Source organism: Aedes aegypti, chromosome 3 (genome assembly GCF_002204515.2).
Source record: "Aedes aegypti strain LVP_AGWG chromosome 3, AaegL5.0 Primary Assembly, whole genome shotgun sequence".
NCBI classification, from domain to species: Eukaryota; Metazoa; Arthropoda; class Insecta; order Diptera; family Culicidae; genus Aedes; species Aedes aegypti.
In genome coordinates this window covers 378,665,170-378,953,527 of record NC_035109.1, presented here as the reverse complement: position 1 = coordinate 378,953,527, position 288,358 = coordinate 378,665,170, and the positions used below count along the sequence as shown (strand labels likewise).

At 38.9% G+C, this 288,358-nt stretch overlaps 1 protein-coding gene across 2 annotated transcripts; it reads left to right on the top strand.

Moving 5' to 3' along the window:
- The first annotated feature begins 144,603 nt into the window (after positions 1-144,603).
- Positions 144,604-284,587, top strand: LOC5567474 (putative GPI-anchored protein pfl2). 2 transcript variants are annotated; one of them, XM_021852585.1, is made up of 8 exons: positions 144,604-144,664; positions 182,701-182,718; positions 221,791-222,164; positions 268,281-268,487; positions 268,545-269,480; positions 269,637-270,111; positions 281,384-282,038; positions 282,100-284,587. In XM_021852585.1, exons 3-8 carry the CDS (start codon positions 222,122-222,124, stop codon positions 283,297-283,299), a joined length of 3,516 nt encoding a protein of 1,171 aa, XP_021708277.1. In that variant the 5' UTR covers positions 144,604-144,664; positions 182,701-182,718; positions 221,791-222,121; the 3' UTR covers positions 283,300-284,587. The 2 variants fall into 2 exon arrangements, with proteins under 2 accessions (XP_021708277.1, XP_021708276.1); XM_021852584.1 differs by having other exon boundaries at positions 268,545-270,111.
- Positions 284,588-288,358: the final 3,771 nt, after the last annotated feature.

Sequence of the window (288,358 nt, the reverse complement as noted above, 5' to 3'; positions counted from 1 at the left end):
TTTGTTATGATGAATTAAACTATTTAAAAATTTAATGATTTAGCAACAGGCAGCGCGATTATAACGTTTGTCCTTATATTTGATAATCTGATTTGACTAATAGTAGAACATTAATAAGACATATTCCAGCGAATCCAAAAAAAAACCTTTGGGAAAGTAATTTTGAAATATATTACAACTGTAAAGATAACATTCCGTTCTACGTTCCGCAGCTGTCGCATTACTGAATTTCACAAAGCATCATCGATAGGCTGTTGTTTTCGGATGTTTTTCAAAGCTTTGTACCCTATTAGCATACTTTGATTGACTGGTTTCGTTCAATGATACAATGATTCTCAAGCCTGTGATAGAACTTGGTGGAAACCTCAGAACAGAAAACTATCAGAAGAAATATATAAGAAATATAAGAAATATAATATATTAATGATTTTATCCACCATATTCTCAGTTCGTGAGCTAGGTTAATGGTTGGGCTAGATGTTTTATTAGATCGAAATTTTTTGAACGGGTGGAATTTTTGTTTTTCAAACCAAATTCACCAAATTTTCTAGATCTCATATCCCTTTGAAAGATTTCCAACTGTAGACTTACTGTAAGACTAAATAATCTCAAGACATTTTAAACCTCTGTACCATCTATGTGCAGTCTGAGAGAAACTTTTTGTTCCGTCTATTTCATGTTATTCTGGAATAGTTATAGCCCTTCTTTCATACATAGGCTGTTCTTTCGATTTATGCTATTAAAACAAATAATAATGTTCAAACTGATAAACAAATCCATCAACATAAATTCCAATCAAAGCTACTGTCATTTTCATAGAGAATCACCCTTCTTTTGAAAACTTGCTGTTCTTCCGAATTATACCGACAGAAACATTTTTGGCAGTAAGGCTGCTAATATTAAACATCATAAATTGTCCCTTCTTTCAAACTAAGGTTATTCTGTTGAGTAATTAGATCAAACCAGGGTTGGGAATGGTAATAGTAGTAGACTTGAATTTCGCGAAACTCTCATAGCTCTTTTCACAACAGTAGTTTGAATACGTGATTCACGTCAAGTAGCCTATTTTGAGTGCAATAAATCAACGAAGGCTGAAAATGCGGGAAATTCTCTGGAAAATAGAACATTTTTCTACAGTAGTTTCGGGTTGCCCCTTAGCGACGCGTTTTGTATTACATTCTAGGCATTTTGCCTACAGCAGCGATAGGCATGAATTTCACTGGCTTCGCTGACTGCGATTTGCTCTGCTTGGCTACTGTAGCGTGAATTTCATGACTTTTCACAACCCTGGATTATACACAAATTATGTCACTCACAATTTTGACATATGGAGCAACTCCCTTCTTGTCAATGTTGTAAGGCTTGTGACGCTTCCTTCAACTCCTTCCGCACTTTTGGAATAAGACACTAATCTGAATGTTATACTGTGATAGTGTTTCAGTTGGTTATCATCTTCTTCTTCTTTTTCTTTCTGGCATGACGTTCCAATTGCGACAAAGCCTACTTCTCGGCTCAATGTTCATTTTTAGCGTTCCCACATTGATTAACTGAGAATATTCTTCGCCAATTGACAAAGCAACTCTATGTCCTTGAAGGTAGAATTTTCCAATCCAAAAAAATCTTGATCGGCGGAATTGAAACCTTCGATATTTACCTGAGGTCTTGCTGAACAGTTGCGCTTTAATCGCTACGAATATTAGGGCTCTTGTTAACCATCAGTGAAAAAACAAATTCCGCAAAAGTTTATTTTTGGTGCATTCCGGGAATTGGCATTCCGGGAAATGGGTTTCCGGGAAATTGGTCATTCCGGGAAATGGTTTTCCGGGAAATGTCATAGAATCGGCCAAGTTCTCAACTATAGGATTTCGTGGCTCTGCGGTTAGCGGCGTCAGTCATCTAGGTGTATTGTGCAACAAAGTGGATTCGATTCCCGCTCCAGTTGGTAGAAACTTTTCATCAAACGAAAAATTTCTGGGCTATTGGGTGTTTCGTGTTGTCCGTTGCCTAATTCTAGTGATTGTTCAGCCTGTGCAGCCTATGTGCTGAAGACGGTGTAAATTGTCTCCTAAAGGTAGATCGTACTGGGTACTTTAACTTCGCCCAAGACAGTACTGTGCTATCTCATAACACCCCAAAAATGATGTCATCTCATAAGCCGTGGGTCTCCTAAAATGCTCAACTGTGTCTGCGCGTGATAGGAATGCGTTTAATAGGAGACCTGACTGTATGCGCTCTGTCCTTGGCGACTTTGGAAACCTCTGCAATTTTTTTATGTAGGCTTTTAAGTAGACTTGTAGCAAGTTAGACCGTGGATATCTGTATGTAGAGACCGCTTAGGAGGCGGCTATGGAGAACAGCTTGGTTGATGCCTTTGCCCAATAGAAATATTAGTAGTAGAACGCTAGTGGCGTTGTTGTCACAAAACTGATTTCAATTATTATTACCTTAAATTATGGATTTTCATTGTTTGTTCTACACCATGTCGTTGTTTTGGTTTTGTAAATAAATCTGACACTTTGAGACCCGGTACTCACGCTGTCAGTTCGTGGCAAACTAGATGTTGGTAACACGAACAGCAGCGACATTAGCATTCTTAGGTTAATGCTTCTACTCTTTGCCCAGATCTTTTAGGACTTTTATGTAGGTCACAATGGAGACCTTTCGGATCTCTAAGAAGATCTTCTATGTAGAGCTTTTATGTTCCATTTACTGTACATAAGCCCTACATAAAAGATGGCCTTAAGGGTCTGAGAAGTATTGAAAAACATCAATTTGCAAGTGGATATGGTTGTAGAACCTGGGGCATGTTCAATAGAGTTTGCAGAGGATTTAGAGCATGAAGACATTCACTACCATGTTCTGTTTACTTGTATTAAGGGCTATGGGTTTGAAATCTGCCAACAGATCACTGATTGGGCCTGTACATTGCGAGTCTTTATTACCCGATTTTTTTGGATGACATAGATAACCTTTTGTTTTATATAATGTATGCATTTTTATAATACAAATTTACTTAATAATTGATTTACTTTTTATTATAGGGAAATTCAGCCCGAGGTTGATTCAACAAATTTACTTTGTCTTGATTTATATAAACAATAATTAAAAGAAATTCTACATACACATTTTAGTCGGATTTCATTTTGTGCCTTTATTACGCTATACCTTAACATTAAAATATTCCAGAAAGATCTAATCTAATCTGCACTCCATTGTGATCTTTATGATGTGCAATATAAGGTCTCTCTAGAATATGTAAATCAATAATGTATCAAACAAACATATTAACTCCAAAAAAGGACAGAAAGCATCTGATGAATGACTAACAAACAAGCTGACGAGCAAACAAACAATGACCGAATCTCCGATTCAGATCATACACTGACATTCCGTAAGACGGAAACTCTAGAAGGAATCTTTGGAGCGCCGTTCGTTTTCTCATGGTATTATTTGTGTTATTACTTCCGATGTTATTATTAGAGGCCTTTTGGTTTCCTTCGGGATTTTTTTGTTTACAAAATCGAAAAAAAAAAAGAAAAAAGTATGCTCCATAGTACAGTCTCTATATTTACGCAACAGTTTGTCAGTGTGTACCGCCTATAAAACATATTATTATTATTAGACTGTGATTAACGGAATGCCCCGAAAAGGCCATTACGTTAATCACAGTCTCTACTGCTTCGCGGAGCATCTCTCGCGTATATTTCAATCCTTATGCCCTCAAAAAATGCAACAAATCAATTGAGTACCAATAGGAACAATGCCAGAAGCCCTTTCGTTTCAGTTTTAAAACGTTTAGCTTGTCGATGGTTACTGAAGAAAATATTGGATTCACGCAACATCATGCTAACCACCCGCGAACCACGAACGAAAGCCAAATTCCTTGCGCCTCAGGAGAGTCTTCGTTTCGCGCCGGTGTTGCTTCAGAGTTTAGTACGTGGTCCTCCATTGCATACATGCGTCCAAAGCATATACTACAAATCTAATGAAAACCCTCGAAAATGAATGGTTGTACCGCGCTCACCGCCACACACAGTGGTTCAGAAACGGTCAAAACTTAAAAAATTAATAGGAAATATTTTTCTCGACTTCCTTAACTCTCTTGTGTTTTAAATCAAAAGTTTGAAGCAAATTCCTGGACTGGCTGCGGACATTATTTGTCAAGAAAATTGATATGAATTAAAGAAGTGATAGTAATAAAAACGGGTAAATTAATGAATCAAATCTCTCAAAAATACGGAGGCGGACCTGGTATAGTGGTAGGGACACTCGCCCTTCACGCTGAGGTCTTGGGATCGAATCCAATCCCCGAGATGACGACTGACGAAGAGAAGGGAATAAAGAAAATGTATATGTAAAGGAAAATCTTTCAATATTTACCATTCAAGTGATAGTTAGCGGTTTTGCCCGTATTTTTTTCTAGATCAAACCACTATGCACCGCGGATCGTGTTTCATTTTGTTGCTACCGGTGTTAAGCCATCAACCAATGTCGGGCTCCCGACCCCGGCCTTTTTCTTCATCATCTCTCGCTCGTTGGCTCGTGTGTGGAAGGCAGCCATTAATGTCTTGTCTCTAATGGGGTATGATTCGGATTTGACTTACTTTTTATTATTCATTAGAGCTGCAGCAGCAGAAATACGACACGACTCGAGTATGAGCCAGCGGCGATGTGCATCTGGGGTCCGAAATTATGTTTTGCATGTTCGTACCAACTTTAATGCCTTGTATTAACCGAAAAGAAGAGAAAAATTGGCAAACAGAAGCACTGAAATAATTTCGAGTTGTCGAGCAGGAGAGACCGATCCCGGTGATGCAATATAAATTTTGTTTAACTAGTCGAGTGGTCAATTAGTGTTGCTGCTTTCGAAGGAGTGCAAGCTGGTTCGTTTGCTTTGGGGGTCCGTAAATGAATCAGATATCAATTACAAACTTCGCATGTCTGATGGAAAAAGTTTGATTGGTGGTGCCACGCTGCTAATTAAGTAGCAAATCGCTTTTCAGCAGCTTTTTCAATTGGAAATTGAAAGCAAAACTATTCATGATGGTGAGTATGTTGTTGGAAGTAGCACACATAATGGTTTTTTCTATGTTGAAACGTACGTAAATTTGTATCACAAAACGTAGTATAATAAGTATCATAATTATCCATTTTTCTTCTTCTCATACGTTATTTATTAAGTTATAAATATGGAATTTCAGTGAAACTCGTGGAACTACCAACTACTTTTCATCCTCACTATGATGGTCCACTCGACAAACTTTCTAAATCATTTCTGTTCTACAACTCAATGTTTCCATGAACGTATGATCTTTTCTATGAATGCAATGAACTTCAAAACTCTCTGTGGAATTTGGGAGCAATCGATTTATTTTTCTGTAACGTGAAAATAATTCAAGAGTTACGACTGTTTGTCCGTGATAGCACAATGCGCGATCTCACAATCGTTTCTTCCACGTTTTAACGTGGTAGGCTTCCAATAAAATCAGTTGAAATTGATGTACCGAAGCAAGCCATGATTTACAACAAAGAAAATTTTTCCCACACAAAACTGTCAGACAAACTTGAAGGTGGTCGCAAAATTTCCAGTTGCTCAAGGATTCGAAAACCTGAAAAAAATCTTTCCATCCGTAAGATGTTCCTGAAATTTGAAATCCATACGAATTAAGTTTTGAATCATATCTTCCTATCATCCAGATTCTAGTTGTTCTCAATCTCCATCGATCAAGAATGTGTGATCCGTGCAACGTACCCTGCGATTCCATCTGTGGACCATCGATTTGTCCACCATGCGGACCCTGTGATCCTTGCGGACCCTCTTGTGTACCCTGTGGTCCCTGCGGACCCTGCGGCCCGTGTGGACCGTGCGGTCCCTGTGGACCTTGTGGACCATGTGATCCTTGCGGCCCTTGTGGACCTTGCGGACCCTCCTGTGGACCTTGTGGTCCTTGTGGACCCTGCGGACCATGCGGTCCGTGTGCGCCTTGCGGCCCTTGTGGACCATGTGGTCCTTGTGGACCCTCCTGCGCACCGTGTGGACCTTGTGGCCCTTGCGGACCGTGCCGCCCGATGAGTCTTTGCGAATGCATTGCCCGTCAGTACAGCCCCTACGGATCCTTCTAGAACTGTACCCAGTGTGCTTCCTACAGATCCTTCAAGAAGTGTTCTTCCGGCAAGCTTCATCTTGTGCAAGAGAAACGATTACACGGAATAAAATCTCATAAATTGCCACATTTACATGAGAGTAAATATTTCTTCTTCGATGTTTGTACTTCGACTCCGCCCTCCTCATCCTGCTTCAATTTCAACCGTCGTGTGGTAAGTCAAATTACATTTTCCCTTTTTTCCGGCTTGTTCTACAAACGGAATGCATTCGACACGGGAAATGGACCTGGGCTCTTCCAGCTTCTCTCGGTTTCGGTTCGTGTTTCTTTTGAACTAAACACGTAAGTTGTGTTTCGTTTTCGTTTCGCAAATGTGTATTTTTATGCTGTCAAAACATGTCGAATCGGTTTGTTGACACTGTAAACACGATGATGAGGCCAAACAACCGAACCGACCATGGACGCAGCCAGGTTTTTCATCAGGGATCGATGATCGATTTGTAAAATAGGGCCCTAGCAAATTCTCAAAACCAGTGTTTTTGCACAAAATTCAAGCTAAGTTCAAGAATATCTCTCAATGTATTGCACTTGGCATAGGTAACGCAATGTTAGGTTTTTATGGAATTTTTAGCAAGAAGACTGATAATGGATTTTTGAACTATGAACTATGAACTTTGCCGAATTCACTCGTTGCCATGGTCACGTAAATAGCACGGCACCGCTAAAACGTCAGATAGCGAACTCGAGCATCGGTCCATGGCAGTCGATGGGTGACATCTGAAATACGCATGCTTACTTTGATCGACAGTGACCTCAAAGGGGTCTATTTTGTAAGGGGTCTACTTTGTAAATCGAGCATATTCACGTGATTCGTCTGTAATCATTGTCGATCAAAATAAGCATGCATATTTCAGATGTCACCAGTCGACTCCCATGGATCAATGCATGAGTTCATTTTTTGACGTTTGAGCGGTGCCGTGTTATTTACGTGACCATGGCAACGAGTGAATTCGGCACCGCTCAAACGTCAAATTAGTGAACTCGTGCATCGGTCCATAGTAATCCAGTCACATGGAATGACAACTGTCGAGAAACTCGAGAGACAGAGCTGTGTCGAGCGGTTTTTTTGGTCGACAGTGACTCCAGTCGAATCATTTTTATAGACTCGACTTATAGGGCCCTATTTTATAAGTCGAGTCGACCGAAAACGACTCGACTGGAGTCACTGTCGACCAAAAATTTAGCTCGACTTGGCTATGTCACTCGAGTTTATCGACAATTGTCACTCTATGTGAGTGAATTACTATGGACCTTTGCACGAGTTCACTAGTTTGACGTTCGAGCGGTGCCGAATTCACTTGTTGCCATGGTCACGTAAATAACACGGCACCGCTCAAAAGTCAAATAGTGAACTCGTGCATCGGTCCATGGGAGTCGACGGGTGACATCTGAAATATGCATGCTTACTTTGATCGACAATGATTACACTGCGGAACACGTTTTTGTCCCCAGCACCAAAATACCGCTATTCACTTAATTAAGGGTTTCTGAATCCATTGCTGTTTTCAGAAATATCATAGCACGTCTAGTTTTTGAGATATCGACTGTTGAAAATGCAAAAAATGACTATTTCAGCAAACTTGCATGCAAGTTTGCCAGCTTGTAAGGTTATATATTGGCTTAATTTGCCACAGAATTAAAACTTTATGTGTATAACAATACTTATCATTAAAGTTTGTAATACTTTCGATAGGGAAAAGTTATTTTTTGATGGTTTAGAGAATTGTTGTATTTTGCCATATAGAAGAAACGAAGAATTTTGTATGGAGACTGCAAGCATGTTGAAAAAATCGATTTAATCGAAATTTAATCGCGCAATTTCAATCAAATTATGTCTGAAATGAAAGTTCAAGTTCTATTTTGCATGTTTGGTGGATTAGATTACAAAAAAGTTTGATAAATTGTACTTTTAATTTCATGTAAACATTAATAAAACCAGTGTTTTATACAACTTTGACGACCTGTAGCTAAAAATTGTGACGTGCTGGAACATTTCTGAGAATGGCACCAGATTCAGCAACCCCAAATCTACTAGAGACACATAATTTGATCCTTGAGACACGCAAAAATGTCATTTTTGTTACGCTGTGTTACAGACGAGTCACGTGAATATGCTCGAATTACAAAATAGACCCCATAAAATAGCCCCCTAAATCAACATTTCTTCCCGAATTTCTATAAGCATACCTAAAATAGCCTTTTGAAGTATTCTTCAAAAGAATTGTTCAAAACTTCCCCAGAGAAATGCCTCGGAATTCCTGCAGAGATTTTTCCAGGATTTGTTTTAGTTGATAATAAGGGGTCTATTTTGTAAATCGAGCAGATTCATGTGACTGGTCTGAAGTCATTGTTGATCAAAGTAAGCATGCAAATTTCAGATGTCACCCAACGACTCCCATAATGGACCTTTGCACGGGTTCACTATTTGACGTTTTAGCGGTGCCATGTTATTCATGTGACCATGGCAACTAGTGAATTCGGCACCGCTCAAACGTCAAATTAGTGAACTCGTGCATTCGTCCATAATCTAGTCACATAGAGTGACAACTGTCGAAAAACTCGAGTGACAGAGCCGAGTCGAGCGATTTTTTTGGTCGACCGTGACTCCAGTCGAGTCATTTTGATCGACTCAACTTATAAAATAGGGCCCTAAGGGGTAAAAATATAAGTAGTAGTGGCGCTGTTATCACAAAACAGAATTATTTTATAATTACTTACTATTTAGGTTTTTGATTGTTTGTTTAGTGTCATGTTGTAGAGAATGTTTTATTATGATTGAAAAAAAAAAATAATAATTTGACACTTATAGACTCGGTACTTAAGCTGTCAGAGCGTGGCAAACTAGATGTTTGTCATACGAACTGTCGAAACAGTTGTACATTATTTCTAAATATTGTACATTTTGCACATTATCGGACGCGACGATTAGTAATCGTCGCCGGCGAAACCGTCGCCAGCCAACTTGCCGCTGTGAATTTGACGTTTTCCAGTCTTCCCAACACAACGGCAAATCACCACCTGATTCGAGTGCTGGCGACGATTTTGTCAGTCTGTTTGAAAGTTGGCGGCTCGTTTTGTTGTCAGTGAAACAGAAAAAATTGTAGAAACATATTCATGCATTAAGGTGAAGATAAATCGAAGCCAAACCTCAAATTTTCAAGAGCACGGATCTGGAGAACCAATCATCCGTTTGAGCTGGAAACTTAATCGATTGGTCACTCACTGGTGGTGACCAATCGATAAGGTCTTCAGCTCAAACGGATGTTTGGTTCTCCAGATCCGTGCTCTTAAAAATTTGAGGTTTGGCTTCAATTCATCTTCACCTTAAATCGTGTTGGTATGTCAAACTTGTGTTGCATAGCAACCATAGAAAGTTATGTAGTACAAAAGAAAACCAAATTATTCATTCGCCATGATCAGACTGTCAACATTGGTGTTGGAAAAGAATTTTCCTCCAAAAAGAACTTCTAATCGCAATTAATGTCTTTCAGACTGGCGGTTCAGATAGAGCTCCAGGAGCAATTCATCTTGGAATTCTACAAGGATTATTCCAAAGATTCCCCCAGGAAAATCTCTGCCGAGGAGGAGTTCCTGCTGGAATGCCTCCAGTGACTCCTTCATAGATTGCTTCGGCAATTTTTTTTAATGAGATTCCTCCAAGAATTTTATCAGCAGCTGGAACAGAAATTCCACCATAGATTCTTTCATGGATTTTACAGGTTTCTCCTGAAATTCTTCCGAAGACTGGTCGAAGGATTCCTCAAGAAAATTTTCTACAGAGATTCTTGCAGAGCTGCTACAACAGATTTCTCCAGGAATTCCTACAGCTTCTTCTAGGATTACTAAAAATATTGCTCCTGAAATTACCCCATGAAAAAAGGATACTTACAGGGTCTTCCTCAGGTAGTACTCTCGAAGTTACTCCAAGAATTATTCCGGAGATTTCTTCAGGGATAGCTCCATCCCTACCAGGAATTCCAGCAGGGATTTCTCTTAGGATAATTACTTCACGATTTTTTTTAATAGTTTCCTTCATAAATTCTCTCAGCGAAATCGCTACAGGATCTACTCTGAGGGTTTTGTAGGTAATCCTCAAGATTCTGAATATTCAATTTTTTTCCGAGGATTCCTCCAAGAAATCCTCCAGAGATTTCCCATGAATTCCTCCACTATGCACACCCAAAATAACCTCAAGAATTCAACCAGGGATTTCTCCAAGATTTTTTCCAGACACTCCTTTTCTGCTGATTTTTCTCGGATCTTGGATAAATTTCTGAAGAAATACTTGGATGGATTTCTCGGGCAATCCCTGTCTAGAGGAACCTCAGATAAAAAAAGAGGAAATCTCTGTAAGGTTCCATGGAGTAATCCCTAGAAAAATCCTTAAAGGAACTTCTGCGAGAGTCTCTGGTTAAAAATCTGAAAGAAACACTGAAACAAAAAACGAGATCTTTGGAAGAATACCCCAGGACATCTCTTTAGGAATTCCTGAAAAAAAATTCGGGAAATATATTTGGAGGAACCCATGGAGAAAGTTTTCTGGAATAATCCCTGAAGGAAGTCTTGTAAAAAAAATCCGAGATAAATCCCTAGAGGAGTTTCTAAAAAAATAAGGGATCTCTGAAGGATTACCTGGGTAAATTGTTGATTGAATTCTCGCAAGATTCAGTGGAGGCATCTTTGGAGGAATTCTTGGGGAATTTCTTCACTGTCATTAGTCTCTATGCTGGAGACATCCCTAGAGAAATCCCTGGAACAATCGTTGGAGAAATTGCCAAATTTCAGGAGAACACCTGTGAAAATCTCTGAAAGAATCCCTGTAGAAAATTTTCTGGAGGAATATCCGGAGGAGCCTCTGGAAAAAATCCTGGAGATGTCGTTGAAGGAATCCCTGAAGGTGTCTCTAGAGAAATTCCTGGATATATGGAATGGAGTTCTATCGGAACCGCTCTAAAATTACAGTTGTGATCGAAAGTGCTTGCTTAAGAAATTCTTGATGAAATTACTGGGATGATTCTTTGAGAAATCCCTGAGATATCGCAACTGAAGAGATTTGGAGGAATTTATGGAAAAACTCCTGAAGGAATCTGTGAATGAATCCCTTGAAAATCCCTGGAGACATTATTAGAGAAATCCGTGAGGAATTTCATAATAAATCTTAGGAGGAATTATTATACTATAATATTTGTTATGTGCTAGTGAAATTTATCTATTTATATACATAAAAATGGAATGGTGTTTGTATTTCACGGGATGGCTTGAACACGAGTCAATGGACTTACTTTATTATTTCATAGATGGGTTTTTAAAGTGTTCGGGTGTATTCGCGCGTATGAAAAGTATGAGAAAGTTTTCGGAATAGTCGAACAAACGGGAAAAAAATAATCTGCCATTGACATTTTGTATTGGAGATTGTACGCCATTTTTAACAGCCTAGTTGGTCGGTGTTCAGACAGACCGGACTAGAAGATATTTTGGCGTTCTAAAGATAAATTAAGAATTCCATTAGTTTTGATTTTTCCTATGCTGTTTTGAAACATATGTTTCTTCAAATATATTATTTTCATTATCACAGCAACGAGAACCATATATATTGATATTTAAAATGCAGGGATACGTTTTTCTGAAACCATTCAAAAACGATTGGTCCAGTTTGTCTGAATACCGACCAGTTGATGGCAAGATGAAGTTTTTCGGGTCCATTAGTTATAAATATCTCATCAATATTATAAATTGAACAAAATTAAAAATTCTCAATCCTGTAGAATATAAAGGGATGGAAACTAGTCAAACCATTACCATTGAATTACAGGTCATTTATCAAGTCTGATTAAAGAAGATTAAATGGTCGGTGTTCAGACAGACTGAACCAAGTGTTTTTCGATAGTTCCAGGAAAACGTACCCCTGGTACTCGAAGAATCAAAATATTTGCATCATTTGCTGTGATAATGGAACTTATGTAGTTGGTGATACAAGTGTATCGAAAGAACATTGGAAAAATCAGTAGGTACTGATGGGGTCCTCAACGTATCTTTAGAAGGCCAAAATATCATCTAGTCAGGTCTGTCTGAACAGTAGAAACATTAACCTAAGAACAGTGCTGGGAATGGTAATAGTAGTAGGCTTGAATTTTCGCGAAAATCACGTGGCTCTCCCAGTACAGTAGTTCAAAAATGTAAATCTCATCAAGTAGCCTATGTTGGGTGCACGAATTTTATAAATCATGAGTGTCATTGAAGGCTCTAAATGCGGGAAATGCAGCGGGAAATAGAACATTTTTCTACAGTAATTCTGGGTTGCCCTTAGCAACGGGTGTTTTGCTATTTTCAAGGCATTTTGCCTACAGCAGCGATGGGCGTGAGTTTCACTGGCTTCGCTGACTGTGATTGGCTTTGCTTGGCTACTGTAGAGTGAATTTCAGTTTTTTTTCCCAACCCTGCCTAAGGATGCTTATGTCGCTACTGTTCGTGTCACCAACATCTAGTTTGCCACGCGCTGACAGCTTGAGTACCTGTACTCAAAGTGTCAAATAAATTTTAAAATCATCCACTACATTATGGCATTCGAACAAACAATGAAAAAATACAGTTAAAAGTGATAATAAACTAATTCAGTTTTGTGAGAACAGCGCCATTAGCGTTCTACTACTAATATTTCTATTGTCTGAACACCGGCCAAATTGAAAAACGATAACATTTTGAGCAAAAAGAAGTACGGGAGGACATATGATCAAAAAGAAGGGCATGTCCTCTCAAATGATATCATCTAGTAAGCCTAGCCATCGATGAATTCTGGAAAGTGTCTTCAAAGATTTTTCTGATGATTTTTCGGAAGATTCCATCCAGCTTTTAACGCTAGCTTTAAAACTACTGGGGGATTCGATTTTGACATTTATTTCGTACTGATTTTATAGTTTAATCATAGCAGGCAGTTTTTTTTCAGATTGTTTATTTAACTGTCAAAAATTTAAACTGTATTTATTTTCGGCTGAATTCAAGAATAAACTTCCGGATAAAAAGTGTATCATTACGAAGTTTGATAAATGATTTTTGGACACAATCTTTTAAAAATTCGAGCAGAATTGTAACCTCAGTAGTAAACCAGTTAATTCTAATGTTTTTTTTTTCGTCGACCAGGGAGCAACCCCCTGGCTACGCCCATACCGACGAAAGCAGTTTTTGGCGTAGGCACGTGGCTTCTAGGGAAGAAGCTCTCCGGCAGGAGGTCTGCGGCTCATTAGGGGGATCGTTAAAAAAAGAAGCGCTCTCTTGCTACACAACTCTGCGCTTTCGAGTCGTTAACGATTGACCTCCCACCGCACTTCTGTCAGTTTTCTGTGCGACACGGGTTGTTTACTCACAAGAAGGAGCATTTTTCAATTTCTGATGTTTATCCTTGCTGCACAGATCCCGGAAAGTATACATGGGTATCATACCTACTGCTCACCCTTAAGACAACGATATTATTTATTTCCGATTTCGATATTTATGGCGCACCCCCCGTTGCTCGCTTCTCCACAAGACTCCCCTCTCTCTCTCTCGAATGGTCATAAATTGTCGCGTGCCGCGTAATCGTTTTTTTGCTACTTTGGCTTCCCGAGCAGCACGAAATTGCTGCAGAATACCAATTTCAAAACACCAACAATTGTTCCAATCTTATGCTTCTTCTTCTTGGCATTGACGTCCTCACTGGGACAGAGTCTGCTCTTCAGCTTAGTGTTCCTTATGAACACTTCCACAGTTATTAACTGAGAGCTTTCTTTGCCATTTTCGCATTTGTATAGGTATGATGATACTATATGCCCAGGGAAGTCAAGGAAATTTCCATTACGAAAAGATCCGGGACCGACCGGGAATCCAACCCAGACACCTTCAGCATGGCTTTGTTTTGTAGCCGCGGACTCTAACCACACGGCTAAGGAGGGCCTCTACCAATCTTATGCATATTAAAAATTAGACTATTTTTTGAATCAGGTATTACAATACCTAAATAATACATGATAAACTTTCATATAAAACTGAAAATTTTCAAGAGCATAGTTATTGGTATATTGATAAGCTATTTATGACAGCTTACCTAATACCTTACTTAGGTATCATTGATTGTTTTCAACAGTATTATTAATACCATAATTATACCAAATTGGGGTGTTCCCAATACCTAGATTACTGAACCATACCTCATTGTGGTATAATACCAAAAAATGGTATGCATGGAGATATTTCTTCCAGGTCGGGTTTCCCCTTCGAAGGAGGTAGATTCAAAACGCGGGGATGTTCGAACCTTGCGAGCTCTGGCTGGAGTCAACGATCCAATTATGGGAATCTGCTTGCTTTGTCCACACACCATCGTCAATCCGGCATTTGCCGGAACGATTCGGATGAATTACGAGCGCCCTTTTTTTTTCTTCCTTCTGGAGTTTGGACTGCGAGCTGAAACTGGAAACTGGGAATAGAACTTCTCCCGAAGGAGAAGGAGCAGAATGTTGCATTGGGCGAGGTGACATTCGTCGTTGAAATATGGAAGCAAACGGTATTAAGCGATGGCTGTTGTTGAATATTATTGGTAGTTTATGGCGCACAAGTTGGAAAAATTGGATTATGGGTTTTTATTGGATTGGAATAATGAATTCTTTGTTCAATCAATGGATTTGAATATTGTGTGGAAATAATAAAAATAATAATAAAAATCTATACTCAACACTTCATAACTCGATTCTGAGATTCATGGGCAGGATTCACAAAAACATTTTACTGAATTACATTAAACGAAATATGCTAAGAATTCTTAACAAGATTCTCTAAGAATCCTAAGCAGGATGATCAACAGAATTCTTTTTCCTGAGCATGATTCTAAGCAGGATTCTCTTCAGAATTGTGAGCAGAATTGTCTTTAGAATTCTATTCTAAGCAGGATTCTCTTCAGTGTCCTGAGCAGGATTATTTTCAGAATTTGAACAGAATTCTCTTCAGAAGCCTGAACAGGATTCTCTTCAAAATCCTGGGCAGGATTTATTTCAGAATTTTGAGCAGGATTCTCTTCAAAATCCTGAACAAGATTCTATTGAGAGTCCTGAGCAGAACTTTTTTCAAAGTCCTGAACAGGATTCTCTTCAGATTTTTAAGCAAGGTTCTCTTCAGAATCCTGAGTAGGATTCTCTCCAAAAAATCTGAGCAAGATTCTTTTCTGAATCCTAAGCAGTATTCTCCTCAGAACCCTTAGCAGGATTATTGTTTTGGAATCTTGAGCAGGATTGTTTGGAAGCCAAGAAGAATTAAATCTTCATGGCATAACTTATCGAAGTGAAATGCATCTGTCCCCTCTGACATTATGCTTCACAAAATTGCATAACCCATTCAACATCCCATTAAGTCCACCTTTCATCGTGAGCTTTTTTTCCGATCCCCCGAACCTCCACCGATTAATTGCCCGATTACGATGCCACCTCATTTTTTTTTTCTGCGCTACATCAACGCGGTTGTCCAACACTTCCGCCATTTCTACCATCGGCATTCACATATGGATTCTGCGGAACCCCTCCCGTAGTGGACGGAACATATGAAAAGATATGCGCTAAATAAATTAATTTTCACATCCCGAGCAACAGCAGCAGCTCAGACTTAATGACGGGCGTTTTCTGTCGGCCCGTGTCGTTACTAGTAATTTACTCTGTGAACTTTTCGCGAATTAAGTGCTGGGACCATGTAACCGATTAACAAGGGTTGTATCCGGCAGAGCAACGTGAGAGGGGTTTGTTTGCGGTCGGGAATCTCCTCATGATCGCAAGTTGAAATTCATTCTAAAAATTTTAAATGGGCAGCTTTCAAACCATAAAAGTATGCTACCGCAACAACCATTACTTTTATAAAACTCTTATATGGTCGGTGTTCAGACAGACCGGACTAGATGTTATTTTTGCGTTCTAAAGATACGTTAAAGACTCCATCAATTCTTTTTTTCGATGCTATTTTGAAACAGATGCATCATCTAGTAGATAAGCTCCGTTATTGCAGCAGATAATGCAAATATATTTAAATTTTGAATGTTTGGAGTATGTGAAACCATGAAAAAACAGTATGTGAAACCATGAAAAAACACTTGGTTCAGTCTAAACACCGACCATATAGCCATCATAAAACCAAAATCCACAGCAAAAAAAATATATATCGTCCATCTATTTTAAAACAATTTTCCGCTGAAAACGTAATGAGGTTCGTTTGTCAAAAATGTCAAGGAACCCTGGAGTCATTCTGGAGGAGCACGTTTTGAGATGACCGAGAATTATTGGACACGGCTCGCACTCGCTTGGCCAAGGTTCAAATCCCGGTCAATCTTTCACATCTTTACTGTTACATGCTCAATTTGGTTCTATCGATTTCTAGACCCCGATTTTCAGCAGTCAGTCGCTCGTTTATTTTATACGTTCAAGAGGAAAATAACCATGATCGGTTTACAAATTTCCATAATTTTTTTTTTTTTGATCAAAACCAAAGCAATAGGTATTAATGATAATCTATCATTGCATTGCACATGCTATCTGTAATGCAGTGATAGATTTTCATGAGATTTTTTTTTTATTTGAACAAAACAAAATGTTTTTTAACCATAATTGAAGATTGTTGTCGATTGAATGTTGGGTTCTTGAGCCTTAAAAATTGTGATTAGTGACGTGACTTACATGTTGCTTAAATGACGTAATATTACAATTCATTTTGAGCTGTGTAGTTTTATAGGTGATAAAGGGCGCAAATACCCTACTCCCATACACTGAAACAGGGGCGTTTCGGATCAAATCAGATCGCAACTCAGCTCACCCGGTGCGGTTGCGAAAAGTGAAAGCGTGCCCAGACCAAAGGCTCTTCGATCGTGAGCCGGAGAAAATTACCGAAATGCAATTTCTGCGATGAATGGGAAGCGATTCTCGCCACTGTTCGAACAACGTGTGAGAGACATGTTAGGTGGAGATCGGGGATGGTTCGATGGGCGTGGTTGAGGTTGCCACTGGATTTAATTTTTGCGAACGAATTTTGTAAGGCAATTACCCTTTATCTCTGTTGAAAAGGATGGTAGGAGTGTCTGAAAGGGAGGAGCCCTTGTGACGTGATATAACGGTGAATAATTGGATTTATGAGGGTGATTCAGGTTTTGACATCATCGAATTCGGAGATCTAGGTGAGATCACCTAGAAACCGGAACGAAAATCTATATCTTAGTAATAGTTTTTTTCCTTGTAAATTCCCACAAATCTTAGCCTTCTGTCGGTGTCGAAAAACGAAAATATTTTGATATTTTTTTTTTATTTAAGTGTTGCATACATTTAGCAGCTATTAAAGTTTTAGTAATATAAAACCTGGATCCAAACTCAAAACAGATCCAAACTTTTATGTTCATTGTAATGATCGACTAGATGGAGCATGGAGTGGAGTTGCTCTCATCATACATTTATGTATCAGTGCGCATTGTACCTTCGTGCTGTGCGTACACGAATTCTCTCTGCTTTTGGAAGTTTTTTACAGACTACCTAAAGCAATTAAACAGTACTTTTCAGTGCTGAAATGAAAAACGATACTTTTCAGTGCTACTGAAACAGTACTTTTCAGTACTATTTTTTCTAATTTTGATCCCTGTATGATCCTTGTTTAGACACGTACCTTCGATTTTTCGTTGGACCCGTTGGCGAAAGCCAGCGGTAGTAATCCTTCTTCGACGCCGTCTTGGGAAAAAAACTTCTTGGGAGGTTTCGTCTTCTTTCGTTTATTTACTGTCGCGTTTTGCCGGAAACTCTAAAGGATCGCGAACTTCTTCTCAAACATCTTGAAGAGAAGAAACACAATTTTTGGACGTTAACTACGTCTTACGGCAATATACTGGGTGTCAATTGAAAATCTAAAATTTTGCGACCGTCACGAAATTATGTAAGATTTTGAACGCTAATAACTCAGTCATTTATAGATAGATTTTAAATATTTTCTCACCAATCGGTCGGAAATGTATAGAACAATTTCCTCGAATGGAGAAAACTATTGATAATTGAAAATTGGGAAAATGTCGACCCCTTTCTTACGCAACCAATCACGTGCAAGCAGTTTTCCACGCTTCTTTTGCGTTCCGCTTCGCACTATAAAAGCAGACCGATTCCTGCTTCTTCGCTCATTCTTCTTTTTGCCGTCAGACTGTGAACATGGTCGGCGAGCAAGTCTCGAGTGCCTTTCGCATTCTCAGCTCAGTTTTCAATGGGACGCGAATGGAACAACAACACGCCGTCGTGACTGAAGCCGCTTGTTGAAGCGCCCATCGTCATCGCCACCGCAAACCTCATCGGGCGAGGAGGATTTCTACCAGTGCGCCGTCAGCACCTCGTTACCAGGTGCAAGCTGTTGATCATCAAGCGGCGATAAAACACTAGCGTCTGGATTGTGAAATCGCTCAAGATTTCCTAATCGACTCGCGCTTCCAGAATTGGTCTTGCAGGAATCGGGGCGCAAAGGCGGTAAGTTTGTACGAGATGGGTGAAGAAAATTGACCAAAGCCGCTTGTTGAAGCGCACATCGTCATCCGCACCGCAAATCTCATCGTGCGAGGAGGTGCGCCGTCAAAATGTGTCCGTGTTACGCAAATTCAACAATTCAATCAGCCCTTTTCAGAGCCACCAAATGTGTTTTAAAGAGTTGATTGTGTAATATTCCCTAATTTGCTCGAGATGGCTGAACAAAATCGACCAAAGCCGCCAAAATGGGCCATTCAGACCATTATGGTGATATCTGCGCTGTAGAGACAACTATAATGGGCCAGCAACAATTCTGTTTTGCGTGTTTATTGAGCCGAATACCACAACGAAGCAAAAGAAGTTCCTCATGAGGCGGAATTTATTCGAGTATCAGAAGGAGAACAGACCAATGATCGTGACAAGAAATTTAAACAAATCTTACCAACCAGGAAAATATCGAGTTTGTGGTATTTCATGTAGAAGTACCTGAAACTCAAACTAGCTTCGGATCCCTCTAAGCCAACCAATCTCAGCGGTTCTTGTGTCGACATGACCTACACGCGCAACATTCGGGTGGAAAACAAGAGTTATTATTCTTGTTTCTTCTTTCATCGACCGATTCTTTCGGTGCTACAGTGTTAATCAAACAAACGGCCCTTTTCAGGGCCTCCGAACTTTTCAAACAGAGTTATTGATTGAGCATTGATAAATTGCTTTAAACAAAGAAACGAAACTACAAACATATGTCTTTTCTAAATTCACAAACCATTACATTCTGGATTATAACTAAAGGAAGGTTGCAATTATGACATTTGACTATAATACAAATGCAGAATATTACATGGCGTAGTTAACGTCATGCGATCGTGTCTTGTACACAACCTGAACTGATTTTTTTTACTTATGACGACAAAACTGAACGTTCGTTCAAAGTCGTTTTGAAAGGTCTCTCAAGTGACTATAAGTCACCTCAAGAGATCAAACATGGAATAAATGATTTACTTGAATTTTCCCCAGTTCAAGTAATCATTATGAATAAGAGAACCCAATCTGGCATTGTTCGGAAAGGGCTTTCTCAAGAATATTATTTAACATAGTCTTATGTTCGATGTCCGTGTGACATGGGAACATATCCAGAAACCTGGAGGAAATTACCAGAACATCACTCAGCCGTCGGTGCCAAAAGTGGGGTCATGATACAAAAAGTTGTCGCATGGATGCTAAATGCATGATTTGCGGAGGTTCTTCTAGCCGGGGCCCACATAGCCGTAGCGGTAAACGCGCAGCTATTCAGCATGACCATGCTGAGGGTCGTGGGTTCGAATCCCGCTAGTCGAGGATCTTTTCGTAAAGGAAATTTTCTCGATTCCCAGGGCATAGAGTATCTTCGTACCTGCCACACGATTATACACATGCAAAAATGGTCAATCGGCAAAGAAAGCTCTCAGTTAATAACTGTGGAAGTGCTCATAAAAGAACACTAATCTGAGAAGCAGGCTTTGTCCCAGTTGGGACGTAACACCAGATAGAAGAAGAAGAAGAAGTCTTCTCACGCCAAGGACGTCTGTCCAGTGAAGGAAGATACCGATAAGTTCATATACTCTAATTGCGGGGATAATCATAAGTCCCATTTTTGGGCTTGCTCTTTGCGTAGGCGAGTCGTTGAGGCTCGTGCCTGGCAGGTGAACAGTAATCACGGTGCTCCAATTACCGTTATTATCAAATAAAATATACCATTCAAACGGCAGTCAGCAGTTGATTCCTAACATTGTTCTGCACCTCTGGGCCGATTTTGAAAAAAATCCTTAGTCAGAATTTTGAGTTACGCCCTTTTGAAGTTTATATGATAGAAATCACTTAAAATATGCCATTTTTACTTGTTTAAACACAGAGATTATACAAAAAAATGTAGTTTTAATTTTTTATCTAGTTTTAGATATTGAAAAACATTTTCATAAAATAAAATTCTAGACCGACATTTGAAAAGGGCCAATGCTATGTTAAGTTATTACTTATCAACCAATACACGAACAATTATATCTAACAATCTAACGCCTGATAGTGATTTTAGGAAATTGTCCAAAGCATTCAAACAGGAATGAATAATTCTTGGACAGGATATGCAGATACGCCCTTTTGAAGTGTATGGAAAGAATATTGCATGGTGAATTCCGTTTCATCTATAATCAACGGTTAGGTGCATACATAATCATAACACCTCTGTGGTTGTTCTTATTTCATTCAATTTAGCAAGTTGCACAAAATTTACACGTACACATATTGTATAGATTGACATTATAAAAGGGCCAAAGTATAATTGAAATATATACACGTCAATATAGCTGAACATCAAAGTTGATCGCAACATTCGAACATAACCTATCTGTATCTACATAATTCTATATTCTATACTCTATTCAATTCTATTTAATTCTTTTCTATTCTGGGAGCGCAAAAAAGCCGTACAAATAGCGAAAGAGTACCGTTCAAATCTTTTGCGCGCAGTTGTTAATTTTTACAGTGTCCATTTGTAAAAATATGTATAAGAACAAGAAGGGTTGATTAGAGTAGAATAAATTTAAGTAGAGTATAATTGAATAGAATAGAATAGAAGTATGAATGTATGAATATATAATATAGCTAAAGATAAGTGATGTTCGAGTGTTTCGGTCAAATTTGATACAGTCATTTTTCATCTATATTGAATTTTGTATATATCAATTATACTTTGGTCCTTTTCCAATGTCAGTATAGACAACATGTGTACGTGTAAATTTGGAATCGTTCAAATATTACGTAACGAGGAGGTTCGGTAGTGTTACGGTTCACACATTTTCCATACAAAAGCTGTAATGTGGGGGAGGAAAGGGGGTCTCAAATTGGAAAATTCTGCGTTACATTTGATTACAATTTGAATCATTACTTCTATGCAACTTGCTAAATTGAATGATATAAGAACAACCGCAAAAGTGTAATGATTATGTATGCACCTAGCTAACCGTTGATTACAGATGAAGCAGAATCAACCATATCCCATATTCCATATTCTTTCCATACATTTCAAAAGGGCGTATCTGCATATCCTGTCCAAAAAGTTTTCATACAAATTTGAATGCTTTGGACAATTTCCTAAAATCACTAACAGGCGTTAATTTGGTAGATATCATTTTTCGTGTATTGGCTTATTAGTAATAACTAAATATAGCATTGGCCCTTTTCAAATGTCGGTCGAGAAAAATTTTAGAAAAATGTATTTTTTAATATCTAAAACCATATAAAAATTAAACTTACAAAATTTTATTATAATCTCTTTGTTTAAACAAGTTAAAGTGGCATATTTCGTGTGATTTCTATCATATAAACTTCAAAAGGGCGTAACTCAAAATTCTGACTAAGGATTTTTTCAAAATCGGCCCAGAGGTGCAGAACAACGTCAGGAATCAACTGCTGACTGCCGTTTGAATGGTATATTTTATTTGATAATAACGGTAATTGGAGCACCGTGGTAATATCCATTACGATGACGGTCGTTTCCTGAATTTGCCTAGTAGAGTATCGAACAATGCTCATTTTCAGTTAACGATCGCTTGATCAAGAATCATACCCAACAGGAAGATCATAATCATGCTCATTCACAAACTAATTTTAATCCGTCGGGTAGCCGTTCGAATCTTTCAATTTCGAATGTATCTACCCACGGTAAATCCTTTGCCGATATCGTAGCAGGTAATTTGAACTCCTCCCCTATTCGTACTATGAGTACCCTACCGCCACAGGTAACATCTACTCCGTCTCTTTGTCTACCGAAAATTCTAACGAAAAATCATCAAATGTACTCACTTCAAGTGATATGTCTGCCTCTGATTCTAATTTTCAAACTGAACAATTGAATCTAATGATTTATGCAATGTTCAAAGCCACCACTTGAGGCAGTCCATGTTGGTGTAAAATTTACAAATCAAATTATTATTGGATTGCGTTTTTCTAATGGATCCAAATAATAATTCAAATATTTTAAATTGGAATGCTCGTTCTCTGAATGGTAAAGAGGACGAGCAGTTTAATTTTCTTACAGGTAATAACGTGCATATAGCAGTTATTACCGAAACGTATTTAAAACCTGGATCTAAACTCAAAAGAGATCCTAACTTTTTTGTTTATCGTAATGATCGACTTGATGGGGCATGTGGGGGAGTTGCAATCATCATTCATAGGCGTATAAAACATCAACTGTTTTCGTCATTTGAAACTAAAGTTTTTGAAACTTTAGGTGTTTCTGTTGAAACACAGTTTGGTAAATATACTTTCATAGCTGCCTATTTGCCTTTTCAATGCTCTGGGCAGCAAGTTAATTTGCTCCAAACTGACTTGCGTAAATTGACTCGCAATAAGTCAAAATTTTTTGTCATTGGTGACTTTAATGCCAAACATCGGTCATGGAATAATTCTCAAAGTAATTCCAACGGCAGAATTTTATTTGATGAGTGCTCTTCAGGATATTTCTCAATTCAATACCCTGATAGCCCTACATGTTTTTCTTCTTCTAGAAATCCATCTACGATTGATTTGGTCTTAACCGACTCTAGTCATCTTTGTAGCCAACTGATTACTCATGCTGATTTTGATTCTGTTCATGTCCCTGTTACATTTCAAATATCCCATGAAGCAATTCTCAATCCTATCAGCTCCACTTTCAATTATTTTCGAGTCGACTTGAATTTATATGAAACATATATTGACTCTAATCTTGATGTTAACATTTCTTTTCAAACAAAACTTGATATTGACAATGCTCTTGAAACTTTAACAAATTCCTTTGTTGAAGCCAGGAGTATTGCAATTCCAAAGTAATATTTGAATCCGTGATTATAGACGATGATCTTAAACTTTTGATCCGTCTCAAAAACGTGAGGAGAAGGCAATTTCAACGCACTCGCGATCCTGCTATGAAAATTATATGGTAGGATTTGCAGAAAGAAATCATGAAACGATTTTCACAATTAAAAAACAACAATTTTGAAAAATAAAAAAATATTAAATTGGACCCAGACTCTAAGCCCTTTTGGAAATTATCTAAAATTATGAAAAAACCTCAGAAGCCGATTCTGGTCTTGAGAGAGGAAAACAAATTGTAACTAACTAATTTCAAAAAAGCTCAAAAACTTGCTATGAACTTGTTTGAAAGCGCGCACAATTTTAATTTAGGACTAACTAGTTCAAATGAAAATCAAGTTACTAAGGAATTTGAAAACATTCTCAATCAAGAGAACGTTTTCGAAAATTCCTGAGAGACTGATTTGGAAGAAAAAAAATCAATATTATGAAAGCTCTTGGCGATGATGGAATTTTCTACATCTTCATCAAGAAACTTCCAGATAGTAGCTTATCATCCTTAGTGGATATATTTAACAAATGTTTTCAACTGGCAAATTTTCCTGACAAATGGAAAAATCCTATGGTTGTACCAATTTTTAAACCAGACGAAAATCCAGCAGAAGCTTCTAGCTATCGTCCAATCAGTTTGCTTTCCTCCATCAGTAAACTTTTTGAAAAGGTTATTTTGAACAGAATGATAGTCCACTTCAATGTGAATTCAATGCAAATGAACAGTTCGGATTCCGCCATAGATATTCGACCACTTATCAACTTTTACGTGTAACAAATTTGATCCGTTCTGAAGGCTTTTTTACTGGTCTTGCTCTTCTAGGCATAGAAAAAACATTCGACAGTGTTTGGCATGAAGGTTTGATTGTTAAACTAAAATATACTTTGATTCTACAAAATACATTGTTAGAATAATTCAAAGTTATCTGTCAAATCGTACACTTCAGGTTAATTATCAGAACTCCAGATCTGAAAGACTTCCTGTAAGAGCTGGTGTTCCCCAAGGCAGCATTTTGGGACCAATATTATACAATATTTTCACATCCGGCTTACCTGAGTTACCTCAGGGATGTCAAAAATCTTTGCTTGCGGATGCCATAGGCCTCTCTGTCAAAGGACGAAGCCTGCGTGTCATATATAGTAGATTTCAAAAAAGTTTGGGTATTTTTTCTTCTTATTTGCAAAATGGAAGATTTCTCCTAATGCTACCAAAACTCATCCGATAATGTTCCCACATGAACCAAAAGCTCTTAAACCAGAAAGACCCCACCTTAAAACCGGAAAATAAACCCATCTCTGAGTAATACCTCCTGATAATTCACACGAATCTTGAATACTTCAAGCTTACACCGAAGTACGTCGTTCCCAAGCCCCCGCTCGATCTCCTAAGAAAAGCTCAACAACTTCCCGATAGTACTGAACTCGGATTAACCTCACTGCCGAGACTATCAATTGAATAATTAACCCCTGCACTCGTGCGCATTAATTTACATCGCACCGACGTCGTGTCTTGCATGTGTATCTACTTATTATGCGCCTTCTTGTAACGCAACCACCGGGTGGTGGTTCTCCTCTTGAGGCTTCGAAGAACACAGAATCATAATTTGTTGAAATCGGAGTTCTGAGTTCACTCACGCGGAGGTCATTACCGGTAAAAGTGCTCATTAAAAGTGTAATTTTACGGTTTACGCTGCGACGACGATTGTCGTGCCTTATTAATTACCCTTTGCCCAATCGGCATGTGGGCAAAGTGGTTCAGGTTTTTGAAAAAGCTGGCCAAAAATCATCTTACGAACATAATGTTATGTTGAAAAACAAAGTCAAACATCCAACTTTAATGTCAAATAGTTGAGATTGTGGAATTTTCACCATGATTCCAAAAATCTGAACTACTGTGATGGCGACGGTGCGTGCGACAACTTATCGGATCGTTGTGTGAGGTCCGTTGAGACCACAGCAGAACTCAACAGCCGATTGCCCACGGGGAGACGATAAATTGTAGCGGGTATTATCGCAGCACGACGCATTCCGGGTTACATGGATTATGGAGTATTAACCGGTGTTTATGGTGTCTCAACGCTCTTTTATAGGTTTCTACTTTCAGATAGACCTTTGGGTGACTGTTGTAGGACGATGTTGTCCTCAGGAAGTTTTGCAAGGTTTAGAAATATTTACTTTTAGACTGAATGATGTAATGCAATTCGACATCGAATCCAATCTATTTTTATTATTACCGAAGTTAAGATCATACTGGGACGCATTCTCCCGGACAACCAGAATGTACGTACAACAAAGAAGAGTGTTTTTCGCTCATTTCATAAATACATTTATTAAATAATTATGATTATCATTTGAATATCTTATTAACCTCAAGTTTTTTCTTATTTCTTACAGGTATGTCTCCTTCTCTCGTCATAAAGTTTCTGATTAAGCGTAAGTGAGTAATCGATTACAGCCATCAGAATAACTATAACTCAACAACTTATTGTACCACGATCTAATCGATACATTTCATATTTCAAAGCAAAACCCACTGCTGAGAGCACATCTCGGTCATTTACATCCACATAATTTCGTAGACAATGGGTTATTTGTGGTATGAAGCTTAGCACGTCGTTGCAAAGTGCAGGAAGATAATTTAATAAGACGTGGTATTATCGAGATTTATCAATTACCGGACTGTCGTGTCAACCAGCAAGATGTGTGCAATCGGTTGTTGATTAACTATGTGACTGGCAACCGAAATGTGGGAAGGACTGGTGGTTGATAATATGATTTAATAAGCATGGAATTGTATTCATCTACATAGAGTACTGGACTCTTGTAACATTAGAGTGTTAATACGCTTTCACAAACCAATTTTAAGTTACTTATCGTCTATCTACCTTCTATCTTTATCTATCTATCTTTATAAATAAAAATGGAATGGTGTTTGTACGTCACAAAATGGCTCAGTACTTAGCCCTTAGTGTAATACGATAATTGTGAATAGTTGCAAGTGATATTGTTTAACCATGTCTTGAATTGATCACTTATGCCTTTTAACTTATTCCTATGTTCCACGCAAAAATAGATCCAACATAATTGATTTCCATCTCTGGAAGCATCGATCTCCCAATCGAGATTTTAAATCATATCTGCATAATTGTTCGCTTCAATACCGAATTCCCAAACGGATAACTCGCGCTCATTAATGGCGAGACTGCCCCCCGGTTCGCACCAATATACAAATATCTGAATAATTTAATCTTGCCCATATCCCTCACTTCCTCTCTCAACTTAAATGCATACATAATAAAAAAGCGCTTGAAGCATCCAACGTTCGATATCCACCTCCGGACAAATAACAGCAACTATGACTACAACAACAAAAAAAAAAGTTATCGAAACCATTAAGCGGTTCATTAAACGCAATTATCGGCACGATGGCATCGAATTTAAGCCGCACATCACTCGTCCTCATGGCGATTCGGCGCTGCAATCCACCCCGAAAAAAAACTCTTCGTCTCGTGCGAATAAAATTTTTGTTTTCCTGTTCAAGTAGCCTCCAATCGAGTCAAAGAAGGGTATGCGATAATTCGAATGATTTCCGTTAAATAGCATTCGAAACGAAATACCCCGAAATTTGTGTTTTCCAAATTCTTCTTGTTTTATCAATTTAAGAAAATGCTGTCATTTTTCGCTAACAAATGAAATTAAGGCCGCACGGGACGTCATTATAATCACCCTTCCCATTTGATGAAGCAAATCTCAAGAACTACTCCATATATATTATATATGTGTAGTGTACAACCCATTAAATTTTCAGCTTCATCGGTTCACTCAAACTCGAGATTTGCTTCTGCAAAGTTTCAATGATAATTATTAGAGTGAGACAAAAGATAGAGAAAATAACACAGTCTCCCGTGTCACCTTAAACGATTTTTTGTAAAATATCGAGCAGTAGTAGTGTTGACAAATAGGTGTTCAATTTTTAAAATTCTCAAGTAATATTGCCTGTATTTTTCAATATCAGAGTCCCTCTGTCATTTGATGATAATATTTTAATTTAAGAGATAACTTCCTGCTTCAGGATTTCGTTTTTACTACCACGGAAAAAGAGCCATCTATTGCCTTCTCAGTGTTGAATATTGCCCTATTGTTATAACTTTACACATTTCCAAGTAGTGAATGAACCGATCATCTGATATGCACCGTTCTTTATTTGCTTGGTAGTTCCTTCAGGTTCTATCATACTGTCATTGAAAACTAATCTGACACCTTTTTGAACTGGATCACTTTTCTAGGAAACGGGTTAATGGCTGAAATGTCATCCGGGGAAAAGGGTTATTTGGGGAACTGACAGTAGACGACATTGAGACATAAAAATCGAACTCAGAGGGGGTGGCCCATTTCACATAAAGACGTTTCGCATAAGGAAGTTTGGCATAATGCAGTTTTGTAGAAGAACAGGTAGCATTTAGAAAAGGCATATAATTGTAATCAAACGTCCTCATGCGAAACGTCTTCATATAAAACTAGTTGGCCCGGCAAACGTTGAATTGCCACCCAGTAGGTCGTTTTACGGTGCTATGAAGAATCCCATACAAAATGACAGTTTTATTGTCACTCGGTTTTTCATACATTCCCGGTGCATTTCTCAAATTGCTTCTGTACACAAACACGTCAGAAGCCCTGACAAACAGAAGAAAGAAAGAATCATTCAAATTTACTGACCCGTTCTCAAGCTCAGGGCTCTATCTTATAAGTCGAGTCGATCAAAATGACTCGACTGGAGTCACTGTCGATCAAAAAATTTGCTCGGCACGGCTTTGTCATTCGAATTTTTCGACGGTTGTCACTCTATGTGACTAGATTACTATGGCAGTCGACAGATCCCAGACAACCAGAATGTACGTATAACGGAATCACCTTTTGCGTTATGCGATGCTTATATGTGGAAAGTTACACGTATAAGATGGTGCGAAAAGGCCTTATACGTACATAAGTGGAGGCGATATACGTGCATTATTATATGATGAAAAATAGCATGCAATGCGAGTGTATCGATTTTATTGCGAACTAATCTGTACTCTTATGCGACTTAATTTATGATAACAAAGTTCATTTGACAGCTGCTACGGATTGATCCGACTTACTTTGTACGAGTATACGGGACGAAACATAATGTACATATGAACTCAGAAAATAACGTTTTATGCGAGGAAACCCATCGATCAAACGATTTCATTCACCATGTAGTGCGGGTGTGATGTAATTTGTATGTATAAATGACTTTGTTCGTAAACTGTTATGCGACTTCTGGTTGTCTGGGATGACATCTGAAATATGCATGCTTACTTTGATCGGCAGTGATTACAGACGAGTCACATGAATCTGCTCGATTTACAAAATAGACCCCTTATTCATGACATACAATCATCATTCCTTTTTTATATAGAAGACTAGTGGGCCCGGCAAACTTCGTCTTGCCATCAAGTAGGCTGTTGAAAAACGCTATGGATCGTCCCATACAAAATGACAGTCCCGTACCCGCTCTTTTTTCGACTATCCCGGTGAGTATCCTGGGATTTTTATACACACAAACACGTCGGAACACTTGACGAACAAAACGGAAATATAATTATTCAAATCGGTTGACCCGTTCGGAAGCCATTCCGTGACATACAAACACCATTCCATTTGTATTTATATAGATAGATACCCGACTAGAGGCTTGTAACAAAAATATAATACAATTTTATCAGAATATGATATGCATATCATATTATGATATAATTTTGTTAAGGCTCCGTTATCCACAGAACATAATAAAACAAGAATATAATATAATGTGTTTTATTTCCCTTTAAGATATTTTTTTGTTCATTTTTAACAACTTTATAACAAAATAAATCAATAGTTATGCATCTCAATAATATACAATATTATCGTATATACATACATCGAACAGTATTATAATTTTGATACTTTGTATCAAACATTATAACTTGATTTGATATGTTTTTGATAGAATTGAAACACATTTTGTTATGTTTATGTTACTATTCATACACTTTTTGTTATAATTTTAGTTATTTTAACAACATCCTGCATCAAGTTTGAAACAACCTATGTTCGAAAAAACCTTATAACATAATAACATGTGCTGATATAATTTTGTTATGTACCCTTAGTCGGGTAGATAGATAGATAGATAGATAGACATACCACCCCAAGCTCAGAATGTGTACCACTTCTAGTACTACATTTGGTCCCTTGGTACTACGCTGGGTATCCAAGTTTGACAGATCGCAGTACACTTTTTGCGGCATCCTAGATTTTGCTCTATTACTACTACTCTACATCATGTGTCATAACGTTTTAAGCAACTGCAAGGAACGTGGTTGATTTAAGGTGATTATAGAGTGAAGCCACACCGCATATTTTGAAGAGCACAAGACTTGAGAACCAAACAGCGCTCCGCGTTGAAAATCTATCCCATTAATCATCACCAGCATGCAAGCAATTTGATTGGCTTTTAACGCGAACCATTGTCAGATTCTCTCGTCTTGTGCACTTGAAAATTCAAAGTTTGGCTTCGTTTTAAAATCACCTTAATTTCGTCTTTGGAACTGGCGATCAGTGAAACGCAAATCGAGGAAGAGTAGCAGAGTCCAAGCTTTCAAGGGGTCGAACTTTGGAACATCATGTGGATTCTAGGATATTGCCCATCCCCTTGTCAAACAGATGTTTTTTTTTCTGAACCCAGTTTTTGAACTGCAACCAATGCGTTACATTTGTGAACAACGTGTTATGATAATATTGAGACGTATCTGGGGTGGCTTGTTATTTCAGAAATCAAAAAAATCAAATACCTACGTTTTTGATTTTTGTATTTAATTTTCATTCCACAGGGTCATAAAGATCTCTTTTTCTTCTTCTACAATTTTCAAGAGCTCCAAAGAGTTAATGAAGGCCTTCATATGGTTTGCAGAAGTACCTAAGAGGTTTTAAAGGCGTATCATTAGTTTTCCTGGGATTCCTTGAATGTTTACAGATATTTTCCCATAGATTTCAAATGTTTTCAAAGGATTCTTGGAATCCTAGAGAGTTTCGTATGGTAATTTCCTGGATCTCCAAAAAAAGTTTTCAAGCTTCTCAGAAATCTTAAAAGCTATTACAGTGGTTCAAGGATTGCTTAAAGCGGTTTTGTCGAAAAGAGTTATTCGAACTTCCTATTATTATAGTTCCTATTTCGAAGTTGATTTAAGGGCCTTGCAGGAGCTAACCTGGGAAGCCTTCAGAAATCCAACTCAAGAACCTCATGGGTAACCTTAGGAACCTCTGTAAACTCTTTGGAAGCTTTTGAAAACACTACGGAAACCCTTATCAACATTATAAAATCACCAGATAACCTCTCGGGAAGCTCTAAAACTTTTAATGACTCTTTACAAATCTCTGACAACGCTGAAAGTGTTTGGCACTTTTGGACCTTACACAAACTTTAAATAATGAGCTTTGTTTTCTCAATGCATTTTTTTCCATATGGGACAGTGCCTTTATGAGCAGTATTTACATTGTTCTAAATTCTGACCATAATAGTTGAAGCTGAATTCATTGTCATTTTTGAAAACGTCACAGCACGTCTGATTTTGGAGAAATTGTTTGATGAAAATGCATTTTTATCGATTTCAGTAAACTTGCATGCATGTTTACCAGCTTGGAAGCTGATTTTTGTGCTTAATTTACTGCAAAAATCAATGTTTAGGTTTTAAAGAATCCAAATTGAAGAAGTTTATAATACTTTCATTACCTATACGGCAAGTATAGGCACGACTTTGATGATGAGAATCGTAGTAATTTTCCAAACGAACAATAAGTTTTGGATATTTTAATTTTTTTATGGGCTGTTTCAATTATTACCTGCACGGGTAGAAATCAGAATCTAAAAACAAGATTATGACTCATGATATCATGATTCCAGTGTGTTTTCGTCTTATGAAAATACACCATGATTTGGACTCATGATATCATGAGTCAGATTGCCGTAACGCAACACACGCGTTAGGTTTTTGTAGCTGATTGCTCGGAATCATGATCCAAATGCAAAAAATGCTGAGTCGCGCATCCGTTTATGATAGACAAAATCAAAAAAAAGTTAAAAAAGTATACATTGAGATTCGAGCCAAGAACCTTCCGATTGTGAGCCACGTATTCTACCACTCAACTACTTCGTCATCTTAAATTTAGAGTGATCGATACGAATGACATGAAGCAAAATGCGCCGCTTAGTGTTTTCACACTGGATGTTACGCTTATGAGGAATCATGATTATGACTCCAGGAACCATGATTTGTGATCCTGATATTATGACCTAACCAATTTATGAATTTCATGATTTTTAAATCATGGTGTGGGGATCAGATTTTTATCCGTGTGTTATAATTTGGTTTGATGTACATTGATTCGTCGATTTAACGTTAGTTAATTTATATTTTTGTTACCTTATATCGAAGCGTTTTTTTTCTAGCGTGTATTTTCAGTCTTTTTGCATATTTTCCAATATTTTCCATTTTTTATATTTACCTTTCTATATCATATTTTAATATCTTCGTATCAATTGGAGTACCTAAAGGTATTCCTCAAAGAAATGTATTCCCACAGACAAACAGACGTCACACTCTCATCATTGTCCATCGACCACCTTTTTAACGGTCGATTTAAATATATTGTAGGTGGCCAATCCACCACCCGCAGCGCTCGCATCGTTTTTGTTCGCGTTTGACGTTCACACACTACCGCCATCTGTTGGCCCATCGGCCAAACACACCGATTTTAGCATTGGGCGTACATGTTCTCTTGACTATGATTTTGATCGCGATTTGTTCTAAGTGTTACGTCTGTTTGTCTGTGGTATTCCGTTAAAATCCTTAGATGAATTCTTGAACACTCGGAGAAACTCTTAATGAAATTCAAGGATCATTCATAAACCTATAAGATAGTTAAAGTGATTATGAAAACAAAGCCAAGCTTTGAATTTTAAAGTGCACAAGACGAAAGAATGTGACAACAGTTTGCGTTGAAAACCAATCAATTTGCTTGCTTGCTGGTGGTGACTAATGGGATAGATTTTCAACGCGGAGCACTGTTTGGTTCTCAAGTTTTGTGTCCTTTAACCTTAAGGAATTCATGAGAAATTCATTCTTAAACTCTTTCAAAAAATAACAAAGGATTTGTTTGTGAATTTCTCAAAATCAATTTCTTGTAGGTCCAAATTCGCCTGCTAGAAATGTTAATGAACTGCTCAACATTAATACAATGTATGAGAAAAATCATGAAGAAATTACTAGAAAAATAATCTTGGGAGATTTTTCAAGAAAAAAATATCTGAACGAATACCTGTTGAGATTTTTGGCGGTAAAACTTGATCCGTTCTTGGAGGAATCTCTGTTTTTTTTTTTGTAAAAAAAACCGTAGAAAATTCACTAGACTAATAGTTCTTGAACTTTCTAGTAAAATTCCTGATGTAATCAAAGAAGGATTTCTTTTTAATGGAATCCTTGAAGAAATTTAAGTAGTAATGGTTCTTGGATAAATACTTCGAGGCTTCTGTAGAAGTCTATAATGAAATTTCTGGAGATATTCCGAGAAGATTGTTTTTTTTTTAGGAATTTGGACAAATACCTGTACGATTTTTCATAATAATTTCTAGAGCATCAATTTTAGGATTGTTCTTTAAGAGAGCCGCTGGAAGAATACATGGAAAATTCGAGGAATAATTTATGACTTTCTGCACAAAAACTCCGGGAAAATTGAAGGTATCTTTGGCTGAATGGTTTAAAAAAATCATAACAGAATTCATTTTGAATTCTAAAGAAATTACTTAGTGAAATTATCGATCAAAGGCACCGTAGAATTAATAGATAAATAAAAAAAACTGTTGCAGAATTCAACACGCTTAAATTAAAAATTCCTAGAATTGAAAATTTATTTTTAACCGTTCTTTGACATATTCTGGAGAAACTCATGGAGGAATATTTGAACCATTTCTTGGTGGAACTCAATAAAAATTTTCTGATAAAATTATTCAAGGAATCCGTTATTTCAACTGATAAAATGTTCCTGGGTACTCTTGGAGGAATATCTGAAATCGCTTTAGAAAAAAATCTGGTGGAATCCCTGGAACCATTTCCAAAGAAAATCTCAGAAGTTTTTAAGCAAGAATATTAGGAGGGTTAACTAAATAGTGGATTTTCTGAGTGATCCGTGTCGAAATTATTTTAAAAATATATTTTAAATTTAATACATGAATATTTGGTGGGTTCAAGATGAATTCATGGAGAAATTATTACATGAATCTGTGGAGGCAGCCTTGGAAAAATGTTAGTTGAAATCCGTGAAGAAATTTCAGGAGAAATATCAAATTCTTTGAGAAACCATTTGAAGAATATATAAAGAAATTCCTTAGGCTATACCTATGTTGGTTTGTATAAAAAATCTATATAGTAGAAAACAATTAAATACCTTAACTTTTTTCCTCCTTTGCACCTATGGGGTGCGGACTCGAACATTTAGGTTGCTCAAATTGAACACGAACTTTTCCACGAGTGCCAACCGTTGTTTGTTCGGTTGTCTCACAGTAAAAGTGCACCCTTAAAATACTTCACACAAATCTTCAACATTAAGGTGTAGGTAATTAACCCAAAAAATATACCAAATCAGAAAGTTGCCAGCCGTATGTTAGTTAGAAACATATTTTAGAAAAGTTGTAAAATACTCATACATAATTTAGAGGAAGTACAACTTTTCCTAACAGTTGGTGGTCTTTATGTTGCATAAATTATATAACATTTTTCAGCGTGGCGAAATCATGACCGAACAAATCTAGGTACACTCAAATCTTTTTTACGAAAATTTAAGATTGACAGCAGCCTGGCTGCTGGTTGATTTTCAATTCGCATCCCCCAGCTTTGCACCAGTGATAGTGGGGCGTTCCTATAATAGTGAGTCTCTATGGGAAATCGATGTAAATCATTATTATTGGAACAAATGTTAGCAAATACCACTAATACTGGTACATGTTCCCATAATGGAGGGAATGGTTTTCTGAAATATTTAATGATTTTATCATTCCAAGATTTTTTTTTTGTGAAAAAGAATAGAAAAGCTTTCGAATGACGTATTCAGATGTAAAAAACAAGCTACCGTTAGTTTTGGCGATTTTGTATTTCTCAACCTGTTACTATTGCTTCTATCACTGGTACACACGTCCAACACAATTTAAAATTTCAATTTAAATAATTATTGGTCTAATTAATAATCATATCACCGTTGATATATTTTTATTTTTCAGATTTTTATTGCACGCATTTCTGGTCCAGCACTTTTTTGTAAAACGAAGTCACTCGTATACTTAAATTGGGCTGAACCGATGACAACAGTCGATAAACTCGAGTGACAGAGCCAAGCGGAGAGAAATTTTTGGTCGACAGTGATTTTTGATTCATTTTCATCGACTCAATTTATAAAATAGACCCCTTAGTTTATTTCGCATGCTTCACAGAGAAGCGATCAAAATTTTGTTATAAAACCTTTTGCAATGCATATAATGAAAATGGTTGTGCTACTTTTCCCCGAATGTCGGTTCCCCGAATGTCGGTTCCCCGAATGTCGTTTCCCCGAACGCCAGTTCCCCGAATGCCTGTTCCCCGAATATCCCGGTTCCCCGATTAACCCACTTCCCCGAACAGTTTTTGGCAATCATAATTGTCATAACTTTTTACATTTCAGGTAAGTGAACGTACTGGTCATCTGATATGCACCCTTCTTTATTTGATTGGCGGTTCTTAGGAGTTTTACCGTCCTCAGCATTTTTGGCAACATGTGTATAGTCGAGAAAGACCAAATACCTCCTTCTTTCGATTGCCTATCGTTCTTTCTAGTTCATCATCTTGCTACTAAAACCTATTAGAGCTCCTATTCGAACAGTACCACTCTTCGGGGAACTGGGTCATTCGGGGAAATGGCATTCGGGGAAAAGGGTCATTCGGGGAACTGGCGTTCGGGGAACCGACATTCGGGGAAAATTAGCACAATCAATGAAAATATATATGTTTATCGAAACAAATCAAAATTTCGTTCGATTACGAAAACTTTTGCACATTTTTGTATGTTAAATCTAGTTTTGCAAAACATTTTTATTGTTCGTTCTGTTATTAATAATGTTTGAAATTCCTACATCTGAATTAATGGTCAACTTTTCAAGCCTGGTTTAATAAACCCTCACAACCCCCTAGTCCGTCGAACTTACGAAGGTTTTGCTCAGGCAATGGTCTTTTAATTAGTAACTGCTAGATCAACACTACCTTCCCCTAACCCAAGTCGCGGATGTAAGTGGCCGGGAATAGCGATATTTGTGCTTATGGTTTTATTGTTTAAGTTTGGATCAAGGTTCACCCTAGCCTCACTCCTGAAGGCAGTCTTTATGCGATTTTCAAATTAAAATAAGAATGTTGCAGGCATTTCAGAATTCGTTCCTTATTGATTTTCAAGTACGATCAAAGCAAGCGAAGAAAAACATCCCATCTGTAGCGGTCCATGATCGGCAATGTTTCAGAAGTTATAACAAGCTAGATAAATCGCAGCTTCGAAAGAGAGCTCTGAAAAGAGAGCGATGATAGAACCCATTTTTCTCGCTTATTAATAATCAGAGCTGTGGCAGTAGAAAAAAAAAACCATATCACATACCCTTAGCATCAACTCAAGCGAGACGCGTCACCCATTCGATTGATGGCTCTCTTTAAAACCCTCTCGGAAATCAATGCGCTCAAGGTACCGTCCATCTCACGCGAGCCATCGATATCCTCGAAATTGATTTCTCAAGTTCAATTTCGGTAGGTACTTGGCCCTCGCGCCTCGCTGAAGGAACAACCATTCAATCACTCGCATCATTAGATTGCTCATGCCGAAATCAACCTTGTTCCGATTGGGACAGACATGTCGGCTGCATCAGCACCACCACCATAATGGAAAGTAATTTACGGCAACACGAGAATGCGCGCACCAGTTAAGGGAGATGTCACTTCTTCGTCCTCCTCAGCTCAGCGCTTCGGGGGCCGCTCGGCTGCGTGATGGAGTCATTAGAGCCCACGCGATTAGCTCGTCTCCTCCTCGCCGTTGTGGTGGTCCTCGATGGTGATGCGATTAATGGCGAATGTGATCTGCGGGGTTAATAATGCGAACCCATGCTGAGAGGGTGTCGGACAATATATGTATCTATCGAAGGCAACATCCCGGGCCCGTGATTATTTGCTCGGTGCATTGCACACTGGGCCAGGAGCAGAATTTAGCCAGACAAAACCTCTAGCGCTTTAGGAGTGCATTTTTCGAGTTGGTGTCAAAGGAGACTTGTCTTGAATTTGTTTGTTCTTCAATTTGATGATAAAAGTTAGTTGGAAATTTCGCCGCATAGGTGGCGCTGCGATGCAAACTTTTTTGTTTTGCGTCCTAGAGCTTTCGCGTCTTCGGCAATGTTTTAGAACTTGTAAAAATACGACAAGTTGTCGAAGACACCAAAGTTCTAGGACTTCAAATAACAAAGTTGTGGTAAAAAGTGTGTAAATCACTTAAATTTTACGTTTTTTCTACTTTTTACCTCAAAATCGTAAAATATTTCATTTTAACAACCGTACGTCGTTTAATTTCGATGACATGCATGTACTGTATGAAAAAAAATCTTATTTTTATATAAATATTTGAATTTTTGAACAAATTATTGTAAAAACATCATAATTTTTAACATAACTTTACTCAAAAAGTTGCAAGTTTTTGCAAAAACTTATCAATGTACCGAAATACGCTATATTTCATCTACCAAATGTCAAAGTTTGCCAGATGTATATTTTGATATATTTGAGATATCTTAATTCAAAATAGCCATCTCTTCATGTACATAGAATGGACTTATTATTAATTTTATCATTATTCTACAAGATTTTTGACACATTGTGTCAGTTAAGGTTTGTTAAGCAAATACTTTAATTTTGATACTAGTGATTTGTAAATTGTGATTTATGTCAGAGAGAACTGTCTCGACGCGGTCATAACAGGATGTAAAAAATGAATTATAGCAGGCCATAGCGAAGTTCTAATTAAACAGTTGCTGGAGATGACATAAGAGCCACACAACAATATGAAAATATCTAGATACTGTAACACCTGACTAATAAAAAGTATTTGATTAATAAAACTTGACTGACGCAATGTGTCTAACAATCTTGTAGAATAATGATAAAATTGATAATAAGTCCATTCTATTTATATGAAAACGGTGGTTATTTTGAATTCAGATATCTCAAATATATCAAAATATACATCTGGTAAACTTTGACATTTGGTAGATGAAATATAGCGTATTTGGGATCATTGATAAGTTTTTGCAAAAATTTGCAACTTTTTGAGTTAAGTTATGTTAAAAATTATCATATTTTTACAATAATTTGTTAAAAAATTCGAATATTTATATAAAAATAAGATTTTTTTTTCATAAAGTACATGCATGTTATCGAAATTAAGCGACGCATGGTTGTTAAAATGAAACATTTTACGATTTTGACGTAAAAAGTACAAAAAACGTAAAATCTAAGTGATTTACACATTTTTTACCATAACTTTGTGTTTTGAAGTCCTAGAACTTTGGTGTCTTCGACAACTTGTCGTATTTTTACACGTTCTAAAACATTGCCGAAGACGCGAAAGCTCTAGGACGCAAAACAAAAAAGTTTGCATCGCAGCGCCACCTATGCGGCGAAATTTCCAACTAACTTTTATCATCAAATTGAAGAACAAACAAATTCAAGATAAGCCTCCTTTGACACCAACCCGAAAAAATGCACTCCTAAAGCGCTAGAGGTTTTGTCTGGCTAAATTCTGATCCTGGCCCAGTGTGCATTGGGCACACTAGCGCTGCATCTAAATAAGCGATGCAGATGTAATGGGACATGAGCATTCACAAAGGGGTAATTGAAATGAGACATGGATTTCTGGGTTACATTCAGGTCGGAATTCGATCCGAGTGAAGGGGGAGTCATTTGCGCGCTCGGTGAATAATTGATTGCCGACCGTAATGGAGCATGATTTCTTGTACAAGGTTGAGAAGGTGAGAGAATTTGGAGCGAAACTAATATGATAAGTGGGATATGAAAAGAGAGGATGGGTAGATAGACAATAGGAAGGAATACACTGCTTGAAAAACAATAAAAAAACGGAATATATTGTACGAAGGAATCAGAAAAAAAGAAAAATGTACGAGAAAGAAAAGGGAAACGGAATGAAAAATAATATAACAATATAGACAAAAACACAGAAGGAACAAAAAAATGTAATTTGACAAAGAGCACCAAACAGCACATCATTTGCCAAACACATTAACCAACATAACATAATTTACCAAAATTTTTCAATACTTTCCATTATCACCGAATCTAACAAAGCAAAATCCTGAGCAGTATTCTCTTCAGAATTCAAAAAAAGATTATTTGCTGAATACTGTGAAGTATTGTCAGCAGAATCCCAAGAAGGATTCTCTTCAAAATACTGCAAAGAATTTTATTCCGAATTTTTAGCAGAATTCTTTTAAGAATCCTTTGTTGGATTCTCTTCCGAGGGAGGAGGTTTCTCTTCAGAATTCTGGGCAAAATTCTCTTCGAAACCCTAGGCAAGATTCTTTTCAAAATCCTGGGCAGGATTCCTTTTTGAATACTGAGCAAAATTTTATTCAAAAGCCTACACAGGATTCTCTTCAGAATACTAAATAGAAATTTATTCAGAATCTTAAGCACGATTCTCTTCAAAATCCATAACAGGATTCTCTTTAGAACCCTAATCAGAATTTTCTTCAGCATCCTAGGCACTTTTATCTTCAGAATCCTGAGCAGGATTTTCTTCAAAATCTTGAACAGGGTGTTCTTCAGAATGCTGAGTAGAATTTAATTCTGAATAATAAGCAGGATTCTCCTCAGAATCTTGGATAGGATTCTCTTCGAAATCTTGAGCTGCAATTACTTCAGAATCCTTAGCAGGCCGTTCTTCACAATCCTGGGTAGGATTTTCCTCAGAATCCTGGGAAGAATTCTCTTCAGAATACTGAATAGAATTTTATTCAGAAACTTCAGGAGGATTCTTCCCAGAATCTTTTCATATTCAAATTCAAGTTTAAATTCTTTTCTGAATCTCTTAGCTGAATCTAAGGCGAAATACTCTTCAGAATCCTGGTCTGAAATCCCTTGAGAATCATGGGCAGAATTCTGTTCAGAATCGTGGGCAAGACTCTCCTCAGAATCTAGAACAGGATTTTTTTAAAATCTCTGAGCAGGATTCTCTTCAGCATCCTGAACAGGACTCCCTTTTGAATCCTGGGCAAGATTCTTTTCCAGAATCCTGAGCAGTATTCTTTCTCAGAGTCCTGAGCAGAATTCTCTTCAGAGAAGACTCTGCTAAGAGATTCTCTGCAGAATTCTGAGCAGGATTCTTCCCAGAATCCTAACTAAGATTTTTCTCAGAATTCTTGGCAGGATGCTTCTAAAAATCCTGAGCAGGGTTAATCTCAGAACCCTGAGCTGAATCCTGCTCATAATCCTGAGCAGGATTCTCCTCGAAATCCTCAGCAGGATTCTCCTCAAAATCCAGAGCAGGATTTTCCTCAAAATTCAGAATTCTGTGCAGGATTCTCTCAGAGCCAGAGCAAGATTCTCTTCAGAATCCCGAACAGGATTCTCTTCAGAATCTTGAGCAGGGTTTTCTTCAAAATCCTGAGCAGGATTCTCCTGAGAATCCTGGGCAAGATTTTTTTTCAGAATCCTGAGCAGGAATCTCTTCATAATCTGAGCAGGATTCTCTTCAGAAGCCTTAGTAGGATTCTCTTTAGAATCCTGAGCAGGATTCTCCCTAGAATCCTGAGCAGGATTCTCCCTAGAATCCTGAGCAGGATTCTCCTCAGAATCTTGAGTGGGATTCACCTCAGAATCTTGAGCAGGATTTTCCTCATAATCCTGAGAAGGATCCTGCTCAGAATCTTGAGCAGGATTTTCTTCAGAATCCTGCTCAGGATTCTCCTCAGAATCCTGAGCAGGATTCTCCTCAGAATCCAGAGCAGGATTCTCCTCAGAATCCTGAGCAGGATTCTCCTCAGAATCCTGCACAGGATGATCAGGAGAATCCAGAGCAGGTTTCTCTTCAGAATCCTGAGCAGGATTCTCCTTAAAATCCAGAGTAGGACTCTCCTCAGAATCCTGAGCAGGATTCTCCTCAGAATCTTGAGCTGGATTTTTCTCAGAATCCTGAGCAGGATTCTCCTCAAAATCCAGAGCAGGATTTTCCTCAAAATTCTGAGCAGGATTCTCCTCCGAATTCTTTGCAGGATTCTCTCAGAGCCAGAGCAAGATTCTCTTCAGAGTCCCGAACAGGATTCTCGTCAGAATCTTGAGCAGGGTTTTCTTCAAAATCCTGAGCAGGATTCTCATCAGAATCCTGGGCAAGATTTTTTCTCAGAATCCTGAGCAGGAATCTTCATAACCTGAGCAGGATTTTCTTCAGAAGCCTTAGTAGGATTCTCTTTAGAATCCTGAGCAGGATTCTCCCTAGAATCCTGAACAGGATTCTCCTTAGGATCCTGAGCAGGATTCTTTTCAGAATACTGAGCAAGACTATTCTCAGAATCCTAAGCAGGATTCTCCTCAGAATCTTGGGTGGGATTCACCTCAGAATTTGAGCAGGATTTTCTTCAGAATCCTGAGCAGGATCCTGCTCAGAATCTTGAGCAGGATTTTCTTCAGAATCCTGAGCAGGATTCTCTTCAGAATCCTGAGCAGGATTCTGTTCAGAATCCTGAGCAGGTTTCTCCTCAGAATCCTAAGCAGGATTCTCTTCAGAATCCTGAGCAGGATTCTCCTCAAAATGCAGAGCAGGATTCTCCTCAAAATCCTTAGCAGAATTCTCATAAAAATCCAGAGCAGGATTTTTCTCAGAATCCTGAGCAGAATTTACCTCAGAATCCTGAGCAAGACTCTTCTCAGAGTCCTGAGCAGGATTCTCCTCATAATCTTGAATAGGATTCTCCTCGAAATCCTGAGCAGGATTCTCCTCATAATCTTGAATAGGATTCTCCTCGAAATCCTGAGCAGGATTCTCCTCAGAATCTTGAGCAGCATTTTCCTCAGAATCCTGAGCAGGATTTTCCTCAGAATCCTGAGCAGGATTCTCCTCAGAATCCTGCACAGGATGATCAGGAGAATCCAGAGCAGGTTTCTCTTCAGAATCCGGAGTAGGATTCTCCTTAAAATCCAGAGTAGGATTCTCCTCAGAATCCTGAGCAGGATTCTCCTCAGAATCCTGAGCAGGATTCTCCTCAGAATCCTGAGCAGGATTCTCCTAAGAATCCTGAGCAGGATTCTCCTCAGAAGCAGGATCCTCAGCATCCTGAGCAGGATTCTCCTCAGAATCCTGAGCAGGATTCTCCTCAGAATCCTGAGCAGGATTCTCCTCAGAATCCTGAGCAGGATTCTCCTCAGAATCCTGAGCAGGATTCTCCTCAGAATCCTGAGCAGGATTCTCCTCAGAATCCTGAGCAGGATTCTCCTCAGAATCCTGAGCAGGATTCTCCTCAGAATCCTGAGCAGGATTCTCCTCAGAATCCTGAGCAGGATTCTCCTCAGAATCCTGAGCAGGATTCTCCTCAGAATCCTGAGCAGGATTCTCCTCAGAATCCTGAGCAGGATTCTCCTCAGAATCCTGAGCAGGATTCTCCTCAGAATCCTGAGCAGGATTCTCCTCAGAATCCTGAGGAGGATTCTCCTCAGAATCCTGAGCAAGATTCTCCTCAGAATCCTGAGCAGGATTCTTCTAAGAATCCTGAGCAGGATTTTTCTCAAAATTCTGAGCAGGATTCTCCTCAGAATTCTGAGCAGGATTCTCTCAGAGCCAGAGCAAGATTCTCTTCAGAATCCCGAACAGGATACTCTTCAGAATCCTAAGCAGGGTTTTCTTCAGAATTCTGAGCAGGATTCTCCTCAGAATCCTGGGCAAGATTTTTTCTCAGAATCCTGAGCAGGAATCTCTTCAGAATCTGAGCAAGATTCTCTTCAGAAGCCTTAGTAGGATTCTCTTCAGAATCCTGAGCAGGATTCTCCTCAGAATCCTGAGCAGGAATCTCTTCAGAATCTGAGCAAGATTCTCTTCAGAAGCCTTAGTAGGATTCTCTTCAGAATCCTGAGCAGGATTCTCCTCAGAATCCTGAGCAGGATTCTCCTCAGAATCCTGAGCAGGATTCTCCTCAGAATCCTGAGCAGGATTCTCCTCAGAATCCTGAGCAGGATTCTCCTCAGAATCCTGAGCAGGATTCTCCTCAGAATCCTGAGCAGGATTCTCCTCAGAATCCTGAGCAGGATTCTCCTCAGAATCCTGAGCAGGATTCTCCTCAGAATCCTGAGCAGGATTCTCCTCAGAATCCTGGGCAGGATTCTCCTCAGAATCCTGGGCAGGATTCTCCTCAGAATCCTGGGCAGGATTCTCCTCAGAATCCTGGGCAGGATTCTCCTCAGAATCCTGGGCAGGATTCTCCTCAGAATCCTGGGCAGGATTCTCCTCAGAATCCTGAGCAGGATTCTCCTCAGAATCCTGAGCAGGATTCTCCTCAGAATCCTGAGCAGGATTCTCCTCAGAATCCTGAGCAGGATTCTCCTCAGAATCCTGAGCAGGATTCTCCTCAGAATCCTGAGCAGGATTCTCCTCAGAATCCTGAGCAGGTCTCTCCTCAGAATCCTGAGCAGGTCTCTCCTCAGAATCCTGAGCAGGATTCTCCTCAGAATCCTGAGCAGGATTCTCATCAGAATCCTGAGCAGGATTCTCCTCAGAATCCTGAGCAGGATTCTCCTCAGAATCCTGAGCAGGATTCTCATCAGAATCCTGAGCAGGATTCTCATCAGAATCCTGAGCAGGATTCTCCTCAGAATCCTGAGCAGGATTCTCCTCAGAATCCTGAGCAGGATTCTCCTCAGAATCCTGAGCAGGATTCTCCTCAGAATCCTGAGCAGGATTCTCCTCAGAATCCTGAGCAGGATTCTCCTCAGAATACTGGGCAGGATTCTCCTCAGAATCCTGAGCAGGATTCTCGTCAAAATCCAGAGTAGCATTCTCCTCAGAATCCTGAGCAGGAAATTCCTCAGAATCCTGAGCAGGATATTCCTCAGAATCCTGAGCAGGATTCTCCTCAGAATCCTGAGCAGGATTCTCCTCAGAATCCTGAGCTGAATTTTCCTCAGAATCTTAACCAGTGTCCTCCTCAGAATCTTGAGCAGGATTTTCCTCAGAATCCTGAGCAGGTTTCTTTTCAGCAGGATTCTCCTCAGAATCCTGAGCAGGATTCTCCTCAGAATCCAGGTTTCTCCTCAGAATCTTGAGTTCAATTCTCCTTAAAATTCTGAGCTGGATTCTCCTAAGAATCCTGTGCAAGGTTCACCTCAAAATCCAGAGCAGGATTCTTCTCATTATCCTGAGCACAATTCTGAGAAGAATGCTGAGCTCAATTCTCCTCAGAGTTCTGAAAGGATTCTCCTCAGAATTCTTAGCAAGATTCTCTTCAGAATCCTGAGCAGGATTCTCTCAGAATTCCGAGCATGATTCTGCTCAGAGTCCAGAGCTGATTTCTCCTCAGGATCCTGAGCAGCATTCTACTCAAAATTATGAGCATGATTCTCTTCAGAATCCTTACCATGATTCTCTTAAAAATCCTGAGCAGAATTCTCCTCAGAATCCTGAGCCGGATTCTACTCAGAATCCTCAGCTGAATTCTCTTCAAAATCCTGAGCAGGATGCTCCTCAGAATCCTGAGCAAGATTCTCTCCAGAATCCTTAGCAGGATTCCTCTCCGAATCTTGAGCAGAATTCTCCCCAGAATATTGAGCAGAATTCTACTCATAATCCTGAGCAAGATTCTTCTCAGAATCCTGAGCAGGATTTTTTTCAGAATCCTGATCAGGATTCTCCTAAAAATCATGAGCAAAATTCTCCTCAGAATCCTGAGCAGGATTCTCCTCATACTTCTCCGCTCTGATAAAGGATCCCTTTTTTATTTTCTTTCTGATTTCAAAATCAAACACTCATAAATCACCTTTATTTATTGGAGAAGCTACCCACCAGAAGCATGAGCCCATCAGGCCAATATGGAGGCGCGTGTGCATCCTTCATCGCGATTTAATGTGAAGCTCTGTGTATGTATCAAAGAGCCGGACCGCACTGTTCCAAGACTTCGCCAACCAAACAACCAGATGATGCGCTTTGCTCGGAGTCACCGTCCAACCTCGCATCCAACTCGAACCCAACTTCCAGCTTGCGGAGAGTACTCTTTCCACTTGACTCGTTGGAATGGTCGGTCGGTCGGGATGGCAACAGATATTCCCCGTGCCCTCCGCGCAGCCGAGGTTCCTAATGAACAAACACATATATAAAATTGTAATAAAAAGCTGTCTAATTTATTTTCTAATATGTTGCCAACTGTTTGCTTCTGGGATGCTCCCAGCCACAAATGGTAACGGCAACCGGCAGCACACGGCAGTGATCTTCTTATATGGGATTCCTACATGCTCTTGGCCGTCGCGCTTCCCGATCAGGAGGGGACGACATAATTATAGCAATTAGAGGTGATACAGATTTCAAAATATGCAAAATATGTTTTTTGGAGTTCCATTCCGTATCAGCCTATTTTGTATCAAAAGAATGAACAACTACTACTACGATGACTACTTTTTCCACCTAGAGAAACAGGTCCAAAAAGTGCTACTTTTCAGCACTGTTTTATAACGATGCTGAAATGTAGTACTTTTCAGCTCTGTTTTGGTCGGCAAACTTTGAGTGCCTCTATTGAAGTGCTCTGGATTAAATCAAAAACGTGCTTTACCATCACAAATATAACAGGCCTTGATATAGTTATACCAGGTTATACCTAATCTATAACAAAATGGGATTTGATAAATCGAAATCGAAATACCAATTATATTTCTTTTAAACCAGACATGTTATTGCATGCGGTTTTTAAACACTATAACTTATTCTATTACAATTCTGATACAATTGTTGAATGTCCTAAGACTTTTTTTTTAATATATCTAACTTTTTCTGTTATGCTTTCCTGATCGGGATATCGCTGCATATCGGCAAAACAGCAGCCACGTTCTCCGGAGCAGTGTCAGTTTCAGTGGGGGCGTAAATAAATTTCAATTAACTTCAAGCTTGCGGCGTGAAATGAGTTTTTTCATTCCGTTCCATGCCAACACCGACTGACTGCTCTGGAGGTTTCCCATGGAAGATAGATGAGCCGATCCCTGTATTAATCCTAATTCGAGTCTGTTTTAATGCTTAGGTTGTCTGAAGACAACCTCCTTGAAAAATGATGACGAATCCCGCGCGGAAATTATGATTTGATATTTGCTTTGCTTAACTGGGGGAAAACCGATCCCGGCTTTCCCATTAATCATTTCGGCCAAATAACTCCACCATCAATCACCGCCGCCGAATTCCGTTGCCATTGCTTTTGGGACAACTCGGTGAAAGAAATCCATTACAGGCACTCTCTCTCTCTAAGGACTCGCGCCATTGTCGTTTTCAGAAGGGGTTGTCGGGAAATGGTGTTGCCTCCCTTCTAGACAACGAAAGAACAATAAAAATCCAATGCACATCTCTTGCTGTTTTCAATATTAACTCCGGTGTTAAAAAATAACTTGAAAAAGTCAGCCTAGCTTCTAAATATATAATCTATTTAGCATCTTCGATTCAGAAGAAAGTAATATTGACAAAAAAAAACTTTTTTCAAGGCTCATGCACCGTTTGGCATTACGAAGCCGATTGCGTACTTCAAAGTACTACATTACATACAAAAATGATCTTTTGAGGTCGTCTAACACCCCTTGGCGAAAATCATGGCCACGTCCATGACACACTCCCGCAATTCGGTTCCTTACCGGTCAATGATCCTTTCTCCTCGGATCCTTAATGGACCCCATTTCCATTCAAATGATTCCATCGTCGTCGTTTCACAATTTGCGTCGCTTCGAATCGTTGTTATCGCTCAAAACAAGCGGTCCATAACTGTAAATCGCGTCCACCAGGACCAGACGGGTGACGTTTGACGGAATGACGGCCTTCTTTCTCCGGAGACTCTTCAAGGACCGGTTTTCTCTCGGGCAAGTGGGATTCGGTTAACGGGATTTGGGGTATTTTCTTATACTTTTCAGAATCTCTATCGGAGCTGAATTAATTTTCCATTTCGGAACCGGTCATTTGAGAGTGGGATTCAGTGCGACGACGGCTAGAGGGAGAGCATTAGCATAAATTCGACATTCGAAGGCGCAAATCACTCCCAGGGTGCGATGAAGACGACGCAACGGGGAGCCTTTATTGGCTTCTGACAGCTGGCACGTCACCACTTTGGCAGTTGATTGCTGCGTGTGATTTCTTTCCTTTTTATCTGTTGTAAAATTTACTCTGGGCATCGATATGAATTGGGAGATTTATGATTGGAAGATTTGGAAGTTGGTAAACTTTTGAATGAGACGCGTATCTGGAATAGATTAAAGGAGGTTTTCAATAATGATAATGTACTTCTCCCTCAAGCTTGGTATGCTGTTCCGCTCAAGAAAAGTAAAAATTTCTGTGGTAGAAATGGTCAAGAAATTTTCTACAGAGAGCTCCATTTGAATTGACATTTCTTTTCAACCGCATACAGCGTTCAAATTAAAATGCTTGTCTTGAACATTTCTTGCAAGAAATTTCCCACACATCGAGATAGGTGTTTACTTTTCTGTTGAAGTGCATACTTCCCATTATGCTATGAACTTATAGTCCCATGAGGCAAATCTTTTTTTTGCTCTTGTATCAGTACTTGTGCTTTGTTCAAACGAGCTGTACAAAATCTTAAGAAAAGTGTTTTTAAGTGTACCTACTGGCAGACTGAAATGGGCTGGTCACACAGCATGAATGCCAGAGAAAAGAAGTTCGTATTTAGTTGAAATACTGGTGGAGATTGATGACCTCATGAAACGTTACGAATGAACGACCAGTGACCATCCTGAAACAAACAAGTGCGTTCAAGGGCCCTTAGCCTGTGGTAACAGTGATCAATGAAGTTTGTACACGCAGTTTTCTATGACTGTATAACGCAACTTATTAACTGAGCTGCTAGAGCATTCTAGACCCTGACAAAAAATATGTTTATTTATTTATTTATTCATTTACCAATATTTATCCATCTGACTTCAAGGTCCTAATGAATGAACTAATAACAAAGAAATTGTAAAATGGACGAGCGAGTAATCTTGTTTTTAAAACACACAGTTGTTTCATCGAACTCAAAGAGATCTTCAACCATAGTGAATGTGCGAATCATCGACGACACTGGTTCATTATATCCAAACGTAGTTCGATGAAATCTGCCTTGTAGCAATGATCGCTGCAGGAGAGGTCGTTGAGCAGCCTGACACAAAAGCAGTCCTCTTAACTCGCTATCCCTTCCACTATTCGTTAGAAATAGCACTTCTTGAAACGCACTCCTACCCTACACAGCAAAAAAATCTGAAATTTACACGGCACGTAATTTTCGATGATAATCATGTAAAAGGATTTGCAACTGAACATTCAACGATAATTAATGTAAACTGTCTCATTGCATTGGAAAATGCTTGCAATCTTGAGTGAAACTGAAACATATCATGATCTTACATCCAACATTCGCCAATATTGCATGCTTTCTTGCATCTTGAAAGTGAAATTGCAAACAAGAAATCTCGGTTTACATGATTCTACGCTGAATATTCTATCAAAAATAACGCACATGGATGGATTATGTATGATTGAATTTTCAGTGTGCAAATCATGTAAACCGAGCCGTTTTGCCTGCAACATTCTTCGAGAGACGACGTTTTGCGTTCAATATTAAGGATTTTGGTAACAATGTTGTGGGCTTCATAGCCGTGCGGTTAGTGTCACCAGGCATTTAGCCGCATCGTGTTAGGGAGTGTGGATTCGATTCCCGCCTCAGGCTGGTAAACTTTTCGTGAGAAATGTTTTCCGACTGTGCCACTGGACGTTGCATGCTAGTCCGTTGTCTAGTGTGGTGCTTCCTTCAAAGGGCATAAATTCCCACTGGAAGCATTAACGTGTCAGTGTCTTTAAAAAAATGTTGTATATATTAGATGTGTTCATAGGTTTACAACTGAATAATACATTAGAAATGGCTTTGCATGATTGAGGCCAAAATTACGTTACGTGTAAATCTATTTTTTTGTGTGTGTTGTCCACTAATCATGTTCCTCTTATTCATCCATTTCCAAGCGGTCCTCTCAACTCGCTGTGTATTTCAATATAAATCACAGATGGTGGTCCATAAAACACGCACTTTTTCTTGTTTTTTCAGCTCAGCGGTAATCGCAGTTCAGTTTTCATGCGATTCTCTCCACTCACATTACAATATACATGAAAAGTGGCGACCCTCACAACACGCGCTTACCTTATTTTCTGATCTAAACTCGCTATCAATCAATTTACAAACGATCCTCCTAACTCTTCAAAACACATTCTTGTCCTATTCATCGATTTCTGCGGACCTTTCAATTCTCTTCTCATCTCTTCACAAGTGGTCCTCTCAACTCGTCTTACAATATAAGTGGAAAGTGGCGGTGCTCTCAACGCGCATTTAAACATTTTTTTTATCTCAGAGGTTAATACAAATAAATTAATAAATTTTTTCACTATTCATCAAAAGTGTCGGTCCTCACAACACGCAATTACCTTATTTGATCTCAGCGGTCCTTTCAGCTCACTATCAGTCAATTTACAAGCGGTCCTCCCAACTCGCTGTTTTTCACAACTTGTAAAAGGTGGTGGTTCTCACAACGCGCACTCACCCTATTGTCTCTCAGCAGTCCTCTCAACTCGTTCTTTGTTTGTTTACTAGCTGTAGCGGTTCACTCAACACGCACCAAAACGATGAAACATACCTACTAGCCATCTCAGTGAATCAATTGTCACCCAACACGCAGCAACAAAGACATTGTCATCTCCGACTCTTGTTGCAACAATTTCGTTCCGCAACATCAGTTTATCATCACTTGAACAGAATATGACAATGATCGATCACCACGTGCGCAGCGATTTTCTGGGCTTCGCATTGTAATTTTCGAGAAATTTCTCCGTGTTGGTAAACATTGACACATTATCGAACAGCATCCATAAAACAAATTTGGTTTTGTGTTTAAAATAACTGATTAATCGCGATTTGGAAAGGTTGCAACAATGTTGCGCCCTGTGATTGTCACGACAATTTGCTTTTGATTGTATCCTTATCCGCAATAGTTGGGACAAACTTGTGATCCTTTATAGAGAGATAAGCGGAAATAAAATGGAATGATCTGGCAACAGACCAGCAGTGCTGATTTTTTCTCGGCGTCGAGAATAATACTGTAACACGGACATGACTTCCTCATTGCTATAAAGTGTATTTTGTTTCGTTATAGATCTTTGAGCTACATATCAAAACTAATAAACAGCCGAAAAAATCAAAAACTAAAAATCGCATTGAAAAAAAATTCAAAAAAGTAAAACTTTTCATTTTTTTACTTCATGCAAAATTGCTTTTACTGAAATAATTTCAAGCGGATTACATTACTCCTCAAGAAAAGTTCAAAACAAACATAACGCATGTTCGTTTGGCTCACACTTTGACAGCTCTCGCTGCTCGATTGGCTCACACTTTGACAGAAATGTCAGCTTCCGCGAATCTCTCTTATAAAGGATTTCTAGGACAAACGGTCGTGAGCGAGCTTGCTTTGTTGTTTGTTTTTTTGTCTATTTTGATGATAATTTGATTCACTGAGCCATCTTGATTTGTTTCGTCTAGGTCGCACTAGATTTATTAAACTACGCAATGGATGATTTTCGCAAGATGCAAAGGTTCATTTTTTTTGCTTTGATATCAAACAGGAATATCCGTAGCGAAACCTGCCACGGTCACCAATGTGCAACATCAAGCTTTAGCTGGGAAATCACGCAGACCACCGCTTCGGGAAGGAACACACGTCTTTCCTTGTGATCCACTCCACTATGACTGATTGATCGGTGAGAAACGACTGGGTCGAGACCAGTGTTGCCACATTTTTTCCAAATCCCATCTGTGTTTTCGGTCGAATTTTTTTTTTTTATCTTAGATCAACCACCAAAAACCTTGATAAAAATATGTGTTGTGCAAAAACCAAAAACTTAATGTCTTAGAACAAAAAGAACCTTTACTTGGCTGTATTTGGCATGTCAAAAATTATTAATTTGAACTTACTATACTGAGAGTTAGTTGAATATACGTAATTATTTCCAAAAGTTTATAATATTTGAGTTTTTGAGAAAAACTAAACAGGGTAATAGCATTTCTGCTGTATATCTTCCAAAACTGTGTCCTAAACTCGTGTAATATCCTGAAGTCTTAAAAATCTTTATCATCTCAAAAATTTGTGATCTGTGATCACAGATATCTGTAGGCAAAAACAGGAAAAAATCTGTGTTATTACAGATAAATCTGTGTGTGGCATCACTGGTCGAGACGACATAAACACACTGTTGCCGTCTCGCCCCACATATACTTATTGCAAGCTTTGAATGCATCCTAGTATCAGTTTCAACTGTTTTTACAAAGTTAATTTCAAGCGTTCGCATTCAATGAATAATGTTGTGAATGGTTAGTAGTTAGAATAAAACCCCCAAATTTGGGTTCGATGGTACCGGGAAAATAGAATAAATTACCATAGATTCGGTATTCCTAGGGATAACCATCTGGTCGAGTATACAATCCATCATTTTTATACATGTTCTGCTAAAATTGAACGGTCATAGTAGTAATGCAAATTTCAATATGAATTACTTCAACAATCCCATTAATTTGATTGGTTATTCCGCCAAATTGTCTCAAAAAAATTCAAGAATTTTCCACCATTGATTCCACTCAGGATTTCGCACGACTCTTCCAGAGATTCTTCCAGGGGAACAAATACAAGCCAAAAACAAAACCAAGGCTCAAAAGTCTAAGAAATCTGTCATACATTGCTTTGAAACTTCTCTCTTCAGGTATATTCAGGCATTTCGAATTGATTTTACTTGGGATCTGTTCAAAAATATTCTGGAAATTTCTCCGCTGAATTGCTTAGGAATGCTTGTACAAATTTCTTGATGATTACAATTTTACTATGCATGATTCTAGGAATGAATTCCAACAGGAATTCCTACATAGTTATTTTTAGCATTTCTTTCATCAAACCCTCATGGTAATCTAGATAATCCAAACGGATATACTCTGAGCATCCTACAATTCTCTAACGAGTCAACCAAGACTTTTAACGAGGAGTTTTTGAAGAATTTTCCCTTAGTATTTTGGGAATAAAATTATTTCTGCAGGGATTCTGTCAGAAACTCCTTTGAGGTTTTTTCCAGCAATTTACTGGAAAGAAAACTTTTTTTTTTCAAGTGTTTGTTTGCTAATATGTTTTCAAAAATTCTTCTTTAATTACCTCAGAAATCTTGCAAAGCTTCATGAAGATATTTTTTCTCGGTTTCTTACAGGATGTCATTGAAAATTCCTCCAGGAATGTTTACACAAATTCTGTTCGAGATTCTGACAGGAATTTTTAACCAATAATTTCAGTGATTTATTTAAAAATAACCTTGAAATGTTGCTGGGAATGATTTGAGAAATACTTTTAGGAGTACATCATAATGTTTTTTCAGCAATTCTCGCAAACATACACCGAGGAATTGTTAAATGAATTCTTCCCTTGAATTTTCAGATTTTTTCCAAGAAAATGTTCATGGTAACCGTATCGAAATTTTTAGTGAGATTCGTTTAAAAATTCTAAAAAAAATCCTTCTTAAATTTATTAAGGTATTCATGTAGCGATCACACCAGGAACTTGTCAGGTTTTCACATAAAGCCAGGGTAATTATCAACAATTTTCTTTCAGATTTTTTCCAGATATTTATTGAGGAATTTCTACAAAAAATCATATTTTTTTCAGATAAATTCATTTCAAATTACCCCACAAATTCTTCACAGAAGTGCTGAATATTTTTGGAGCAAGGAACATTCAAGGTCCTCCTAAGGGAATTAATAAATCAATTCTTGGAAAAATGCTTGGATAAATCATCGAGCTTGATTTATCGACTGTTAATAGTTTTCTTCGCTTTGGTTTGGCATCCAGTCTCAAGAAATCAGAGAAAAACAGTGACAACAGTCGATAAATCAAGCTTACATCAAGATGGCCACGAATCTACATCTAAATTATCAAGGGTTATAGGAATCCATAAAGCAATCCTGGAAGAAATCCTCTAAAGACCCAATGAGCAAATATTTGACAATTTTGCTAGAAGCATCATCCTTGAGAATTGATGGCTAAATTTCAAAAAAATAAATCAGTTCATCTAAGAATCTGATTTAAAAAAAAATCAAGAATTCTCCAGTTTCATGCGTCTTAAACTCGATCTTCATGATGTACCAGCTTGTTGCAGGCTCGCTTGAAAAGAAAAGCAAAAGCGAATCAGCGCTTAAAACTTAAAATACATTTCTGGAAGATATCTTGGAAAATCAGCAGATAAATATTCAGATGACTTTACTTTGGAAATTCAAGATAGTAACAAAAAAAAGGAGAATCAGACATGATATCCACATATGTGATTTTTTTTTATTATTTTGCATTGAAATTATGGTTTGAAAGAATTTTTCGACTTAGCTGGTACTGGGAGATCTCCCCATATACATTTCTATTTCTGTTTTGACTCAAATCTACACTATCTACACTATGAATATCATTTGGTTGTGCTACTTTTTCGCGAATGTCGGTTCCCCGATTGTCGTTTCCCCGAACGCGAGTTCTCCGACTATCCCGTTTCCCCGAATAGCCCACTTCCCTGAAAAGTATTTGGCACTCATTATGATAATTGTCGTAACTTTATACATGTCAGGGTAGTGAATGAACTGATCATCTAATATGCACCCTTCTTTGTTTGGTTGGCGGTTCGTTGGAATTTAACCGTCTTTAGCATTTTTATCAACATGTGTTAAGCCGAGAATGACAAACTACCTCCTTCTTTTGATTGCTTATCGTTCTTTCTAGTTCACCATTCAGCAATTGAATACTATTATAGCACCTATTTATACTGCACCACTTTTCGGGGAAATGGGTCATTAGGGGAAATGGAATTCGGGAAAACGGATCATTCGGGAACTGGCATTCGGGGAATCGATATTCAGGGAAACGACATTCGGAGAAAAGTAGCACAATCGTACCATTTGGGTGTTAATCAAAATACTGATTTCACCTTTCAACATGTTTGTATTCATTCCTGCAATGTATTCCCATTATTATTTTTAAGCGGAAACTAACTTTGTCTACATTCAGTTCATTTCACTAACAATGGCAAACACTAGCTACACTTTTTTAATTTCTTAAAACCCCGGTTTTAAGCGGTAAGTCCTAAAAAAACGTTGTGTAAACGTTAAAGACTAATTGATTTATACATGTAACAAGTAGTGCATGGAACATTTTAATTTTGGACCAGGCCAAATTCATGCAATCGTTGATTTCAAGATGATCTTATCTAGAGCTAAAAATCTTATAATTAAGATAACAAATTGAAAAATGTGAACATTTAAAAGAGTCGGACACAAATTTAAGATTTAAATCTAACCTCTAGTTTTTGAATTTCACAAAAATAAAGCATGAACTAACTTTTTCATTCCGTTTTGATTTCAGGTGAGCAATATGATTTGACCTCCAAAATCCTATGTAAAAGTCTATGCAGGTACGTCATCAGGAACCACTCCAAATTGCTGTCTTTAAAGTTCTCATTGAAATATGTTTAACGAAACATCCAAACCGCTAACGGTACTCAAAACGAAGCTTTGAGAGCCAATCCTACTCAGGATTCTGAGGGAATCCTGCTCAGGATAAAGAGCTAATCTCTGTTTAGGATTCTGAAGTGGATCTAAATATCTCCAGAGACTTTTCCAAAGATATCACCTGGAATGCATTCGGAGATTCCTCCAGGGATTTTACCTCCAGGATAATTTCTTCCGTAAGCTCTATAGGGATTTCACCAGGGCTTTTGTCAGAGATTTCTTCATGAGACATTTTAGACTGTTTTTTTTATTGGGCTCCAGGATTACCTTCAGCAATTCCTCCAGGAATTTTTGCAGCGATATTTCTACAGTGATTCCTTTATTGAGAGATTTCACAAGGGGTTCCTGTAGAAATGCTTGGTTTTTCCTTTAAAGATTCCTCCAGTAAAATCTTTACTGGGATTCTTCCAGGGATTTCTCCAAGCATTATTCTTGGATTTTTCCGGGAATACTCCGGAATTTTTACAATGGTTTCTCCAGGGATTTTTAAAGCGATTTATCCTTGTATTCTTTCATAGGTTTCTCAAGAAAACTTTACAGATACTTCTTCAAGGATTCATATATGAGAATCTCTACAAAGATTCTTGCAAAGCTATCTTCATGGCTTTCTCCAGGAGTTACACTACGATAATCTTTTCAATCATTACTTTCAGAGTTTCCTCCGAGGATTCCTCCACGGATATATACAAAGATATCCTCAAGTAGTCATCCCGAGATTTGTCCAGGAATTATTCCGAAGATTTTTTCCGGGATTCTTTCACGACTTTCTCCTGACATTTTACCAGGAATTTCTCCAAGAATTTCATCAGGATTACTTGCAGGTGCTCTCACGAATTTCTCAATGGTTTCCTCAACAATTCCATCCAGGAATTCTACCAGAATTACTACCAGGAAAATCGCTGTATGAGTTTCTCTGGAGAGATTTGTTCTGAGCCTTCAAAAAAACATCCAGGGATTCCTCTAGGAGTTCCGTCTTCAAGAGATTTTCCCATGAATTCTAGAAGTAGTTTTATCATAAATTATCCTAACAATTTCTCCAGGATTTACGATGGGAAAATGTGTACACAAATTTCTCCTGTAAAATCTATACAAAGAGAAAGTGTACCAGTTATGGCCATAGTAATCCCCTATTTGGACATACGTGAAATTTGGACAACTTTCACATTTTAAATCTTTTTGAATGTTTTAACATCAAGATATATAGGGGCTTTCCTTAGCCGAGTGGTTAGAGTCTGCGGCTACAAAGCAAAGTCATGCTGAAGATGTCTGGGTTCCATTCCCGGTCGATACAGGATCTTTTCGTAATGAAAATTTCCTTGACTTCCTTGGGCATAGAGTATAATCGTACCTGCCACACGATATACGAATGCAAAAATGGCAACTTTGGTAAAGAAAGCTCTTAGTTAATAACTGTGGAAGTGCTCATAAGAACACTAAGCTGCGAAGCAGGCTCTGTCCCAGTGGGTACGTTAATGCCAAGAAGAAAAAGAAGAAGAACGTGAGGTCTCTCGAGTTAACGTTCACTCCAATGAGGCAAACCACGCATCATGCATTGTCCTCACCGGCGATCTCTTCCACAAGTTCATCCAATTTACCGGTTCACTAAAATCGCAATGTATCATTCGCCAGTATCGATCAGCAACACCCATACAATTACGGCAATAAATCATTCATTGTTTGCTGCGATTCGATTCCGTTCGGTCCGGACAGATTGCTCGATCCGCGAAGAATAATAAAACAATGAACCCACGAGTGAGACCGATCGAAATCGAAAGTGGAACCGGAACGAGCCATGTGTTTTGTGTGAGAGAAAATTAGCACACAAAAGCCGCCTATCGTTGCCGCGAAGAAGTGTTGGTGGACCTGCTAAGAGCGAGATCGATCAAATTGAAAGCGAAAGTGTGATCTTGCGAGCCGAAGGCGCCATACTTTTGATCTTTTGAGTCAGTTGTTGTGAAAAAGATCGAGCGGAACGATGGAATACCATTGATATCGATCGACGATGACCCAGGTCGAAAGTTTCCCATAGCGAAGGATGATCATCAGATGTCAAATGTTAGCGCGATATCCGTGCCGATCTGCGGTTCCCTCCTGCACTACCGCGATGAAAGAGCGGGATGGAAAACTTTCTCTTTTTTGCGGGCGCGATCGCACTTTTTTGCATAAATTTCCGCTTGACCACACCGACGGACGACGACAACGCACGATGACGAAGGAGATTCGCTTGGTTTGGTTATATAAGATGAAACTGGTCGGCGGCGGCGGCGGCAGCAATACGAGATTAACGGTTTCTGCATGTGGGCGTCCGGGCACGAAGATCGCTGCAGCCTTAAGGGGGCAGGATCCGTCATCAATTTCGGAATTTTTAAAAGCAGTTTTTTCGTTCAAAATCAAGAAAATTTACTAGAAAATGTGTTCACTGTATTCAATTCTCCAACCGCAACACAGTGAACACATTTTCATAGAAAAATTTTCAGTTTTGAACAGAAAAACTGCTTTTGAAGTTTCGATGATGACGATGATTACGATGACGGAGCGTTGATCGTTAAACTTGGTCATGGCTTTGGCCCGAGAATCTAGTCGATCAGTAGACATTAGCGGTTTGAGCTGGTTTTGATCTTGTTGCAATGAACCTGAACTAGAAGTGCACACCTCTGCGGCGGATGATCCCAGTGGGTTTGAGTTCGTGGTTTGAACCTGATTTAATTTTTGGATAAATCTCTCTGTTTCAGAAAAAAATCTAAATCTACTGAAGAAACCATTTTTTTTAAGTTCAATTGATCGAAAACAAATTCGCAGGGCAGTACTAGCTGCATTGAACCTTGTGAAACCAGTTTCCCTAGGATCAAATGTAAATGGTTCTAAAAATCCAAGCACGAATCGATCAATCCAATATATTTCTTACGAATCGAAGCCACATCCATCAGGCCTTTCTCGATCGCTTGCTTTTATTATCAGTCCGAAACAGGTTCCGTCGGATTTATGGTCGCATACTCATGGCACTCGGCCAAACATTACGTAGTCGATCGCTGCGTCAAGTCAATGAACCTTCTTCGTCTCAACCGGTATGCGTTGTGCCCCGATCGGTGGTGATATCACCCTCTTCGTTTGCGTATAATCAGCTCCGGAGTAATGATCATCATCACCGAAGACGGTCAACGTTGATTGGTTCTTCACACCTGCTCCTACAGCAGTCTCGGTTTATGGGCGATTTCGCGAAATTTTTGTTTGTATTTTAAACCGGTTCAGTTTTGCGAGCTCGCTGCTTTCTTCGGATATAATCGATCGTTTATGGGAAGTGTGTGTGTGTGTGTTTTAATGAAAGGCCCTCCGGAGATAGTTTGCATTTATTTATAGATTTTTGAAATTGGTCGAATCATTGCTGGGAAAATATATCAAATGAAGCTTGATGAGATGTTTATGAAGCAGAGTATATTTACGGAAGATTTCATGACATTTTTATAGAGCAATTTGTTTTGGCCTAATAGACTCATGCGTGACGGTGTTTTGAGGCTAAGATGAAAGATCTCAGAATCCAGAGATGGCCGTCAGAATGATGAGTTGTGCCTTTATTCAAGGTTTTTAGAAAGAAGAAATAAATAGTACACTATCTTTTCTGATCTAAATACTTATTTAAAGATTTCTGCTAGTGCGCAGAATAAAAATGGAAATTACACAGTTTAACAGATTCTGCCAATATGTATTGAATACTAATAGAGGTTGAATTCTGGGAAAGTTGAGAGTATCCCACACTTATCACTCTCTGGAACAATCATGATCCACTACACGCTATAGTCTACAACTATAGCTCTGATTTGTCGGGGAAAATAGTGCGTGATAAAACTCATCTATTAAAGCTCCAAACCAGAATAAGACTGTTACTATAAGATATTTAGGGATTATTTATCATGTGTTACGTCAGTTAAATTTACAAAAAAAAAATGTTTGTCATGCCAGTAGAGTAAAATACCTACCCCCAATGCTATAATAAATGAGCGAGGAAAATTGGTTTTATCATCACGCTCTCTTTGTTTATCTTCGCTTGCTTTGATCGTGCTTCGAAATCAATTGGGAATGAGTACTACAATGCCTGAACATTAATGATTAAAAAACTGAGTAATGTCAAATTTAAGTGAATTTTAAACATTTCAGTCAGTAAGTAAGCAAAGATACCAGTGGTTTACTGAGTTTACCAACAAGATTTTAAATAAAATATGTAAAATCTCAGAATTCTGAGCTAGATTCACTGATCCATACAAGTGTTTTAATTGCTCAGGTTCCGAAGGAGGATTCACTCAGTATCCTAAGCAGTATTTGTTAATAATCCTGAGAAGGATTTATTCAGCATATGACCAGGATTTATTAATTATCCTTAAAAGGTCTAGCTTAGAAATCTGGATCATGATACGTAGAGAATCCTGACAAGGAAATTTAAAAAATCCTGACAAAGATTCGTTCAGAACCCTGACCAAAATTCGTTAAGAATTCTGAACAGAATTCGTTTAGACTCTTCACCACAATTCTGTTCAAAAACTAGACCAGGATCCACCACAGAATTTTGAGCAGGAAGTCTTTTAAGAATCCTGAGCAGGATCCTTTTCAAAATTCTGAGAAAAATTCTCTTTGCAATCCTGAGAAGAATACTCTTCAGAATCAAGAGCAGAGCAGCATTCTCTTCAGAATACTGAGCACAATGCTTTTCAAAATTCTGAACAGAATCCTCTTTGGAATTCTGAGCCAAATTCTCCTCAAAATCCTGAACAGAATTCTCCTCAGAATCCTGATCAGAATTCTTCTCAGATTCTCGAGCAGGGCTCTCCTCAAAATCCTGAGAAAGATTCTGAAGAGGATTTTATCCTAAGAATCCTGAGCAGAATTCTTCTTAGAATCCTGAGCAGGATTCTTCTCAGAAAACTAAGTAGGATCTTATCACAATCCTAAGAAGAATTATCCTCAGAAACTTGAGCCGGGTCCTCCTCAAAATTCTGGGAAAGATTCTAAAGAGGAATATATCCTCCTAATCCTGACCAGGATTCTTTTCATATTCCCAAGCAGGATTCTCCTCAGAATCTTGAGCAGGATTATTCTCAAAATTTTGAGCAGGATTTTCATCAGAATCCTCACCAGTATTCTTCTCAGAATCCTTAAACAGGATTCTCCTCATAAAACTGAGCCAAATTCTCATCAGAACACTGCGCAGGCTTCTCCTCGAAATTCTTAACAGAATTCTTCTCAATATCTCGAGCAGGATTCTCCTCAGAATCCTCAGCAGGATTTTTCCCATAATGCTGAGAAGGATTTTCTTCATAATACTGATGAGAATGCTCCTCAAAATCCGGAGCAGGATTTATCTCAGAATACTTAGCCGGATTCTTCTCAGAATCCTGAGCAGAGTTCTGCTCAAAATCCTGAGAAAGATTCTGGAGAAAATTTTATCCGTAGAATCCTGAGCAGAATTCTCATCAGAACCCTGAGCAGGAATCTCCTTAGAATCCTGAGCAGGATTCTCTTCAAAATCCAGAGCAGAATTCATCTCAATATCTTAAGCAAGATTCTTCTCAGATTCCTGAGCAGGATTCTACTCAGAATAATGCGCAGGATTTTCCTGATCAGGGTTCTCCTCAAAATCTTGAGCAGAGTTCTCCTAAAAATCATGAGAAAGATTTTGAAGAGGATTTTATCCGTAGAATCCTGAGCAAAATTTTCCTCAGAATCCTTAGGAATCTCCTCTAAATATTGAGCAGGATTTCATTCAGAATACTGAGCAGGATATTTATCATAATACAAAGCAGGATTCTGCTCAGAATCCTGGGCAGGATTCTCCTCATAATACTAAGCAGAACTCTCCCCAGAAATCCTAAGCAGAAATATCGTCAGAATACTGAGTATGATCATCTTCAGAATGCAAAGATGGATACTTATCAGAATTCTGAGCAGGATTTTCATCAGAAATACTGAGCATGCTTCTGCTCAGAATTCTGAGCAGGATTGTCTTTAGAATCCTGAGCAAGATTCTCTTCAGAATTATGAGTACAATTCTATTCAAAATCCTGAGCAGGGTTCTCTTAAAAATTCTGAGGGAGAATCTGGATAGGATTTAATTTTGAGAATCCTGAGTAGCATTCTTCTTAGAATTTTGACCAGGATTCTCCTCAAAATCCAGAGCAGGATTCTTCCAAAATTTTAAGCAGGATACTTCTCAGAATCCTGAACAGGATTCTCTTCAGAATCCTGAACAGGATTCTCTTCAGAATCCTGAGCAGGGTTCTTTTTACAACCATGAGCAGGACTCTTTTTAGAATCGAGAGCTGGATTATATTAAGAATCCTGAGTTGAATCCTCTTCAGAATCCTGGGCAGGATTCATCTCAGGATCCCGAGCTTTTTTTTTAGAATCCTGAGATGGATTATCTTCAGATTTTTGAGCGGAAATCTTGATTAGGATTCTCTCCAGAACCTTGAATACGATTCTCCTCAGAATCCTGCTTAGAATTTTCTTCAGAATCTTCAGCAGGATTCTGTTTTGAAACTTGAGCTGAATTCTCTTTAGATTGCTGAGCAAGATTCTCATTAGAATCATGAGCAGGACTATCTTCAGAATCCTGAGCGGTATTTTCTCCAGATTCCTGAGTAGGATTATCTTCAGAGTCCTGAGAAAAATTATCTTCTGAGTTTTGAGCAGGCATCTTGAGTAGGATTCTCTTCAGAATCTTGTGTACGATTCTCCTCAGAATCCTGATAATTCTCTTCTGTAAACTGAGCAGGATTCTGCTTAGAAACTTGAGCTGAATTTTCTTCAGATTCCTGAGCAAGATTTTCTTCAGAATCCTGAGCAGGACTATCTTCAGAGTTCTGAGCGGGATTTTCTCCAGATTCCTGAACATGGTTCTCTTCGGAATCCTTAGAAGAATTATCTTCAGAATCCTAAGAAGGATAATCTTCAGATTTATGAGCAGGATTCTCTTCAGACTCCTGTGCAGCATTCTGTTCAGAATCCTGAGTTGGATTCTTTTTAGAATCCTGAGCAGGATTCTTATTAGAATTATGAGCAGGATTTTTCTTAGAATCTTTTCTTTTTAGAATCCTGAGCTGGATTCTCTTCAGAAGCCTGAGCAAGATTCTCTTCAAAAACTTATCCTGAGTAGGATTATCTTCAGAGTCCTGAGAAAAATTATCTGAACAGGATTGTCTTCGGAGTCCTGATAAAAAAAAAATTTTAGCAGGAATCTTGAGGAAGATTCTCTTCAAATCCTTAACATAATTCTGTTTAAAAACTTGAGCAGGATTCTTTTCAGATTCCTGAGCAAGATTTTCTTCAGAATTCTCAGTAAGATTATCTTTAGAATCATGAGCAGGACTATCTTCAGAATTCTGAGCAGGATTATCTTCGGAACCATGAGTAGGATCATCTTCAGAATCCTGAAAAGGATTCTCCTCTTTTCAAAATCCTGAGCATTATTTTCGTCAGAATCAAGAGTGAATTTTTAAAGCAATCAATTTTGTTCATATTCATAACCACAGGCAGTAGCCCATAACATTATTGAATTGTTCCCCGGTGGTCAAGTTTGTAGAAATATATGTGTTTCATGTACAACACAAACCAACCAGATCATCCATGAAGAGTTGAAAACCCGGAAACGTAAAAAAACACCCGAAATAATATCATAAACCAATATCACACAAGAACAAAGTCCGTCAGTGTACCTATGCTCCATACCTGTCAGAGCATCAATCAGTAAACACGTGCTTCCTCATCATGAATAACCCCGCTTCATCCCGTTTTTCCAAGCTTTTTTTTGCCTTCCGGCATTATGGATTGCCGGAAAATCAAAACCGCACAGTGCCCGCAAACAGTGCCAAGCCCAATGGACCGCGAAACGGCTCCACCAAAATCGATTACAAAACACACAATCAATCGCGTTGGAGCTCCCGCAGGGGTTGCGTGCAGCTACCCGAGTTAAAAGTTTTCATTTTTTCTTAATGAGGTTTGCATTAAATTCTTTCAGAACAGTGATTTACTTTTAATATTGGTTAACCAAAATTACTGCAAAGAATTCAACAAATGACATTCAAAAAGTAAATTATTTTGACAACACTGTCATATTTTTGCTCGGGCTCTTTCGAATAAAAAAAGTTCAAATATAATCATCAACCGCATATCTGCTGTTGCTCTGGAGTATTCCAATGATCCGTGGATTTGCAGTGGTTGATTTTTTTTGTTGATTTCGAAAATTGCTGATTCGTTAAAAACAAATTCCATTCAATAAATGTACATACAAAGGGTTTTGTTGATTAATTTCATTATATGAATAGCATCGGAATTGATTAGTTACATCGTTGCATTTTAGTTTAAATGCAGTTATATTTCATGATTGCCTGAGCATTATAAAATCGATGTCAGTTGTAATCGTCATTAATCCTACGAGTACCCTGCAGGTATCTAGGTATCTGACCTGGGTGACCCAAGTGAGTAAACGGTTTCCGAATGAGACCCGTTTTGTGCTGTAATCTTGATTGGCGCTTCACAACAACTCATAATTACTTTTGAAACAGGTTTTCGTTTGGGTCGTCTTTAGCTATGCGCTTAGGTAATGCTATAATTATCTTATTATCACCTACCATTAGCGTACATGGTTCGGGCAAGCTAACTAATTTAAATAGAATTAGCGCTCGTACAATGATATGTTTCTGGAATCTTATCGGATCATCTTCGAAAGGAACTCAACTTGGTGCATTGCCTTGAAGATTTAAGTTCTTTCACCTCGGAAGATTCTAATACTTTTTCATTCCATCAGGAATTGTTGATCAGTATTGCGACCTCAGAATAGATGTTTCGGTATATTATGACAAAATTTATTACAATTCATAAATGTATTCTACTGAAAAACGCGCAAAGGATTCTGAGGGGTATTCTGATAAGAATCATGCTCATGATTCCGAAGAGAATCCATCTCAGGATTCCGAAAGAATCTGCTCAGGAAAATCCTGCTCAGGATCTTAAAGAGAATTTTGCTTTTATTTGTTTGTTTTTGTATCTCAAATCTTGCATGAATAACGGATTCCTTTGTACGACCGCAAACGAGTTTAGGTGCTCCTGCTGTTGTTACGCAAATCAATTTGTAAATCACCACCTAAAATGAAATCGATTCCGACATCGACGATCCAGTTTTTGACCCTCACTTGAAGCACGAACTAACTTGTAGATATCGATCGGACCATGCGCCAAGACAAGGAAGAAAGCAATACCTGCTCAAGCCCAGGCAGCAACCATCCTAATGATCAATCAATGGCTTTACTCTTTCAACTGCTGCAAAAAAGGTGCAAAACCGAATGTAATCGCCTTAAGGCAGCACAGTTTGATCGATGGCAGAAAATTGACCGCGCCGTGCGAGATTGAATAAGTGGTTTCACTTATGCGATCTGTCAAAATAAATCAATCATCGACGATTGGATCACATTGGTTAAGATTTAGACGAAATGGTTATTAACTTGTTTTAGAGCCTATGAAACACTTCTGACCGTACAAGAAGGTCAGAATGCTCTTCTCTCATGTGAAAGGAATCCGATTGAAGTGATTCATAACTCAGATCGATAGGCACCAACCGAGTGCAGTATTTGACGTGTAGCTTGAGGCTTCTTTCGGAGAAATAAGGTAGCCAGAATAAATAGAAAGCCGTTTGTTCTTAAACATTGGTGAGCTCATTCCATATTAATTATATCATATTTTTACTTTTCCACTCATAAGTTAACTTTGTGATTAATTCGGTAGGCAAAAAACAACTGTATTGTTTGACTGGATTAGTTCAGCAATCGATAAGCGTATTTTCGTCACATGGAGACAACAATCTTAAAAAAAAACTAAATATAATCGAAAATTTGAGCATGAAACTATAAATCAAACTTTTTCCATAAATGTTTAAAGCCTGGAGACCAACAATTTGATTAAATTGCTTCTCGTTCTTAAATACACAGTCTTCCATGTTGGAATAAAACATTTTATAAATGAAGCTTATAATAACGTGACGAAGCAAACTCACCTGTGCCTTAAAAAAATCTCGAGCTGACATAATATTCCGCAAAAAATGGTTTTCTTTCAATTACTCCAACGATTTCAATTGGCGTACCTACACCTAATCCAAATTAATTGCCCACTGGCCGACGCTGAATCGCTTACTAAACGACGGCAGATAAGTGGTGCGAGGCCACACGGATTGCTCTCAATCTTGCGCCGAATTCGACCATTTTCGACGCAAAGCCCCATTCAGGGTCATTGTCAATTATCGTCGGCCGTCGAAGTTATGTTCCAGCATCGCCACACAAATGGCTCCCGGTCGGAGTTACGATAATAATTCCGCAGGCCGTCCCCCCGGAAGGTCGTGGGTCGTTAAGTTTTACGAGGGTGCAAATCGTGTCACTTTTTTTTTTTTGCTCTCGGGAATTACCTTTGATAAAGTTCGAAATACGCTATGAACGAGAACGGTAATGAGCGCAGCAGCACAAAATTTAGTACCTTTGCCGTGAGAGGTCGTTTGGTGATGATTTTTATGGCGACCCGGTTGAGTGCCTTCGTCAATAATTCGGTTGTAATTCGGCGTTTGATATTGAAGTTTGAACGTGGCTTTCCATCCCTTATGGAGTCTTTAATCATTATGGAAGGTATTCATGGAAGAGGTGGATAATCAGACTCCATCAACTCATTAGTGTTGAAAATGCTTCAAATTTCACTCTTTCAATCGAATTTCTCGCACTGATTTCGTGAAATAAGCCTACAGCAAATATGCTGAATTTTTATCTCATTTTTTTATTGGAGTGGAAACTCCACCCTTACACTCATTAACATCTCTGACGTGGCATCCTTCAGTCATCGATATTAATTAAATCAACCATCATCGGCAGTGGCAAATGGGGGCCCAGGAGACATTTTGCATCGGTTAGTCAGAAGGTGATGGGATGGCACATCGTGTGGGACGATTCGAATTACCTATCAACTTTTGCGATGACTACGCTGAAAAATAAATTACTTCATCATCGCTGTCACTGTCGGTGAGGATGAGGCTTTTGAAGGAGTAAATTATCAATGCGCCGACGGTAGACGTGATAGTGCAGGGTTTATTCAATGAATATCCATGATGGAATTTTTTTCGGTGAATTCATCATGGGATTGACTCAGGACTAGAGATGGGCGAAAAGAATCGGAGCCGTTCAGAAGATCCGGATCACTCAAACGAACGAGCGATCCGTGGCTCTTTTTTAGCGAGAGTCGGTTCGGATCAGACAAAAAGTGACCCGTAAAAAGAACGAACCAACTCTTCCTCCTATTCTCTTTCGTTTGTTTCTCGGATTTATTATAACGCTTGACACGTGCCTTACTTTGCGCGCCACGGCACACATGCAAACACAGTTTGCTGCAGCTCCGTATTCTCAGCATACACTGCCAAACAACTAATTAGCCTCGCTTACTTGCATACAGGCAGATGAAAGATGGAGAGCAAAAGTGCCCACTGGAATGGCAAAGCACACTTTGATGCGGGTAGGGATAATCGAGAGTTTCAGGGGAAGAATGAGAGAGCGAAAGAAACGAAAGGTATAACGCATGTCGCACTACAGGGAGTGAACCGCTCTTTTTCCGTTCGCTCTTCCTTTGCGAGCCACTGAGAGAACCGGTTCACTAAAATGAGTGATTCGGAACGGATTTGTTCACTAAAAAAAAGCCGTTCTGCCCATCTCTACTTAGAACCCTAAAGAATCATGAGAATGATTTTCTCAGCCTTCTAAGTACTATGTAATCAGAATGCTGAGTTCAATTCAATTAGAGCCATGAAAGGAACTTGCTGAGATTCCAGAGCAGAATACGTTCAGAGTAAGATTCTTTTTATAATCCTAAGCCAGATTCTCTCCAAAATGCTAAAGTAGATTCTATTGAAAGCCGTTGAATGTATTCATTAGCTACGTTAACAAACTTTGGTATTTATACTTTCATCCATAACAGAAAGCCATATCCTTCAATCTTCAAACTTCGCGAAGCGGGCCTGCCAATCGCCCAGCACCATAATTGTCACGACTTGCCAAACTCCGCCTCACCGATGTCACAATATTGACCTGTGTGAGACATGTAGGCTTTCGCCTTACTAACCATGCGGGGGTCCAAAACGAAACGCGCGCATAAGGTCTCTAATCAATTGCCACGCGCAAACGCATTGAGCTGTCGATAATTATCTTCCAATGCGCCGAATGTGGGTATTTGCCATAATGAGGCATGTGCAGTCACCGCGGAGCAGAGGAAATAGGCCCTACCCACTGGTCGCTATCAATTGCGAAAAATTTCGTGCACGGACCCACCTTCAACAACAACAACGTGTGTGGTCTTTGAAAAAGCTAACCCTGTAGCACACCCAAACGCGAGCTACAGTTGGGTTCAGAATAATAGTAGTGAGAGGCGATTTTCTTACAAAACGCTCAGCTTTGGCGTTTTGTAACTTTTTTTCCGAGCATGAAAGTGCTTCCGTGCACGTGCTTCACCTGCCATGCATCGCGATTAGGCGCCTTTTGAACTTCAGGGCTGTTACAAAAACTTTAAAATTTTATCCGCGAAAATCGCGATTTCTAAAATTTGATCCGCGCCAGGAAGTACCAATCCGCGACAAACAGAAAAACACTCAATTTTGTTTATTTCAATAAAATGTCTACTCATGAAAAAAATGTACCTGTAGTAATTTTCTCAATCTTGACATTACGTAAACTAAGTGCTAATTTTACTACGCGTATTTTGCCAAACACTGCGGGGCAGGAGTAAAAGGGGACCTTGATTAACCATGAGACATGTCAAAATTTGCGGAGCCTCATAGAGGATTAATTAAAAATGTCTAAAGGTGAAAATAAATCGAAGCCACGTTCAACTTTCCTCCAGCGAGTGACCCGTCGATCAAATCTGCAGTCCGAACTCCGAACCACATAAAAATGTTCAATTCAAACATTTCGTTGGACTTTGGAACATCCTATTCAAAATCAGTTTGTCAATTCCTGAATTTTTCCCGGGTGCTCCAACAATAAAAAACGGATGACAAAATTATCCTGCGACTTGATATTTTAGTTTTTTAATACAGAATGTTAATATTTGGAGAACTTCATTTAACTTACTTATAAATTATTTTTGAATAAATTTATAAAATACTGCGAGCTCAAAACGGTTTGAAATTTGAAAGATTCGGACAAAAATATACAATTTAATTGTCGAAATATCTAAAAAAGATCTTGGAATTATATGAACAGCTCATTTCTCTGTGTTTCTTAATTCACAATATATTTCCACAAAACGACCAAGTTAGATAGCAAACTCAACAAAAAGCATTTTACTGTTCCCCTATGCAGCTATTTGGCCAAGAATCTAGTCAAGAACTCAACAGAAACCTGCCCAAGAATATCTAAAGGACCTCGCTATTTGTTTATCCATTGAAGGTTTTCTTAATTTGACGAGAAAGATTGAAAGATTTCACCGTAAATATGCAGAAATCTATACAAAATTAGGGGCCTTATTACAACTCTGTCACAGATTAAGGGCTATTCAAACTAGTAATACAGACAAGCCTTCATCATGTATCAGTATCATCGGTAACTCCAGAAACCATCAATCGGAATCCTTAATAAATTTGCCCGAAATTTGTTTTTGGCTCATCAATCCACTAAAAACATTATAAGCCATCTACCAATAACCTTTTTAGTGATCTCTCAAACAACTTTTAAGAAACTGGCTAATTACTTCAACGATTCCTATGGAGATTGCTACAAAGATCTCATCAAAAATTTGCCATGAATCCAAATGGAAATCTATCAAACATCTCTCCAAGAACATTGCCAGGATTCCTTAGGTACCCTTTTAAGAATGTTGATGTTCTATAAAATCTCCTTTGAATTTGTTCAATATCTTTCCGCAATAAATCTACAAATTATTTCACAAGAAATCTGTAAGAATTGTTAGAATAATCTACCAAAGAATTCCCTAGGAAACCATATTTTTTTAGAATTTTGTAAAACAAATAACTAGTTTCGAGTTGACATACAGTTTTTAAGCTTGAAATTGTTGTTCAAATTCCCGGATATTTCCCGATTTTTTATCCAGCCTTTTGTATTTCCCAGGTTTTTTTTTCGTTTTTCCCGGATGGATGGACACTCTGGACTATTAGCAAAAATTCTAATCTAATCTAATCTAATCTAAGTGCTTGCACAGCCAATAATGAAAAGCATCCTGGAAATACCGAAATTTCTTTCAGTATTTTATTGTCAGCATTAATATTTGTAGCATATCAATGATTTGATACAAATATTAAAATGGCCAGGCCCACTGTGCAGACTTGGGGTTTGAAGATAATTCGAAAATTAACGGCAATCAGGTTATTCACGTATGATTAACATGATAAACGTCAAATTATGTGGAGGAAGAAACGGGGACAACCGTACCAACCGTTTCATATTGATATATAGGCATAAGCGTTGGAAGTGGCGAAGCTAAGAAATGATGCACACTCCATTGTTGTTTGTGGTCCACTTCCTGGGATAGGGCACAGGTATTTCCTCCGTGTGTCCTGGCTATAGAGCCTAGGCTTAAGCGCCATTACTCGCTCTCTGAAACGAAAAGAAATTTGACTCCCTCCTATATTGCAATTATTAACTCACTAAAGGCTCGAAAAAAATTTCATGATATTTTTTTCTCACCTCTCTCCAAAGTAATATTAACTGTGCTTTAAAAATCAAAATTTGTTGGTACGCAAGAACTCAAAACATATCCTCTCCTCATGAACCTTTCCTTTCAAATATCTTATGTTTGATATACGAACAATAAATCACCAGCATGTATGAACTTTTGATTCCATATTTTGATACTATCCTGTAACATGGCCACCAACAGCGCTAGATTTCATGACTAGCAGTTTCAATTTGAAGTTAATTTATCATGAGACTTTACCTTTAGTTTTAAAATATAAATGCTGCGTACATCAGTACTACCAAATCACCGCAATCGTGCGTGACCAGTACACAAATTGTATGATGACTTTCTTACCATAAAATGTAGAATGGCAGAGTAATCATTAGGATAACTCTCACATGTTTCATGGAATGTTTAAAAACAATTGGTCATCGATTGTACAATTTGTCGCTTCTGAGTTTAGAGCGTTATCTACATCCGATCACCAATGGCCCTCAAGCAATCACGAACCATGCGAGATTTAATCGAAACAAACTCACCGGATACAACTTTCATCTGAAGCGTCAAATGAACACGAATAAACTTGATAGTACATTAACTAGGCAAAATAAAACAATTTTTCAGAAAATTGACGGAGCAAAACATTTTTGTTTCCGTTTTCAATCACCGCACACTTCGATCTCCTCTGGACTATTAGCAAAAATTCATACAAAAAAATCATATCATACGGAAATGTACTTAATTCATACATTTTGTCAAACCAAGCATACTCTGCTACCATCATGAAAATTGATAAAATAATATAAATAATATCAAAATGCCTTCTTGCTTCAACATTTCAGAGGTCGTGTTGTTGTATTTTTACCAAATTAGGGGAAAACTCGCTATTCGTACCCAACATCAGCTAGGCACTTTAGAAGTGCCAACCGCGACTACCGGAAGGTTCTTCATCTTCTTCTTGGCATTTACGTCCTCACTGGGGCAGAGCCTGCTTCTCAGCTTAGTGTTCTTATGAGTTCTACCACAGTTATTAACTGAGAGCTTTCTTTGCCAAACTACATCGTGTGGCATACTCTATGCCCAGGGAAGTCAAGCAAATTTCCTTTACGAAAAGATCCTGGACCGACCGGGTTTCGAACCCAGACACCTTCAGCATGGCTTTGCTTTGTAGCCGCGGACTCTAACCACTCGGCTAAGGAAGGCCCCGGAAGGTTAATTAGAGTAATACTTCCAAAATATCAAGACAGTCTTGCCGCAACATCAACGATTTTTAAGTATTTCTAGGAAGCCAAACGGACTATAACTCCAAAGTTTATGTCTTTCAAATCTAAAGATGTATTTATACAAAAAGAAAAACCTAAAGAAAATTTTAACTATACTCGAAAGAAGATGTTCAAAATTTTCTGCATATCCAATATAAACAAAAAGTGGCTCTTTTTAGTAAAACAGAAATTCCCGACTTTCGCGTCCGTTTGATAAATCCGCGTTTTTCGCGACAGTTTTTCATGCACTCCCCAGTCAACATTTTGATTGGTATAACTTTTGTTATACATCATTCTATATGAATCAATTCAATCGTATAGAATGCACGAAAAAGCTATATACCTACCAAAGTGGAGGCTATATGCGTACTTGGCACGACTTATTCGGACTTTCTGCGATCAGATATACGATGCCACAAAATTCGGATGAAAATTAAAAAAAAGTTTCCAGCGAGTCTCGAACACGGGACTTCTGGATCAGGAATCGGGCACCTTACCACTGTACCACCAAAGGTTACTTGTCTGAAGAGTGATTATTTGCCAATCTTAATACATGTTTCATGTAAAGCGACAGATACTTTGTTGTTCTTTGAGGCCCATCGTCAGCAGATAGACAAAGTGGGGAGCAATTTTTGCTAAGTTATTGCGATTTCATACGATGCTTAATGGATTGATATATGATCTGTCTGTTTGTATAACATAACTTGATTCTATGTTGCATATGTTTTTGTTGTCAACACAAATTGTCATTTATGAATCGTATTGGGGATTTATATACAACTTGTATTGACATTGAGAACGCTTAATATGGCATCTTGTGCAATTCTGATTTTGGACGCATGAATATGTGATTTTGGATGCACATTCTTATACGATACGTGGTTCACTGGGTCGCGATTTTCGCGACTGGCGGAACAAATCCGCTACGAATCCGCGAAAATCGCGAAATCCGCAAGAATCGCGAAATTCCCGACTGTTGTAACAGCCCTGGAACTTTATACGTATGAAGTTTCTCACGTTTTTTCGCATCTTTCACGAAAATTTTGGAAAGATTCAGTTTCTTCGCCTCATCTCGAACTGCACTGTTGAAATTCCTCTTGAAAGCTTAAACTTTTCGTTTGTGATCCTCAACACCATATATTAACACTATACGGAGATTCATTTTTGCCGCATTTTCTTACCATCCGATGGTCAAAAGTTCATGGTACCGAAAACACGAGATACCGTAAAATGTACCACTCCCAGCTCTCTGCTGATGGCTCGATAAGATAGATCAGGATTTTCGAGGTACGTGCGAAAAATTTCTTTGCACTGCTGCTGGTCTTCCAACTCCATCTTTACAACGATTGCACTGGGTAAACAAATACACATTGAACAAATTACACCCAAAATTTAAATAGAAAATACCCAACGGGTTAAAAGCTACAGCCATTTAAAAGTAGTGCAATTTGATTCTGTACACCCTTTAATTTTAGCATATTTGCAGTTCTCCGTCAAAATTTTATGCCGATTACTCATACGAGAGCAAAGATGCAGCATGCCAAAATTGATGATTTTGTATAAAAATCGCCATTCACTACCGTTTATCTGAACACAACTGTAATTCTCTTTTTTGTTGCAACTGCACCTGGTCGACGTCGGCGAGTGCACCGCATTATATTGCAGCTCGTTATTGGATCTAATTAAATTGTCGTTATCGCACGCTGGGAGGGATCCCTCGTACCGGTCGTTCCCCGTCAATGGCCATTTTTGGCAGCCCCGAAGTGACGTTTCGATGACTATAATTGAGCCTCCAGCTGGCGGCTGGCTATTCTAGATTTGAGTAAGGGAAGTGAAGGTAAAATGAACAGCTTGCAGATTACAAAAAAAAGTGTGAGTTTTACTATGCACGGACATTTTGGAGCATAAGTTTAAGTGTTCCTGTTGATTGGAGATCAACATCAATGAATATTCAAAGGCCTACAAAATCAGGTTTGAGAATTTGGTCTGATTTTGCTCTAAACTCGAAGGAATTAAGGTTTTCCCATTGAATTAACATGAATATGTAATAGTTTTCCATCAGATACCATCAGAATAACTTTATGTAGTTAATAGATGCAAAAAAATATATTTTCAACAAATGATTTTAATTTAAAACCTATACGAAGACCTGTGTGGACAAAATAAACACTTAGCTCCAGGCATGGGAAACACTCACTCAATTGTTGCGTTCCCCTCGCTCACTTCCACACACAGTCAAGAACGAGGTTGCCGTTTCTCCTACCAAACTGAGTGTTTCAATTTCCAATGTGCTTTCTACTTCTTCGTCGATCGAAAAGTGAAACAAGGCAACAGAATGCTTCACTACCGACTCCATGTGCCGAATGCATCCGATTGCAGTAGCGAATGATTATTTACATTCCGATACCACTGGAGTGGCATTCCTGTTTGAGTGCTGATGAGCGCTCACTGACTGGAAATATACCCAGCGGAATGATTCAGCGAACGCAAACTCCGTACATTCAGTTGAATGCATTCTGTGATTGAATGGTGAACGCGTTCTTATGTGTCTCCCAGTTAAGAGCGGATTGGTTCTCTCTCCGCTCTGTGAGTCTTTGGATTTTCGGATTATCTCAATCGTTTGCGATACTTCGGGATTGCGCTGCGCTGACCCTAATAGCGTTCGGCTGTTATTGAACTTTCGGTGGCAGTAGATACTTTGTTATTTTTTATCGGTAGTTTCGGTTGCTCCTTAATCTAACACAAAAAAATGAGTAAATTTCAATGTAGTGTAAACAGAAGAATACGACAGAAGTAAACCAAATCAATGTTGCTGAACAGCGATCGGAAACGCGAGGCACGATGAATTTTCGTAGGCATCAAAACAGAATCTGCAAAAAACACGAACAACCGTTCGGGCGCTTCATTCGTTCGTGTTTCATTTTCGAATCGCTATTCCTCCCGTCGGTGTGATTTTCCATCGCTCGGTAATGTGATCGGTACGATGCACGGAAAATATTTACTTCGATCATCTTCATGCGGGCTCGCAACAAGCTGGTGCGCCATGAAAGGCGTATTTGTTATGCGCGTCGTTTATTGATTTATTAATTTAAAAAATTGATTTGCATGTACCTACTTTGCTTGATTTAAATGGTAGGAAACCTGCAATCTAAATCTTCCAGACCTCTCATGTTTTTTCAACAACATTTAGGTAATTTTAATTTACCTCAACAACAAAATAGCTTATTTCGTTTCAATCGTTTGATGCTATACTTTTACATCTCACTAACAATAAGTGTAAAAATCAGTACATTTTGCGAATCGTATACATGCCATCGATTTTATGTTTTAATCGTACCTAAACATTGCCAGAAAATTGTTAGCTCAAGAGTGGTCGCGCTCCAAGCCAGCAGCACCCAGCCACCTTGTGCTGTGCACTTTAAGCGTGCTTTTGTTGGACTGCCTGTACTCAGTACACCATGCAACCAGCACAGTGTTTGCTTGACTTTGCAACAAAAAGCAACCTTTCAATGAATCACGAGAATGAACAGCGCGTGAATAAATGAATCCTACGAGTGGAAAGGCTTCGCGAGCCACTTATCGGTGTGTTCATTTTGCTTCTTCGGCGTTGCATCCGTTCGCTTTTGCGATGCTCTTCATGACGCAGAAATGAAAAATGAATTTTGGCGAATATTGGATCGCGAAGATTCGTCGTTCACGAAGAAGAACCATCGCAACACTGAACCAAATTCATGTATTGTTACAGCATCATGTTTAATTTTCAACTAAAGATGTTTGAATATTACATGATCATGTAAATCTGAAGTGTATTCAATGGTAAAATAGGATATTGATCGTTGACATTTTAGTTTATTTTGATGTGTGCATGAAAATATATTGAAATTTACAACATATTTAGAGCTGTGTAAGTGCTGGTGAAATCTTTGGAACATCTTGCAGATGCCTTGGTCATCTCGCTTTAAAGTTATTTTTCATTTTTCTTTTGTGGTTTTTTCTTCTTCTTCTCGGCATTTACGTCCTCACTGGGACAGGGCCTGCTTCTCAGCTTAGTGTTCTTATGAGCACTTTCACAGTTATTAACAGAGAACTTTCTTTGTCAAAGTTGCCATTTTCGTATTCTTATATCGTATGGCAGGTACGATGATACTTGATGCCCAGGGAAATCAAGGAAATTTCCATTACGAAAAGATCCTGGACCAACCGGGAATCGAACCCAAACACCTTCAGCATGGCTTTGCTTTGTAGCCGCGGACTCTAACCGCACGGCTAAGGACCACCAAACCGTACGCGCATGCACCGGTTTCTGTATTTTCTTTTCAATCTATTTCGAAAGTGATCAACAAAAACAAACAAATAGTATATTGAACCAGCAGAAACCCGAAGGAACTCCAAAGAAGTACTTGGATGAACTTCAAAGCAAGTCTTGGAGGAGTTCCAATAGAATTAGCGGCGGAGCTCCGAAGGAATTCCCGGAGGAACTCTAGAGACTTTTCCGGAAGAACTGCTGGGAAATCCTCGGTGGAGCTTCAGAGGAACTTCGAATTTGATAGGAATTGCTAGAGGAACTCAAAAGGAATGCAAAGAGGAATTTCTGCAAGGAGTGCGGAGTATTTCCCGGAGGAAGTCTAAAGGAATTTTCAGAAAAATTCCAGGGAAATTCTAGGAGGAACCCCGGAATAATTTCTGGAGTAACTCCAAACGAATTCCTGGAGAACCTCCGAAAGAATTACTTGAAGAACTCTCGAGGATTTGCTGGAGGAACCATGATGAAATCTGAGGGAATATCCAGTGGAGCTCCAAACGAACTTTGATGTTATCCCTGGAAGATATCTTAAAAACATCCTAGGAGAAATCCGGATGAATCGGTAGAGGAACACCGGAGGCGTTCTGTAAGAACTCCTAGGTAATTGTTTAATGAAATCCGGTGAATTTCCTGAAGAACTTTGAAGAAATCCCCGGATCTTCCGGGGAATTGCTGGAGGAACTCCAAAGAAAATTTCTGGAACAAATGAATTCCTGCAGGAATTTTGGAGGCATTCCAGGAGGAACTCTTAAGGAACTCCGAAAGAATTCTAGGAGGAACTCTTGAGAAATTCGCGGAGAATCTCTAGAGAATTTTTCTCGGAGAAAATCTAGAGGAATTGCTGGAGTAACTACAGAAGAATTTTAAGTGGAACTCCGGAGGATTTCCGAGGAATTAATGAAGGAACTCTAAAGAATTCCTGGAGAAACTCCGAAGGATTTTCCTAAATCCGAAGGAATTCCCGGAGGAAACCTAAAGGACTCCAGCAATTCCTCCGAAAAAAAAAAATCCATAATGAACTCTGAAGGAGTTTTTGGAGGACGTCCAAAAGAATTGATGGCGGAACACCGAAAGATTTGCTGGCAGAATATTTTCTAGAGAAACTTGCCATATGAAATCTGGATGAATTTCTACAAGGATCTTAAAATCCTGGAGAAACTTCGGAAGAATTTCACGAAGAACTGTGGATGAAATGCAAAGGAATTCCTAACGGAGCTCCAAAAGAATTCCCGAAGAAATTCTTGAAATTTGTCGGGAGGCATTTGTGGAGGAAATTTTTAGAGGAAATCCTTGCGATATCCTTAAGATGAGTTCTTAGGAGAAAACCCCAGATTAGTTCCTGGAGAAAATTCCAGCATGACATCCCCAGAGCAATTTCTGGAGGTAGTCCCCGGATGAATACCTGGAGTATATCTCCGGAGGAACTCTTTGAGAAAATCCAGGAGGAATTTCTAGAAAAATTTCCCACAGCAATTCTTTGGAAAAATCCCGGATGAATTCCTGGAGTAAATCCTCGGAGGAATACTATGAGGAAATCCCGGATGAATTCCTGGAGGGATTATCGGAAGAATTGCTGTAAGAATTTCCACATAAATGTATGGACAAAATCGCCGGAGAAATTACTGAGAAAAATCCTCCAGATTAATTCGTGGAGGCAATTCTTGGAGGAGTTCTTGGAGACAATCCACGGCGGAATTACTAGAGCAAATCTTCGGAAAACATTCTGGAGGAATTTCTGGAGGAATTCCTGGACGAAATACCCGGAGGAATTGCTATTGGGAACGCCCTGAGGAATTCGTTAAGAAAATCCCGGAGTAATTCTTGGGGGATATCATCGAAGGAATCATTGAAATCCCCGGAGAAATTCCTGGTGCAAATCTTCGAAAACTTCCTGGAGGAAATCTCCGGAAGAATTCTCTGAGAAAATCCCTATTAAATTTCTGGAGAAAATCCCCGGAGGAAGTCTTGGAAAAAATTTCCGGAGGAAATCCTAGGAGGATTTTCGGGAAGAAATCCCCGGAAGTGCTGCTTGAGGAAATTCCCGGAGCAATTCCTGGAGGTGATCCCCGGAAGAATATTCTAGACGAAATCCCCAGAGGAACTACTGTTGGAAACCCCTGAAATAATATCTGGAATAAATCGCTGGAGGGATTCCTGGAGAGAATCCCCGGAGTTCTTGGGAAATACCCGAAGGAATTCCTGGAGCGAACCACCAGAGGAGTTTCTTGAGGATTTCCTGGACGAAATCCTCGGAAAAATTTCTGGATGAAATCCCCTAAGGAATTGCTTATACAAATCCCGTAGGGAATTTCTGGAGAAAATCTCCGAATGAGTTCTTCAGGGAAGGAATCCTTAAAATTTCCGGAGGAACTTCTTCATGAAGTCAGCAGAAAAAATCCTGGACAAAATTCCTGGGCAAAATTCCTAGAGGAATTGCTGAGTATCCTTTGAAAAATCTTGGAGGAAATCCCTGGAGGAAATTAATGAAGGAGTTCTTGGAAAAAATGTCCGGAGGAATTCCTGGAGAAATTCTCGGAGGATTTTCTGGAGGAAATTTTCTGCAAAAAATCCTTAAAAGAACTATTTGAGAAAATCTTTGGTGGAGTTTCTTAATGAATTTCTGAACGAAATCCTAAGAAGAATTCCAAGATTAAATCTCCATAGGAAGTGCTATTGGAATTCCTTAAGAAAATAGCCGGATGAGTATTGAGTGAAAATCCTCAGAGGAATTCTTGGCAAAAATCTCTGGTGCAAATCCCCAGCAAAATCCTGGAGGAGATCCTCGGATAAGTTCCCTAAAAAAATCCCCGAAGTAATTCTTGTTGAAAATTTTCTAAGAAATTCATGGAGCAAATCCCCGGAGAAATTCCTGGATCATATTTATTTAAATTCTCCTCTTTCCTTTGGAATTCTTAACTGCTCTCCTTCGTTTCTCAAATGTTCTTCTTAAATCACTTCAACTTTTGCACCCTTTACCTGAGGGTGGAGTTTAAGTTCAAGGAGTTTGAGAGAAAGAACCCAAACTAGTGAACAGACATGTGTCAAACCAGATTTGGAACAGCTGAAATCTTGGTCCAAATCCGACCAAAAGTTAGCCTATTCCAAAAAAATAGACAAGAAAACTGGTAGAAAATAAAATTGGAACATCATTTGCAACACCGGTTGCTCCAATTTTTAGCATGGTCCAACAATTTGGACCAAAACTGTGACTTGGACCACCGGTGAAGTTGCCCTAACAATGCTTGAACGATTTCATGCGGAGCCACCAAAAAAGATGATACAAAATACAAGGCGAGTTTGTGTATCGAACGTTCGAAAGAATGTTTAAAAAAATCTCTATGGGTTAATAGAGATATTTGAATATAGCTTGATAAGAGATTCATGATGGACTTTTTTGCCAACTTCAATAGATTCTTGGTGACATTTTGATAGATTTTTTGACATAATTTGTGTCTATATTTCTGAACATATTTACACATTGATTTAAAAAGACTATTGAGTCCTAAATTTGAATTGTGCGCACTTTTAAACTACTAAGCAAGATTTTTATATTGTTCGTAATTGTTTAACCATCTTTAAGGTGTTCATTTCACCACTTCCCCGCATATCTTCAGTTCCCGGTGATTGCTGTGTGAATCATTTTCCGTGCATAAATCGCCTCCGAAGGGCTGTCAGTTTGATGAAAGGCAACCATTTGTTTCGGAGCAATTCCACTCACCCGGCAAATAAACGGCCAAGACTAGAAACAAGAGCCTACAACGGCGTGCAATTAGTGCTTATTTATTACCTGGGTGTCTCGGGCAGAAGGATGACGGGAAACGGTGCTCGCTCGAGAAAAGAATGAATTAGTGACATAGCAGGCGAGCGGTGCTCTATCTGTTACAAGACGGTATTCTTAGAGAGTGGTGGAGTGGGTTCTAAGTGGAACAGTCAGAGTCAGTGTGGACCTTGAACAGATTGGAGGATGAGTCGAACTGACAATCGAATGTCAAAATGGGCACGAGTTGGCGTTAGACTGCTCGGTGCAAATTGGTCCTTTGTTTGATATATTGTTGATGTCAAAACTTTAATCGATTTCCATTTGTAAGGAGTCGTTACATGCGTTCGTAATGGAAACGTTGGGTCAAATCTTTAGTTCGGAGTCAATTCTTTCGAGATTTTTTTTTCGAGCCCTTCTCAGCAAGTATGTTTAAATCCGAATTCCGAATGATTTTTGTTTTAGAGAGGATCCTGCTCAGTATTTTGAGCAAATCAAGTCAGATTTACCAGGAACAATCTGTAAGATTTCATGCTATTTCTATTCATAATTTTAAGTTAATTCTTCTGAGCAAAATTCTACTTTGCATTTGTAGCGAATCCTGCTCAATATTCAGACTTGCTCACAGATTCAAGCGAATTTTGATCAGGATTGTAAACGAACAATACTTAAGATTTTTAGCGAATCCAGCTCAGGATACTGAATGTCTTTGGGAATTGAAAAGATACGGATTTGTTTGATGACACTAACTGTCAGAGGTTAGTTGAAAAGCTTATGATTATTCTGTAAGGAGTGAGAAAGAGACGTAGAGCGTGAAAAGAGACATGTTAGTACTCGTATTCCGTTTGGCTTCCTATGCCGCAGAATCCTAAGAAGTTCTGTAGCTCAGTTGGTTAAAGCGTCGGTCTAGCGTACACGGAACAATGGGTTCGAGTCTCACAAGAACGCGTATTTTTTCGTAAACTCATATCTTGATTTGTCAAACAAACTGTGTTTTCAGATTAAAAGTTCCCAAACAGTATGGCTCAGACATACCAGAAAATCTGGTATTTGCCAGTAAAGGGCAAACATTTATTGATGTATTTTTTTTAATTAATTTAATTTGCCTTTTCTCTAACAAAACAATTTTGTTAGCATAATTTCAATACCAACGTAAATAATCGTTTTTTTCTTTCTTTGCAGGTACACATCTACCGTTTTACTGCTACTTCATATCCTATCTATTGTAAGTCTATGACAAGAGGTCAAACTACGATACCGTTGGCTCATATTCCCAACAATCAACTTTAAACAGTGAATGTTTAATTCATTTTTCGAAATTTCTTCACAAAATTATCAATTCTTGGACAATCCAGGTCTCTCATACTAAGAAGTATGGAAAAAAATGTTTTGATCTTGAGAATCATCACTGTTCAGAATTTAAGTCATGTTCGAAAATTGAGACAAAAATATATGTCGAAACGACTGCAGACTGAAAGGCAAAAGGTCCAAGGGAAGTAATAGAGAAACACAAAGTCGAACTTCTGATTTTATGTGGGGAGAGTCTGAAAGACGTTTTATGTTTTATCTTTTGAAATTTGACCCTGAGCCTAATGCATGTTATGAGAATCCTTGACAAAACTAAAGACAAAACTTCGAGAGGACGAAATGTAGACAATGCTTGATGAAAATGACTAGGATGGAAATAAATAATCCTGCTCAGGATTCTGAGAAGAGTCCTGCTCATGATTCTGAGAGAATCTTACTCAGAAATCTGATAAAATCCTGCTTAGAAATCTGTGGAAATCCTGCTCAGGATTCTGCTTAGAATTTTGAGCGAATCCTGATCAGGATTCTGAGAGAATCCTGCTAAGGATTCTGAGAGGATTCTGCTCAGGATTCTGAGAGAATCCTTCTCAGGAGTCTGAGAGAATCCTGCTCAGGATTCTGAGAGAATCCTGCTAAGGAGTCTGAGAGAATCCTGCTCAGAGTTCTGAGAGAATCCTGCTCAAGATTCTGAGAGAATCCTGCTCAGGATTCTGAGAAGAGTCCTGCTCAGGATTCTGAGAAAAATCCTACTCAGGATTCTGAGAGTATCCTGCTCAGGATTCTGAGAGAACCCTGCTAAGGAGTCTAAGAGAATCCTGCTCAGAGTTCTGAGAGAATCCTGCTCAGGATTCTAAGAGAATCTTGCTCAATATTTTGAGAGAATCCTGCTCAGGATTCTGAGAAGAGTCCTGCTCAGGATTTGTAAGAAGAACCCTGCTCAGGATTCTAAGAGAATCTTACTCAGAATTCTGATAGAATCCTGCTCAGAGATCTGAGTGAATCCTGCTTAGGAGTCTGAGAGAATCCTGCTCAGGATTCTAAGAGAATGCTGCTCAGAATTCTGAGAGAATACTGCTTAAGATTCTGAGAGAATCCTGCTCAGGATTCTGAGAGAATCTTGCTCAGGAGTCTGAGAGAATCTTGCTCATGAGTCTGAGAGAATCTTGTTCAGGAGTCAAAGAGAATCCTGCTCAGGATTCTGAGAGAATCTCACTCAGAATTCTGAAAGAATCCTGCTCAGAGATCTGAGAGAATGCAGGATTCTGAAAGTATCCTGCTCAGGAGTCTGAGAGAATCCTGCTCAAGATTCTGAGAGAATCCTGCTCAGGATTCTGAGAAGAGTCCTGCTCAGGATTCTGAGAAGAGTCCTGCTCAGGATTCTGAGAAAAATCCTACTCAGGATTCTGAGAGTATCCTACTCAGAATTCTGAGAGAACCCTGCTAAGGAGTCTAAGAGAATCCTGCTCAAAGTTCTGAGAGAATCCTGCTCAGGATTCTAAGAGAATCTTGCTCAATATTTTGAGAGAATCCTGCTCAGGATTCTGAGAAGAGTCCTGCTCAGGATTTGTAAGAAGAACCTTGCTCAGGATTCTAAGAGAATCTTACTCAGAATTCTGATAGAATCCTGCTCAGAGATCTGAGTGAATCCTGCTTAGGATTCTGAGAGAATCCTGCTCAGGATTCTGAAAGAATGCTGCTCAGAATTCTGAGAGAATACTGCTTAAGATTCTGAGAGAATCCTGCTCAGGATTCTGAGAGAATCTTGCTCAGGAGTCTGAGAGAATCTTGCTCATGAGTCTGAGAGAATCTTGTTCAGGAGTCTAAGAGAATCCTGCTCAGGATTCTGAGAGAATCCTGCTCAGGAGTCTGAGAGAATCTTGCTCAGGAGTCTAGGAGAATTTTGCTCAGGATTCTAAGAGAATCCTGCTCAGAATTCTGATAGAATACTGCTCAGAATTCTGATAGAATCCTGCTCAGAAACTTGAGAGAATCCTGCTTAAAATTCTGAGAGGATCCTATTCAGGATTCTGAGAGAATCCTGCTCAGGGGTCTGAGAAAATCCTGTTCAGGATTCTGAGAAGAGTCCTCAGCAGGATTGGAAGAGAAGAAACCTGTTCAGGATTCTGAGAGAATCTCACTCAGAATTCTGAAAGAATCCTGCTCAGAGATCTGAGAGAATGTAGGATTCTGAAAGTATCCTGCTCAGGAGTCTGAGAGAATCCTGCTCAGGAGTCTGAGAGAATCCTGCTCAGGGTTTCAGCGGATCATGCTCAGGATTCTCAGCGAATCCTGCCCAGGATGCTGAGCGAAACTTGCCCTAGGTTTAAACTAATTCTTAGTGAATTCTGCTCAACGAAATCTCAACTTGAATTGTGAGCATATCATTTTGACTAGTCTGAGTGAATCCTGTACAGGATGCTGAGCAAATTTTGCAAATATTTCTGAATAAGGTCAGTATTTTGGGCATTTCCTATTTAGGATTTTGAGGAAATCCTGCTTAGGCGTCTAAGCAAATATTTTTCAGTATCCTGCTTCGAATTCAGGATGAATCCATGAAGGACATGTTCAGAATTCTAAGGAAAAAATCTGTTCAAAATTTGCTGAAATCTTAACCAGCTTTTTTAATGTACCACTTCATTTTCTCCCCATTTCTAAAAGCATTCAGAATCGTGACTTACATCGTCACTTCGAGAAGGTTTACCAGTTTTACTTATCGTGCATGGGTTAGGCACCGCACCACTATCAACCAGTTAATTGTCTGTAGTCCTTTTACATTAAACGACCCACGCTCTACATACTCTGTTGCTCTCGGTCCACTGATTACTCACTGTCTCGCTGCTGCCGTAGTAACAACAGGTACAGGTATCTAGCCATTAAATTTTCTGCGTAATTTCTCGTTTGTCCAGCGTAATTAAATTATGCTAATCATCGGTTTGACACCAGTCGCTGTTTAAACAAGTCATTTATTTCGGACGCCGCCGCGAGTTCACGGAGGCACGAATTTGCACTGCTTTTTGGACCAACGAAATAGTATGACTTCACGGTCTTGCATTTTTAAAATGCTTTCAATCCGGGATGGGCAAACTTTTGGATTTGTTTGCCCCGGTGATGGATGGAAAACGAGAGTGCACTACTGTTTGGTCATTCCGTAAAAGGTTAGGAACGGAGTCCATCAGACTGTCTAAATTCTATTCGCGATGGATGACAGCGACGGAGGAATTAGTTTGCTTTCCTGATGGACTTGGATTGTTTGCTCTACCGCTCTTGATATGGAAGAGCAAATGTGTAGGATTGGTGGCAAATAAGTTAAAAACACTTCGAAATACCTTTCATTGGCAAATACGAATTTATAATTTCATATAATTCATATAATTTACAGTATGGCCCATAAAAAAAATGCGAAAATCTTCATGTCATGTTTAATGGTAGTTTTTACATAGAAAATGTGAATAAAACATAAATATTATTCGTAACTTGTATTGTTTAATCTATTTATACTCAGTTTTTCGCTTTGAACATGATATTTATCTGTTACTTTGACCTTACTAGAGAGGAATTGGAAGCATACCTTCAAATTTTAACATGCGGACATCGAGTTCAATATCTATGTGATGAAAGCTTCTATAACATCAACAATAACGTCAGCATCTTCGCAGGCCTTGTCTCCAGCATACGCCCATATCAAATGATAGAATTGGTTCATACCTGGGTCATAGGAGACTTAAACATATTTTCGAAAAAGCGGCTCATTTTGGAGAGCTTTGATTAAACCTTCATATAAGTGTGATAAGTGGCTCCGTTTTGCTTGAAACCTATGAGCTAGTATTGATATAAGTTGTCTCTAACCGAAGGAACAAATTTCATCCTCAAAAATCTGTTATAGGCCTCCGTATATATTTTTTATTCAACTTTAACAAAAAATAAAGGCATATGAAACTTATAAGACGCAAATGCCCTAAAAACTATGACCCTGACAAAATATTTCATTGTGTTCATGAAAAACACGTTCTCTAAGAACTCCTCCATCCTCTGATACCAAACAAACAAAAATTTTCAACAATAAAAAGTGGTTTTTGAAGGTGGAAAGTTTATCACCATAGTATACGACAATCAGACGCTGTTTCTTGCTTTGGGCGGACAAAACCTTGGAGCTTTTTTGCTTTATTACATTGTTAAGGACAGTAAGAAAAATATGACAAAAATTGGATAGCGAATATCCTGGATAGCGAAGTTGTGTAAGAATATACTACAATAATCAGAAATTACATTCACTAGCAAAATCAATGAAAATATCGCTTGTGGGTGCTATATTCACGATCAAACAATTTTCGCATTTTTTTATGGGCCATACTGTAGATACAGTGAGCATTATAAGAAAAAAGTGATGAAATGCTGTATTTTTTCCCAAAATTTATCAGCAAAATTTACTAAGAATCCTGAGCAGGATTTCCTCTGAAAATAAGCATGACTCGTTTTGCTTGACTAAACAGGATTTGCTAAAAGTTCTAAGCAGGATTCGTTAAAAATCCTGAGCAATATATGCTCCCAATCATGAGTAGGATTTCCTCCAAATCCTTAGCCGGCTTTGGTCCAATTCTTGATCAGAATTTGCTCGAATTTATGAGCAGGATTTGCTCTAAATCCTGAGCAGGATTTGCTGCAAATTTTGAGCAGAACATGCCCCAAATTGTGAGAAGGATACACTCCAGATAATGAGTAGAATTTGCTCCAGATTCTGAGCTGAAGTTGCTTCAAATCCTGGGCAAAATGTACTCCAAATTCTAAGCAGGATTTGCTTCAAAACCTGAGCGGGATTTGCTCCAAATTCTCAGCAGAATTGCTCCTAATCCTGAGCAGGATTTTCTTCAATTCGTGAACAGGATTTAATGCAAGTCTTGAGAAGGATTTGCTTTAAATCCTGAGCAGGATTTGCTCCTCCTCACCAGGATTCACTGCAAATCCTGAACATTTGTTGTTTTTTAGAAATTTAATGTTGTTGGTTTTAAATCCTGTACAGAATTTGCTAATAATCTAGCAGGATTTTTCAAGATCTTGTTAGGTATTTCATGAACAGCTCATCACTTACCTTGTGTAAAAATTGTTATCGTTTAATTATTTACCATCAAATAATTGCTTTTCTTTGCATCAACCATCCGTCCAACTCCACATTTGATCATAAATTCTTACCCCTCGAGCAGGGTGTTGACTGACCCGCTGTTGGAACGAGGAAATGCAAATTATCACATTAATGTCACAAACGAGTGGACATGGTTTACGCATGCATTATTGCGATCGAGGCACCAGTTTGAGTGATAAATATTACACTCCATCAAACATTAGCTCTCAACCTCTCCCCTCCCAACGGTGTTCCCTTAGAAAAATGCATATAAATGATTAGAATCAGCGCTGCACCCCTCCCCAGAGATTAGGGGTGGAAAAAATATGCTAATTCATGCACTAAGTAAGGTTATTAACTGAAACTAATCACCAAGCGTCTCCTCGCCCATATGAAGAGACGTTCAAGAAGGGTGGTGGGGGTTTGAGGCTGTGGTGGAGAAGTCTGGCAGCTGCAAATGCAAATGAAGCTCAACAACGTCGTGCTTAATTAACTTTCTGCATTAAATCATTTTATCGATTGCCTCGGGCTCGGTTTTCTTACTCTGCATCCGCGAAGTCAGCGCGCGGCTCGTCCGAAGGGAAGGTAATTATCCCATTAATGGGAAGGGGGAGGAGGGAGAAGCTCAGAAGCGGCAGCAGCACTTGCCAGCGTTCAAATATGAGGAAGAAAGTGTGGGCATGGTGCTCTCCGGACCGTTATTAGCAGAAAAAAAATCTCTATCAAATCTGTGCTCCCCATTCGATTTCTATGGCTTACTTCACGTCAGGACAAAATAAAAAAAAATCCGTTGGGTCCATTTGAAAGCCTACAACATTATAACAGCGATGTATACATGGGTTCATATTTATCTCTAATTATCATAATCAGAAATTCAACACCGAAGCTTGCTCTAAAAGTGATCGATGTCAATAGACTTCTGCTAATTATTTGTTTACCAATAAGGATTAATCCTTCTGAAGAATACGTTTTTTCGAATTCACTACACAAATAAAAACAATATATTTTCGGTCAAAATGGGACATTGGCCAAACGAGCCGGATCCCTTCTCAGGATTCCGAAGAGAATCCGTTCCACGATTATGAATAGAATTCAACACCAAAGTTGAACACTGGAGAGAATTCTTTTCAAAATTCTGAAGAAAATTCTGTTTATGATTCTGAAGAGAATCTCTTTCAGAATTCTGAAGAGAATCCTTTTCAGGATTCTGTAATGAATCTTTCTCAGGATTCTAAGGAGGATCCTGCTTAGGATTCTGAAGAGAATCCTGCTTAGAGATCTGAAGGGATTCTTACTCAAGATTCTGAAGAGAATCATTCTCAGAATTCTGAAGAAAATTTCTTTCAGTATTCTGAAGAGCACCCTGCTCTGAATTCTGAAAAGAATTCTGGGAAAAAATCCTGCTCAGGTTTCTGGAGAGCATCCTGGTTAGCATTCTTACGAGTATTTTACTCAGTTCCTGAAGAAAATCTTGCTTTGGAATTTGGATTCTGAAGAGAATCCTGCTCAGGATTCTGAAGAGATTCCTGTTCTTGATTCTGAAGTGAATCCTGCTCAGGATTCTGAGGAGAATCCTGCTCAGGATTCTGAGGAGAATCCTGCTCAGGATTCTGAGGAGAATCCTGCTCAGGATTCTGAGGAGAATCCTGCTCAGGATTCTGAGGAGAATCCTGCTCAGGATTCTGAGGAGAATCCTGCTCAGGATTCTGAGGAGAATCCTGCTCAGGATTCTGAGGAGAATCCTGCTCAGGATTCTGAAGAGAATCCTGCTCAGGATTCTGAAGAGAATCCCGCTCATGGATCTGAAGAGAATCCTGCTCAGGATTCTGAAGAGAATCCTGCTCAGGATTCTGAAGAGAATCCTGCTCAGGATTCTGAAGAGAATCCTGCTCAGGATTTTGAAGAGAATCCTGCTCAATATTCTGAAGAGAATACTGCTCAGGATTCTGAAGAGAATCCTGCTCAGGGTTCTGAAGAAAATCCTGCTCAGGATGCTGAAGAGAATCCTGCTCAGGATTCTGAAGAGAAGTTGCTCATGATTCTGAAGAGTACCCTACTCAGGATTATGAAGAGAATCCTGCTCAGAATTCTGTAGTTAATTCTGCTCAGGATTCTGAGGAGAATTTTGGAGAAAATCCTGCTCAGAATACTGAAAAGAATCCTTTTAAGGATTCAGAAGAGAATCCTGCTCAGGATTCTGAAAAGAATCCTTCTAAGGACGGATTTCACGCCAACTCGACACGCGATTGGCAGCACCCCTTCAGAATTCAATGAAACTTTCTGGGTGTGAAGACTATGTGAAATTAAGATACTTTACATACTTTGTTTTTTTTTCAAAATCGATCTAGACTAACATTTGGAAAGGGTCAAAGTTTTTTTTTACTTTTTTTTATAAACCCGTATAACTTAAAAACGGTAAGAACTACAAAAAAGTGTTGTATGGGGGACTGTCGTGAAGTTTCCTGAAGTTTTTGAGAAAAATATTATAAAAATAAAAACACATTTTCTACGCTGAAAAAAAAATATTCAAAATTTTAAAGTCGTTTTAAATAAACGGCCACTTCAGATTTTGATCATCCTTAAGCAAAAAGTTTGGTAATTAAATTTACTAAAAGTCGTCCATACATTGCAAATTGGGCATATTTTAGAGAAAAAAGTTTTTTTAACATCGAATTTTTAAGTCCCAAAGTTTTTTTTTACTTTTTTTATAGTCCTGTATAACTCGAAAACGGTAAGACCTACAAAAAAGTGTTGTATGGGGACTGTCGTGAAATTTCCTGAAGTTTTAGAAAAAAATATTGAAAAAATAAAAACACATTTTTTACACTGAAAAAAAAAAAATATTCAAAACTTTAAAGCCGTTTTAAGATCAATTAAATTTAATTAAAAAAACTGTATAACTCCGTTTTATTTCTTTTCACTACTCCCAATAAAACAAATATAATCTATTTTGTGATTAAAACTCATTTATCACTTGAAAATATGATCATACTAGACTATTTAAAGCGAAATAAAAATAAAATAAAAAAATCATTTTGGACTTAAAAAATTCGAAGTAAGAAAAACTTTTTTTCCTAAAATATTCCCAATTTGCAATGTATGTACGACTTTTAGTAAATTTAATTCCGAAACTTTTTGCTTAAGGATGATCAAAATCTGAAGTGGCCGTTTTTTTTAAATCGACTTTAAAGTTTTGAAATTTTTTTTTTCAGTGTAGAAAATGTGTTTTTTTTTCAATATTTTTTTCTAAAAATTCAGAAAATTTGACGACAGTCCCCCATACAACACTTTTTTGTAGGTCTAACAGTTTTCGAGTTATATGGGTTTATAAAAAAAAGTGAAAATAAACGTTGACCCTTTCCAAATGTTAGTCTAGATCGATTTTGAAAAAAACAAAGTATGTAAAGTATCTTAGTTTCACATAGTCTTCACACCCAGAATGTTTCATTGAATTCTGAAGGGGTGCTGCCAATCCTTTTGTCGAGTTGGCGTGAAATCCGTCTAAGGATTCTGAAGAAAATCCTGCCCAGGATTCTGAAGTGAATCCTGCTGAGGGTTTTGAAGAGAACCCTGCTGAGGATTCTGAAGAGAATCCTGCTCAGGAGTCTGAAGAGAATCCCGTTCAAGATTCTGAAGAGAATCCTTCTCAGGTTATTAAAAAATCCTTCTCAGGATTCTGAGGAGAATACTGCTCAGAATTCTGAAGAGAATCCTGCAGAAAATCCCTCTCAGTATACTGGAGAGAATCTTGCTCAACATTCTGAAGATAATCCTGCTCAGGATTATGAAGTGAATCCTGCTCAGAATTCTGAAGTGAATCCTGCTCAGGACTCTGAAGTGCATCCTGCTTAGGAATCTGAAGTTAATCCTGCTCAGGATTCTGCAGGGAATCCTTCTCAAAATTCTGATAAGAATCCTTTTAAGGATTCTTGAGAGTATTCTTCTCAGGAATCTGAAGAGAATCCAACTCAGAATTCCGAAGAGAATCTTTCTCTAGATTCTGAAGAGAATCCTTTTCAGTATGCTGGAGAGAATCCCTTTTAGGATTCTAAAGATCATCCTTCTCATGATCCTGAAGAGAATCTTTCTCTGGATTTTGAAGAGAATCCTTCTCAAAATTCTGCAGAGAATCCTGCTAATGATTCTGAAGAAAATCCTGCTCAGGATTCTGAAGAGAATCCTTCTCAAAAATCCTTCTCAGGATTTTAAAAAATCCTGCTCAGGATTCTGAAGAGAATCCTGTTCAGGTTTCTGAGAACAATTATTCTCAGGATTCTGAAGAAAATCCTTCTCAGAATTCAGAAGAGAATCTTTCTCAGGATTCTGAAAAATCCGTCTCAGGATTCGGAAGAGAATACTGGAGAAAATTCCTCTCAGGGTTCTAAAGAGAATCCTGCTCTGGATTCTGAAAAGAATCCTGCTCAGGATTCTGAGGAAAATCCTGCTCAAGATTCTGGAGTGAATCCTGCTCAGGATTATGAAGGGCATCCTGCTCAGGATTCTGAAATTAATCCTGCTCAGGATTCTGAGGAGAAAATCCTGTTCAGAAAACTGAGGAGAATCCTTTTAAGGATTCAGAAGAGAATCCTGTTCAGGATTCTGAAAAGAATCCTTCTAAGGATTCTGAAGAAAATCCTGCTCAGGATTCTGAAGTGAATCCTGCTTGAGGTTTTGAAGAGAACCCTGCTGAGGATTCTGAAGAGAATCCTGCTCAGGAGTCTGAAGAGAATCCCGCTCAAGATTCTGAAGAGAATCCTTCTCAGGTTATTGAAAAATCCTTCTTAGGATTGTGAAGAAAATACTACTCAGAATTCTGGAGAAAATCCCCCTCAGTATACCGATGAGAATCTCAAGTGAATCCTGCTTCGGATTCTGAAGTGAATCCTGCTCAGGATTCTGCAGAAAATCCTTCTCAGGAATCTGAAGAGAATCCATCTCAGAATTCCGAAGAGAATCTTTCTCTGGATTCTGAAGAGAATCCTTTTCAGTATGCTGGAGAGAATCCCTTCCAGGATTCTGAAGATCATCCTCCTTCATGATCCTGAAGAGAATCTTTTTATGGATTCTGAAGAGAATCCTTCTCAAAATTCTGAAGAGAATCCTGTTCTGGATTCTGAAGTAAATCCTGCTTAGTATTCTGAAGAGAATCCTGCTAATGATTCTGAAGAAAATCCTGCTCAGGATTCAGAAGAGAATCCTTCTTAGGATTTTGAAAAATCCCTCTCAGGGTTTTAAAAAATCCTGTTCAGGTTTCTGAGAACAATTATTCTCAGGATTCTGAAGAAAATCCTACTCAGGATTCAGAAGAGAATCCCTCTCTGGTTTTTGAAAAATCCGTCTCAGGATTCGGAAGAGAATCCATTCCAGGATTCTGAAAAGAATCCTTTTCACGATTCTGAGAACAATTCTTTCCAGGATTCTGAAAAAACCCTGCTCGGGATTCTGAAGAGAACCCTCTTCAGGATCGTGAAGAGAATCATTTACAGGATTCTGTCATATGTTTCGCGAGAGAATCCATTCCAGGATTATAAAGAGAATATTTCTCATAATTCTTTAGAGAATCATTTTTGGATGATTCAAAAGTCCCACATTTTTTTTGAATGTTAGTCAGGAAATGCAGTCTAGCTATTCAAAAATCAACAGTTAAGCACAGATCTCATGAAGATTTTTCTCCGTCAATAACGGTCTAAAGAGCACCGTGCCGGTTGCAGTTTATTTTCCTTTGGAAGTCGGGGCGACATGGATTTTCGCTTAGATTCGAGAGCAAGGTTGAGGAGGTTGGCAACAAAATGGGTTCACTTCACCACCACTATTGAGGGGGGAAGGCGCTCCTTGAGATTTATGGTTGCGATCGGAGCAAAACACGGTTCCCGTGGGCAATTAATGGGGAAATTTATATGCAATCGAGGCTAATGAATATTACGGGAAGTCAACAGCACAGTGCAGCCTTGTGCAGATAGTCTTATCCACGCAGGACGACGACGTTTTGTTCTGATGGAGCGTTTTGTGATTTGTGGGGACGCACGCGGCTTTGTTGTTCAATGACGAGTGCGAATGACATGGTGATCATAGGGGTGAGCTGGAATCGATCCACTTGAAGGTGAAGGACGCTTCCTGATTGAAGTCTTGTAGAATCAATAACTATCGGTTGTTGAATTAGTGGAATAGCATGATGAGAAAATGAACGTTACATATTGAGACTAGTAACAGTTTGGTTTAACATATTTTCATAATTCCACAACATTTTCTAATAAAGTGTACAATTTTTTTTTATTTCGTGGTAAAGTGTGAAAACAACAGTATTGCGATTTAAAAAGTGATGGTTCGAAAACCCATATGGTAGAGTTATGTTTTTATGGGTAGTCATATCCTGGATACTGGATTTCCGAATCTCAGCTTTAACTCCTTTGGATTCTTGAACATTAAACTAATTTTCGTGATTGCTTTCGGCATAAATTTTACTATAACGATCCATAACGATTCCCAACCAATAGCCACAACCCTCGTTAAGCCAATCGGCCACTACCCATGTTTACCATTCAGTCCAGCCCTGAAGCAAAACTAACCCACCCTTCACATAGCTGTTAAATAAAAAAGACCTCCGGCCAAACGATCGAATCACTCAATCTAGTCTGTCTAGAACGTGGAAATTCCACACTATGCATAGTCCAGTGCCGTGACGTGTCGTTGGCCGATCCTACGGAATTGTGGGAGTGCCTGGCACAAACAGCTCAACAACACACAATTCATTCTCGCTTGGAGCTCTTGAACCAGTGGTAGCAGTAGAGCAAAGCAATGAAGTCGATAAAACGTGAACGTTTTAGGTTTCAACAGCTGCTGCTACGGCTCTTGGAGGGTGGCACAGTAACACCTAGCTGATGGCTTTGTTCCTTTATTGGGTACGCACAGTAACTGTAAATGGGTGAATGTTAAGGTGTATCTCTTAACTGTGCTGATCTTAATCTGATGTAGCAGGGGTTCAGAATCTGAGTTCGTTTAAGTGTTCAATCAGGAAAACATTATTCGATTTTGTGAAGAGTGAAGACAAGAATAGTGATACTACACTGAATGTAAAATATGATTTAATGCACCCTAAATAATCCTTACAAACGCTGTACAGAGCTCTCAATAGAATCCTGAACAGGTATCTTCAAAAAGGATAAAAATAAAAATCCTGGACAGGATTCTCTTCAGAATCCTGAGCAATATCCTTACAAGATTCCTAAACATAATTCTCCTCAGAATCCTGATCAGGATTTTCTTTATAATCCTGAGCAGGATTCTCTTCATGATCCTCAACAGATTCACCTCAAAATACCGAAGAAGATTCTTCTCAGAACTCTGACCAGAATTCTCTTCAGAATCCAGAGCAGGATTCTGCTCAGAATCCTGAGAAGGATCCTCCTCATAATCCTAAACAGGATTCTTCTTAGAATCCTGAACAGGATTCTCATCCATTCTTCGCAGAATCCTGGGCAGGATTCTCTTTAGTATCTTGAGCAGGATTGTCTTCAGAGTCCTGAGCAGCATTCTGTCTAGAATCCTGAGTAGAATTTTCTCCAGAATCATGAGCAGGATTCTCCCCAGAATACTAGCCTGGATTCTTTCCAGAATCAGATTCTCGTTAGAACCTTGATCAGGATTTTGTTCAGAATCCTGAGGAAGATTTTTCTAGGAATACTCTGCAAGATTCTTCTCAGAATCCTGAACAGGATTCTTCTCAGAATCCTGAGCAGAGTCCTCCCCGAAATCCTGTGTAGAATTCTTCTCGGAATCTTCTTATCATAAGCAGACTCCCTCTCAGAATCTTGAGAAGCATTCTTCTCAGAATCCTGGGAAGGATTCTTCTCAGAATCCTGAGAAAGATTCTTCTCAGAATGCTTAGCAGGAATCTTCTTATTATTTGTCAGAATCCTGAATTTTTTTTTCAGTCCTGAACAGGATTCTTCCCAGAGTCCTTAGCACCATAGCTGGATTCTCTTCAGAATCCTAAGCAGTATTTACCTCAGAATCCTGAATAGGATTTTTCTCAGAACCCTAAACAGAATACGCAGTTAAATCCACAAATTCTTTCCAGAATCCTTAAAAGGATTTTCTAAAGAATTCCAAATAGAATTCTCTTCAGAATTCTGAGCATGATTCTCTTCAGTATCCTGAGAACGATTTTCTTCAGAATGCTGATCAGGATTTCTTTCAGAGTTCTAAACAGTATTCTGTTCAGAATCCTGAGCAGGATACTCTCCAGAATCTTGAGCAGGATACTCTCTAGAATCCTGAGTAAGATACTCTACAGAATCCTGAGCAGGATTCTCTCCAGAATCCTGAGCAGGATTCATCTCAGAATTCAGAAAAAAATTCTTCTCAGAATCCTGAGCATGGTTCTTCTCAGAATCCTGAGAACGATTCGTCGCAGAGTCCTGAACTGGATTCGTCTTAGAATCCTGAGCAGGAGTTTCTCCATAATCCTGAGGAGGATTATTTTCAGAATCCTGAGCAGGATTTCTCGTTAAATCCACAAATTTTCTCCAGAATCCTGAGCGGGATCATCTTAAGCATCATAAATAGAATTCTTTTCAGAATCCTGCGCATGGTTCTCGTCAGAATCTTGAACAGAATTCTCCTCAGAATTCAGAGCAGGTATCACCTCAGAATCCTCAACAGGATTTTTCTTAGAATCCTGAACTGGATTCTGATCTATTTTTCGGATTATTCTCCGAATGCTGGGTAGGAATTTTCTCAGAATTGTGAGCAGGATTTTTCTCACAATCCTTTTAAAAAGAATCCTAGAAAGGATTCTTCAAAGTATTCTGAAGAATTGCTCTCAGTATCCAGCGCAGGACTGTCTTCAGAATCCTGAGCAGGATTCTCTTTAGAATTATCTCTGTTTCCTCCAGAATCCAGAGCAGGATTCTCTCCAGAACCCTGAGCAGAATTCTCTCTAGAATCTTGTGCAGTATTCTATCCAGAATCCGCGTCAGCATTCTCCCCAGAATCCCAAGCTGGATTATTCTCAGAATCCCAAGCTGGATTCTTCTCAGAATCCTGAACAGGATTCTTCTCAAAATCTTTATAGAAGGATTCTTCTCAAAACCCTGATCAGAATTCTTTTCAGAATCCTGAGCAGGATACTTCTCAAAATTCTAAGCTGGATCTTCCTCAAAATCCTGAACAGAATTCTTTTCAAGATTCTGAGCAGGATTCTCCTCAGAGTCCTAAGCAGGATTCTCTTTAGAATCCTGAGCAGGATTCTCCTCAAAATTATGAACAGGACTCTTCTCAGAACTCTGAACAAGATTCTCCTCGGAATACTCTGAACAGAATTTTCTTCAGAATCCTGAGCAGGATTCTTTCTCTTCAAAACAGAAGACAAAACGTTGAGGACTTATACAGAACTTATTTTTTTTAGCTAGGATTTTTGTCTGAAGGGGGCCTAGGGGCCCAGCATATACATTTCTTCGAAAAGTAATTTCGATAGCAATAATTACGGTTTTCACAAATTTTGTAATTTTGTTGCATTTGCACTTCACTAAGGAAAAAAATCATTTTAAAGTAATCCAATTAAAAATCCTTCAAGAATTTAAAAAAAAATACAAGGAATGTCCTTTGTGATTCTTCCACGAACTTTTCAGGTATTTTAACAAGTACTATGCAGAGATTCCTCTGAGATTTCCTACGGGGATTTCTTCATGAATTATTTTTGTAGTTTTCAGTGCTTTCTCCAAGAACTCATTTATCAGTTTTCACTGAGTTCGTCCTGGGATTCCCACGGATAATCATTCCCAGACTTTCTGATCTCACCAGAATATTTCTCGAAGAATCCAATTGCTTAAAAAATCTCTTGAAGAATTCCATCAGAGAATGTATTAGCATTTTTTTATGATTTCTCCTGGAAAGTTCTCAACGTACTTATTTCATATAAATTACAATTGTTAGTTTAAATAATCCTCCAGTAGAATATTAATAATTTGTTCGGGATTATCAGGGATTGCTGAGGCTTTTTCCAAAAAATAGAATAACATATTTAAAGCGTCTCACCAATAATGTCTGCAAGATCACTAAGCAAGGAATCATTCCACGAATTTTTCATTACCTTCCCAAAATTTGTCTTTTATTTTTTTTTTCAAAGATGCCTATCCAGGCTTTATATTGCTCATCTTAATCTCATAGATGGAGTGACCTAGTACGCTCACCACAAATATGAGTCAGCATTCGATGTTGGTTGAATAATCCGTGGTTGAGAGAGTGGAGAGAAACGTTGGCTCTATACAAACGCACATCTTCCATTTGACAGCTCTTGCTGTTTGCGAAGCTCTACCAATACCTCATCATTGCTTCTGGGGTGAACTGAGGTTGGTTGCTCCGTCAACGCAGGAAAAAGACTAAAGTGCTAAAAGACAACGAAGAGCTGTCTGGAAAGGCTCTTCTCCGAACTGAGAAACGGAAAAATATGATCTCCCCCTAACCGAGAAATAGAGAAAATAATCTCTTTCTCTTGGAAGCACTGAGGTTGTCAAAACAAACTTTTAACTACTGTGGGAATGAAAATAAGCAAACACAAACGTGTAAAATCTTCATCCAGCAATGCACCTACGCTCAGTTTGAGTGTGTGTGGGTAAAATCGCTTCTCTTTTGTAGTAGATCATTAAAAGGGGGAGAAAGAGGCTAGGTCAAGAGCAAGAAAGAAGCCTGTGCCTAACTAAGCAATGTTTAAACAGTTCTAACATTCCCATGAAGTTCCTAGCGAAATACGTTCAACTGTTTTTTCGCTTTTCCGCGTAAATTTTCAAGGAATCACGAGTAATTTGTTCAGGGATTGATTAGAGAATTATATTATAGTTTTCCTAAGATCCTTCCGAAATATTTATCCGGGATTCATCTAAGTATTTTCCAGAGATTTGTTTGAGAATTTTCTTCAGAAGTTTTTCATCAGAGTTACATGACCATTAAGTATTCCTTTTAGCTCTAAGAATTACTCCAATTTTTCGAAAAATAATCTCAACATTATTTCTTAAGTAACATTTCAAAATGTATCCACTCTTCATTTTTTGTTTGGAAAACTACTCCAGAAAAATCTTAATAGTTTTAGGGATTGCTGTACAAACTCCTCCAGGAATCACTCTATAAAAATACACATACCAAAATAATTGAAAGAACTTTTTTGGTATTTTTTGAATAATTGCAGCTTGAATATAATTCGCAAAAAAGTTTTTTCCTGTCGCAATATTCAAGAATTTTATCATAGAATTTCTGTAACTTGTTGACAATTCACCTCAGAGAAAAGCTTATGTAGTTCATGTAGGATTAACTGCAAAAAATCTTGCTTTTTTTTCCTTCGTCTATTATTATAAAAAATGATTGCTGTTGGAATGCATGGAATGTTTACTGGAAGATTTTTCAACTAACATCTTAGATCATATTTTGTATGAACTCGACAGTTTCATGATACTACGGTGAGCATATTCATGTAGAACCCATTTTCATATCTTTAGAAATTAGAAACAAACTTTTTTGAAGGCTCTATTGGCAATCATTGTATAGTACTTTAGAAGTATAACGCGAAACTATTGCCGGTAGTTTTTAAGAACATTACGGAAAATATAGTGCGGTAAAATTTGTAATGTTAGATTAAAATGAATTTAAATCTTAGGAAAAACTTTTGCATAACATTGAAAATTTGTTGAGGAATTCCTGATGGACTTTCAGAATTCAAAAACCGTACGTTTAAGAATTCTTAATTGTTTGTCATCTATTATGATTTACCTTTTTATAGGTATTTTGAAACGTTGCTTATATGAGTTTTAAAAGATTTTTTTATGATGTTCTTCAAAGCATCATGCGAAGAAAGGAGAAACAAACAAAATGTTGAATTAGAACCTCTTCAATGAGGTACCACAAATTTTTTCCAAATGTTTTCCTGGGGTTTTTGAACAAATTTCCTCTAGAGGTACGAAGGCAAGAGACATTCCATTAACAATTTTCTTTTCAATTCTTCAATAATCTGGGAATTTGAAGCGAAATTTCTAAAACAAGAAAACAGAATAATTTTTGACTCAATTTTTTATTTATTTTAGAAATATCTCCTAAGGGCTTTTGATGATTTTCGCGGAAGAATTCGTAATAGTTTTTTTGGGAAATCTTTTTAAAGGAATTCACGGAAATTTTTCTTGTAGAACTTTCAGCGAAATATCTCAGCATAAAATTTGACTGAATCAATTATTCATTGGGGGATTTGCGAGGGAAAAGTGGACTTTTGAAAGATTAGGTAACATTTTTTTAGGGGTGTATATTTAGTCAGAAGATTTTGCTTCAAGTAAAATAGTTTAAAATCAAATTTTTGGTTTGGGTTATCATCAAAAATTCCGGTGGGAGGGGGGGGTGTCTGGATGATTCTTGAGGGGGCCAGGCCACCCTGTTACTACGCCAATAGCCATAATTAGTACATATTCCTTACTAAAGTTCAAAAATCCATACATAGACTTACGGAAATATATTTTTACAACCCACCATGAAAGAAATTGAAGAAAGTATACTAATATTAGAATATAACTAATGGATCCTACCGCACTTACTTGAATACTCCGGTCTTGACAATGAAAGCTTTTCATCGTTTTTAGTTCCTATTGCTGTGCCCGGAAATCCACTTGAATGGGTTTGATACTGCAGTACGTAGTTATTGTCTGTATTATCTGGAAGCTTCGTCTTCCGCTACGTAAGCTAGTGTCTGCTAGGTAAGCGTTGCCTGAAAATTGAAGCTAGACAATCACTGACTGTCCGCCACACTTTTCATAGTTCATTATTTTAAGCAACATGTCAAGGTTCTACAACAAATGGGTGAGCTTCTTCATTCCTGAAAAACCATGATACCACACATACGAAACTGCACGACGATACCCCCTGAAGACTTGAAAGAATCCGCCTTGAAATCGTTAACGTAGATGTCTGTCGTTAGAATTTCAATTAATGCAGCGGAACGAGTGCTCTGATGTACGGTGTAAGTTGAAAGCCGTAATAACCCCATAAATCTGTCTGAAGATACGCTTATAGAGCTCTGAGCATGCTGCCCACTTTTGTCCGCCAAAATCTCCTCAAGACCAATTCTACGTTGGTCCAAGCATCCAAATATTGATAGACAGAACATTTGGCTGAATACTCATGAGAACATCTATGAAGCATTCTGTTGATCCATAGTAAACTTGTTCTTGGCAAGGCTTATAATTAGTCTTGAATCTTCAGCCACTTTAATGTCTTTTTAAGTTGCTCGAAAGTAGACATGATCGTGACTCAAATCTAGAGTAAGAATACTTAAGTGGATTGTCATAGAACACCATAGATTACTTCAAATCAAACTTAATTTAAAGATAACAATGCTCGTCCTTATAGGTTGAGAACCCCCGACCAAACCGTAACTGAAATACAAGGTTTCGTCGTCGTTTGGTGGCTCCACCAAAGGGAGCAACCCTTCACACGTCCCGTCGATGCAGACACGAGTAGGGCACTTGAACAAACGGTACTTCGCATGTGATTACTCTATTGTAAGTGCTGTGGTTTGGGTACACCTTCCACTATTTGAATGGCACCCGAGACTGGAAGACCTCCCGTCGTTCATTCGGAGCCCCAAGGACGAATACGATCGGATCGCAACCGGCAGGCAGGAAGGTAGGGCGTTGTAGATCATGCTGCGGTTTTGTGTATTGCTTACCATAACCTCCAATTCGTACCGTTACTTTCTGCTCTATCAGGGGGTGGTCGCATGCGCCACTAATGACGCATAGCAATGGGAGAGTTTGCGGTTTCGGAAAGTGCTTCCATGTGTGTAGGAAGGAGCAGCTACCTAGAGTGCCCAGAATCATCGATCATACTGGAGATATCGATCGCTATTGTTTTGATTGATAGATTGCAACGCTACTTTGTTTCGGGCCTTTCAAGAGATACGCTTCACACATCAAGAGACGTTCGCAAATGCAACTTAAGGCCTTCTGAAGTGTTTTGCTTGTATCAGAATCAGTCACTTCACTGGACAGCTCGCCTAACAGAGGAATGCAGCGCCAAAGAGTCGTTTCCTTGAGCTTGGTCGCGCTCTCCAAATCGGATCGTGATTTGGTTCATTTGGCTTTCGGTCTCTTCATCAATCAGCTCGTTATGGCAGGTCAGACTCGGATTTTTGGCTTTTCGCACTACTCGTGGAGGAAGCAAATCACATCATAATTTTGTTATCCGCTTCCACCAATTGGAGCAATTACGGAAAATTTATCACTCGGGTTTGTGTTTGCCAGAGATGTCGAGAGTGAGTCAAAATGACGGAACACAATTGAGGCGGAAAAATTCCGCTGTCATTTGTTACGTGGTCACCCACGTTTTTTGCTTTTTTGGGGCAGGATTGATGGCAGACGCTGATTGAGATAATACGCGATGACGGAAAATGGAACGCGTTCAAATTTCTGAAGAATGGTTTGTTTTGACAACTGTGACCGATACATTTCGATGGTAATTGATTGTTAAGAGTTGGACACGGCTCTCAAAATACGACAGAGCAATTGGCAACATATATGCGAAAGAAGCCAAAATGAGCAGCAGGAGGCGATTGTGAACGATTTCTACAAAGGATTCTAAGTAAACCTGCTCAGGATTCTTAGCGCACCTTTTCAGAATTGTGAATTGTGTGCTCAGGTTTCTGAGCAACTCTTGCATATCCTGATAAGAATTGAAAACGAATCCCGTTTAGGATTCTGAAGAGAATCCTGCTCAGGATTTTGAGCAGATTCTGCTCAGAATTTTGAAAGAACCCAGTTCAGGAATCTAAGGATAAACTTGATCAGGAATCAGTAGAGATTCTTGTTCAGGATTCTGGGGAAAATTATGTTCAGGATTCTAAACGAATCGAGTTCAGTATTCTAAACGAATCCCGTTCATGATTCTAAATGAATGCTGTTTAGGATTATGAACAATTGTTGTTCAGGATCATGAGTGAAATACCATTTTATAAATTCATATCTGATTAGAGATTTAAGACGAATGTAACCCAGAATTCAAAACGAATCCAATTCGGTATTTAAAAAAATCCTTCTCGAAACACATCCTGCTTAGTACTGGCAAATAATAATTCCAGAATAATAGTCAGTCATTTTCCTTGATATTCATTCTCTTGTATTGACCAATCAATACTTCAAACCATGAGATAATCCATCTGCTTTCTGATGGTATCAATCATTTTAAAAGCTAAATACCACGCCCTTTCGCCCTCCGCAGTAATCGTCATTTTATCTAGCAATAAGCACACAACTGATGGCAGCTTTTCATCCGGATTTTTTCCCTTCCATCTCCACAACGCAAGATATTGTGCCAACTATCAGACAAATACACAATGAGCGAAGCAGCAATCCAGTTACAGAGCGACAACTTTCCAAGTCAAAAGGATAAGCTCATGAATAAATCATAAGCTGGTTTGTTGAGCTGTTTGGCCACAACACTTCCTCCCGATTCGCCAAACCAACTATGAATAATGCGCACCAAAAAAGTGAAAAAAAAAAAGAAGTCTTGAAACATCCCCAACTACTGTTTTAAGAATTGCAAAGAAGATGATTTTTTTTTCCTTTGGTGACAAGTGAAAAACACAAATCCTGACTGCCATCAAGTGGTGATGATATCTGCATAAGAAAACCACCCATCGAATCTGTCATCGTGGCGCGAATTTCCCATTAGCATTTCACTCATCCTCTGATGTACATGGCCGTAAATGAGTTTGGAATAATCCCCTAAAAAAGCTTACTAAAGTGGTTTGTTCAGTAAAAATATACTAAACAAAATTCAAAATATTTGTTTTTTAAATATCTACGAAGTAAGATTGCTCATTGCCTTAAGAATGAGGCATAGATAGGTTCAATTGAACGTGTTATCCCGGAGATATGAAAAATGTATTGTTTTTAGGGAGTGATCACAAACTTTTGCACGGAAGTGTACCTCATTGTCCTCATCGTCGTCGCCAGTAGTGACAACCAAACTCAAAACTCCGCAGTAGACTTGTCGTCGTCTCGTGACAATCGCTTTCATTTGTCTCCTGAGCTCATCGTCTACTCGTCAGAATCATCATCATCATCTGTCTATTCTCTTTGGCGACGACATCACCCAGAGAGAGACGATTTGGCGTAGCAAACGAATAATGTTCCGAATCTGTCGCCTTTTTCTAGATGTGAAAAGTACCCATATCTACAGCCACGGAAATCTATTTGTAACGTTTGGAACAATGGCAAAAATTGCTTCATTCCGACTATTGATGTGAGTTTCGTGGGATCGCTTTGACAGTTGGATTTCCTGCTTGATATCATACCAAGCGACAGCGTACTTATTTTTAGCCAAACTACAAAGAGTTCGGATGGTGTTCCTGACGAGCATCGATAAATCAATTTTAAATAAGTTTTTTTTGTACTGAAAGTAACAATTTATTTCCTAAGTTTATGCTCTAGTCCACCTACATACATTGCGATTGCTGGTGAGCTCGTTCCATATTTTTTAAAACAAAGTTTTTTGAAAATTGTGCGCGTCAAACAAAACTGCAATTTAGAAATGTTGGAACTACTTAAAAAAGCTTCTTTAAGGTACAATAAAACCGACTATTTGAACCACAAACTTGAAGTCAAAAGTTGAGTCGAATTTAAACTTAATAGTCCAAAGATGCATTTCGAATTGAAAACCCCATGAATAATAGAAAAATAACTAAACATTTCAATATCAATTTAAATATATATATATGCTTATCCGGAAATATTGTGTTAATCTAAAATAAAGTCAAACATTGTCTTAACAAATAAATTATCTTACATTTCATTCATTTTTACTCAGCTTCTGGAACTCACAAAAAAATCTAGAAAAAAACATTTAAGTGGAAATCAAGATTTGCTAAAAATGGCAGGTAAGAGTTGTTCCATAATCTGATCAGAATAAGCTCCGAATGAAGATAAGAAATCGTCCCGATTCTAGACCAGCTCCGCTCCAAAATCTGAACAATATTCACTCAGAATCCTTAACAGGTTGCACTCAAAATCCTGAACACGAATCACACAGAATCCTGAACAAGCTCCATTCAGCATCCTGAATAGGATTCTCCTCAGAACCCTGATAATGATTCTTTTCCGTTTCATGAACAAAATTCTCTTCAGAATGATGAACAGGATTCTTTTTAGAATCCTGAACTGAATTCTACTCAGAATTCTGAAAACGATTCTCCTCGCAATCCTGAACAAGATTCTCTCAGAAACCTGAACAAGATTCTCTTCAAAATCCTGAGCAGGATTCACTCAGAATCCTGAGCAGGGTTCTCTCAGAATCCTGAACACGATTCTCTTTGAATCCTGAGCAGGTTTCTCTCAGAATCCTGAGCAGGATTCCCTCAAAATCCTGAGCAGGATTCCCTCAGAATCCTGAGCAGGATTCCCTCAGAATCCTGAGCAGGATTCCCTCAGAATCCTGAGCAGGATTCCCTCAGAATCCTGAGCAGGATTCCCTCAGAATCCTGAACAGGATTCCCTCAGAATCCTGAGCAGGATTCTCTCAGAATCCTGAGCAGGATTCTCTCAGAATCCTGAGCAGGATTCTCTCACAATTCTGAGCAGGATTCTCTCACAATCCTGAGCAGGATTCTCTCACAATCCTGAGCAGGATTCTCTCAGAATCCAGAGCAGGATTCTCTCAGAATCCTGAGCAGGATTCTCTCAGAATCCGGAGCAGGATTCTCTCAGAATCCGGAGCAGGATTCTCTCAGAATCCGGAGCAGGATTCTCTCAGAATCCGGAGCAGGATTCTCTCAGAATCCTGAGCAGGATTCTCTCAGAGTCCTGAGCAGGATTCTCTCAGAATCCTGAGCAGGATTCTTTTCAGAATCCTGAGCAGGATTCTTTTCAGAATCCTGAGCAGGATTCTCTCAGAATCCTGAGCAGGATTCTCTCAGAATCCTGAGCAGGATTCTCTCAGAATCCTGAGCAGGATTCTCTCAGAATCCTGAGCAGGATTCTCTCAGAATCCTGAGCAGGATTCTCTCAGAATCCTGAGCAGGATTCTCTCAGAATCCTGAGCAGGATTCTCTCAGAATCCTGAACAGGATTCTCTCAGAATCCTGAACAGGATTCTCTCAGAATCCTGAACAGGATTCTCTCAGAATCCTGAACAGGATTCTCTCAAAATCCTGAGCAGGATTCTCTCACAATTCTGAGCAGGATTCTCTCACAATCCTGAGCAGGATTCTCTCAGAATCCAGAGCAGGATTCTCTCAGAATCCTGAGCAGGATTCTCTCAGAATCCTGAGCAGGATTCTCTCAGAATCCTGAGCAGGATTCGCTCAGAATCCTGAGCAGGATTCGCTCAGAATCCTGAGCAGGATTCTTTCAGAATCCTGAGCAGGATTCTCTCAGAATCCTGAGCAGGATTCTCTCAGAATCTTGAGCAGGATTCTCTCAGAATCCTGAGCAGGATTCTCTCAGAATCCTGAGCAGGATTCTCTCAGAATCCTGAGCAGGATTCTCTCAGAATCCTGAGCAGGATTCTCTCAGAATCCTGAGCAGGATTCTCTCAGAATCCTGAGCAGGATTCTCTCAGAATCCTGAGCAGGATTCTCTCAGAATCCTGAGCAGGATTCTCTCAGAATCCTGAGCAGGATTCTCTCAGAATCCTGAGCAGGATGCTCTCCAGAATCCTGAGCAGGATTTTCTCCAGAATCCTGAGCAGGTCTATCTTCAGAGTCATGAGCAGTATTTTCTACATAATCCAGAGCAGGATTCTCTACAAAATTCTGATCAGGACTCTCTCCAGAATCCTGAGCAGGATTCTCTCCAGAATCCTGAGCAGGATTCTCTCCAGAATCCTGAGCAGGACTCTCCAAAATCCTGAGCAGGATTCTCTTCAGAATCCTGTGCAGGATTCTCTCCAGAATCTTGAGCAGGATTCTCTCCAGAATCTTAAGCAGGATTCTCTCTAGAATCCTGAGCAGAAATCTCTCTAAAATCTTGAGCAGGATTCTCTCCAGAATCCTGAGCAGGATTCTCTCCAGAATCCTGAGCAGGATTCTCTCCAGAATCCTGAGCAGGATTCTCTCCAGAATCCTGAGCAGGATTCTCTCCAGAATCTTGAGCAGGATTCTCTCCAGAATCCTGAGCAGGATTCTCTCCAGATTCTTGGGCAGGATTCTCTCCAGAATCCTGAACAGAATTTTTTTCAGAATTATGAGCAGGATTCTCTCAGAATCCTGAGCAGGATTCTCTCAGAATCCTGAGCAGGATTATCTCAGAATCCTGAGCAGGATTAGCTCAGAATCCTGAGCAGAATTCTCTCAGAATCCTGAGCAGGATTCTCTCCAGAATCCTGAACAGGATTCTCTCCAGAATCCTGAGCAGGATTCTCCCAGAATCCTGAGCAGAATTCTCTCCAGAATCTTGAGCAGGATTCTTTTCAGAATCCTGAGCAGGAATCTCTCACTATCCTGAGCAGGATTCTCTAACAATCCTGAGCAGGATTCTCTCAGAATCCTGAGCACAATTCTCTCAGAATCCTGGGCAGGATTCTCTCCAGAATCCTGAGCAGGATTCTCTCAGAATCTGGAGCAGAATTCTCTCAGAATCCTGAGCAGGATTCTCTCGAAATCCTGAGCAGGATTCTTTCGAAATCCTGAGCAGGATTCTCTCGGAATACTGAAAAGAATTCTTTTTAGAATCCTGAAGAGGGTACTCTTCAGAATCCTGAGTAGGATTATCTTCAGAATCCTTAGCAGGACCTTCTCAAGCATCCTGAGCAGGACTATCTTCAGAGTCCTGAGCAGGACAATCTTCAGAGTCCTGAGCAGGACTATCTTCAGAGGCCTGAGTAGGATTCTCTACAGAATCGTTAGCAGGATTCTCTCCAGAATCCTGAGCAGGATTCTCTCCAGAATCCTGAGCAGGATTCCCTCCAGAATCCAGAGCAGGATTCTCTCCAGAATCCAGAGCAGGATTCTCTCCAGAATCCTGAGCAGGACTCTCTCCAGAATCCTGAGCAGGATTCTTTCCAGAATCCTGAGCAGGATTCTCTCCAGAATCCTGAGCAGGATTCTCTCCAGAATCCTGAGTAGGATTCTCTCCAGTATCCTGAGCAGGATTTTTTCCAGAATCCTGAGCAGGATTCTCTCCAGAATCCTGAGCAGGATTCTCTCCAGAATCCTGAGCAGGATTTTCTCCAGAATCCTGAGCAGGATTCTCTCCAGAATCCTGAGCAGGATTCTCTCCAGAATCCTGAGCAGGATTCTCTCCAGAATCCTGAGCAGGATTCTCTCCAGAATCCTGAGCAGGATTCTCTCCAGAATCCTGAGCAGGATTTTCTCCAGAATCCTGAGCAGGATTCTCTCCAGAATCCTGAGCAGGATTCTCTCCAGAATCCTGAGCAGGATTCTCTCCAGAATCCTGAGCAGGATTCTCTCCAGAATCCTGAGCAGGATTCTCTCCAGAATCCTGAGCAGGATTCTCTCCAGAATCATGTGCAGGATTCTCTCCAGAATCATAAGCAGGATTCTCTTCAGAATCATAAGCAGGATTCTCTTCAGAATTTTGAGTAGGATTCTCTTCAGAATCCTGAACAGGACTCTCCTTATAATCCTGAGCAGGATTCTTTTCAGAATCCAGGGTAGGATTTTCGTTTGATTCCTGAACAGGATTATCTTTAGAATCCTGAACAGTATTCTCTTTAAAATCATGAACAGGATTCTCTTCAGAATCCTGGACAGGATTTTTTCAGTATGCTGTGCGGGATTTTCTTCAAAGCCCTGGACAGGACTCTCTTCAGAATCCTGGACACGATTCTCCTCAGAATCCTGAAGAATATTTTCTCCAGAATGTTCAACAGGATTCTCTTGGAATCCGAACAATATTTTATTTAGAATCGTGAACAGATTTCTCTCAAAAATCCTGAACAGGATTCACTCAGTATCCTGATTTGGATTTTCTGCAGAATCTTGGACTAAATTCTCTTCAAAATTATTCACTGGGTCTCCTCAAAATTCTGAACAAGATGTTCTTCAGACTCCTTAACAGAATTCTCTTCAGAATCCAAAAAAGGATTTTTTATAGAATCCTGAACAGGCTTCTCATCAGAATTCTAAACAAGGTTCACTCAGAATCCTTACCAGGATACACTCAGAATCGTGAACAGGATTCACTCCGAATACTGAATATGATTCACTCTGAATCGTGAACAGGATTCACTTAGAATCGTAAACTTGAATCACCCAAAATTTTCACTCCGGACCAAAATTAACTCAGATTCCTAAACAGGATTCACTCAGAACCTCGAACGGGATTCTTTTCATAATCTTGAATAGAAATCACTCAGAATCCTGCTCAGGAATTACTTATAACCTTGAACACGATGCCCTTCGAATCCTGAACAGGTTTCTTTTAGAAACCTGAGCAGGATTCTCTCAGAGTCCTGAACAGGATTCTCTAATAATCCTGATCATGATTCCCTCAAAATCCTGAACAGGATTCTCTCAGATTCAGGATGTACTCTTGATTCTGAGAATATTTGCTGAGAATTTCCTCTAAAATTATCAGCAGGATATGCTCAAAATCTTGAGCAGGTTGTGAGAGAGCTGAACATGATTTATTCAGATCATTGATCATGATTTTTTGCAAAGTCTTGAGATGATTTGTTCAGAAGCCTGAGAAAATTTGGCCTAGGACCGTGAGCAGAACTTACTCAGATTTCAGAACACGATACTGACAAAATCTCAAGCTTGATTTATTCGAAAAGTTGAATAGGATTTAATTATAATATATAGCATTACCTTTTTCGAATATTAGGCATGATTTTCGTCAGAATTCTCACTATCCGATTTTCTCTATTTTAGTTATCCGACATATTTTCCACGTCTTGATCTGATACGAACATGATTTTAATTATGACATGCATGGTAAAATGAGGCACCCACGTTCTAAATCGCATTTCACGCCTTCAAGCAACGAAGACATCGGACCCGGGGCGGGATTCCTAAACTGCCAGGAAAATTATGTTAAATTACTCGTCAACCTCACGTGTGTCAGCCGATCGAAATGATGAGTTTAGACCTTCCCCCTCCCCTCCCAGATCTCCACCCCCTCCCATATTAAAATAGGTAGGTTGCGATGGGCATGACAGTGCAATCAAAGGCACACAAGATGCACCCGTTTTGTCGGTGGATCGGCTCCGGGAAGTTGCATCTAGTCGATGGTATTACTCCTCCATCACGTCAAACCACCAAAGCCAAGCGCGTGCAGCTCTCGGTTGTGTAACTTAATAAATTACATTCGCCGTCACTCATCGCCACAAAAGTTGAAACACACGGAGTTTTGCACCGCTGCTCAGAGGTCCCGTTTTCTAAAAAAGCTGGCAGAATACTAGTTACCGTCAAGCATGCATAGATAAATGCCTTTTTTCGTCATTATCTGAAATATTCTTTGAATTGTTCAACATTATGAATGTCGACGTACTTTTTTAATCCTCCACCAATAACTTTTCGCCACGAGACAAAAATGCAGATCTAGTTTTAAATAAGAATCGATGTTTCCTTCTTACCCAAGGAACTTTTTCCTTTCTTACTATTGAACACCCCGCCCGTGGTGCTTGTGGAGATGCAGAGGCATTCTCGGTTTCAAGAAGCAAGAATCATTACACACTAACATTCCTTCCCTCAACTCCCAACTAACTGTAAGGACGTGGCTATCGCCATTGTTGATTAATAATATGAGAGCTGCTAAAATGTGCACTTCAAGAGTAAGCGGAAAACCCCATCCCTTATTCATTTGGATCGAAGTGCAATTCTTAACAGATCCGATCAATCACGGAGTAGCAACCATTGACATGCACAGCCAGTCTGTGCTATTCTATGCTATGCTTCATCAAAATTCGTCAGCATTTAGTTATGAGCACTAGTTTTTCTGGCGGGAATATCTTGTTCAAATAATCCTTTAAGTGTAAGAAATCTGTTAGAGAGAAATCCTCTTGACTACATTTGCTTAAAAATCGTTCTGTTTTCATTAAGTGTTTAAACAGCATAGATTTTGTGAAAACTTTGTTCCATAAAATTCAAAAGAGGTGACTATACCTAAAATTGGATTGTACACTTGTCATCCATTGATCCGACCTTGTGGAATATTGAGAATGCTCGATTTCTGTCACAATTTTCAAACTCTGGACCACAGTGCGCGGCCGCTATGGCTTTTCGCCAGATTGACGATATGCTGCAGCCATTCTAGTGCGGTTGGGTGGGGTATTGAGGGAAGTGGACCAGTTGCAGTTTACAGCGCCCGTTGTTATTTGGGATGAATCAAGTTTTCGTTGTCATGGGAATTTTGCGGGAAAATTAGATTATCCCCAGGGGATACCGACACGAAGAAAGTGCGCATTAATTAAAACCGAGCTTTGGGAGCTCGTTGGAATTTTGTTGTGTGAAATGATATTTTAGATGACTTGTTTTGGATGTGTGGAACAAAACGCTGATTCTTGCAACAGTTTCCTTTTTCAGGTAAAATTTGGTTCTTAAAACAAGTATGCAAGACGGGAAATTTTAGCCTAGTCAGTTACTGAAACGGAATATGAGTATTTTATACAGTTTCTTCTAGAATTCAATTAGATAGATTCCATCAGCATTCTTTCAGAAATAACCTCAGCATCTCACAATGAATCCGACAGATAATACTTAGAGACTCCTTCGAAAATTTTTCTTGGGTTTGTTTGTAGTTTCTTTCCGGATTTGGTTGCTTTGAAGTCACAAAGCATGAAATCATGAATATCATGCTTAAATTTCTTAATAGATGCCTCCAAAAATGTGCTCTATATTTTTTGCAGGAATGACCCTAAAATCTCCTTTAAACATTGATTCGGCGAAACTGTCAGAGATTTTTTCAGAGAATTCTTTAAAATTTCGTCAAACTTTTCTTTTAAAATAACGTTAAGACTTTTTTTTAAATCATTACTCATGGTAATCACTTTACGACTTGGACATAAAGTTTGCATTGATGAATTTACCAAAAGTTCGTTTAGAGATACTTCTGAGAAAAAAAAAACTCACAGAAATTTTTGTTAGAGCCTTTCAATTAAAAATTGAAAGTTTAACTCCAGCATTTCATTAAAAGATTTCTACATAAATTTAACAAAAATCTTCGGAATGAGATCCACTTATTTATTTTTTTTTTTTATAGAAACACTAAAGAAAATATTTAAGAAACTCCTTAGCGTTCAATGAGCACTTCCACAATTATTCATTGAGAGCTTTCTTTGTTAGGTATAATGATACTCTGTGCCCGAAGAACTCAAGTTATTTCTGATATCCCTTATAAAAGCTGGTGAAGTCCAAGAAGCAATTTGTTATTAAATTTCATTTATGTATATTATACAGATAATTTTGTGTCGCACATAGAGGTACTTATATAATGAAAAACTCGAAACAAGTATTAACTGAAATCCTTCAATAAATTCTGAAATTATGTCTAATGTACCTACGAAAAAAAATCCTGTTTGAATTTTCTGGAGGAATCCTGAGCAAAAGTATAATACTTTTACCAAGGGAATTCACAGAATTGATTCCTGGACAAATCAATAAGATACGTTTTCAGTGTAATAAATGAAGTTAAAACATTTGTGATTGAAATTTTTTATTATTTTTCCGAAAAAACTATTGAAAGTTTCGGAATTCTTTATATAGTTGTGATTTTTTTTCCAAAATGTCCTTCAAAGAACACCAGAAACAATTTTAAGATAAATTTCTTAAAAAAAACATACATAGGTATATTCCTTTTCAAATTTCAGCTCTTGGAGGAATTCTGCAAACTTGTTTGAAAAAGCCTAAAAAGTTTTTCTAGAGAAATTCCTAGAATAATATCCAGTAACTGTGTCAGGCAAATTACTGTGAAGAACTACCTGCATTATACTGTGAAGAACTACCTGCATTGTTACAAGTCAAATGACTGATTGAATCTTTGTTAACGTCCTGGAATGATTCCTGCAGAAATCATTCGATAATCTTTGCATATTCTTGCGGAATCACCCAAGATGAGCTAAAAGAACTGCGATTGATATTATTTCTGAAAAACTCAAGAAGAAAAAGTAAAGAAATTATCGTGATAATCTCTGAACGAGTTCTTAAAAAAGCCTTAGAGGTATCCCTCTACATTTTTTTTTTTTTTGATTAATCTAAGTTCGCCTTTCATTTCAGAAAATTAAAGGAATTTTTTTTTTGAGACATTCTTGTATGGAGCTATTCATGAATCCTAAGAGAAATATCAAAAACTTTCGAAAGGCATATCTTGAGAATTATTCATAAACTGGACGTATTTTACAAGAAATTTAAAACTTAAAAAAAAAACTTTTGATAGTGATTCTAATTGTTTGTGATTATGGTTTCAACTCTCAATTGAGACTAAAGGTAACACATGAAAAATCGTGCAGAAGAATTCCCGAAAGTGTCATCTTGGACTTGGAGCAATCCTCTTAAACTGAAATTGATTAACTCATTACGCGTGGTAAAGTTGGATAAACATGGGTGAAATTATGAAAAAAAAATCCTCTTGCTGGGCTCGGATTCGAACCCCGGACTCTTGTATGCCAGACAAGCATTTTACCTACTAAGCTATCGAGCCACTTGGTGACCCAATAACTCATCGGATTACAAGTTTCGAATTCAAATCCCAACAGATCACGCAGACCCTTTTCATAACCTATATCCATCCATCTCATGTATGCTACCCAAGCGCGCAGAGCCAGTGCGATTCAAATATTTAGTTTTGAAACTGTTTGTCTATCATACCCAATCGCTTCCTGAATCATGACAGACTTTTCAAGAGCATCCCGACTGGACCCTGAAGGGAATCCCGACAATATACTAAAAGGAATTCCGACAGGACTGTAAAGAGAATCCGGACAGGATCTTGAAGAGAATCCCGACAGATTTCTGAAGAGAACCCCGAAAGGATCCTTAAGAGAATCCTGACTGGTTTCTGATTAGAATTTGGACAGGATTTCAGAGAGAATCCTAACAGGATACTGAAGAGAATCCTGACAGGATTCCGAAGCGAATTCTGTAGCGAATCCTGACCTGATTCTGAAGAGAATTCTGAAAAGCATCCCGGCAAAATCCTTAGAAGAATCCTGACTGGATCCTGAGGAGAATTCTGACAGGATTCCAAAAAGCATCCTGACGGAATTCCGCGGAGATTCAGATTCTGAAGAGAATCCTGACCTGATTCCGAAGAAAATTCCGCAAAGATTCATAAGAGAATCCCGACAGGATCCTGAGAAGATTTTCGAAAAGATTCTAAAGAGAATCCCGGCAGAATTCTGAAGAGAGCCCTGAAAGGATTCTGAAGAGAGTCTCGACAGGTTTCTAAAAAGCATTCCGACTGGATTCTGAAGAAAATTCCTTAAAGATTCTGAGAATAATCTCGAGAGGATACTTAGGAGAACTCTGGCTGGATTCTGAGAAGAATTCCCACAGGATTTCAAAGAATATTCTGAAAGGATTCCGAAGAAAAGCCTAACAAGATTATGAACAGAATACCGAGAAGAATCCTAACTGGATTCCGAGGAAAATTCTGACGAGATTCTGGTTCTGTAGAGGATCCTGACCTGATTCTGAAGAGAATTCCGATAAGATTCCAAAAAGTTCCCCGGCAGGATTCTGAAAAGATGCTAAAAAGAATCCCGACAGATTTCTGAAGAGAGTTCTGACAGGATTCTGAAGAGAATCCAGAAAGTATTACGAAGAGAATCGTGATTCCAGAATTGGCAGAATTTAATTTCAAGTTAGACGAAAGTCCATACAAATGTGAATACTGAGAACAGTCTTTTAAAAACTTCGTAGCAAAGTAGTTGATTTTTCCCGTTGGCCAGTGAGAAAGGGTGAAACTTTTGAGACTATGCCTCTTGTTTTTAAAGCAATAGACTAGATATACTACAATCACGAGTTTTCGGAATAACTTCAGGACAAAAAACTTAAAGTTAATGTTAGAAAAACCTTTAAAGTAATCCAACACAAATAACTGAGAGATTTTGATTATATCACTCGAAACAATACTTCGAAGAAAACTGGGAATTATTCCTGGCAGAAATGTTGTTCAAATATATCTTTGGGGCAATGAAACCTCATCCTATCCAATTTTCAGACTTCCAATCGGGATTTTTTTTTAAATTTTTTTTTAATCAATCCGTAACTCAGCTAACGAATTGAACCAATAAGTGTTTGAACTCCAGTTTGCTCATTATCATAAAGCAAGGAAGGGCATGTGCTTCAAAGGTTATCGTTTCATGCAGCAGGGTGAAGAAGTTGTTAAATACACTGCAGAACACATTTTTGTCTTAAGCATCAAAATTCTGATGTTCACTCAATTAAGGGTAGCTTAATCCATTGCAGTTTTTAATAATATCATAGCGTGTCTAGTTTTTGAGATACTGGTACTTAAAAATGCGGAAATTGACTGTTTTAACCAACTAACATGCAAGTTTGCCAGCTTGTAAGGCAATTTATTTACTTAAATTGCCACAGAATTCAAACTTTATATGTAGAGCAATACTTATCAACAAAGTTTATAATAATTCCGATGATGAAAACTTATTTTTTGCAATTCCGCATTATATGAGCCTACTTTTTATGAATAGTATGGATAGCATAACGGCCTACTTTTCCTTGCAAAACAAACAGTGCTGAAAAGTGCTACTTTTCAGCACGCAAAACGGTGCTGAAAAGTAGCACTTTTCAGTACTATTTTGGTGGCAGTAAATTTGTTATCGGTGGCTCTTCATACGCAATTCATCGAATTACTATGTGGTTCTCAATTACTTTGTCTACAAGACTACGATTTTATATCCATTGGGTGATCCGTATCCGTTGGTGAGCCATACCGACACGGAATCGGTTCGTCCAGTGAACGTAGAGGCGGTTGGTGAGCCAGATCAAAACTGACCGGAACTTCGTGTTCCCACACGGTTTGGGTAGGAAGTTTGACGCAAGGTAAATAACTGTACCTACAACACAAACGAAAACTGCAAGCGGCGTTTTACCTGGTTCGTTCACGAATTAACAATCAAGATCCATTTGAGTTTGAGTGAAATGAAAAAAAATGTGACATTCATGTTTATGATCATAGATTCTACTGCATCACCGCCTACCTGATTGAAAATACCGAGTCGCTGCTACGCATGGCTGTCCATGTGGATTCTCTTTTAAATTTTGATTGTGCTCCAATAAATAATCCAACCGAAACGACATGTTTCGTAATTGCAAAAAATGTTGTATGCAACTCGTTGCAAAACTCGATTTTTTCAGCACTCGTTGTATTTATCCAACTCGGCGAGCCTCGTTGGATAAATGTACAACTCGTGCTGAAAAAATCATCATTTTGCAAATTGTTGCATAAATAACTATTTTGATAGTTTTAGAAAGTATTGTGTTTTCCCATATAAGAGAAACGAAAAATTTTGAATGGAGACAGCAAGCATGTTGAAAAAATCGGTTTAATCTTAATTCAATCGTGTAATTTTAACCAAATTATAATTAAAGAAAAACATTAAGTCTTAGTTTGCATGCTTGTTGGATAAGATCACGAAAATTTTTGATAATTTATATCTTAAATTTTATGTAAACATCAATAAAACCAGTGTTTTATACAACTTTGGAGACCTGTAACTAAAAATTGTGACGTGCTGAAATATTTCTGAGAATTGTATCAGATTCAGCAACCCCAAATCTACAAGAGACACATAATTTGATCCTTGAGACACGCAAAAATGTCATTTTTGTTACGCTGTGTTATTAACGTTCTTGTACGGAAGAACATGAGATGATTGAAGGGTAGCGCCAATATTACGATAAATAATCAAATGAACACCTGTCGTGCCAATTCCTACAAAAAGTAAGTTAAGGACGCTATCAAACAGCTCACAAGCAACAAAGCAACTGAGAAGGATGGTATTGGAGCGGAACTTGTTTGCACTTATCTGCATCAATCGATAACCTGGATTTGGGATGCGAAACAGCTACCGGAGGAGCTAATATGTAAAAGGTTAAGAGCGATCATAGTTCAAAGCGCAGCCTATAAAGTGTTTTCCCAAACAATCTTCCGTCGTCGATTGCCGCTAAAAAGCAGATTTGTGGGAAGTTATCAAACCGGTTTCGTTGACGGGCGTTCGACAACAGATCAAATCTACGTTGCGGCAGATCCTCCAAAAATGTCGCAAATATCAAATTCCTACTCACCACCTTTTCATCGATTTACAGTACTAGGTGAGTTATCGGACCCGTTTGAAGTACCCAAGGGGCTTCAACAACGCGATGATATTTCCTGCTTTCTGTTCAGCATTGTGCTAGAGGAGTTACGAAACTGGCTGGCTTCAACATTCTAGACACGATCATTAATACATCCAGACAGTGCATCTGTGTCGCTGATGACGTGGACATTGTCGGAAGAACCTTACAGGGGGCTGCTGAGCAGTATACCAGGCTGAAATGTAAAGAAGAAAAGGTTGGACTGAAGGTAAAAACGTCGAATGCGATGTTTTTATGTACTAGAGTAATCGAGTACGGTAGAGCTTGCATAGACAGAACTGGCATGACACGTGGACAATGCTTGAAGAAGACCTGCAAGCAATTAAAAGTTTCAAGCGTTGTGTGCTTAGGACGATATTTCAAGACACCGACCAACAGAAGAGCTACGCAGTATTTAAGATCGGACATTTGCCCAAGTATCCTCACCAGTGATGGAAAGGAGAGAGTGAGTGCTGCGAAAGGCATTAATATCTAGAACCCTCGTTGATACATTTTGCAGAGCTCAGTGGATGTGCCACAGTATCGTGGTTTATCAAAACATTTGGCAGATTGAGTTCCGGCTTTCGCTACAGCAGGCCGAAGACCAAGATGCTATCCGACGAGGCCTTTTGCAGTCTATTCTTCAATACGTTCATCACATAGTCAAGCTGCGGAAAAGGTCGCAGCGAAGCCATGGATCGAACAGGTCCTGCTTTTGTTCGATCCAGAAGATCCGATCGTCAGAGGAACTCCAAAGGAGGATTAAGTGAAACAATGAAGGTTATAATAGCCCTTAGAAAGTGGGTGAAGTAGAGCGAAAGGTGGATAGCAAGGATAGACAAGAAAAAAGTGTGCGAAAGAGAGAGAAAGAGCAGAAGTAAAAGAATGAACGGGAGTATGAAAGCCAGCTCAGGTGTTTTCCTGAATTTCGCGAAACAGCAAGGATAAGCGTGCCGTTCATGAAGCAGTGGTTGAAAGCATCGTACCGTATACGCAAAACAAACCAAAGTTGAGCAGAAGTCACGGTCACACGTTCACGCACTAACAGATGATGCGATGCTCTCTTCAGTGTTCATGTTCGGGTGATCGTGAGCAAAGAAAGCAAGAACACAGTCGTACATAAGCAACCCCCCCGCGCAGTGACAGATAACGCAATTTTCACGTACCTACTTGCAACGTAAACAATGGGGCCATCCACCGCTGCCGGCACGATTTTTCACTATGGTAGATCGGAATTTCGTTTCGTTGTTGACGGATGCAAAACAACGAATGGCATGAAATGAAATAAGGGCGAATCAGATATTTTCGTCTTCCAATGGAAATAAATTTAAATTAAATCATCAAGTTTAAACACCAAATGAACTTACAAGCGCACCAATTCGTTCGGTGAAAAGATTAAATGACCTGTTAGTGCTTTATTTTGCGGGAAAGTAATCCATGAGAAATTACTCACAATACAGCCTAACTGGTTTTGTGGATCGCTTTTCTGCTCTCAAAAGCAATATTGTGGGCCTCGCGGCCGTGCGGTTAGTGCCGTCAGGCATTTAAGCACATCGTGTCATGGGGTGTGGGTTCGATTCCCGCTTCAGCCATTGAAACTTTTCGACAGGAATGTTTCTCGGCTGTACCACAGGAGCATGCGTGTCCATTGTCTAGTGTTAAGCTACAGTTTGTGCAGCTAAATGGCTGAAGACAGTGTCCTTGTCTTTTTATTTGAATGGGTTTCAATGAGATCGAATCAAGTCAAAAAGTGATAATTTTTTGATTTGCAGATTTTTTTTCTATGCGGCTTTGAACACTTTTTCTCATACTCACCACCAGAGGTCTAAGTTTCAATCAAATAAGCCTATGAACTAATGTACGATGACGTCACGCTGCAACTTCCAGCGAGAGGAAAACCTTTACTGACACCGCTCGGCAAGAGCTCAATGCTTCCCACGTGTTTCGGTCAAGTGTCAAAATGCACGGACTGAGTAAATTTGGTGCATCGGTGGATAAGTCCATACCAAGCGACCAGAACCAAACTTCAGATCACTGGATCCCTTTTTTATTAAAGTGGGCTAATTTTTGGTGATATTAGCGCTCGTAAAAAGTAGTTCATCCAATAAGCTTATCTGCAAAAGAAAATGTACTGCGAGTCAAAAGCTGGATAATTGATCTCAGATTGATTTCAAGCTTATCCAGCTTTTTTGAAAGCGCTTATGGCTGCCGAAAATAGGCTCGCTTTCTAGTAGGAATCGGTCGATTTGACGATTGGCTTGAGTCGATTTATATTGAGCGGACCCAAGCCAAACGTCAAATTGACCAATCCCTACCAGAAAGCAGGCCTGTTGGCGGCAGCCATTAGCGCTCGTAAAAAGCTGGATAGCTACAGTAAATTTTCCATGAATTAATAATCCTCGTAAATATCTAAGGGATGATTCAAATATTAAATAACGAAGAAATATGCCAATTTAAATTCCATTCCTCCCTGAAGTAACAGATTTTGTATGGAAGATTTCAATTTATTGTATGAACCGTTACACTAAAAAATACTCCTTCCCTCGCCCTGTTGTGTTACGTAATATTTGAACGATCCCTAACAAACTAGTCTTGGTTTGAATTGCCAAGTGGTCAAAACATAATTTCGTAAACAAAGGATCGGTTATTAGGCGGCATCCGCAAATTACGTAACGCTCTAGGGGGAGGGGGAGTAGGCTCAAGCGTTACGGCTCATACAAAAATTTAAAATTTTCTATACAAAAAGCGTTACGGAGGGGGAGGGGGTCTAAAATTTCAAATTTTAGCATTACGTAATAAATGGATGCTGCCTTATAAGCAACTTTACAGCATGCGGACCACATCACACCACTATCCAAAAGTCGCTCGTTCGCTCGTGGGCCATACAAAATCTTCCAGATGGCCGTACAAATCCTTTCAGAGAATCGTAATTTGGTGATCGCTCGTTTATAATGAGATTACAAATGCCAAACAAAAATTGTAAAGTTTTTTTACGTCCATCAGCATAATTCTAGTTTACGCTCTATTTTGAGCATACTCCATGATTTCATTGAGTTTGACAGTACCACGGACCAAAATTTTTCGGTACACTGACGTTGTACTGCAGCTGTCATGATGCTCCCGGGTTGTACATAAGCAATCACCGTTGTTGTATCATTTTCTGTAACGCATTGACAGACTTTGCTCGCCGTTTTCCACCACTGCCATAGAGATGAAGGGTACATATATACAGAGTCTCGTTAGCCGCTGGAACGGACGCTGGGAAGGACCTGCTACTGCTGCTGAGTTTGACACCAGAGTGCTAGTTGTTTCTCATTTGGTCATTTGGTCTGCGGAGTAGAACGAGTGAGTTCATTGAGTTCTACAATATTTTTTATGTAATCGTAATAAGCAATCAAATTCAAGGAGCAGTTAAATGAAGTAAATAATTCTAGTGCTATGCAAATTCAAAATTCATGGTACTGCTACAAAACAAGATAACAGAGCATGAGCTATTTTAAAAATTGAACGTTTTAAATACCTTCTTCTTCATCTTCTTGGCATAACGTCCTCACTGGGACAAATCCTGATTCTCAGTTTAGTGTTCTCAAGAGCACTTCCACAGTTAACTGAGAGCTTTCTTTGCCAAGTTGCCATTTTTCGCATTCATATGTCGTGTGGCAAGCACGATGAAACTCTATGCCCCAGGAAGCCAATGGAATTTCCATTACGAAAAGATCCTGGACCGACCGGGAATCGAACCCAGACACCATCAGCATGGCTTTGCTTCATAGTCGTGGACTCTAAGCACTCGACTATGGAAGGGCCCTCTCCTTAAACAGCTAATTATACTTTTTTATGACATGTTTAACTGCCCTCGCTTTCTCTCAATTGCTATATTCAAATGAAACAATACGCCAGCCTCTCTGTTTCACTACTCAGCAGGTTCTGAAACTTACAGCAATGTGCATCTCTACTAACTTACATGCCAATTTTCCATACCGTATTTTACGGAACGGTTACTGCTGCGCGCTCCGGTAATTAAACGTCGATTTTTATGGCACCCATTGCCCACCGCGAGCGTTCGTCGTCAACAACATCGAAAACTAGTGCCCTCCGGGAGAAATTCAGGGTGGTTCAATTTACGATCCTTTCGCTCAGAGTTCTGTTTAACCTACAGGACCCGTATGTTTTACCACATGGATAGAATCTGTTACAGCTCCGGAACCATGGAGCACTTTACTCGGTTTCAGAGCCCATGTGCGCATAATGCTGAAATAATAGCGCGCTGGTGCTCCAGTTCACTTTTTTTCGTTCAACCGACCTTTTGCTACTCTCCCAGCAAAAGCCAAGTAATCACACCACACACAGCAAGCATCCAGAGGCTCCAGCGTTGAACAGCAACTTGAACTCCGACAATTGTTTGGCGGTCGTCTCTCGCGTACTCTCGGAATAAATTATTTTAATGTCTAAATTATAGAGCGCGATGTCGACGAGTGGTTGCTCCGGTTGCAAGCTTTAGCAGCACCAATGCATGGTTCCTCCAACTCGGTTACAATCTAATATCTACCGGGGAATAGTAAAGGGCACCGACGACGCGACGGCAATTCGTTGGAGGTGCGTTTTGTTCCGATTTCGTTTTTTTTTCTGGCCTCTGATGATGGGTGATCCATTTGAGTGGAAAGGTTGACTAATCGGATGTCAAGGGATACAAAACCGAGCCGACACTAACTGGCACATGGATGGTTCAGATTTAAGGTTATTGTTTGAAAAATTGTAGGCTTCGATCGAGATCTAAAGATATGGAAAGGAATGTTATTTTTTGTACCTACATAAATCTTCAAATCTTGCACCATCATCGCCGTCGTCGTCATGAACCATTAAGGTACACATTTTCGCCATACTGCCATAATGTACTACGGAAACCGTTTCAGTGAGGAATCATTTCTCTTTTTCTCATGGCCTGATTTTCAAACAGAAAACTGTGAACCAACTTCCTGTTTTCAGTTTGCAATACTTCTTATTCTATCGGGTTCAGGAAATGAGTTCTTCAGAATTTTGGCTTCCTTATAGTAAAGTTATCATTCTTCTGAACCTACATTTGTGACCATTCACCAGATTATTAAATAGTTTGCGTAATGCGTTTGAGTTTCATGGGAGTTTTTTTTAAATTATAACTGCTTATTGCTATCACACCTGTTACGTATGTAATCCCTGTTGAGTAAGAATCTATAAACCGCGATTTACCAACTAATAAATAAACATAATCATACTCCTAAGTCAGCAAAAGTTGTTCTCCGGTAATGCATGAAACATGAAGATGAACCATTGGACTTTTCCATTGAGTAACAAGCTTGTCAGCTCAACTTCTTCAAGACGCCACCGCACCGGAGTTTTTCTTAAACTAAACGGCTGCTGTCAACATATTTATTGCACAATTCACACACGGGACAAGTGGCTATCAATGCTCATGGCTCAATCGACCATAAATTATGCAACTCCCTCTTCCTCCCCCTCCGCGAGTCAATTCGATCGGATCGAAAATGCTCAACCATGTCACCCACCATCGGAGAGGCTCCGTCGATGCGCCACTCAATAATACATTTCATCGAGTTACTCTCGGTGGGGTCGGTACCCTGCTCACGTACCATCGGCAATAAAACAATTACTCCATAAATTGTCCCAAGAGGTTGTTCTTCAGCAACGAAAGGGGGGGCGATGGGGACCCAAAACATATCTCGGCATCCATCGACAAGTAATGACATCACGTCCAAGAGGGTCGTTGCTCACTTGAAGCCACCTCATCGAATAAGATGATCCGAAAATCTTGTTGACTCGAAACTCGAAAAAATATGACTCAAAGTCCCTTCACTTAGATTTTCTCCCTTCATTCATACATTCATTCGTTCAGTTTATTAATTCGAGGGCGCTTTTCAAGCTGGAGCTTGACGTTTTTCCGACTGAGTGACTGCTGCTAGGATAAGTGCCAATTTGTCAGGCCCTCGAGTGGCGAATCGCCCACACACGACTCGCGGTAAGTGCAGCTCACGGTGAATCGGAGGGCCTTCAGTACTTTTGATCACTTTGCACTGTGGGCCAGAAGATCGAAATTTCGTGTAAAGAAAAAAAAATCATTGTAAAAATGTATTAAGTGATAGATCGGTATTATGTGTGACCCAATAGAGACGATTTTTTTTATTTATTATAACATTTCATTGTACTTCATGGAGTTGATATTGTTTCTGATCGACTAAGCATAAAATTTCATTTGCCGCGAACGAGGCAATAGAAATTCTGCATAATTTATCAATTTCAAATCAATCATACACGATAAGTGGTCAAAATAATCAAAATATCTAGCCTATTATACTTAAAAGAATCCATAAGCTGACTGAAACCGGATGCCTCTGATGTTTAATCACATCATATAAGGTATACTCTAAAGGTAAAGGTGACCATATTGTTTTGCCTTTCATATAATTCAGGCCTGTCCAACTTTTTGAACCTCAGCAACAAAAATTGGTGACAGGGAGTGCTTCGAAAAGCCCAAGCAAGACGGTTCGTTTTCGAGACGCCGGGAGTTTGTTCATGTTTTTCATTTCGTGCATTTGCTGGGCAGTGTTTCGGAGAGCCCAAACAAGATGGTTCATATTCGGGACGCCGAGAAGTTTTACGGTTCGCGTTGTGTGAGTGCGAAAAAATATCCGTGTTAAGTCGAGGATGGATTACCAACTGGTGAGCTCGTTTCATGATTATAATGACACATTTTTTCATGACAGCGTTAATTTTATGTACTATTCAAACAAACTTTGTATGGTTCGTCACTTAAAGTGTAGGCATCATGCCTGTTTTATATAATTTCTTTCTCCCCTTAATATTACTAAAAACATCTTTTGGATGGTTTGACATTATGGATGTTGACGTTTTTTCAAAATCTTCTACCATAAACTTCTCGAGACAAAATGCAAAACTAGCTTTAAGTTTAAATTGTATTTTTCCTTCTTATCCATGGATTGCATCACTGACCAATGGTGACTCCCAGATCTTTTCCTCCCTCACTAATAAACACCCTTCCCATGGTGATTGTGGAAATGCAGAGGTATTCTCGGTCTCTAGAAGCAACAATCATTACACCCTAACATTCCTTCCCCATCCCAACTGACTGTAAGAATTTGGCCGGCGCCGTTAAAATTGTACTTCGAGAATAAGCGGACACTCCCATTCCTTATTCATTTGGATCGTAGTGCAATTCTTACCAGTTCCGATCAATCACGGAGTAGCAACCATTGACATGTACAGTCAGTCTATGCTATGCTATGCTATGCTCAGCAACAAAACTTGGTGGCAGGCTAAGTGTTACGTAGTCCACAAATAACCCTTTTTCAATATAAATTAAAAAAAAAAGTCAGTCAATAAAATAGTAAGGTAAAAAAATGTAATACGCCCCCCTTAAGGAAATACTGTCCTATCGCAGTAGTAAATGCATCACTTCTAAAGTTTTTATGTCTTATTAGTGGATCATGCTCTGCACGCAACTTTATCTTTCCAAGTAGCTTCAAAAAAGTGTACAAGATGTTTTTTTTGTAAATGGTTGCAATGTTTACGTTTGAAATCAACCCGTGCAATATGCCCCTCCCATAGAAAAACGGTCCACAGCGTTGTAGAAATGTTTCCAAGGAGAATAACACCACCTACTATGCTTAAAAAAGTCTATTAGCGTTCGTGTTTTTTTTTTTTTGAGAAAGTTACCCAAGATTTTTAAAGAATTTAGGAAGGATTGATCATTCAATTATGCGCAGGATTACGTGCATAGCATTATACCAAATCTTGCTCAAGATTTGTTTTAAATTCTGTCAAGGAATCTATGAAAATGCTCTCTTGTATTCTATGCGATCCCTGCTTCTATTCTTCCAATTAGGATTAAGTAAATGTCCTACCCATTATTCTGTGAGAATAATGTTTCAGATTAAGTTTTCATTTAATCGAGAATACTGCTGAAGATTCTGCATAAATCCTGCGTAACACTTATGAGCATCTTAGGCAAGTTTTCTGACAAATTCATGTCAATTATTTTGTGAGAATTTTGCTTTCTCAAGAAATCTTATTCATTTTTCAGGTAATCCTGCATAGTATTTTTCTTGAAATCTCCCCAGATTTGTGCGAAATTGAATCCAAGAATCATGTAAGAACCCAGTGAGGTTTTATGTAACCAATTTGATCTACAACTGTTAAAGTTCGATGGAAAATCAGTTTATTTTTACCAATTGAGCTGTCTCATTACGAACTTCATAACTTCAAGTTATTTTTCAATGGAGAATAGTTCTAACGGATATTCTCATTCTGAAGAAATGCATAGAAAACAACTACCAAACTCCCACTCATTCTCTGAATTTGAAGTTTGAGTTAGAGTTCTATTTGAAAATGAAATCAAATCAAAGGAAAATAATTGAACTTATTATGCTCTAACTTCAAGTTGCTAGAATATACAATGCGCCAGATATGAGACGAATCTTCGAACTCTTCGCGGCTCACACAAAATGAATACGCGGGCCGGATGTGGCTCGCTGGCTGTACGTCGGGCAGCCTTGATTAGATTGGTTGTGAATTGTTAATTTGTAAAACGGTAACACAACTACAATATGTACAATTTTTATCAATTTAGCCCATTTTTTGTTAATGATTCTTCGATTGTTTAGCTTTTCTATGTGTTATGTACAGTTAGAACAATGCACAAAACCCCGAATCGACATTTTAGCAGGAAGAAGTGTTTTCTCGGTTCTTGTCTATTTTAGACGTATGATGACTTCAGAGGAGTTATTTGTAATTCAGCTTTACATCTTTTCAGAAAAAAGTTGAATAGGATGGCAATTATTCGAGATTTTGTTATGGCTCTAACTTTTTTGTTCGAGGAAATTTGTGGCTGCGCTCTTATGCTAACTTTTAGGTGAGTTTTTTTCGATTATTCACTTTTTTCAGATTTGTTTAGAATATTTCTTTGCTTGCTTGTTAGAAGCCTTTTTATCTTTGTTCATTTTTATTTTATTATTTTTTTTCCGATGCGATGTTGCGAAATAGATAGGGTAGGTGTACCAGTTATAGATGTAATGGTTCCCTATTTCGCCATACAAGACTACTGGAATATCTTCATATCTTGTGTTGTTTGTAGGATTTAAGATATATCTAGGTGTTTAAACATTCAAAAAGATTTAAAATGTGTAAGTTATCGAAATTTTACGTATGTCCAAATAGGGAACCACTACGGTCATAACTGGTACACTTTCCCTAGTTTATGCTTTTAAAATAACTTATACAGATGGAATCTGCACCTCGGTCGTGTTTAATTTTTTTTTGTTTCTCGGTTTTCAAACATTATTTCGTTGATCCGATGACCCTGAAGGGATAGGTTTCGCTTATTGTTTATTAATAAGCGGTTAATTTCACATAAATCTTTTTATCGTTTAATGGGTCGTAGATAAAAAATACACAAAACTCTATTGAAAATAAAAATAAATAAAAAAATCTTCGATCTTTTGATTGCCCGCATTTAAAAGAATAAATTTCAAAACATTTGAACAATCCTATGACCTTTTCAATAACCCAACCTCCACCTCCGTAGTACTTATGAGGATGTCACTGAGTCGGTGACCTCCCAAGTAACAATGAAAGCTGAACAGCAAGAGTATTTGCTGAACAATGGCTGATTAATGGTGTACAAGGCTGAACACCGTGACAGCTGAACAATAATTTGAAGAAAAGCTTATTAAACACTCTTATTCAGCAGTATACTTAAAGCTGAATATCAAGTTGAACAAGCTATTTTCCATCTACAATTTTAACTTTTGTTCAGCCATCCTGGTTGATATTGATTAAAGGTTATTTAAAGCTTTAATCAAATCAACAGCCATTGTCAAAAAATTGTCCAGCTGTATGTTGACAAAAATATACACACCAACGTTTAGGATAAACCCTAAATTCATTATTAAAAAACTGTTTCATCTTTTTCCCTAAACACACACGGGCCTAGCGTTTGTCGAAAAAAAAACACCTGAAATCGGCATCCATGAGCTTGAGTAACAACAAGATAGAACAATACACTCGCTTACAAAGATTTCTTCGTCACATTTTCCTTTAATTGTACGGAATCATAATCATTACCAACTTCCGTTGACAACAATTAAACAGCAGTAATTGAAAATTATCGAGAATCGAGAAATTTAAAACAAAAATCACAACACACAAAACACAAACTTAAGTGTTTTTGCATAGCACTGATATCCCTTCTCCAGCCTCAATGCAATCTTTAACCTTCCGCGGATGTTAAGAAAAACAACTTAATAAGATACTGGGGTCATTATGACCCAGAAATGTATACCCCTATAAATCAGCGAAATATCAACCGAATAATGAAATTTATGCCGCATTCGAAAGATATACTCCTCAAGATTCTGATCATTACCTGGAATACCGGTTCCGGATCCAGTGGCCACCGGGAATCGGCTACGAAGGGGACCATGTTGGCCACGTGGAATTTCAGTACACTCAGTCCAGAAATCTGCAGTCATCACCAAATTGTATAAGATGCAGGCCATATAGGAATGTACTGTCTTCAGCAAACTTGCTTCGGGGACCAAGAACTTCCACATGGGATACAATTTAGTTCAGAACTCGACCACCGCGTGGCGCTAGCGTCGATACGAACTTCCGGTGGAGGCTAATTATGCGATAACTCGAGATTGCGAGCATATAGAAGGATGCAGTCTTCAGCAAAGTTGCTCAGGAGGATAAGGACTTCCACATAAGATACAATTTAGTTTAGAACTCGACCACCGCGTGGCGCTAGCGTCGATATGGACTTTTGATAAGGGTTAATTATGCGATAACTCGAGATTGCGAGCACATAGAAGGATGCTGTCTTCGACAAAGTTGCTCAGGAGGATAAGGACTTCCACATGAGATACAATTTAGTTCAGAACTCGACCGCTGCGTGGCGCTAGCGACGATATGAACTTCCGGTAGGGGCTAATTATGCGATAACTCGAGATTGCGAGCACATAGAAGGATGCTGTCTTCGGCAAAGTTGCTCATGAGGATAAGGACTTCCACATGAGATACAATTTAGTTCAGAACTCGACCACTGCGTGGCGCTAGCGTCGATACGAACTTCCGGTGGAGGCTAATTATGCGATAACTCGAGATTGCGAACACATAGAAGGATGCTGTCTTCGGCAATGTTGCTCAGAAGGATAAGGACTTCCACATGAGATACAATTTAGTTCAGAACTCGACCACTGCGTGGCGCTAGCGTCGATATGAACTTCCGGTAGAGGCTAATTATGCGATAACTCGAGATTGCGAACTCATAGAAGGATGCTGTCTTCGGCAAAGTTGCTCAGGAGGATAAGGACTTCCACATGAGATACAATTTAGTTCAGAACTCGACCGCTGCGTGGCGCTAGCGTCGATATGAACTTCCGGTAGGTGCTAATTATGCGATAACTCGAGATTGCGAACACATAGAAGGATGCTGTCTTCGGCAAAGTTGCTCAGGAGGATAAGGACTTCCACATGAGATACAATTTAGTTCAGAACTCGACCACTGCGTGGCGCTAGCGTCGATATGAACTTCCGGTAGAGGCTAATTATGCGATAACTCGAGATTGCGAACTCATAGAAGGATGCTGTCTTCGGCAAAGTTGCTCATGAGGATAAGGACTTCCACATGAGATACAATTTAGTTCAGAACTCGACCACTGCGTGGCGCTAGCGTCGATATGAACTTCCGGTAGGTGCTAATTATGCGATAACTCGAGATTGCGAACACATAGAAGGATGCTGTCTTCGGCAAAGTTGCTCAGGAGGATAAGGACTTCCACATGAGATACAATTTAGTTCAGAACTCGACCGCTGCGTGGCGCTAGCGACGATATGAACTTCCGGTAGGGGCTAATTATGCGATAACTCGAGATTGCGAGCACATAGAAGGATGCTGTCTTCGGCAAAGTTGCTCATGAGGATAAGGACTTCCACATGAGATACAATTTAGTTCAGAACTCGACCGCTGCGTGGCGCTAGCGTCGATACGAACTTCCGGTGGAGGCTAATTATGCGATAACTCGAGATTGCGAACACATAGAAGGATGCTGTCTTCGGCAATGTTGCTCAGAAGGATAAGGACTTCCACATGAGATACAATTTAGTTCAGAACTTGACCGCTGCGTGGCGCTAGCGTCGATATGAACTTCCGGTAGAGGCTAATTATGCGATAACTCGAGATTGCGAGCACATAGAAGGATGCTGTCTTCGGCAAAGTTGCTCAGGAGGATAAGGACTTCCACATGAGATACAATTTAGTTCAGAACTCGACCGCTGCGTGGCGCTAGCGTCGATATGAACTTCCGGTAGGTGCTAATTATGCGATAACTCGAGATTGCGAACACATAGAAGGATGCTGTCTTCGGCAAAGTTGCTCAGGAGGATAAGGAATTCCACATGAGATACAATTTAGTTCAGAACTCGACCACTGCGTGGCGCTAGCGTCGATATGAACTTCCGGTAGAGGCTAATTATGCGATAACTCGAGATTGCGAACACATAGAAGGATGCTGTCTTCGGCAAAGTTGCTCATGAGGATAAGGACTTCCACATGAGATACAATTTAGTTCAGAACTCGACCACTGCGTGGCGCTAGCGTCGATATGAACTTCCGGTAGGTGCTAATTATGCGATAACTCGAGATTGCGAACACATAGAAGGATGCTGTCTTCGGCAAAGTTGCTCAGGAGGATAAGGACTTCCACATGAGATACAATTTAGTTCAGAACTCGACCACTGCGTGGCGCTAGCGTCGATATGAACTTCCGGTAGAGGCTAATTATGCGATAACTCGAGATTGCGAACACATAGAAGGATGCTGTCTTCGGCAAAGTTGCTCATGAGGATAAGGACTTCCACATGAGATACAATTTAGTTCAGAACTCGACCACTGCGTGGCGCTAGCGTCGATATGAACTTCCGGTAGGTGCTAATTATGCGATAACTCGAGATTGCGAACACATAGAAGGATGCTGTCTTCGGCAAAGTTGCTCAGGAGGATAAGGACTTCCACATGAGATACAATTTAGTTCAGAACTCGACCACTGCGTGGCGCTAGCGTCGATATGAACTTCCGGTAGAGGCTAATTATGCGATAACTCGAGATTGCGAACACATAGAAGGATGCTGTCTTCGGCAATGTTGCTCAGAAGGATAAGGACTTCCACATGAGATACAATTTAGTTCAGAACTTGACCGCTGCGTGGCGCTAGCGTCGATATGAACTTCCGGTAGAGGCTAATTATGCGATAACTCGAGATTGCGAGCACATAGAAGGATGCTGTCTTCGGCAAAGTTGCTCAGGAGGATAAGGACTTCCACATGAGATACAATTTAGTTCAGAACTCGACCGCTGCGTGGCGCTAGCGTCGATATGAACTTCCGGTAGGTGCTAATTATGCGATAACTCGAGATTGCGAGCACATAGAAGGATGCTGTCTTCGGCAAAGTTGCTCAGGAGGATAAGGACTTCCACATGAGATACAATTTAGTTCAGAACTCGACCACTGCGTGGCGCTAGCGTCGATATGAACTTCCGGTAGAGGCTAATTATGCGATAACTCGAGATTGCGAACACATAGAAGGATGCTGTCTTCGGCAAAGTTGCTCAGGAGGATAAGGAATTCCACATGAGATACAATTTAGTTCAGAACTTGACCGCTGCGTGGCGCTAGCGTCGATATGAACTTCCGGTAGAGGCTAATTATGCGATAACTCGAGATTGCGAGCACATAGAAGGATGCTGTCTTCGGCAAAGTTGCTCAGGAGGATAAGGACTTCCACATGAGATACAATTTAGTTCAGAACTCGACCGCTGCGTGGCGCTAGCGTCGATATGAACTTCCGGTAGGTGCTAATTATGCGATAACTCGAGATTGCGAGCACATAGAAGGATGCTGTCTTCGGCAAAGTTGCTCAGGAGGATAAGGACTTCCACATGAGATACAATTTAGTTCAGAACTCGACCACTGCGTGGCGCTAGCGTCGATATGAACTTCCGGTAGAGGCTAATTATGCGATAACTCGAGATTGCGAGCACATAGAAGGATGCTGTCTTCGGCAAAGTTGCTCAGGAGGATAAGGACTTCCACATGAGATACAATTTAGTTCAGAACTCGACCACTGCGTGGCGCTAGCGTCGATATGAACTTCCGGTAGAGGCTAATTATGCGATAACTCGAGATTGCGAACACATAGAAGGATGCTGTCTTCGGCAAAGTTGCTCAGGAGGATAAGGAATTCCACATGAGATACAATTTAGTTCAGAACTTGACCGCTGCGTGGCGCTAGCGTCGATATGAACTTCCGGTAGAGGCTAATTATGCGATAACTCGAGATTGCGAGCACATAGAAGGATGCTGTCTTCGGCAAAGTTGCTCAGGAGGATAAGGACTTCCACATGAGATACAATTTAGTTCAGAACTCGACCGCTGCGTGACGCTAGCGTCGATATGAACTTTCGGTAGGTGATAATTATGCGATAACTCGAGATTGCGAGCACATAGAAGGATGCTGTCTTCGGCAATGTTGCTCAGAAGGATAAGGACTTCCACATGAGATACAATTTAGTTCAGAACTTGACCGCTGCGTGGCGCTAGCGTCGATATGAACTTCCGGTAGAGGCTAATTATGCGATAACTCGAGATTGCGAGCACATAGAAGGATGCTGTCTTCGGCAAAGTTGCTCAGGAGGATAAGGACTTCCACATGAGATACAATTTAGTTCAGAACTCGACCGCTGCGTGGCGCTAGCGTCGATATGAACTTCCGGTAGGTGCTAATTATGCGATAACTCGAGATTGCGAGCACATAGAAGGATGCTGTCTTCGGCAAAGTTGCTCAGGAGGATAAGGACTTCCACATGAGATACAATTTAGTTCAGAACTCGACCACTGCGTGGCGCTAGCGTCGATATGAACTTCCGGTAGAGGCTAATTATGCGATAACTCGAGATTGCGAACACATAGAAGGATGCTGTCTTCGGCAAAGTTGCTCAGGAGGATAAGGAATTCCACATGAGATACAATTTAGTTCAGAACTTGACCGCTGCGTGGCGCTAGCGTCGATATGAACTTCCGGTAGAGGCTAATTATGCGATAACTCGAGATTGCGAGCACATAGAAGGATGCTGTCTTCGGCAAAGTTGCTCATGAGGATAAGGAATTCCACATGAGATACAATTTAGTTCAGAACTCGACCGCTGCGTGACGCTAGCGTCGATATGAACTTTCGGTAGGTGATAATTATGCGATAACTCGAGATTGCGAGCACATAGAAGGATGCTGTCTTCGGCAAAGTTGCTCAGGAGGATAAGGACTTCCACATAAGATACAATTTAGTTCAGAACTCGACCACTGCGTGGCGCTAGCGTCGATATGGACTTTCGGTAGAAATTACACAGATATTGTCCGTGCATCAGAATCATAGTCCCTGCTTCTTCAAACAAGAGAATCAAATGAATGAAGTATTATGAAAATTGTTCAATTCGACTTTATTTTTTTCCTTGTCTCGATTATTGTCAGATGATCCTCTGCAACTGGGAAAACTGAGACTTGTCACTTTCAACAAGGTTTAAAATGTAACAAGGACTAATAAGTGTTCCTTTCATTACTCGAATATCCTGTTCTCTTCGATTGAAGCAGTCAGGACTAGGGTTCACTGGTATATCTTTTCTCCATAACGCACCTCGAAACTGTGACGTACCCGCGTTATGGGTCATTTAGAAGGATGCTGTCTTTCACAAAGTTGTTCGACCACCCGATGGATTTGACGTCGATTTGTATTTCCGATAGAGGTTAATTATTAGAGAGGGGTTTCACATTTTTCGGGCCCAAACACGACCCGTACCCGACTTACTTTATTTTTTTTAAACCTGGACCTGACCCGTACTCAGACCTAACCCGAACCTGAAAAAAAATTCCGCTGTTCAAATCCGAATCTAATTCGAAACCTAAACATTGTTTGTAAGAAAAGATCGAGTTTTAAAAATAGATAAATTCATCGTTTCTGATGCATAAGGAAGCTTTCTGGTTGTTACTCTTACCATAACTCTTACTAAAGTCTACCTAAATCTGAATTTTTACAAGCCCGATTCCGACTTACTCGAAAAAAAATTTCTAGCCTTCAAATCCGACCCGAACCATTCGAGTTCGGGTTTGAAAACCCAATTTTTTTACCAAAAAATAATCCAAGCTATTCTGTACCTTAACCTCTACAATGATTTCTTCTGGGGTTCCCTAGGAATTTTGCCAGAGATTCTTTCAGGAAGAACTTTTGTTCGCCATGCATGGAATAGCTTCCTCCAGGGAGTTGACATGGATTTTTTTCAAGGATTCCTACAAGAAAAAATATGTATAAGGATTTCTTTAGAGATTTCGCAAAGGTTTCCAGCAGTTGTAAAGTGATTCCTTCGTAGATTCCTCCAGAAAAATCTTTATTGGGATTCTTTCAGGATTTTTTCCAAGGATTCCTCCAGGATTCGTTTCAGGAATACTTCGAAATTTCTCCGGAGATTTCTCCAGGGATTTTTTAAGTTATTTCTTCTGGTATTCCTCTATAAAATTTTCCACAGACTTTTGCAAGGATTTCTCCAGGAAAGTGTCTTCAAGGATTTTTGCACAGATATCTTCAAGGCTTTCTCCAGGAATTCCTCTAGGAGTAACACTTAAAACAATTTCTTCAAGAATTACTAAAGATGTTTCTCTAGTGATATCTTCAGAATTTTTTCTGAGGATTCCTCCACGGATACATACAAAAATATCCCCAAGCAGTTCTCTCGAGATTCGTTCAGAAATTATTCCGGGATTCCTCCAGGGATGATTCTACGAGGAAATTCTACAAGGATTCCACAAGGAATTTCTGCAGGTGTTCTAAAACTTACGAATTCCTCAAGGAAATTATATGAAACGCCTCAAGTTAATCTTCCAGGGATTCCCCAAGAATTTCTCCAGGGATTCGTACTGAGTCTTCAATAATTCTTCTTGAAATTTCTCTAGAGATTCTCCCATTAATTCCTGCTAGAATGTTATCAGAACTTATGCTAAAAATTTCTCCATGGATTTCATTAAAAAAAATCTCTACATATCCTACAGTAAAATCTCTAAAACTTTTTTTCTTTATTGAAAATCTATTCATGGATTTCTTTAGATATTTCTCCTTAGATTTTTAGAGAAATTTTTCTATTTAAATATTCCTATAAGGATTCTTTCAGGGATTTTTCCAACAAAAATCTACAGGAGTCTTTCCAGCAAAGAATCTACAGGGGTTTTTTCCAGGGATTTCTCTAGCGATTCCACCAGCAAAATTTCTACATCGATTCTTCCTGGGATACCTCCATTCATCAGTGATTCCTCCAAAGATGTCTCCAAAAGTCCTTCATGGATGCCTACACTGCCCATAACTGCATATTTGTCACATTCGACATTTTTGACAAAGTTAATACCATGGAGAGTCATCAAATGATAAATACTTTCGATCAACTTACTGAAATATGTGAGATTGTTCTAGAAAATTCGAAAAAAAATACCTAGTTGTTTTGCACATTGCTAATTATAACCGCATAACAGTAACATTGAGATTATAAATGAGCCTCGTAATGTAACAGCAATGAAATTTCTACCAGAATTATTTTCTGACTATTCACCTAGTATGCGATATGAGTTGTACAAAATATCAGCCTCAAATGAGCACTTTTGAGTTCCTGGTATTTTTTTAGAAATTTTAGTTTCCTCCCATACTGCCATAAAATGCACACTTGGTATTCCATTTACTCAATGCCTACTTTTGTCGAATGTTACAAATATGCAGTTATGGGCATTACAGGAGTCCATCCAAAGACTCCTACAGAGATTTCTCTATGCAAATCTTTATAGGAATTCCTGCAGAGATTTCTCCAGCTTTTTCTTCAGGAATTTCTCCATGGATCGCTTCAGAAAAATCTCTACATGGTTTCCTGTAGATATCGTTTCAGGAATGAACTGGTAGAGATTTGACTGTATATATAAATGAAATATGAGTTTCGTCTACGCAGTCTCCATTATAAATAGAACGTTGAAAAAAATAAAGACTGCGTAACTGAAAAGCATATGCGATGTTCCGGGGATTTTTGTAAGCAATTCCTCCAGAGCTTTCCTCGAAAATCCCTTCTTGGGCTCTTGCAAGAATTTCTCCAGCGATCCCTATAAGAACTCATAAAATAATTTCTTGAAAAATCCCCAATTGAATGGTAGAATCTCTGGAATAATTCGTTATAGAATTCCAGGAGCGATCCCTGGAGGAAATCTTAGAAATAAATCCTAGAGGAATCTTGAGAGGACTACCAGCGGAATGTCTGGAGAATTCACTGTGGAAATATTTTAAGTTATCTTTGAAGAAATGTTACTTAGAGAAACCTCTGACATTCTGCAAAAATCTCTGTAGAGATCTTCTTGGAGGAATCCTTAGGAGAATCTCTTATTTTTTATTAGAGGAACGTCAGGAGAAATCGCTTGAAGAATCTGTGGAAGAATCGCTGGAGAAGTGCTTGAAGTAATCTATGCAATAATTCCTGGAAAAGTTCCCTGAGGATGGATTAATTCCCGAAGAAATCTATCTGGAGTGAATTCTTCAGAGTTTTTGCAATTCCCTCACAGGTCTTTCTTTATTGAATTCTTCTACGATCTGATTTTAAAATTGTTTTCGGTATTTCTCAAGTTATTATTTTTGGGTTTGACGGAATAATAGTCTGATTTTTTTTATAAAGGATAATTTTGAATTTTCTCAAGAGGATTTTTTAAAAACACTTTAGAGTACTTTTAAATAATGCGTCCCTATGAAGCTATTTCTGGATTTCCTCCAGCTGTTCTTTCTAGTATTAGTCCATAAGATATTTCCAACATTCGTTCGAGTTAATGTATGAATTCCTCCACGGTCATTTATTCAATTGTTCCAGAAATCTACTGAAGGCCTCCTCGAAGTTCTACATGAGTCTTATTTGATTCTTCTAATCCTATATTATAGAATTCTACGAGAAATTTGGATTTTTGGGATTTTTTCATTGGTGTTTGCGAAATTGCTTAATTTTTTTTTACAAATCTTTTTTTCAAGATAATCTGACGAAGTTTTTCTGAGTTCTTCCTGTTATAATACAAAACCTTTATGCAAATTCTTGTTGAAATTTCTGCAGAAGCTGATTCTAAAGAAATGCCCAGAAGTTAACGGAGAAAAATGTTTTATGTTGGCGTTACTATCCTGTTAATTATTTTTACTTTCGCAAAAATAATTGATTTTGAATCAAATCAACTACTTCAGCACTAAATTTTACGTTAAATCAAATTCACACACTCTATTGATTTACAGTGATATCTCCATGAGTCGATGTCCCATGACTCGATATCGACTCATGGGACCATAGTAAAAACAAACATGGTAACTATGATGGTCCCTAGAAGAAGCTATCCAAAGGAATGCTGTTCCATGACTCGAAATTTCCATGAGTTGATGGTCCCTTCAATATCAACTCATGGAGGTTTCACTGTACTATAAACTTTTAATTATCTCAATAATAATATTGATAATTATCACTATCTGAACACATTCACATCTTCATATTTCAATTCATGCTCGCAAATCTACTTACTCTAACTTGCGAAGAATAGTGTAGGTGATTGGATAATCATAACTCAAGCAGAAAATTACGTTCAAATTAAAGTTTATGACGCGCACTTTTTTAAGTAGGGGTAAGAAAATGTAGGAAGTTTCTTATGAAATGTGCTCAAGAGTTTCTTTCGGAATTCTATCTCTTATTTCTTCTAGGGATACACCACAGATTTTTTTTCGGGGACATCCTTATAAATTATTTCCTAGGAGAGACACCCCCAGTACTCCTCAAGGCGTAAGTTAATCAATTTATTTATTTACCCAATGATTTTAAAAATTAATCCTTAAATAACTGTTGAGGTCTTTTTGGAGTTCCTCAAAAATTTCTTTCAGCATTTTATTTCTTTGTTTTCATTAAAAATTAGCCACGTGGTGGTCGAGTTCTAAACTAAACTATGTTTTATGTGGAAGTCCTCATCCTTCTGAGCAACATTGCCGACGACAGCATCCTTCTATGTACTCGCAATCTCATGTTATCGCATAATTAGCCCTTACCGAAAGTCCATATCAACGCTAGCGCTACGCGGTGGTCGAGTTCTAAACTAAATTGTATCTTATGTGGAAGTCCCTATCCTCCTGAGCAACTTTGCCGAAGACTGCATCTTTCTATGTGTTCGCATTCTTGTATTATCGCACAATTAGCCCCTACCGGAAGGCCACATCAACGTTAGCGTCACGCGGAGGTCGAGTTCTGAACTAAATTGTATCTCATGTGGAAGTGCTTATCCTCTTGAGCAACTTTGCCGAAGACAGCATCCTTCTATGTGTTCGCATTCTCGAGTTATCGCATAATTAGCCTCTACCGGAAGTTCGTATCGACGCTAGCGCCACGCGGTGGTCGAGTTCTAAACTAAATTGTATCTTATGTGGAAGTGCTTATCCTTCTGAGCAACTTTGCCGAAGACTGCATCTTTCTATGTGTTCGCATTCTTGTATTATCGCACAATTAGCCCCTACCGGAAGGCCACATCAACGTTAGCGTCACGCGGTGGTCGAGTTCTGAACTAAATTGTATCTCACGTGGAAGTGCTTGTCCTCCTGAACAACTTTGCCGAAGACTGCATCCTTCTATGTGCTCGCAATCTCGAGTTATCGCATAATTAGCCCCTACCGGAAGTTCATATCGTCGCTAGCGCCACGCAGCGGTCGAGTTCTGAACTAAATTGTATCTCATGTGGAAGTCCTTATCCTCCTGAGCAACTTTGTCGAAGACAGCATCCTTCTATGTGCTCGCAATCTCGAGTTATCGCATAATTAACCCTTATCAAAAGTCCATATCGACGCTAGCGCCACGCGGTGGTCGAGTTCTAAACTAAATTGTATCTTATGTGGAAGTCCTTATCCTCCTGAGCAACTTTGCTGAAGACTGCATCCTTCTATATGCTCGCAATCTCGAGTTATCGCATAATTAGCCTCCACCGGAAGTTCGTATCGACGCTAGCGCCACGCGGTGGTCGAGTTCTGAACTAAATTGTATCCCATGTGGAAGTTCTTGGTCCCCGAAGCAAGTTTGCTGAAGACAGTACATTCCTATATGGCCTGCATCTTATACAATTTGGTGATGACTGCAGATTTCTGGACTGAGTGTACTGAAATTCCACGTGGCCAACATGGTCCCCTTCGTAGCCGATTCCCGGTGGCCACTGGATCCGGAACCGGTATTCCAGGTAATGATCAGAATCTTGAGGAGTATATCTTTCGAATGCGGCATAAATTTCATTATTCGGTTGATATTTCGCTGATTTATAGGGGTATACATTTCTGGGTCATAATGACCCCAGTATCTTATTAAGTTGTTTTTTTGTGGCGCCATCTTAGAATCACCTTAAGTAAAAAATTTTTTGGTCTTGCGCTTCGTTTCCACAAAATATTAAAAGTCAGGGAATTTCAGAAAGATCCGTTTGATAACAACAGAGATATTGCAGGTTGAAATTCGATTTTGGGTCATTATGACCCCAGTATCTAACTAAGGTTAACATAGCCCTTATTCAGACAAGTCAATAAGTTATTCCCTTGCTTTTGATAATACTCACACAGTCTCATGTGGAGCAGATGTCAAGGTAAGTGGTTATAAATCAGTGGATCCCAGTTCAATTCTCAATTGTTAATATTTACTAATCTTCATTTCTAAAAATTTCAGCACACATCTTTCTTATGTGTTTGAAATTGTAAGTTGCGTTGATAAAATCCAATACAATGAACCGATAAATATTTTAACATTTTTTGGTTTACTGTTGAATAATGGATGAATAAGCGATTGTTAAGCTTTCGAAGGCTGCCATCTGTTCTAAAAATAGAATTATCGTTATTGAAAGGGGGTTGAATAAGCGCATGATAAACCTTTATTCAGCCTTCCATAAAGCTTCAATTAAGCTTAAGGCTGAATAAAATCGCCAGAATCAGATGTTTAACAGCTGAACAACAGTGTATGCAGGCTATGAACAGCTTTTGTTCAAACAAAGGCTGAATAGAATTAGTTATAAAAGCGTTTGAACAGCTTCAAATTGTTACCTGGGCTCTCGCTAAGTAAGTGCTACACCAACATTTCCTCCGCCCATTACAAGTTATGGTAGAGATGAGCGTGTCAGGGAATAGCGGTACAGTAATGTCCCGATTTTGTCAGCCCCATGTTGCATTTAGAGTTGACAAAATTGGAAAAAAGCTAACACCGGGAAAAAAATTTCGTCTACTTTTCATTTTTATTCTCGCCTATTGACTTTGCTTAAGGTTTTTGTTAATGTTTATAGCGTTTTTTTATATTTTTGTATGAACCGTAATAATATACAAGATTCCTAACGTTACTGCGTTCAGTGACAACTGCGATATAAAATGAATTCATACTTTAGATGATCGTATAGACGTGGCCAATGTCATACCTGACATTATGGTTGTACCTAATATTTCCACATTAAAATAATGTATTTTTTAAGGCTGATAAAATCGGGTCTAATAATGTGCTAAAATCGGGGGTAGACAAAACCGGGGGCTGACAAAATCGGGTCATTACTGTATACGTGTTTTTAGTATTCTTGTTTAATATTGAATCGAGGTTTACTCCACAACCTTGTTGCTGAAAGCAGCCTGGATGAGATTATCAAAAAGAAACATGAATATTGTTAGTATCCAATCTAGAAAGTATACCGTAACTACGCTAACGCTAAAGCTAATGCACTCTTATGCAAGCTTTTAGAAAATTTTATTATGAACAACTTTGTCGAAGACACTTTTGATCTAACTCTTTAAACTTGAAAGTTTCTACTTCGGGTGGACCCAAAAAATAAGTTTTTTTCATTTTGACTTTTTTGTTTTCAGTTTAACGTGAATGGGATGTTGAGAAGAGTTGTAGAGAAGTTAATGATTGATTGATTGTAAGTTAATAATTATAGTGATTTTGAAATTATAATCAAATTTAAATGAAAAACTATGAAATCTTCAAATGCCCTCATGGAGTTGGTTCGATAGAATTTTTCTTTGAGCAGCATTCAATAGGCCATACATTAACTGCGTGAACATCATTTTTGTAAATTAAGAAAATTCAATTCAAAAATACTACAAAAAAACTCAAAATTTGTTTGTTAATCAAAACATTTTAAAGTTACGGTGTGCTGCCTTCAGCAAAGTTGTAGATTTAAACTTGATCTACAACTTTTCCATATGCAACTTTGTAGGGAAATGTAAAACATGTGCGTTACAGACGAATTTCGAGTTCTTTAAACGTGTTTTTGAGTTATTTTTTTTCTAAATTTACAAGAATAATGTTTCCACAGTTCTGACACCAAAAGTTTCCTATTGTACGGCCATTCAAATGCTACTTAAAGATATTTATCGAACCAAGTTAGTTAATTTTCGCTAAAATTTGATTATAACTTCACAATCACAAGGACTAAAAACTTACAATTTTTAGCAAAAATGTATATGATTACTTCCTCTACAACTCTTCTGAAGATCTCATTTACGTAGAAAAGAAAATTAAAAAGTTAGACCAAAAATATAATTTTTCGGGTCCACCTTAAATTGAAACATTCAGAATCAATTTACTAAGCTAAAATTAAGAGCTAAATCAAAAGTGTCTTCGAGAAAGTTGTTCATAATAACATTCTCTAAAAGTTCGCAGAAGATCGTAACAACAAATTTCCTTAAACATTGTCAGTTTGAGTCAATATTAAATCATAAATAAGGACCAACTTATTCAATTTTTTCATAAAAAAAAACAAAACTCAATTGCTAATAACTTTTCTGAAGTCACCATACTTCTTAAATCGACGAGTATAGAGAAAAACACATTTTTCCTGCTAAAATGTCGTTTCGGACCATTGTGCAATGCGTTCAAGTTTTAACGATGGATTCAATTAAGACGAATTCCATGACATATTGATCAGTCACATAATTTAATCATCTATGATTTACGGTATGATAGAATGAGTGCACTCCATAGACAAATATAACATTTTAACTCATGAAAACTTCTGAAAATCGCCTATGAGGTTTGCATGCAATTTCAAATATTTGAACAATTCTTGCTCCAAAATCGTTGATATTATAGAAAAACCTTCGACAAAGAAGTTGTAATGAATGAAAAATAATAGACTCTCAAAAATAATTATTTTATCTCATGTAAAATTCAGAAAAAAACATCATTTTCAAATTAATTACTTTATTCTGTATAAATAAAAATACAATATCGTTTGTATGTCGCGAGTTGGCTTGAGAACAGGACAATATATTTGCATAATCCTTGTACTGTTGTATTCATCTTGGGTTTCTAATAAAAATTCGGAATGTTGATAAGATTCTTTGCTGAAAAACTAAAAAAAAAAAATTAAAATGGGATTATTATGCAATTTAAAATTTTGTTTTTTCTTTTTCACTTGCATGATAAAAATCAATTACTACTGCATAGAATTCAACAGTTTTTAAACTAGATTTTTTTAAACAAATTGGATGCAAGAACTCATAGACCATTTTCAACAGTTAACCTCAAGGCAAAATTATCGATTTATCTATGGAACATACTAACTCTACCATACCGACAACATGTACAAAATTTACTGCTAATCGAAGATGGTCGAGTTCTGTTACTGACCGATTTGACATGGGATTCAGATTCAGCATTTCAGCCATTTCGTGATATACAAACACCACTCCATTTTTTTACACAGACAAATAGAGGCATTATTGACACTTTAAGCGAATGATTTAGCAAGGTGTCTACTACCTGGAAAAATCTGGAAAACCTGGAATTATCAGGGAATTTTATTCAACCTGGAAAATACCTGGGATTCTCAGCGAATTTCGATCACAAGCAGGGAAATTATTTTGAAGGAGTAATTCATGGTAGAATATGTTCACGACAAAAGATGTTTCCGTCAATACCCAGAGCAACCATTATATGCTATAAAATTCTCTTTAGTCGAAAAAAAATTCGGCTACATCGCTATCATCACCGCCATTTGAGCTGTTCAATGAGGATCGACTTACCAAAACATGACTGACGTTTTCAATTAATTTATCTCTATATTAATTCAGTGAAGAACCAACATATATAGGAACGGTAGCAGGTTTCTTTTAAGAGAATTGTTCTTTACTTTAAGCAAATCTCTAAAAAGTCTCCATTTTTGATGAAAGGTCTCTGAAGTTTCTATTTTAATAATTATGATGCAAAATTTCTTCTCATATTTCTCAAGAACAGCTTCAGGAATAATCCAAGGGGTTTCTTCAGGGATTTTATTTAAAATATTATCAAAAACTAATACAGGGTTTTCTCTACAAATTCTTCAAGAAATTCCTCTACCAATTCTTTCAGATATTTTTTTTTCTCAAGGTTTGCTTAACCCCTCTACTAGCAGTTTCATTTTTTAAAGAAAAAAAAATATTCTACTTGTGATAACTGTTTTGCTTCCCGATATTTTTGCAGCATTTTTTCCCAAGTTCTCAAAACATTCTTATAGTTTCAGAATCTGTGTCAATATTGATCATTGGTCATCTAGATCCGGAGATGCGGGACAGACGCGTAGCCATAACCCACGTACATTTCTCTGGTTTCAGAATTTTTATCGTATCCGGATTTTCACTCTTCGGAACAATACATTAATAAGAGTATGTTGTGAAAAATGAAGCAATTTGGTACAGCTGCCTTTGAGTAATGACTTGAGATCTTGAAAACTTCAAAAAACATAATTTCGTAAATTTCAGATAACTCACAGATTTGTATGATTTTTTCAGAGTAGCTCCTTATTAACTTGCATAGTATAGCCCATATTTTATTTTTCTGATAAGTTGACCAAAAACAAAATGGCTGCCAAAGACATTTTATATGGAGAATGTCGGTCCCCCAAGGAACATTCGAATATCTTCAAAAACAGATAACCATTTATTAATATCGATAAGGGGCCCAGATAGCCGAAGCGGTAAACGCGCAGCTATTCAGCATGACCATGCTGAGGGTCGTGGGTTCAAATCCCGCTGGTCGGGGATCTTTTCGTGAAGGAAATTTTCTCGATTCCCAGGGCATAGAGTATCTTCGTACCTGCCACACGATATACACATGCAAAAATGGTCATTCGGCAAAGAAAGCTCTCAGTTAATAACTGTGGAAGTGCTCATAAGAACACTAATCTGAGAAGCAGGCTTTGTCCCAGTTGGGACGTAATGCCAGAAAGAAGAATAAGAATATTGACACGGATTCTTGAACTATAAATTGTTGAGAACTTGTGGGAAAATGGTGCAATTTCGTTGAGAAACAAAAAAGTTATCGCGATTTGAATATTTTTTTGCGGTTAAAAAATTTAGCTGCTGGTAGAGGGGATGAGTATGATGTATGATGTGAGGAGATGAGTATGGAGTATGATGTGAAAAAATGAACAATTTTCTGCAGCTGTCTTTTTGAGTAAAGAGCATTTAGGTTTCTGGTACCACGCTAGCCAAATAAAGATCTTGAAAACTTCAAAAAACATCGTATCGTAATATTCAGATATCTCCAAGAATATTGTATCGATTGGTATGCTTTTTCCAGAGTAGTTTCTTATTACTGGGCATTGTATAGTCCACATCTTATTTTTTTTATAAATTGCTCAAAAACAGAATGGCCGTCGAAGACATTTTATATGGAAAATGTCGGTCCCTCAAGGAACATCAAAATATCTTTAAACCTGATTACTAATGATAAGTATCGACACGAATTCTTGCACAAGAAGAGTTTTTTGATAACTTATGAAGAAAATTTGCAGAAATATTAAGAAACAAAAAAGTTTGCGGTAAAAATGAAGCAGCTCCAGAATATGCTTCAGGCAATCCTTGAGCACTTCAACGTTACCATCTCCAATATTTTTTTCAGGGATTACTTCGAACAATTTTCCAAAGAATATCCTTGGACTTCTTCCAGATATTATTTCACTAACTTTCCAACCAAATTTGTTAGTCGTTAGTCTAAACTATCTTCCAAAGATTTCTACAGATTTTTTATTTCAAGAAAACCCGCAAAAGTCAATTCAACGATTTTTTTTTTGAAACTCGACAAGAATTCCTACGCCACTTCATCTACGGTTATTCCAAAAAAAAATGCTCCAAAGATTGTTCGAGATAATCGATTGAGAACATTTCGAATTTAATTCCATAAGTTCAACCTGTGTAGCATTATTGAGTTTCTCTAGATTCTTGTAAAATCGTGTAAAATTTCCTCAAGAGTAATTTGTTCAAGAAATCCTTATTCATCAAGGGTGACTTAAGAACATACACAAGTTTTAACAGAAGTTATCATAAGATTTGCACTTTTATTTTAGGAATACGTCACAATTTTTTATCAGCTTTCTGGAAAATTTCATCCACATTTCCTTGGATAAATACATAAAACACTCCCGAAAGAAAGCTTGATTTTTTTTTTTTTTTTTTGAAACTTGCCTAGTAAATCTCTTAGATTTGTTGGATGACTTCCCAAAGAAATCTTAAGAGCAATCTCTGGAGTAATTCCTGAAAATATCCTTAGAGAAATTTCTAGTTAAAATCTAAAAAGGAATCTAAAGAACAATTTTGTAAAAAAATCCTGAGAAATCCTTAAAGTACTCTGGAGTAGTTTCTGGTTGTTTATTCCGTAAGGTTTCAAACGGGAGTCTTGGAGGATGTTCTAGAAAAATCGATGGAAGAATCACTGGATAAAATCCTGGTGGACTAAATGCTTTCTTGAAAAATTATCTGAAATAATATTTGAAGGAATTCCTGCTGGAATCCCTGTGGTATTATTTGTGGTATTTTTTGAAAAAATCCAGGTTTTATTTTGAGATATATATAACATTTTTTTTTTTGAGAGATTCCTTAGGAAAACTCTTGGAAAGATTTCATGGAAAAACCACTGATGCACTTGAAAGTTCCGTCCAGTTCCCGATGTGAACAAAACTCTTACAAACGAAATGAAAGACTCCATCATTGGCAAATAAAAGTCTTTTGAATAAAACATACACTTTGGTATTGTTAACACCTTCATATTGGAATTATTTTGTGAAATTTGGAAAAACCTGGAAATATCAGGGAATTCTATTCCGGTAAACAAGTAGGTTTTCAACCTTGCTTAAAATGGCAATTATTTTCGATTACTATCGTCTACTTTTCAAATTTTATATTAGCACGACGTGTTATTGATAAAAATCAATAAGATCGAAACAAGGGTGGTATAAAGGTTTAGGAGCAAAAGGAATACATTCGGGAAATTTAGTAAGGCTGATACTAATATTAAATTTCTTTTATGTCCGAGACCACTTGGAAGGTACGAGGGGGGAGGGGGGCGGTGGTAAAAATAAATAAGGAACAAAAAAATAAAAATGAAAAAAGTTATTTTTTCGAAATTATTATTTTTAATGATAGTTGTTAAACTTTTTTTAATCGTCCTCTGGATCATTATTTTTTTTTTTCGCATGGAAAATCTCAAGTGTGAGTTATGAGCCCAAATAACCACTACGCCGCCAATTTGGCTTTTTGATCTTATAAGGCTCTTATACGGCTAATATAGGGTATATCAGCTGTATAGTAGCACTATATTAAATAGCACGCAGTGTGAATTAAAGTGCTATTTGGTTACCTGGGAAAATATGAATTTTTCACAAGTCGATTTTTGTTCATCTTAAAAGTGCTTAGAATTTTGCCGCAAAATTTCAGATTCCGGCCCATAGTGCATTGGCTCAGTCAGCGTCGCGTGAAAGGGAGATGTTTCCTTCACGTTCAATTGAAAGATGGGTGAGAAGAGTTGGTTCTGAACAAGCACCTGGGCTCCTCACACGACAGATCAATGAGAACGGCAGACAAAGTGCTTAATAGTGGGAAGAAGATGGAACCCTTCGGCACGTTAAGGTGATGAGTTTCTGTAATTATGGTTTACGGAGCCCTCTGAAGCCAAGACCCACAAGTGGAGGGTTGTCAATATGTCTGCTCCCATTCATCGCGTTTGATGCACCGTGCGCAAAATGAGCCCTTTCCGTGAAGATGCTTTTTTATGTTCCTTCCACTTAGAGTGAACAAGTGTCTCTTCTTACACGGTGACAGAGCGCGGAGATTTGTATAAATAATGTTAAGCGACTTGACAGGCGGCTTACTAATGACAACCTGTCGTGGGTCCCGTTGAAGAAGATGAAACTCAAGTGCGAAACGAGGGTCCGATGATATATTGATCTAAATGAGGTGTCGTTTTTTCATTTGCGTGATAATATGGCTGGGAATGCGAGCTTAAGAACTAATGATCGTTGATTGTGATGAGGTGTTCTTACATTCTGATGAGAGGATGGCTCAATTTGAAAGTAATCGTTGATGTTTCTCAATTTGTTTAATAGTAAACCTAGTGAAAGCAAGTGCAAGTGCACAACTTTGAGCAACAGGGAAATTTCGCTTTTTTTAGATTACATTAAGAGCTGTCTATGCTTGTAGTCAATATACGTTTTAGTGATTTTTCCTACCATCCCAAACAATCACCAGCAGAAATGGAGTTACATAATTTGGAATCCCTTCCCCACTCAACAAATCACTCCAATTTCTCCCGCTTGACTACTCCGGACAGGAAGATTGATTGTCCAGAATCACCCACTTCCATCCAGAAGACGACCATCAGCATGTCAAATGGATCGTGAAATTACACATTTCTATTTTTGTGCTTGGCCCCCCAGCAGTGCACATTCCCGAATCCTGAGTTCCTCAGGAGCAAAAAAGAGGAGGCAACCTGTCGTCATTTGCAGCTTGCAGTAATGTTACTCCTAGCACTTCCTACACTTTAGTTGGGAAAAAGGTTTTTGAGAGTATGAGTAGGAATTTTTTTTGTATGGAACATTTTCATTGTTTTATTGGAGCAACAAATAGCCTACTTTTCAGACGAATGTCCCCGTGACTGACAGGTCGTTTCTTGTGCATACTGCCTTTGGACCAACCAAGAAGATCCCAAATGAAGATGGGTCGCTCGGACCGAAAGCAACTGCAAAATGCATGGAGGGAAACTCGGTTTACTCTGTGGGAAATTTGCGCCGTGACAGTTTTGGTGACGAAAATTTGTCACATGATAGACGCCGTAAGATCTGTGGTAAGATTGCCAGTGCAATTTTTTCTGAACCGTTGGAAGTTAGAGTCATGAAATATTCACCTGTTGTTTTTCCTAGCCATAATATTCTAACTGAGATCTACCGTTTTGGATTTGTCGTTTCAGAACCTTAATTGAGATAGACGTGTTGGTCACATCGCATCGCATCTTCGACTGCTGGAAGGTAAGTTTCGGTCATTTCCCCATTTTCCACTCGAACTATTTTCAACGGGGACAATCTAAAATTCAAATCTCTAAATTGGTTCTCATATGTCGGTGACACCTTGAGGGCAGACCAAAGTTTTGCCTCATTATCCTCGAAATATTGTCGGGAAGCAACTGAGCCCCGGACACGATACACCAAACCAAAACCCCAGGCCCCGATCATCCTAAGCCGGATTAGCCAAAACAACGCCAAACCAGGCAGAAGCTGGTGCTATTATCTATGCAAAGTTTACCATATTGTTTTCGAACATTCCTCCCACGCTTTCATAGGGGTCAAAAATATTAAAATTTTCGTCAAAACTAGTTTTGCCACCTTCATCGAAGAAATATCCAGAGGTTAAAATTTAAAGAATTTCTCACTTATTGCTCGTTGTAACAATCATGAGAGTCTGTTTATCATCTACTGCTACAGCTCTGATCATATTAGAGGGATAACAGTACCTGATAAAACCTTTCTAAACAAGCTCCAAACCCGGGATTGTTTATCATGTCAGTGAAGTAAAACACTTACCCCCATTGGAAAATAAGCGAGAAAACTGGGTTTCATCATCGCTCTCTCTTTGATGTTCTTCTTCGCTGCTGTTATTTATCAAGTTTGTCACAAACCAATCATGGACCGATACAGATGCGATGTTTTTATTCGCTCTCTTTGATCGTGCTTCGAAATCAATTGAGAACTAATTCTACAATGTTCAAAACCCTTTTAGGTAGTTTTGATCCCTTCTTTGCATGACTTCCACCCACTGTGTCGTCGTCGGTTGTGCTTGTGCATGAGGGGTTAAACTCAAGATTAAACTCGTTTCCATTATAAGAGGCGACCCCTGTACTGTTTTGCACCTAGAAACCCCCTCCTCGAGGGGTACATTGCTCCAGATTCTCCCAGTGGTGGTTCCAAAATCACGTATTGTATTTATCGCCAGCATCTTGGGAGGAAAACCTCAAACCGCCATCCGACCGACTACCGGATTAGGACGACGACGACGACGATGGACCGTGTCACTGTCAGTCGATTGCCGTGTGTGTGCACCTTTGTTGGTTAGATTGGAAAACCGATCTCCACCAACCATTTAACCCCCTGGAGGCTAATCGGATGGCCATGGCGACGGGGAAGACGATGGAATCATGTCGTTGTTTCAGGTCCCTATCATAAAATTGATAGAATCAGGGATGTTGCTCCAACCATCCCAAATTGCACACGGTTGTTCTTAAATATTTGCGGGATAGGTTGTGCTCGGGGGAGGTGATTATTATTCTACTTAACATGGGTTGTCGGAAGCTTTTCGATTTCGGGGCTGGTTGCGAGCGGCAGGTTTAATCGGTTTCTGGAGTTAGGTTCTAAAGTTAAAGGGGCAAACTTTTCAGGAAGGAAGCTAGTACGAGAAAAAGAGGATAGTGTTCAACCCGAAAGTGTTGTATAGTTTTAAATAAATTCATTGTTTTGTTTGCGTACAAAATGTAAACTTTCAAAGCTGATTAAACTTCAATCCTCACGTCGTGACTGATATGTTTTCACAGACAGGACAGACAGAACTAGAACTGGGACTGAACTGAGACTAATCTGATACAGGACTAAAACAGTGAGACATAATTCAGACAGAACTGAGGCAAAATTGACACAGAGTTGATACATAAATGAGACAGAACTGAGTCAGAATTTAGAAAGAACTGAGACATAACTAAGACAGAACTGAGACAAAATTAAGAAATAACTGAAACAGAAGTGAGACAGGACTGAGACAAAACTGAGACAGAACTGAGATGAACAGACAGAACAGACAGTAAATCACACAGCAATCAGAGAGAAAACAAACAGAAAACGAACGGAAAGGAAAGCATTAGGGCATGGAAATCCGGCATAGAACCGATTTATCTAATGATTTATTCCATGTTGATCATAAAATCCTTGAAAAATTTCTTCAAGGGAAAATTTTTGATCAATTCAAGCAAAACTCTTGTTTTTAATAGGATTCTTGGAGCATGCTTTCCATCTTTGTTAGATTACGAATGATTCCGTTCAAGTGTTAAGGAAACGAAGGCGAAGTAGGCCGTCATTAAAATTTGAACTGGTAATCGATGAGAGCACTCAGAGAGCTAACAGAGCAGCAGAAAAAGAGCAAGCAGAGAGCAGACATAGCGCAGACATTGAGCAGACAGAGAGCAGTCAGAGAGCAGTCAGAGAGCAGAAATATAGCAAACAGATACCAGAAAAAAAAAACAGACAGAGAACAAACATAGAGCAGACAAAACAGCAAAAAAAAGGGCAGACAAAGAGCAGACAGAGATCATATGGAGAGTAGACAAAGAGCAGACGGAGAGAAGATAGAGAGCAGACAGAAAGCAAACGCAGCGGCAGAAAAATAGCAAACAAAGCAGCAGAAAAAGAGCTAACAGAGCAGCAGAAAAAGATCAAACAGGTAGCAGACATAGAGAAGACAGAGAGCAGTCAGAGAGCAAACAGAGAGCAGACAGAGAGTAGACAGAGAGCAAACAGAGAGCAGATAGAGAGCAGACAGAGCAGTAGAAAAAAGAGCAGACAGTGAACATACAAAGAGCAGAGATTGAGCAGACAGAAAAAAGACAGAGAGCAGACAGAGTGAAGACAGAGAGCTGACAAAGAGCAGAAAAAGAGCAGACAGAGCAGCAGACAAAGTGCAGACAGAAAGCAAACAGAAAGCAGACAGAGAGCAACTAGAGAACAGACAGAGCAGCAGAAAAAAAACAGACAGAGAGCAGACAGAGAACAGCCAGAGAGCAGAAAAAAGCAGAAAAAGAGCAGACAGAGCAGCAGATAAAGAGCAGTCAGAGAGCAGACAAAGCAGCAGAAAATAGAGCAGGCAGAAAGCAGACAGAGAGCAGAAAAAAAAAGACAGAGAGCAGAAAAAAGGAAACAGAGAACAAATTGAGCAGCACATAGAGAGCCGATAGAAATCAGATACAGCAGCAGAAAAAATGCAGACAGAGAGCAGACAGAGCAACAGAGAAAGAGCAGAAAAAAAGCAAACGGAGAGCAGACAGAGAGCAGTCCGAGCACCAGACGGAGAGCAGACAGAAAGTAGATAGAGAGCAGACAGAGAGCAGACAGAGAGCAGACAAAGAGCAGACAAAGAGCAGACAGAGCTGCAGAAAAAGAGACAAAACTGAGACAGATCTGAGACAAAACTAAGAAATAACTGAAACAGAAGTGAGACAGGACTGAGACAAAACTGAGACAGAACTGAGATGAACAGACAGAACAGACAGTAAATCACACAGCAATCAGAGAGAAAACAAACAGAAAACGAACGGAAAGGAAAGCATTAGGGCATGGAAATCCGGCATAAAACCGATTTATCTAATGATTTATTCCATGTTGATCATAAAATCCTTGAAAAATTTCTTCAAGAGAAAATTTTTGATCAATTCAAGCAAAACTCTTGTTTTTAATAGGATTCTTGGAGCATGCTTTCCATCTTTGTTAGATTACGAATGATTCCGTTCAAGTGTTAAGGAAACGAAGGCGAAGTAGGCCGTCATTAAAATTTGAACTGGTCATCGATGATTGTAGCTAATTCATCTCACGATTGCGACTTACAATTAGTGTGAATCAAAATAGAAATTTTCTAAGCTGATTAAAACTTTAATCCTACTCGGTCGTGACTGATTTGATATCAGATTGAAGTTAAGATAGGATTTTCAAGAAAATATTCATAATAGGTTCTCGTCGAAACAAGAGGTGCTTACAGTTTTATTCATTTGCTGGTCAAAATAATTGAAAGAACAGACAGCGAGCAGCAGAGAGCAGACAGAGCAGCAGACAAAGAACACTCAGAAAGCTAACAGAGCAGCAGAAAAAAAACAAGCAGACATAGTGCAGACAGTGAGCAGACAGAAAGCAGTCAGAGAGCAGAAATATAGCAAACAGATAGCAGAAAAAAAAACAGAGAACAGACAGAGCAGACAGAACAGCAAAAAAAGGGCAGACAGAGAGCAGAAAAAGAGCAGTCAAAGGGCAGACAGACATCATATGGAGAGCAGACAATAAGAAGATAGAGAGCATACAGAAAGCAAACGCAGCAGCAGAAAAAGAGCAGACAAAGCAGCAGAAAAAGAGCTAACAAAGCAGCAGAAAAAAAGCAGACAGGTAGCAGACATAGAGAAGACAGAGAGCAGTCAAAGAGCAGACAGAGAGCAGACAGAGAGCAGACAGAGAGCAAACAGAGAGCAGATAGAGAGCAGACAAAAAGCAAACGTAACAACAGAAAAAGAGCAGACAAAGAGCAGACAGAGAGCAGACAGAGCAGCAGACAAAGAGCAGTCTGACAGCTAACAGAGCAGCTGAAAAAGAGCAGACAGTTAGCAGACAAAGAGCAGACAGAGATTATATGGAGAGCAGACAGAGAGCAAACAGAGGGCAGACAACGAGCAGACAGAGCAGCAGAAAAAGAGCAGACAGTGAGCATACAAAGAGCAGAGATTGAGCAGACAGAGAGCAGACAGAGTGAAGACAGAGAGCTGACAAAGAGCAGAAAAAGAGCAAACAGAGAGCAGAAAAAGAGCAGACAGAGCAGCAGACAGAGTGTAGACCGAAAGCTAACAGAAAGCAGACAGAGAGCAACTAGAGAACAGACAGAGCAACAGAAAAAGAACAGACAGAGAGCAGAAAAAAGCAGACAGAGCAGCAGATAGAGAGCAGTCAGAGATCAGACAAAGCAGCAGAAAATAGAGCAGGCAGAAAGCAGACAGAGAGCAGAAAAAAACAGACAGAGAGCAGAAGAAAGCAGACAGAGAGCAGAAAGAGTAGCAGATAGAGAGCCGATAGAAATCAGACAGAGCGCAGACAGAGCAGCAGAGAAAGAGGAGACAGAGAGCAGAAAAAGAGCAAACGGAGAGCAGACAGAGAGCAGTCCGAGCACCAGACGGAGAGCAGACAGAGAATAGAAAAAGGTATGACAAAGAGCAGACAGATTGCAGACAGAGAGTAGATAGAGAGCAGACAGAGCAGCAGAAAAAAGAGCAGACAAAGTGCAGACAGAGCAGCAGATAGAGAGCAGACAAAGAGCAGACAGAGCAGCAGAAAAAGACCAAACAGAGAGCATACAGCGAGCAGACAGATTGCAGACAGAGCAGCAGAAAAAGAGCAGACAGAGCAGCAGAAAAGAACAGACAAAGAGCAGACAGAGCAGCAGAAACAATGCAGACAGAGAGCAGACAGTGAGCAGACAGAGCAATAGAAAAAGAGCACACAAAGCAGACAGATAGCAGACGGAGAGCAGACAAAGAGCAGACAGAGCAGCATACAGAGTGCAGACAGAGTGCAGACAGAGTGCAGACAGAGTGCAGACAGGGTGCAGACAGAAAGCAAACAGAAAGCAGACAGAGAGTAAATAGAGAACAGACAGGGCAGCAGAAAAAGAACCGACAGAGAGCAGAGAGCAGAGAGCAGACAGGGAGCAGATAGAGAAAAAACAGAGAGCAGACAGAAAACAGACAGTGAGCAGACAGAAAACAAACAGAACAGGCGAAACAGACAGGAACTGAAAAAAAAAACAGAGAGGAAACCAACAAAAAACAGACATAGTCAGACGGAAAACAAGTAAAACGCAGACAGAAAACACAAAAAAAAACGGACAGAGAACAGACAGAAACTGACAGAATGTAGACAGAAAACAGGCAAACAAACAGACAAAAAGCCGCCCAAGCAGCACAGTTTGTTTCAACTCAAGAATAAAATAATCTCTTGAAACTAATCCAAGTTGTCAATGGGTGAAAATATGACTTTCAATTGCACTGAATAGCAACGCAAAAAGCGCAAGAGGTGGAGTCTGTTTGCAACATATTTAAGTTATATCGAAATTGCTAGTTTGTGGCAAAATACTTGAGAGACAAAAAAATGAAAACAAAAATAAGAACGAGAACCAAACTTCCGACCTCAAGATCACCAAACTTCTCCTCTACTCACTACTCCACCAGCTCTTCGAACAATTGCTACGCCAACGCACTATAAAAGCGACCACATGGCCCATTAATCAAAGCTTGTTGCTTATTACTTTACTGCACCCTTCGGAATACAAGTTCATTACTGTCGAAATTAGACCACGCCTGAAATAATCTAAACTTTTTGCAAAAACTTCCGCGCAACATATGAGAAACACCATTCAAACAAACAAACTGTTGCTAGACCATGTTTTCGTTGTTAGATAATACGTAAGGTGCAACTCAACCATATTGCAACTCGATTCAAACAAACAAACTTCTAGCTGTCATACACGTAGTTTAGTGCAACTTGGTCGCAACTGGGATGGATCTTCTTGAGTTGTGGGTATAGAAACGAAAATTGAATGCAAGTAGCGGATGCTTTAAATGGAAGTCATTTGAAACATAACATTAAAACCGGCATTTTGGGAGAAGTTTCAAGAGTTTGTTTGAAAAGTTGCTGGAAACATCTTGACAAACTTGACTTCATTGCTATTTGCAAAGGACATTTGCAGCAAATCTTGTCGTTTCAAAAATGTTGAACGTCAAACAAGAAGTGAAATGCGTGTTGATTGGAACGGAAATAAAACTTTATAAGCCTGTATATTGATATGCAACCCAACTAGAACCATGTAAGTTACAGATGCTTTTATTGATACGCGATTGAAACCATTTTTGAAAAGCATCTTTTTGGAAGATGTTTCGTGTGCTACTTGGGCGAAAGAAAACAGAGAGAAACTACAGAAAATAGACAGAAACAGACGGAAAACAAGCTTAAAACAGACAGAAAACAGATAGGAATTGATAGAAAGCAGTCAGAAACAGACAGGAAGCAGACAGAAAACAGGCAAAAATAGGCAGAAAATATGGGACAAAGCCTGCTTCTCAGCTTAGTGTTCTTATGAGCACTTCCACATTATTAACTGAGAGCTTTCTATGCCAATTAACCATTTTTGCATGTGTATATCGTGTGGCAGGTACGAAGATACTCTTTGCCCTGGGAAGTCGAGAAAATTTCTAACCCGAAAAGATCCTCGACCGGTGGGATTCGAACTCACGACCCTCAGCTTGGTCTTGCTGAATAGCTGCGCGTTTACCGCTACGGCTATCTGGGCCCCGTACATAGCACAGACAGAAAACAGACAGAACAGACATCACCGGAGACTTCAAAACCTGACATTGAACAGATTTATCTGAAGATCTATCCCATGGTTATCATAGAATCGTTAAAGAAACTTGCCTGAACCGTATTTCAGGGAAATGTTTTGATAAATTCGGGCAAAATTCTTGTTTTTGGTAGAATTATTTCCGTTTTTGGTAGATTACGAATGATTCCATTGAAGTGTTCAGAGAACGAATCACCTGAGTTCACGTATTTCTCTTACGATTCTGAATGGGTTTTTTCAACCATATGACCTTAAATTTTTATCCACCAGTTCTCAACGATATTTTCTTATCCTTTGGTGGATTCAAATCAAATTCCTCAGCCAAACCCGTAACATGACCTCTGGAATAATCTTTTCATGCCCCTGGACGATTTCTGTTTGGAAAGTTTCAATGTTTAATAAACATCATTTCTGAGAGAGATTTGAAGTTTGGCAGATTCTTGTTTTGATATTCAACTACACTTTAACAAAATCATCCAAAGGTGACTTGGGACATTTCTGATAAGTTACACTGTTATTTAGAAGATTACTAACGAAATTTTGAACATCATTATAATTATGTAGTTTGTCTTATATTTGGAGTTTTCTGCAAAAACAAAATCTAACTTTCACGAAAGCTCTCTCTCTGATTTTTTACGAGATCCAGGAAGAATGTATTAGGTAAATCCGTGAGAGATTCGAACAAAATTGTTTGATTTGTCCGTATGAATGTAATTTAATTCGAAAACGATTCTGTAGTCTACTTTTTTATAAATATGTCTAATTTAACAGAATAATCAATCACCATTAAAACACGTATTCAAAGCAAGTAACGCATTCAAAGCAAGTACTGGAGGTGTCTGGGTTCAAATTATAGTTGATCCAGGTTTTTTACTTAATAAAGAAAATTTCCTTGATTTCCTTGGCCTAGAGTGCCTGTCTTCAAATCTGACGCTTCAACAGCCAATCAATGTTTTTTATAGAGACTTCCGTGTTAATACTTCATTATGTACTTAAACGATTCAGGAAAAAAATCTGACCATATTCTGATAATATTTCCGCCTTGGAGTAGAAAATATTTGGAATTTTCCTCGATATATTTATAAGGATTTGATGAGCCGTTTCTTTTTCAGCAAATACGTTTCGAGATTGTTCAGGAATACATCATTGATGTACTTTGACGAGTTGAATTCAGCTTCTTCATTGGATAACATTTGAAATTTTTCTGCTCCTGGAGACTCAAGGGTTCGCTTGAGTTACGTTATTACGAAACGATTATAACTGCTCGGAACTACACAAAACTATTTATCCGCAGACGTCATACTTTTCATGATCCATTGTCCATACAGAGACTCCAAAATTGGAGAAGCACAGAATACACTGTGAAGGCGCATGATGTTCAACCACAAAGAAGTTGACTAGGGTGATATGGATGTCCTCTAAATTAAGGTATGCTGGTGTAATGGATTCTGCAGTTAACCTTTCGGTTGTCGCGTGAATTTTTGTAACGCGGTCACACCCTTGGTTGTGCGAATATCTCAGGAGCCTGACTTCTTCGAAAGATGGCATCTACGGCAAAGTTGTTCAGAAGCTCAAATGTATTCTTTGTTTGATCCTTGAAGTTCGAGAGTAGCTAAAGTAATGATAGCCCTTGAGCTACGTATCAACTTTTTCGAAGATACCATCTTTCTAAAAGGTCAGTATCCTGAAGTATTCGAAAAACAAAAGTTCCATGCCCACTAGTGCCACCTCGCGGTCGAATTCCGAACTGAATGGGGTACCATCAGATTGCGCTCCACCTCCATAACAACTTTACTGCAGACCCCTTGTTTCGATATTAAGGTACACCGGGGCAAGTTGAAACGGCTGGGATAAGATGAAATGGCAAGGTATAATAGTGAAAATGTAAAATCATGATAAATTTTACTACGGGTACATTAAGTTAATAGATAAAGCCAACTCTTACGGAAGAAAAACATGTTAACATATATTACCATCATGTTCAAAACTTCGCATTTCATCTTGCCCCACCCGTTTCAACTTGCCCCGGTGTACCTTATCTGGATTTTGAGTTTTACCGATTTCAAATTGTGGTCTACTCATTCCGTATACAGTGCGTCCATTATTATGCGACTTCTATGTACATTTGTTGATTTTACCGCATTATAAATAGCCATACCACAGACAAACAGACGTAACACTGTCGAAATTTTCATCGACCACTCATTTAACGATCATTTCAAATTCGTCATGTTTCAAACCTCACCACCAGAGGCGCGTGTATCGTTTTTTTTGTATTTGACGTTTCACACTACCGCTATCTGCAGGTCTTATTGCACGAAACAGTACTTCGTGCAACAAGCTCACCAGACGATGAAGGTGTAAACTGGGCGATGGATTTTAGCGAAATTTGTTCTAATTGTTACGTCTATTTGTCTGTGGCCATACTATAAACAAAAACTGTCGAGTATTGTTGTTAAGAAGATTCTTGAGGAATACTTTTTGGTTTGGTGTCGATAGATATCTTTGTTACAAAATCATACAACTGTTGTACAACGTACAACAGCGCGACAGCCCGAAAGTTAAGATCTGTATTTGAATGTTCTAGAATCTACAGAAACTCTACTCTAGGTCATTTCCACCCACATCGAAAAATAAAAACTTCACCTCTGTCATGTGCGAAAACCCGTTACTGCGAGGGTGGCTCTACCCCGTGTGATTCTACTCCCTTACCACCCGTCAACCGATCAGAATTTGATTCGAAATCAATGCCTCAAAAAGTAATACTTCAAGTTGCACCAAAACGCGAATGTCACTCGGATAACTTCATGTGAGTTATCACGGTACAATCCGATGGCGGGGGGAGAGGGGCGAAACTTCATGAAGTGGGGGAACACCTAGTGACACATCATCCAAAAACGCAACATATGGTGGGGAGGGGAGGCTTCGACTCCACGTGCCACACAGTAATATCATTTGCATTTTGATTGGAATCGAAATTTGCCAAAATCCAATCAATTTCCCGCGCACACGGCACATAACAAGCAAATATGCTCGCACACAGTCGACAGTCGATTTCATTACGGTTACTGTTTTTTTTCGCAGGTTAGCTGTCGTGGTCACATGAAAATGCGAGGGGGAAGTTGTTTACAGGTGTGACGAGTTATGACAGCCAGCCGATTGTGATATGAACTGGAATTGATGGAAGTAAATGAGCGACATCCTTTGTGGTAAATGCTTTCTCCAAGGAAACTTTTGAAGTCACCTTCCACCAAACACAAATGCAAAGTGTTTGTGGAATCACGACAGCGGAAATCGCGAATAATGGCTCTTGGAGAAGTTGTTGTTCAGATGAGGAGAGAATTTGGATGGGAAGGATGAAAGTGCTCGGATTCAGTTTTCCCAGAATCCACTTTGTGGCGGCGATTTTTCAACTGCTCCGGTTGACAGGGATTCAAATTGATTTCATTATTTTGTGGTAGGTACTACTGCTGTGCACTCCAAATTCATCAACGGTTTTGAGCAGTCAACGCCGTTCTTTGGGTGGAAGAAGCGTAAAATAAAGAACCTTTCGTGTTGGACCAGAACTGAGAATTAGGGTGGAGTTGTTTGAATAATCTGACAAGTTCAGAATAGAAAATCGATTTAAGGCAAGTTTCATGAAAGTGCTACTCATTTGATATATTCTGTTCATAATGTCTTCAATTCGTTTATTTTAAGTATGCCACCGCATCCATCTCTGGTAGCAGATTTCTAATCCAATTGAAGCCTCTAGAAAGAATCTATTTTTGATGGTTCTCTTCTCTAGGATCTCTTCTTTATTCAAATCGATCCCTCCTATCACTTTTTTAATTCAGCCTGCAGTGAATAATAATCTGAAATACCTCACCAGGAAATTCTACAAAGTTCACTTGGAATTTTCTAAAATATTACTCGTAGGTACTCTATCAGATTTCCTTAAGCCTCCCGACGTTCGAAAACTCCGAGTGCTTGCAAGTCCTCCTCGAGCTTCGTCCACTTTTCATTCCCGTACTACCGGCCTTATGAGCGTGTTGTACATGGTACAATTGGTGCGGCTGTGAATCTTTGATCCACAGCTTCTTGATCACAGCTTCTTGTGGAGGACATAGTAGGCCCGAATTCCACTGATGATGCGCCTCCGTACTTCACGGTTAACGTTATTGTCAGCCGCCAGCAAGGATCCAAGGTAGACAAATTCGTCGACCACCTCTAACGTATCCCTGTCTACTATAACTTTTACAATGATAGCCCTTGAGCTACTGAACAACTTTGCTCAAGACGCCATGTCTATGTAGTCAGGATTCTGATATATCCGCAAAATAAAAGTTTCATGCTCACTAGCGCCGCCTGGTGGCAAAATTTTGAATCTCATAGCTTTTATAATGCATGCACACTAATGCTGCCTGGTGGCGCAATTTCACTTAAGCAGTGTTGCCAGCTACGAAAAAAAAATTGAACCCTTCATGAAAAACTGGATTACAGTTGAACAGTATTGCTATGTTGCTAAGCATTATATTTTTCTGTTCCGCTCAAGTTTGATGGTTTGAATCTTTACTTTATTCTTCTTAAACAGTGTTGCCAGCCACATGAACATTTGTGATTCGGCCGACTGTATGGCACGCAACACTTCCTGCAACTGTGGTGAACATTCGGTATCGTTATCTTTATTTTTTTTGTGTATTTGCATATCACACCCATAGAATTGGCTCTATTGATAACAATCGAGCAGTGTTGCCATCTATTACCAAAATATGAAAACTTGAACGGCCATTTTGGAAAGTTCGCAACTCATGCTTCAACTTTGCCGAATATGTCGAATCAATATTTCCGCATCTAGACGTTGCATTTTTCAAAAACATAATTATAACTACTTTCGGATGGCTTTCTCAGTCTGGAAGTCGAAAAACGATGTTTTTTACATTCCCGACGTTTCGGCCGATGGGTTTTGGCCTTTTTCAAGGGGTGTTGCTAAAAAAATGCATCTAGAAAATCCTGCAAGATTTTGTCAAGAGATTCAATTGATTTAAAAAAAATTTATCTCAGCAACTGATCTGACGAATTCCATTCAAACGGGCCGATAAAAAATAAAAATTGTGCTTGTTAGTCCTCGATTTGGATACAACTTTATACATGTTTCCATAAATAAATGTTTAGTATAGATATTTCGAACATTTTGACTCAAGAACAACTTTAAAAAATGGTCTATGAGTTTTGGACGCCTTCCAAAACTCTCCAATTTTCATTCGAAAAATCTTGTATCATGATCCAGATTTTTTTTAACAAATCGTGAATGAAAATTCAAGCTTCTCTACGGAAATCATTCATAGCCGCCAACTGTCTGATAGTCGTAGGTTTCTATATTATTATTTTTTTTGTATGATAATCAAAAAATTTTATTTTTTTTACCTTAACAATCATGTTAGTTTATTTTCCAACAACTCTTCAAACTTTTTCGCTTGAGCATATCTCTATCTCAAACATTTCTTAAGAAGTTATCAATTATTCTGAAATCTTTGCAATTACCGCAAGAATGTCTCTGAAGGTTTTCAAACCAATCATAAAATATACTTTTTCAAAAAAAAAAAAAATTGAAAAAAAAAAATCTTTCAAGGTTTGTGGATGAATTTAAGGTAAATATAATTGAATAAAACGGCAAATAAATTCATGAAAAAAATTCTTAAAAATTTGTTGAACGAAATTTGTAGGAAAATTCCTAAAATACTAATGTGAACATCGTTGAAAGAATTTTCTGAGAATTAAAAAAAAAAATCTCTGTGGTGAATTTTGCGAAATTTAAAGAAGTTTTGAATGAAATTTGTATGGAATCAGGATTAAAACTGATGAATTCCTTGAGGTGAAGATGAATGGAAGCCAAACCTCAAATTTTCAAGAGCACGGATCTGGAGAACCGAACACCCGTTTGAGCTGAAAACTTAATCGATTGGTCACCACCAGCGAGTGACCAATCGATTAGGTTTTCAGCTCAAACGGATGTTTGGTTCTCCAGATCCGTGCTCTTGAAAATTTTAGGTTTGGCTTCGATTTATCGTCACCTTAAGGGCTTGAAAGGATTAATGGAAATGGGAAAAAAAATCATCAGCTATACGTTGGAAACATAATCAAAGAGGAGGAGTTTTAAAGGAACGCCTAAAAAATTTAAATTTTAACGAGGAAACTCCTGAAAAAATTTCTGAAGATCGAAAAGGTTTAGCTAAATTGTTACAAGAACAATTAAGAAGAAAGTTTAGCTGAATTGTTAAAAGAACGATTTTTCAAGAAAAAAATATTCTGATGGCAGTTCTGAGAAATGTTCCCAAAATATTACATGAGAAACCAATGGAAGAGTATTCAAGAAACTCCTGTAGAATTTCTGGAATGTTTACCCGAGAAATTTCTGGGCACCTTTTGAGGAAACCTGGATCGAATTGCATATGAAATTCCCTGAAGTTGCTGGTGAGTACTTTCAAATCACTGGATATTTGGTCCAGTTTCCAGAGGTTTAACGAAGTTATCAGCAAAATTATTCTAAGAATCTAAAATAGTTTTAGGAGTCCAAATCTTTCAAAGATCAATCAAAAAATATTCTATCGATTTGTTGTTGGACTTTTGAAATACTTTGTCCGGTGATTTCTCTACTAGGAATTACTCAAATCATCGTGACAACTCATACGTTTCACAAGAGCTGTTGCCAATAATGGTACTAGGAATACACCATGAGGACCTTACAATAATCTATGGCGGAACCCATTTCACTTTCTTATGCTTAAAAGGCCATACATGATCTCTAAACAAGAAAGGTCTCGATGGTCCGTCCGTTCAATTTCAAATTAAAAAGAGTTGACTGTACAGCCTTCAGCAATAGTTTTTATGAATAAGTATCTCGTTGATTATAAAAATAGTATATAATAATATTGAAACAGAATTGACAACCTAGAACATCCTGAACTACATGAGCTCAGAGTTTAAGATCTACAACTGTTCAACAAGTGTGTATCCAATATAGAGTTACGTTATAAAACCAACCATGTTTTTTGAATCATTTGGAAGCTTGATACACGAGTTATGTTAATTCTGCAATGTAATGAACTGTACATATTGAACCTTTAGAAAGCTGAACATACAAATCTGTAACAAAATATCGAAAGACAAAAGGTCGAAAGACAAAAAATCGAAGCGCAAAAACGAAGGGACAAAACGTCGAAAATCTTTTTTCATAGATGGAAACATTTTCCCACCAAGTAAATCGTTTTCGACCTTTTGTCTCTTCGACGTTTTGTTTCTCGACTTCTTGTCCATGAACCTAAACAGACATGAAACGATTATTGTTCATGAGTTTAGAGCATGGAATCTGCACTCGTAACTGTGGCGTTTTCTCTTAATACTTAGGCAAGATGCAAATTCAGCGATGGTCATTGAGTGTTCAAGTATTCATCGAGAGATGACTTGAGACTTCAGTCGTCGCTCTGTTGTATTTTGTACAACACTGGTGAAAAAAGCTCGCTTTTCGTTCACAACAGCAGCGTGGTGGTTCTGACGGTGGCGAACCGCGCGACGACTGGAAGGTTAATACGAGTTGTTCTAGAGTTCAGAACATACGATCTACTGTAGTATCAAAAATGGTATTTGCCATACAAAATTACGTTTGATGGTCCATCATAATGGTGTTTACCTCTCTAAAATGAAACAAAGGTATCAACACCTTTTATACGGACTGATAAGCCTTGGCTTAAGTGCCATTGCTTCTTCTTGACATTACATCTTCATAGGGACTGAACCTGCTTTTCAGCTAAGTGTTCTTATGGGCACTTCCACAGTTATTAAATGAGAGCTTTCTATGCCGAAATTGCCATTATCGCATTCGTATATCGTGCGGCAGGCAGATCATACTCTTTGCCAAGGGAAGTCAAGAAAATTTCCATTTCGAAAAGATCCTGGACTGACCGGGTATCAAACCCAGACACCTTCAACATGGCATTGCTTTGTAGCTCGCCCTCCAACCAGTCGGCTAACAAAGGCCCCAACAACTATCATTAGATTATCTGGTCCGTATTCGATAATCCAAACCACTATTAAGTTCAGAATATAAGCTCTGCAGTCGCAGCAGAAGCTTGTGCTGATTTACGGGGTTAAGAAAGAAAACATCACTCCATTACTGTTGACCTCTATAGGATAGAATACATGTATTTACTGCTTTTGCCCGTGCTGATAAGTCTAGGCTTAAGCGCCTTAGTTCGCTGCCTTGGAAACTCTTTTTCACAAACTACGAGTTTGAAAACCAATTTTCCCAGAACCTGCCCCACCCTAACGCTGCGGAAATCAGAGAGAATTGTTAGTCACACTAATTGTGGCATGAATAATTATTTTTCACTCTGCTGTGGTTCCCAGAGAACAAAAGAAAACCCATAGTACGCAGTTTGTTCACCCTTGCATCCTGGTTGCAGTTCAAAAACAACGTAGTTCGTAGGAAAAACAAACATCCCGTCTTGAGACGATTTCCCCGGTGCAAACGACCACACGATTCGAAATAATTGCCGCCAAATTCCAGGAACTCATTCCTGCCGCCGTCCATATTTTTGATGAGTTCCATCAATCCCATGGCTTTGCATTGCCTTGGACCGTTTGCACTGTGACTGAGGGGATTTGATTTAATTCGATTTGCTGGGTCCACGTTTTGAAGCGAAAATTACCGACGGCGGGAGAAATGAAAGTCGTGGGATGGCTCAAGCTAGGGAAAAGCTCGTTTCCCATCCGACTAAAGGAGAAAATGATGAGCTGTTTGTGCTTCGCATCTTGGTTCCCGCAGCGACATCAGCTTCATCATCATCATTATCTCATCGAGATGTGGAACCCGGGCGTGTGATGTGTATGCTCATTAGCGGAGCCACGTGTTTGACTTCAAACTGTGGAGATGGGTGAGTGGCGGTTGAAAACTAGAAATAAATCCCTCCAATTATGATAATATTTCATAATTGGGAAAATTCGCTTGCTTTCCTAATTGATGGATCTAAAAGGATTCAACTATCAGTTTGAAGTTTTACTGGAGCGAATGTATGTCTTCCTTTTGCTAATTGGCATGTTGCAATCCAAGATGCTGCAGAAAGTTCGAGGCATGAATGCTGTCAGTAAATAACGATCATAGTAAGGGAAGCATTGCAAATAAATTAGATATGGATAGGAGAACAAATATGAAAAAAATTAAAATAGTTCTAGCAATAAAAGGAACAAAAAGTCTGAAGAAAATAAAAGAACAAAGAATAAATGACTTGAAAACAATAAAACATAAAATAAACAAAGAGTCTGACAAAAACCAACGGATGAAGATTCAAAACCAACAATAAAATTAAACTATAATGAACTAAAGAGTACCGAAAGAATAGTCTCTAATCACCGCAATGGATGAAACAGTCTAAGTAGGTGTAAAATTTACTAATGAAATTGTTTCTCTACTGGATCCAAATAATTTTTCAAATATTTTAAATTGCAATGCTCGTTTTTTAAAAATCTTTGTTTGCGGGTTCTTTGTCAAAGGATGAAGAAATGTTGAACATAAGATTAGTCTTGTTACTGTTAGCTATCACCGTTTCCAACGGGTGTCAATTCCAGAAAACGTTACCCGTTCAATTTGCTCTTTCGAATGAAGCCAATCCAAAAGCCTTTTTTTATCGATGTCAGTATTCACACGGGGCCTATCCAGTCTTTTTCTAGCCAAATTGGAGTTGCAATTCACACCGTCAATTACTGTCAATTCCATCAACGGATGCTGAATACGGGACATTAGCTTCCGATCACTGTAGCTTCCATTTCTTGTAAGCTTTCTACGTGATTCGGACGTTTGGTACAAGGTTTCAGACAGGAGCTTATGGACGATCCAATCACGTTCTTATGTCACAGAGTTTTGCTTTTTTTTTCAATACCGAAGCACTAATGAACGCTAATTGCTAGAACTGAAAGAGCTTTCATCGAAGGTCTCAATTTTCCAGCTACAGACTTTCATCCCGAATCAATGACTAATGAAGTTTCCCAAAATCAACATCACGATCCAAAGTGACAATTTTTAACAATTTCGTTCATCCTGTGCTTTCACAATTCACATCCTGTCACGTCAATCCCGGCCACCATTAACTTATTTATGACCGGGATAAACTATCGCAGCCCTGTTGTGACAATCGCATTGCATCAACGACGCGAAACCAAGAAGTGAAATATCATAAATTTTGACCCCGGAACCCTTCCTGCCCATATCTCATCGCACAGAGATCGACCACAAGATTGGAAAAAAAAACACCGCAAGTGGGAAAATCTTCCTCCAGACGTCGTCGTCTTCGTTGACATCTACGCCATCACCAAAATAGGAGAATTGTGGAAGATGACACTTTTTCTTGCGGATTTTTTTCGCTTACTTTTGGAAGAAAAAAGTCACCGACAGGAAGCAGATTCCCACGGGCAACTCAGTTGAACTGAAATGGATAGGGAATCATTTCTCATTGCGCTGATGCCTTGGATGCTGCTTCTGTAACTGCTACCGGTGAGGTTGAGGATTAAAAAGTCACTGAGACAGATGGATTTTCGCCGTCGTTCGGTGAAAAATGTATTTCTCGTAATGGCGAGAGGAAGAATGCGATTGTCTTACGATTCGGGATGGATGTTATGTAAGAAATTTGAGAGATAGTGGATATAGTTTTTTTTTCTTTGCAGAATGCACGTGTTTGGATTAATTTCCATGAATTATAATGATCTAGTCTAGTTCTAGTCGAACTCAGATGTTACGTAAGATTCAAGTTTCATTTATTTAGTGAGAAATTTTGTAAAACAAAATACCTGTCACTGCTACCTGTTACAAAGTGTACATTCCGATAGTATGACTGACAATATCAGATAAAACTGACTTTTGGCATCGTAAGGAATTGTATTTAGCAAAATTACCACGAATTAGTCGTTTAAAAACTTAGTGACCTACCAAATTCAGAAGTCATTACAGCTTCCAAGGTACTCAATGCAGTGTCACAGTTTCTTAAAGGATTCATGAAAGATAAACATGAATTTTCGAAGCATTCCCAATTGTTTCTAAGAAATTTTCAGGAGATCTGAGGTTTTTACATGTTTAAGTGGTTCGGGAGAGCCTCCTAGAAGTTTTTTTTTCAGGTAATTTTAGAACAAAATGATTTTCAAAAGGTCTCCAGGTTTTCTTTCATGATCCTTTATGGGGTTACAGAGTTTCTCAAACGAATCGCAAAGCGTAGGTACTCAAAAGTTTTCAAAGGAATTTTTAGGTCTCCAAACGAGTTTTGATGTTTTTTTTTCTCGAATCTTATTGGTTGGTTAGAGATTTTTGAATGTTACCAAGTCATTCAGAGAGGCTGACGAGGAGCTTCAAGTAAATTCCTACACTCTCAGATTATTTATCAGAATTCCAGTGAAATTTCAGTGAAATCTCAACAATTGAACTTTCGGTGAGAAATTATCGAGTCTTCTGTTAAACTCTTGGACAGATTCATAAACAGACAAAAGTGTTACTACTAAGACATTCCTTACGGCATACAAGTGATGTGAAAATCCTGAAACTAACGGAGCTCTGGTCTGACAAATTGGGACTGTCAAATCACTAAAATTGCTGTAACCAAAAAGTTCGTTAGTGCTTAACCTTTACAGTACTGGATACCGACATCAAGGTTTCGAAATCCTATAACGATTGCAACGTTCGATTGATTTTGATGAAGTTTTCAAGAAAAACTACAAATAAGTTATGTTGTTGATTCACACATTCACACATGAATTTTGTTAAAAATTGGGCTTAGATTTAAATTTGTTGGGGTACCTAGGGTATAAACTGCAAAAAATATTGTCGAAAACTTAAACAATTTGATGTAACATTGATTTGTTTGATGGAAGCACTTGTTTCCGTTTGGAGACCACAATCACTCCGGAAAACATGGTCACCGGATATCGGTTTCGTTAAGAACCCTGAAGAAACATTTTCAAATTATCATGCACTGATACCTTTCGACGTCTCAAAATTCATGATTTTTTACCCAGAAGTAAGTTAATGCCGTGTCATGAATTATAAAATGGTTCTGATCATTTTTGAACATCCGAAGACAGGTTTTGATAGAACTTTAAATAGCCAATATTGGGATCACTTGTCCAGTTGTCGTGTTGCGGCATGGATAACATGATTTTTCGCATTGAATTGAATATAAATCTTTTTTTATGCTTCCTTTACTGTTTGGGCTTACGACTTAACCAGAATAGAGCCTTCTTCTAAACATGGTGTTTTAGAAGCTCTTTCACATTACTGACCTTAGAGCTTTCTTTGAAAATTCAGTTTAACACCCATTTTATTAAATTATTGATAAGGTTACTTTAATTTCCACTTCATTTCCTTTATGAAATATCCTAGGTACCCCAACAGAGATGGACCTTAGTCCAATACCATCACTGATATTCGGAATTTTCAATGCATGAATCAAAATATAACTCATTTGCGTTTTTTTCCTGAAAATTTGAACAGAGTCGATCGAACGATTGTGTAATTTAAGAATTTTCAACTTCGATGTCGGTACCCGGTTCAGTAAAGGTTAATAGTTTTACAGTAAACTTTTTCATTTCAACAAATGTTTTCGTTGACTTACGTTTACCAGGTATTTAACTTTTCCCAAGTTCTAAAGGTTCTCTCAAGTAGTTTCCCTTCTCTGGAAAAAATATATTGCACCTTTTGTGCCTTCTTTTCTGTTCTTCAACCTTTTGTCCTTTGGACATTTTGTATTTCGATCTTTTGTCATAAATTCATTTCAAGTAAGGTTATCAGGATTTTCAAAGAATTTCCAATTTCTCATAGGTTCTCATACGAGTTAATAAAGATTTCCCGAAGCTTACGAGATGTCCCAACAAGTTTCTTAAAGATGTCGGCAGTCAAGCCACCGTAAAGCTCTTGAAAAGTCCTTTGAGAACTCCATAAAAATTTTGAAAACTTCTCAATCAATTTCAATCCTAGGAATTCCTCTAGATTCTGCAAGGTAGCTTTTCCAGCTTCTTAAAGAAAACTTTTCAAGCTTCTGGCAGGAAGCTCTTCCAGCTTCTGGAAAGAAGCTTTTACAGGAAGGAAGATATTTCTGATTCTGGATAAAAGCTTTTTTAGCTTCTCGAAAAAAGCTTTTCAAGCTTCAGAAAGGGAAGCTTTTCCTGCTTCTGAAAAAAAGCTTTTCCAGCTTCTGGAAAGAAGCTTTCTTAGCTTCTGGAGGGAGTTTTTCCAGCTTATTAATAGAAGATTTTCCAGCTTCTGGAAAGAAGCTTTCCCAGCTTTCGAAAAAAAGCTTTTACAGCTTCTGGAAGGAAGATATTACTGTTTATGGAAGGAAGCTTTTTCAGATTATGGAAGAAAGTTTTTCCAGCTTCTGAAACGACGATTTTCATTCTTCTGGAAAAAAGCTGTCTAAGCTTTTGGAAGGAGGTTTTCCAGTTTAAAATAGGAAGCTTTTTCAGCTTCTGGAAGGAAGCATTTTCAACTTCTGGAAGGAAGTTTTTTCAACTTCTGTAGAAAAGCTTTTCCTACTTCTGCAAAAAACAATTTCCAGCATCTGAAAGAAACCTTTCCCAGCTTTGGGAAAAAGGGAGCAAGCTTCTGGAAGAAAGCTGTCTTAGCTTCTGGAATGAAGCTTTTTCAGCTTCGGGGGGTGGGGGGGGGGGGTATACTTTCTTAGCTTCTGGAAGAAAGATTTTCCAGCTTATGGAAGGAAAATTTCCAGCTTCTGAAGGAATTTATTCCAGCTTCTGGAATGAAGCTTCTCCAGCTTTTGGAAGAAAGCTTTTTCAGCTTCTGGAATGAAGCTTTTTCAGCATCTAGGGGTTTTTCATTTTCTTGAAGGAAGCTTTTCCAGCTTCTGGAAGGAAGCTGTTCCAGCTTCTAGAAGAAAGCTTTTCCAATAACTGGAAGCAAACTTTTGCAGCTTCTGGAAGGAAGCATTTCTAGCTTCAGGAGAGGAAGCTTTTCCAGCTTCTGGAAGGAAGCTTGGTTCATTTCTGAAAGAAACTTTTGGAAGGAAGCTTTCTTAGTTCATAGAAGACAGATTTTCCAGCTTTTGGAAGGAAGCTTTTCCAGTTTCTGGAAAGAAGTTTTATTAGATTCTGAAAAAAAACTCTTCCAGCTTCTGGAAAGAAAGTTTTTCAGCTTCTGGAAATAAGCTTTTCCAAGGAAGCTTTGTTTGCTTCTTGAAGAAATCTTTTCCTACTTCTGGAAGGAAGCTTTCTTAGTTTATGGTAGAAATATTTTCCGGCTTTTGGAAGAAAGCTCTTCCAGCTTCTGGAAAAAAGCTCTTCCCGCTTCGGGAAGGAAGCTTTTCCAGCTTCTGGAAAGAAGATTTTAACTTCTGGAAGGAAGCTTTCCCAGCTTCAGATGAAAGCTTTCTCAGCTTCTGGAAGGATGATTTTCCAGCTTCTATAAAGGTTTCAGCTTCTGGAAGGGAAGGGCAGCTTTTCCAGCTTCTGGAAGGAAGCTTTTTCAACTTCTGGAAGGAAGATTTTTCAGTTTCTGAAAGAAAGCTTTTCCAGTTTCTTGATGGAAGCTTTCTCAGCCTCTGGAAAGAAGATTTTCCAGCTTCTAGAAAGGTTTCAGCTTCTGGAAAGGAGGGTTCCAGCTTTTGGAAAAAAGCTTTTCCAGCTCATGAAAAGATGATTCACAGATTCTGGTAAGAAGTTTTTCCAGATTCTGGAAGGAAGCTTTTCCTGCTTCAGGAAGGATGCTTTCTTAGCTTATGGAAGGAAACTCTTCCAGCTTCTGAAAGGAAACTTTTTTAGCATCTGGAAAGAAGATTTTCCAACTTCTGGAAGGAAGCTTTTCGTGCATCTGGATGGAAGTTTTCCCAGCTTCTGGAAGGAAACTTTCTTAGCTTCTGGAAGGAAACTTTTCCAGCAAGGAAGGATTCTTATCCCAGGGGGGGGGCTACGCAATGAGGTGGGCCTACCGTTCATGTTTTGTGGGTGTGTTCGTTTGGCTCACAACGCTGCTCGGCATCCCGCTGTTTGAGTGTTGAAATGCATCAGCATTTGCTACCTGGTATGGCCCGCGTTTCGACCTGTGCTGTTTGGATCGGCCCGCCCGAGAGATGATTGTTAGGCGAGCTTTGTTTGTAGTTGACAGCCGTACACCGTAGTTTCTGCAAGAAGCTTTCTTAGCCTCTGAAAGAAAGTTTTTTTTCCAGCTTCTGGAACGAAGCATTCTCGGCATCTTATAGGAAGATTTCCCAGCTTCTAGAAGGAAGCTTTTTCACCATTTGGTAGAAAACTTTTCCAGCTTCTGGACGAAAGCTTTTACAGTTTCTGCAATGATACTTTCTAGACTTCTGGAAGGAAAAAGCTTTTCCAGCCAGGAAGGAAACTTTTCCAGCTTCTGGAAGGAAGCTTTCTTAGCTTCTGGAAGGAAGTTTTTCCAGTTTTTGGTAGGAAGCTTTTTCAGCCTGAAAGGGAGCTTTTTTTGCTTCTGAAAGGAAGCTTTTTCAGCTTCTGAAAGGAAACCTTTCCAGCACCTGGAAGAATTATGGAAGTAATCTCTTCGGGCATTATCGTGTTGCTTCTTTAGTGTACATGATTCTTCATAGCCAACTGACATGTGTTGATTACTTTTTTGTTTTATCAGAAAACATATTTTATTTTTTTTAAACTTATTTTTTAATAAAAATAGGACAAACCTAGACATTTTCTTAGGGCAAATAGGGCAGAACAGGACATTGTCGTGTTTGAGAAAATTGAGAGAATCTCGCACTTATCACTCTCTGTAACAATCATGATTCGCTACACATCATAAGAGTCTGTTAATTGTCTAATGCTACAGCTCTATTTACATCGAGGGGATAACAATGCATGATAAACTTCATCAAAACAAGTTTCAAACCTGGGGAGCACTATTGCTATCAGATTTTCGAGGATTGTTTATCAGGATAGTAGTGTAAAACAATTGCCTCTCAATGGTAAATGAGCGAAAAAAAATGGTTTTATCTTCGCTCTCTCTTTGGGGCTTTCCTTCGCTGCTGCTATTTTTCAAGCTTGCTACAACTTGCGACATACTGCCTATTATGGACCGATACATATGCGATATCGCTTGATTTTTTTAAAGTATTTCATTCATTTGAGATATTATTTCAAATGTTTGATATAACCAACTTTTGAAAATGTAGAAAAGATTTACAACGAGTCATTTTTAGAGTCACATTTCTAGAATTCAATTAGTTACCCTTACCCCAAAACATTTCACAATTGTTCGATATACTAGATTAGTTTTCATCTTGTTCGTGTGCTAGATTTGAAGCCTCTAAATGGCCCAGACTGTACAAAACATCAACACAACACGTTCGACTAGAACAAAAATAGTGCATCAAATATTCCGATATCGGTCACACGATATCGCACCGAATCAAAACTCAATGAGCCGTCACTTTTTGTCACCCAGTGACAGGGACATCAGTTACGCATCTAGATAGATGATTACGCTCTTTCAATGCACGATTTGAATCCATTTAGAATGGTTTAGGGTGAGTGTACTTATGATGGATTTTTTCGTTCTTCGTCAGATGTTGATTTGGAAGAGCAATGTGGAGCGATACTCAAAAAGTCGAAACAATTCAAACAAAGTTAATAATCATGGCCAATCTGAGGGTCATGGTCGAGCACCTTTTAGGGTTGGAAATCGTCTCGACTTAACAGAGCATAGAATATCGGCGTGTATGCCAAATGATATACGAATTCAAAATAAGGACAATTGACAAGGAAAACCCTCAGTTATCAATAGATCTTTATAAACAAAAGTGGAATATTGTTTTTATGTCACGTTATCGCTTGGGAACGAGTCAACAAACTAACCTCATTTTTCCATAGTTAGTTTCTTGAAGTGTTTCGACGTGTTCGTGTGTAAGTTCAATAAAACGCAAATTTATGAAACTTAATCCAATTTCTTTTGGCGAATTTCCATTAGGTGTTCTTATGTATTTCAATAGTCTAGTTGCCTGAGCGTAGAACTAAGAAGCATTTTTGTTCTAATTGAGACATATCCAAGATAGAAGAAGAAACAAATGTATAAATTTGTCATTGGAAATCAATGTTCTTAAAAAAATTCTCTGTTTTCATGAGACTCGTCAAAACTTACGCCCTTCCTCTAAAATTGACAAACCACTTCACCACTCTCTGGCGCAGCTTAGCCGGTTATGTGACACCAATTCAAATTGGTTTGTTATTATTTTTCGGAACCGTTCGTCAAACGCCAATCATCGACCGATCTCGTTTCGCTAGAAAAGGGCTCCATTGCTTCGAATCGAGTGCAGAATATGTTTATTTTTAAAATCCGGTCGCAGCCCTGTTTTTGCTCAGTTCCCGTTTTAGTTGACTCATTATTGGCATCGCGTGCCGTTATGTGTGGGTGTTTGTTACCTAGTGTATGGATAGATCATCAACGTTTGGAATTCATCGGAATCGAGTGTTGGATTTGACAAGTGAAAAAGGGAAACCTTCCCTCCCCCTCCCCCATTTGTCAACGACGGGATATCCACTTTCCATTTGTCATACACACAATCGGATGGGTCGACTCCCTGATGTGAACGAGAAAAGTGCTGTTGTTGTTTCAATTTCTTACCTATCGTACCTAAAAAGGAACTGGTTCATGGAAAGATTGAGCAGGGATTGAAATATTTACGGATGTGAGCGAACGTTTTATTAGTCCAACTGTCTTCAGATCTTTCAGAACTTCAACCTAATGTTGTATACGAAATCGTTTCGGTATTGTTGAATTCTTCTTCTTCTTGACATTACGTCCTCACTGGGACAGAGCCTGTTTCTTAGCTTAGTGTTCAATGAGCACTGCCACAGTTATTAACTGAGAGCTTTCTTTGCAAAAGTTGCAATGTTCGCATTCGTATATCGTGTGGCAGGTACGATGATACTTTATGCCCAGGGGAGTCAAGGAAATTTCCATTGCGAAAAGATCCTGAACCGACAGGGAATTGAACCCAGATACCTTCTGCATGACTTCGCTTTATAGCCGCGGACTCCAACTACTCGGCTAAGGAAGGTCCCCAATAGTAATGCAACGAGATGCATACAACTTTTTTTGCAATTACGAAAATTTTTGTTGTATTATCTCTAGGAGCATCGATTCTATTTTCACTCACAAGAATCTCTCATCTTAGTCAAATTCGAATCGTCATAGGGATGTAGAATCATATGATAATCGGCTACGTAATTGAAAAATCCAGACACTACGAATCGAAAAGTACCGCTTCTCAGCACCCTTATATCACGATGTTTCCCATCCCTGAAAGGCAGGGTCATTTCTCCCCCTTCGCGAGAACAGCGTTGACAATCGTACAAAGCATTTGAGCAAGTGTGTGGAAATGTGTCGTTTGAGACACCTGACAGCGACGTATCCTGCTCAGGTTACAGCTAGTGCAAATGGATACCGTTCTGCGCGCTGACTTCGTCGATATTGTAAAAATAATGGGACAGGATGTGGATGTGCATTTGCGAACAAACAGCTTCCGCTTCGCAACAGATCAGTTTTCTTTGTTAGAACAGCGTGACACCTACCAATAACAACTTTTGATTGGGGTTCATCAAACAAGACCAAAGTTCAACTTCTTTTCGGTGGGGTGCAAAAATTTGATTCGGTCACGCAGATTAAACGCCATAAATTAATTACGGCCGTTCTTGTCATTTTTCCCTCCATTGAATGGGTGTTTCGAGAAACGCTATGTAAACGAACCCTTCCGTGAGAGGCAGACACATATCTCGACTTGACTCGGAAAAGGGTTTATGGGATTAAAATAATTTTATGGTGTGCTTGGGGCACAGGTGTCGAATGGGAGGAGATGGGCTAAATGGGGGTTGCTTGATCAAAGAATTTAGATATTATGGAGCGAATTTCATTTAATAGGCGAGGCGTGTAAAAATCAAATTGAAACTCATAAAACTCGTGACCCGGATTATCCTGGAGGTAATTTTGCGATAATGATAACGGAAGGGTCCTGGTGATGACATGAAAGGGGCTAACTTGAGCTTGACGGTAATGCATGCGATTACATATCAAAAAGGTCGTTGAAGGTGTCTGGGTTCGATTATCATAACGGTTCTATCACTTCCTAAGGTTTTTGTGTATATATGAAAAATTGAATCATGTATTGAGTGCATTTTACAGTACTTCCAATAAAATGAAAATAAAAATTTAAGTTGATGACTGCCCAGAATCATCTAAATACAAAAATCGAGAAAACTCAAAATCTGTCTTAGTGAGGCTAAAGATTTTGAAATGTTTGCTTTCAAGTTATCTCAAATGCCTATGAGATTTTCATGCGTGAGTTTTCAATCACGAAACACAGCACTCAAAAAATCATGGATGAGTTGGATCATCTGTTTGGCTCATGGTTTCTTATTTTCACAGTTCACTTCAAGTCGAGTCCAGTGAATGAAATTATCGCGGAAATGAGACGGAAATAGGCACTTTTCAAGCAACCCGACAATTAGTTGCCGCCTCTATCTGCGAGAAACGGATTTCGTGAACTGCTATAATTGTTGATCATTGTACTGACGAAGAGCCAAGACACCGACGGGATTGGAACCCATGTCCATGAACAAAATCGTTTTCAGAACTCGCGCGCATCATAACCCCTCGATCACGCCAGCTGAACGAAGGGTGGAGTAATCTATCTATATAAATAAAAATGGAATGGTGTTTGTATGTCACGAAATGGCTTGAGAACGGGTGATTGGACTTACATGATTCTTTCACTGTTGAATTCGTCCAGAGCTCCGACGTGTTTGTACGAAAAAAAAGGTTTAGCAAAGCCTTCGGGATAGTGGGGAAAACGGGAGAATACTAATCTGTCATTTGCTACACGGGACTTGCATGGCATTTTTCAACAGCCTACTTGATGGCAAGACGAAGTTTGCCGGGACCACTAGTTTGGTATATAAAAGCTACATGTGGAAGCGAAGGACACTCAAAGCGACGAAACAAGAGTAGAAAAGAAGGAAGCCAACTTCTCCTTGCTGGTGATAATATAAATTCGCTGCTGCAGATCTCGTGAGAGCATACTCTCGCAGTGCTGGACGGGTTGGATATTATCGCACGTCTCTTTCCTCAGAAAAATCGGGTTGAGCGATAGGCTCATGATTATCGCCGTGACCGATAGTTTCACTCCCTGGTCGAATCTAGTATACGACACTGAAGACGGCCCTACAGTTGTGGTCGAAATACGCGTAACTGTCAAAGGATACAAACTCTAATGGAATTGAATGGTATTATACTAAATACCGTTTTTTTTTTATTTACTTATAGGTATTCCACTAAACAGCTCTAGGATTTATAAACAACATACGGTTTTCATGAGTTTTTGACGGGTTTTATGTCTGAATTATATTTGACAGCTTGGGTGTGATTGAGAGATTTTGTACGAAAATCTCACGCATGAGATTTTTGAAGCAGATCTTTAATGAGTTTCCTCTCGCGGGAGAGCTCATCGATTGAGATTTGAGTGCGAGTCTCCCAACACTGCTTCGGTGAGAGGACATCTAATAGTATTGATCGAAATGTACTCTAGAAGAGTTCTGATGCTCCGTGTTCATGGAAAAGAGAGATTTTTGCATTCCCAATGGAAAATTTGTGGGATCAAATGGACGAATTTAAATATGTTGTAAAAAAATGTTTTCTCTATTCTCATCAACTCTAGACGTGTGATCTCTTCAGATAAGTTGTTCGTAATTGCGTTTTGCATTTTTTAAAGAAAAAATTTGAATAGGGTGGCCAGTATTTAGGTTAATTTTGATTCAAATTTTTTCGTTTGTGGAAATTTGTAATTGTGTTCTTCTGTAAACTTTTAGAAAATGTTATTTTGAACAACTTTGCTCAAGACACTTTTCTTTTATTTAGGCGAAGAAACTTGATTCTGAAAGTTTTAATTTGGAGTGGAGTAGAAAAATAAATTTTTTGGTTTTACTTTTGAGCGGTTCCATTTGAATTCGAATGTCGGTTTACTTTTGTATTTTTTTAATTGGGTGAAATTTGGCATATGCTTTCTTTATACCCAAAAATGCCTATTTGCATCATCGGTTCGCCATTTTTACCCTAGCGTTACTTTTGAGAAGGGCCTAAGAAAAAAAGCCTTAATAATTTTCAAAAAAATAATACTCAGAAACTATTTGTCTGATCGGTTTGGTGTCTTCCGCAAAAGTTTAGGTTATTGTTGGAACTATCTGGAAAAAATATACACAGTAAAAAAAATTGTATTTTTTTTTTATTTCGAAAATAAAGCTTAAAAATCCATTTTCACAAAAATCATTTTCTTGATTTTTTTTTATTTTTTTATATTTTGAAGTAGACCAAAAATGGAGTCTTTTGCACAGTGGGTCAAGATGGAGAAATCATGGACAAAAAAGTTATGATTTTTGATAAAGGTGAATTTTTGAAAATGGTCATTATAAACTTTTTAAATATTTTTAAACTCGATTTTTTGAAAGTACGCAAAATTTACAACAAAAAAGGTATACGGAAAAATCAGGCTAACTTTTACCGTTTTAAAGATACAGCGATTTAAATATAAAATTATGATATAATTTTCAATTTTCGGTCATTTTAATATAACTTAGAAACGGTTTGTCCGATCAGTTTGGTGTCTTCCGCAAAGTTTTAGGTTATTGTTGGGACTATCTGGAAAAAAATATACACTGTAAAAAAAAAATGTAATTTTTATATATCGAAAATAAAGCTTAAAAATCCATTTTCACAAAAATCGTTTTCTTGATTTTTTTAATTTTTTTATATGTTGAAGTAGACAAAAAATGAAGTCTTTTGCACAGTGGGTTAAGATGGAGAAATCATGGACAAAAAAGTTATGATTTAAAAAAAAATAAATTTGTTGAAAATGGTCATAATAAACTTTTCAAATGTTTCGGTAGCAATTAGCAAAATTTTCTCATACACCTTTTTTGTTGAAAATTTTGCGTACTTTCATAAAATCGGGTCGAAAAACATTCAAAAAGTTTATTTAGACCATATTGAAAAATCAACCTTTTTTCAAAAAATCATAACTTTTTTGTCCATGATTTCTCCATCTTGACCCACTGTGCAAAAGACTTCATTTTTTGTCTACTTTAAAATATAAAAAAAATAAAAAAATAAGAAATACGATTTTTGAGAAAATTGATTTTTAAGCTTAATTTTCGATATATAAAAAATTACAACATTTTTTTTACAGTGTATATTTTTTTCCAGATAGTCCCAACAACAACCTAAAACTTTGCGGAAGACTCCAATCTGATCGGACAAACCGTTTCTAAGTTATATTAAAATGACCGAAAATTGAAAATTATATCATAATTTTATATTTAAATCGCTGTATCTTTAAAACGGTAAAAGTTAGACTGATTTTTCCGTATACCTTTTTTGTTGTAAATTTTGCGTACTTTCAAAAATTCGAGTTTAAAAATATTTAAAAAGTTTATTATGACCATTTTCAAAAATTCACCTTTTTTCAAAATATCATAACTTTTTTGTCCATGATTTCTCCATCTTGACCCACTGTGCAAAAGACTTAATTTTTTGTCTACTTCAACATATAAAAAAAATAAAAAAAATCAAAAATACGATTTTTGAGAAAATTGATTTTTAAGCTTTATTATCGATATATAAAAAATAACAACATTTTTTTTTTACAGTGTATATTTTTTCCAGATAGTCCCAACAATAACCTAAAACTTTGCGGAAGGCACCAAACTGATCGGACAAATCCTTTCTAAGTTATAATTTTTTGAAAATTATTAAGGATTTTTTTTCTTAGGCTCTTCTCAAAAGTAAGGCTAGAGTCAAAATGGCGAGCCGATGATGCAAAAAGGCATTTTTGGGCATAAAGAAAGCATGTGAAAAATTTCATCCAGATCAAAAAATATAAAAATGAAATTTGGGAAAAAAGTCGTCATTTTCTGTGGAACCGCTCTTTTTCGTTTTTATTTTAACGTGAATGTGGTCTCCAGAAGTAGGAAGCAATTGAAAACATTTCTTATGAACATTGCAGGTTTGTAAATCTTGTGATTTGTAAGTTTTAAGCAAATTTCATTGGAAAACTATGAAATCTTCAAGATAATTTTCTTAATTTACAAAAACGACGGTTTCATAATTGTGACAGCAAAAGTTACCTTCGATTTGGTCTCTACAATGTCCATTGAAGAAAATCATTATCGATCCTATCCCATGAATTTTGAGAATCCAAGGGTTTCATAGTTGGTCACTTAAATTTGCTTATAACTTCAAAATCACAAGAATTACAAACATGCAATGTTCAGGAAAAATGTGGTCCATTACTTCCTGTACAACACTTCTACAGATCGCATTCACTAGAAAATGAAAACAAAAATGTTAGACAAAAAAAAGATTTTTTTTTTTGGTCCACCCTAAGTTAAAACTGACAGAATCAATTGACTTAACCCAAATGAAGAGTTAAATCTAAAGGGTTTTCGACAAAGATATTCAAAATAACATTTTTTAAAAGTTTGCAGAAGCCACAAGTTTCCTCAAATAAAAAAATATTCTTCAAAATTTGAACTTGAATAAGAGCCTATTCATTTTTTTTTTCTTAGGAGATGCAAAACTAAATTACGAATGACTTATCTGAAAACATCATACGTCTAAAATCGACGGGAACAGAGAAAATACATTTATTCTGTTAAATTGTCGATTCGGTAGAATTCCCAAGATATTTTTATATTATTCCCACAGCATTTTAAAAGAAATCTTACAGAATTCCCACAGGATTCTCAAAAAAAAAATATACACCGGATTCCCATATAATATCCATATGAATTTTCGCACGATCCTCATGAAAACCACACGGGATTCTCAAAGAATTCCCACAATTTCCGCAATATTTTTACTCAATTCCCACATAATTTCTTAAATTCACACAAAGTTCTAAGAGTATTTTGACATAAACATGACTTTTATGGGGTTCTTATATGATTCTCAAAGTATTTGCATAGGATTCTCTCAAGAATACTAAGAATACTAATACTTATCTCACAGGATTTCCTAAACTCACACAGGATTCAAAAAGAATTTTCACAGAACATTCGAAAGATTTTCAATCCAATCGCTCACTATTTTCGCAATATTTCCACAAAATTTGCAAAGTGTTGTTGGTTCTTTGGAGTCATTTGATCATTTCCACTGGAAAGTCAGAATCCTCACTAGAATTCTAGGATCCACATTGGAATTCTAAAATCCATATTAGAAATCCATGATCCTCACTATAATCCAATGAATCACACTGGAAACTCTAAATACCCAATGGTATCCCAATACCCATACTGAAAAGCTAGGATCCACCTCGGAAATTCTTGGATACACACTACAATCCCAATGTTCACCTAGGAAACTAAGGACCAATGCTCCAATCCCATGATCCACACTAAATCACAAGATCCACACTGGAATTCCAAAACCCACACTGGAATCCCAATGTCCTTACTAGATTCTCAAGATCCTTACTAAAATTTAACTGTAAATTTCACTCTGGAATTCCATGGCCCTTGTTTCAATTCCAGGATCCAAAATGGAATATCAGCATTCTATACTGGAATCCCAATATCCACACTGGAATCCTAAGATTCACACTGACACACTACAAACCACACAACAGCCCCACTTTCCACACTGAATGGAATCCAAAAATCAACCCTGGAACCCAGAATCAACATTGTAATCCCAGAATTCACAGTGGAATACCAGAATTCAGAATGAAAACCCAGGTCTGCACTGGAATCCCAGAATCTACAATGTCTACACTATGGAATCTCAGATTCTACACTAAAATACCAAAATCCACACTTGAATTCCAGGATCTATACTGGAGTCCCAGACTGGAGTTTCTGGACCCACAATGGAGTCCCAGAATCCACAACGGATTTTCAGGATCCATGCTGAAATATTACTATACACACTGCAATCCCAGGACTCACTCTGGAAACTCAAAATCCCCATTGGTATCCCAACACAGGTCCAGGTCCACACTGGAATTCCATCATCCAGATCTACACGGGGATCCCAAGATTCACACTGGAGTGCCAGGACTGACACTGGAATCTCAAAATTCGCACTGGAATCCCTGAATACACTCTGAAATATCTACGATCTAAATAACAATCCCTGAATTCATACTGAAATAAAGGGATCCACACTGAAATATCAGAATTCACACTGAAGTTCTGGGCCACCGGTAGCCCAAGATCCACACTGACAATCCCAGGATCTCCACTAAAATTCTACGATCTATTTTACAATCCCATGATTTACACTGGAGTTTCAAGATCCACACAAGAATTCTAGAATCCTCATCGAAACTCCAAGTTTCACATTGAAATTCTTCGATTCACATTACAATCCCATGATCCCCATTTAAAACCTAGGATCTACACTATAATTAAAATACCCACACTGGAATCAAACGATCCACACTGAACTTCACACTACAATCCTAGGATTTAAACTGGAATAAAAAGATCCACACTGAAATACCAGGATCGACATTGGAGCTCTTGGATCTACACTGAAATATCAACATCCACTCTGGAATCCCAGGAACCATGCGGAAATCTCAGAAGCCACACTAGCTTCGGGGATCCATTCTACAATCGTTCAGGAATCTCTGATTTGGAAACCACGCATACTGTAACATAAGACGAGCGCATTGATGCCAATAAGACCGGCTGACATAACAGCTCGAATAATTGAATTTTTTTATGCTTATGGGAATATTACACAATCAACTCTTTAAAACACATTTGTTGGCTCTGAAAAGGGCCGATTGAATTGTTGAATTTGCGTAACACGGACACATTTTGACGGCGCACTGGTTGCAATCCTCCTCGCCCGATGAGGTTTGCGGTGGCGATGACGATGGGCGCTTTAACAAGCGGCTTCAGTCGCGGCGGCGTGTTGTTGTTCCATTCACGTTCCATTGAAATCTGAGCTGAGAATGCGAAAGGCACTCGAGACTTGCTCGCCGACCATGTTCACAGTCTGACTGCAAAAAGAAGAATGAGCGAAGAAGCAGGAATCGGTCTGCTTTTATAGTGCGAAGTGGAACGCAAAAGAAGCGTGGAAAACTGATTGCACGTGATTGGTTGCGTAAGAAAGGGGTCGACATTTTCCCAATTTTCAATAGTTTATTGTCAATAATCAATAGTTTTCTCCATTCGAGGAAATTGTTGTATACATTTCCGATCGATTGGTGGGAAAATATTGAAAATCTATCGATAAATGACTGAGTTATTAGCGTTCAAAATCTTACATAATTTCGTGACGGTCGCAAAATTTTAGATTTTCAATTGACACCCAGTATATTGCCGTAAGACGTAGTTAACGTCAAAAACCTTCCATTAGACTGCTCTTGAGCTCTTCCATAACTTTACCGAAGATACCATCCTTCCATTTTGTTTAAAAAATAGTAGTATTCATAAACATTGATTATTTACTTTTCTAGATTTGGTTGATTTTTAGCGGATTCTGCTGAAATTCTCTATAGATTCTTCGCGTACGGAAGGGTTCCGTACAAGAAGGATTCCGATTTGAAAATAATAATTGAGTACAAATTTTTATGTAGATTCAAAGTACCATATATGGTGGAATTTATCATGAAAATTAGCAAGCTGTTTTTGAATGAATTATTTGTTGAATTTGAATCCGTTGGGCCATAGCTCAATGCGAAATTTTCTTTTGAAATTTTCACTAGGAATCCTTTGGAACTCCATCTATTTTGTAATCTTCAAGGAATCCAAACACAAATCGATTGAAAACTAACTAGGAGCTATTCAATGTATTATTTGGGCTATCATTATACATTACTAAATAGATGTGCTGAAGATCTCACCAAGAATCTTCCATGAGTCATACAAGAAACTTTTGAATGATATTTAAACAAATCGAAATCTGAAAAGAATTTTGCCGGGAATCTACTTAAAAACATCCTTCGGATGACAAGAGTGGTTAGTTGTTTGCAAGAATCGCTGTGGTTCCCAGTGGGTTCTCAAAAATATCGAATTTGGAAACCAGACAGACAGACTCGAGAAGCTTTTCAAAGAAGACTCAGGTATTCTCAGAGGTTTCAATTGATTCCAAAGATGTTTCTAAAATGTCCCTAGAGCATTCAAACGGTCGTAAGGATTTCCAAATGGCTTTCATGGGTTTCATGGGGTTTTAAGGAACATGAAACAGACTTCTAGGGCATTCACAAGGGATTTCGAGAGGTTCCAAAGAAATTCAGGGGGTTTTCCAATGAGTGTTGAGGGTTTAAAAGCTGACTGAAAAATCTACTGGGAAAGTTTTAGAAACTCCCGAGAATCATCTGGAAATCTTTGGGAAACCACTTTCAGCTCTTCCATACTCGATATTCTGTATCTCGATATCGAGTTAGAGAACCATGGCTACCTCAATGGTCCCTTGGATCGCAGTTTAATTGGTTTCGATACCTCCCTAACTCGATGTTATGGATAGTTGACTGTAACATGGAACCTGAATTTTGTGGGCAATCGCTGATTATTTCCGAGAAAACATTGGGAACCCCTAGGATACCTTTGAGAAATTCAAGCACAAATCGCTTGAGAACTAATAAACAGTTTAACAATGTTTTTTTTTTGGACAACCAAGAATATCGCAAGCGGCTTCGAAAAGCTTTTCAAAGGATTCTCAGGAGTTCTCAGAGGCAGGCTTGATAGAAACTCATCTGCGATGCAAAGATGAGGCGATTTTGCAGTTTCTCTGAGGAGTCAATCAAAATTTTCAACACAGATCTTCAAGCGATTAGAGTGAGATTACAAAAAAATGCGAGGACTTTTTCTTGTACTCTTTCTCTCTTGCTGCGATGGTCACCTTTACTCACGCTTCAAAAGAACTCTTGACTGTCCCGCCTGAACAAGACAGTCTTCGGGGAGTTGTGATGGCATTTTTTATGGAATTTAACTCTGTTGTGTTTTGTGCCGCATCTTTCTCGCTCATTTTTCGTTGCCTCTTTGCTTAGCATTTGTTCGCTTCCTCACAAAGAGACACTGCTCTAGAGTATGTCACCGAACTCTGATGATGTTGAGGAGTATTATCAAGCCTGCTCAAAGGTTTCCATGGATTTCAATGATGGTCTTAAAAGTTCCCAATTGTATCCAAAAGATTTCAAGGGTTTCCAAAGGGCTTCTATGAGTTTCTTGTGGTTTTGAGGAATATGCGATGGACTTCTTTGGCATTTTTGAGAGATTTCCAGAGGTTTCCTACGTATTTCAAGGGGGTTTCAATGAGTTTTTAATATTCAAAAGAAGCGTTGAGCATTCTTGGGACTCCAAAGATGTTACCAAAAAGTTTTAAATAGATGGCTTAAAAGGCTTCCTAGTTCTCATAAGTTTCATGCGGTTTGCGTGAAGTTTGGGATGCTGTGAATCTCTTATGAATCCTGGGAAATACGCAAGAAGAGAGCTGGAAACTCACTGAAAAAAGTAACTGGAAAATTTTAGGAAACTCCCGGGAGCCGTTAAGAAATCTCTATGCGAAATCACTTTCAATCAACTTGGAACCTGAACATTGTAGACAATCAATGGGTATCTCCGAAAACACCTTGGGAACCCCTGGGATAACTTTGAGAATCTCTTGAAAGCCCAATAAACTTTTTTCAGCTCTTGGGATCACATGAGAATGTTTAGTTAACCCCTAAGAACCCTTGAGGTCTTAAGCGAAAACCTTATGGACATCTAAGAATTCTATTATACCTCTCATAGCCATGTATCCCTGATATCTTATGGAATCCTCTTAGAAATTTCTGGAACCCCCAAGCACAACGTATAATTTGTGATACAAATTGGGAAATAAACAATAATAATGAAATCGTTTATGTTGTTCATTGTAACATGTTCAATTTTCATGTATTTGTCTTTCAATTAAATCATGTGTCACTCAGTCTTGATATGAATCACATCTCCAGCAATTTAGTTGGACTCTGCTAATCCTCCAATTAAAACGTTTGATTAACACAAACATATTACAGGCAAATCAATGACACTACTCAAGTCGTCACAGATCCAACAAATTAAATCAGGATGCTAATCTCCACTTTGGAGCGACAGTTTGCCACCACTTGTTGATACTTGAGTGGATTTGCATACAAAGACAAGAGCCCCGCCATTGTACCTTTGATCCTAGGGAGAGATCACAACGAGAGCAGTGTGTACAACTGCCACAATTAATGAACGGGTAAACTGTCCAGCCATTAAGTACAATGACGAGGGGTTCGCTTCTATTCATCTTGAGTTTCGCCTCGCTTCTACCTTAAACTTGTTCTCGAGACAAAGTTTCGATTTTCTGTTAATCAGTGGATACAGACATTCTATATTTTAGATACATTTGGCTTCAATGCCCTCAATATGATTTGACATATCAAGCGCTTTCAAACTGCAAATCAAATTATCGAGCTTATTGTCAATTAGGTAAAATATTTGGTTTACCTCTTTCATTGCCGAAACTGGATTTAGAGCCTTTAAATTTTTTGTAAATTTCCAAAAAAATTTGCGGCCAGAATCCAATTGAAATATTTTGTTTTCGGAATTTTTATTTGCCTTCTTCTCACGTATTAAAGACGAATCAAGAGTTCAAGATTGCCGTTTATAATAACGCCTTCAAATTATAGCAGAAATCTCTAATAAGAATTGCTTCAAATTCAAGAAGTGTTAGAGAAATTTTCACCATTTTTTGTTGAACTGAACACGGCTAAGCCTTAACGAAACTAAGGTAACTCAAACCACACAATACCTATCTGTTTTTTCCAAGTAACAAAAATCCGTTTCCAAATTTCACCCAAAGTTCGATAAGTTCGCCTTTCCTATCAGCTTTTCCCGGAAAACCAAACGAACGGAAATCCCCCTCCAAGGATCAATCTTTTTCTTCGCAACGATGTCTACGCTCCTCCTCCCCCAAAACTTCCTTACCGCCAAGAAACGAAAGGATCCAAACTGTTGCGTGTTTTATTGTCCGCTGATAATAATCATCGCTCCATTGTCGCCGCCAACGTGCTTTGCTCATCATCGTTGTTGTCGTTGTTGCCATCTTCACAAGAGCCTAACATTTCATTTGGGAGGCGATTGTCCTGTCGTCCCGAGTGGATGGAAATAGCACGTCTATAACAATCACGTATTACATTAAACAAAAATTCTATGATTTATTTTTAAATTGCTGTTATGAAGACTGATGAAATCAGATGGTATTTAATGTCAATACCATTACATGGTATTTGTTCGCCACATTTTTCTTCTCGGGGTCATTGAAAGTCTTAAGGATGATGAAGTTTGTTGTGGGCCATCAATAGGGGGGGCATCAACAGCGAAAGTCGGTGGTGACAAGGCTTTCGAAAAAGAAGCAGAATCTTTTCCGGAGGACAGTGAGACAACTTTTGTGCTTCTACCCCGGACAGGAAACAAGAGCCGCGCCGGGGAGGATTATAATTATCCGAACATTATATCATCCGCTTTCAGGAGGAGAAATGCGTTGTAGCCTGGGATAATTGGCTCGGTATTACAATGGACTGTCGTGTGATGGGATGGACGACGCCTCCGATTCTGTCACGTAATGAGCTCGATCATCAGCGAGAGGAAGTTTCCCAGTTATGAGGATTATTGGGAAAAAGGGGAAATCTTCATTAACTACCGGAGATTAATTGGATGATGGGCGATGCTTAGGTAAACTTTATGGCCTTCGTCTATCGATGAAGGGCGTTGATTGAGAAGATGTTGTGATCTTGTTTCGAAGAATTAATATGTATCGTGATTTACAACGCAATTTCAAAACACTAATTCTAACATTTCATCTTTCCTTATTTGATTGCAGATTCATCATAATTAATTGGTAAGTATTTCTTACTCATGGAGCCCAATCGATCAACACAACTAAGGTTACAGCAGAAGTTCTCAAGACTTCCCAGGGTCATCTGGATGGATTCCCAATTATTCATAGGAATCTCTATTAGCAAGATCAGCAGAATAGTCTTTAGATTTGTTGGAATGAATCAAATTTGTTACACGTAAAAGTTGGTGGGAGGTCGAATGTCCATGGCGGAATCCGAACTGTTCATCGGCAAAAATTGAATTGCCATTGATGATTCATCATTCTGTTCTAAAAGACCGTGTCAATAAGTTTACTGATGGAGGAAAGCAAACTGATTGGACGATAGCTAGAAGCAGGATTTTTGTCTGGTTTCAAAATTTGTATTACCTTCGCATTTTTCCATTTCTCAGGAAAATATGCCAACTTAAAACATTTGTTAAATATATCAACTAAGAATGATAAGCTACTTTCTGGAAGTTTCTTGAGGAAGTAAAAAAATCCATAATTGCCAGGAGCTTTTGGTTATTATTTGTTTTCCACGTTCAATGCCGATATTGGCTTCTGAGGTTTTTTCATAATTTTAGATAATTTCGAAAAGGGTTTCAGCTAGGGTTCAATTGAGAAATTTAAATTTTCAAAATTGTTGTTTCTTAATTGTGAAAATCGTTTTTTAATTTCTTTCGGCAGATCCTGCCATATAATTTTCATAGTAGGATTGCGAGTGCGTTGAAATTGCGTTCTCCTCAAGTTTTTAAGACGGATCAAGAGCTTAAGATCATCGTCTATAACCACTGATTCACGGAATTTGTTATTTTTTGCTGCAATTTCGTTCCTTTACAACTGCCAGTTAATCTTCAGTTGACAGGATAGCATCCTCATGCTCTTAAAAAAAGGGGGAAAATTCATTGACATTATCTGCTGCCTTGCACCTCCGTTTCAGCGCTCTCATTACCATTTAGATGTTCGTCGTAATACTACTTCCACCTTTCAGTTGACTAAATTATCTCATACCTATACATAATTCGGCCCACGACTGAAAGACGTATTCGAATGCGTCGAGCTCATGGTAAATTGTCTCTCTAACGGATTTTAAATATACATATAATCGCGATGTTCCCTGTTCAAGAAACATTTATAGAAGCATTCCCGAAAAATTCTTTAAAATGTATTTATATAAAATTACCTCTTATGCAGCTTACATTTTAAATTTTTAGGTCCATGACTGAAAACGCTAATTTCCATATTGTACACTGTATGAAAAACCTCCTTTCTAACCTTTCAACCACCGCTCGTCAAAGCTTTTCCACAAACAAACCGAACCCATTGAATTATCATCAATTTTTCAGAGTCAATCACGTTTCGAAACCACCACCCACATTCAGCAATCACCACTGCACGGTGCTCCCCTGACCGTTATTATCAGAAAAAAATCTCCATCAAATCTGTGCTCACCAGTCGATTTCTATAGCCAAGCTGCATGTCTGGGCAAAATTTTAAAAAAATCGTAGGGCCAGTTTTGAAGTTACGCCCTTTTGAATGTGTAAGTTCACTAAATCTGAGATATTTAAACGAGTTTTTATTGGCCGTGATTATCAGAGTAGATATAACATTAAAATTTGAATCAAAGTTGGTTTATATAGTTGTTTGTAACTACTGAGAGTAGTTTTGAATGAGAGGATAGACGAAATTTGGAGTTACGTCCTTTTGGAAGTGTAACCATTGAAAACACTAATTTCCAATCGATTAATTAGGTATTCTTTTAGGCAGGCATTCCGTTAAGCATGTTCAATTGTTTTCAATGCAACATTGCACTTATATGTCAACAAAGTATTTCACAATTGATTATTTTTTCAAAGGCTCAAGCGCTGTAAGGCATTACGAAGCAATTTTCGTGTCATTATTATTTATAAAATATTGTTATGGCCCAAATAGCTACCTTGGGCCTTCCCTAACCGAGTGGTTAGAGTCCGCGACTACAAAATAATGCCATGCTGGAGGTGATTGGGTTCAATTCCCGGTCGGTCCAGAATCTTTTCGTAATGAAAATTTTCTTGACTTCCCTGGGCATAGAGTATGTTCGTACCTGCCACACGATATACGATGCAACAATGGCAACTCTGGCAAAGAAAGCTCTCAGGTAATAATTGTGGAAGTGCTCATCGAACACTAAGTAGAGAAGCAGGCTCTGTCCCAGTGAGGACGTTAATGCCAATAAGAAGAAGCAGAAGCTACCGGCTTTTGCGGCCAATTTTGTACTGCCCCAGAACATAAACTTCAATTGCTGAGTAATGCACAATTGGCCAAACTATAGCACCAAAGACACATTAAAGACCTCCATGTCCCTTGCAGTTGCCCAAAATTTTATGGCTCATAAGGTAATCTAGAATGCCGTGAAAAGTGTACTGCGATCTGTCAAACTTGGGTACCTTTTGCACTACCGAGTGACCAAATGCAGTACTAGAAGTGGTACCCAATCTGAGGCCGAGTGTGACGGACCTAATAGAACTCTAGACCACTGTCAATAGTTTTGTGATCAGTTGTAGCATACATTACTACATTTATATTTCTCAAAAATCTACAACTTTACCATTGGGTTTCTCGGTCTTTTCGATTTCACAAACACGTAAGAGCTCTGTATAAATACAATAGTGAAAGAATTGTATAAATCAAACAGTCCATTCTCATGGTATGTTGTGAAACAAAGCCTCAGTACTTGAAATATGCTTAAGAGAAGTAAGAAACATTCGTTATTATTTGGTTTTATTGAATTTAAAATCATAAAACTTTCAGAGCTTTATGTTATATGTCTCCTTGAAAATCAAACTCTCTTGAGAAGATTCTATACCTTAACTCCGAATTTCATTAACCTGAGTGTCATCACTCTGAACGCACTATTACACTGAATGCTATTGTCCCGGATATATAATTACCTTGTATGACATTGTCCCGTGATAATGGAATTCGCAGTAATGCCATTCTAGAAACTGGAACTTGCGAAGGTCTTCGGGTATTCGGGGTAATGGAATTCAAAGTCAAGGGGTATAATTTTGAAAAGATATATAAAATATGATTATAACAGAGTTGTTCATGGATTTTACGTAAATTCCAGTTATGATTACCGGAAAATCGTTAATTGTTCTGTTGCCCTGTTGATAACCTGCTGGACTATATACCAGAATATGGTTTCTATCCTACACAATCTAGAGATTTCCATGTACACTTTTATTTGTTTTCGATCGCAGACTGTGCTTGTGAAGTAAAGAGCTGCTATGACTCATCACAAACGAAAAAAAGCATACTTTGGGAGCCTCACAAAGTTTTCCAAATTGACAAAGACAAACATTTAAGCTCTGTAAATGCTACAATTTTGAACTTCATTAAACAAAATAATAACGGATGTTCTAAACTTTGCATTGTTTTCTTCCATTTTGTATCGCTGCTTTCTACGTTGTTAATTTTATTTTATTCCATACACTGCTATCCATAATCGAAAACTTAACTCGTAAAGTATTCCTTGACGTATACTTCGCTTCGATATACAACAGGTAACAATAATTGCATGTAAAATAAACTGAATCGTGAGTACATGGGTTCACCTAGCTATCCACAATATTGTGCTACAAGAACTTATTTGGTTACATGATGAAATTAGCTCCGTAATGCCTTAAAACACTTGAGCCTATGGAAAATCAGTTGATTGTGAAATACTTTGGCGCCATATAAGTGCAATGTGCCATTGAAAACTTTTGAACATGCTCAAAGGTATAAGAATACCTAATTAATCTATTGGAAATGAGTGTTTTCAATGGTTACGCTTCCAAAAGGACGTAACTCCAAATTTCGTCTACCTTCTCATTCAAAACTATCCCCAGAATTTACAAATAATCATATAATCCAACTTTGATTCAAATTTTAACATTATATCTATCCTGATAATCACGGCCTATGAAAACTCGTTTGAATATCTCGGATTTCTTTAGAATATGTGGACTTACACATTCAAAAGGGCCTAACTTCAAAACGGGCCCTACGATTTTTTTAAAATTTTGCCCAGACATGCAGCTTGGCTATAGAAATCGACTGGTGAGCACAGATTTGATGGAGATTTTTTTCTGATAATAACGGTCAGGGGAGCACCGTGCACTGGCGAGTCCATTGCTTCGCCACACATCAATGTGGTGGTCGTTTCGGTTGATGTTTCCTTCCGCCCATCGGATTCGAACCCGTAACATTCAGTGGCAGTGGTGTTTCAAACCTGGATTGACACATCATGCAACCCCAGTATGTGTGTGGATGGCTTCAACTTTACCACAGGTTCGCAACTCCCGATTGGGAGGGGGAACGTGGGCTAATACGGCCATGTTACGGAAAAAGCGATTTGTGCTATGAAAGATGTCCCAGACAACCAGAATGTACAGTACAGTACTGGACAGTACTTCTTCTTTCAGGAGAGAATAAAGTACGCATTGACCGCTTTTCCATACAAAATGGTCAAATTTTAAGATTTGCATCTCGGCTTCTAGTGTTCCGATTGACCTGAAAAGTTCATCACAGCAGGAATTAAGGAGCATTTCAAAAACAAAATTTTAAGTTATCACAAATCAAAGATTTTATCAAAAATGAATTATTTTTGAATTCAAAATAACTTTTAAATGGGAATATTTAAAACAATATTCCCGTCAACAAAACTGTGAAATTTGATAAAACACACAAGTTTGAAGAATATTATTTTTCAGTTGAACTTTTTGTTTTCAAAACATTTTAAAAATAATTCTATGCCATTTTTTACAAAATTATAAACTATCAAGCGTTCAAATGTTTTGGTTTCAAATTTTGGGCTTCATCGGTTGAATGAAATTCTTGTTATTTCTAAGCAGCAGTGAAAATTTTCGAGCAATCGGACACAAGAGGCAAGACCTTCAAACTTGAGCATTTTGTATGAAAAACGGCCATTGCGTATTTTATTTGTCCAATACTTTTTTTTTAAGGCACTCCGTATATATTTTTACAACACTTGCGTTTGTTAAGGAATCAACTAGCATGAATTTTGCATTAACCCGTATAGGCCCGAGTGACAACAAAAATACTAAAATTCTAATTACTCAGCGAATACTTAACGGATTTCAATTATTTTTTGTCAGTATACTCGAACACATATGTAGTCTCTAAGAGTGGCAAAAAGATCTCGGGAAAGTTCCTGTGGCTATAGTTATTCCGGTGGGTCACTGGGTCAGGTCGAGTGAAAAGCAGTGTTGTTCAGACTCATTTCCCCGAAAATAACATTTCCCAACTACGAAGCCACGAACTACTACAACCATGCTCTATCCTCCTAAGATAGAAAAGCAGATGGTTAAGCTTGAGTACTGCACACAAAATCGATCATTGTTGATCCCAGAGAGCCACAATTCAAGTTTTGGTGAAATGAAATGAGAGAGTGAGTGAGTGCGAATCATTTCACCGAAACTTGAATTGCGGCCCACCGAGATCGAAACTGTCGGATCCCATGTGCAACACTCAAGCCCAACCACCTCCCCCTCCATCTCAGGAATACAACGCACAGTTATAACAGTTCATGGCTTCAAAATTCGAATTTCGGGGAAATGAGTCTGGTCAACACTGGTGAAAAGGGTGGTGCGATTTTTAGCCCCTGGAGATAGGCAAATTTTAAGTCTCAGATAATTTCTAGAATCAGCTATAATGTGGCCGCTGTATCATGGAACACACCGGAATAACTCCGGCCACAGGAATAATCCCAAGTTCCTCTGGCCACTTTTAGAAACAAGATATGTAGGCCTTCCTTAGCCGAGTGGTTTGAGTCCGCGGCTACAAAGCAAAGCCATGCTGAAGTTGTGTGGGTTCGATTGCCGGCCGGTCCAGGATCTTTTCGTAATGAAAATCTCCTTGCTTTCCCTGGGCATAGAGTATCATCCTACCTACCACACGATATACGAATGCGAAAATTGCAACTTTGGCAAAGAAAGCTCTCAGTTTATAACTGTGGAAGTGCTCATAAGAACACTACGCTGAGAAGCAGGCTCTGTCCCAGTGAGGACGTAAATGCCAAGAAGAAGAAGAATATGTGGGCCAGAATTGCTGACAAAACAATATTTAAATCTATTGAGTATTCGCTGAGCGGTGAGAGTTTATGCATTTTTGCTTCCACTCAGGCCTATACGGGTTAATAAAATGTAAAATTAACTCTAGCTGTCCGACATCGAAGTTTAAAACTTTTGTATCTTCGGCATCGTTCGATCGATTTTGATGAGATTTTCGAGACGAATCTCAAATGATTTTATAATGTATTTATTGGCACTCTTGGGAAGTGACTCGTACCGGGTACGAATAAATAGAGACGTCTGTTCTTAACTGAGAGGTGGATAGGAATGATTTATTTCTGTGAAAACTTATTTAACAATAATCAAGGAAGTCAACGATTGCTTCGATACATAAATGAGCTGCGTTGCAACTCCAATACTCCTCCTCAACGCTGCTACTCCAATCCGCACTGCTTCCGTAGCTGCTGAATCTTGACTCGAGATAATGGCTTGGTCAGAAGGTCAGCCAACATCAGTTCGGTTGGACAATAAACGTAGTTGATGGCTCCAGTCTGCTTCAAATTCTTGGCAAAGTGAAATTTTGTCGCTATGTGTTTTGTCCGATTGCTGAACTTCTCCGAATCCAGCATTTTAAGGCAGCTTTAATTATCCTCGTGTATGATAACGGTTGGTTCATCTTCTCCGAGGTCCGCCAGCAACCGCTGCAGCCAGAGTGCTTCCTGCGAGGCCTCCGATAGTGCAACAAATTCTGCCTCCGCTGTTGATAGTGAGACGCACGTCTGCTTGCGGCACGCTCAGAAGATTGTTCCGCCGTTGAACTTGAAAACGAATCCACTGTTCGACTTGCGATTTTCTCGGTCTTCCGCCCAGTCTGCATCCGCGTATCCAATCAGTCCCGAACGGTCCTCGTGGTGGCTCAGTCTCAGCTTCAGGTTGATAGTTCCCTTCAAGTACCGGACCATACGCTTCAGCTCCGTCCAATCTAGCTGGGTGGGACACGTTATCTTCCGACTCAAAATGGCAATCGGTGCAGCTATATCAAGCCGAGTGTTCACCACGATGTACAAGAGTTGTCCTACTAGCTTCTGATACTGCTTGTTGTCTGGGAGAGGAATTGGATTATCAGTTTGCTTACCATAGCCAGTGTCCAACGGAATGTTAGACATTTTTGCTTCTTCCAGACCAACAGACTTCACCACTTCATCGATGTATTTTCGTTGGCTTAGTTGAAAATCTCCTGCTTCATCTCGTAATACTTCAATGCCCAGGTAATACTGGACATCCCCAAGGCTGCTGATTTCAAAGCTTTGCTTGAGGGCTTGTTCCAATGGTTTGATGATCTGCTCATCTTCGCTTGCTACAATCAAGTCATCAACGTAAACGAGGACGTAGCACCATCTTCCGAGAAACCTTTTTTCGATACAAGCAAGGATTCGATTCGCACCGTCGGAAACCAGCTTGCTCCAGTACCTCGTTAAGACTTTGGTTCCACGAGCGTGCAGCCTGTTTCAAACCGTATAGGCTTTTCTTTAATGGGCAGACCTTGTTTTCCATTCCAGCAACTGCAAATCCAGGGGGTTGTTTCATAAAAATCTCCTCCTCAAGGTTGCCATGGAGTAACGCCGTCTTCACATCGTACTGCTTCACCACCATTCGTCGCTTCGCCGCTACAGATATCAGGGTACGAAATGTTGTTTGCCGGACCACAGGCGCGAACACTTCGTCATAGTCGGTCCCATAGCGCTGGCTAAAACCTTGAGCAACCAGCCTCGCCTTGTACCGGGTAACTTCACCGTTCTGGTCCCGCTTCAGCTTGAAGACCCATTTACAAGCAACAGCACGTCTTCCAGCGGGCAGGTCAACCAGGTCCCACGTCTCGTTGGAATTGATCGAATCCAGTTCCTCCGTCATCGCCTGTTTCCACTGGTTGCGTTGGGAACTGGCCATTGCTTTCTTGAAAGTCTTTGGCTCCTCCTGAATCACAGGTCCAGCAGCGCACACGTACCTGTCTGGTGGCTTACCTTGATTTGTCCTGGTAGATCTGCGAACTTCAGGTTCATCTACTTGCTCGTCATTCGGTTTATCTACTTGCTCGTCATAAGTTTCTGGATCCTCCCAAACTTCATCGTCATCGGATTGGTCATCACATGGTTCGGTTGGTTCGTCACGTTCTTCAATCTGCTCCAGAGGAATATTACTTGAAGGAATCACCAACTCTTCCATTCTAATTTCATCCACAGGTTGGCAGCTACCCAGGAACTTGACGTCACGACTCACGGATATTTTTCCGCTTCTTGGATCCAACAAACGATAGGCCTTCGAGACTTCACTGTACCCAACAAACTTGAGCTTGATTGCTTTGCTGTCCAGCTTCCCACGTTTTTCGGTCGGAACATGACAGTACGCATCCACTCCAAATTGTTGAACATGTCCAAGGTTGGGCTTCTTCTTGAACCATCGCTCGTACGGTGTTGAAGGGATTGAACGAGAGGGCAGGCGGTTTTGCAGATAATTTGCAGTCACCACTGCTTCTCCCCAGAACCGATGATCCATGTTAGCGTCAAGCAGCATACAACGGGCCATTTCCACCAGGTATCGGTTTTTCCGCTCGGCCACTCTGTTATGTTGCGGAGTATATGGAGCAGTGAATTGGCCGATGATCCCGTTTCGCTTCAGATACGCTCTAACGCGCTTGCCAGTGTACTCACCTCCATTATCGGACCGCAGGATTTTCGGTTTCTTGTTGAACTGCGTTTTTGCCATCTCAACGTACTCTTCCAGCTTCTCCAGGGCTTCAAATTTGTTTCGTATTATGTAGACGACCGTATATTTGCTGTAGTCGTCAATAAACGTCAAGAAGTACCTCCGTCCTCCAATGGTTTTAGTCCTCATCGGTCCACAAATGTCGGTATGCACTAGATCCATCACCTCCGACGTCTTGGATTCGGACATTTTCGGGAATTGTTTCCGATGCATTTTACTTTGAATACATGCCTCACATAGCTCCTTGCAGCTGCATCCCTTGACGTGCACTCCTTGGGCCAAATCTTTGAGCTTCATCACAGCGTCACAATCTCGATGGCCGAGCCGCCTATGCCAGACATGAACACACTCGTTGGCCGATGTCACCAAGGATGCAGACTCTCTGCATTGTCGCACCACGAACAAACTTCCTTCAAGCTCAGCAGTTGCACCAATCGTTCCGCTTCTGGAAATTTTTGCGCCACTTTCATCAAACGTCACGGTGAAACCTTTCTTCACCAACCACTTGACAGAGAGAAGGTTGGACTTCATCTCCGGAACATACAGCACCGCTTCCAGTGTTATCACTCGGCGGTTGCCTGCTCCATCCAGCACTACCAATTCACCAGATCCGCGACCTCTTGATTGCGTCTTCATTCCGTTGGCAACCCAAACTGCTTCCAGAATCGTCTCGTCCAGGTGGTCAAAGAATTCACGCCAATTTGAGATGTGGCACGTTGCCCCGGAATCTAAGATCCAATGATCCTCACGCCGCGACGCATTTCCGGTACAAAACGCCCATTTTCCCGGTTCGTCGTAATTTTGCACCACGCTGTTCACCTTCTGTTGCTTGATTACCTTCGAATGTTTCTTCTTCTCTGCTTTCCAGGCCTTGAATTTTTCACAGTTCGCTTTCAGGTGTCCCGGTTTCTTGCAAAATAAACACCGGTCGGAATTCGCCTTTGATCCTACTTGCAACGCGCTTTCGGTCCCATCGTCCATCTTGCTACGGCTTTCCCGCTTCTACCATTCATCGATCAGTTTTCCATTCACCAGGTTCAACGTAAGATCTTCTTCCGGTCTTGCCTCCAGAGCGGTAACGAGGGTTTCGTATTCTTCCGGCAGCCTGCTCAGCAGGATAGACACCAGCCACTGGTCGTCGAGAACATTTTTGGGTTGCAGATCGTTCAGTTTTTCAAACAGCTCCGTTAGGGTCGAAATGTGAGCTTCCATGTCACCGATATTTTCTAGCCGCAAACGACAAATCTTGTGCATCACGGATACATTCGTGGTAGGCGTTTTCTTGACGTGGAACTTCTCGAGATTTTCCCAAGCTTCGGCAACAGATTTGGCCTTCCTGATGTGTACCAACTGGTTGTCTTCCACGGCCAGTCCAATTGTCGCCAACGCTTGATCGTCCTTCGATTTCCAGGCTGTCGTTTCGGGTTCGGGCTTCTTATCCTTCACGGCGATCCAACTTCCTTCCTTGACCAAAAGCAGCTTCATACGAAAACTCCAGTTGTCGTAATTGGACCCGTTCAGTTTCGCAAATGACTTCTCCATGTTCGTTCTTCAGTTGAAAAAATTTCTTCAGACTGCCGGTATCGATTCGGATGCTGGGCCCATAACCTATTGGCACTCTTGGGAAGTGACTCGTACCGGGTACGAATAAATAGAGACGTCTGTTCTTAACTGAGAGGTGGATAGGAATGATTTATTTCTGTGAAAACTTATTTAACAATAATCAAGGAAGTCAACGATTGCTTCGATACATAAATGAGCTGCGTTGCAACTCCAATAGTATTTAAGTCAGATTTTTTTGGGCTACCCGGGACAGCCTAAGATACTTCTTCAACAATTTTTTTGAATCTATGGAACATTGATCTATTTGATAGAATATCCCTTAGGGGCTACTTCCGGAATGTCATAAACTGATACCCTTCGTCGGCTCAAAATTCATTTTTTTTATTCACTTAAAGATGTGACCAAATATCGTGTCATGAATTATAAAGTGATTTTGGCCATCGGTGTCAGGTTGCATAAGGTTTCCAAATGGCTGATTTCGGACCATTTTCTGCCGTTGTCGTATGATGGCTTCAATGTTATGAATTTTTTTTTGTCTATACGCATTTCTACATATTTTTCGTCCAAATCTAAGATGGCGCGTTTTGCCCCCTTTGGTCAAATCACCCCCAGTTCCCGTACCCGTTGAGGTGGGCAACGATGGTGGTAATGTGGCAATTTGAAAGTTTTTCTCGCGTCTGCATTTTTCCCGTCGACAATCACGGAAATCTATCTCTGTGTGACAGGTGGACGGACGCTATTGGGTTGGGCGATGGCGTTGGTTGATTGTGTCAGCCCACAGCGAACCCAGTCTCACTCAATGTGGCAAACTTCAGGTGCTGCTAGTTTTCCGTTTGTGTGTCTGTGTATGTGTGGGGGGTGGAACATTGCGGTTTTCCTTCCGACACCCGAATGCCACATTTAAAATCCGTTCCATGGTATCGTTGGATGGTTGTTCTGAGAGTGACGCTCGTGTCTGTTTCGATGAAACTCTAAGAATGGCGTGCCATCAATCACTGTCCAAGGTAATTATGGCTGACAAGTTTGTATCGGAGAACGGAAGATTTCGATTTCTGACAGGTGGTGAAGGGCCAGGTGAAATTACCTTGGAGGATGGTAGGTATCATCGGTCCAGGGAAGGTGCTTTCAATTACAGTCAATGACGATAGATGAAGAAGATGGACTTGTGATTAATAACAGATGACGAGTGGCGCTGATTAAAAGAAATGGGTGGGAACAGGTCTTTTCATTAAGAATGTGGAATGAACCATCAATTATCTCAAGAGTAGTTGCTCCCATCAGCCGCTGCCAATATTACCACGCTTGTGGTGTGTACGACAATTGTGCTTTTACAATAGGTCATGAACCTTACAAAGCAACTACCTCCAATTGACACCGAAAGATGTAGGGATATATTTTGATATTAGCGTGGGAACAGAATTTGTGAAATTAGGAGTATCCTGCTCAGGATTCTAAGGAGAAAACTGCTCAACATTCTAGCTAGAATCCTGTTCAGGATTGAAAGAAGAATCCTGCTTTTGATTATAACTAGAATCCTGCTCCTGAAAAAAATCCTGTTCATTGTTCTGAGAGAATCCTACTCAGAGTGTTGTAAAAATCCTGTTAAGGATTCTGAGAGAATCCTGCTCTGGATTCCTTAGAGAATTTTACTGAATACTGAACGGCGTTCTTCTCTTATCCTGATCTGGCTACTTTTTGAATTCACAGAAGGATTCTCTTTCAATCCTGAGCAGGATTTCCGCCGGAACCGAAATACGTTTTTCCGTGAATCCTGAGTAGAAAGCTCACCAAATCCTGACTAGAATGATTTCTGGATTCTGACCTGGATTTTCTCTGAATTTTGACCAGGATTGTCCTCTGAATCCTAGTCAGGATCTTTTCCAAATTCTGGTTAGGACTTTCTCCTAGTCCTGTTCTGGATTCACTATTAATCCTAAACACTTGAGAAAATTACGGATAGCGATTTTATTCAATTATTATAATTAATCGACAAAGTTTATTATTATAATTCTACACATAAAAATTGATCGAAAACCTCTCAAGGTAATCGCCTCCGGTTAAGAACCACTGCAATAAAGATTCTGCACATTCGATTGCCATTCATCAGCAGACCTTGATCTGTACGCACCCCACCAAGTGTCAACATGCGTAGGCAAAAGCTCACCGATGGCAATCTCTATAGTCCATTCGTCTATACGAGAAAAACCCACCCCAATTAGCCGTTGTTTACACCCGACCCAAGAGCCTGTGAGAGTGGGCGCCTCCAAACAAGCTACACTAAAATCGACACCGATTCACACTGTCAGCAAACTTTTGCCGGGTCATAATTCAATCTCCAGCTGTACGGCTTCTTAGAAGCTGAAGATATGTTGTCTTCAAGGTGAAGAACTGCGTCCATTGACGGGTTGGTTGGTGGTCATTGCTAGGATCATGGCGATCAAATCTAGCTCCGTATGGGCGTGTCATTGATCAGAGTTGGAGGAAAATGTCATACATTAGTGAGGTGTGTTTGAGATTTACTGCGAGGACATGGACGTGTGTAGGTAGATTTGTGGGAAAGTCCAACTGGCACACAAGCAGTTTGAATGTTTCTTCCAAAAACGCCTAAATGTAGGCATTGGTTTGTATAAAGCTGTTTGGTTTTAACATAGCCTTAAGACGGTTTTGTGCCATAAAAGCAATGAATTCAATCGATTTTTAATCGATTTTCCCATAGTTTCAATTCGAGACTGTCACTGAACTCATGAATGCTTAATGCTACCGCTTGATGACTTACGAAACCCGTCCACCATCCATATCAATCTCGGAAAAAACATGGGCGACAATCGTCGCTCCATGTTTTTGTCCATCTAGATACGAATGAGAATAAATTTGCGCTAATATATCGCCCATTAGTAATTAGCTGCAACAACATTAAACCAGGGTGCTCGGCTCTATCGTTTAATCGGACCAACTGCAGTGCCACTGTCCAAAGACCGACGGTTTAATGGAGCCAATCGTAATGCAGTCGCCAGCTACTTTCGGACCAAAAGGCACATGCCATTCAGCTGAACTGAAATTACTCTTTTTCTCACCAAAAACAACAACGAAAAAATCAGCAAATGAACAAGCTCGGTTGACAACCATTCCAGCAGTTGTTTCAATTACTTTGAGTCATTAATTTCTACGAGTGGCAATTGCGCGACCAAATTTAGCAGCAAATAATGCTGCCGGTGACTAGAATGGCTTTTCGTTCGTTAGATAAGCCCAACTCGTCGGGAGTTATCCAAGCGATGCTTCTGTCATCACCTCGCCAGCATCCAGGCCCAAGATTGCGGTAACGTTTTTGTCTGCAGCGCATTAATCTTGTGGTATTACGTTGCCCATCTGCCATCGCGATGCCAAGCGACTCCAGTGGCAATTGTTTTGCAATTTTTCTTGAGCTTCAATTCCAAACTCGACTGTTTGGCGACAAGATAATCTTGTGCTTGCACAGATCCATCCACCCGAAAATGGCTTATCGACGACAGAAGGTTTTTGCTGGATGGTTTGCTTGGGCTATGAATCAGGATGAATGGAAAACTTGCAATCGGAGAGGTTGAAATTTTTCTAGTTGGTTTCTTTTGAAGTGACAGAAAAATGCTTGGACGAAGCAAAAAGTTGATGTACTTTTTGCTTCGTCCAAGCACTGTACTGATATCATCCTAGAGCTTTTGGTGATTTCTCACGACAGAAATGAAAAGACAGAACATCCTGCAGGATTCTTCTCAAAGAATTTTCCTCAGAATCTTAAGATTCTCCTCATAATCTTAAGCTGGGTTCTCCTCTGAATTCAGGGCAGGAATCTCCTAAAAATCCTCAGCAAGATCCTCCTCAGAATTCTGAACAAGGTCCTTTGATCATCCTCAGCAGGATTCTCCTTAAATTTTGAACAGAACTATCCTTAGAATCTAGCGCAGGAATCTGTAAAATCCTCTGCAGGATTCCGAAATAAATCCATAGAATTCTGAACTGGGTTCTTCTCAGAATCCTGAACAGGAGCAGCATTCTCCTCAGAACTCTGAGCAGGATTCTTCTCAGAATACTGAGCAGGATGCTCCTGAGAATACTGAGCAGGATGCTCCTCAGAATCCTGAGCAGGATTCTCCTCATAATCCTGAGCAGGATTCTCTCAGAATCCTGATATGAATTCTCTCAGAATCCTGAGCAGGATTCTCTCAGAATCCTGAGCTGAATTCTCTCAGAATCCTGAGCAGGATTCTCTCAGAATACTGAGCAGGATTTTTTTAGAAGCCTGAGCAGGATTCTCTCAGAATCCTGAGCAAGATTCTCTCATTATTCTGAGAAGGATTCTCTCAGTATCCTGAGAAGGATTCTCTCAGAATTCTATGCAGGATTTTCTCAGTATTCTGAGAAGGATTCACTCAGAATCATGAGTAGGATTCTCTCAGAATCATGAGCAGGATTCTCCTCAGAATACTAAGCAGGATTCTCTCAGAATGCTGGGCAGGATTCTCTCAGAATCATGAGCAAGATCTCTCAGAATCCTGAGCAGGGTTCTTCCAGAATACTGAGCAGGATTCTCTCAGACTCCTGAGCAGGATTCCCTCAGACTCCTGAGCAGGATTCTCTCAGAATCCTGAGCAGGATTCTCTCAGAATCCTGAGCAGGATTCTCTCATAATCCTGAGCAGGATTCTCTCAGAATCCTGAGCAGGATTCTCTCAGAATCCTGAGCAGGATTCTCTCAGAATCCTGAGCAGGATTCTCTCAGAATCCTGAGCAGGATTCTCTCAGAATCCTGAGCAGGATTCTCTCAGAATCATGAGCAAGATCTTTCAGAATACTGAGCAGGATTCTCTCAGAATCCTCAGTAAGATTCTCTCAGAATCCTGAGCAGGATTCTCTCAGAATGCTGAGCAGGATTCTCTCAGAATGCTGAGCAGGATTCTCTCAGAATGCTGAGCAGGATTCTCTCAGAATCCTGAGCAGGATTCTCTCAGAATCCTGAGCAGGATTCTCTCAGAATCATGAGCAAGATCTTTCAGAATACTGAGCAGGATTCTCTCAGAATCCTCAGTAAGATTCTCTTCAGAATCCTGAGCAGGATTCTCTCAGAATGCTGAGCAGGATTCTCTCAGAATGCTGAGCAGGATTCTCTCAGAATCATGAGCAAGATCTCTCAGAATCCTGAGCAGGATTCTCTCAGACTCCTGAGCAGGATTCTCTCAGACTTCTGAGCAGGATTCTCTCAGAATCTTGAGCAGGGTTCTCTCAGAATCCTGAGCAGGATTCTCTCAGAATCCTGAGCAGGATTCTCTCAGAATCCTGAGCAAGATTCTCTCAGAATCATAAGCAGGATTCTCTCAGAATCCTCAGTAAGATTCTTTCAGAACCCTGAGCAGGATTCTCTCAGAATGCTGAGCAGGATTCTCTCAGAACCCTCACATAGTCATATGTGAAATATAAGGTTTTAGTTTTTTATTCGACCTCTCTCAATTTTAGTGCTCGTTTTGTTTTAACTGTTCAACACCTGACAGATCTACTAGGGAACAAAAAAGATTCTATTACTTACTGCCCATAAAGTGAGAAATTTTAATTGAAACAACCCGCATCATAACACCTTTTGGGATCGCTGGTCGGTAATGAAATTGATTTTTCTTCTGTTGTCCCGCAGTAGCGAAACTTTCATGCATCGCCAACCCCCTGGCATTCACGATCGGCAACAATTTTGATGTGTTTGATTAATGACCAATTAAAGTGCCGACCGTCGTCATGAGGAAGGCGTTGCTGACACTTTGCTGGCACCATCCAGTTAGATGGCGGCAAAATGTCTTGCTTCAAAGGCCTTGCTTCCAGAGTCGACAACTTTCAGCCATGTCAAACTGTTGCACCTGTCGGAAAAAGTTGTTGAGCTAGGTCAGGTCTATGCGGTGGAACGTTTATTGTCGCTTACAACCATGATAGGTGGTAACAAATATTACGATAGTTGATTCCAATATAGAGGATTTATGGTGCGCTATTACAAGCGATTGATGAAATAGCCTTTTTTGACACTTTGCTGTTGACACTGTCATCAATACGTCACCAGGAGCAAGGTTTATGTCAGATCAGATGCAACTCTTTCAATTATTTTGTCAAGAACATCTCTGGCTTTTAAATGGTTTGCTCATAGATTGCTTTTCTCCTTGGCATTACGTCCTCACTGGGACAGAGACTGCTTCTCAGCTTAGTGTTCTTATGAGCACTTTCACAGTTATTACCTGGGAGCTTTGTTTGTCAATGTTGCCCTTTTTGCTTTCGTATATCGTGTGGCAGGTACGATGATACTCTATGCCCAGGGAAGTCAAGGAAATTTCCATTACGGAAATATCTTGGACCGACCGGGAATCGAACCCAGACACCTTCCGCGTGGCATTGCTTTGTAGCCGCGGACTCTAACCACTCGGCTGAGGAAGGCCCATTGATTGCTTTTGTTACACTTTAATTCTAAAATCTGGATTTCACGGTCGCCATATAGATTATATCTTATTCTTTCTGGTATAACGTCCCAACTGGGACAGGGCCTGCTTCTCAGCTTAGTGTTCTTATGAGCAATTCCACAGTTAACTAAAAGCTTCGTATGCCAATTGACCATTTTTGCAGTCGTATATCGTGTGGCAGGTACGAAGATACACTATGCCCAGGGAAGTCGAGAAAATTCCCAACCCGAAAAGATCCTCGACCGGTGGGATTCAAACCCACGACCCTCAGCTTGGTCTTGCTGAATAGCTGCGCGTTTTCTGCTACGGCTAACTGGGCTGCATTATATGGCGACCGTGAATTCAATCTAATGTGGTACTTTTCTTTGACTCATGGAAGAGATGTGAATCCTCGAAAGTTTAAAGTTGCTCACTGTACAGCTTAGAAATAAGTCTTGGTTCAATTTTTTTTCTGAGTAACAGGTCAATTAAGGGTCAAGTGGGGATCCTACCGGCCAGCAATTTTGGCCTGGTCAGTTTTTGAAAGAGGATATAACAGGTCCTCAAAGTTCCTTCATCCTAGATTCTGCAGGCCTCCATAAAGTAGTTTTTCAGAGAATTTCTGTGAGGAATCCATCTGGAAATCTCTCAGAAAAAGTGTCTAGATTCCTGTAGAGAGTTATGTTATTCTTAGGTAAATTTTACTGGTTTTCTTGTAGTATTTTTCTTAGAGTTTCAAGTAATTCTCCTCGATACCTATAAGTATATGCATAGGGTGTTGCTTATAATCAATTCATAATTTCTTATTAAATAACACTCAGAAATCCTTTAGTGATTTTTTAAGAGACACTGTAAATGTTTATTTCATGAATCAAATCAAAGCTATTTCAAGCATTTCAATGAAATTTTATCTATTTTGGTTACTTGAGATTTTGTCAAGATAATTCTAACGACAGTACTCCCAGTATTTTTGTGAGAGGAATTTCTTAAGAGATTTTTTATGAAATATATTATATGAATTCTTCAAAAGTTATTTTAGTGACATCTTCAAGAGAAAGAGTAAAAATTCATTGAATATATTTCAGAAGTTCTTGTTGGCATACTTCCTAAGATATTTCCAGAATTGACATAAATAACTACTCTAAGAATCAAGAACTTCTGTCTTTAATCGCCTAAATTCCCGCAAAGATTGACATAGAAGTTTCCCAGCGGATTTCATAAGAGTATCGTAACAGTTGTTTTCTGAGGAGCTCTTCTTAGCATTCCTTTGACCATATTAAAAAAGATTTCTCATAATTTTATCCTGGGATATCTAAACAGTTATTTTCAATAATTTGTGTAAAATTCATCAAGGAGTTTTTTTCGTTCCAGAAATTTCTTTTTAAAACTGTTTAGAAATTCTCTCCTACGGATTTATAAAGGATTTTTTTCATAAAATATTCCTCAATGAAACTGATGGAGTACAAGAGGTAATACCATAAGAAATTTCTTTTGGATTCAGCGGATAATTTTTTGTACTATTCTTATAGATATTTATAGATAAATAAGAGTAAAATTCAAAGGAAGTATTAAATTAAAACGTGCTTAAAAATTCTGAACTTCTTGTTGAATAACTTTGGAAGAATGTCTTTTTAAATATTTCATGGAATTGTTAGAAAAGAAATACGGTTTTTTCTCAGAATCTTGAGCAGGATTCTCCTCAGAATCCTGAGAAGGATTCTTCTCAGAATCCTGAGAAGGATTCTTCTCAGAATTCGGAGAAGGATTCCCCTCGGAATCCTTAGCAGGTTCATCATCAGAATTCTAAACAGATTCCTAATAAGGATTCTCGTCAGAATCCTGAGCAGGATTCTCGTCAGAATCCTGAGCAGGATTCTCGTCAGAATCCTGAGCAGGATTCTCGTCAAAATCCTGAGCAGGATTCTCGTCAGAATCCTGAGCAGGATTCTCCTCAGAATCATGAGCAGGATTCTCCTCAGAATCCTGAGAAGGACTCTCCTCAGAGTCCTGAGCAGGATTCTCCTCAGAATCCTGAGCAGAATTCTCTTCAGAATCCACGATTCTTCTCAGAATTTAGATAGGGATTCTCTGCAGAATTCTGAGCAGAATTCTCCTCAGAATCCTGAGCAGGATTCTCCTCAGAATCCTGAGAAGATTTCTCTCCAGAATCTTGAGCAGGATTCTCTTCGAAATCCTGAGCAGGATTCCTCGAATCCTGAGCAGGATTCTCTTCAGAATCCAGAGCAGGATTCTCCTCAGAATCGTGAGCAGGATTCTCCTCAGAATCGTGAGCAGGATTCTCCTCAGAATCCTGAGCAGGATTCTCCTCAGAATCCTGGGCATGATTCTCCTCAGAATCCTGGGCAGAATAACCCTCAGAATTCTGAGCATGATTCTCCTCAGAATCCTGAGCAGGATTCTCCTCAGAATCCTGAGCAGGATTCTCCTCAGAATCGTGAGCAGGATTCTCCTCAGAATCGTGAGCAGGATTCTCCTCAGAATCGTGAGCAGGATTCTCCTCAGAATTCTGAACAGGATTCTCCTCAGAATTCTGAACAGGATTCTCCTCAGAATTCTGATCAGCTCAGAATCCTGAGCAGGATTCTCCTTAGAATCCTGAGCAGGATTCTCCTCTGAATCCTGAGCAGAATTCTCCTCATAATCATGAGCAGGATTCTCCTCAGAATCCTGAGCAGGATTCTCCTCAGAATCCTGAGAAGAATTCTCTCCAGCATCTTGAGCAGGATTATTTTCGAAATCCTGAGCAGGATTCTCCTCGAAATCCTGAGCAGGATTTTCTCCAGAATCCAGAGCAGGATTCTCCTCAGAATCCTAAACAGGATTATTCCTAGAATCCTAAGCATGATTCTCCTCATATTCCTGAGCAGGATTCTCCTCACAATCCTGAGCAGGATTCTCCTCAAAATCCTGAGCAGGATTCTTCTCAGAATCCTGAGCAAGATTCTCCTCAGAATCCTGAGCAGGATTCTCCTCAGAATCCTGAGCAGAATCCTCCTCAGAATACTGAGCAGGATCCATCTCAGAGTACTGAGCCGGATTCTCGTCAGAATCCTGAGCAGGATTCTCGTCAGAATCCTGAGTAGGATTCTCGTCAGAGTCCAGAGTATGATTATCGTCAGAATCCTGAGCAGGATTCTCCTCAGAAGCCTGAGCAGGATTCTCCTCAGAAGCATGAGCAGGATTCTCCTTAAGAATCCTGAGCAGGATTCTCCTCAGAATCTTGAGCAGGATTCTCCTCAGAATCCTGAGCAGGGTTATCCTCAGAATCCTGAGCAGGATTCTCCTCAGAATCCTGAGCAGGATTCTCCTTAGAATCCTGAGCAGGATTCTCCTCAGAATCCTGAGCAGGATTCTCCTCAGAATCCTGAGCAGGATTCTCCTCAGAGTCCTGAGCAGGGTTCTCCTCAGAATCCTGAGAAGGATTCTCCTCAGAATCCTGAGCAGAATTCTCCTCAGAATCCTGAGCAGTATTCTTCTCAGAATCCTGAACAGGAATCCTCCTCAGAATCCTGATCAAGATTCTCCTCAGAATTTTGATAGGTATTCTATGCAGAATACTGAGCAGGAATCTCCTCAGAATCCTGAGCAGGATTTTCGTCAGAATCCTGAGCAGGATTATCGTCAGAATCCTGAGCAGGATTATCGTCAAAATCCTGAGCAGGATTCTCCTCAGAATCCTGAGCAAGATTCTCTTCAGAATCCTGAGCAGGATTCTCCTCAGAATTTAGATAGGGATTCTCTGCAGAATTCTGAGCAGGATTCTCCTCAGAATCCTGAGCACTATTCTTCTCAGAATCCTGAACAGGAATCCTCCTCAGAATCCTGAGCAAGATTCTCTTCAGAATCCTGAGAAGAATTCTCTCCAGAATCTTGAGCAGGATTCTCTTCGAAATCCTGAGCAGGATTCTCCTCGAAATCCTGAGCAGGATTCTCTTCAGAATCCTGAGCAGGATTCTCCTCAGCATCCTGAACAAGATTATTCTCCGAATCCTGAGCATGATTCTCCTCATAATCCTAAGCAGGATTTTCATCAGAATCCTGAGCATTATTCTCCTCAGAATCCTGAGCAGAATTCTCCTTGGAACGCTGAGCAGCATTCTTCACAGAATCCTGAGCAGGATTCTCCTCTGAATGCTGAGCAGGATTCTCCACAGATCTATGAGCAGGGTTCTCCTCAGAACCCTGAGCAGGATTCTCTTCAGAATCCTGAGCAAGATTCTCCTTAGAATTCTGAGCAGGATTCTCATCAAAATCCTTGGCGGAATTCTACTCAGAAATTTGAGCAGGATTCTCCTCAAAAACCTGAGCAAGATTCTCCTTGGCATCCTGAGCAAGATTCTCTTCGGAATCCTGATCAGGTTTCTTATCAGAATCCCAAGCAGAATTCTCCCAAGAATGTTGAGCATGATTTTGCTGAGAATCCTGAGCAGAGTTCTCTTCAAAGTCCTGAGCAGGATTTTCCTCAGAATCCTGAGCAAAATTCTCCTCAGAATCCTGAGCAGGATTCTCCTCAGGATCCTGAGCAGGATTCTCCTCAAAATCCTGAGCAGGATTCTCCTCAAAATTTTGAGCATTATTCTCCTCAGAATCCTGAGCAGGATTCTCCTCAAAATCCTGAGCATTATTCTCCTCAGAATCCTGAGCAGGATTCTCCTCAGAATCTTGAGAAGGATTCGGATCAAAATCCTGAGCAGAATCGTCTTAAGAATCCTGGAAACCAACCATCCTCCTCAGAATCCGTAGCAGATTTTTTTTTCTCAGAATTCTGAACAGAATCCTGAGCAGGATTCTCCTCAGAATCCTGAGCAGGATTCTGTTCAGAATCAGAAATTCTCAGAATTCTGAACAAAATCCTGAAAAGGATTCTCCTCAGCATCTTGAGAAGAATTCTCCTCAGAATCCTGAGTAGCATTCTCTCCAGAATCCTGAGAAGGATTCTCCCCAGGATGCTGAAAAAGATTATTCTCAGAATCCTGAGATGGTTTCTTTTCAGAATCCTGAGCAGAATTCTCTTAAGAACACTGAAAACGAGCCATACTGATTTCTGAAAAGGATTCATTCAGAAACCTAAGGAGGATTCATTCAGAAACCTAAGCAGGATTCTTCTCAGAATCTTGAGCAGGATTCTTCTCAGAATCCTGAGCAGGATTTTCCGATTCTACTTCACTACCCCGAAGCCTAATTACACGAATATCATTAACTCGAATAACATGACCCCGACCCCGACGATTTCCTCCAATGTACCATAACCCCGAATTCTATAACCCTGAATCACTTTAACCTTAAAATTGTCATGCAGGTTGATTGCATAAAATACATTGAATACATTGTTAAATTTGGATTTTACGGTCGTCATGTAAGTTAGAAAATCCTATCAATATGGCGACCGTATGATTTAGTCTACAGTTATTCATATGTTTCTTGGAATTCTTGAAAAAATATAATGGCGATTATAAACGAATACTGAAATGCACATTGATAATAACAGCCCCATGGAATCGTTGTCCGCTCTAATTTGTTCGAAATTACATTCCCCGCAAAGTACCGTAGAAATCCAATCTCATTGAGTTCTACCAAGGGATTACCGCCAACAACCAATTTAATCTCCCAGCCGCAGTAATTACACATCGCAATCTCACTCGTCGTCGTCGTCGTCGGATGCGCTGATCTCAATCTCAGTCACGGGTTCATCACGATGGTACGATTCGAAGCGGAAGTCCTATTCCTTGGGGCAGAAAAACTTTCCACGCGCCACGAACGAAACTTCCATTACCAACAGCTCCCGGGAAAACTCCACCTTAACTAGTTTACTCCGGCACACCTGAGTGACGATTCCGAATCAGCTACCCGTGAGCTCCCCCAGCAGGGGGGACGGAATCGGAAATTAAACGTCATACGAGTTCCTTGGTGGATTCTCCGCTGGATGGCAGCCCGGTGATTCCGGTGGTGAAAGTAGGCTCGGTGCAACTCTGCACCTGCAACTGATTTCCGTTTTTCCAACTTACTGAATGGGGTGGAAAAAAAAATGTGAACCGTTGCAGAAGAGCTCCACGGCAGTGGTATTGATATAATTAAAAAGAAATTAAAAAGTTTTCGCTGGGAGATTACTTTTAATTCGTTTTTTCTCGTAAGCGGGACGTCTCTCAAAGGGTGCAACTTTGTGCGGATATGCGCATTTGGAATTCAAAAAAAGGAACAGTTGGGCCCATCTTCGGGAAAAGGTGAAGAAAAGATTGGCTTCTGAAAGGGGAAATGCACTTTTTATCTGTTGGAGGATGACGAAGGCTTTTCCGTTGAATGGATTCAAATGGGAGGCAAGTTGAACTGCAGGTTAGAGTAAAGTAGCACATTATTATTTTTTTAAGAAGTCTTGCATAATTCAAATCAAATGTTTTAAATGTCATGATGGTTCGATAGCATTCGCAAGGGACTTTCACTCAAAATATAATATAAATCGATGAAGATTTAGAAAAGTAATAAGTATTTGTTGAAACTAGACTAGAAAACGGTAATATTCGGTCGAAATTTCACAAGAGCTCAATCGCAGAGTTTTTTTTATGTCCAAAGGACTCTTTGGCTTCCACAAAGTAAGTAACACGTCAACGTTTCTTTTCCATTCTCAAATTGACCTGTATTTGGACGCCGCCGGCACCGTTTGTCTTTGTTATAATGATGAGGATTTATTCTATTTTACCCATTGTAAATACTTTACAAACTTTACATACCTTACAATCTTCACAAAATAAACAAATTTTAGCTATTTTTTATTAATTTTTCGGGCAATGCTTATGATAAATTTATGGAAAAAAAAGAGGGCTGCACTTTGCTTTCGAATGGAATGGACTGTGGAATGAACTGGATATTTTTTTTATTTCTTTTTTCGATCTGTGCTAAAAATAAATTTAAGGGAGAAACATGTGAGAGGACCATTGAACAGATTGAAACTGGCAACACTGTTACGAAACGAATAAAATATATAGCAAAAAAACACCCGGAATCACGAGAGGGACTCAAAATCAAGTCAAACATTTTTCGCGGCACCATTCGCGCACAAAAACGAAAATGCTTTTAATGAAATTAAAACCAAACCGTTGGCGGCAATGCTTCGAAACCCTCAACTCTGTTGGCTCATGTAAAGTAGCCATTATGGCTGAGGGTTGACCAGAAATCCTTCCGGTGGAAGAGTGAAGTGTAATAAAATGCGGAAAGTGCATTCTCATTTCGGGAAACCCAAAAGTAATTTTACGCATCGCAACAATTTCCAAGTCCATAATTTGCAGAGCTCTTTTGGGAAGGAAATTGTGGTAATATTAGCTCGGTAAATGTAAAATCCTAGAAGAGAAGCGCTTTCAAATACTGTCCAAACTCTTCTACCAGGAAAAATAAGCTGTTGGTTGTAATTGTTACTGGCCTCCGTTACAAACCGCAGCCAATAACTTCTGAGTCGTTTAGATTGCTCGTTAGTTTTCTTTCTCCGGCAGCTTTCGACTGCTTTCACCTGATGGGGGATTATTTTAATTAACAAAAGTCCGAAAACAGACCAACAGAACAGGGTTTCAAACCATAACCATAACGAGCAATGGGGCAAGGTGGTGTCCTTCTCTTGTCTATGTTGGTGTTCGCAGATTTTTGTCGTTTAGAGGCGAACGAAAAACCACTGGATGGGTTTAATGGGCGTGTCGTAATTGCCGGGCGGTGTAATTGTTTTTGCGGTAATCCAAGTTCTAGTTGACTCGGTGGATGATCTGGAATTTGATTTTTGGGCTGAAATAAACTATCCAGCTAACTGGAAATGGGACAAGGGATTCGAAATATTCAATATCATCAGCTATAATATATTTATATTTGAGAAATCACTAAGTGCCAGTGATTGGCCGAATGCCGTTTGGCCGAATGCCATTTGGCCGAATGCCGTTTGGCAGAATGCCATTTGGCCGAACGGGTCATTTGGCCAAATGCCGTTTGGTCGAATAACGAACAAAAATATTTCTTTTTTTTTCAAACTAATGTGTAGCATTATCATAAGGGTGGCCCAATAATTGATCAACTAATTGATTTGTTGATCTTTACGATGAGGCGGGATATCATGTTTGTCGATATATAAGTGCTCCAAGAGCATAATCAATACGATCCGTTCACTCCTGACGAAGTTGTGAGCTCGCGTCAAGACTCTAAGCTGTAGATTACCAACGGTGTGCTAAAGTTTGAAGTTTTTTTTTATATTTTCATCAGATTTTTTTTCCTTCTTTCAAACATATGCTTTTCTTTCGATTTGTACTGGTTTCATTATTTTCGGAAATAATTTAGCTTATATTTTCAAAGATAATTTTACCTTCTTTAAATCATCGGCAGTTCTTTGTAGTTATACTGATACAACAATTATTTGCGTTACACTTGCTTAAAATTTATAAGAGATTTTCCTTCTTTTGATCATATGCTGTTCTTTCATATTTGAATATTTTTCATATATATTGGAATTCAGTCTAAGTAAAAAATTTTATTAAAAACATATAATTTTCAACACAAGGGATGATGTCATGTCATTCTCCACCAAGATTAATATAACAAACTGTTAACTGAACTCTGCACCGTTGATTGCGTATATCAGTAAACCGGACGAGTCGGAAAATACTTACATCATATAAGCTCACTGTTTCACAGTTGTGGAGAAGAAACCAAACTTGTGGTTGCTAATAATCAATTAATTTACTAATTACTATCAGAATAATTGAAGCAAACTGATGCTTCAGAAGGACGAATAAGTCGTAAACCGTTTTAGTAACTGTCAAAAGCTGACTGACTACAAATGCAATGCGAAAACCTATGCTGGCAGCTATTTCCGCTAGCAAAGAAGTGAAAAATTACTTACATCTAGGATGTTCCTCTAAACTGTTCTTTGAAATTAATTACAAAATGCATGGTAATTGTACTTCACCATTTTTTTTCAAATTCGGCCAAACGGCATTCGGCCAAACGGCATTCGGCCAAATGGCATTCGGCCAAATGACCCTTTCGGCCAAATGACCCTTTCGGCCAAATGGCGTTCGGCCAAACGGCATTCGGCCAAACGGCGTTCGGCCAAATGACCCGGAACCGAAAGAATATTACAATCATGGCTCTCCGCGTCCGTAACGGTTTTCTAGGTGTTGCATTGCAATTTTCGAGAACTTTCTTCATGTTGGTAATCAATAACGCATTATCGAATAACAATCATCAAACTAATTTAATATTGGGTTTAAAATCTACGATTCACGAGTTGGAAAGGTTACAGCAATGTTGCTACTTGTGTTTGTTATAACAAATTTTCCTTGAGGTTGTATCCTAATCCACACAAGTTGATGATTTTTGCAATGTGAGTTACAGACGAATAGGGTAGAAGCACCGGTTTTGGCCATACGCCAATTGTAGCCGTAGTGGATTACAGTGTTGCATTTGAACGCGTTCAGTTTGCGTTCCAGTTCAAACTTTTGAACGGGGGATCAAGTAGGCTTGTCCATTGAGCAGTTCAAAAATTTGAACCCATGCGAGCTGAAAATTGAACGCGGAATGAAAACTGTCGTCATGACAGACACACGTCTTATTTCAAAGTTGCAAAGTTTTGCAAAGATGTTAGGAAACATTTAAGGTGCCATATATTTGTAACGATTGGAATTCAATATGTTATGATGTAGTGTTTTTCGTGTTTTCAGCTTCATTGTGCATTTTGAAGTGAACGGGCCGTTCTTGAGCAGGTGCAGAATCTTGCACGAGTGTTCAATGCTTACTAGGTTCTCGTGCAAAATTAAAACACGTTCAGTTCACTTTTGGCTCACGATCAGTTCAAAATGCATCACTGGTGGATTATACATCGTTTTACATAGCCAAACAGTATAAATCCTTTCGGATTGAGTAGATCACATTCCCATGATAGAGTTACATTCATTTATATGTCCAAATTTATTCAAAACATAAGAAAAACAGTTCATTTTCTTTATAATTTTAACTCCCATACACCTAATTTGGCCAGGGTACTCTTAATTTGGCCACTCTCATGAGAAATCAATGCGATTGGCCAATTCAGGAACCGAAGTTAAATCTCTGGCCAAAACTGGTTCTGGTGGCCTTTATTAACCAACGAGATTTTCAAAGCGAAAAATAGTTTTGGCTCAGTTTGGATATTATACACACATAATATGGATTGAAAGCTTGCATTTGACATATTTGTAGTATAAATGCGGCTTCCCATATAATTTTTATTGACATTTTCTCTTAGGCTGGCCAAAACCGGTGCTTTTACCCTATCCAGTTTTTTTTTTTAATTTTTGAAGTGAATTTTCTCAATTTGCAAAAATGATGTTCTCACTGTTTTGACAACAAAAGTCACCTAATGTATGGCCTTTCGAATGCGGCTAAAAGAAAAAATATCAAACCAACTCCATGAATCATGGGCAAAGGAAGATTTCATGGTTTTTCACTTAAATTAATATATTAACACTTAAATTAACATATTATTGAAAAGCCCTAAACTTCAACATCGCAAAAAAAACTAACTTACTATATTCAGTATAAATGTTTTATCATTACTTCTTATACAACTCTTCTGAAGACCACATTCACATAAAACTTAAAACAAAAAAAAAAGAGCAACAAAAACTTATTTTTCGTATTCAGCTTAGTTAAAATTTTAGGAATCAATTTATTTATCACAAATGAAGAGTTTGATCAAAAGAGTTAGATGCTCATAACGGTTCCGGGTCATTTGGCCGAATGCCGTTAGGCCATACGCCATTTGACCGAAAGGGTCATTTGGCCGAATGCCATTTGGCCGAATGCCATGAAACAGTCAATGCTGAAAAACGAAGGCTCTAAATGTATGCAATCATTCGCTTCTCTGCTAGAAGTAAGAGCTGCCAGCAGAGGTTTTCGCATCGCATTTGTAGTTTTGTATCTGATAGTATCTAATACGGTTCGCAACTTAATTGTCATTCTGCTGGATGAGGATACTTTTATCTGTCGAATCGTACTAAGTAAAATATTTCATAGTTCCAGCAATCACAAGCCTTTGTTTCTTCGACGTAAGTGTTCACTGTGTCGTTCGGTTTACTGTTTTACGCAAGCAACGGTACAGAGTTCAGTTCACGCGTTGCAATCTTAATCCTGAAGGAGAAAGACATCTCACCTAAGTAAAAAGAAGTCCTAAAGAAATACATTTTGAAACAATCATAAATTCCAATAACTAAAAAAATATTTCACTCTTAAAAGAATAGCCTATGATCAAAGAAGGAAAAATCTCTTATGAAAATTTAAGCACGTGTAATGCAAATATTCGTTTTATCAATATAACTACAAAGCACTGCCGATGATTTGAAGAAGGTAAAATTCCCATTGAAAATATAAGCTAAATTATTGCCGATATGAATGATACCAGTACAACTCGAAAGAAAAGCCTATGTTTAAAAGAAAGATAAAATTATGATGGAATCATTAAAGACACTCGAAAACTAAGCACACCGTTGTTAACCCAGAGACGAATCGACCATCAGTCTTGCACGATGTGTGGAGTCCATAACTTCGTCCTGAATAGACGGTTCAATTTTATCATTATCGTCTCGCCACATCAAACAAATCAACAATTAAATTAGTTATTGGGCCACACTTATAAATCCTACACATCAGCGTTGTAGCAATTTGATTTTTTCATAATTCGACCAAACGGCATTCGGCCAAACGACCCGTTCGGCCAAATGGCATTCGGCCAAATGGTGTTCGGCCAAACGGCATTCGGCCAAACGGCGTTTGGCCAAATGGCTGGACACCGCTCATAACAATTGTTTCTAAAAGCTCACAAAACAGTGTAACCAGACATTTTCTCGAACAAAAAAGTACTAAGTGCCCTGATTAGATTAAAAGTTCACATAACGTAGTCGAAGAACTTCAAAACTGCTCTGTTGTTTTGAAGAAGTTCACAATATAACCCTAATTAAACTTGAGAGCTACTTCACATGCTCGTAGTAACTTGAACTTCGTGCTTGAATGGAACTTTAAAGCACAAACAAACAGACGTAACACTGATGAAATTTAGCATCGACCACTCATTTTGCCTTCCACTATTAAAGTGCCTTCCACTGTGAAAAGCCGAAATTTTGGTTGCTTGGGTTGGGACTAACAGGCACTCTCAGTGTGTAGCGTTTGTTAATCTTCTGAATGGAAAAAATGTTGCTTGATTTCAAACCTTTCACATGCTTTTTCAGTTTATTCAGTGGCTTTTAAGCGATGTATTAAACACATCTAACTAAACAAACTTTTTTAGTTAGTTTTTTTTTATCGAAAACTACCCTAAAATATGACTTTTTGATAAGAAGTACCATTTTTTTAAATGTTTACCAGGAAAACGATATTTTGAAGCTGAAACTGGTTTTCTCATTTGTGAATCCTTTGAAAAGGCCTTAACCCCATTAATAAAAAACAAAAATACAGTGATACCTCCATGAGTCGGTGTTCCATGACTCGATATCGACTCATGGAACCATACTAAAAACATAATTTCATGGTTACTATGATGGTCCCTAGAAGCAGCTTTCCAAAGAATTGCTGTTCCATGACTCGATATTTCCATGAGTCGATGGTCCCTTCAATATCGACTCATGGAGGTTTCACTGTACTTTTGAATTCATTGAAAAAATAGCATTATTCAACTCGCATTTATAACGAGATGCTTCATTAACTTCAGTTAATGTCAATTCTCTATGTTACAAACCTCACTACCAGAGGCGCACGCATCATTTTTCTACGTGTTTTACGTTTCACACTACCGCCATCTTCAGGTCCTGTAGAAAGAAGCAGTAGGGTGACTGGACGTAGTTTGCCCACGTTAAGGAGAACAGCGATTTTAGATGTGAAAAACATTATTTCATGCTCTTTTTTAATTATGGTCGGATAAACAAACATGTTTTCTACCAAATAGTAGAAACAGCTATCCATTTTAGGTTTTCTGGGGATTATAAATTAATTTTAACAAAATGCATGCTTAACTGCATATGTATTGTTTTGCGGGGTAAAATGCCCCGTTTGAGTTCGGCGTTAGTCATGCTGTAAACGAACGCACACAATCATGCTTGTTTATGTGTTGCATACATCCGGGCGTTTGTTCAGATGTTATTGTTAAATAATAGTATACATGCTCAGGGATACCAAGAGAATTTTTCAAAAATCTGGAAGATTTTGAAAATTTATCTAGAAAAGTCTGGATCGCTTATGTCGTTCATGAAGAAACTTACAAATTATTTACAAAACCTTACAAATTCATTACACATTTTATCTGGATCTTCCAGATTTTTGTAAAATAGGGTCTCAAAAATCTGGAATATTCCAGACAAATTTGGAAGGTTGGTAACGCTGTACAAGCTGATGTGAAAAATGTACATTTGTAAGGTTCAAATTTTTGCGTAACTTCAACGTGGCATTATGTTTGGCAGAATTTGAATTCAAACGGCTGTTTTGGTGTTATGAAATAGGGGTGGGCGTTTTGTCCCATGAGTTGATTAAAGTTAAGATGAAAATGAATCGAAGCCAAACCTCAAATTTTCAAGAGCACGAATATGGAGAACCGAACACTCGTTTGAGCTGAAAACTTAATAGATTGGTCACCACCAGCGAATGACCAATCGATTAAGTTTTCAGCTCAAACGGGTGTTCGGTTATCCAGATTTGTGTTATTGAAAATTTGAAGTTTGGCTTCGATTCACCTTCACCTTAAGGTCCTTCAATAAGCCTTTTAAAGACAAATTTAACATATGTTTTGCATGTAATACAAACTATGACAGTGCACAAGTTGGCTCTCGACAATAGTTCAGAAATTTGGTTATTTATCGACCTAAAAAATGACATTGAAAATCGCACAAAATAGCAACGAAAACAGCGAAAAACGTTTTTATACGTTTTTATCGATTTGGTTGAGAAAAAAACACATAAAAATATATTAGGAGAAGCTTTTTAATCAGTTTCTATGAACCAGGGTGAAAAAAAAACATTCTAAAACACATCGTTCGTCCAAATCGATGGTGGCGCGTTTTGCCCCCTATGGGCATATTACCCCCAGTTCCCCTATTTCGTGCAACACGAGATGATGATGGTGTGAACTGGGTGATGGATTTCAAAGAAGTTTGTTCTAAGTGGTACGTATGTATGTCTATGTTCAAAATTACTAAGTCTTAAGTTAGGTGTATTATGTTGCTCAAAGTTCCGTTTAAGTATACTTTGGCCTATTAAGCAGCTAGAAAGCTACTATCGGAACCTTAAAGTGCCTTCCACTGTGAAAAGCCGAAATTTTGGTTGCTTGGGTCGGGACTAACAGGCATTCTCAGTGTGTAGCGTTTGTTAATCTTCTGAATGGAAAAAAGGTTGCTTGATTTCAAACCTTACACATGCTTTTGCAGTGGCTTTTAAGCGATGTGTAAAACACATCTAACTAAACAAACTTTTTTGACTTAGTTTTTTTATCGAAAACTACCCTAAAACATGACTTTTTGATGCAAAGTACCATTTTTTTTCAAATGTTTACCAGGAAAACGATAATTTTGAAGCTGAAACTGGTCTTCTCATTTGTGAACCCTTTGAAAAGGCCTTAACCCCATTAATTAAAAACAAAAATATTTTTGAATTCATTGAAAAAATAGTATTATTCAACTCGCATTTATAACGTGATGCTTCATTAACTTCAGTTAATAGAAAAATAGCAGCATATTTTTTTTACCACACAGAAATGTTTGAATCGCCCAAACTTTTTTGTTTTTCGATATTTTGCTCCATTCTTTTTACATCTTCCAACAAAAACTTTTCCATTTTAAGAATCTGTGTCCGTTTCGAACATTGGACATCTGGTTCACAAGATATTCCGAAATTCCTTGGGCGATCGACGAGTACCCACGTCAATAACTTGGGGTACATATTTTTTCCCATGTTCGGTTGCTCACTTTTCAAAACATTGACCAAAACAAAATGGCGGACAAAGGAGCTTTATATGGGAAATTTCGGTCCCCAAAGAATTCAGGAATCAAATGATCAATGACTTAGATCGACACAGATTCCAAAAATAGAAGAATTATTTGAGAACTGGTGTAAAAAATACGACTAGCTATGATTTAAAACAAATTTGATATCTTACAAACTGTTTATAAATTTCATTTTTAAGCTTAAAAATTGGTAAGAAAATAACAAATTAAAAAAAACTCTATCACGTCGCTTGCTCTAAATCTTAATATTGTTAGCTCTTACTTTGAGGTTTCTCTTTCTATGTGATTTGATTTCAAAAGAGCACTACACTTCTTGGTTTCGAGGACCATTCTCAGTGTGTAGCGTTTGTTAATCTTCTGAATGGAAAAAAGGTTGCTTGATTTCAAACCTTACACATGCTTTTGCAGTGGCTTTTAAGCGATGTGTAAAACACATCTAACTAAACAAACTTTTTTGACTTAGTTTTTTTTATCGAAAACTACCCTAAAACATGACTTTTTGATGCAAAGTACCATTTTTTTTCAAATGTTTACCAGGAAAACGATAATTTTGAAGCTGAAACTGGTCTTCTCATTTGTGAACCCTTTGAAAAGGCCTTAACCCCATTAATTAAAAACAAAAATATTTTTGAATTCATTGAAAAAATAGTATTATTCAACTCGCATTTATAACGTGATGCTTCATTAACTTCAGTTAATAGAAAAATAGCAGCATATTTTTTTTACCACACAGAAATGTTTGAATCGCCCAAACTTTTTTGTTTTTCGATATTTTGCTCCATTCTTTTTACATCTTCCAACAAAAACTTTTCCATTTTAAGAATCTGTGTCCGTTTCGAACATTGGACATCTGGTTCACAAGATATTCCGAAATTCCTTGGGCGATCGACGAGTACCCACGTCAATAACTTGGGGTACATATTTTTTCCCATGTTCGGTTGCTCACTTTTCAAAACATTGACCAAAACAAAATGGCGGACAAAGGAGCTTTATATGGGAAATTTCGGTCTCCAAAGAATTCAGGAATCAAATGATCAATGACTAAGATCGACACAGATTCCAAAAATAGAAGAATTATTTGAGAACTGGTGTAAAAAATACGACTAGCTATGATTTAAAACAAATTTGATATCTTACAAACTGTTTATAAATTTCATTTTTAAGCTTAAAAATTGGTAAGAAAATAACAAATTAAAAAAAACTCTATCACGTCGCTTGCTCTAAATCTTAATATTGTTAGCTCTTACTTTGAGGTTTCTCTTTCTATGTGATTTGATTTCAAAAGAGCACTACACTTCTTGGTTTCGAGGACCTTCGATATGTAAGTTGCACCCTATTATACAATCATAACAGTTGTAACAGTATGGTCTACATTGTCTTTGGGCCATCTTTCAATCACCACCTAGAAAGCTGAACACTATTTTTATAGTAAGGATGGCAAGGATTGGATTCTCAAACAATTTTAAATTCTGAACCGCCCTAGGTGTAACTAATCAAAGTCAGTTTTATCTTTCGATAAGAATGTCCTAGTAAAAAAGTTTCTTCTGTAAAGTTGTCAACTCAAATTAAATCAATCAAAATTGACAACTTATCTAATAAATGCGAAAGGAATCCGAACTTTCACCAGGAATTCCTCATGGGATTCCGTCAAGAGATCCTTCAGAGATTCCATCTGGAATTCCTCCAGGGACTTCAGCAGTTCCTCTAGGGATTCCTTCAGGAGTACTTCTATGGATTTCAGCAGGAGTCTCTTCAGGAATATAACTAGGAATTCCTCCAAGAATTCCATCAGGAGTTCCTTCAGATATTCCATATGGAATTCCTTCAGATATTATATCAGGAGTCCTTCCAGATATAGTGTCAGAAGTTCCTCAAGGAATTCTATCAAGATTTTGTCTAGGGATATCATAAAGTGTTCTTCCAGGGGTTGCATCAACAATCTTATCGGGAGTTCCTCCAGGGATTTCATCAGGGATTCCTATGGGAATTCCAACAGGAGTTGCTCTATAGATTCCATCAGAAGTTCCTTCAGAGATTCCATCTGGATTTCTCCAGAGATTATATCAGGAGTTCCTCAAGAAATTCCATCAGGATTTCTTTGAGGGATTCCGTAAAGAGGTCATCCAAGGATTCTATCAGGAGTTCCTTCAAGAATCTTATCAGGATCTTTGAATGAACGATTTTTATCAGGAGTTCCTTAAAGTCTTTCAGGAGTGCTTCTAGGGATTTCATCAGGAGTTTCTTTAGAGGTTCAATTAAGTATTACTTTAGTGACTCTATCAGGAATTCTTCTGAGCATTCCATCAGAAGCATTTCTAGAAATTTCATCAGGAGTTCTTTTAATTATTCCATCAGGAGTTTCTTCAGGAATATATTTAGGAACTTCTTCAAGGATTTCTTCAGGAGTATCTTCAGAGATTCCACATTGTATTCTTCCAGAGATTATATCAGGAGTTCCTCAAGAAATTCCATCTGGATTTTTTCGAGGGATATCATAAGGAATTTCTCCAGGGGTTCCATTAGGGATTCCAATAAGGATTCCATCAGAAGTTCGTCTACAGATTCCATCAGAATTTCCTTCAGAGATTCCACCTGGATTTCTACAGAGATTTTATCAGGAGTTTCTCAAGGAATTGTATCAGGTTATCTTTGAGGGATTTCATAAATACCTTCAGTAATCTTATCAGCATCTTTGGACGAACGATTCTCATGAGGAGTTCCTATATCAATTCAATCAGGAGCTCCTCAAAGTTTTCCAACGGGAGTTCTCCTAGGGTATTCATCAGGAGTTCCTCAATGGATTCCATCATGAGTTTCTTCAAGGATTCCATTAGTAGTTTTTCAAGGGATTCATCAGGAGTTCTTCCAAGGATTCCATCAGGAGTTCCTTCGGAGATTGCACCTTACAGGGGTACTTTCAGAAGTTCCTCTAGGGATTCCATCCTTCGGAAATTATACCTGGAATAACTCCAGAGATCATATTAAGAGTTCCTCAAGGAATTCGATTAAGATTTCTTCTGGTGCTTTTATAAAGAGTTTCACCTGGTATATTATCAAGAACCCCTCCACGGATTTCATCAGGAGTACCTTCAGAGATTCCATTAGGAGCTGCTCCAGGGATTTCACCAGAAGTTTTTCTAGGGTTTGAAGCAGGAGTTCCTCCATGGGCTCCATTGGGAGTTCCTCCATGGGCTCCATTAGGATTTCCTTCAGATATTGTACCTAGAATTCCTACAGGAATTCTATCAAAAGTTTCCCAAGGGATTGCATAAGGAGTTCTTCCAGAGATCTCGCCAGAAATTCGTCCAGGGATTCCATCAGGAGTTCTTCTATAAATTTTGTTAGGAGTGTCTGTAGGAATTCCATCAGAAGTTCTTCCAAGGATTCAATTAGGAATGCTTCTAAGATTTCTTTCTGAAATCCTCCTGGGTAGTACATTTTGGGATTCCATCAGAAGTTTTGTCAGGACTTCTTTTAAAGGTTCCTTCAGGTATTCCTCTAGGGTTATTCTAGGTTCCATCACGTTATTTACTACTGATCCCTCCTGGAATTTATTAAGGAATTCTACACGAATTTTCTTCCAGGGCTTTCTCTAGGATACTCTTCGAGGGATTGTACCAGGAATTCTTCAAAGGAGTCCTCCCGGAATTCCTCAAGAGATAACTCCCGGAATCAATCAAAGGATGCCTCCCGTAATTCTTCAAGGAAATGTTCTTGGAATTCCTTAAGAGATTCCTCCCGGAATATCTCCAAAGATTCTCGATGGTTATCAGGAATTCCTCCAGGGATTTTACCAGAAATTTCTTAAAAGGATTTCACCTTATTTCTGGGAATCAACCAGTATTTCCTCCATTGACTCTATCAGGAGTTCCTCCTGGAATTCAAAACAGGAATTTTTCCGGGTTTTCCGCCAAGAATTCCTTCAGGCATTCCACCATGAATTCCTTCAACACTTCCGCTAGGATCTCCTCTAAGGTATTCAACTAGAAATCCCCCATATAAATTCTCCAGGGATTCCTCTTTTGAAATATCGTTCGGGTGAGTTTATCAAGCATTTAAATAATCCTCCAGAGGTTCATCTGAATTGTTTTTGGAAAAAATCGTCCAGGCATTCTAACAAGATATTCTCCAAGGATCCCTAAACGGATTCGGTCATAACTTCCTATAAAGATTCCATCAGTAATTCATTCTAAGACTTCACCGGTATTATCTCAGCCTATTTCACCGGTAAGCTTTCGAGAAAGAAGTTTTTTTTTTCAAGGAATTTTACGAGACGCTCTTCCAGGGTTAAAACTGAAAATTTCACCAGAGTTCAACCAGATTTTTGCTAGAGGTTCCACTAGAAAAACCTACCCGAGCTTCGCCAGAAGTTTCACCAGAAAAACCTTCAAAGGTTTTACCAGAATTTCTATTATTACAATTTTTTCAGGGTTATCAGAAATTCCTCCAGGGAATTAAACAAAACAAATTTGAAAGAGTCCGCAAGATTTTTTTATAAAAACGACTAATATTCCGAGAGAGAATTTACCAGGAATTTCGTGAAGGATTCAACTAGAAAATATTCCTCTTTCTCTACACTAGAAATACTATCAGGAAGCTTCTACAAAATTTCAAAAAGTATTTCTCTGGGGCATCCGCTGATTTTTCTCAGAGCGTTAAGCAAAGCGTTTCTCTAGGTACTACAAGGTTGAATCCTTTATGGGACACCTGGAAGAGTTTTTGGGGAAATTTCTGGAAAAATCCATGGAGCAGTTTCTTAAGAAATCCTTGGAGAAATCATCATAGAAGTCGCTGGAGACATTCACTGAGAATTCCCTGGAGAAATTTTCAAACATATCCCTGGAACAACTATAAAAGCAATTCCTGAAGGATTCTTTAAGGTAGATTTCTTGAAAAAATTCTTGCAACAAATACTGAAGGATAAATTTCTTTCGGAAATCCTCGGAGGAAGATTCTTGATTTTTTTCCGGATGAATGCCTTGTATATTTTTTTCAGGGATGCCAGGAAGAATCTTTGGAGAAAACTCTGAAGAAATTTATAAAAACAATATTGAATTTTCCCAAGAAGGATAACCTGGAGGAATCCCTCAAAAAATTACAACCGTAATCTCTAAAAGAATTTCAAGTAGATATTCTGAGTATAACCACTGTAAGAATTCTTGAAATAAATCTCTCAGGTAATTCTGTAGGTTTTTCTGGAGAAAATGGGGTGGAATCCCTGAAGCAATCCTTAAAATAATGTTCGGATAAATCCCCGAAAGATTTTCTGGAGGAATCCGTGGAAGAATTTCTATGGAAATAACTAGAAGAATCCCTGAAATATTTTGAATAAGAGAAATTTCTAGTGGATTTCTCGATGATATCCCTATAGCAATTTCTTTACAGGGATTCTTTGAGAAACATGCTTAGGAATTTCTGGTGGAATCGCAGGAAAAAAAAATCTGTTCAGGAATTCCTGAAGTTATCGCTGGATGAAATCTTAAATAAAACACTGGAGGATTTTTTTGTGGAATCCTTGACGAAGAATCAATACTACAGTTAACTCTCCCTTACTCGATATTCCGTGTCTCGATATCGAGTTAGAGAACCATAGTAAAAGTTGGTTTTCATGGCCAACTCGATGGTGCCTTGGAACGCAGTTGCACTACTTCTGTGTTCTGTAACTCGATACCTCCCAAAATCGATGGTCCCTTCAATATCGAGTAAGGGAGAGATGACTGTAGAAATAATCGCTGCAAAAATTCTTGTTGGAATCCTTGCAGAAAGCCCTGAAAAAAAATCACTTGAAGCATTATATGGATTGACCTTTGCAGGAACCGGTGAAGGAAATCCTGAAAAATTTAAAGAGGAACATTCAAAGGAATCTATTTAAAAATTCCTGGATGTATTCCTAAAAATATGCCTAAAGGATTTTCGCTGTGGGAATTTCTAGATGAATCTGTGGATAAATTTCTAAAAGAAATTTTGATAAAATTCCTGGTAGAATCCCTGAAAAATTTCTGGTGGATTGCGTAGTATAACCCACGGATCCCTATAAAAACCATTCCATGTTTGCAAGTATGAAGAAAACATATCCAAACTTTTTTGCTATCTACTACAGACGAAACGCAGACTTCGTCCTTAGGGGCGATCCATTAATTACGTAAGACAATTTTCGAAGTTTTTCAACCCCCCCTCCCCCCATGGTAAGATTTTATGTATGAAAATTAAAAATAAATTGTATGGCGCGTAAGAAATCTCAAACCCCCCCTGCCCCCATAAACCCTTACATAATTAATGGACCGCCCCTTAGGCGGAGAGGCCTGTGTCATTCACAAACAAGGATTTTTGACATCCCTGACGTAACTCAGGTGAGTCAGATGTGAAAAATTTGTATAATATTAGTCCCAAAATGCTGCCTTGAGGAACAATTAACGGTACACTTCAGTACGATTTGACAGATAACTTTGGATTATTCTAACAAAGGGTGTTGAAATATGAAAGTATTTTAATTTAACAATCAAACCTTCATGCCAAACACTGTCAAATGCTTTTTCTATGTCTAGAAGAGCAAGACCAGTAGAATTGCCTTCAGATTTGTTGGAATGAATCAAATTTGTTACACGTAAAAGTTGATGAGTGGTCGAATGTCCGGAACTGTTCATTGCCAAAAATTGAATTTTCATTGATGTGGACCACCATTCTGATCAAAATGACCTTTTTAATAAGTTTACTGATGGAGGAAAGCAATCTGATTGGACGATATGCATCGATTCCTTTACTTCCCTAAGTCTATGTCCAACGAAAGCCACCTGAATGGAGGCAACAACATGCGACACGCTTCTGATTCGATATCGTTTCTAGATACCAGCCTACGTGTCATGAATGACCAACAAATTGTCACACTATTCCACCGGAGATCAGATTGCAGCATCTCAAGCGGATCAAATGAACCGACAATTATCCGCCATTCAATGAAATCTAATCGGTGGCACCTTTCTTCAACCATGGGTGGGACCCGACCAAACAAACGATTTTAATTAACTACATATCCAAACTGGACTGCAGCCCCACCTTGTACCTGAACCGATTCGTCGGGGTGTCGTTTGTCGTTCGGTTTCGATCCCTAATTATCGCTATGTGACTGGAATGACAGAAAAAGCCGAACACGGGAAGCGCGCACACTTTCCAAGCTGCGTTAAAATCCACATAAACAGCGTTTTTAATTGCCATTCCAATTCCACACTAATCAACCCTTTTCTTTTGTTGCCTTTCTTTGCAGATAAAGCCCATTGAGCGAGAGAGAACGCGAACCTTTCCGAGTCGTGCAACAGCCAATTGTCACGCGACAAACGGAAAGCCCCTGAACCGAGAGCAACCGGTGGTACACACAGCGAGTCGGACGGAGCGCAAGTCACCAGAGCAGAGTCCGTTCCAGCTTGAACAGCCACGCAACAAAGAGTTTCGCGGTGATGCTGTGGCGCTGATTTTTGCGCACCGAGACTGATCAAAAACCGACGAATAGTGTGAAGATAGTGTAGGAGTGACCTGTAATAGGTCAACGAGAACTGTGAAACTTTTGACGACGATAACTTCGGATCCGAGCCAGCAGAATGGGACTCCGCAGGGAGCTGGTGCTGTGCGTGCTAATTAACGGTAAGTGAAATTTTGTCTACTTATTGTCGTCTTTATAAGATAGGTCTGATACGTTTTTTTTTCAAACTTGGAAAAATTTATACACTTATGAATATTTAGTACACTCAGGCCATTGAAGCTTGCACCTTTGGATTATCTTAATCACGGCTATTTGCTCCGTGATGTTTTGAAAGGTATCTTCTCCTAGGGTAGATGTACCAATAGTGGAGGTACTAAGCACGATTGAACTTCATTTAACCGCCTAAATTCAAGAAGCGCAATTAATGTACATGTTAATGTAGTAACGGGAAGTAACGACCATTGACTTAACTAGAAAAATTATTTCATCGCAGTAATCCACGGCATGTCAGTGAAAAATAATATCTCCACTATTGGTACACTGTTCCTTTAGTTGCGGTATTTTTTTAATTTGTGTTCCTATAGTTGCGGTATCCGTTGTTTTCTTATGGAATCCTCCACTATAGGAACACTTTACCGCAACTATTGGTACAAGTAAGAAAATCTTTAGCAATTTCAATGATATTTCATCAGTTTTATAGCAATTTGAACGCTCTTTTCAACTATTCTGTGTAACAACAAGACAGTACGTCAATTGGCAGTTTCGGTTATGTAGCTAATGTAATAAAATCAGTGAAAATGGCACTACCGCAACTATAGGAACACCCACAACTAAGGAAACACTTACCCTACTCATGAACTCTTTGGAGTACAAATATTAAGATTTATAAAGATAACTAGTTGGGGCCTTCTTTAGCCGAGTGGTTAGAGCCTGCAGATACATAGCAAGCCATGCTGAAGGTGTCTGGGTAATTTCATGGACTTTTGTGGGCATAGAGTATCATCGTACGCCACACGATACGAATGCAAAAAGGGATATTAGGCAAAAAAAGCTCTCAGTGAATAAACGTGGAAGTGTTCATAATAACACTAAGCTAAAATTAATCTAGAGCTGATGTTAATGACCTAGCAGGCATTTTCAGCTTTTCTTACATATTGTTTGCAACATCTTTCCCAGCTCTTATATTTTCATACTTTTTTTTTTCTTTCTAATTTTACGTCTCTATTGGAGTAATCCTTATATAAATGTATGCTGTGAAAATTAATAGCGAAAACCTTGGACGCTCGGAGAAACTCTGAAATAAATTACATCTTTCCAAAATCTTTAAAAAAGTTAATGTTGAGTAGTCCATGGACATTTTGAGCAGGCAATTATGGAATTTCAAAATTTGTTATGAGAAACTCGTGGTAAAATTATTAAAACAAATCATTTAGTAATTTTTTATCAGAATTTTAGAATGAAATTCCCAAGAATTTTTCAAGAAATGTATAAGAGGACTTATAAAGCAATCACTAAAGAATTTTATTGAAAACAAGCATTATCGTTGAGGAATTTTCCATAGAAAAGTTTCTGAACGTGGGAGAATTCTCTGGGGGATCCGAGGAACTTGTTCAGCTTTTAGACGAATTCATGAATATATTTTCGTGGCAAAAGAAAATTCGTGGAAAAATGTCTAGACGAAAACTTGAAGAATTACTTAAAGAACTCACTGAAAAAAATCCTAGAGGACTTTCTAAAGACATTCCTGATGGAATGAATGAAAGATTTCTTTCTAAATATAATCCTTGAAGAAATTTTAGTAGTACGTAGAATGATCCTTGCATAACTATTTGGAGACATCTGCAGAAATTCATTATGAAACTGCTGAAATTATTCCGATAAGATTGTTTTTCTTTCAGGTTTTTGGACGAATCCTTTACGATTTATTGGAGTCAAATCTAAAGCATTCCAATAATTGTTACTGGATTATTGTTTAAAATGGCCGCTGGAAGATTTCATGGAAAATTGCTGGAATATTTTATGAATTTCCAGACTTCGGAATAAAAAACAGGTATCGTAGACGAAATGTTTTGAAGAATGCTTAGTTGAATCCAATTTATATCCTGGAGAAATCACTTGGTGAAATTCTTGATCAAAGGCACAGAAGAATCCCTAAGACGGGAATCCTTGAAGTCAATACTGATCAAATATTCCTAGAAACTCTTATTCCTCCAAGATCGCTTTGGAAAAAAACTGGTAGAATCCGTGAAATCATTTTTAAAGATAATCTCAGAAGCTTTTATACATGAATGTCAGAAGGGTTAACCAGTGGAATTTCTGTGAAAACTGTAAAAATATAGTGTGCTATGTGCAACATTTACCCTCACAAATCTATAGTTTAAAACCAGCGTTACACAGCTTTAATCTAGCAAACATAGAATGTCTATTGTTATTTGAATGGAATTGCTTTACGGTACCGACTTGATCAAATTCGCCCCAATGATCAATTTGACCGCGGATTACGGTACAACGACTGTGAACTCTACTCAAAACATGACTTCAATTCGACAACCGTAACCAGCAGGCCTAAACAAACATAATCTTACTTGTTTTGAGTCAAGGTATAAGGTTACCCAATAATTCATCTGAATACTGGCCTTCAGGGATACAAGCGTAAAAAGTTTGCTTGCTGACGTTAATGTACTCTGTACCCAGATTTTTACGAACGCTAATGGTTGACAAAAGCTAGCTCGCTTTCTAGTAGGGATCAAACTCAATAAGCGACGGCCCCAGCCAAAAGTCTGATCGTTTGATCAAAAATCGAGCTTGGATCATAATGGATAATACAATTATGTTTTACCTTGATCTTGGATAATCTCAAACGGTCGTTGAAGATGTTTTTCAAGTTCGAAAGGTTGAGTTCGACAAAGTTTTGACTCAAAACTTTTGAGTTGAACGACCGTTCAAAGTTGTCCAATAACTCCTTAGAGTACCTACTGGTCTACATTGAAAGTTTATGGACTACATGGCTCATGACATGAGTTCCTAAAGGGAATCCTGATGCAAGCCTTGAAGAAAATTCCGACAGGACGTTCGTTGACTACGTCATCGATGATCACTTGACTTGTTTTACTAAAACTAACCAAAACCTGGTTGTTTTGGAGATCAGGCTTCAAGTATATCATGCCGACTATTCCGTTCAATATTGTCAAATTGCTGGCCCATTTCATTCGCAGTACCACTTCCGGCGAAAGATAGTCCAGTTGTACGCTTGAAAGTTTGATGTAGGCAGGTACAGGAAAATTTAGGTTACCCAACTCAAAGAATTTAGCCGCAAATTTTGTATTGTACATCGTTCGAACGAGTTGTTGGTTCTGCATTTTTGAAATAAAACACGATCGTGAACTGTAAGCGAACTGAAATAAAAATATGATGAAGTAAGCTATAGGAAGAAAACTTTCCGTTTCCGTTTGATGCTCACCAAAGCACAGCGATAATGGCGAATTTTCGATTGGGACCTTCCATTCTTGCGACTCAAGACACATTGATTGACTTTGATCAGCATTAGTCGGGAGCCGTGTGAATTTGTTTGCAAGTCTTTCAAAGTCATTCGTTTTAACCTTGGTCCTGTTTGGATGAATCACCACTTGAAATCGTATGGTCTTCTGTATAGAGTGAAATGAGGCAAAAGTGAGCTACAGGGATCTAAGCCCCCTCTAGAACAATGTTGATTCCCAATAGAAATTTAAATCTAGCTAAGCATTGATTGGCTTGATTGGATGGGCTGAGCCAATTTTATCTCAAAATTCCAGAAATTATTAGCAAACAAATGAAATATTTCCTTCAATAAAGTTCTCAAAGAAATTGCATGGGATTTCTTCAAATATTTGACGAAATTTCATGACTTAGTTTTAGTAAGATTCCCTGCAAAAATTTTAAATTTCTGAAGGCATTTCTAAAGCTATTGCGGGTACACTATCAAGAGTTACTTCATCCTGAATCGCAGAAAAATGGAGGTGGAAATTTGATAATATATACTTTGTTGAAATGCTCAGAAGGCTTGCGAAGCTCACTGTCCACTGAATATGCTCAGCGAGGTGAAGGAACTAAAGCAACAGAGGAGTTGAAAGTATCATCGGAACGTCTAGCATTGCTTTCGTCAGAAATACTCTGCAATAAAAATCATTCATTATTGAAAATACGGTTTTCATATTTTTTTATTTATTCAATTTCAAATAACTGCATACATCTTATCTTAAAGGCGGATATGAAATAAATTCCCAGAAAATCTTCAATTTTTTTTTCAGAAACCCAATTTTAATGTCACCATAATTCTTTATCTTTTTTCTCACTACGGATGACAGTACAATGAAGAGCACTTCGGCATGTTCTGTGGATACTTCTATCGAGTTTTCCGTGGAAACTTTTGCGGAGAGTTATGGGTAGACTTCTGATGAGATCTCTGCGGGTTCTCATGAAAAGTCTTATAAAGATTTCTATGTAGACTCTCAGGAAGAGTTCTATGTGAAATTATTCGGTAAGGCCGCTACAACGAAACAATTTGCGGCTCTGCTTGCAAGGTGCCTCAGTAAAAGAAACATTAAAAGCTGTAAAATATGCTTCAAAGAGTCGCCGATCATAAACTATCATTGCTACCAAAACTGATAAACCACCGTTGAACCTGGTTCGTTACGATAGACTTGCTAGAGAGAATCATCTTTAACAGGCTAATAGGCTGACGATATGCACAGAATAAGAGCATAGACTATTGCCGATGCAATTCGTAGAGACTTCTATGGAGACCTCCGTAGAATCTTTTGCGGAGACTCTTATGAAGAATTTTGTGAAGACCTCTGCAAAGATCTCTGCAGATTGTCTTGGAAACCTCTTTTAGGATTTCTGTGGAGACCTTCGTTAAGGTTCCGTTGAGAATTATGTGGAAACTTTAGGGAAGACCTCTGTGAAAACTTCTGTGGAGACAAGTCTAAAAATAGCTTTAAAAATCTATGGATGCCTTTGTAAAGACTGCTGTAACGACCTTGAAAAGAGTCCGGTAGATCACAGCAGGCAAAAGTAATCAAATTCCACGAAAAAAAAAATCGCATGAAGACAGTTTCATTCACCGAAATCGTTTAGACGTGTCAGTTGTTACCATTTCGAATATTCATACGTAAACAGTAATCTTTTTGAGATTATACATTCAAGATAACATTGAACTCCTCAGAGTAAAGGCCTTTCGATCTACAAGCAAAACTAGTGATCTTTGATGGTAACTAAGCATGAATTATATCAAAACAAGCCTTATCAAATATATTTTATTCATATATGAGTGCAACGGCTAGGTAAGATTATCGTAGAAATATATTGAGAACAGGACCTAGGATCTATTTACGACCGTAACCAGAGATTCCCCAAAGGATATTGAATAAGGTTCATATTCAAACAATCTGAAAGAATCATTTTCTTCCCCAAGTATAAGTCAAATAGTAGCTTTCGATTATTCAAAAACTTCTTTGAGCTCAAACCTGTTAATCTACTAGCGTAACAAATAATCTGTTGGAATTTTATTGTGAGGAATTATGCTCAAGCAAACTCAAATAAACATAATCTTAGAAGCTTTGATTCAAACAGATGTGTAAAGATATTTAAGAACTCATCTCAAAATTGACCTTCAGATTTACGTAATCAATAACGTAACTGACTTTTGTAATTTGAGTACAGGCCTTCAAATTCAAATTTTCATACTTAAACGGACTCAAGCGAACAATGTATAACAAGTTTTTTTTTGATAGTTTGGAGTCCAATAGCAGTCTAAAGTTATCCAAGAACTCCATTGTGTTCTTCCAGGTCTCCTGAATGCTTTATTTATTTACACCAACGTTGTAGAAAAAATCGTGGACAAATCTGTTGTTGATCTCATGCATCGATGAGATCCTGAAATATCTTAAACAGTCTTTAAGATCAAAATATCGTAGAACAAAATCAACCTGTACATGTATTAATAGAGTGATGCAAATTTTGAAATTTTTGCTCCCCTATGCTTAAACGATTTTTATTATGGTAAAAAGCATCCTTCCAAAGTTTGAAGTGATTCGGAAGAATTTTGACTGTGCACACGCCATTTGAAGTTTATATGGAGATTACTATGGAAAACGCCAATCTTCTGTGTTTAGTCCTCTATCTCTTCGTCATAACATTTAATGTAAAAGTGATCACACTCATCCTATTTGAAAATTTCCCAGCTACAACTTTGCCGAAGACCACTTTTTGATTGGACGTCAGGATAAATTGTTATTGATCATCGTAAACTTGGTTTGCATGTAGCATGCTTCACCAACTGTTCGGCAGGCAACAGTGGTACTCCTGGCGGGAAGAATAGATCAAAGTAATCCAGGCTACTATGTTCTACAGCAAAAAAGCAGTGTTGCTCTGAAAGTAATTGAATGATCATCTCAGCATGATATAGACTTTGTTAAAATAATAACAAATTATCCTTACGTCCCATCAAAATGTGGTCTTCGGCAAAGTTGTAGCTGGGAAGTTTTCACATTAGATAAGTGTGTTCACTTTTACATAAAATGTTATGACGAAGACATAGAGGGCTGAACACAAAAGATTGGCATTTTCCATAGTAATCTCCATATAAACTTCAAATGGCGTGTGCACAGTCAAATTTCTTCTGAATCACTTCAAATTTTGGGAGAATGATTTTCATCATAATTGACATCTTTTAAGCATAGGGGAGCAAAAACTTCAAAATTTGCATCAGTCTAATGTATTATCCTTGTTCATTATCCTCTAAAAGATCACTTGCTACGCTTTTGGATCATTCGACTGTATCTAAAAGAGTTCTTGAATATCCTTGAACAGTCATTAATCTCAAATCATGACAAAACATAATTCCATGAGCCTACAGTAGGGTTTCCCAACCGGTGATCCGCGGACCTCTAGGGGGCCGTGAACACTTCTCAAGAACTCCAGTGAATAGAAATGTTTTTCTCGATTGAATAATTGTGAGAAATTTCTTAGTTCATTGGTTTCGCATGAGAGCATTACAATCGAAATCCACATTTTTAAATATTTCTGAACTTCTTGCTTTGCAATTTTTTGTACGCAAAAACTGATGATATCGTTAAGGAAGGTGTTCATATGAAATTCCTTGTGAATTTTCAGCTTAAGCTTGGCAAATTTCACTAACTTCCTGGTGGGATTCTCGAGATATTCGTTGGAGCCCTGGTCAACAATGGGTGGGGTTAGAGAAATTTTTAATTGTTCATAGCTTGCAGCAGGATCAATTTTTGGCGAAGTTTTCTAAGATGTCTTTCCTTATTCCTAAGAAACTCATTCTAAAATTTGGTAAAATACTCGTTTCCAAGGGTGGATACAGTATTATTGAAATTCTTCTTGGTGCAATCTCTCCGGAATAATTGTGGATTTTTTTACGGTACCCAAGAAAATTTTTCCAATCTTTCGAGGTGATTGTCGGTGAAATCTTCTATAAACATATGTGAATTTTTCTGACAAATTTCTTGAGTATTTTTCGGAATTTAGTTGAGAACTTCACCAGTACTTGCCTTGCACGATTTTCTGTACGACTTTTGAAGGATCCTTTTGGAAAGTTCATTGTAAGACGAGAAACACTTGGTAGACTTCTGACTAGAATTTTCATGGACTTTGTCAAAGTATGACAGCATTAAATTCTTACATCATAATGGTGATAACCAGCGTGATTTTCAAGTGTAGCTTCCAAGCGTAAGGTAAATGTACCTGATTTAGTCATAGTGCTTCCATATTTCGTCATACGTGGAAATTTTGTTATGTAATAGTTGTGAGCTGTCTATACTGGATCGTTATTTCAACATTAGAAATAATTCAAACCTTGAAATTGTTTCATATTTTACGTTTGGCCAAATAGGAAACCAGTAACCACCAGAACTGGTACACTTTATCTGTCTGTTGATTCATTCTGAGATCTTCTTAAACTATAATATCATGCACATCCGTTTCCAGGGGTCCGCGGATTGTTTGTTGAACTTCTAAGGGGATCGCAGCTTCAAAAAGGTCGGGAACCGCTGTCCTACAGCATTCGACAAACAATTTGCAACTTTTTCGGTTTTTCTTAATAAAATGGTCAACTTAGGATGTTTAGAGTTTTTTTATGAATCGTTTCGAAAGAAGTTTTCACAGCTCTTCATTGAAACCGGTTCATAGCCTGAGATTCACGTGAGATAGATCTAGCTTACCAAAGTTGATCATTTTGTATGGAACACCGAAAAATTTGCAAATGTATTGGAAAATACTGTACAGTCAACTCTCCCTAACTGGATATTGAAGGGACCATCGAGTTAGAGAGGTATCGAGCAGAACACATATTTTCCAAGTTCTGTAATTTTCATTATTTTGACAATTGAATTCAAAATAGTAAATTAAATGTGAAAAATAAAATTATATTAAATTTGTGGCACATTTATCAACGTGATATTTGTTGGAAAAGACTTCATAAATTTCAATCTTTGTCACCCTGAAATGGCTTATCAACCTTCATTATACTGATATATAATCAAAATAATCAAATTTATCAAATTGATTAACATTTTTAAAAAAATTCGTCGGGTCAGAGAGGTATTGGCTTATAGAGGGATCAATGTATGCTAAAATTAAGAGACTGCGCATTTCATCGAGTTTGGGGAAATATCGGATACAGAATATCGAGTAAGGGAGAGTTGACTGTATATGGTAATAAATGCTTTTTGAAATTCTGAAAATTCATTGAATTAGCTTTCAGATATCAAGCTCCACAATCAAAAGGGCTTACCTTAAGTGTCAAGTCAAAACTTAGTAGATAATGTAAGGCTCAGTTAAGTCTAATTTTAGGCTAAAAGAATATAAGTTTCAATCACAATCTTTTGAAGAATCACTCGTTTCACTTGTAAATCTGAAAGCCTATACCTAAAACATTTTTTGAATAACCCTAAACAGCCATTAAACTCAAAACATGACAGCATATATTTCTAAACATGAATGTTATTCAAAAACATACGAGAGCACCGTTACTCGATATTGGAGAAGCTTAAAAACCGTTAACCGACCAAAATACGAAAGGTCTAAAGACGGAAGATCAAAATAACGTAAGACGGTATACTTTGTGTTGGGGGACAGTCCTTGGGGTTGCGGTTGCTTGAAGTGGACTGTATGTTGGCCAGCAATCCCCCAACACGAATGGGAATTTATATGCTTCTGAATCAGTAATTAACACATAACACGTAACATTGAATACCGAACTACTTTTAATTACAATTAACCGAATATATTAACAACACTTAATTTTACCTTAACTAAGAACTATGGCTAGTACGACCTGTTGTCCAAATGCGACTGACTAGATATCGCTAAACTCAGCTATTACATCATTTTAGTTGACCTATTTATTACTCTACACTGACAACGGAGAGTGATTTTTTTGGAACCTGCTACTCATTCTCTGCTATATTTGAGAGTGGGGTTTTTATTCACCCACTCATGACGATCGCTTTACTGTAACGTAGTTGGGTGGGCAGTTCACTTCCGAACACTTTGTCAAAAAATCCTACTACTCTCCATAATTCCACCAGTCTGCTTTCAGCAACAAGGCTGAGAGTTGTATTTTGACACGATCTTAAACAACAATACAAAAGCAAGAGAATAACTAGTCTTGATCACGCTCTTCAAATGTTTTATTTTTATGGGAAGGTATCGCAAACTGCTGAAAAATAAGAATGACCGAGGCTATTAATATAGTCGTAACGGGTAAGAGGAATCAAGAAGGAACATAAGGTCATGTTTTGTTTTTTTTTTGTTCGCCGTTTGCATCTAATCAAGATTCAAACCTTCCATAGCTTTTCACAAACCTCACACTCGTTTAACTAGTACTTGTTGTAGAACATCCCGGCACAAACCTTAAAACCTCTTAATTCGTTCAATAGCTCCATTCTTCAACTAGACACATATTATACCTTGATGAAATTTTCGAATGATACACCCTTAAGTCACGAACCATCCCTCACCATTTTAACCAAACTGCCACCGTTTTAGGAAAAATTAAATTTTACAGCCCCAATCTCAACCCCGCGCGAACAAGTTAATGAACCCCAAAAACAGCGAGAAGAAACGCAAGCCCAGCCGACCGATAAACAGAACAGCCGCCAACCGTGATATTATGCAATAACACTAAAATTTGATTCCAAACGCGATTCTCGTTTCTTATCGCCGCAACGAGACAGTGAAAGCGCAACAGCCTTTTTGCTGTTCAGAGCTCACCTCAGCAAAAAACATAACCGTAACTGTAACCCCATTGTTTAGAAATCATCAAGTCCTCACTGTTCGCGGGGACTGATTCGGGAGCTATATTCGTTTGATTCCGTGGAATTGCTTAATAAAAAGCTTCTCCCCAAGGGCTCGATGGCGACGGTTGGAGAAGTCGGTGACTTGCAAATAAACAACACGAAACAGTCAACAGCACTTAGTTGAATGTGGCTGATTTGGTTTCTTTCGGGGGATTCTGAATTTGGGGCATTATCTCATCTCATAGTACTTCGCTTTGAAATGTTCGAGAATGAACTGGATGCAATAACAGAATCTTTCGGATAATCGTTTTCGGGATGCTAGTGGTTAGATGAAATGTTGCTAGTTAGCTTCAATGGATCACAATAGTTAGTTTTAATCGTTCACAATCTCTCTGGGGGTTCGCTCAAAATCCCTCTGGGAGTTTTTACCGAATCCCTCAGGAGATTCGTTCAGATTCCCTCAGAAGATTTATTCAGAATACTTCAAGAGATTTGTACAGAGTTTCTCTAGAGATTTATTTAGAATCCCTCAAGAGATTCCGTTAGTAGTCCTCAGGGTGTTCGTTCAGAATACTTCTGATGGTTTGTTCAGAATCTCTAAGGGAGTTCGTACAAAATCTCTCAGAAGATTCGTTCAGAATAACTTAGGGGATTTCTTCAGATTCCCTCATGGAATTCTTTACGAATCCCTCAGGGGGTTTATTGAGAATCCTTCTAGGGGTTTGTTCATAAATCCTCAGGTGATTTTTTTAGATTCTCTCAGTTAATTATTTAAGAATTCCTTAGGAGGATCGTTCAAAATTCCTCAGGGGGTTCGTTCAGAATCTCTCAGAGGATTCATTCAAGGGATTCCCTCAGGAGATTCGTTGAGAACCCTTAAAGAGATTCGTTCAGAATCCCTCAAGGGATTTGTTCAAAATCTCCCAACTGATTTACCCAACTCGTACATCGTTGTTTATAAACTAAAGATATCTGATGCATTTCCTTTAAAATTTACATGTCACAAGCCTGCCATCAATCCCATATCCATCTACATCACATTTGTACTAAAAGCACCACCAAAACGACATACTCCACTCACAAATGATTACACCACCCCCTTCAACCTGTCTGTCATCATCTGTCGTCAGACGAAATCCAACTCACCCATCTGTCTGATTTGGAGCGCTGAAAAAAGGACGAGTTGCATTCGTCATTAATTTTACGATGGTGCCCTTCCTCACACGTGGAATTTCCACGCGGGCAAGTCTTGTATTTGCGTAACGGATCCTTGTATACCGGAGGCCGACGAACGGAATTTGGAACCATTTGGTGACGAAACTGCCATGGTTGGGCCGGCGGAGACATGACAGATATTACGCGAGGATAAACATTTTAGGAGCGGATCGTAAAAAAGTTCCCCGTAAAAGCACCTGTAGGGAGCGATGTGATAGGACGACAAAGGAGCACTTGGCTAATTGAGATGGCATGGCGGGGAATGTTAACATGGGTGCTTGAATTTGATGATTAATTTGATGAAAGGATTACGTGGTGCAGGGAAGAAACAATGTTTCATTACCCTCATTTGAAAGCTTTTATTCAAAGTTTGGAGAACTTTCAATTTAAGCTTATAATTCTATCAATCGAAGGATGGAAAGCTTCTAATCGAAATTTCGAAGGCTTTCAATCGAAGCTTGGAAAGCTTTCAATTGAAGGGTGAAAAGTTTCCAATCAAAGATTGGAAGCGCTTGGAAACCTTCCAATAGAAGCTTGGAATACTTCCAATCGAATCTTGCATTGATTCCAATCGAAGCTTGAAACGCTTTCAATAGAAGCTTGAAAAGCTTTCAATCGAAACTTCGAAAGCTTCCAATCGAAGCTTGGGAAGCTTCCAATCGAAGCTTGGGAAGCTTCCAATCGAAGCTTGGGAAGCTTCTAATCGAAGCTTGGAAAGCTTACAATCGAAGGTTAGAAATTTTCCAATCGAAGCTTGGAAGACTCCTAATCGAAGCTTGGAAAGCTTACAATCGAAGGTTGGAAAGCTTTCAGTCGAAGCTTGGAGATTTTCCAATCGAAGCTTGGAAGACTCCCAATCGAAGCTTGAAAGTTTTCCAATCGCAGCTTAAAAATCTTCCCATCGAAGCTTGGAAAGCTTCCAATCGAAACTTGGAAGGCTCCCAATTAAAGCTTTGAAATGTTCCATTCGAAGCTTGGAAGGCTTCAAATCAAAGCTTGGAAGGCATCCAATCGAAGCTTGGAAGGCATCCAATCGAAGCTTGGAAGGCATCCAATCGAAGCTTGGAAGGCATCCAATCGAAGCTTGGATGGTTTCCAATCGAAGCTTTGAAAGCTTCCAATCGAAGCTTGGAAGGCTTCCAATTAAAGCTTTGAAATGTTCCAATCGAAGCTGAATTGGAGATTGGAAGCCTTCCATTCCAATCAAAGCTTGGAAGGCATCCAATCGAAGCTTGGAAAGATTCCAATCGAAGCTTGGAATGATTCCAATCAAAGCTTAGAAAGATTCCAATCGAAGCTTGGAAAGCTTACAATCGAAGGTTGGAAAGCTTTCAGTCGAAGCTTGGAATTTTCCAGTCGAAGCTTGGAAGTTTTCCAATCGAAACTTAAAAGTCTTCACATCGAAGCTTAGAAAGCTTCCAATCGAAGCTTGAAAGTCTTCCCATCGAAGCTTGGAAGTCTTCCCATGGAAGCTTTGAAATGTTCCAATCGAAGCTTGGAAGGCATCCAATCGAAGTTTGGAAGGCTTCCAATCGAAGCTTTAAAAACTTCCAATCGAATATTGGAAAGATACCAATCAAAGCTTTGAAAGATTCCAATCGAAGCTTGGAAGGCTTCCAAATGAAGCTTGGAAAGATTCCAATCAAAGCATAGAAAGATTTCAATCGAAGCTTGGAATGATTCCCATCGAAGCTTGGAAAGATTCCAATCTAAGCTTAGAAAGATTCCAATCGAAGCTTGGAAGGTCTTCAACCGAAGCTTAGAAGGCTTCCAATTGAAGCTTGGAAGGCTTCCAATCGAAGCTTGAAAGGCTTCAAATCGAAACTTGGAAGGCTTCCAATCGATGCTTGGAAGGCTTCCAGTCGAAGCTTGGAAGGCTTCCAGTCGAAGCTTGGAAGGCTTCCAGTCGAAGCTTGGAAGACTGCCAATCGATGCTTGGAAGGCTTCAAATCGAAGCTTGAAAGGCTTCAAATCGAAACTTAGAAGGCTTCCAATCGATGCTTGGAAGGCTTCCAGTCGAAGCTTGGAAGGCTTCCAGTCGAAGCTTGGAAGGTTTCCAGTCAAAGCTTAGACAGATTCCAATCGAAGCTTGGAAAGATACCAATCAAAGCTTGGAAGAATTCCAATCGAAGCTTTGAAAGCTTCCAATCGATGAAGCTTGGAAAGATTCCAATCAAAGCATAGAAAAATTCCAATCGAAGCTTGGAATGATTCCCATCGAAGCTTGGAAAGATTCCAATGTAAGCTTAGAAAGATTCCAATCGAAGCTTGGATAGTCTCCCACCGAAGCTTAGAAGGCTTCCAATTGAAGCTTGGAAGGCTTCCAATCGAAGCTTGGAAGGCTGCCAATCGAAGCTTGGAAGGCTGCCAATCGATGCTTGGAAGGCTTCCAATCGAAACTTGGAAGGCTTAAAATCGATGCTTGAAAGGCTTCAAATCGAAACTTGGAAGGCTTCCAATCGATGCTTGGAAGGCTTCCAATCGAAGCTTGGAAGGCTGCCAATCGAAGCTTGGAAGGCTTCCAATCGAAGCTTGGAAGGCTTCCAATTGAAACTTGGAAGGCTTCAAATCGAAGCTTTGAAGGCTTCCAGTCGAAGCTTGGAAGGCTGCCAATCGATGCTTGGAAGGCTTCCAATCGAAACTTGGAAGGCTTCAAATCGAAGCTTGGAAGGCTTCCAATCAAAGCTTGGAAAGCTTCCAGTCGAAGCTTAGAAAGATTCCAATCGAAGCTTGGAAAGATACCAATCAAAGCTTGGAAGGATTCCAATCGAAGCTTTGAAAGCTTCCAATCGAAGCTTGGAAGGCTTCCAGATAAAGCTTGGAAAGATTCCAATCAAAGCATAGAAAGATTCCAATCGAAACTTGGAATGATTGCCATCGAAGCTTGGAAAGATTCCAATGTAAGCTTAGAAAGATTCCAATCGAAGCTTGTATGGTCTCCAACTGAAGCTTAGAAGGCTTCCAATTGAAGCTTGGAAGGCTTCCAATCGAAACTTGGAAGGCTTCAAATCGAAGGTTTGAAAGCTTCCAATCGATGCTTGGAAGGCTTCAAATCGAAGCTTGGAAGGCTTCCAGTCGAAGCTTAGAAAGATTCCAATCGAAGCTTGGAAGGTTTCCAAGCTTCGATTGGGAGCCTTCCAAGCTTCGATTGGGAGCCTTCCAAGTTTCGGTTGGACTCCTTCAAAGCCTCGATTGTAACGTTTCCAATCGAAGCTAGCAAAAACTTCCAATAAATGCTTGGAAAGCCTCCAATCGAAATCTGTAAAACCTTCGCACAAAGATTGAAAAGCTAACATCAGGAAAATTAATAGCTTTTGAACGAAATTATTAACTAAGCTCGTTGTTACGGATAACATGTTTTTCTTTATGCGAAATCGAAACCATATGATGCCCACAAAGCACCACATTAGGGTCAGTAGAACAGTGCAGAAATAATCGTCCGCTAGCCTTATTACAAGCACGCTATCGCCCAATCCGCAAGCCTATCGTCATTTTACAAACCAAAACAAGTCCTATCGCCGCACACTCGGGCGTTTCCCGTCAAGAGTCACGCCAAGAGTTATGCAAATGACATTACACCGCGTCGCCGGTGCTCCAAGCGTCGTCAGACTGCAGCGAGGTGCATCGGAAACTTTAATGAACCCTCCTCTCCTTTCTCACAATCACCGCACCCACTGGACGTCCCTCAGGAGCGTCCTCCTTCGGTGGCCAACATTCGTTTTTCACCGTTTATTTAGTGGAAAACTAATTTTTCTTCTTGGTAGTGCGGTCGGTCCGGTCTTGTTGGACGCGGTGCTCCTCAGATCGTTATTATCAAAAACAAGCTCACCAGTCGTTTTTTATGGCTGAGCTGCATGTCTGGGCAAAATTTAAAAAATATCGAAAAGTTTGTTCTGAAATTACGCCCTTATGATAGTAGAAGTTCATATTAAAAAAGGAGAGATTTCCGAGAGGATTTTAATTAGCAGACAAAATGTACCATCAAAACTTGTTTCGAAGTTGGTTTTATTAGTTATCTGGAACCTCTATAAGGAGTTTTGAATAAACGAATTAACAAAATATTGAATTACGCCCCTTTTGTGGCGTAACCATAAAATTCATACATTTCAATAGATTAATGAGGAATTCTTATACCGTTAATCATGTTTCAATGCTATCAATGAAAATCTGCAAGTAAATGACGCAAAAGCTTTTTTCAAATTTTACTAAGGCATTACGGAGCCAATTAGAATATTCATTATAATATTTTTCATTGTACAACAATCTGAAATTAGAATAAGTCGAATTTACTCTTCCACCTTAAGCCTTTTTTTTTACTTTAGCCTAAACAATGCTTTCAAGATTTGAATAAGTCGCAAAAAGAGCGTTATCCAGAATTTTCTTGATCATTAAACTCAGAACTCTATCTAAAGTTAACAAATAACATAAAACAACTAATTTAAACCAAATTGATTGGATAATCACTACAAATAAAAAAAACAGTTCTATAATTCTGAGTTCTTTAGGATCTTTAGACTTATGTTATCAAAAGGGCGTAACTTCAAGGTTGATCATAGAAAACAAATGCTGAGCGTAGATTAGATGATTTTTTCCTGCTTATGTCGATCCGGGAACCACCGCGTTGCCAGCTTTCATCGGGAAGGTGGACCGACTTTTTACTTTGCCTTTCCTTACACAAAGTGGGTTATTTATGGTGGCCTCCCTTTTTCTCGAACCCGTTGGACAGTTTTCTCCTTACATTATGTATCGTTAATTTCCGTGCGACAGTTGTAAAACAGTTTGTTTGTTCAACTTCTTGTTCGGTGTGCTTTCTTGAGCTCTTGGCACGTGACTTAATTGCTTCGGACAGCGCGGCGGTGAGCTGCATTGGAGCGTTCCATTTTCCGGAAGGGCGATTTCGATGCAAATTTCCCTCCCCCCATCCCCCCTAACCAAAGTGCAAGTGAGTGGTGAATGCACCGACAAATATTTTTCCGTTTTTTTTCGTTCCAACAAGCGCCTTTCAGGACATGCTTCCATGCAGCGAAACGAGAACAGGAGGATATCCTTTGAAAGCTCAGTTACTATGCAGTGTCCTTCAGCCCGAGTCCTCGATGTCGCCCGCTGACGATGTTGTCAGTCAACCGGTTCGTCGTGAATGCACTTCAAAAGTGCATTCATTGCACATGGGGAAAGCTCGCAAGGGCACACCTCCCCCCATCCCTTGCGTCCAAAGGGTCCTTTTGGGCTCGCATAATAGATTATGAGTGTTTACACGGATGAATGTGTCTGAGGGCGGTTGCATGAGTGATGCTGACGCTGCTCTTGGTGATGATGGTTATGGTGATGCAAACGTGGAGCCCAAGGTGATGAAATAGAAATGGCTGACATGAATGGGGATCCTTGATGGAATAATTTTAAACATTACTGTGTTGCAGACGAGCTTTAATATTGATTAATCATCTATGAACACAGCAATGGTTTAATTGTCTCTTGTTATGTCATAAAAAACTTTTAATATATGAACGAATGTAAGAGTTGAATTCTTGCAGAAAAATATTTGGACAAAAGCCTTGTACACATAAGATGCCGGGATAATTGCAAAAAAAAAGACTTGTTTAGAATGCTTCGGGAAAATCGCTGAGATTTTTTTAGGGTCTTCGCCCAGAATCCCTTTCAGGATTCGTCCAACATCCTCTGAGAAATCGTATAGAATTCCTCTGGGGATTCGCCTGGAATCCATCTAAGGATTATTCCAGAATCTCTCTAGAATTTCATCCAGAACCCTTCTAGAGATTCGTTTTGAATTGCTGTGGGAATTCGTCTAGAATCCCTCTAGGGATTCGTTTAAAATCCTTCATGGATTCGTCCACAATCCCTCTGAGGATTTGTCCAGTATCCCTCTACGGATTCATCCAGAGTTCCTCTAGGAATTTGTGCAGAACCGCTGTGGGGGTTTGTCCAGAATCTCTCTAGGGATTCGTCCAGAATCCTTCTTAGGATTCGTCCAGAATCCCTCCTAGGATACGTCCAAAATCCCTATTAAGATTCGTCCAGAATCTCTCTAGGGATTCATTCAGAGTTCCTCTAGAGATCCGTCCAGACTGGCTGTGGGGATTTGTTCAGAATACCTCTAAGGATTCGTCTAGATTCCCTCTAGAGATTCGTCTTGAATACCTCTAAGGATTCGTCGAGAATCGCTTTATGGATTCGTCCAGAATCCCTCTGAGGACTCGTCCAGAATCCCTATGAAGATTCGTCCAGAATTCCTCTGAGGATTTATCCAGAATCCCTTCAGAGATTCATTCAGAGTTCCTCTAGGAATTCGTCCAGAATCGCTGTGGGGATTTGTCCAGAATCTCTCTAGTAATTCGTCTAGAATCCTTCTAGGGATTCGTCTAGATTCCCTCTAGGGATTCGTCTAGAATACCTCTATGGATTCGTCCAGAATCCCTATGAAGATTTGTCCAGAAACTATCTGGAGATTCGACCAGAATTCCTCTAAGGATTGGTCCAGAATCCCTTCAGAGATCCATCCAGACTGGCTGTTGGTATTTGTTCAGAATACCTCTAAGGATTCGTCCAGAAACACTATGGGGATTTGTCCAGAATCTCTCTAGAGATTCGTCTAAATTCCTTCTAGGGATTCGTCTAGAATCCCTCTAGGGATTCGTTTAGAATCCCTCTAGGGACTCGTCTAGAATCCCTCTATAGATTCGTCCAGAATACCTATGAAGATTCGTCAAAAATCCCACTGAGGATTTGTCCAGAATCCCTCTTGGAATTCATTCAGAGTTCCTCGCTCTATGGATTCGTCCGGAATCCCTCTAAGGATTCGTTCAGAATTCCTCAAATGATTCGTCCACAATCTCTCTGAGGATTTGTCCAGAATCCCTCTAGGGATTCATCCTGAGTTCCTCTAAGAATTCGTCAAGAATCACTGTGGGGATTTGTCCAGAATCTCTCTAGGGATTCGTCTAGAATCCTTCTAGGGATTCGTCTAGATTCCCTCTAGGGATTCGTCTAGAATCCCTCTATGGATTCGTCCAGAATACCTATGAAGATTCGTCAAAAATCACTCTGAGGATTTGTCCAGAATCCCTCTTGGAATTCATTCAGAGTTCCTCGCTCTATGGATTCGTCCGGAATCCCTCTAAGGATTCGTTCAGAATTCCTCAAATGATTCGTCCACAATCTCTCTGAGGATTTGTCCAGAATCCCTCTAGGGATTCATCCTGAGTTCCTCTAAGAATTCGTCAAGAATCACTGTGGGGATTTGTCCAGAATCTCTCTAGGGATTCGTCTAGAATCCTTCTAGGGATTCGTCTAGATTCCCTCTAGGGATTCGTCTAGAATCCCTCTATGGATTCGTCCAGAATCCCTATAAAGATTCGTCCACAATCCCTCTGAGGATTTGTCCAGAATCCCTCTTAAGATTCATTCAGAGTTCCTCGCTCTATGAATTCGTCTAGAATCGCTCTATGGATTCGTCCAGAATCCCTCTTAGGACTCGTCCAGAATCCCTATGAAGATTCGTCCAGAATTCTTCTGAGGATTTGTCCAGAATCCCTTTAGAGATTCATTCAGAGTTCCTCTAGGAATTCGTCCAGAATCGCTGTGGGGATTTGTCCAGAATCTCTCTAGGGATTCGTCTAGAATCCTTCTAGGGAATCGTCTAGAATCCCTCTATGGATTCGTCCAGAATCCCTATGAAGATTCGTCCAGAATCCCACTGAGGATTTGTCCAGAATCCCCCTAGGGATTCATTCAGAGTTCCTCTAGGAATTCATCCAGAATCCCTCTATGGATTCGTCCAGAATCCCTATGAAGATTCGTCCACAATCCCTCTGAGGATTTGTCCAGAATCCCTCCTAAGATTCATTCAGAGTTCCTCGCTCTATGAATTCATCTAGAATCGCTCTATGGATTCGTTCAGAATCCCTCTTAGGACTCGTCCAGAATCCCTATGAAGATTCGTCCAGAATTCCTCTGAGGATTTGTCCAGAATCCCTTTAGAGATTCATTCAGAGTTCCTCTAGGAATTCGTCCAGAATCGCTGTGGGGATTTGTCCAGAATCTCTCTAGGGATTCGTCTAGAATCCTTCTAGGGATTCGTCTAGATTCCCTCTATGGATTCGTCTAGAATCCCTCTATGGATTCGTCCAGAATCGCTATGAAGATTCGTCCAGAATCCCTATGAAGATTCGTCCAGAAACTCTCTGGGGATTCGACTGGAATTCCTCTAAGGATTCGTCCAGAATCCCTTCAGAGATCCATCCAGACTGGCTGTGGGTATTTGTTCAGAATACCTCTAAGGATTCGTCCAGAATCTCTCTAGAGATTCGTCTAGAATCCTTCTAGGGATTCGTATAGATTCCCTCTAGGGATTCGTCCTGAATCCCTCTGAGGATTCGTCCAGAATCCCTATAAAAATTCGTCTAGAATCCATCTAATGGTTTGTCCAAATTCCTTCAAGGGATTCATCCAGAGTTTCTCTAGAAATTGGTCCAGAAACACTGTGGGGATTTGTCCAGAATCTCTCTGGGGATTCGTCTAAATTCCTTCTAAGGATTCGTCAAGATTCCCTCTAGGGATTCGTCTAGAATACCTATGAAGATTCGTCCAGAATCCCACTGAGGATTTGTCCAGAATCCCTCTTGGGATTCATTCAGAGTTCCTCGCTTTATGGATTCGTCCTGAATCCCTCTAAGGATTCGTCCAGAATTCCTCAAAGGATTCGTCCACAATCTCTCTGAGGATTTGTCCAGAATCCCTCTAGGGATTCATCCTGAGTTCCTCTAAGAATTCGTCAAGAATCACTGTGGGGATTTGTCCAGAATCTCTCTAGGGATTCGTCTAGAATCCTTCTAGGGATTCGTCTAGATTCCCTCTAGGGATTCGTCTAGAATCCTTCTACGGATTCGTCCAGAATCCCTATGAAGATTCGTCCAGATACTCTCTGGGGATTCGACCGGAATCCCTCTAAGGATTCGTCCAGAATCCCTTCAGAGATCCATCCAGACTGGCTGTGGGTATTTGTTCAGAATACCTCTAAGGATTCGTCCAGAATCTCTTTAGAGATTCGTCCAGAATCCTTCTGAGGATTCGTTCAGGATCCATATAAAGATTCGTCCAGAATCCCTCTAATGATTTGTCCACAATCCTTCTAGGGATTCATCCAGAGTTCCTCTAGGAATTCGTCCAGAATCACAGTGGGGATTTGTTCAGAATCTCTCTAGGGATTTGTCTAAAATCCTTCTAGGGATTCGTCAAGATTCCCTCTAGGGATTCGTCTATAATACTTCTAGGGATTTGTCTAGAATCCCTTCAGAGATCCGTCCAGACTGGCTGTGGTTATTTGTTCAGAATACCTGTGATTATTTGTACAGAATCTTTCTGAGGACTCCTCCAGAATCCCTCTGTGGATTTGTCCAGAATCCCTTTAAGTATTCGTCCGGAATCCTTCTTAGAGATTCGTCCAGAATCCTTCTATAGATTCGTTCATAATCCTCCTATGGATTCGTCCAGAATTCGTTTAGAATCCCTCTGAGGATTAGTTTAGAATCCCTCTGAGGATTCGTCCAAAGTAGAAATGTTGATGTCCCATGAGGGATTCGAAGCGTTTTAAAATAAACTCCTAGAAATTAGAACATACACTGAACATTAATCCTAAAAGATTTTAGGGAAACTACCCAAGAGTACATTCTATGGTACCATAAATGTTTTCTGGTAAAAGGCCATCAAAGACTCTGGCTCCGGAGCCCCCACATTTGTAAATCCGGCCCTGTCTATATCTATATCTCTATCCATATCTATATCCATATCTATATCTTCATTGAATTTTCGCACTTCTAGCAAAGCTTGAAACTTTCACTTAACCCGGATATCTGGGGAGCACATGGTGTTTAGGCTCTGTGGTTCTCACTTAAGGATCTTTTACGATCTATTACGATCTATTACGATCTATTACTCAACGGTCTACTACGGATGCACGTCCCGAGTGCGGTAACAGAGAAAAAAAAGGAGAAAACAACTCTGTACCACGCCACTTTTCTTTGCCTTGGGCTACAAGTCCGATGTCCCCCTGGAACTACCTCGTGGTATTACTTCAGGAGGTTAAGGGCTTGTTGATCCTCTACGTCTTTTCGTCACCACACGCTTGGGCCATGTGAGACTTTTTTCGATAGATGCTACTGTGTTTTGTTGGTGCGCTTAACTCCATTTTTCTGCTCGTCATGCTCTACGGGCGGACCGGTTGGATGCCGAGTTCGGGCTTGCGATTCCGGTTGAGGGGTGACTTCCGGTTCGCAAGCACCCCGACGACCCAGCGGTTCGTCGTGATCTATACTACTCGGCGTAGTTCCCAAAGGTGAAGCTAGCCTACTCCGATGGAGAGTACATCGACGGAGGAATAACTCCCGAAACCGGTATTTAACGTGCGTTGTTCGTACTCCGTTGTTAGCCGGTAGAGTGCCGAAGTCGACCCAGAGAGTTTCCGGTTGGAGGATGGCTTACGGTTCACTGGCGCTCCGACGACACAAGCCGGTGATACGTTCGTACTACTTAGAATATCCCCCGACGGTGGATCTACCCTACTCCGACGAATATTTCCCTGTGCTGGAAGATCTTCCGAATCGATGCTATCCGGGCAGACGCTGAGGTCGATTACGGTGGAAAGAAACTTCCGGCTCACAGGCACCTCGACGACTCATTACCGATACTACGTTAAGCTCGTTCTACTCGGTTCAGTCCCCGACGGAGGTTCTAGCCTACTCTGATCGCGCTCGATGGTCTCCTCTCATCAACAGACTAACTTGCTGAGTACTGAGGTCGCTCCGACAATTCCGGTGGGAAGTTGGCTTCCAGTTCATCAGCACCCCGACGTCAAGCGCTGCTCTCTGCGTCTCGTTCCGTTGCTTTGCTCTACTCGCCAGTTGCACTGTAAACCGGACATTATTTGCACCACCATGTTGGTCATCATATTCCAAAGATCGGGCTCGCTTATCATTCCGTGTACCACACCTTCTACGCTGAAATACTCACCAAAAGCAGCCGCCGCCGTGTTTCGTTCTATGCTGAACCTCGGGCAGTTGAAGACACAATGCTCTGGCGTTTCTTCAATCTCCATACACTCAAGACAGAATGGCGAAGGCGTATGGCCGAACAGATGCAGATACTGCTTGAAGCAGCTGTGACCTGACAAGAATTGTGTCAGGTACAAGTTCACTACTCCGTGCTCCCTGTTTACCCAGCCCGATAGATTCGGGATGAATCTGTGGGTCTACCTGCCTTTCTCGGAAGCATCCCATTCTTGCTGCCAGCGAACAAATTCTTGCCAACTTCCTCGCCTGCGTCTCTTCGCTGATAGCAGTCGATATCTTCGGAAAGGATGATGCAGATCGGGATCATCCCAGCGATTACGCATGCCGCCTCCGACGATATAGTCCCGTACGCGCTCACCACTTGCATGGTGATGAGTCGGAACGTACTGTAACTTATCCCGAATCCGCTTGGTCTATAGCGCCACGCTCCAGGCTGGCGCACCGTATCTTAATAGCGATGTTGATACGACTTCGGGCTTTCAGCTTTCGCTGTGATTCATGACTGCTTTGCAGTTCCTAACTAGTAACATCTCCATTTTGTGGTGGGCTATCTTCAGCTTGACTCCTTCCATCCAAACTTCGACCAGACCAATTGACCTCCGTAGCCAGCATTTCTACTTCCTCCTGCGTCTCACCTATTACCGTTAGGACGACGTCATCAGCGAAGCCGACGATCTCGATCCCCTTGGGTAGCTCCAGCGATAGGATCCCGTCGTACATCGCATTCCACGCGCTGGTCCTAGTATGGTACCTTGTGGGACTCCACCCGTTATTCTTAACTCCTTCGGGCCGACGTCGGTTTCATACCTCAGTATACGGTAGCTCTTCAAAATATGGTACAAGTAGTCGGGAACCTGCATTCTGTGCAGCGCTTTGGCAATGGCCACCCAGCTAGCGCTGTTGAACGCGTTCTTTACATCTATCGTGACCACGGCGCAGTAACGATCTCCTTTACGCTTTTGTTTCAATGCTTTCTCGGCCCTCTCCAGCACTGTCCAAATTGCGTCCACCGTCGACCTTCCTCTCCAGAATCCAAACTGCCTTTCTGATAGCCCGTTCTCACTCTCTGTGCCTTTCATCACCCTGCTGAGGATAATCCGTTCCAACAGTTTACCGAGTGTATCCAGTAAACATATAGGCCCATGGGCCAATATTATGGCCAATTGAATAAACCGATTACTTTTCCCATAGCAATTCCAATACAAACATTGAAAGGCTTGTGCAGTCTCAGTTTTCATCTAAATGAGCTCAAATTTTGGGAGGACACTCAGAATTTGACCTAGAATCGAATGAGCGGTGTGGAACAAAAACGATGTTTTACCACTCTAATATCTATATCTACATCTATATCTAGGGTAAATGATGGCTTCGGCACCCTGAGGGTATTTTCGGCAACACTAACTTATCGTCCTTGTTAGAATTTATCTACGGAACAAGGGTTACCTTTAATGTACTCAACATGTTCCTTAAACTATAATCTTCCATATAAATCACATTCTTGACGAAAATATTATATAACATGGGTTTTATTATTAAATGAAATAAATGCTTACGAAATCATCATCATTCGTGAGCTGCCGAACAGAACAACACAAGAACAGCTTAGGAAAAACTCACCACTTCGAAAGGTCCAATTCGCCGCTCCAATGCCAATTTTTTCACAAAATCTACGCACCGATCACTTATGCACAATTAAACTTTTGATTGGTCTATAAAGCACTCGAAAATACTTAATTTTTATGCTTCAAATCACAAGTAAAAATTAATGAACTTTGTTTTCCTCGGCAATCACTTTTTATTACTGCACCAGGTTGCCAGAAAACCATATTCAATTGCGGTGTAATTATTATTCACGATTTAAATTCACAGAAAAGATCGAACACAACTAATTAATTTATTGGAATTATGCAACAAACCATGCATGGGTAATAATTGAGTCTTTAAATGCCTTCCTTATTTGAAGATTGTAGCGCATAAACTTCGAAATACTGAGAAACATATAAAATATACGTCTTTTAATAGGCTAACTATTTTGACAACACTCCTGTTGTTCTACAGGCAATCAGTGGATGATGTAATTGTGTCAAATCAAAAGTGAGTAGATTTGAAAAGGGTCTATTCTGATTTTCTCATACACTGAGAAGAATATGAACCTTAAAAATTACTGGCAAGGTTTGGATTTTGATCCGAATTAGCTGATCGAACCATATTCGGAGAGTGATATTCAAAATCAAAAAAAAAAATAATTAAATATTGGGACAACGCAATCGTATTTTTTTAATACACCCCAACCTCTTTTTACGACCGTTATCGGGGGGTCGTAAAAAAAATCTGGGTAATAATTATGTTTTTGAAAAATGCAACGTCTATATGCGGAAATACTGATTCGGGATATTCGGCAAAGTTGAAGCCTGGGTTGAGAACTTTCCAAAATGGCCGTTCAAGTTTTCATATTTTGGTCATAGATGGCAACACTGCTCGATTGTTATCAAAAGAGCCAATTTTATGGGGGTGTGATATGCAAATACCAAAAAATTTCAAAGATGACGGTACCGAATGTTGACCAAAGTTGAAGGAAGTGTTGCGTGCTATACAGTCGGCCGAATCACAAATGTTCATGTGGCTGGCAGCACTGTTCAAGTAAAATAAAGAAAAGATCAAAATCATAAAACTGGCGTAGCTGGCAACACTGTTTAAGTGAAATTGCGTCACCGGCAGTACAAGTGTGCATGCAACTTTTGTTTTGCGGATATCTCAGGATCCTGACCACTTAGAAAGATGGCGTCTTTGGCAAAGTTGTTCATTAGCTCAAGCGCTATCATTATTAAAGCTATGAGATTCAAAATTTTGCCACCAAGCGGCGCTAGTGAGCGTAGAATTTTTGTTTTGCGGATATCTCAGGATCCTGACCACTTAGAAAGATGGCGTCTTCGGCAAAGTTGTTCAGTAGCTCAAAGACTATCATTATTCTGGCCAAGAGATTCGAGATTTGGCCACCAAACAGCGCTAGTGAGCGTAGAATTTTTGATTTGCGGATATTTCAGGATCCTGACCACTTAGAAAGATGGCGTCTTCGGCAAAGTTATTCAGTAGCTCAAGGACTATCATTATTCTGGCCAAGAGATTCGAGATTTGGCCACCAGGCGGCGCTAGTGAGCGTAGAATTTTTGTTTTGCGGATATCTCAGGATCCTGACCACTTAGAAAGATGGCGTCTTCGGCAAAGTTGTTCAGTAGCTCAAAGACTATCATTATTCTGGCCAAGAGATTCGAGATTTGGCCACCAAACAGCGCTAGTGAGCGTAGAATTTTTGTTTTGCGTATATCTCAGGATACTGACCACTTAGAAAAATAACGCCTTCGGCGAAGTTGTTCAGAAGCTCGAGCGCTATCATTATAAAAGCTATGCGATTCAAAATTTTGCCAAGGGCTATCATTATTTTTGTCAAAAGATATAAGGTTTTTCCCACCAGGCAGCGCTAGTAAGCACGATATTTTTTGTTTTGGGGATGTCTCAGGATCCTGGCCACTTAGAAAGATGGCGCCTACGGCAAAGTTATTCAGAAGCTCAAGCGCTATCATTATAAAAGCTATGCGATTCTAAATTTTGCCTCCTGGCGGCGCTAGTGAGCATGAAACTTTTGTTTTGCGGGATCCTGACTACATAGACATGGCGTCTTGGGCAAAGTTGAGCTTCTCAGCAAGTTTATCGAGGACGCCATCTTTCTAGTTAGTCAGGATCCTGATACATCCGCAAAACAAAAGTTTCATGCTAACTTGTGCCACCTGGTGGCAAAATTTTGAATCTCATAGCATCACCTAGTGGTAGAATTCCGCAATTCAGTGGTGGTGGTGCTAGCCCTTGAACTACTGAACAATTTTGCTGAACATCATGATCCTCTATTTCGAATACTATGTACGATATTGGTCATTTATAAAAACGGTCGTTAATCTGAATTTCGGTCGTTAAAAAGTGGTCGTAAAACGAACCGTCGGTAAATAAACGGTCGTAAAAAGAGATTGGACTGTAAAACCATTCATTCTCTCGGTAATACCTTGGTGATAGAGCGTTCAAGAGCAGCAAACTTTACAGACCAAAACCATATCGAGCCATTCAGCTTGTCAGTGAATAGTTCAATTCACGGTGAAATTCTTGACATTAAAAAAAAAATTAAAACAACTATGCAAGTACCATCGTTGGGGGTGAGATTTGGCCAAAAATGCGTAAGTTCACATTTATTTTTAAATAACTTTCGCAATTTGACTTGATATGTTCGGTTAAATATGAGAATACGTTGCAAATGCTGAACAAATAATTAAAATCTGATTATTTTTCTTTAAATAGGAATCATTTGAAAATTGGCCCAAACTCACCCCTTCGAGAAAGTGACATTGGGCCAAACAAACTACACTCAGGAAAACGAACTATCGATAAACATAGGAACCCCACATGAAAATTCGCCACAAGAAATTAGATTGAAATTCATAAATTTACGTCATGGAACCGAAATTTGAAAACAAAAATAGTTTTCGCGGCAACCTGGAATCGAACCAAGGACCTTGCTTAGTTTTGTAACAAAAACTACCCAAAAACATGATTTTTTTAAAGAAAAAATCGATTTTTTTTTGGATTATTTAAGTTTTTTGCCGAATATTACATGTTTCATATAAAACTTATGTTTCTAAAGCATTTTGTTTGAATTACAAGTTGAATAGTGTATTTTTTTAACATGTGCAATTATATCATTGTTTCAAATTTATTTAAAAAATATTGACAAGTCCTTTTCAAAGGTTTAACAAATAAGGAAAATCAGTTTCAGTTTTAAGAATATTGTTTAACTGATAAAAATTAAAATGTTGAATAACTTGGTCAAAACAGTAAAATGCAGTGTATGCAAAGTTTGAACACAATTAAATAAGCTTCAAAACCATGAAAAAAGATTTGGAATAGGTTAAGTATGCATGAAGTTATGGTCAAACAAAGATATTTTTTTAGTAAAATAAAAAAAAATGGAGTAAACTACTTTTTATTGAAACTAGTTTTGATTTTACACAAATTTGATGTTCTACAAAGTTTTCAAAAAAAAAATAATTTTTAAGGTAATGGTGCTGAAATTACCGAAGTTATGATGACTTCACTGAAGGCCATTTTTTATAACTTGAAAATTCACCTCCAAGACGCTTGCGCCTCTAAATTTTAATATTTTTGGCTCAAACTTCGAGGATTCTCTACTTCTTCTTCTTTCTGGCGTTACGTCCCCATTGGGATAGAGCCTGCTTCTCAGATTAGTGTTCTTATGAGCACTTCCACAGTTATTAACTGAGAGCTTTCTTTGCCGATTGACCATTTTTGCATGTGTATATCGTGTGGCAGGTACGAAGATACTCTATGCCCTGGGAATCGAGAAAATTTCCTTTACGAAAAGATCCTCGACCAGCGGGATTCGAACCCACGACCCTCAGCATGGTCTTGCTGAATAGCTGCGCGTTTACCGCTACGGCTATCTGGGCCCCAGGATTCTCTATATGATTCAAATTCAGAAGAGTGCACGAATGTTTGGTTTTGAGAACTTTTGAAAAATAAGCCGCACCCTAAATAGACTGTAGCGCATGTGCGAGTAGCAAATAGGAGCATGCATGTAACTCATTCAAACGCAACTCTGAAATTCAAGTAATCCGATAATCGCGTTCCGTGGATTTTTCTTGCAGAGCACAATATTATGAATCAATTAACCATGACGTCACGCTGCAACTTTTAGGTTGGATTCGCACCTGCTGCAAGTTTATTACCATGACATGGCAATTTTTAAAGCCGAATTGCTGCCATAGTGAGATTGAATACAAAATTTATTCGATAAAATAAATGAAAATGAAATTAGGCAGTGTCCATTTATGACAAAACGTTAAAATGTACAATTTTCGACCATTCCCCCTCCGCAACGGTCTTTGCATGAAAAAAAAAATGTGTTTGAGCCGCAACTTTTGAGCATACTCCTCCTCCCCCTATAGCGTTACGTAGTATGTGGACGGCGCCTTAGTCTGCATAAATTTAGTGACGTTGTGTATTCAATTTGAATCTCTGCTCTTTTATTTCTAACTGCAATTTTTTTCTCAGTGTAGTTTGTATTTTTTCTGCATTGGCCCTTTCAACGAGTAGAACATAATGAGTGACGTTTAATTTCATGAATTGTCAACAAATACGAAATGTTACCAATACATAAACTAGTTTTTGCGCAGTTTTGGATTGCCGAAGTGAACATTTTTGTTGCCGACAATAGTAATTGCATTGCCGATAAAAGAACAAGTGCCTCGTGACTTTGGCGAGGAAAAATAGAAGATTAAGAGAACAAAATAGTGTTTTATGTATAACAATCAATAAACGAAGAGTGCTCAAGTGTGGTTCAGGTGTCTCCTGCTAATTGTTGTGCTCCATTTTTGCGTAAAATTGCCTTCTTAAAAGTTCAGCTGCTTAGGCTGCCGACAATACGTAAGTTCCCCTATATAAATAAAAATGGAATGGTGTTTGTATGTCACGAAATGGCTTACGAACGGGTCAACGGATCTGAATGATTCTTTCTCACTTTTGTTCGTTAAGGGTTCCGACGTGTTTGTGTGTATAAAAATCCCAGGATATTCTCCGGGAAAGTTGAAAAAACAAGCGCGAACAAAACTGTCATTTTATATGGGACGATCACAAGCGTTTCTCAATAGCCTACTTGATGGCAAGACGAAGTTTGCCGGGACCACTAGTCCATGTATAAAAATAAGAATGTACTGGTGTTTGTATGTCACGATATGGCTCAAGAACGGGTTAACTGATATACGTCATTGTTTTGCAGTTGCATTCCTCAAGTGTTGCTACGTGTTTGTTTGGAATAATGTTTGTGAAAAACTCATCGAGGAGGTTGGAGAAACATGAATTATATTTTGTAAAGCGATTTTCCATAGCCTACTAGACAGTATGATGTATGTCGGGACGACTAGTTGTATTATGTAATAACAAAAATTACTCAAGAGCCCTCATGGCTTTGAGTTTCTAAACGAATCCCCTGAGGGACTTCGGTTGAATTGTTTAAGATATTTCACTCGAGAGATTTGCTCAGTGTCTGCCAAAGATTCAGAATTTGAAGATGTACCGGTGTTCACCATAGTAACAGTATTCACCACCCCAGATTATATACTGTTTAATGACACAAATAGGCGTATATTGTTTAGTGCCCATAAAATCATTTCAAAATGATGTGGTAACATTCTTAAGAACTCAAAATTTGCTGCAAAATAATAGAAAAAAAAATCATTTTCCTTAAAACTACAAGAATTTAATCTCTTGCATCAGATCTCACCATGATGTTCCTGAATTCACCACCCTCCACAAGAAATCAACGTATGTGGTGAATTCAGGAACCGGTATTGAAACCATGGTAAAAACTGGTGCGGGCAGGGATTGAATCCTGAGAAAATTGAGAGAATCTCTCACGTATCGCTCTCTGTAACTATCATAACATGCTGCACATTATGAGAGACATGCTCCAAGCCTGGGGGACACTATTGCTATTGGAAGTTCGTGAATTGTTTATCGTGCCAGTAAAGAAAAAACCTTATTCCCTACGGTAAACAAGCGAGAAAAATGGATTTTATCATCGCTCTCTCTTTGGGGCTCTCGCTCGCTGCTTCCATTTATCAGACTTGTTACACCTTGCGATACAATGACGATCGTGGACCGCAACAGATGGGATGTTTTTCTTTGCTTGTTTTGATCGTGCTTCATACTCAAATGAGAGCGAATTCTGCAATGCCTGGGTGCAGGTGATTCGCCACCCTAATTTGCCATACAAAAATAATGTTTCTAACGATTCATTATGATTTTCCTGCTATACATGGATTGAAAATTTTCGTTCTACGTATTGACAGTATTCAAAATATATGTTTCTAATGGTGAATAATACTGGTACATCATGTAAAATTTCAAAGGGTGGGGTGGTTGAAAGTGATTGTATTTTGCTAGACGTAATTCTGCAAAATAAAACATACGTAAGAATGATAATGATTCCATTGAAAACCATTAATCCCCTTTAAACACTGGCTACTACTCACTTAAGGGTGAGATTACCCTATCAATCCCACAGTGTTGTTCTTCCGCTAATCCACACAGTGCGACTTGAGCTGGGAAAACTCCGGCTCAGTCCTGAACAAACATCAAACGAATCTCCGCCAGGTCGGATCCGCCGAAAAGAAAGCTCAGAATGCAGATTGTTGTTTGATGTTTAGACTAGTAGACACTAGTGCGACGAAATGAAGCAACTCGGTGCGGGCACTGCGCCAAAAAAAAAAACCGGGAAAATCCGAGGATGTTTATCAGAGATGGAAAATAGAGTGTGTGTGGAAAATGTGTACTGAGCCTGACTAGCAAAGCGCGCCCAAAAGCTACCTCAAATAGAATCATCATCCTAGAAGAAGCACCCAACGCGAATGCAGAGATATGCATACAAAACCTTTTTCGGGTGGATTAGACGAAACCCATCCTAGACCAACACACATTGGAACATTCACCCACTCACGCTAAAAGGTTGCTTTCAGCGAAGGGATTCGTTTGGGTGGAAAAGTGGCATTCTTTTTCCTTATGGTATTATCGCGGGATGTGCAAAGCAGAGTAGACAATCTCATTGCGCTGTTTCGCCGCTTTTCCGGATCGAGTAGGATAACATCCACTAGAAAATGAAACAAATCGGATGGAAATTCCACACAGTTTAAAGAGAGAAAAGTTTAAAATTTACCTGTAATTGCTCTGCTGTGGGTGCACTATGAGTCAGAAGTCAGAATTTTGCGATGAAAAAAAAATCAGGCATTTTTATACTTCGTGATTGATTGGAACTGGTAAGAATTGCGCTTCGATCCAAAGGATTAAGAGATGGGTCTCTCCGCTTACTCTCGAAGTGCACATTTTAGCAGCTCTCATATTATTGATCAATAACGGCGCTGGCCAAGTCCTTATAGTCAGTTGGGATGAGGAAGGAATGTTGGTGTGTGATTGTTGCTGCTAGAGACCAAGAATACCTCTGCATTTCCACAATCACCACGGGAAAATTACTTCGACATTCATAATGTCTAACTTTTGAAAAGTTATTTTGGGAACGACGAAAAATGAAATATACGTGTATATTTAAATTATATAGAGCAGAAGTAAGGGGTTTATGTCGACAATAGTTTTATTGACGAACCATCCATAGTTTGTTTAAAACTTACATAAACGTAACGTTGCCACGTTAAAATTTGCTATCATAAGTATGAAACGAGCTCACCAGTTGGCAATCCTTCATTGATTGAGCACGATTGATCTTTATTCCGTCGCTCGCCCACGGGAGTATACAACGGAATCAAAAGCCCACACATTAGTCTCTCTGAAAGGAATACAAACTCAGATATACATTTGAAAATCTTTCTTAGAATGATTAAGAATGCAATTAAGAATTTAATTTAGGATAATTGTGAGGATAATGGAATTTAGGAAAAAGGTCTTTTGTCTCGATTTTCTGATTTCCGACCCATAGTGCGTCGTCATCAGTGGTCGCCGGGTCTGAAACTTGAGAGGCTTTGGAATCCTACATTCCCCCTCGGGGCGCATCCAAGGTTGGGATGTAATTTAAATAAAATTCCTACCGTTTGCACGCGAACGGACAATTTGCACAAATCAACCCCCACCCCCTCCCACCTGCTGGTATTTCCGCGTTAGACATACACAGTTTAGCCTGGAGGGGAAAGTCTTGACTTGATGGCGAACAGCAACTTCTTGAAAACGCAGTAGAATTGAAAACTTAATGGCTATTAGGGAAAAGAGTTTTCGCAGTAAATTGAGTTTAAGGCCCATCAACGAGTACCCGTACTCGTGGAGTCGGTGGTTTAATGATTCTAATTCGAGTTTTTGTTTCCGTTTTCCGTTGCAGGTATGTTTGGTTTTCGTTTTTCAAACGTTTCATAAGTATGTGGTAAGTATTGGTTTTTGCTGTGTAGAATACAAATGTATAAATGGCTTTATACCGGACCAGCAAAGTCGTCATACAGTAAGTATGCCATCAAAAGTTTATCGGTTACTGGTATTAGAATAATTTCTATAATTTGATAGATTCACGTTAACTTCATAAAAGTTTTGACATTCCTTGGCATATATCTGAAAAAAGTCGTGAATTTTGAATGTTCTTCATTTCTAAGATCTGCATTTGATTAGTTGTGTGTTGCCACTTCTCAACTAGCAAAGCAATCCCATCCACTTCTTATCACTTGGCTCGGTTCAACGTCCATAAGTTTTCATCCACAATTGGATTGCTCCTCATCAACGCAAATATTTCACTATTTACTCCATCAATCCCCGGTCCCCGAACAAAACATTTCTCGATTCCCAAATCACCCAAAACTCCAACTGCAAGTGCCACCAACCGACCGACCGCCCAACTGACGAAATCAAAGTTCCTTCTGCCAGCAATACCCCACACAGATCCCATCAGACAAAGTTTTCTGTTGAAACACCAATTTCCGACACTTTCGATTGGTTCTCCCCCTGGATGCTGGATTTTGCTGGAAGCTGGATTCTGGATGCATCATCCACTAGCTGCTACTGGTGGTTGCCACCAACTATACTTCTGTTGTTGGAAATAAGTTGAGTCAACAAAGCACAACCAGGAGAAGTGCCACCAGCAGTAGCAGCAGTTGAAGACCGAACCCGTGGACGAAAATGGATAAACTTTCGTCACTTCGATGCTTGCCAAAACTCCAAAGGGCACAGTGGTTCCATTTCTTTTATCAAATGGTCATAAATTATTTGAACAATTTCTGACAGCATTCAACATGGCTGGCCTGAAAATTTGTTTGAACATCGAAAGCTTGTTCTTCTGTAGTTTTGATTTGCTATTAATAGGTGGATAACTCCATTTTACATATTTGTTACATTTGGCTTGAATGCCCCCAATGTGATTTTTGAAAGTTAATTTTTTTTCTAGCTTAGGCTCATTAAGATACTTAACTTCATCTGATAAATTTATTGGAACCCCTCTCATCGTGACAACATGTCTACTTGAAGGTTTCAAATAAAGAGCTTTTGGTTTATATGGGAATATAATTAGTTGAGTTTTGGAAGCATTAGGAGAAATCTTCCATTTTTGCAAGTATAAAGAAAATATATCCAAACTTTTTTGCAATCGACTAGGCTTCGTCCTTTGGCGGAGAGGCCTGTGTCATCCGCAAACAAAGATTTTTGACATCCCTGAGGTAGGTCAGGTAAGGTAGAAGTGAAAATATTGAACAACATTGGCCCCAAAATGCTCCCTTGAGGAACACCATCTTTTACAGGCAGTTTTGAGACTTTTAATTCTGATAATTGATTTGATTTGATAGATAGCTTTGGATATTGAAGCAATGCTTGTTTAAAAATTAAAGTTTTATTTTTCAATTTTATTATCAAGCCTTCGTGCCAAAAACAGTATAATGCTCTTTTTATTTCTAAAAAAAAAAAACAAGACTAGTTGTATAGCCTTCAGACGAATAAAACTCGTTACACGTAAAAATTGTCATGCCATCTTATTTTTCGATTTTTGGCCAACGGGCGTAACCACTGTGAAGCAGTAGCCATTCGTCGTCCCGTGTGCGCATCCCGAACTTGATTGAAATTATTTCCACCCTTGCTCCTAGTTTTTCGGGTGGATGACTGCCCCCAAAGTCCATCGGGATGGGAAGATTGATTAGCAAATTCTCATCAATTGTTTGTGTAAAGTTTGTTGATTTATGCAAACGAAAAGAAAATTGGCTGCCTAGGATGCACAGCACCACCCGCCAGCCAATTACTCTCGCCTGCAGTTTGTTCTTCTGGATGAAGTTCCATTTGCAGGGATTGGAAGTATTTTTTTTTTTAGCTGCTGTCGGTAGACTGGAAGTGATACGTAATGGTCGAATAACACTAGGCAACAGTGGTTCACGCACTTTGACCATTTGCCATGATTTCAAAAGATTTTGGCCCGTTGACTTCGAATCTGTTCTCAGAATTTTCGGTACAGGCGGCCAACTTGGGATCCAACATGGTGGACCAGAGAGCAAGATGGCCACTTCCGGTTTGTTCAAAACAATGGAAACCTTTTCAACATGAGATGAGGGAATTATATGTTCGACGCCATTTTGTAATCCAATGGACCAATGCACGAGTTCACTTGTTGACGTGTAAGCGGTGCCTTGTTATTTACGTGACCATGGAAACTTGTGAATGTGGCACCGCTCAAACGTCAAATTAGTGAACCCGTGCATTGGTCCATATGACGGATCGTCAGTTGCTTAAAACCTGAGACGAGACCAGGGATGCCAGGTGATTTTTTCCAATGTCTTCCAATTGCACGGGAAAATGTCTTCCAATGTCTTCCACTTTGAAGTTTTCAATTATCATGGTAACTTAAGGGCAACTTAAACGGTGGACCATTTTTTGGTCCCAATTTATTCCAAATACGTCAAAATTAATTAGACCAGTAAACATAAACCAAACCGCCCGCGCATGCGGTGTTTTTTTATCTGATCAATTTCAAAAGTGATCACAAAAACAAACATGTTGGTGATGCTTGGAAGAAGCGAAATTCTAGCTCCGAAGGAATTCCAGGCGGAGTTCTGAACGCAATCCCAGGAGCTATTGCTATTGGAATTCCCCTGAGGAATTAATGGATAAAATACCCGGAGGAGTTCTTGGGGGACATCTTCGGAGGAATCTTTGAAATTCTCGGGGGGAAAATTCCCGGGTGAAATTCCCGGGCGAAATTTCCGGGGGAAATTCGCGAGGGAAATCCTCGGAGGAATTTCTGGAGGAAATGCCGAATAAATTTCTTAATAAAATTTGCAGACGAATTTCTGGACAAAATCCTCGAATGTATTGCTGTTGGAAAGCCCCTGAGAAATTCCTGGAGAAAGTCACCGGAGGAGTTCTTGGAGATATCTCCAGAGAAATTTTTGAAACCTTCGGAAGAATTCTTGGACGAAATCCCCGGAGGAATTGCTATGGGAATTCCCCTGAGGAATTCCTGGCGAAAATCCCCGGAGAAGTGCTTGAGGATTTTCCCGGAAGAATTGTTGAAACATCCGGAGAAATTCTTGGAGGAAATCTCTGGAGAAATTCCTAGTGTATATCCCCAGCGGAATTTTCTGAAGAAAATTCCCGAACGAATTTCTCAATAAAATCCCCGAAAGAATTTCTGGGCAAAATCCCCAGAGGAATTTTTGGAGAGAATCCCCGAAGGTTTTCTGTGGGAAATCCCTGGAGGAATTCCTGGAGGAAATCCTCGGAGAAGTTCTTGGAGGAAACACCGGAGAATTTCATTGAAAAATCCTAAGAGGAAATATTGGACGAAATCCTCGGAGAAAATGCTATTGAAAATCCACTGAGGAGCTCTAGGGCTATATCCCCGAAGGAATCCCTAGAGGCAATCTCCTGAGGAAATCCCTGGAGAAAATCCGAGGAGGAATTCCTGGATGAAATTTCCGGAGAAATTCCTGGTGCAAATCCCCAGAGAAAAAACTGAAGGAAATCTCCGGATAAATCTTCTGAAAAAATCGCAGAAGGAATTTTTAGAGATAATCTTCGGAGGAATTTATAAATGAATTGCTGGAAAAAATCCCCGAAGGAATTGTTATTGGAAATCCCCTGAAGAATTCCTGGAGAACATACCCGGAGCAGATCTTGATGATCCCCGGTGGAAATCTTGGTAGCAATTTCTGGAGAAAATCCCCGGAGAAATTCCTGGTGGAAATGTCCGTCAAATTCTCCTAAAAATCCTCTAAGGAATTTCTGCAAAAGTTTCATAATGAAATCCCCAGAGAATCCCCGAAGAAAGTTTTGAAATTTTTTTGAAGAACTCTGGAGAATTTCTCGGAGGCAATGTAGTGAATTTTCTGAAGTAACTTCAGGATAATTCGAAGTGGACTACTAAAGGAACTATGAATAATTTCTGTAGAATTTCGGAAAAAAATCTAGGAAGAAATACAGAGGAAATCCGAAGAAATTCCCGTTCCAAAAGAATTCCCGAATGAAATCTGTAGGAACTCCCAGAGGAACTTCAAAGAAATTCAATGAAGAACTCCGAAAAAAATCCATGAGGAATTCTGAAGAAATTTCTGGAGGGCCTCCAAAGAAATTCCTGCAGAGGCTTCGAAGCAATTCCTGGAGGAACTACGAAATATTCCGCATATAGAAAAACTTCGAAAAATTCCTAAAGGAACTATGGAGATAATCTCGGAAAAACTCTGGAAAATACCCTGGAGGATCTCTGAAGGAAATCCTGAAAGAGCTCCAAGAAATGTATGCAGAAAATCCTATGAATTTCTGAAGGAACACTGAAAGAATTCTATGAGAATCCATGGAAAAACCCATAGGAGTTATCGGTGGAGCTTCGAAAGAATTCCCGTAGTAACTACTATAGAATTCTCGGACAAACTTTGAAGAAGTTTCAGATGGACCTCCGAAGGAATTCCCGCCAAGTATTCTGAAAAAAAATCCTGAGGGCTCTTTCCTAGAGAAACTGCGAAGTTAATTCTGAAGAAACTACGAAGAAATTCTGAAGACGTCTCCGGTGGTACAAATCTCCTGAGGAATTTCTGGAGGAAATCTCCGGATTAATTCTTTAAAAAAAAACCTTTGAGGGAATTTTTGGAGGAAATACCCTGATGAATTTCTTAATGAAATCTCCGGAGAAAGTGCTGGACGAAATCCATGGAGGAATTAATATTGGAATTCTTGCTAGAGGAATCACTAGAGGAAATCCGGGAGATAATTTTCGAAGGAATTCCTGGACGAAATCTCAGTAGGAAACTCTGGAGGATATCTCCGGAAGAATTACTGGATGAAATACCCCGGAAAAAATCTCCGAATGAATTTCAGGAGAAAGCCCCGGAGGAAGCAAAAAAGCAAATCGCCAGAGGAAAAAAAACCTCTAGAGGAGTTCCTGGGAGAAGTCCCCTGTGGCATTCCTGGAGGAAATCTCCTGATTAATTAGCAAAAAGATTTCTGCGGGATTTTCACTAGGATTGTTACAATTAGGTTCATTCCAAAGTATCTAGAGTACTCCACAGATTCCTTTGAAACATACCTAAGGGTATTCCCAAACAAATCTGAAATTTATTGAGGATATTTTTGCAGATATTTTTTGAAATATTGTGAAACAATTGGTGAAGGAATTCTTAAGGAGTTTCCGAAGAAACCAGTGGAAAAAATCTTGACAGTTATCCCGAAAGCCCTTGGGATAATTTAAGAAGCAACGATTGTAGCAATCTCAGAAAAAATCATATTTGTATATTTTTTATGAATTTGTATCACTGAAACAGATCAAAGAAAAAATGATTGTAGGAATCCCTGAATACCTTTGATGAACCTCTGGAATAATATTTAAAGTCATTACTAAAATGTTTTTACAAATCTCTGCAAGAGTTAATAGAAGAAATTCTGGAAGAATACTTGACCGAATTGTCAGATAAATATATAAAGAAATCAATGGAATTCGGAGAGGGATAGCTAAAGATAGAGCATCTCTGTAATTTTCAACCTCACATATTTTTTTAAATCTAGGAATTGTTAAAATGCCAATAACTTAAAATTGTCTTCCAAATGTCTTCACAAATTGTGAAAAGTCTTCCAAAAATCTTCCGTCTTCCAAATGTCTTCCACACTACTCAAATGTCTTCCAATGGAAGACATGTCTTCCAACCTGGCATCCCTGGGTGTAGCTGACGTGATACAGCATTTCATACGCAGCCGCTGGATGCCAGAACAGACGCTGTTTGAGCCGCACCTACTGGTGTAAAGACGCTCGGAACGTACCTCCTCACTCTAGCTGATGTCAGAAGGACAACAGTCCCAGGCTGCACTACCAGCCAAGTACGCAACCCTTAGTTGGCGGTCTTTGTGATCATTTGACCCGTCTAAAATGACACCTTCACGCATTTCCTATCGAAATCCGTCAGGAATTACACCCGGAATTTATTTTAAGAAATCATATGTTTAAAAGAACGAACCACTTCGATAACTTTTATTTAAATTCTTGTAAAAAATTTCCAATTTTTCCTTTAGATTTCATTAGTTATTCTTTTTTCTTCTTTCATTTAAGAACTTCTATCATGAACTCATTCAGAGAATAGTACATAAATTTTACTATTTTTCTGCAATTTATACAGAATTGACGGATTGTTTTGGAGGAGTTTCCGTGCACAATTTTTTTGGTATTAATCTCTAGAGCACTTGCCAACTACAAAAAAACGGCTCACTGTAAGGTGCTTGTTTCAGCGAGCTATTCAGATGGTCTGAGGTCCGCGGACCCCATATTGAGAAACGTGGTTCTAGAGCATTCTTGGTGATCTTGAAGAAATTCTTAAATGCTTTGTATTGTTGTTGGTGTACATTTTGAAAGAATCCGAAAGTATACTATGAAGAATTTCTTGAGGAATTCTGTAAGAACTCCTTAGAGAACGCAAATAATCCGGAAACAAAATTTATTCTGGAATATTCTCTTTAGGAATTTCTTGACATTTTCCTGTGGGATTTTTTGTCAGATTCTTTGGAGGAATATTTACTGGGTGAAATACTGGTGGAATCTATTTTAGGAAAATCTTGGAGGATATGTATGAAATCCTTATACCTTGACATGCTCTATTACCGTGAGGTTAAAAAAATTCAAGTTTCAATCGATCAGATAAAAATAACGTTTGATTATTTTCAAGTCTTTAATGTTTTATATAGTAGACCGTTTTATATACTTCGCATAAAAAATATGATTTGGACCATTTTGAAAACTTTAACCATGGTTACAGTTGATGTTGTTAAAAATACCAGTGTTCCAAATACCGTGCATCTGACCCCGACTGCCGGGTCACATTTTGAAATATCTCTCAATTGAACGAACGAAGCGCATCAAAAATAAAACTTTTATATCGAAGAACGTATTTAGGTTTGCATGATTGATTCGGGAAATAAAATATATATTTCACTTCGCCATTTTGGAATTATAGCTGAAACACGGTATTTGGAACACATAAGCAACCGTGCCCTAATACCATGTATTGGCACCAGGCGATTACATTCTAACATTATTTTTTGCTAATAGTTCAACGTATTGTCATGCAAAATGGGTGCAGTGGTTTAGTGCAATGATTGTTATTTTTGAGGCCACTTGTGCAAAACCCACCCCACCCCCTCATGAAAATTCATGATCAGACCAGATCAGAAGGGTATAGCAAGCCTATTACAATCATATACCAGGATGAGCAACAAGATCTCGACATACTTTTCTTTTGCTTTTAGGGTAGGTTTGTCAGTTATGGATAATTAGCCACACGTAATAATTCATCTGTTTTAAGATTTTTAATCATTTTGTTCTTTTTTTAAGTAGTTTGATATCAAATATATCTTGATATTGAAACATTCAAAAGTATTCAAAATGTGAAAGCTTTAGTGGGACCCCCATTTAAATTAATACCATGATATGGTAATCGTTTGCCATCTTTCAACTCGAGAAACAAGAGATACAGATTTTCAAACTTGACCATTGTGTATAAAAGGCCAATTTTTATAATGTATTCTTGCCAGATTAAAGTTATAGACCGAACGTTCTATTGTCACCAAAAAACATAAATTTTGTAAAAAAAATCTGTTTTTTTTTATACGCACTATTGAATATACCTACTGTGCTAAGGTTTTGAAAAACTGGGTTTAAATTTATGTCGTTCAATAAAAGCTATAAATTTCTGCGATCAATTTTTGTGGAACAAAAAACTTTTCCATTTCCAGTGGTCAAAGAGCACGAAAAAACTTTTGGTTTTTCCGCCTAGTGTAATATGGAGGATTCAATATTTAAAATTCATGAACGATTTCCTGAGATCTTACCACCGCTCAACGTCCATTCCATCCTGCGTGACAAAACTACTGCTTCGGCCCGAAGTTCGGTAAGACAAATTAGCTGAAAATTGGTTCGAAAACAATCGCTAATGGGAGCGCTTGCCAGGGCCATGGTTGTCCTTGGTGAAACTTTTCTTGGTTTTCCTGATGCGGAAGAGGGTACATGATTAACCCCATGAAGAAAACGAAATCCAACGACTTTTCCACCGGCGATGATTGAAAAAAAAAAGCGGAATAAACTAAAGAATGGCTCGAAATTCAAGTTTAATTAGAGTTTTGCCAAGTTAATTTGCATTTAATTGGACCTCTTCTAGCCATCGAGGTGGAGAAAGTTTTGCCTACGGGCGGGAGGTTGAAAACTATAGACCAACATGGGTCACGAACTCGGCAGGACGACGAATGGTAAGATTTTGAACCTTCTGCTAAAACCGACGAACGATTTGAAACTGGAGGCCTCCGGCGGTTGGGACATGGATAAACACTATCACATCGAAAGTTTTCCTTTGTTTTGGGTTCGGCAAACGATAATTGCCGGCTGCACGACTCTACCATTCAATGTTGCTGTAAAGTCATGAATCGCCGAAGGGCAAAGATCATTGTCGGACGCAATAAAATGGAATTTATGTAAATTTGATCGAATCGATTCGAATTTTCTGGCACGCAACCCTTACCACCTTTAAGATTTCGAGATGGCGTTGGGCAGAACCATACGAAACACATGTCAGACACTGCTTTCCAGGAACAACGTACCTCCGACCAGCACTACTTCAAATGTAAATGGGATATTATTGGAAATTGGCTTCGCTAACAATGGGGCCATTTGGACGGAACACCTGATGTTCTTACACGAAGGATGTCTGCTTGGTGCTCCATCCATTGGATACTGGTCAGTGTGTAAATGTTCGCTACAACACATTTCCTTCAACCGACGTCGACAATAAAGGACAACATGGACGGTTGTCGTCTAGTCTCAGGCCATTATCGTTATTATCGGCATCTTTCTCCGACCATTCTTGACCTCCAAACTACTCCCGCACATATCGATGTTCGGTTGTTCGCCGGTATGACTGGACATTGAGAACAGAGGCGAATTTGTGATTGAAGAATATGTCTTCCAATTTTACAATTTGTTGATTTTCAAGTTTTTCAAATCCCATTCCAACTTAATGCATATTTTTTACATTTTTTTTGTATATTTTGATATGTTTGTGTTACTGAAAATGACACATTGTAGTGTATTTTTCCATGTTTGGTATATTGCTTTATTTTAATATCCTTTATGTGTATTTTTGTGTGTTTCAATGACTTTTTCTCTAAATATCTTGTTTGTTTGGTTGCTGTTATTTTTACTATTGTTACTAACTTTTGTACACTTTGGAGGTTGCTTGAGTAATTTTCATTAATTTATTGTTTCGTTCTTAAGTTTAAGTGTGTTTAAGAAATAATTTCGGGCTATGTCTTGCAAGCTTTCAATATTTTTGAGAAATTTTTGTTTAAATTATTTTAATTTGTTTCTTTTTCAAGATTTTTATGTATTCTTATGAACTACAGTTAGCTCTCCCTTACTCGATATTCTGTATCTCGATATTTCCCCTAACTCGATGTAATGTGCGGTCACTTCAATCTAGCATACTTTGATCCCTCCGTAAGTCGATACCTCTCTAACTCGATGTTCCCTAACTCGATGCGATCTGTTTCAGTTTCCTATGCAAGTTTTTCTCTCTAACTCGATAGTTCCATGGACATTTTCAAATATCCTCCAAATGTTAATAAATTTCATAAATTTGATAATTATGATTATAGTAATAGTAAAATGAAGGTTGACAAGTCATTTTAGGATGATAAAAAATTGAATTTTTGAAGACTATGCAAAAAGTGTCATGTTGCTAAATGTACTAAAAATTTACAATTTTTCTCATTTTTTCACTATTTTGAATGTACTCTGTCGAAATAACGAAAATTTCAAAAATTGAAATATATGTGTTCTGTATCTCGATACCTCCCTAACTCGATGGTCCCTTCAATATCGAGTTAGGGAGAGTTGACTGTATTGTTAATTTGATGTTTTAACTTTGACATCTTATTCATATTTATTTTACGTTGTTTCAAATATGTTTCAAGCTTTTTTAACTGTGTATTTTTTTGTTTATTTTCGATCATGTTTGTTTTAATATTCTTTAGATTTTGTGTATTTTACGACATGCTTCGCTTCAAAACATCAAACATTCCTTCGGAGAAATTTGAACAGCTTACTTTTGGAGAAACTTGAAAAGCTTTTCTTTAGAGAAGCTTAGAAAGCTTACCTTCTTTAAAAGAACACTTAGGAACACTTGAAGATATTTCTTGCTTAGTTTGTTAAGTTTTCTCCGGAAAAGCTTAAAAAAATTAACTCCAGACAAACTTCTTAAGCTTTCATTCGGAAAGCTTGGTAAACTTTCCTCCAGAGAGCTTGGTAGGTTTCTCTCTGGAAAGCTAGGTAAGCTTTCTGCCCGAGAAGTTTGAAAAGTTATCCTCTGGAGATGCTTAGTAAGCTTTCATTCGGAGAAACTTAGTAAGCTTTTCTTCGGAGAAGCTTGGTAAACTTGTATGCTTTTTTTCGGATAAGCCTGGTAAGCTTTCATCCGGAGATGTTTATTAAGCTTTACTTCGGAGAAGCTTGGTATGCTTTCCTGCGGAGTAGCTTGGTAAGCTTTTCTCCAGAGATGCATGATTACTTTTCCTCTGCAGTAGATTGATAAGCTTTCCTCCAGAGATGCTTGGTATGCTTCCATCCGAAGAAGCTAGGTAAGTTTTCCTCCGAAAAATCTTTGTTAATTTTCCTCCGGAGTAGCTTGGTAAGTTTTCTCCAGCGAAGCTTAATCAAATTTCTTCTAGAAAAGCTTAGTGAGCTTTTCATTGGAGAAGTTTGTCAAACATTACTTCGAAGAAGTTTGAAGAGTCTTCTTTCGGAGTAGATTGGAGAGTATTCTCTCGAGAGCTCAGCACCTGAAAACTTTTTTTTGGAAGCTGGGAAAGCTTTCCCTCAAAACATTCGTATGGATTTCCTCAAAAGCTTCGAAAGCTTTCTCTCAAAACCATGATAAGTATTTCTTCTGAAGCTTCGAAAGCTTTCTTCCAGATAGATGTAAAGCTTCCTTGCAGAAGCTTGGAAAGCTTCCTTCCAGAAGCTTGGAAAGCTTCCTTCCAGAAGCTTGGAAAGCTTCCTTCCAGAAGCTTGGAAAGTTTCCTTCCAGAAGCTTGGAAAGCTTCCTTCCAGAAGCTTGGAAAGCTTCCTTCCAGAAGCTTGGAAAGCTTCCTTCCAGAAGCTTGGAAAGCTTCCTTCCAGAAGCTCGAAAAGCTTCCTTCCAGAAGCTGGAGAGCTTCCTCCGAGAAGCTGGAAAGCTTCCTCCGAGAAGCTGGAATGCTTCCTCCGAGAAGCTGGAATGCTTCCTCCGAGAAGCTGAAAGCTTCCTCCGAGAAGATGGAAAGCTTCCTCCGAGAAGCTGGAAAGCTTCCTTCCAGAAGCTTGGAAAGCTTCCTTCCAGAAGCTTGGAAAGCTTCCTTCCAGAAGCTTGGAAAGCTTCCTTCCAGAAGCTTGGAAAGCTTCCTTTCAGAAGCTTGGAAAGCTTCCTTCCAGAAGCTTGGAAAGCTTCCTTCCAGAAGCTTGGAAAGCTTCCTTCCAGAAGCTTGGAAAACTTCCTTCCAGAATGTTGGAAAGCTTCCCTCTTGAAACTTGGAAACCTTCCTTCCAGAAGCTTTAAAAGCTTCTTTCCAGAAGCTTGGGAAGCTTGGGAAGCTTCTTCCAGAAGCTTGGAAAGCTTTCTTCCAGAAGCTTGGAAAGCTTCCTTCCAGAAGCTAGGAAAGCTTCCTTCCTGATGATATTCTTGATTATGATTTTCTAATGGCTTCCTTTTGATATTATTATGATATTCTCATGATACTCTTTTGTTTTCTTTGTCATATTTTTAATGATATTCTTAAATTTTTTAATGATTTTATTATAATTTTTAATGGTTTTCTAGCGATTTTTTATGATTTTTTTTTTTTTATTTTATCAGGATTTTCTAATGATTTCCATATGATTTTCTCATGAGTTTTCCTTACGATTTGATATGATCTTCTAAAGATTTTCTTATGATTATCTATTGGTTTTTATGGTTTTCTATGATTTGTTTGCGATTCTCTTATGATTTTCTGATGAGTTTCTGGTAGTTTCGTGACCATTTTCTGATGATTTTTATACGATTGTCTGATTTTCTGACGTGTTTTTGATGATTATCTATTTGTTCTGTGATGATTTTCTGATGATTTCTTATTTTATTATCGTTTTCGTTGGATTTTTTAAATATTTTTTATTATTATTTTCGTTTGATATTCTTATGATTTTTTGTCTTATGATTTTCGTATGATTTTCCCATGATTTTGTTATGATCTTTCAATGATTTTTTTATGATTTTCTTATGGTTTTTTGGCAATTATCTGATGATTTTCGAATGCTTTCCAAATGATTGTCAGAATAATATTGATGGTTTTCTAATAAAGTTCTGGCAATTTTTTGATTGTATTCTGATGACTGTATGTTGATCTGATAATTTTCTCGTGATTTTCTTATGATTTTGTGGTGATTTTCTAATTTTCTTTTGATTTTCTCGTGATTTGGTTGTGATTTTCATAGATTTTTGCATAATTTTCTATTTTTTTTAAGATTTTCTTTTGATTTTCTTGTGATTTTCTGAACATTTTCTGATAGTTGTGTGACTATTTATTGATAATTTTTTGACGTTTGTCTGATAATTCTGTTCTGTTGGTTTTCCCATGATTTCCAAATGATTTTTGATTTTTTGTTACCCTAATCCACCTCTGGCATATCGTATGGGAAGAAAGCACATGTGCACGAAAGACACGATTTCCCCACACTCCCCCTGAAAGCGTATTGAATTACCCCTCCGATGGAATGGATCCGAGATTCTGGTGCTGATGGTGGTATAATTTCATGGTGTCGTGATAATTTGCGGCGGATTTGCTCCGGCATGGAGTTTGACCCCTCCTCCAGCAGCCCCATTAGACAAAACAATCTCATTGGAGGAAAATTTATTGAAATTTGATATTTCCATCAGTTTGAGAGTGGGTGCAAGCATCTCTTGTTACTCCATTAGGGACGCTTCATTTGGTGCACCTTCATCACTCCTAGAGTCCTCCTCCAATGAATTACAGCAATTGTTTGTTTTTCGAAGAAAGAAGCATCGTTTGATAGCGTTGTCGTCGCCCTTCGAGTAAAGCTTCGGGAAGATGTGAACTTTTCTCGTTTTGTCAGGGTGATTCTTCAGCGGTGGCAGAAAGTTTTGCGCTTCGAAGAAAGCAGTACCTACGATGAAATTGATGCAAATTGTGGCGTCAATATTTGAGAAAACTATCAACACAGCTGGTTTCCATGCTTCTTTGTTTCAGATCGATGCAGTCCCTGGATGTCATGAATTAGTTCTCCACTTATTGAGTTTGAATCAGAACAGATTGGGATTGGGTATAAATGGCTTCCGAGGTTTTATCTCTAGATCCTTTGTCATAGATTCTAAATTATAACCTAGAAGATATTTATTTAATCAGGAACACAGGAAGTTGAGTATTTGTAACAAGAGATTAAAAAAAATAATTATCCTTAGAAACTTAAGAAAATGTTCGATGGTTTCTTTGTATTTCTGGCTAGATTATTGAAGCTATTAAATCATATCTAGCAATACGACAAAGCGTCGGATGTCTCACCAAGAAAATGAAATAAACTTTATTCTATTTATACTTGCAGCACTCTTCGCCCAATCGGCTGTCTACACCCCGGGAAATGCCCCCGTCTACAACCCAAATGCCGAAGTGCCAGCCATTGTCCCCACGCAGGTCAACAACCCCGGATACCTGGTCACCCAGACCGTGTACGGATTCCTGGACTTCACCACTACCATCGGCAACACGGTGATGATCTTTTCTCCACAGAGTTCAGCTGCTGTCGTAACTGGTAAGTCCTTCAATAGTCTTTTCCTGTCGATTCTCCCATCTAACCCTCTCATTGCAGAGCCCCCGAAGACGACACCGGCACCTCCACCGGTGATCGAGACATCTCCTCCGCCAACAACCCCATCGGCGCCGATCATCGAGGAGATCAAACCCAGCAAGACGGTGATCTTGCCGGTGCAACCGAAGGAGAAAGTCAGTATCGTTCAGGTCATTGCCGAAACGCCGAAACCATTCGTAGTGAAGCCCAACACTCCGGTCAAGTTTGTACCAAAGGTGGTAACGCCGGTCAAAGCCAAACCAGTCAGCAAACCTAAACCCAAGGTATCGATCGTTGAAGTTACCCCAGTGAAGGCCGAACCAGAACCGGAGGTTGTCGTTGAGGAAAAGAAAGCCGAACCGAAAATCCAGGTAGTGAAACCACAGGCTCCGATCATTAAGGTTGTAGCAGCCAAGGTTGAAGTCACCACAGAGAAGGAAGTCATCACACCTGAACCTGAAGTCGTCCACGAGGGAGAGGAAGACGAAGAAGAGGACCATGAAGAGGAAGATGAGTCTGAACAGGTAGAGGAAGAACACGTTGAGGAAACTATTAAGGAAGAAACTCCCGAAGAGGAGGAACACGATGAGGAAGATCACGAAGAAGTGGAAGAACAATCCAAACCAGTCCTGGTAGAAGCTCCTAAGGCAAAGGCCACGGAAGAGCCTACCGTTGAAGCTCATCAGCACAAGGAACATTCGCCAATCGAATTCTCGAACATCACGGAAGAAAACGAAGCCGATCACGAAGACGCACATGAAGACGAAGAAGACGAAGACGATGAACCAGCCCCCGTGCTGCAAATCGGCAACAACATTGCCCCCGAACCAGAGTACGATTTCCTGTCCCGCCAGCCATCCGAATTCGTGGAAGAAACGTACCGAGTGGTGAATCTGAAACCGACCCCAACTTCAAGTGCCTCGTCGGCACCCACGGCCCGAGCAAAGCCCAAACGAGGTAATAAAAAACCCCGACCGACGGGTCTGGTCACCAAGCTCGGTGGAACCGTAGTCAAGGACGGAGCCACAACCGTCCACGAAACGAGCGTCATCGGCACCTACATTTCAGGAAAATATGCCCAAGTCCTACAAAGCACTTCTCATGTATTTCAAGGTAACGCTGCCGCTGCCAACGCCGCCCCCGTCAACGCCAAGCCAGCTTCGGGACCGAAGGTGCAGCCCACTCCAACGCTTCGCATCTTGAAAACGGCCGCCCCAAACCCCAACAAAACACCCCGTTACAATCCGGAACTGGCCTCGATCATCACGCCGTCGCACTCGTCGCAAGCGTTGGAGGACACGGGTCTGCCGCTGGAGAATCTCTTCGCTAACCAGCCGAGCTCCAGCCTGGTGAGGCCTTCGCGCCGTCTCAGCGGTCCCGGAGCCGGTCTCAATGGGGGGGCGTTCAAGAACCGACTCAAGAATCGCATCGGCAAGGACGACAGCAACAACGACCTGCAGGAACGGTCGGACACGGTTGAGGAACCGGTTGGACCGCCGGCTTCCGCTCAGCCAAGCTTTGGTAATGGGAAGAAAACTAACCGCTACCGTAACACGCAAACCGTCAAACCTAACCACGTGGTGAAGAAGTAAGTATGAGCACGCTGCCGGGCGTTTCCGTATCGGAGACAGTTTTTTTTTTCTTTTGTTTTGAGTGCGGTAATGATCGTTTTGGGGCTCGTAACCCTCCCTTTTGTCCACGCACACTTTTATTAACTAGCATGCGCAGTTGAGAGTTTTTTCCCAGTTTTGTTTTGGATAGGTTTGAAGTTTGATTTGAATCGCTTGATGATCGAGATGAATGTTTGCTGTAAATGTGTGATTGGGTTTATTTGATATATTCTATATTGTTTTATTTTCAAAGATATGCACGTTCATCTTACGCTTGACACATACATACGCATACAACCATATATATTATACACCTCTTGACATTGACATCGTAACACCTTTATACCATTATGTAGACTCATACCATACAATTACGCTGATCAGGCGACAACCATACTTAACTCACGACTAATCAAACTTTACAGTTTTCAGAACAAGGTACAATTGGCAGCAGTGTTTTATCACGTTATCAAACAACGATTATGAACCATTTTCACAACCCCTTGAAGATTTTTAAAATATTCGCATTGGGTTTATTAAACTACTAACTAAAACAAATCACAGTCGTAGTCACAAAGGAATAACCTAGAACTCAAATAATAATAGTAATTTGTTATAGGGTATCCTCCAAGATTTCCAACAAGAATCTCTCTAGAGATTTCACCGTGTATTATACTCACGAACGAATCTCAGTTGACATAATATCACCTGAGCTTCGTTCATAAGTTTAAGATCATCTCAAAAAAATCTCTAGAGTAATTCAGGAATAAATTCCTGTAAAAGAGGAATTCTGGAAAAACTTATGGATTAATTTCAGAAGGATACTCTGAAGGAAGATTTGGAGAGATCTTGAAGGATAACTTGGGAGTACTCCTACAAAAAAATTGGAGGGACTCTCAAAGGATTCTCCTGGAAATATGATACAGCATTTGAATTCCCTGAAGGCAAAGTTCCGTATATTCGTTTCACCCTATTCGTTTTCATTCCTTAATTTGAGACCAGAGCAAACAGAAGCCAAAAACGAAAAAGAAAATAAAATTGAACAAAAACAGAGATGAAATATTAAATGTATCATGAAAACGATTACTTTTCTATTTTAATTTAACTTTATGTGTTATTTGTACTAAAATTAGTAGTTACAAAGAACAGTTCCATCCCATTCAGTGGTTTTCTGTCAAGCATTTCAATATAACAGAACATATTAACAATTTCATCAATTTTTGAAAGTTTATGTGCTACTTTTTAATTAATAACTTATAAATATTATATTTTGAACATGTTTTATTTCTCTTTACGCTTTTATTGAGAAATTTTCAGTTAATATCAAGTGCGATGTGACATACTATTAAATAAACGTTTTCTTCCAAAAGCGTTACGTATTTTATGGTTGATCCCTTATGTATACAAAAAAATGTACTCAGAATTGACCAAATGACGAAACCTAATAATTTGTCAATCCTATGATTGTAATGGTTGACTTACTGATGAGGATTGGCTCATGCAACTGGATGTGTCCCACTTGCTCCGTTTAGCGAGGTAACTGCGTCCAATGGCTCATTCTAAAACTTTCTTCTAGGTTTTTCACAATTTCGAAATTATTCGATCAATTTCATGCACTCCCCAGCAAATATGTTGCCAAAATGTGTTGCATTTAAATAATATTGACATTTGAAAATTTAATTAAACGATTTGTATGAACTATCATTTTTTAGATCTTGCCACGGGGTACCTTATCTCTAGAGTAAATATAACAAAATATCTGGAGCACTTCTCCAGGACTCCTAGGTAAAACTCATACAAAGGTTCGTGGACAATCTTGACAAAGTCTTGGATAATAAATTTGGAGGAGGAGGAGATGGGCCTGGTGTTAGTAGTTAGAACTCATGACGAGGACCTGGGATCGAATCTCATTCAGGTACAGGTTATCCTAATGACGTTTATACTCTAACTATAGATTCATTAAGACACACAATATTGTCAGATGAATACACCATCAAATAAATAAAATAAATAAATAAATAAATAGTGATTACTTCCTTCTGAATGGAAGTAATGCCGTTGGTCCTGAGATCAACTAGCCCATGGCTGAATATCTCGTTAATAAGGATACAAGAACAAAACAAATGGAGGAACCTATGTAGAAATTCCTTGTGAAATGTTTGTTGGAAGTACTACAAGCCTCTGGAGAAATTTATTATGATTATTCGTAGAGAAATACATGTAGAAAGAGCACGAAACAGTCCATGTAGTAAATGCTCAGTGCAACAATTCTGGAAATTATTTCCAAAATAATCACCGTAATAATTTCAATGAAAAGTACTTGAACATTTTCTGGAGCGATAACTCTAGGATATCGACTAGGAATTGACATCGAATCGGTGTCTTTTTGTGTGGTTTCAGGATATTTCAGTGATATGCTAAAGTTTTCAAAGTCCAAATAAAAAATCCAAAAAAGATTCCTTTTCGTTTTATGGAATGGGGAAATAATGAGCATTTTTGTAAAGGAATCGAGAGCACTGATTACAGTACAGTAGACAGAACAGAAGCTTTCCATAGTGTTCGATGCTGCTTTGGTAAAAATTTGAATCGACAGCAGAATGCATGAAGTGCTGGATTTATTAAACTTTGGTTTACCAAGCGTTGTTGCAACGCTGTTATGAAATTGGCAGTCGTAAGTTGCAAACAGAAAAGTCGCAGATCGTGATTTAACTTAATAATTCTTGTGCTGAAATTCGGTGAGTTCTTATTCCATCCTATTTGTTATAACTTAAGTGTGGTCCAAATCATTCGTATTACCTAATTAAATTGTCAATTGAAGAACATCTCTATCATTTGTGAAAGCAGTTTTGGTTCAGAACCTTTCCTTAAATACATGAAGAAGTCTTATAATATAAAAGCATTTGTAAAAACGTGGTCAGAAATCAACAATATAAGTCTACAAGCAAAGTGACAACGAAAGCACGACCAACAAAATCCGATTTCCTCAGAATGAAAACATATCGATGTTTGTTTGACGTCATTTGAGCTTTCGGTCAACGTTAGTCCAACAAGAAAGTGAAAACTCGGCAGCAATTCTGTTTTTTTTTTTTTTTTTTTTTTTTTAAATTTCTTTATTAGTACCACTCCAAACATTACATTCATTTCTTATATCTAGGTGTTCTGTGTTATTAGACAACACTATCATCCTAATTTGGTAAAACAAATTTAAGATTTAATTAACGTTTTGTTAATAACATATTGCATTTCATTTGCCGTAGCAGTTCAGTTTTTTTACAGGTGAGTTGATTTCACCTGCTTATAAGAGAAAAAAAAAACGTTTATAATATACTTAACCTAACTTGACCTAAACATATAACGCATTAATCGTGGCAATAGAAAATTGTAACGATTTTTGCCTGAAATTATTAATTATTTTATTTGACATTTGTTCCAATGTTTCAACATTGGATATTCTATGTAACTCATTGGTACTATACCAGGGAGGAAGCCTCAGAATCATTTTCAAAATTTTATTTTGAATTCTCTGCAGAGCTTTCTTCCTGGTATTACAACAGCTAGTCCATATTGGTACAGCATACAACATGGATGGCCTGAAAATTTGTTTGAATATCAAAAGCTTGTTGTTAAGACAAAGTTTTGATTTTCTATTAATAAGGGGATAGGGACATTTTACATATTTATTACATTTGGCTTGAATGCCCTCAATGTGATTTTTGAAAGTTAAATTCTTATCTAGCATGAGCCCTAGATACTTAACTTCATCTGACCAATTGATTGGAACCCTTCTCATCGTGACAACATGTCTACTTGAAGGTTTCAAATAAAGAGCTTTTGGTTTATGTGGGAATATTATTAGTTGAGTTTTGGAAGCATTAGGAGAAATCTTCCATTTTTGCAAGTATGATGAAAAAATATCCAAACTTTTTTGCAATCGACTACAGATGACACGCAGGCTTCGTCCTTTGGCGGAGAGGCCTGTGTCATCCGCAAACAAAGATTTTTGACATCCCTGAGGTAGCTCAGGTAAGTCAGATATGAAAATATTGTATAATATTGGTCCCAAAATGCTGCCTTGAGGAACACCAGCTCTTACAGGAATTCTTTCAGATCTGGAATTCTGATAATTAACCTGAAGTGTACGATTTGACAGATAACTTTGAATTATTCTAACAATGTATGTTGGAAAATTAAAGTTTTGTAATTTTACAATCAATCCTTCATGCCAAACACTGTCGAATGCTTTTTCTATGTCTAGAAGAGCAAGACCAGTAGAATAGCCTTCAGATTTGTTGAAACGGATCAAATTTGTTACACGTAAAAGTTGATGAGTGGTCGAATGTCCATGGCGGAATCCGAACTGTTCATTGGCAAAAATTGAATTTTCTTTGATGTGGGCCATCATTCTGTTCAAAATAACCTTTTCAAAAAGTTTACTGATGGAGGAAAGCAAACTGATTGGACGATAGCTAGAAGCTTCTGCAGGATTTTTGTCTGGTTTTAAAATTGGAACGGCAGCAATTCTGTTAATGTTTACTTTCTCACAGCCAACAAAGGAATGTTTTAACAGTTCTCACAGCAATCAAAGAAAATTTCGTCAACATTGCACTACTACGCAGGCAATGGGTTACATGCATGCCCTGATTCGCTACTCGCCACACCGTAACGCACATGCGCTAGTGTCTGCACGAAAAATCGCTAAAAGGTAACCAGAAAAAATATTTGTATGGCGAAATGCATCTAACGAATTATTTCTCAAAATTGGGAACTATTTTCGAAAAAATATTTGGTACCGGTTGTGCGTGATGATGATGGCTATTACGCCTACCCAATATTTTTTCGATTGAAGCTTTCTGTTAGAAGATGTTTGATGTTAGATGCCTTTCCGCATACAAAATTAAACGAGAAAACTTCTACTGATCAACTGTGAACAAGAGCAAAGCAGGTAATCCATTGGATTGATCTATAACAGAGAAAATGATTATTTCTGCATTACCGTGCTACATCTAATTTCCGGATGCTTCGAAACCCGGTCACTGGCCTTTTTCACAATGTTTTTGGACCAAATTGCAATATTTGTTCGCCTAGGGTCCCTAATTTAGAAGTCTTCTACATTTTTTATGCATAAAATTGTCGAAAAAAAGTTATGGGTGATTAAAGGTCGGTGTCCGGGCTTAAATCAAATTAACACGGTACATACACGATTTGTGCAAGTGCTGATGCTATGCTAAGCTTATCCCGTAGGAAAAAAAAACACTAAAACGATATCATGAAACATATATCGAGCTGTTCAGCAAACCGATCCGCATGGGGTTGGTATAACTATGAATGAAAGTATGCAAAAAAATTTTCGTGCTCAGATAGGACTCGCACCTACAAGAGATGCTAGACGAGTGCTTTACCAACTATGCTACCGAGCCACTTACCGTACACCCCCGTTAATTTGAACGACACCTTATGCAAACCATCGGGGTTCATTTGAAATTTGAACATCTTGTCATCCTAGAAACGTGTTTATGGTTACCTCTTTCACAGTTTTATTATGATTCTGCGTTCCATTCCACTTTACTCCGTTTCATGAGCTAAATGACGTTTGAACCATTTTTAATTTGAACGATGTGCAAATTAGCGGGGTACAAATTAAAACGTGTTCAGATTAAATGTGGACAAACCAACTTGAAATATCTCTGTCTTCTCTTGTAATTAAAAACTTTTTAAAATTGGACTGAGTATTCTATCATAATTCTGTTACAAATTTTCTCGGAATGACGAGAATCTTTCAGAAAATCAGTAATAGATAACCTCAAGCATATCTTCGAAGATCTCATGAGGGAAATGATCAAGATTAGGTAAAGAATTGACTAATGAATGTCAGTCCCAAATTATGCCAAAAATTCTCTTCCCAAAAATATGGGAACTCAAACTCTCTCTAAACTACCAACAAAACTCCATCGGCCATATTGTAGTGGATTTTTGCAACACCACTGGAAGATAGATTTCTGGATGGATTTTTGAGAAAGCTTTATACGGATTCCTGTAAGGCGGTTTTGGGATTTCCTTTAAAAAATAAAATCTAACGTTTTATACGTAATTATAACAACATCCATGACAAATTCCGTTCGGTCTCCTAACGATTTCTGAAAGATAAAAAAATTCTATCTAAAACAATTATAGTCCTTCTCTTACTGAATCATTTTACTGTAGACGCCATCTTTCTAATGGGGCTAAGAAAAATGCGATACTTGCAAAATTAATGTTCTATGCTCACTAGCATCACCTTATATCAAAAGCTTGAATCACTTGGCTTAAATGGTAATAGTTCTTTAGTTGCTGAAAAAACTTTGCCGTGGACGCCATCTTTCTAGTTGACTGGAGTCTCAGGTATCCATGAAACTAAATTAAAAGTTCCATGCTTACTTGCGCCACCTAGCGGTCAAATTCCAAATGAAATACGATACCATCAGATAGTGCTCCATTCTCAGAACATATTTATTGAAGACCTATAACTATAAATCTACTGAAAAGATATATAGGGTGTCCCAGAATGTATGGGCACGACTTTACCATATTGTAGAAATGGGCAAAACGGCTCATTCTAGTGATCGGATCCGATCCGAATCACTCAGTCTTCCCAAACGAACACCAAACACGTTGGTTCAGGCGGTTCCGTACTCTTCTTGTTTTTAAGGGGGTGAACCCAAACTTATGCACGGGAGTGTATGTAAGTTCAAACTGAAGTACACGTGTACCGAGTATGGCATGGTACATTGCTACAGAGAAGACGCGCTTACGTGTCTTAACACAAGTTGCATATACACGGAATATCGAATCTGTTCATTTGAAGACTGGTGAACCGGATCTTTGGAACGGTTCATTGGCTCAGCGGCTCGCAAAGGTAAAGTGAACTGAACCGAGCCTACGGAATAAAGAGAGGTTCACTCCCTGTAGCGTGACATGCTGCGTTCCTTTTGTATATTTCGCTCTCTACACAGAAACTCACGATTTACTCCGCTGATTTCCACTACCCGATCCAAAAAGGAGGAAAAAAAATTGCTTTGCCATTGCCATTCAAATAAGCACTTTTTCTCTCTATCTCTCATTTGCATGTTAGCAAGTGGGCGGGGAAAATTAGTTTTTTGGCTATGTACTGTATGCTGAGAGTGTGAAGCTGTAGCAAACCGTATTTGCATGTGAATAGTGGCGCGCAAAGCAAGGCACGTGTCTACAAGCGAAGGCGAATGAGTCTTTTCTCTCGGTTCGTTCTTATTCTGGAACAGTTTTTGTCTGATCTGTGCAGATCAAATAAACCGACTCTCGCCCAGGGATTGAATCCTGAGAAAATTGAGAGAATCGCTCACGTATCGCTCTCTGTAACTATCATAACATGCTGCACATTATGAGAGACTGTTTATCGTATACTGCTACAAGTTTGATCAGATTGGGGGGATAGGTTGGTTGGTTTGACTTTATTAACGAGATTTTTAGCCCTAGGCTAGTTCATCTCGGGACCAACGGCTTTACTTCCCTTCCGAAGGAAGTCGTCACTATAACTTTTTACGTCATAAGTGACTATGTCGGGGATGGGATTCGATCCCAGGTCCTCGGCGTGAGAGGCGAGTGTTCTAACCACTACACCAGGTCCGTCCCCGCGTTGGGGGGATAGTAGTGCATGATAAAACCCCTCTAAACATGCTCCAAGCCTGGGGGACACTATTGCTATTGGAAGTTCGTGGGTTGTTTATCGTGCCAGTAAAGAAAGACACCTATCCCCAACGGTAAACAAGCGAGAAAAATGGATTTTATCATTGCTCTCTCTTTGGGGCTCTCGCTCGCTGCTTCCATTTATCAGAGTTGTTACACCTTGCGATACAATGACGATCGTGGACCGCAACAGATGGGATGTTTTTCTTTGCTTGCTTTGATCGTGCTCCATACTCAAATGAGAGCGAATTCTGCAATGCTTGCCCTCGCCAAAAAAGCCACACGAATGGCTCGTTCTTTTAATAGCCATGAATAGCAAGTCAGTCCCATCTGCATTTTCGTCAAAATTGAGTTGAGTTCAGTTTTCACCATAACTTGTGTTTTCGCCATAAGAGCCATTGGTAACCGAGTGTGTAGCCTCTTGTTTCTAAGCAAATAAATGGACCAGGATCAGTGCTGGAAAGCGTCAATGTGAATAGAGGGTGCCGCGCGACTTTTACATAGATGCTTCTATCACTGTCATCGGACGGCGATACAATGACAGAAGTTTTCAGAATTCTCTTTCATTTTTACGTTGCTACGGCTTGTGACGGAATTGTAAACTACACAATTTCTAGTTCATAAGCAGGTATGATTGTTATTTATATCGCTGGAATCATGAAAGGATATCCATTTTACTTATTTAACATATTTGCTTCCCGAAATTCTCAAATATAAAACACAATTTTTAAAAGTAAAACAACATTACAATTGCCCTCGTGAGAGCCCCGTCATTGTGACCCGACGGAGTGAGCACATGAAATATAGCTTCGCCTAGTGACAGTGAGAAGACTGGTTTCGTCAGTGTCGCAAGCCGATCATGATTCTTAACATGCCCTGACCAGGATGAACACTATCACCACTGGGAGATAGAGAAGGACCTTCTCTTCATCATAGCATTGGTGAACGACGTGTAAATCCATTCGTTTGCTCGGTAACAACAAACTACACACTCGATTACCAATGGCATTAAGAGCGAGACCGCAAGTCATGCGAAATATCTTCCAATGCTCCTTTACCTGCACTAATGAGATAATGAGATTTGTTCGGAAAAATAAAGAAAAAGAAAAACAACAAATCAAATTGTTCCATAATGAAAAGTAACCGCATATCAGTTCCACTGAAGCTGTCTGAACCGTGGAACAAAAAAAAAGAACCTTTTACATTTTTCGCGTAAAGACATTGTAGTGAAAAGTAAATTGTGAAAGTTTCATTAAGATATGAACATGTTCCAATCTTCTGGAGAGTTTTGAATATTCATATGGAAAACGAGTTTGTAACTTCAAAGCCCATTTTCTCAATGCCTACTTTTTACAGATGGGACTTACTTGCGATTTACGACAGTTAAGTGATCTTGTTCTTTTGCACGGCTCCGATTCTTATTGCCCTCTACTATTTCAAGACTAGCGCAGATCAAAATCTGATTTTCACACATTTTATGCTTGCACATATCAAGAGCATCCAGTTTTTTACGCTAGCTATAAAACAACAAGGGGTGATTCGATTTTGACATTTCTTGCCTACTGATTTTATAGTAAAATTTTAGTAGGCAGGGATTTGCGTTTGTTGATTAAACTGTCAACAATTTTCACTTTACTTGTTATGCATTTCTTCGTATCAAAATTCCTATATGTTTACTAGATTTGAGTTTAATGCACTTATTTTGTAATTTTAGGTAATCAAGTGAAGGGATTGCTCAACCTTTTTCATTGTAATAATAAACTTATCACGAATCACTGCTGCTGGTAATCCTTGAAATATAAATCAACAGCATTTTTTATGATATATTCCCGTCACTTCGTGACCATTGTCGAATTAAGAAAATTTGTGCTTCCCTGGTACATCAAATGCTCATGTTGTCCGTAAAGCAATTATTAGATAGATCATGGAAACTGAACTTAAGATATTCGTTGCAAAGTTAAATCACATTTACGCACAAGGAGATGGATTCTTAATTAATACAATAGACAAATACAATAGTGTACATGAATTATTTTTATTGATATTAAAAATACGTACTTTAAACGCTATGATTTCTAAAAGTGTTATTATGTGGAGAGAAAGACTGATGATTTTTCAGAATTTTACCATATTGTCGAATGTTGTCTAGCAAAGTCAAATAAAATTTCAAACAAAATTTCTTGTGGGTCATCTTAAATATAATACAGAACTCACTATGTCGAAGGGTTTTGATAAATACATTAATTACTAGTTAAGTTCCATCAAAATACAAAAATGAAATCTGTGCTGGCCATATTTGGGGATGTCCATTAATTACGTGAGACATTTTTGACGATTTCCCTGTGACAACTCGTGGTTGATGTATAAACTCTAATCCGCGTTTTTCATTAACATTCTCCAATACTCAAATAGTAGTTTGTTCAAAAACTCATTATCAAGATACCCTAAAACCAAAATTCTCTTTTCTTCAAAATGAATCTTTATGCATTTTTTTAAATGCAATCGATATCTATATACCAGAACTTATACTTACAATGAAAAATACTTACGACTCCTCACATCTCAATGTACTACTTCTCGATATCTCTTCTTCTGCCCATATTACTTCGGTCCCTTCGCTCTGCATACTTTTTCCCTATCTCCATCTGGTTTCGAAAGATTCTGAACTTGACATGAAGGTTTGAGATACCTCAAGACTAACAGCAAACTTGTGCCCAGCTGTAATTATCGTCCGAGGTATAAGACCGCTCCAATCACGTCTAAACATTGCACGAATTGCATCAATTCAATGGAATCAGACAAAAGTTGTAATAAAAATTACACAGGATCTCACAGAAGCACTATCCAATGCACAGGCATTCAGATGTTTACTCTCGCAACAATTTATGTTTTATCACCTTTCCATTTAATAAATTTTAGTTTTAAAACCATTAAAAGGCCATACTAAAACCTGAAACGTAACTAAAGTATGGTGAAGAACATGACAACAATCGATACTTCTATAAATCATAAATGTACCAAAGACAGTTCAGGTATATGAAGCAACCAAATAAGAAAATCACTTACTGCACGAGAGAACACCACCAGGTCCCGCTTCAACCAGCAAACGACTGCTGACCACCGAAGACCGTCGACTAATACCCGTTTACTTTCAGTGCCCCACACAAAGACAGCAAAGACCCATACAATAATCAGTAAGTATGAACGTGTGTCCAAATTTTTCACAAAAAAATCGAACATCCAAAATTTGCACGTGTGAGTGATATTAGCTTTCAATCCCACCTCTCATCCAAGAAAAGGAAACACTTCAGGACAAACCGCATGCCCTAGCTGTAAATAGTGTTGTCGAGGTTGAAACTCTGGGTTTTCGAAGAACATCCCAAAAACCAACACACCTCGCCAATACATTAAAAGCACAAACACAATGAATTCGACACTCACACAAACACTCACGGTGACTGTACATATGTTTTGTTTTTTCCGTTTTTTCTTTTTTTTCCCCTCCACCCTACACCCCACACCCCACACCACCACCTAACCGTGTTTTTGCAGCACCCGCTTTAACCGATTCTCCTCATCTAGTGTGGAACTGGCGACGGTGTCCGTTTTTAGCGAAACAACCACCGCTCCCGCCTACGCAAACAGGCGTAACAAAGCTTCTCGTAACAGTTTCAAGCCTAGCTCTACCATATCTAGCTCAGCCCAGTCGTCGTCGTCGTCGTCGTATTCGGCAGCCCAACAGGACAACCGCCGCTCGTTCAAGCCTAATCTGAGGCCCACTCCACCGGAAGGCGAATCCGGCACCACCAGCACCAGCCTGTACAAGTTCAAGCTGAACCGATCGCCCGGACGTTGGCAGTACAAGAGCCCCCCGAAACCCACGGTCAATATCCGAAAGCAACCTGGCGGCGGAACCAAGAAACCCAACGATGGCGTGGAGAACCTGACGACGGCCCCGATTTCCGACACCTCGGTACAGTACAACGACATCTCGCAGAACCCGGACCACTCGGAGAAGGTCGACACCGATGCGGATCTGGACCAGTCTGGATCGGTCAACGGAAACGTGCTGAACGACGCGGAGAACGACAACCAAATCGAGCGACGATACCCGGTCGAGACGATCAAGGTGGAGATCTCGACGCCGGTGGACTTCAAGGATACTTACTACGAGATTGCTACTATCAAGTCACCCTACACTTTCCAGGTTTGGTTTTGGCTTTCGACTTGGTTTAGTTAGTATAATTAAATATATGTTTTATTTTAAGGTTGGCACCGTGAAGAACACTCGTTACATCACCGTGACTTCAACATTCGAGAAAGTCCTAGAACAGGAGACGGCCACAATTACGCCTTCGCTGACGGAACCTCTGACTGAGAACATTTTGGCAACGACCTCACACATCGATAAGGAGAGCAACCTTCTGGACTCGAGCATTGCCACCCTACCAGCGATTGCTCTGTCCGGCGATACGGAAACTCCACCACTGGAAACGCTGACGGAGACCTTCAGTACTACGCAAGTCATGTTGAAGACCCACATCCTGCCAGTGATTCGCGATGGCACCGACACCACGAGCTACACTCTGATTCAGACCTATCACGTGACTCGGTTGGTAACTGCTACCAAAACTCTACCTCCCATGGAAATCTACCAATTCGTGCCGTCCAAGACCCTGAACGAGTTCAACAGCCGCCTCGACGAAGCCGGATCCGAACTGCATTTGGAACTGGAGTTCGGCGATGAAAACGACGAAGACGATGACAAACCCAAACGCGAACGACTACCATCCGACTTGGACCTTTCTAGCATTGGCTCCGACTTTGACCTGTCTGAAGTCGACAAGACCAACATCCCAGAAAACATCCGCCCCAAGAAGAAGATCTCTTCGCACAAGGAAGCTAACAAAGTCACGACTGAAGCCCCGGTCACAACCCCATCCCTCACCCCAGAACAAATACAGCAACTCGCTCTTCTTCGGTTACTGAACCCTGCGGCAGCCGCCCAAATCCCATCCGTCATCACCTCCTCCAAACCGGTTGTTTCCCTCGAAACCGTCTACGAGTCGCATGTTCTTCCTATCATCAACGGCCAGAACACCATCTTCAGCACGATCTCCCGCCCAATCGGCACCCTCACCAAGACCAACTACGAAGTGGTCACCACCACTCTCCCTGCGCTCCCGATCCCACCAATCCCTCAGCTGAACCCCTTCCAGCAGCAACCCCAAGTCACCGTCCAGTCCACCCCAGTTGTCACCAACGTCATCGTGACGGAAACCAACAGCAAGGTGCTCAAGTTGACCTTCGGCGCCAAGACGGCCTACACGACGCTCTACTCGACGACCGTTGTCCCCACGCAGTTGACCACCTACGTGACGCAGTCGGTTCCGGTGGTTCAACCGACGGCAGCCGCCTTCCCCGGCTACTTCCCCGCCCCGTACGCCCCCTTCCCGTACGTCGGTTAACTCTAGAACTCTCTAGCTACCTATCTGTCTATTCCGTCCCAGCTCCCGGGCACTCCAGGTGTGCATCGGTAGTGTTGTAATAATTATTTTAGCTCAACCCTTCGCAAGTGATAGCAATGGATTGTTTTTAGTAGCGTTCCCATCCCCCACCTTCCGACAGGCCCCTTGATTTTTGACCCAAGCGGTGGTGGTGGGAATTTCTTCAAGTGGGTCGATTAGGTTTATGGTTCTTTGTTGCGGCGGCGATGCGTGGCTCTCAGTCGGTGTTTCTTCCTGTGAACGGAGGGGAAATCGAAGGAAGTGGGCAATTTTCGTTTACTTTGCTGGAGGTGATCCGATCGGAAGTTCTTTGTTCGAGGTGGAGCCACGGGGTACAAAGGAATATATGGGCAAATTATAGGTTCCCGTTCGAAGATGGATGGTTGGTGCGGTGATGGAACGAGGGGTCGGTCAATGGATTTGTTTGTTGGGGATGTGATTGTTAGCTTATTTGCTAACCACAATTATTTCACAAATTCGTTTGAAAACGCTTCTATTACACTCGAAAATCCATACTTTAAATTGTTTTTCGAATTCAATAATAGGGACCATGATTATAACCTATTCCATCTTGAAAAAGCTTTGTTCTCAATTGCGAAAACTTGGTTTTAGAGTTGACTTAAAAACGTTATGGAACCCTTACTGCAAATCGGACGACACTTTCAACTCAAAAGATGTGTACCAAGAATATTTGAGCAACTCATTCATTCATCAGATACTTTTGCTAAACCATAATTGTATCATCCAGTAGCAGTTTGTAAGCCTTACACATTTTATTTTGAGAACTGACTAACTACGATTGTAGGTCATAATAACTGGTGTACAAAGAGTTTTCGAGTTTCAATGTTTATTGCAATGATTTATGAAGCAATCTGTGCGAGAATCTTACAATTCAATTTCATTTGCTATGATACGTTCAAAATATCATAGACAAAAAAATCTTGAAATATATCTGCAATGGTTTTGAAGGTTTTCAAAAATTCATTTGGCTCGATGAAATGGAAAGTTTTTTGTCAAAATTATTTGAAAAAAAAAACATATTTCCATTACAAACCTTTTATGCTGATATAATTCTAGCATCGAAATTGAGGGAAGTGGTAGTGAAACGAATGCCTAGCCAAGTACAGTGAAAACCAAACCATAGTGAATTTTTACAACGCACGGGTATTTCAAATCCACGGTGTTCCTTAGGCCATTATTATCAGAAGAAAATTCCCTACAAATATGAACTCATCAGTCGTTTATTATTTATTATTTTCCGTGATTATTAGAAGAGATATCCCATCAGAACTTGATTCAAAGCGGATATATCTAGTGGTTGGTAACATCTGAGTGGAATTTAAATCACAAGGTCGACCAAATTTTGAGTTTTTTTTTTTTTTTAAGTTACAAAAGTTAAAAAAGAGTTACGCCCTCTTTGAAACGTAACAATTAGAATTTGATTTTGAATAGTTTAAAAAGGCGTTATAATATTGTTAAACATGGTCAAATTCTGTCAAAGATAAACAACAATTACACGTCATAAAAGTTTTTCAAATACACTGAATTTTTGTAGGCTCAAGCGCTTTAAGGCACTACGGAGTCAGTTCATCATGTATTTTCTATAACACGGTATTCAGGATAATTTGGTGAAATCATGTACCACTCACGTTTCTATGCATTCCATATACAACACATGAGTACATATTGTTCATATCACAATTCGCAAGTTAACCTCGAAGAATATTTACAAATTTTAAGTTTTCGGTTTTGGAAAGCGTTTTTTGATCAAGTCTTACAGTAAAATCATTTTTGTACATAGTAAACTTAGAACAGTGTATTGAATAAAAGGAAACTAAAGACATGAAAACAGCACTTTAAATGAAAAAAAGTAATATAAAATATGAAGCATCCATTTTAACATGAGTTAACACACTAAGAAGTAGAGATTTCAAGATAATACAGTTTTGAAAAAAAAATATAAAGCACAAACTGTACGATTTATTATTTGCGGCTCATGTTTCTTAACCCTCTAACACCCAATTTTTATTTTCGATACAAGTATTATTTTTCGTTATCTAAAATCGTTCTAAACACGTTTTGGGCATTTGTTTATTTTTATTCGCAAATTTTTGAATTTTGGTATTTGATTTTTATAATTTTTATTTTTGAACATCCTTAGCTTTTTTCATTTTTTCTTGAAGTCTTTTCTAGTTGTTGATTTTTGGCAATAATAAAAATTTAAATTGTTACGGTATTTTTAAAAATATTAATTTTTTTTTTTCGGAGCGTGTTTTATTTTCCGTGTAACTAACGGAAAAACAGGTTTGAAATGATTTTAATACCACCAGGCTCTTCTTTTGTGATAGGTTAATCGTAGAAAAATATTAAAGGTACGATTTTGTATATTACATGTTAAAGCCCAGGCATTTATAGGTTATATAAGAATGCAATTTTTCAAACAATTTCTAAAAATACAAAAAAGTTTCAAAAGTCATGAAAAACTTTTCTTATATGCGTGTTATGAGTCAAGGTATAAGCCAAAAATAAAATCATTTTGATTTGCGAGCTACGAAAAAACTCACAAAATTCCAAAGTGTACCCCGTCTAAAGGCGGGGTTGGGTATTAGAGGGTTAACCTGATAGGAACAGTGTGTGACTGATTGAAATGGAAGCCAACACAAACATATTATGTTTGTGTGGAATTCAAACCGGTTTACGTTTGATGGACCAGCATATTAATTACTATGCCACAGAACAATTTACGATTTTTCGGAAACCGAAACTAAAAGTTGCAGAGAATTCATAATAAACTTTTTTTCTTACCTTATTGTAGCTGTTGAATCTCATACATTGTAGCTCAACAATCAACATCAACAATTTCTAGTTGGGGATTTTTTTTTTATTATCGTACAAATTGGGCCGAAGGGTCTCAGATTTTCATGAAACTTTTTCCACAGGCAGGGCTCATGGATATATGAATAAAAAAAAATGAGAAAAATTCAGGGTCGCCTATTTTTCCGGAAAACTCAGGTGGAAATTTTTTGTTTTCCCTTGACACTACATACTTTGAAAAATCATAACTCAAGAACGAAGCATCGTAGAAACAAAGTTTTTATATGAAAATTTAAGCAAATTTTCTCAAAAACTGTATATGAACTGGAAAAAGTTTTCCATAAAATTTTCCACCGTTGGGAAAATTCGTAAAGAAAAGCCGGATAAACTATGCCCGAACTCGTGGAAAATTTTCAAAAAAATATTTTCGAGAAGGTAATTTTATAAGCTTTAATCACTGAAATTTTTGGAATGCACTTTTTTTCGTTTTTGAGTTATGGCCAATTTTGTGATGTGCCATATAAGACTTTTCTTTGAAAAATCATAACTCAAGAACGAAACATTGTAGAAACAAAGTTTTTATATGAAAATTTAAGCAAATTTTCTCAGAACTCCAAAAAAATATGAACTAGCAAAGTTTTCCACAAAATTTTCCACCGTTAGGGAAATTCATAAATAAAAGCTGGAAAATCTATGCCCGAACTCGCGGAAAATTTTTATTAAAATATTTTTGAGAAGGAAACTTTATAAACTTCAATTCTAGTAACTTTTAGGATGTACTTTTTTTGTTCCTGAGTTATGGTCAATTTTGTAAAAAATGCAAAGATTTGCCATACATGCCTTTTCGTTTAAAAATCATGACTCAAGACTCATCATGACTTGTCGAACCGGTAATGGAGCACTTCACGCAAATTTTCATCTTTTCCGTAATCCACCGAACTCCATTCGAATGAAGCTTACTGATGAGGCCTTGGCTGATCGATCGTAGATTAGTCCTTACTGATTTGTGGCCGTCCAGTCCGAAGGGGTTACAGCATAAAGAATTGTATTCGTAATATTGAACTTTGTCCATTTCAACAGCTTCGGGAAAACTTTTTTTCTCTTTCCTAAAATTAATAACGAGGAATATACAGCTGATAGACAACACTTGCACTTTCTCACTGCTCTTTGTTAGTTTTTGGTAAACTTATGATTCTCAAGCCATTTCAACGCTTTAAACTTGAATTGGTAAATACCTATTTGTCATATTGTCTACCCATTTATTTAACTGTCAATTTTGTAGTTACCTAACAGGAAAAAATTGCCTACGTTCTGATTGAAGAAAACTTTGTTTCTATGTATATTCGTTCTTAAGAAATTTTGTTTATGAACTTATAAATTTATAAATATATGGTTCCAACAGCTCATCCTAGCAATATTTGATCATGTTTTAGGAACGAAAAATGAGCGTATTGAAAAATATTGTAGGATTGGATCTTATTGATCGCTCTTTTCAAATATACTTTGTTTGAAAGCTGGAATAACTAATCGGGTTTTCATTATTTGTTTTCATAAACAGTGAAAAATGTCCTGGGAAACTGATTCCATTTCAAAAATTTCAAATTTTTGAGATAATTTGAATCCGGTTCGACAAGTCATGATGAGTCTTGAGTCATGATTTTTAAACGAAAAGGCATGTATGGCAAATCTTTGCATTTTTTACAAAATTGACCATAGATCAGGAACTAAAGAAAAGTACATCCTAAAAGTTACCAGAATTGAAGTTTATAAAGTTTCCTTCTTAAAAATATTTTATTAAAAAATTTCCGCGAGTTCGGGCATATATTTTCCAGCTTTTTTTTATGAATTTCCCCAACGGTGGAAAATTTTGTGAAAAACTTTTTCCAGTTCATATTTTTTTTAGATTTCTGAGAAAATTTGCTTAAATTTTCATATAAAAACTTTGTTTCTACAATGTTTCGTTCTTGAGTTATGATTTTTCAAAGTATGTAGTGTCAAGGGAAAACAAAAAATTTCCACCTGAGTTTTCCGGAAAAATAGGCGACCCTGAATTTTTCTCAATTTTTTTTATTCATATATCCATGAGCCCTGCCTGTGGAAAAAGTTTCATGAAAATCTGAGACCCTTCGGCCCAAACCCGTACGGTAATAAAAAAAATCCCCAGTTCTAACCTATGCTCAACATGAAACGTCTTCAGCGAGCTCAA

Bases quoted from the DNA above. Each gene is read 5' to 3' on its own strand.
- LOC5567474 (XM_021852584.1), top strand. From the start codon at position 222,122: ATGGGACTCCGCAGGGAGCTGGTGCTGTGCGTGCTAATTAACG. The intron at 268,488-268,544 runs GTAAGTCCTTCA...CTCTCATTGCAG, and splicing joins TTCAGCTGCTGTCGTAACTG to AGCCCCCGAAGACGACACCG. The intron at 270,112-281,383 runs GTAAGTATGAGC...GTGTTTTTGCAG, and splicing joins CCTAACCACGTGGTGAAGAA to CACCCGCTTTAACCGATTCT.